The 246,968-nt window shown below is 50.2% G+C and overlaps 2 protein-coding genes across 4 annotated transcripts; one reads left to right on the top strand and one right to left on the bottom strand.

Moving 5' to 3' along the window:
• The first annotated feature begins 13,320 nt into the window (after positions 1 to 13,320).
• On the top strand, positions 13,321 to 217,123 carry TG (thyroglobulin). 2 transcript variants are annotated; one of them, XM_064476825.1, is made up of 48 exons: positions 13,321 to 13,425; positions 14,428 to 14,536; positions 15,858 to 15,955; positions 17,085 to 17,288; positions 17,762 to 17,921; positions 23,632 to 23,738; positions 24,949 to 25,092; positions 25,290 to 25,475; positions 29,397 to 30,479; positions 30,900 to 31,487; positions 33,520 to 33,759; positions 37,028 to 37,165; positions 37,580 to 37,657; positions 38,190 to 38,302; positions 40,417 to 40,519; positions 41,312 to 41,512; positions 44,257 to 44,469; positions 45,824 to 45,978; positions 48,424 to 48,580; positions 50,012 to 50,236; positions 56,918 to 57,067; positions 59,104 to 59,274; positions 61,627 to 61,743; positions 62,231 to 62,346; positions 64,402 to 64,510; positions 69,598 to 69,789; positions 74,656 to 74,820; positions 77,821 to 77,886; positions 79,868 to 79,948; positions 82,994 to 83,131; positions 83,965 to 84,141; positions 85,382 to 85,493; positions 87,355 to 87,434; positions 88,177 to 88,320; positions 95,242 to 95,304; positions 110,393 to 110,527; positions 111,942 to 112,106; positions 116,235 to 116,454; positions 117,993 to 118,086; positions 121,556 to 121,715; positions 128,109 to 128,311; positions 184,634 to 184,798; positions 185,752 to 185,919; positions 198,126 to 198,307; positions 200,606 to 200,713; positions 214,182 to 214,316; positions 215,679 to 215,869; positions 216,889 to 217,123. In XM_064476825.1, the coding sequence occupies exons 1-48, from the start codon at positions 13,359 to 13,361 to the stop codon at positions 217,005 to 217,007; spliced, it is 8,295 nt and encodes a 2,764-aa protein (XP_064332895.1). In that variant the 5' UTR covers positions 13,321 to 13,358; the 3' UTR covers positions 217,008 to 217,123. The 2 variants fall into 2 exon arrangements, with proteins under 2 accessions (XP_064332895.1, XP_064332896.1); XM_064476826.1 differs by lacking the exon at positions 44,257 to 44,469.
• Positions 134,258 to 165,519, bottom strand: SLA (Src like adaptor). 2 transcript variants are annotated; one of them, XM_010988801.3, is made up of 8 exons: positions 165,318 to 165,519; positions 155,465 to 155,610; positions 147,306 to 147,405; positions 146,460 to 146,546; positions 143,596 to 143,699; positions 141,008 to 141,139; positions 137,122 to 137,257; positions 134,258 to 136,237 (listed from the first exon to the last, which is right to left on the bottom strand). In XM_010988801.3, exons 2-8 carry the CDS (start codon positions 155,523 to 155,525, stop codon positions 136,024 to 136,026), a joined length of 834 nt encoding a protein of 277 aa, XP_010987103.2. In that variant the 5' UTR covers positions 155,526 to 155,610; positions 165,318 to 165,519; the 3' UTR covers positions 134,258 to 136,023. The 2 variants fall into 2 exon arrangements, with proteins under 2 accessions (XP_010987103.2, XP_064332897.1); XM_064476827.1 differs by lacking the exons at positions 146,460 to 146,546; positions 147,306 to 147,405; positions 155,465 to 155,610; positions 165,318 to 165,519 and adding an exon at positions 145,431 to 146,392.
• Positions 217,124 to 246,968: the final 29,845 nt, after the last annotated feature.

Raw genomic sequence — 246,968 nt, 5'->3', positions numbered from 1 at the left:
TCAGATGAGCTGGTTTTCTTTCTACTTAGTCTTGCTTAAAAAGTATGAGTATATAAATTTAAGTAAAAGCAATAAACTAGGAAGGGTGTTTCTTGACAAGGTAGCTTTTCGTTGCTACCCAGACAGAACAGAATGAGCACGTACATTACTGAGGAGTGTGATGTGTACTTCTTCATACTCATGTGTGGTTCCACTGGCTCATTATTTTCAAACTTAAGAGTAATGCACTCTTTCCTTAAAGAAAATTGGTTATTCTCAATTTCAGGTAGAATCCTTTTTCCTAACATGATTTCCACTGACTTATGTCCTCTCAGATGTTCATATTCCGTATGTTCAAAATGTAGGTCCCCTGTCTCCCCCAGTCAACTGGGTCTTCTGCCATCTTCACTCTCTCTGCTTTAATAGCATCCCAAGAGCCCTGGCTTGAAACTCGCAGTCCCCGCCGTTACCCGTTCCATCACCGGATGTTCTGGTTCCTCAAAATGGGTGGTGTCATCTTCCTCCTCCTCAGTCCTGCTTAGTAGTTCATTGTCTGTAAACCATTGTGGAGCTTCTGAAATTTTAATTTTCCTTCATTCTGACTCATCAGAACGGCTACTGTCAAGCTGGAGGATTGGCACTGGGTAACTGCTCCATGCCAGCTGTTGTGCATGTTACCTGGGGCATCTAATTTAGTTCTTTTGTTGAGAGGTGAAGCAGGATCATTTTCAAGATGAGGAAGCTGAGGTTTAGAAACCTTTAGAAACATGTCCCGTGTTAAGTAGCAGGTTCAAGATGCAAACCCCGCGCTATTCAAACGCATGTCCTTTTCTTAGCAGGGCTGTCTCGACTATTCTTGTCATTTCCATTTTCTTCTCTGAAACCATCTCCCTGTTTCAACCCAAGTCAGGTCTGTGTAATCTGGACCTCTTGTGCAGACTTCATCTAACCAGTTCTCAAATCCATGTAAACAGAGCCTCGCTCTTTAGATAGACTATGCTTGTTTCTGTCTCTTGCCTTCGTATCACTTTCCTCTTCTGGAAAATTCTCCTTTGTTGTGTCTCTACAAATCCAGGCAATTCTTCAGGCTTTACTTTCTCTTCCTAAGAGAAGCGGTCTGTTATTAGAGGCCTCTTGCAGTACCCTACGTGGTACCAAGCTATGGAGGAACTGCGTCAGGGAGCAACGATTTCATAAACTGGAGCAGCATGAGCTTTGCAGTTCTCTACTCGGGTTTTCACTCTGACAATTCTCTAGCAGTGATCTGCCTGAGCACTGGTTTTCTTATCTATAAAATGGGAATAATATCTAGTTTAGAACCTGGTTTTGAGAGTTAAATGAAGCAAACTAAGTACCTAAATTATGAAGTTGAAAGTTAAATATAGTAGACATATTGAATGGCATCTGTGTGGCAGCCCTTGAGTTCTGTGGTTCGATATGAAATTAGTGTTAATAGGATCACAGTCTATAGGCCAATGGAAACATAAAAAAACATATTTTTTGACAAGATCAGTTATATCAAAGAGTGCAAGGAACCAAAGAGGCAAAAGAAAGGAAAGATAATAGATTTGTAGGTTGAGGGGATTGGGGGAACTGGAATAATGTGTTAATTAAAACAGTGGTCTTTGAATGTTTTCTGACTATGACCTCTCTATGGGAATTTCGAAAAATTAGAATCCATTTCTGGTACCTGTTGTCTTTGGGTTCCCCTGAAAGTAGATCTGAAGACAAGATTTAAGTGTCCTTAATGTATTTAAGAGATCCCCTAAGGAAGTTGGAGTGAGGAAGAGGGAAAAGTAGGGCTGGGGAGGAAAAAGCCAATGTCAATATGTACAACTGAGGACACTGCTAGGCACAGTGGGGCTTTGTTTCTGCCACTGAAAATTGTTCACTGTAAATTGAAACAATTGCAAAGGGTATGATTTCTAATTTGTAAATATTGGCCTAGTGAAAATCAGCCTGTTAACATTTTTAGATATATGAAATAGAATCAATACAATTTTGCAACTTAACATCTCTTTTAAAAATACATGAACAAGCTCTTCCTTAGCATTTGGAAATTTTACAAGTTTTATATTCTCTTTTTTGTCTTTCCATTTTGCTTCCTAATAGAATGTTACCTTCTTTTATACCTTACAGGTCTTTATCTATCATCCTCTGATTCTTTTGTCCACACACACACACACACACAAAGTAAATTGAAATTTTTAATGTATTTATAGTCCTCTTAATAGAGTATCAAAATGCATGACACAAACCCTAATATCATTGAATAGAAAATAGAAAAATATACAATTATAATTGAAGAGTTCAACCCTCCTTTAACACTAATTGATAGAACAAAAGTAGAAGGAAATCAGGAATCAGGATAGAAGACTTGAACAAAAATGAACACTCAGCTCAACCTAATAGACATTGAGAGAATGTTCCACCCAGCGACATGAGAATGCAAATTTCCTTTTTAAGTACACATGGAGCACTCAGAAGGCAGACTATAAAACAGTCTCTATTCATTTAAAATTGAAATCGTGCATAACTTTTCTGACAACAATGAAATTAAACTGGAAATCAGTATTAGGTATCTGAAAAGAACCCAGAATGTTTGGAAATTATCAACTTACTTGTAAACAATCCAAGAGTCAAAGAGAAAAGTTAAACTAAAATCAGAAAATATTTTAATTGAATGAAAATGAAAATACATTATGCTAAATTTGTAGGATGCTGATCAGTATTAGAGGGAAATTTATAGTTTTAAATGCTTAATTAAAAAGAAGGTACACAAATTTTAACTAGACTTATTGTGGTGATCATTTTGCAATATATATAAATCCTGAATTGTTATGTTGTGCACCTGAAACTAAAATCAATTGTATCTCAATTTTCAAGAATGGAAGTTTTAAATAAGAATACAAAAATCACTGATTTAAGATTTAAAAACTAGAAAAACAAACATATTAAAACCAAAGTAAGTGGAAAAGGAAGGAAATGTGCTGAAATCAGTAAAACACTAAATGGACAAACAATAAAGAAGCAACAGTATAAACGAAAAAGCTGATTCTTTGAACAGAACAATAAATAAAAGTGGTTAACTCCTACATATATTGATCAAAAATTAGAATGAAAGAGGGAATATTACAACATACCCAACAGTTTTTAAAAGGGATATTATGAAAAACCATAGGCCAATAAATTTAATAGCTTACATGAAACAAAATTTTCTCAAAAGATGCAAATGACCAAAACTTAATAAACATTGAATTTGTAATTGAAAACGTTCCCTCAAAACTCAAGGCCTAAATGTGAATTCTGTCAAAACACTTAAGGAAGAAAGCTTGATTTTACACAAACGCTGACAGAAAATAGAGAAGAAAGGAACACTCTTTTTGAGACAATTTTGACCTCATACGAGAATCAGAAGAAAACACCACAAGGGAAGGAAATTACAGACGAGTACATAACCCCCCTGAACACAGACACAGGCGTCAAGAAAACGGTACCCACGTGGATCTGGTGGTCTGTAGTAATGATACGATATCAGGGTCAAGCTGAGTGTTCCACAGGGATACAGAGTTGGTTTACTGTCAATAAAATAGTGAAATTATTATGTTCATCTCAATAAATTAAGATAAAGCTTTTCATAAATTTCAGCATCCATTCATGATTTAAAACTAAAAGGAAAAGAATAGATAGGAATTTACTTAACTGTAAAGTGCATCTATCAAGACACTTAACCCTCATAATGGTAAATGAATACTTTCCTCCCTAAAATACGGAACAAGTCCAGAAGGTTGTCCGCTATCAACACTTCTATCCAGCATGGATCTGGAGGCCCCACTAGTGCAATATGGCGCTGGGTAATGAAGACAAATAAAAGCATCCCACTTGGAAAGGAAGAAGAAACATTTGCAGGTGACAGTTTATGTACATGAAAAAGTCTAAGGAATCTACCAAGATGCCACTAGAACTAATATTTCTATACATTAGCAAAGAGCTATTGGAGATAAGAATTTTTGGAAAAAAATTCCATTTTCAGTAGTATCAAAAAAAGAATGCTTAAGGGTAAGTCTGAAAACGTAATGCAGAACCTGTACATAGAAAACTACAAAAACAATGCCTATATAATAAAGAGATACAGGAACAGAAAGAAACACTAAGATCATGGGTTGGAAGATGTAATACTGGTATTATGTCTCCCGAAATGGAGCGATAGTGCAATCCCCAGCAAAATTCCAGCAGACTTTTTGAAATAGAAATTAGCAAGCTGATTTTAAATTTTATTTGGAGGTATAAAGGACCTTGGAATACTCTAAGCAATTCTGAAAAAGAAGAACTAAAGTAGAGGGACATACAATTTCTGATTTGGAGGCTTATTACAAAGCTGTAGTAGCCAAGACAATGTAGAGGTAGCCTGGAGGCAGATGTGGATTGATAGTACAGAATAGGGAATCTAGAAATAGACCTAAAAGACTTTAATCAGTTGAATGAAGGAGAGTTCCTGTTGTTCCACATCCTTCCTTTCCAGCATTTGATGTTTGCCAGTGTTTTGGATTTTAGCCATTTTAATAGATGTGCAGTGATACCTACTTTTAATTTGCATGTAGATATCCAATTGCTCCAGTGCCATTTCTTCAAAATAGTATCTTCCCTTTGAGTTACCTAGGTGCCTTTGTCGAAAATCAATTGACCGTACATCTGTAGGTTTATTTCTGCACTCAGTATTCCCTTCCCATTGATTTATGTCCTCATGTAGATATCACACTGTCTCGATTAATGTAGTTTAAGAGTGAGATTTGATTAATCAGGTAGTGTAGTTCCTTTAATTATGTTCTTTCTTACCTGTTTTTGCCAATTCTAGGTATTTTGCATTTCTATAAAAGTTTTAGGATCAGATTGTTAACTTCTTTTAAAAACCTGCTGGGATTTTGACAGGAATTGCACTGAATCTACAGATCAATTACCATCTTAACGCTATTGAGTCTTAATCCAAGAGCATGGTGTGTTTCTTCATTTATTTAGGACTTCTGTAGTTTTTTCAGCAATATTTTGTAGCTTTCATTGTTCAGATTTTGCACTTATTTTGTTAAATTTATTTCTAACTTTTATTTTCCTTGATGATACTATAAATGGAATTGTATTCTCAATTTTGTTTTCAGATGTTTAATTACTAGAGTATAATAAAATTGATTTTTTATATCTTATATCCTGAGACATTGATAAACTCACTTATTAATCCTAGAATTTTTTGCGTATTTCCAAATATTTTCTAGGGCAGAAACTACGGAGACCTTATAGGTAAATGAAATGTAAGATCCTTGATTGGATCCTGGAACAACAACAACAAAAAAAGACATTGGTGGAAAAAGTGAAATTCTGTTAAACTCTGTAGTTTACTTGATAGTATTGATAGTTTTAGTTTTGATAATTGCATTATGATCATGTAAAATGTTAATATTAGGTGAAATTGAAGAGTATATGGGAACTCTGTACTATTATTTCAACTTTGGGATAAGTTGAAAAACTATTTCAAAATACAAAGTAAAAAAAAAAAACAATAAAACCATGTAAATTGTGGATTTTAGTTTAAAATAATGTTTAAATGATGGTTCATTAATTGTAACAAACATACCACACTAATGCAAGACGTTAGTAATAGTGGAAACTGTGTGGGAAAAGGAGGAATATGGGAACTTTCTGTACTATGTGCTCAGTTTTTCTGTAAATCTAAAACTGTAAAGTGTATTAATTAAAACAAGTTAAAGAAAAAGGAATGTGAGAGGATAATTATAATATGCTATCTTTGTAGTTTGAGAAAGAAGTTTAGTGAAATCATTCCAAACCCACAGGCAATTTAAAGTCCCATCCTTGAAACACTGTCTCTAGGAGTCAGGCTTGCCCAGGAAATCAAGGAGGAAATGTATTTATTAGAAAAGTATGCTTCCTTCTTATAGGCAGCACAGGAGCACTGGAAGATTGAAAACAAACTTTAAAAAGACAGGGTAATAGCAGAGTGTTGTCTGGGAGAAAAGCTGAGATCTTAGAAGGCAGACGGGCTGGTAGGAGTGGGTGATGGAATTGCATGGGAGACACGGTTGCTTTGAACAGAGGCACTAGAGAAAGCAGACGGATGTTAACTGTCACCAAATCAGACAGATTGAGAAGACTGGACCTTCTGCACTCTCAGATCTGGGCTCTCTGTTGGATTTCTCCAAAGAGAGAAAGCACTAGGATTAGGAGACTGTTGTAAAAGCTGCATCATACGGCCACAAATGGAAGGCTTATTATAGTAAGAGTGAAGGGAACCATCTCTTTACAGGGGAACAAAATCTGCCATCCCAAAATGTCTTTTTGCCAATGTGGATTATTTTCAGCTGAAAACAGTCAAGGCCCAAAAGATGCAGGAAGAAACTTTGATCTTCCCCATAATGGCCTAAAAGAATTTAGATATATGGCTTGTTCCAGAATACAGCTATCACTGGAGATACCTGAGAGAGTATGGGCTAAATGTGGTGGGGGGAACTCAGCAGGGCCTAGAGAGCAGAGTTCGCCCCATGTCTCCTTAAATCTGCCTGCGCCCAGCAAGCATTTTTTTTACCAAACGTTTGCTCTTCCATCTCCATGTCAATTGCTTTCCTCCCCTGTGAAGTCCCAAATTACTACAATGTCCTTTTTTGTCTTCAGCTGAAGATGGTATTTAAGGTGAGGACTTTGGCCATTTGGGCACATTACTCAGTTCTCCTGGGTCTTTCCCATGTATACATGGTTACTAAACTTTAGTTTTTCTCCTGTTAATTTGTCTCATGTCGACTTACTTCTTAGACTAGCCAGAAGAACCTAGAAGGGTAGAGGAAAACTTCTCTCTGACACCCTGAATGGGCCACTGTATGGGATGCTTACAGAGACTCTAGACAGACGTGAGATTGGCCCAGGAAGATCAGCACAGAAAACTTCAAGTAATTTCAGTGGGTTTCAAGGTGAGGCAGCCACCTTCACGCAGAGGTAAAGATACAGATATTACTTATGCCCTGAGGAACATGCCTAAGAAATGTGTCAAACGATGACTTTAAAGTAAGGCACACAGAAAAACCCATGAAAGGGAAGCAAGGCAAACAAGACAGCATCCATGTCTGGTTTCTTGATTGGAGGTCAGAAAGTCTTGACTGTGACAGCAGAGGAACTGGCAGCAGACAAGATCGATCTGAACAACTGATGCTTTGTCAGTCCCAGAGTTTAGTGATTTTGTCTTCTCCAATCTGAGAGACCCCAAAGGACAAAATCTAGAGACATGTATGTTAAATATGTGTGTGTTCCATAAGGAAAGGAAGGGCTGGCGGGTGGGGAGAGAGAGAGGCTCAAATCCAGCAAACAATACCAGTCCAAGATGAATCAGAGAAGAAAAGTGAGTGACTTGAGAAGCCATTTAAAGTATCAGGAAATAGGCTGAGCCTTTCTGAAAGCAAAAGGGGAGCCAACACAGAAAATAAAATGTCAGCATCATGTTCCTTTATTGCAGAAAATACTGTAGCAAAACAAATACTGCTCGAGACCTGAAGAGTCGGAAGTGAGGAAGAGCAGTGCATCAGGAGCGTCAGGCTTCTGCTTGTGAACAAAGAAGAACAAAGCATGTGGCTCACCACCCAGTTCCACAAGGATCAAGTTGTCAGCCGCTGCTGTCAGTGACCCACAGTGCAGCCTGAGAGGAACTTAGGATGAAAAGGATGAGCACTCTGTGCTTTGGAAAAGCAGGCCCCTTAGATAGATGTATATCTCGGGAGGAACTTCAGTGACTCCAGATTCTTCCCATACATGGAAAAGCATTAAATTATTTACTTGCGATACCTGTTCTTGTGACTAGCAGTAACCTTTTACCGAGATGTCTGCCTGACTGCACGTATTCCCTAGCCAAAATGCACATAGGAGCTGGTTTCTCCCCGACGTCTTCAGAGCTACTGACAGGCTGTCTTCTAGGCTGTAGTCCTCAGTCAGGTCCCTGAATAAAACAAACTCACAACTCTTTACATTGTGCATTTTTCTTTCAGTTCACGTGGTCCCACCAGTTTCATGGTGCCATGGCCTTCAAAAACTCCAATGAGCCGAGGATGATTCTTCAGCTGAAAAAAAAAAAAAAAAAAAAAGAAAAGAAAAGAAAAGGAAGATGAGGAGGAAACATTTCCTAGGCTAAGGTTTAAGAGGGTGGCAAAATTCCAGGGCCAGGGTCCAAGACAGCAGTCTCTGTGGGGCAGGGATATGAATGACTGCCCAGTCAAGCTAGCGGATGAAGTATTGCCAGACACACCCATCTTCAGTGTAGCACATTGAGCTCAAAGAGAAAACAGAAATTAAGAAATTTCAGATATGTTGAACAGAAAGAAAGGCGCCTTAAAAGAGACTGATGTCTGGGGCTGCCATGATGGGAAATTTCTCATTTTTACAAGAAAAATAACATTGTTTATTGTATGCCTGGCACTGTACTATGCATCTTATATTTATCAATTTATTTAGTAGTCACATCATCCTATGAGCTTGGGCACTAACAACATGACAACTTCATAGATGAGAAAACTGGGGCATGGAGGGGTTAAGTAGCTTGTCCGAGGTCACGCCATTAGTACTCTTAGTAGGATCTCATTGAGGTTGGAGAAGGGCCACTTGGATGGATGATCTTTTCCTCTCCAGGACTTAGCCAGTCTGCTTTGAATGGTTAAGACCATTCCATTGGATTTACGGGAGGAAGAGTATGCTAGACAAATATTAGAAGGGAGATGACCTGCCTCCTTCCTGGTTTTCAGTCCATGAGAAGAGCTTTTTCTCTAAGTGCTCTTGGCCTCTTGCTTCACCCTGTACTTTTCCATGGAGGTTGATAGTTACAGGGCTAGCAGGTGACCTTTCCTCCTTTCTGATGTAAGCATCGTGTTGTTAGTTTCCCTCTTGGCACTGCTTCACTTTGGCTGTGTTCCACACATTTTGATATGCTGTGTTTACATTTTCATTCACCTCAGTGTATTTTTAAATTTCCTGTGAGACTTCCTCTTTGACACCAGGAATATTCACAAGTGTGTTGTTGAGTTGCTTGGAGATGTTCCTGTTGTCTTTCTAGTATTGATTTCTGGTTCAATCCTACTGTATAGTCAAAGTATGACTTAAAATCTTTCAAATGTGTTGAGATTTGTTTTATGACCCAAGATATGGTCTATCTTCATATATATCCCATGGGCATTGAGAAGAATGTGTATTCTGCTCCTGTTAGGTGTAGTGTTCTGTAACTGTTGATGAGGTCTTCTGGTTGATGAACACGTGTTGCTGAGTTCCTCTGTATCCTTGATGAATTTTGGGCTAGTTGTTCCAGTTGGGTCATTTCTGTTGTTCTGTCTTCAAGTTCATGAATTCTTTCCTCTGTTCTTTCCATTTTGTTGTTTAGCCCATCTAGTGAGTTTTTCAATTGTGGTTATTTTATTTTCTAGTTCTAAAATTTCCATACTGTTCCTTATTTCTCACATTTCCTATTTATTTCCTTGAGACTATGTCTTTACCAGAGCTTTCTATGTTTTCACTTGTTTCGTGTGTGTTCATAATTGCTCACTGAAGCATTTTTATAATAACTGCATTAAAATCCTTTAAAAATAATTTTAACACCTGTATCATTTTGGTATTGGCATTTGTTGATTGTCTTTTCTCATTCAAGTTGATATTTTCCTGGGTCTTGGTATGATGAGTGATTTTTGGTTTGGGTATTATGTTGAGAAAATCTCGATCTCATTGAGCCTTCTGTTTTAGTAGAACACTTGGCATCACTCTGGTGGGAGAAAAGGGACACCACCTCGTTGCTGCCAGTGGGGATGCAAGTCCGGTTTCTTGCTCCATCTCCACTGACACATGACAGGGGATGTCAGGTGGTTGGGGGTGGGAGTCTAAGCTGCCCCCAGGCCAATGCTGATGCCACCCTGGCTGGGAGGGTTGGCATCCTTATTATTGCTGGTTGGGGGTGGAAGTTCAGGCTTGCCACATGGTCTCCACAGACCCTGCAAAGAGAAGGGGCTCATTACTGCCCAGCTGGGGTAAAAATTCTGGCTTCTCACATGGCCTTTCAGTCACCACCCTGGCAGGGGGCTTGGAGAGCCTCTTTGGCTTGGCAAGGATGGAAACCTAGGCTTCTCAGCTGCCCTTTGCTGGCACGGGTGGGAGTGGAGTCACAGTTTTTTTCTGTGCGGTTTGCTGGAATAGAGCAATTATTGGCTGAAAGTTTTCTGTCTTGCCAGGCTTTCCCTTCCTTTGGCTCAAAAGGCTTTTCTTGGGGATCTTTTTGGGGTCTGTGCTTATTGGCATTTCTAGTTGCTGGCTTTTCCAACACCCAGTATGAGGTTACATGAGGCAAAATAATATTCTGGGAACGTCCTACCATATTGTTCCTCTGGTCCTGAGATTGCTAGCTGGCTGTCTTCTTCTATCCATCTTTTGGTGTCTTCGTTTATTTGTTTTGTCAATAACATCCAGGGATTTTAGTTGTACTTAGCAGGAGGAGTAGGGAAAAATGTGTCTATTCCATCTTCTGGAAGCAAGAGACAAGTTCCATGAATTTTGATTATTGCTCTGGCAACCCAGGAGAAAGAGGAATGTGGCTTTGAGTCACTGGTCATGTAGGAGGTGGGAGAACCTGTCCCAGGCAGAGGCAGGGGGCCCAGCAACATGGCGGCAGGTGGGGTTAGAGGAGAGATGGCTGGTGAGCCACAGCTCATCGATGTCAGAAACAGTGACATCTGATGTTGTTTAGAAGCAATTTCTTCCTCTGTATTCCAATTGCTCTTTGTTTTCCCCAAATCCCCCATAGGTGCTTATTATACATAGCACCCTAGTCTTCGAGAATGAAGGAGATGAGTGGGTTATGTGATTGCATCAGGATCAGAAAGAGAGGGAGAGGCGGCAGGGCCAGTGGTGAAGAGTCGGCCGGAGCGATGGAGGCGGGAGGTGGGAGCCAGGAGCAGGCTGCCGGGAACAGACCAGGGCATGGCCACCTGGAGTTACCGCAGGTGCTTGTACGTGCTCCCAGCACAGGGGGTGTGAGGTGAGAGCGGCGCCGAGGAGCTGAGTCACCGTGAGAAAGAGCTTTTCACGGGGAGGCGGCCGTGCCTGGCCTGGTTCTCTCCAGGCGCACCCGCTCTGCCGCTTGGGTGGAAAGAAGCACCTCTCCCCCCAGGCCCCCTTCGTGCTGACTCTGCCCCGCTGCGCGCTCTCACCCTCGCTGGTTCCACTCTGCTGCTTCCCAGGGGCCAGGCCAGCGGGAGTGACTCAGCACGCAGGCTAACGCGTGCGCGCTTTGTGTGCGCACTTTGCAGGGAGTGGGGAGCATGGTGAGGGGGCTTCTGGTAGACCTCCAGCCATGGTTTAACACGTCATAAAACTCATCTGGTTTAGAACACCTGGACATGGAGATGACAGGGGCTGCACTATGCTATCTTACTATATTATTATAGTAAAGAGATGCCACTGGGTCCCCATAGCATGCGGGGCAACCTGGGCCATGTACTGGGGGCAGCAGGGGGCCGCGCAGGGGGCAGCTCTTCCTCTTGTGCTTACTTCTCCAGCAAATGCCAACACATCTTCTCAAATCACCTTTGCCTGAAATCGGTCTCAGTCATCTCCCTCACTCCCTGCGGCCGAGGGGTCTCCTTCTGAACAGCTGTGCAGTAAGTGCCCACCCCCCATGCCTTCAGCTGGAGAAGCAGCGGGGTGGGAGGTGGACAGGCAGGTAGGAGGCTGTGCTGGAGGACCAGTCCCGAGCTGGGGGCCCTGAGGGGGCAGTGGGAGTGAGGGTGTAGGGGGTGGGAATGAGGGATTGCTGCTAGGATTTGGAGGCTGATGAGACGTGAGAGATGTTTAGGATGGCACTCAGGGCTGTGATTACAGCCAGAAGCACGTTAAGGTGCAGCACTGGGAGAAGTGTTAAGTAGTTCAATTCAGGTCATGTGGAATTGGAAATGCCTGCGGAGCACGCCGGCCAAGTGGACCTGAAACTTGACAGAGAAGTCTGGCTGGAGCTGGTGCTGGAGCTGTTGAAGCCATGGGCGGGTGTGATGCGCAGGGCAGGGCTTCTCACCCATGCTTAATCCCACAACCTCCCAGTTAAAACAACCTGAGTTTTACTTTCTGTAGTTTGTATCATGAACATTAAAATGATGATAGTAACCAACACTGGGCACTTACTCTATGCAAGTGATGCTTGGATCACTTTACCTATGTTAATGCTTGTGATACAGCCACCCTGCCGTGTAGTCCAGTCCCCTGCTCCGCCGTCACATTCCCTTCACTCCCCTCCCGTGCAGAGTGTGCCCCACCTCCCAGCTTGCCCCCCTGCCCTTCCATCTCCCTAGGACGGTATCCATCCAGATCGTCACACACCCGCCCTCTCCGCTCAGGTGCCACATCCTTGTGGAGGTCTGCCCTGCTCGCCCATACCCCGTCCTACCTGTCACTAGCCCCTCGCCCTGCTGGGTTGTTCCTCGTCATTCCTGTCACTCCCCATACGACATGCTATGTCATTTGCAAAATGGGACAAGCAGTAATATTAGCTGCGAGCATCCCTCGAGCACGTACTCTTCAGTGTCTCATTTCTTCTCCTACAGCAACCCGAGCCCGGAGACACACGCCTCCTCCCCTTTCATTTCTGTGTTCTAGAGGAGGCTGGGGCTCAGGGGCATGAGGTGACCTTCCCGGGTCACACAGTGGGGAGTGAAGGAAGGAGGTTGGCTTTGCTGAAAGAAAACACACTGATGTCCAGGCTTCGTGTGGAAGACACGGGTCCTGCTCCCTTTAGACTGGCAACATCCGAAGTCCTGGGACAGAGGGGAAAGGAGGACAAATATGAATGTGTGCGTGTGTGTGTGTGTGTGTGTTTGGCTTCCTTCACTAAAATGCTTTATTTCATACTAATGGCTCTGCCTGTTCTGTTCTCTGCTATGTCCTCATTGCCTGGAATAGTGTCTGCTACTGCTGGCTCTAAAGAAATATTGCTGGAAGGAAAGGAGGAAGGAGGGAGGGAGGGAGTGGGAGGGGTTGCTTTTCCTTCACGGTGGGCCTGACCTTGTCCCCAAAGCCGCAGGGCTTTGGCCTTTGCCCCTAAAGGTGAATTTTGGAGCCAAGCCCCTAGTTCTGCTCTCCCACATCCTCCACAAGATTCTCACCCCTCACTGGCCACATGAGTGTCCTTGGGGGAGCAGACGTAGGTGGAGGACCTCCTTGTGACTTGTAGAGAAAACAGGGCGGGCCCTGCTTCACTGAGTACCCGTGGAGGGGGTCGGAGCCCACCGCGGCTCTATAAAGGCTCCCTGGCCAGAGCCCTAGGGCGGGCGGTGGCTTCTACCCCTTCCTCCCTGGAAGGGCCCAGAAAGATGGCCCTGACCCTGGGGATCTTCAGTCTGCTGGGGTTGGCCTGCTTGGTGTCGGCCAACATCTTTGGTGAGTTCTGCGCCTGAGGCCCTGGAGCGGGGCGAGGAGGCCGGGTCTGGGAGGGAGTTTCCCGTCCAGAGCTCCGTGCTAGCCAGGATCTGCCCCAGGGCCTTGGAACATTTGTGATTTCATTTAATCCTCACAAGGTCCCGAGGTCGGTTATGTGCTCTTTGCTTTTCAGATGAAGAGACAGAGGGTCTGACAGGTAGGCTGAGCTGTCTGAGGTCACAGAGTCAGTGAGTGGTGGAGAGGAGATGGGAAACCAGACCTTCCTGGTTCGGTTCCAGCTCCCCCAGCCCCACCCTGCCAGCGAAGTTTGACATTGACATTAGTGTTTTTTTTTTTTTTTTTTTATCCCCTTAGCTCTTTGAAGTCCTAGGTCATCCATGTGAGGTGTCTGAGAGCTAGTCCGCAGGCAGTGAAGAGCACAAGCCTGCCCGCGGAGCTGAGTTCCAGCTGTGGCCCAGCTGCTTGGTGCGCGGCTTGGGCTAAGTCTCAGCTCGTCTCCTCCCTGGGAAAGCTAGCAGCTGTGACCATGGTTTCTGAGTGAGCTCCTGCATGTTCCGCGTGCTCTCAGTGGAAAAGAAGACATGTGGGAGTTATTAATGAATTCGTATTCCCTCGCTGTGCCGGAGGGTGCTCCGTCTGCAGGGAGCGCCTTGATAAATTCATGGCCACCTCCTTTAGTGTGTGGCCTGGGGGGACGTGCAGTCCAAGGGTTTATTCTGACACCTTTTCTTGCCAGCTGTGTGACCTGGAAGAGGCTGCCTTCACTGCCTGAGTCTTAGTGCCACACGGCTAAGATGGGGATGGGTAAGATCTCCCAGGGGATGAGCTAACGCCACACTTGGAGGAGTGTGAGTAGCCACAGAATTGCAAGTCAGAACAGACTGGTCGAGGACGGTGCTAGGAATAAAGCCCGGAAGAGCACGTGTGTCTTTAGGGAGCCCATCTCCGTTCCTGGAACCCAGACCGGCACCTCTTCTCTGATGAGTCGCTTCCCTTCTGTAGAATACCAGGTGGACTCCCAGCCTCTCCGTCCGTGCGAGCTGCAGAGGGAAAGGGCCTTCCAGGCGCGAGCAGGTTACGTTCCCCAGTGCGCAGAGGATGGCAGCTTCCGGTAAGGCTTGCTCCAGCCACGCGGACTCAGGGGCCTCAGATGCCCTCAACGCTTCTCGTTCCTCTCCCCTGCCCCCTCCCCCTGCTCCTGGCCCTCCCCTTTGAACACGAGATGTGGCCACTGTCACCTGGACAGTGCCTGCCCCTCGGCGGTCTCCTAGACTAATCAGCAATCAGGAATCTGACCCAGAGCGCCCAATCCACGCTTCCCTCCAGCCAGGACCAAAGATGTCCCTTTCTTTCCTGCCTAAACTTTTACCCTAATTGCTTTAACAAGAGGTGTGTGTGGGTGGGGGGAGTCAAATGATTTACCTTTGGTGCCTCCTCTCCCCCTTGCATCCTCTTGAGAAGTCACAGGGGGAGGAGAGCTGAGGCCCTTGGACTGGCAGGCCGGTGGCTGCCCCCACGCCCTGCTGAGTGCAGCTCTCTGGGCTGTGAGCTGCCGCCTTCCCTGGTGGGCTCCGCTCTGAAAGGGGGTTGTTAGCTGCCCTCACGTGAACTTGGGTCCGGGGCTCTCTCCCTGCAGAGTGGAGTGATCATCGGAACACACAGGAACCCTCTGTTTGTGCTTGAAGTTTCACTTTCCCTGTGCTGTTCCAGCTACGTTGAGCTCCGGGATCTGGGTCTCTGTGTTCTGGGAAACAGCCCTGAGACTGTTTCACTCCCTCCTCCAGTTTATTCCCACTCTTTGTGCCTAACAAAGCTCTTACCTGCTCCCAAGAGTGCACAGGCCAGGCCCTGCTTGGAGCGCTGGGAGTTGCGGGGCGGTGAGGAGGAGGGCTCGCCTTGGCCCCTGACTTACGGAGCTGTCCCCACGTCTCTTTCCCTGCCGCGGGCCATTTCCAGCCAGCCCTGCTCCTCCTCAGGAGGTTTTGCACACAATGCTGTCTTTACGTGGAACGCCTTTTACTTTCTCTGCCCCTGGTACAGCACCCGATCACCCACACCTTGGTCTAGCCATCACTGCCCGTGGGAAACCCCCAGTGTGCTTCCCGAGCGGTTGTAACCAAGGCTGCTCTCTCTCCGCTCCCGGTCCAGGGAAGGGCCGCGTTACCCGCTGCAGCCTCCGTGTGGCAGAAGCCTGGGCGCCAGGGTGGGCACGTGCTACGGGGCTGGCCGGCTGGGCAGGTGGAGGCTTAGCGGCCGAGGCGGGGCTGCTGGGGGTATCAGGGCTTTTCCCTTCTCCGATCACTGGCCTCGCTCCATGCAGATCTCTTTCTAATTACGTGAATTAAAGCTTGGAAGGATGAAAAGGGAGAGCAAAGGTACCCGATTGTGGCTTCCGGAGCTAATCAGGTGTCGCATGGTGTCTCCTGCCCCAGGACTACCCAGTGCAGGAACGGCGGTGGCTCCTGCTGGTGTGTGGACGCTGACGGCAGGGAAGTGCCTGGCAGCCGGCGGCCCGGGCGCCCCGCGGCCTGTAAGTGGGAAGGGGACCTGCCGGGGACAACTCACCTGCTGGACAGAGCGCTGGGCTTGGGTGTGTCAAGGGCGAGTCTGCCTCCGGGCTGCTGCATCTTCCTCTTTGAATGAGGCCCTGTGTCCTACAGGACTGCTTCGAAAGTCAGTGGGACACTCAATAGCCTCTGAGTCCCCCACGTGCCAGGCATGGTGCCCGGCGCTCAGGATGCAGCAGTGAACAGACATGAAAGGCCTCTGAGCCCAGAGAGCGGCCCCGTGCGCAGGGAGTGTTTTCTCACCCGGGCTGTTTCACCTGAGGTGAAACCTGCCCTGAGAAATAACTGTTGTGATGGGTGGGCAGAGAAACAGTCCCCATTTAAAGTGTGTAGAGATGAGCCTAAAACAAAGGTCCGTCTAAGCTGGTCACCTTAAAATGGTGACATTGAGCCGAGCACCAGTTGTCAGCTCTGTTTTGGGCACTGGTTCTTTGCGCCAGCCATGCGGGCTTGAGAGGCAGGCTGGCTCCCAGCACGCTCCCGCTCAGGGACCCTGGCTCGGTCCCACGCCACCTCTGGTCTACAGCGCCTTGTCTGTCACAGGAATACGGGATCTGGAATAGGATCAACTGTGACGGTTGTGGGGACTTACAGCACCCATAAACCCCCGGCACACAGGAGGTACTCAGCAGGAGATGTCACCATGAATGTCACTGTCCTCAGGTGCCTGCAAAAGGCAGTTGTATCCCAATTCTAAAGATGAGTGAGGCACAGAGTGGTGAAGCGACTTCGCGGAGGTCACACAGCGAGCATGTGGGGAAATTCGTACTCAGACGAGCTGTTAACAGCCAGCTTGTACTCCATTCACACCCCAGCCCTGCAGCGCCAGGGTGGTGGGCTGTCCTGGGGACCGCTGGGGCATGATGAAATAGGCCCTTCCCTGGCTCAGTCCACAGGATGCCAGAGGAAGTCCTGGGATACAGAGCTGGACGGCTGGAGCGCTGGTCCTGAGGCTGCTGCCAACTCCCTGAGCTGTGGGAAGGACCACCCGGCCTTCTTGCCTCTAGGGGGGGCGTGGGGCTCCTCCTGGGCTAAGGCCCCTGCGCTGTCGCTGCTGCACTGCTCTGACACCGCCGCTCTCTGTTGCCTTAGGTCTGTCCTTCTGCCAGCTGCACAGGCAGCAGATCTTGCTGAGCAGCTACATTAACAGCACGGCCACATCCTACCTCCCTCAGTGTCAGGACTCCGGGGAGTACGCGCCTGTGCAGTGCGACCTGCGGCGGGAGCAGTGCTGGTGTGTGGATGCGGAGGGGATGGAGGTGTACGGGACCCGCCAGTGGGGGCGGCCGACGCGATGTAAGTCCCAGCACCCCCGGAGTGGCACCTGCAGCCTTCCACACAGTCCCCCAAACTGTGCCAGGGCTCCCCGAGAAAAGGCACGGGACCTGGCCCTCGGCACAGAGAAGAAAGGCATTCTAGGAATATTTTACCCCCTCTAATAGTTCCCCATGGTGGATGGCAGTCTTTGCCTGCTGATCATTAGAAGCACAAGCCCGGGGGCGGGTATAGCTCAGCGGTAGAGTACAGGCTTACCACGCACAAGGTCCTGGGTTCAATCCCCAGTCACTCCAGGAGAAAAGTAATGATAATAAAAAAAAAGAAGCACAAGCAGGATTTCAACAAGCATCTCCTGTTGGAGCCTTAGTCCCCGACAGGGATGCTGTCACATGTGTAGTATGAACAGATGCATTTAGGCTATTTAGGAAGCATATGTGCATACATACCTCCTTGTAGGTAAGAATAAAAATTTTTTCCGTGGAAATGCTTAGGTCCAAAGAGCTGTGAGATAAGAAACCGCCGTCTTCTCCATGGAGTGGGCGACAAGTCACCGCCCCAGTGTTCTCCAGACGGAGCCTTCATGCCTGTCCAGTGCAAGTTTGTCAACACCACAGACATGATGATTTTCGACCTGGTCCATAGCTACAACAGGTGAGGGCAGCCCGGGCCTGGGGCCTGCCGGTCTGGGGCCATCCCCTCCTATCTCCTGCCAAAGTCCAGGCTGACTCTGGGGCTGGATGCTGGATGTGTGATACCCGCAGCCTGGTGGGACCTGAGAGTCCTCACGCTCATTTGCTGTGATGGAGTCCGGCAGGGCTGCGGCGTTTTCCACAAAGCAGGCTGGGAATAGCTATTCAAATTAGAAATACACCAGTTCTCTGACCCAGCAGCCCATGGGGTCAAAACACCAGAATGTGAAGGCCTAAGTACGATGTGTCTATTTCATCGTTTTTCATTGTAGCCAAAAATTGGGAACAAAGAGGCTGAGCAACCCAAGGTGCATGGCTGGATACATGTGCACCCACCATGAATATGTATGCAGCCCTTAAACAGGATTCATTAGGGCTATAGCAGCTGATTTGGAGAGGATCCTGCAGCATATTATGATAATATAGCATAGCCTATAGGTGCAGCTAACAGGATTTAACTTTTAGAAAACAAATAAGCGTGCTCCTTCTGTGTGCACATATGATTACATGACTGCGCTTGTGTCTGCACAGAGAAGAGTATGAATTAGCACGCACTGGGTGGTTATCAGAGCCACCTTGAGGGTCAGGTGCTGTGGAGAAGGAGAAGACAGAAAAAAATATGGCTCTATAAAAACATGGACCGTTTTTAATGCAGTTTTGTAAAAGTATGTGTATGTATGCTCTCATAAATAAGTTTAACTTAAAAATTTAAATAACAAAAAGAAAAGAGAGATATATTATAGGTCTCAGACCAAATAACTGAATAGCTTTTGGTTATTTGAGATGGTTACTTTATTACTATCAAGGGCCCGCATAGACTTCAAATCTAGTTGAAATATTCTGAGTAAAAATAAAGAAGAATATTAGACCATGAGTACTGATTGAAATTCTCTTGGAGAACCTGAACATTTATGTGGCTGGCTTTCAAAGCAGCCTGTTTCTTTCCCTAAAAGAGAGGGAATTCCCAGGGCTGTACCAGGAGGGGTCACAGATCAGCAGTCTGTGAGCAGGAACTGTCCCAGAGACAAGTCTGGTTTGAGCCGCACAGTATTTTAAAAACTGGGGAATTGTCAGCAGAATCCTATGAAGTTTCTGTTTGTGTAGGTAAAAATAGTTGAACATTAGCAATTTTGTATGTCCACCCCAATACACAAAATTCTGAATTCCTGATTCTAAAGAACAAGGATGGGGGCTGCATGCCTTGTCTTGCGGCACCAAGAAGCTGGCCCTGAACTCTTCCTTTTGGACTGAGCACACGCCCTCCCCTGCTCCGGGTCTCTCCCTGTCCGGATGTCATACTTACTTCTGCTTGTTCCATCTGTTCGCATTACCTGCCTGGCCCCATAGCATTTGCCGTTGTGACTCTCATTCTGGCTCTGCCACTGCTGGCAAGGTGACCTGGTCGCTTCCTCCTCTGAGCCTCAGTGTCCCCATCTGTGAGGACAGCACTCGGCTCATTAGGTCCTGGTGAGGATCTGCTGAGCCCTTGTCCATGAAACCCCTGCAAAAACTGTAAATTATTCTGCATCTGTAGGGAATCCTCATGCATCATCAGCTCCAGCAAATGTACATCCTTCCCCCCAGGCCTAGAGAGCGTACCCCTGTGCATATAGGAATCTCCAAACAGCCGGGCTTACTGAAGCTCATTGATGCAAACCAGTGTATGTTCAGTTCAAGTTCAACTGAATATGCTCACCATGTGCAGGAATTTGATATCCTTTTATCTACTTGAATATTTACAGAAGTAATTGGAAAATGATGGCCTTTAGCACATAAATGGGGCTTCTGAAGCTCAGAAGTTAGGGAACCCTCCCTAGGAAGCACGATTAGTGGGTTCTAGGGCTGTCTGGCTTCCTCTGCTATCCCACAAAACCTCGATTCATCTCTGTGCCCCGTGGACTATAGCACAGAACCTTGGGTACTGTCAGCCTGCAGTCATCAGAGGGCTTCTTGCAGGTGCCAGCCTGAGGCACAGTTCCCAGCCCCTTCCACAAGAGGGCAGTCAAGTTAAAGGCAAAAGTTCGGGACTGAGCATCTATTGTTAAAGAATAACAACAAAATTTACCCCTGAAATGGGATCCTTTCTTTTATGTAAGCAAGCATGTCCCTGGGCGCATTCTGATTTAGGAAGGTCATGGGAAAGTTCAGGTGGTTGGTTACTAGAAGCCCAGCCACAGTCAGGAATTTTCTGATAAGCAGACGGGGGCAGCCGGCAGCCCCAGTGACTCCACTGGGCAAAGAGTGAGGAGCCCTGGGGGCGATGTGGAGAGTCTAGGCCTGGTACCTACAGTCGGCAGGTGAAAAAATACCGCATGGCCGGTGATATTTGAATTTTGGGTAAGCAAGGAGTAATTTTTTAGTATAAGTGTGTCCCCAGTGTTGCATCAAGAATTTTAAGCCTGGAATAGGGGGTTGGGTATATTTTATTAACCATCAGACTTGGATTTTAAAAAGAGTGGACTGGGGTTGGGGAAGAGCAGAGTGGGTGCTTGGAGGTGACCCTGCAAGTCTGAAGGCTGCTGCCTCCGTCCAGGTGAGAGGTGCTGTTGACTTGGACTAGAGCAGGTGATGGAGAGGCGGAGTGGGACGGCAGAAATACTGACTTGGTGGAATCCACAGAACCTGGTGACAGTATAGATGTGGAGGGTGAGGGAGGGAAAAAGTTAAGGATGTCTCCAAGGTCTGGTTTCCGAATGGATGATAGAGGGTAAGTTAGAAAATGAAAAGTCACAAATTTGCTTTTGGAATATTGACTCTGAGGAGATTTCTTTGGGAAATTCAAGTGGAGACATGGCATAAGGCAACTGACCTACTTCCTTGGGGCTGCAGGGAGGCTGGAAGCCTGTGGGCAGCTCGTTTGCCAACCTGTTGTGGGTTCTTCATGTGCGGGGTGATGATTTACACTTGAACTTGGCCATAGCGTTTGCTCATTGAAGAGGTCCTTTTGCCTCCTGAAAAGGCCACTGCTAACTACACCTATTTGGCCAGTGACTTAAAAAAAAACATGTCCTGATGGGGAGTGAGCTTTGTTGGATTTTCTGGCTCTTCCTCACCTTTCATAGGCTCTTGCCTAACTGCTAATTAGGGTACCATATTCTGGCTGAGCAGATTGTAGGTAAAGGTCTTAAGAGCTGAAGTCATTACCAGGGCCTTAGCGATCTGACTTAAAATTCTGTCCATTGGTTTCTTTATCAGTTCTTGTCCTTAGTGGCTGAGCTCACTCAGACCTCTTTAAGGGCCTTGGCACCTCATGCTATTCAGATAACCCAGTGAGAAGGGCAGATGCACCTTCACATGTGAAGGGGGCCTCATCACCTGAACTTACTAGTGACTGCGTGGAGAAACTCTCGTGGACTAACCTCCGTTACCCTCACAGGAGGGCTCTGTAGCGGTCTGTGTGCACCAGGCATTCTGCTAGTCACAGGTCCCGGCTTCAAGGAGGGCGCCTTGAACATTGGAATCCGATAAATTGCTAATTTATTCACCGACGGTTAGATTTCTGGAGGCACTGTCTGTGAGAGGAGCCAGAGAATGTCTCTGAGTAAGGAGTGTTGGCTACCTCAGCCCAGAGGCGTGAATCCTCCTCTGCAAGTGAAGGGGACCGTTTGCCTGGCAGGGACTGACGTTTTATATTTCCCAGAGCCTTATTTGTGACTTCTCTCGTCTATGTTGGCCACAATCGGAGCAGAAATGCAGAAATGCCACCATTTCCCCTTCCACGATCATTTTCTTACTGGAGGGCTCTTTTATTACCATCCTGAGATCTTGCTTTTTACTCAAGAGAAAGGCAGCATCCTTTCCACTGGTTAAAAGTTGAGGCGGACCTTCGGGTTAGATGGCTGGACATGGGACTAGAGTGATCTGAGCTCCCTGGGCCTCATACTGGAATGGGCTTCAGAACTCCGGGCCACCGTGTGACTCATCAGTGTCTATTAGAAAAAGGAAAAGCTGGGCGTGGGGCATAGAGAGAAGGGTGTCTAAACAGAATCACACACCTCTCAGGATATGGGGCAGGAACTGGGTACAGCCAAGCACACTGAGTAGCACCATCAGCAGAGATCACGTGGTGGGTAAAGCCCGGACTGGAACCCCAGCTCCCACCGCTAGTTCAAGATGGTGGCCAACATCCCTCCCTCTTTTAACCTCTGAACTGGGCATGAAAAAATACCACCTCCCTTTTAGGAGGGTTAAGTGGATTGAGTGAGTCAATGTATGTTACATATTTTGCAGACTGTCTTTTACAAAGTGGAGTTCAATAAGAAGAAGTGATTTTTGTACTATTATTAGCACTTTTAGAGTTGAATTATCCCCGGTTCCAGTGAAGGAACTTCTGTTACACACCTCCAACCAGTGGTAACTGGGCCAAGTGAGTTTTCAGTTTCTACTGTGCAACTCCCTCACTATAGCATTCTTTTTAATTTCACTCACATACTCACAGCAACAGACCAGCAACATGGAAAAAATCCATAATTCTACAGTGCATCCACAGGTTTTGTTTCGTGTATTCATTTCCATTCAAAGTAACCAAAACTTGAGCAGCCTGTGTTCAGACTCTGAGCAGTTCCCGCACGATACATTCCCTTCCAACACTGGTTCATGCGCATGGGAGTAACTGCAGTGGGCGTACATGCTGTTTTGTGTTCTCCCTCTTTACACAGTGTTATGCGTGCATTAGGGAGTTTGCTATAATTCATTTCCTAATTGTCCTGTCTTTGGATGTTAAGGTTGCTTTCATTATTTTTTCTAGAATAGATTACACAGCAATAGACCTGTCTGTGCAGAGAGCTGCTGTTTCTGCTAACTTATAGGTTGGGGATATATTTCTAGACGTAGGTAGAAAACACATCATGCTTGGTTTCATAGACTTGCTATACAGGGCATGAAAACGAATCTCTCTGTGTTGCATAAAGATGAAAAATGCGTCTCTGGTTGCTCTGTCATTGCACGGGGGAAGAACTCCTGAACACAGCTTTATATCACTCGAGCTTCATATTACTTCCAGGCTGGGGAGCCCAGCCACTTAGCTCTGTATGGCACTTGCCAGGTCAGGCATGACTTAGGCATCCTTTTCCTCAACATACGGAAAGTGATGTATAACCCTCGTGAGTGATGCCATTTGATTTGGTGGTTTTTTTCAATGCTAGAACTGGGAAATGTCCTACATTAGGAATTTCCTGTGATGGAATCTGGCTTCTTTTCAAGCTCTTGATGAGATGTAAAGGGTTCTGAAGCGTGTGATCTCCCCACATGAGATCATCGACAACGTACCATATGTTTGTAAATCACGTTTGGCCTTTAGTCCCTAGAGTTACATTCTAGTAAAGGAACTCGTTAATGCAATTTCATTAACTGTTTTCTGCCTAATCCTGTGAGACACAGGGTTGGGCATAATTTGATCAAATGCCACGAGCGAGAAAAATGCTAATTAGTAGGTGACAGCCAAGCACAGCTTTATTTTCACAGGTCCAGCCTCGCTCTTGCCAGCTCAAATCAATTTAGAAAAAAGAAATACATTTACTGCAGGAGGCATGGAGCAAATGGCATGAGATGAAAAAAGCAGACATTCCTCATCCCCTTGATGACACAAAGCCACATTAATCTATTTCTACAGGCAGAGTGCACGATGGCTGGCCTTGTATGAAATGGTGACCATAAATCCCATTGTCTCTCAGGTTCCCAGACGCATTCGTGACCTTCAGTTCCTTCCGGAGCAGGTTCCCGGAGGTGTCTGGGTACTGTCACTGCGCGGACAGCCAAGGGCGGGAGCTGGCGGAGACAGGTGAGCGCACCTCCGGCAGTCTGAGCGGAGGGGGTGGCATCCCCCAGACCCGAGAGCCTGAGTGTTACTCCCTGTAAAGCAGAGAAACCTGAGGCTGTCTGCTCCCCTGCCAGGCTGCTTGGGTAGTGAAGAGGGCGTGGCCTTTGCAAACTTTCAAGGGTGGTACTTTTTTTTTCTCTTCAGAATGATTTTTTTTTAATTGAAGTATAGTCAGTTTACAACGTTGCATCAATTTCTGTGTGCGGTATAATGTTTCAGTCATGACATACATATATATTCCTTTTCGTATTCTTTTTCATTATAGGTTACTACAAGGCATTACATGTAGTTCCCTGTGCTATGCAGTGTAAACTTGTTGTTTATCTATTTTATATATAGTAGTTAGTATCTGCAAATCTCAAATTCCCAGTTCATCCCTTCCCACCCCTGGTAACCATAGTTTGTTTTCTATGTCTGTGAGTCTGTTTCTGTTCTGTCAATAAGTTCATTTGTGTGTGTGTGTGTGTTTAGATTCCACATATAAGTGCTATCATATGGTATTTTTCTTTCTCTTTCTGGCTTATTTCACTTAGAATGATGATCTCCATGTCCATCCATGTTGCTGCAAAGGGCATTACTTTATTCTTTTTTATGGTGGAGTAAGATTCCATTGTACACACACACATACATACGTGTGTGTGTATGTATATACACACACACACATATATATATATATATATATATACACATACACACCACAACTTCTTTATTCTAGTCACCTGTTGATAACCACTTAGGTTGTTTCCAAGTCTTGGCCATTGTAAATAGTGTTCCTGTGAACATTGGGGTGCATGTATCTTTTTGAATTAGCATTCCCTCCAGATATAAGAAGGGTGGTACTTTGAATGCAGCTGCTGCTGGTCCACATGGTGCCTCTATGCAGACTGGGAAGAGGCACCCGTCTCTGGGCAGATGCAGCTCCAAGCTTGGCGAGTGGAACACAGGATGGATTTCAGTCTCTCCTTGCTCTCTAAGCAGTGCTTCCTTGTGCTGTGAACAACCTGCACAACTGTACAGAGCTGCTCTGACTTTGGAAATCATTAAAGTCTTATTCAGATCCCAGGCACAGTGAGGGTGAAGGTTCTGGCCTCTTATGTCTGTTTGCAGGGAGAGGTCAGGGCTTCCTTTCTGGATGAACCCATCCCTCCCAAAGCTCGCTGTCTTTGCTCAGGTCTGGAGCTGTTACTCGATGAAATTTATGACACCATTTTCGCTGGCCTGGACCTCGCTTCCACCTTCACCGAGACCACCCTGTACCGGATATTGCAGAGACGGTTCCTAGCAGTTCAACTAGTCATCTCCGGCAGATTCCGATGTGAGTTAATAAGCCGAGAGCAGAAGTGCGTGTTTCTGCTGGGAGGAAGCTCCTTGGGTTTTGAAGTCGCTGCGGTTTCCATGGCTGTCCCACCGAAGGGGGTGTGGTGCAGGGATTTACGAAGTCCTGCCAGCATCCAGAGCGCAGGCTGCAAACGCACCAACCGTCTCCTCCTTTCCCGCCTGGCTCTCTTGTAGGCCCCACGAAGTGTGAAGTGGAGCGGTTTGCAGCCACCAGCTTTGGTCACCCCCACGTTCCGAGCTGCCGCCGAGACGGGGGCTACGAGGCGGTGCAGTGTCAGCGGGAAGGGTCGTGCTGGTGCGTGGACGCCCGAGGACGGGAGGCCCACGGGACGCGGCAGCCAGGGCAGCCTCTGTCTTGCGGTGGGTTTTCCTCTCCTCGGGTTATGTGACTTTAACCGGTTCTCTAGACCAATCACTCCAGACCCATTAATTCCATGCCTCCTGAGGGTGCCCCGCAGGCCCTTCAAGTTCAACACGTTGGAAACCTGTTTATCATCATTAATCTCTGACATGTTTCTCATCTGGAGTCTGACATGGTTGCTTCCTCAGGGAGCTCAGAGAGCATTAGAAGAAAAGAGAATTAAGCGTACGTGTACTACGAGAGACGTGCGTAGTGGTGACTAGAGGAGGACAGCGTGGTGTGGGGTCAGTTCTCTCCTGCAGCATGTATGAGGAGGAGACATCCAGGAAGGCTTCGTGGAAGAGGTGACACTTGATGCAAGTCTTCTAAATAAAGCTGTTTCCTGCAGGAGGAAAGAGAGGTGTTCTCTATGGATAGAGCTAGAGAAGCAAAATTATAAGGGTATAAGTACAGATGGTTCGCAACTTATGATAGTTTGCGTTACAATTTCTCAACTTTGCGATGATGCAAAAACGATATGCATTCCGTAGAAACAGTACTTTGAATTTTGATCTTTCCCTGGCCTGATGATATGCGATACAATACTCTCTCATGATGCTGGGCAGCTGTAGTCCCCAGTCAGCCACACGACTCTAACCCGTATGCTTACAACCGTTCTGTACCCGACAGTCATTCTGTTGTCTGCTTTCAGTACCATATTCATTCAATTACATGAGATACTCAGCACTTGATTGTAAAATGTGTTGGGTGATTTTGCCCAGCCGTAGGCTAAGGTAGGTGTTCTGAGCATGTCTGAGGTAGGTGAGGCTCAGCTAAGATGCTGGGTAGGTGAAGTGTGTTAAACGCATTTTGAACTTAATGATATTTTCAGCTCATGCTGGGTTTATCAGGATGTCACCCCATCAGACTTGAGGAAGATCTGTAACAGGCACTGGTGTGCTCATGAACACCGACTCTGAGAAGGACAGAGAAAAGCCTTGTGGGAGCATGATGTGATGGGCGCTCTGAAAGGTAGGGGGGATGAGGTGTTTCACATCAAAGCAGAGGCTTGGGGGCTTCGTTCTGGAGGTCAGGTGAGGCTGTTGAGGGGTTTTCAGCTGAAGAGTGCCATGATGGCTGCTGTGTTCATGACGGGAGTTGTGCGTAGGGAAGACAGCCCAGGTATTTTGGAGGGGAGACCGAACAGGAGGATCAGGCTGCAGGCCGTGGGGCACCTGAAGGCCACTGCAGCGTCCTGACGAGAGATGAGGGGAGTATTTCGTCTTCCTGGGGCAGCTGTAACGAGTGATCCTAACCCAACAGGCTTCCAACAGCAGAAGTATATTCTCCCATAGTTCTAAAGGCTAGAAGTCTAAAATCAGGTGTCAGCAGGGCCACACTCCCTCTGGAAGCATCAGGGGAGAACCCTTCCTGGCCTCTTCCTAGCTTGTGTTGTCACAGCGATTGCCAGAGTTCCTTGGCTTATGGCAGCAGAACTCCGAACTCTGCCTCTGTCGTCACATGGCTGTCTTCCTCTGTCCCTTCCGCCTGGCTTATAATGACACCAGGATTAAAAGCCCACTCTAGAATGACCTCGTCTTAACTGATTACAGTTCCGAGGATCCTAGTTCCAAATAGGATTACATCCTGAGGTTCTAGGAAGGATGTGAATTCTGGGGAGACATTATTCAACCCAGTATGGGAACCGATACTGAGGTAGGAACCGTGGGCTGTGCAGAAGCGTGTGGACTTGAGACACGTCCTTAGGCATCCCAGTAAGACTCCATCCCATCTCCCAGTAAGACTCGGAGGGTGCTGGCAACGGAGAGGGAGGATCCTGGGGCACCAGCAGGCTTCCACCTCAGGGAAGCTGGGGGGATTCAGCAAGGTTTGAAATCGGGAAGGAGTACAATCTTTTCTTAGAGCCTCAAAATAGATATTACTGTTAATTACAGTTCTTTCAGTAATTCCTGGGAAATTATTTGATTTCTGCAACTTAACATTTTGAGTACTCTGCTCAGTATTTGGTAACATTCTACCTGCTAAGTGTAAGGATGTAGAAAAAGAAAATTTCGAAGCTCAGGTAGTATTAACAATTATATTTTAGTTCTATTAAAACCTGGAGGATACTGTGCCTTCCAATTTCCAGGTGCAAATGAAGAACTGTGGTCTTCCCCGTTAAAACCAAGAGTGCTTCCAAGTGCATAGGTCATTGTTTTACTTTTTCTCTCTGGTGCATCATCTTATTTCCATGGAAACAATGCCACAGGGACCAGTGTCTGGATTTTTTTTTTTTTTTTTTTGCCTTGGTAACACTACATAACAAATGAATGGACATGATACACTCTTAATTTGGAAAGAGAGTAAGCAGGGCACTGAACTTGACTTCCTCCATCCTTTCCCGTAACACTCAGTAGAGGCTGTGGCCGCGTGGAGGAATGTGTTATATGTTCGGATGTTGCCAGTCTTCCTCTTTCTCTCTCTCTCTCTCTGACTGCATGTTCCAGCTCTTTCCCTGTTGCCTGGTTACAGAAGGAAACTGGCTGACTTCCTTTTTGAAATTTGTGTGAACTGAGGGGAAAGAATTATTTTGAAAAGTTGGAAGTGGGTGGGTTGAAAAGGACTTCTGCGATTTATGGTTTTATGGAGAAAAATGGAGCTGCCTTCCTTCTACCTATTTGACTGAGACAATCAGAATTTAAATTTAAAATCTTTTTTCTTAAAGTGGTGACAATCAGCTTGGGATATTCAGATAGAATGACCAGACCATGCCTGGAGTTGACTGAGCTGATCACTGTGTTTTTAAATTAGTTTGTTTTCTTAAACTTTTTAGGGGGTGGGTGGGAGGAAGGGAATTAGGGTTTTTAAAAATAAACTTATTTATTTATTTATAAATGGAGGTACTGGGGATTGAACCCAGGTCCTTTCCTTGAAATTATTAATTGTGGGGAAGGTATAGCTCAGTGGTAGAGTGCATGCTTAGCATGCATGAGTCCCCAGTACTGCCATTAAAAAACAAAACAAAACAATAATAAACTAAATAAATAAACCTAATTACCTCCTCACCCTCTCCCACCAACAAAAACAAACAAGATCTTTTTTCTTAATGTGATGACAGTCAACTTGGGATATTCAGACAGAATTCCAGCAAAAGCATTTCATTAAAGGCAAATAGGAATTTGTTGCACAGCAGTTCCTGGGGCTGCCATAGCAAATGACCACAAACCGGGGGAGCTTAAAACAACGGAAACGTGTTCTCTCATGGTTCTGGAGGCCAGGAGTCTGAAGCTGAGGTGTCAGCAGGGCTGTGCTCCCTCTGAAGGCTCCAGGCAGAGTCCTTCCCTGCCCCTTCCTAGCTTCTGGTGTTTGCTGGCCATCTCTGGCATTCCTGGGCTCACAGCTGCTTCGCTCCAGGCTCTGCCTCCGCCTTCACATATGTTTCTTCCCTGTGTGTCTCCTCCATGTAGTCACATGGCCTTTTATAAGGACACCAGTCATTGGATTTAGGGCCCACCCTAATCCCGTACGACCTCATCTTAACCAATTACATCAGCAAAGGCCCTATTTCCAAATGAGATCACTTTCCGAGGTTCTGGGTGGACAGGAATACCGGGAGAGGCAGGGCGCCAGGCAGGAAGACATTACTCAAATGAGTACATTTGGAGAATGTGTGTGGTCAGGTTTTCAAAAAGTGGGCTGGTGTCTCTGAGCCTTGCCTGAGAAGGGGCGCCCCTCTAGTAGAAGCTAGGAGTACTCACGGCCCTGAGTGGACTCTGCTCAGAGGGAAGGGGAAGCACAGAAAGACACAGAGGGGAAAGAGGTTCAAATTCAGTCCTTGGCTCAACGCTTTCATCTCATCGCCAGGCAGGTCTGAGTGAGGGCTTGTGTCAGAATGACCTGTGATGGTAAAACCGTTTCTCTGTTTGCTTGGTCTCCTGCAGCTGAGGACCAGTCCTGTCCCTCGGAGCGGCGGCGGGCCCTGTCCAGACTGCGCTTTGGGCCCGCGGGCTACTTCAGCCAGCACGACTTGTTCTTGGTCTCTCAGGGCGTCACCAGACTGGCCACATCCTGCCCACCCTCCCTCAAGGAGCTCTTTGTGGATTCTGGGATTCTCCAGCCCCTGCTACCAGGGCAGGGGAAACAGTCTGGTGCCCCAGAAGGTCTCCTCAAAGAGGCTCTCCCGGCAATTCTTCCCTCCCGAGAGCTGGCCCGTCTCGCCCTTCAGTTTACCACCAACCCAAAGCGACTCCAGCAAAATCTCTTTGGAGGGAGGTTTTTGGAGAATGTCGGCCAGTTTAACTTGTCTGGAGCCCTGGGCACAAGAGGCACATTTAATTTCAGTCACTTTTTCCAGCAACTTGGTCTCCCAGGCTTCCAGAATGGACGGGCAATAGCAGACCCAGCCAAGCCCCTCTCCGGGGGATTGGATTCCAATCCTGCCACGGAAGCCCCCGGAACCCTGAAGACAGGTGTTGCTACAAATAAGTCAGTTGTGGGCAGCTTTGGCTTTGAAGTCAACTTACAGGAGAACCAAAATGCCCTGAAATTCCTTTCTTCCCTCCTGGAGCTTCCAGAATTCCTTCTCTTCTTGCAGCATGCTATTTCTGTGCCAGAGGACATAGCCAGGGATTTAGGTGACGTGATGGAGATGGCACTCAGCTCCCAGGGCTGTGAGCAGACACCTGGCAGCCTTTTTGTCCCTTCGTGCACTGCAGAAGGGAGCTACAAGGATGTCCAGTGCTTTGCAGGAGAGTGCTGGTGTGTGGATTCCCGGGGCCAAGAGCTTGCCAGCTCCAGGGTTAGGGGCAGACGACCGAGGTGCCCCACAGAGTGTGAAAAGCAAAGAGCACGCATGCAAAGCCTCTTGGGCAGCCAGCCCGCTGGGTCCAGCCTGTTTGTCCCTTCTTGTACCCGCGAGGGGCACTTCCTGCCTGTCCAGTGCTTTAACTCAGAGTGCCACTGTGTGGACGCCGAGGGTCAGCTCATTCCTGGGACTCGAAGTGTACCTGGAGAACCCAAGCAATGTAAGTCTGTTGGGGATTCAGTCACAGACTATGATTTCCCCCTGGGGCGCCGAAACAGCACATCACTGTCGTAGCTAAAGCCCAAGCTTCTGTTAATAGCGTAATTTGCTAGCTGATGCAACAGTTGTCCAGAAAGGTCTTGATAATGTTAACCACTCTGATGAGTGAACAGAGAGATTTCTTTGGCCTTTAGGAACTGCCACTTATGTCTCTGTAGTGCTGGCAACAGCTGGCCTCAACCCTGTCGATTTTGTGATAAGGCTGCTCTTCTCTAGAGATTTTCACACATTTAAGGTTGATGGGGTTTCTATGACTGCATGAGGTTTTAGATGGAGTTTAGACAGCTTAGGGCTTCCGCTTTGGTCTTTGGGGCTTATTAACCTTCTTAACCTGATGTCCCTGTGTTTTGTTCCTCCCCAGGCCCCACACTCTGTCAGTTACAGGCTGAGCAGGCCTTCCTGGGGACTGTGCGGGCCCTGGTCTCTAATCCCAGTGTGCCGCCCACCCCCTCTGGCATCTACATTCCACAGTGCAGTGCCAATGGGCGGTGGAGACCTGTGCAATGCGATGGGCCCCCAGAGCAGGCCTTCGAGTGGTATGAGCGATGGGAGGCTCACAACAACGGTGGCCAGGAGCTGACCCTCGCGGAGCTGCTCATGAAGATTGTGAGCTATAGAGAAGCAGCTTCCAGAAGCTTCCATCTCTTTGTGCAAAGTCTGTACGAGGCCGGCCAACAAGCCATCTTCCCGGGGCTGGCAAGATACTCTTCTCTCCAAGATGTCCCACTGGCGGTGTTGGAAGGGAACCTGACCCAGCCTGGGGGGAACGTCCTTCTGGAGCCATACCTCTTCTGGCAGCTCCTGAACGGCCAGCTCAGCCGATACCCCGGCCCCTACTCCGACTTCAGTGCTCCGCTCGCCCACTTCGACCTTCGGAGCTGCTGGTGTGTGGATGAGGCTGGTCAAAAACTGGAAGGAAGCCAGACCGAGCCCAGCAAGGTCCCAGCATGTGAGTTACACCACGAAGAACCGAGTTTGTGGCTTTGTTTAACGGGTGTCTGGTGGGAGCGCACTGCGTGCCACAGCTGGAGTCAAGTTTAGAGAAGGTCAGATACACCCCTTCAGTGTGTGCTGTTCAGCCCAGGTGGCTGGTGAGGGGCTTAACCAACAGATTCAGATTCATTTCTCATGGTTCCAGAGGCTGGATGGTCAAGGTGTTGGCAGGTTTGATTCCTGGTGAGAGCCGTCTTCCGGGCTAGATGGCCACCTTCTTGCTGTGTCTCCACATGGCAGAGAGAGGAAGAGCTCCGGTCTCTTCATCTTTTTATTGACACTAATTCCATCATGAGGACCCCACTCTCACGACCCCATCTAAACCTAGTCAGCTACCTCCCAGAGGTCCCAACGCCAAATACCATCACACTGGGGATTAGGGCTTCCACACATGAATCTGGGGAGTACACAAACATTCGGTCCCTAACACTGAGGCACAGAGAAGGAAGGTGATTTCCCTACCTGACACAGTCAGGTGTTGGCAAAATTACTGTAGCTAATTTTTAAACGTTCATATAATTGATTATTTAAATCAATGCCTCAGATTTTAACTGGATGTTTTCTGTGTGCTAAGCATTATCTTAGCTGGATTAAGGTTATAAAGTGAATATGACCTGGACTTTGCCCTCCGTGGCTAAGGTGCCAGTAACCACTCAGAAATTAGATGCATTGTTTGGTTAACCAAGGCACACTGATTCTTTTGCTACTTACAAGTGTACTGTGAGGTGCGTGGGACCTAAGGAGGAGCTTCTGCCTTCGAAGAGCCTTTAATTTACTTGAGGGGATTTAATTAAAGGACTAATTGGAGAGCTGCTGGAGGAGATCTGTATGTTCAGCTTTGAGACAGGTGGACAACTAAGAAAGCTATGGTGTGTGAGGCATAATCAGAATGTGGCTGACTCTTTAACTAAAATGCCTTATTACCAAATAGCCGTGCAGGCGGTTTGAAAGAACAGCCAGACAGATTCAACACTAGTATTACCCAATCAGAATCCCGCTGACCAGCAATTGCTAATTTTACAGGTAATATTGTAATATTTAAGTCCAACAAAATATTACAGGTAATATTGTAATATTTAAGTCCAACAAAATCTCTCAGTTCATTCTTTGCCATGTTCAATGTTGTCCAGACCTTTCTGGATACTGTGAAAATTAATCAGATTTTTTTTTATTTTAATTTTTTTCTTTTAAAAAATGTTTTACAATTTATAAAGGTTACTACAGTTACGACAAAACATTGGCTCTGTTCCCTGTGTTGTACAGCACATCCCTGTAGCCTGTCTTACACCCTCTGGTTTGTACCCCACCCCGAACTCCTATATCACCCTCCCCTCACTACTGGCAACCACTAGTTTGTTCTCTATATCAATGAGTCTGCTTCTTATTTTTTTTGTTATATTCCCTAGTGTGTTGTGTTTTTTGGATTCCACATGTAGGTGATGTCCTATAGTATCTGTCTTTCTCTGTCTGACTTACTTCGCTGAGCATAATGCCCTACAAGTCCTTCCTTCCACGTGAGGCTGTGGGTCAGGACGGCTGGTCCTAAAGTCACGCGGATTGACTGGAGCTCTGAAGCAGCTCGTGCCTGCTAGGGGCTGGTTTAAGTTGCACGCCTTCTCCATGACTCAGCTGGTTATCTGTAAGGCACGGATAAGAATACTATCATACTGGGCTGTTGCATAAATGAAATTAGATTGTTATAGTACAGCGCCTGGTGTGGAATACGCACTGGCTACTACTAATCTTCTCACACAGTCAGGACTACATAAATGTTGAGTGAAAGCAATGGTGGAGATAAAATAGAAAGAACATTCCAGGTTGCAGAAAGAGCTAGGGAGAAGGAAACAGCTGAGGCAGAAATTGTGTGTGTGTCTGCACGCGTGTGTGTGTGTGTGTGTGCACGCACGTGCATACTTCAAAGGGGGTCACAGGGAGCTAGGAGCCACTCGTGGTGGGTGAACCCACCTGTGATGTCTTTACTCCCCCAGGTCCTGGCTTTTGTGAGGAAGTGAAGCTCCGTGTCCTGCAGTTCATTAAGGAAACAGAAGAGATTGTCCTGGATTCCAGCAGTTCTCAGTTCCCTCTGGGAGAGAGTTTCCTCGCTGCCAAAGGGATCAGGCTGACCAAGGAGGAGCTCGCCCTTCCTCCGCTGCCCCCATCCCGGGAGACACTCTTGGAGAAGTTTCTGAGTGGGAGCGATTATGCCATTCGATTGGCAGCTCAGTCTAGTGAGTGCCACACATTTCCGGTTTCTTGTTCCATCTCTTTGGGGGAAGCAAGAGCTTGAATCAGTTCCTCTTTGGTCATCTTTAGGACTTTCGTTTCCCCGGGCCTGTGGGTTCCTGGGAAAGAAAAGGCAAAATCAAAATCATTTTTGTGATCCCATCCAAAGCTGAAATGCTGCCCACTTCTCAAGATGCTCCCACATCCTTCAGCAGAGCCGCTGTTGGTGGCGGGGGGCGGGTGGGCAGGGCTCTACACTTTGTATTGCAGATGGTGCCTGCAGCCCACCGCGAAGCCAAGTGTTCTCGTTAAAGTGTGAGGGGCTCTTGTTAAAATGTTAAAATGTGTGAGCCCCAAATGTTCATACGCCCCCATAGCCAGTTCTGAAGCTGTTCTCCATTTCCAAGGATTCAAGGACTCCCCCCACAGGGGAAAGGAAAGGAACCCTTAAGCACCTTCCTCCCGTGCTCACATTGAATCCTGATGGCAACCCCAAAAGCATGCCTTGTTACCTGCAAATGACAGAGAAATGTCCTCTGAGCCCTGACGCTGCTCTGGCCTAGGAACAACCCAACATTACTTGAAATGTACCCCTGGCCAGGGATCTACTGCGCTAAGTAGATTACCAGATCTCTGCATTTGATCCTCCAACTGTTCCATGAGAACAAGGCTAAATCACCACCTGTGATTCTTTTCAAACGTGGAAACTAAGTTCAGTCACCCGCCCAGGTTCACCCAGGTAATAACTAGCAGAGGCTGGATGTGATGCTGGTGTTTGGCGCGCAAGCCTCTGTCCCCCGCGCCACTGCTCCCTGGTGCGGCTGGGCTCCGAGCCTAGATCCGTCTCACCCCCGAGCCCCCGCTCTTCCTCCACCACCAGCAGCAGGGCCCCCTGCCCCTCCCAGTCCTCTCACTGACCCCACACCGACCCGGCAGGGACAGGCGATTCATCTCTCTCTGAGCGTACCCGAGCTCCCCACCCTGTGTCAAACAATCTCAGCTAATTCTGTCTGGGCTTCTCTGGGCTTGAGTCACAAAACAGCCAAGCAGTGCTCCCCGACAACGTCTGTACCAAGACAGAGCACCCACTCCCACGGGCCGGAGCCTCCCTGCGTTCACGGTCCTGGTGTGTCTGCGCCGCCTTGGGGTTCAGGTTCGCTTGTCTTTGCTCTCCTAACCCCAAGTAAGCGAATCCCCCAGCGCCACCCTTGTTTCCGGCCTCTCCCACTTGCTGGCTGTCTCTTCGGGAGGACAAAGCACCCCGTCTTATTCATCTTTCTATCCTGGGGCTGGCATAGTGCCCAACAGATGGTGGGAGCCCAGGAAATGTAGCTTAAACATCCTTCTGGCTTCTTTCCTCCCCTTTCTCTCTCTTCTCTCTCCTTCCCTTCCCTCTCACCCAGGCACCTCTTTTCTCTATTCCTCGGGGACTTGGAGAGTCTGCTTTTGGCAAGAAACCAGTTGTTTTCAATGTTGCACGTGGGCAGGGTATGATGTAGCCAAAGAGAGGGGGAGGGGCTGATTCCCTTGAGTTGTGATGACATTTTCCTCAGAAGCCAGGCTGAGGAGGTTCCCCTCCATCTGGCCACAGGCTTGGATTTGCATGTCTGAGGCCACTGGGAAAAAAAAGGAAGTGTCTATGGAGAAGGACCAGGGTTGCTCATTTTTCTTGGAATCCCTCTAGACGAGAAGAGGTGTCTCCACTGTGACAGGGGAGAGGCAGCTCTTCGTGGGCAGACTTCCAGGTCCTGGAAGGCCCAGGGATCAAAGACCCAGCACAAAAAGAGACTGAGGGTCTCAAATCGTTTTTGTCCATCAGAACACGGCAGCAGTGTCCCAGGGCCTAGCGGGGGTGAGGGAGGGGCGCAGGAGGAAGGGCCGTGCCTGGGGGGAGCTTGGGGCTTCAGAGCTTTTGATGTAAATATCACACGTACCCTATCAGGTAAGTAGTAGGCCCATTTCATAGATGGGGAAACAGGCTCAGAGAGGCTGGGTACCGTGATCCTGGTCACACAGCTAAGAAGCCCTCAGACCAGGGTTCAGACTCCTGAGCCCTGTCCACTGCACAGGCCACTCTGCAGGGGTCCAAGTCTCCTCACAGGGCTTCTGACTGCGGGTTGGTGTCCTGTCCTCTCGCCTCTGGGACCCATGAAGCCCGACTCTGGAAGGGGGCGAGTTGGGAGACCCGCTCCTAGTGCAACCGGGCTGCCCCAGATGCAGCCGTTCTCCCCCGGGGACCCCTGGGGGGACGCTTAGGCTGTACCCCCACCACAACCCTCCAACCACTGGCCAGCCTGGAGAGGAGGTTGGAGGAAGACCTGGAGAAAAGCCTTCAAGAGTCCATGGCCACCTAGAGGATGGCGCAGGGGGCAAGTCAGACTGGGGAGGGCGAGCGGGGTCCAGCCCGACTGGCCGCAACCCTCTCCCCGCCTTCTGCATGCATTTCTTCTTCTTTTGTTCCTTCCACTCAATAAATATGTCCTGAGAGCCTACTAGGAGGCAGGCGCTACTCTAGGTACAAAAGAACACACGTCCCTGCACCAAAGGACTTAAGTGCTAGATGGAAGACACAAACCTAAAAACATAAGTACAAAATCTAGTATGTCAGCGTGGAGACGGCTGTGAGGAAAAGGCGGGCAGGGCAGGGGGACGCGAGAGCTGAGGATGGGGAGCAGTCTGACCAGCAAGGTGGCCACCTGCATCTGTTTCCTCAGCTGAGGGTGAAAATTCAGATCAGATGGGATTCCATGACGAGCAAAGCTTCGAAGGGGTAAAGAACGAAGCTGTAAGAGGTGGGCACGGAAGGCAAGGGAGTGGTCTCCACTGACCGGTCCCTCCACTTCTGAGCTGGGAGCAAGCGGCTTAATCCGCTGCTGCCTGAATTTTCTCATCCATTCAGTGGGATCATATTATCTCTCTTAGAGGGTTGTTGTGAAGATTCAGTTAATTAGAACCTGTGTTTAGGTCAGGCCTGGCACATAGTAAATATACAATAAATGTTGTCAACTATCCCTGGTGTCCCAGGTTCCTGAAGACACTTTAGTTTTCCTAACCAAGTCTAGATGGAAGTTTCTAAAGGAGGAACAATGATTCCTTCAAACTTCAGCCTACATTTTTATTTTTAAAGGACAATCTGGTGAGGGCCTACCCACTGTTCAAGGAATCTCTGTCCTATTTTGGGTGGAAACGTTTGTTTTAAATAGAAAGGACGTCTATGTTGGTGGGCTTTGCCAGTCAGGCGCTCACATCCCTGCTCCTGTCTCCCGACTCCAGCCTTGGACTTCTACCAGAGACGCCGCTTTCCCCTGGGTGACTCCCCACGAGCATCCGCCCTTCTGCCGAACGGGCCCTATGTGCCCCAGTGTGATGAGTTCGGAAGTTGGGAGCCGGTGCAGTGCCACGCCTGGACTGGTAAGGGAGGACGGGAGCCCCGGGGAGGCCGAGTGACACCCCTCCTTTTCATTTAGAGGAAAGAGCCTGGCACCAGGGGGGCAAGGGAGCTGGATTCTAGGCCCCTCTCAGGCAGCTGGTGGCAGTTCCCTTAGTAGTTTCTCTGGCCTTTGGTTGTCCCATCTGTACAATGGGAGCAGTGACCTTCTCCCAGCCTGAAGGTTAAGAGGGTGGTTGCTGAGGGGGATCTGGACGCTAAGAGCTATGATTGTGGACAGTAAGGACAGTGTTGGGGAGGGCAGACACACAGGGATGGGGTGGACAAGGGACCTTGCTAACAATGCCATAAATGTAAAGAGGGAAAGTTGTTTGCAGGACACTTGGGGTAAGCCCCTGGGCGCGCTTCTGGAACTTGTGGCCACGGCTCTTTTCCAGGGCACTGCTGGTGTGTGGACGGGAAGGGAGAGTACGTGCCTGGCTCGCTGACTGCCCGTTCCCCCCAGGCCCCTCAATGTGAGTGAAGCCTGCGAGGCCCTCTCACCCGACCCGGCCTGGGGAGGCTCTGGGGAGGCTCTGGGGAGGCCCTTGGGACCAGCCCCTCAGACCAGCCCCCAAGTGCAGCCAGATCATGTCCCCAAGTCCCCAGGCCTGGACGACTTTCCCTGACCTTGGACCTTCCCAGGTGGAGAGAAGAAGCTTGGGGTGGGGAAGGAGCCCCGGGTCCCTGCTATGCACCTGCTCCCTGGACAGTTCATCCACTTCTGTGGTTTCAACAGCCTTCTCATACCTGTCCTATGGTCCAGCCTCTCTCCTGAGTCTGGAACCATGTAGCCAAGCGCTCATTTTATATTTCAGAAATGACATGTCCCACGTGGGTCTTTGTCTCTGAATCTCACCCTGCTTCTTTGCTGAGGTTCCAGCTCTCTGTGCAGGGCACCTCCATCCTCCAGATGGATGCCTCTGACACTTGGGGCCAACCTGGGCTCCCCGCCCTCCCTGGGTGCCCACAGCCAGTCTGTTAAGAGCTCCTCTTCCTCCCTGACAGGCCCTACCACCTGTGAGAAATCTCGAGCCAGTGGGCTGCTTTCCAGTTGGAAACAGGCTGGCTCCCAAGTAAAACCATCTCCAGAAGACCTGTTCATCCCAGCCTGCTTAGAGGTAAGGCTCTGAAAGCTTAGGAAGTTTCAAGGAGGAAAGCCAGAACCTCCTGGCTGATGATCTGTTTTATTTGAAAGCTCACAGGGAGTTCTAGGCCTGGGTTTTTGTCTTAGCCCTGGCTGACCCTGGCTGTGTGACCTTGGGCAATGTACTTACCTTCTCTGTGCTTTGTATTATCCTAAGATCAGGCCACATTTTATCTTCCCTAGTGCTAGCATTATTTTGCTTTGAGGCCCCAAGGAAATATCTTTCATGAAAATGCTTTGAAAAATAATCTACACAGATATTATTCCTGAAGTCACCTGGACATCATATCTTGGTTTCTCAACATCAATCATAATATTTCCCTCCCCCGCTCCCTGGGTGGTTGTAGTAATTTAGTGCAGTGACTGATGTGAAAGCTCTTGGAGGAAGGATTCTTGCTGGAATCAACCGCTTATGTGCCAAGTGGTGGAAATTTGTGTGCCCCAATCCCCTCTCCCTAAAGCAGGGATGATATAAATGCTGCCTTCTGCTCTGCTGGGCTCCCTGGGCCTCTAGGAAAGGCAGATGAAGTCAGCAACGTAGAGGTTAGTGGAGCTGCAGATTACTGAGCACAAGTTTTCTGATTACTGTTCCTTATTATTATTATCGTTTGTTGCTGTGAACATGGACCCCCAATTACTACTGAGTTTTGTAGAGAAATTAGCCTATTTTGAATGGATTAGTCATTCATTTTGGCTGACAACCCCTACCACCAGACTGAAAGTCTGTGCCATCTTCCTGAGGGGTGATGTTCACCTGTGGAGAAGAGCAGGTAGAAACCATGGCTCCGAAGGAGGGAAAAGTGATTCAGAACCTCTGATTATGTGGTTTCCCAGCCTGGCTCCTGGAGGACCCAGATGCCAGGAAACAGGACCAAGACTTCCACTGGCCACACTGGATGGCTGTGCCTTTGACCCAATTCCCCAAGAAAAGCCGTGTTAGTGGCTAGAATGTTCTCAACTTCAAGTCTTTCTCCCATATTTTCTCAAATCGTGGCTGGGGTTGAATCTTACCTGCGTAGCTTAAAGCCGTGCAACCAGGGGCACGTCACCTGATTCCTCTGGGCCTCTCGGAATGGGAACAATAGACTTCCTCCCTTCCAGGGACTGACTGACCCCGGGTAGTGGGGGGTGACTCGCTCAGGGTGGGCTTCCTGGCTGTGTTCTCTGTAAATGGCAGGTGGTGTTGTGATAGTCATTTCTTGTCTGTGAACAAGGCACGGCAGAGTATAAGATGCACAAACGGCCAACAGAAGCTCAAGAAAACCCTCAGTGATGGTCAGGGTGCTTGGAGGAGCTGCTTCTCTGCAGGACACCCGCTCGTCCGCATGCTTTTCTGTTACAGACGTAGGAAGGTGACATTTTCTATGCTTGGGAGAGCCGAGAGCGGTGCTCAAGGATCCATCTAGTCTCGCCTCCTTTTCCAAGACGGGGGACGAGGCCCAGAGGGTTGAGGGCTGGCCCGGTGTCTGGCGGCGGCCCTGGGACGGGCCAGGGTGAGACGGACCCTGGCCAGACGTGGGGCCTGGGCTCCTGCCGTGTCCTGTTTTCTTCATTCCCTGTTGCAGGTGTCACAGACTCCCTTTCTCCGGCGGGTGCTTGTGGAAGGTCATTGCTGGAGCTGGGGGGCTTGTTTTGAGAGACTGGCTGGGCTTTGGGTCTGGACGGGTGTAGCCCAGCCAGGGTCTGCCGTTCCCCACCTACGGGGTGTTGCTCTGTCGCTTTCCCTCTCTGAGCGAGCCTCAGTTTCTCCCACCCTAAAATGGGATAACTGTGGTTCTTATCTCATGGGGTTGTTATAACCGTCAATTCAAACAGTGTCTGTAGAGGGTCTGGAACAGGACTCCACCTCCCCACACCAGCCCCTCCATTTAGAGAAGCCATCCCCAGAAGTTCTGGAAAGAATATTCTTTGTTGTTGTTGTTACCATTTTTTAATCGAGTTACAGTCATTTTACAATGTTGTGTCAAATTCCAGTGTAGAGCATGATTTTTCAGTTACACAAGGAAGGAATATTCTTGGCATCTGGTTACTGACCTACCAGCCACAAAAGCATCTTCCCTGGGTGACATGACCTCGGCTTTGTCTCAGACAGGAGAGTTTGCCAGGCTGCAGGCGTCGCAGGGCGGCGTCTGGTGTGTGGACCCGGTCTCGGGACAGAGCATGCCGCCTGGCACGAACAGCAGTGCCCAGTGTGAGTATCACCTCCTACCCCTCCCACGAGCGCTGGGCGTGGAGTCCCAAGAGCTGGCTTCACGGCTCAGCTCTGTCTCTTCCAGAGCTGTGGACGCCTCTGACCTCACTGTGCCTTAGTTTTCTCATCTATGAAATAGCGACACTATTCCTCCACCAACGTGGGTTCTCGGTAGAAACACACACGGCAGGGAGGGGCGCTGTGCTTTGTAAGCAAGAGGCTCAAACCAGTGCTGGTCCCTGTTAAAGGGGGCACAGGTGCCTTTGTGGGGGACCAGCGATACGACACTGGTGCCACAACAGGCCCCTGCTTGGTCCCTTGGCCTCCAGCCTGGCCCTGCAACTTGGTTTCCACCGTGAAATCAAGATGACGTCCCTAAAGGGCGAAAGTGCTGATGTCCCTCTGTTGCCTGAAAACCAGGAACACTCCCCGTGGTTCCCAGCGCCAGGCCCGGGCTCCTTGCTGTGGCGCATGGGGCCCTGTCTGTCTTTTCTGTACCTTCTGTGGCTCCTCCTGTTTCTTCATGTCAACTCCAGGATCCCTTATGAGCTATAGCTGCTCACTTACTTGCTGACCCGAGGGCAGGCAGTGTGTGCGTGTGTGTGTGTGTGTGTGTGCATGGAGAGGGTGGGGGTGAGGCCCAGGCTTTGCCCTGTTCTAGCTCAACACCCCAGTGGGGAGGCAGCCCCAGATCCTGGGGGCCCTGCAGGCAGGTGACAGTGGGTGGCGGGTGGCGACAAGGGCTGGGCAGCTTGTGGGCCACAAGCACATCTGGCTTGTCTTTGCTTCAAGGCCCGAGCCTCTGTGAAGTGCTCCAGAGTGGAGTCCCCTCCAGGAGAGCCGGCCCAGGCTACACCCCGGCCTGTAGGGCAGAAGATGGAGGCTTCTCACCCGTGCAGTGTGACCCAGGCCAGGGCAGCTGCTGGTGTGTCCTGGGCAGCGGAGAGGAGGTCCCCGGGACCCGCGTGGCCGGGAGCCAGCCGGCGTGTGAGAGTGAGTGGAGACGCCCTGGAGGGGCTCCCTGGGTGGTGGGCGTGGTGTTTATCTCTTCCTCGGCCCAGGCTGGGCAGGGGGTGCTCCACAGGTGCCAGGACGGCGGGGGCAGGAGGGGAGGCGAGGGAAGCGTGTGAGGGAGGTGGTGGCAGTTGGCTCTCATGACGTCGAAACCCCCCCGTGCTCCTCTCTGTGGGTGTCCAGTTAACTTCGGTTTCCCTACTTCTTCCTTTTCCCCTTCCTCCCCGACTGCGGAGGGCAGATGAGTCAACCATAGCGAGGGAGTCTGCATTTCCAGGGAACTGGGAGGAAGGCAGCGAGAAGGCAGGTGTTCTGGTCAGGGAGAGACACTGGTAAGAGAAGCACCCTTGTCTCAAGGCAGGAGTAGGAGCCTGGCCTTGTCAGCCTCGGTGGCCTCGGCTGCAAATGGGGGCCTGGCTGCTGCTGTTGGAAGGCCTTCGTGGGCCCTCGGGCCCGGGGCTCCCGCATGAGAGCTGACAGTCCAGCTGCGCTCCGGCTCCCCAGGTGCCCAGCACCTCCCCTCCTGTACTTGGTCCACCTTGGTGGTCACAAGTGGCCAGGGATCTCTGTGGCCATCCTAGCGGTGGGACACAGAGGGTCAGAGACACTAGGGGCTGGGAAGGATCACGGGCTCAGCACAGAGGGGTGGAGTCCTCCCCCAGCCTGGCGGGCTTTCTGTGTGGCCCCAAGATGGCTGTCTAAGTCAGAAACAGGGCCAGGCCCGGGAGACGTCCGTGAGCCATTGTAACACCAAGTGTTGAGGGTTCTGCAGAAGATATACTGGAGGCTGGGGAGCCTGGAAGAGGGGCACCCTCCCATCTCTGAACAGGACCAGACCAACGGGGAGTGTGGCCTTTCCCTGCTGGGGTCGTGGTTAGAGTCAAAGAACCTGCACTCACGTCCTGGCTCTGCCCCCCCAAGTCCTCAAACCTCAGTTTCTTTGTCTATAAAAAGGGATGATAAAATCAGGGCTGCCTCCTTCACAGGGTTGTTTTGAGTGAGGTTCAGTTACATATTAACCATGATAGAGTTTCACATACTTTAAAATACACGGTAAACGTCAGCTGTTATTTCTCCCGGAAGTTTACCCTAACAGTGCATCGAGTGCTCTTCTGTTGTTTGGAAAGGGTTAGTTCACACCCTAAAATTTCCAACCAGGAAATAATGCATTACTCTTGTTGTTGTTGTTAATAATAATAACGGTGATGATGACTGACATTAATGACCGTTTAGGGTCAGTCACTCCTCTGAGCTCTTCTTTACATGCCTTAATTCCTTCTGATTCACAGCGTCCCTAGGAGGCAGGCCCTACTGCCATCCTCACCATTATGAGTGAGGAAATTGAAGCACAGAGACGTTAAATCACTTGCTCTAGGGGCTCAACTGGTAAATGATTGAGCCGGGATTCAGAGCCCAGCAGGCTGGCCCCACAGCCCACAGGCTGACTCTCTCCACTCCCCCGCACAGACATAGCTCTTGGTCAAGGTCATTTCAGTAAGACCACTGCAAATCTCATCTGCAAGCTTTGCCAGAGGCCATCGTCCTTATTAGAAAGAAGCCCAGGTTGCACCCTGGAGATTAAAAGGGGTCATTCTCTATCTTTGAGGCCCCCAAATACCCTTGGATCACATGCAGGTTGCAGATTTTAAAGCCAGACATATACAGGCTGCAAGGATGTGCCCGAGAGTCAGATAATTAACTAAATCTCTAGCCAGGTGTGAAATTGTCACACCGAGTGTGTCTGTTCTTTACTTCACTCATCCACCTGCTTATTTAACACATACTCATGGAGCTTGTGTTCTGGGTCAGCACTGGGCCGCGGACTGAGTGAACAGAGGAAAGACATCCTCTTTCCCCCAGTCTCGGGGCTCAGCCCAGTGGGGAGCCCAGAATGCAGGGTCTACGCCAGGTGAATGGAGAGCTTGCAGGAAGGAGTCCTAAGGCAGCCTGGGGGAGCCACGGAAGGCGTTAGAAAATAATAGGGGTTGAGCTGATACCTGGGGACGATAAAAAAAATCTTTGAGGCAGATGAGCAGGCAGAGGGAAGGGCATGGGCTGTGCGGCCAGCGTGTGTTCGGGGAATGAATGTTCAGGGCAAAGCGGGGCTGGAGGAGGTGAGAGCAGGGAGAGGAAGTTGGGTCAGCAGGCACGCTGGGGCCTCGAGAGCCGGTGTCCAGTCCGCCACACAGTGTCTTTGCCGGCAGTGGGTCTGGATTGGATGTGGGAGCAGAAGGGCAGGGGATGAGGCCCCAGTGCAGGGGGCTAATGAGGAAGCTCTGCTAGCAGCTCAGGAGGATGACGGACGTCTGAATGGAGTGCAGTGGGAATGAAGAGCAGTCGAGGAGGTGTGAGGGCTGAGGGGGCGGGGCCAGCCAGGTTGGCCACTGTGTTTCTGGCCCAGGACACCTGGGTGACTGGAGGTGCCAGGCCTTGGGCTCAAGGAGCTGAAGCAGGAGCAGGTGTGGCAGCTGATGCTGAATCCGGGGCCTGCTGGCTTGGAGGTGGAGACCAGTTGGGGCTTGGATTTAGAGACGGGAAGAAACTGGGGAGGGCCTGAGGTGGAGGTGAAGGCACGCCAGACATCCTGCTCAGGTGTCCGCTGACACTGAGAGAGGAGGGCGGAGAGGGAGGGGGCCAGGCCCAGGCCAGGCGAGACGGGGTGCGCGGTGCGGGGCTGGCCCCTGGGCTGGGCAGACGCCCCCAGCTGCCCTTCCCTCTCCTAGGCCCACGGTGCCCGCTGCCCTTCAGCGCGACGGCTGTGGCTGGCGGGGCCGTCCTGTGCGAGCCAGCCCCGGGCCTCGGTGGGGCCAGCGAGCAGCAGTGCCGGCTGCTGTGTCGCCGGGGCCACCGGAGCGCCTTCCCGCCAGAGCCGCTGGTGTGCAGCCTGGAGACCAGACGCTGGGAGTCACCGCCGCCTCAGCCCTGGGCCTGCCAGCGTGAGTGGCCTCGGGAAGGTCTGCCCGGCGCCCTGCTCCCTCCCAGGGCTCAGGGCCGGGGCCTTCATCTTCCCCCCACCGGAGTGCAGTGTCTGTGAGAAGCCAGGTGGCCACAAGAGCAGAGAGAGGGTCCGACACGGCACTCCCTTCTAGAGGGAGCAGACGGGCTTCCCAGACCCCAGGGTGAGGCTTTAGTGGCAGCTTCTCTGGAGAGATCTGCCCCCTATGAGGCTGCCTTCATTTTGGGCTCTCCTGGGATGTCTCGCACACAGAACTGAATTCAAGGAGAAGGTGCTCCAGTGGCCGCACTGGTCGTTATGGTGTCATCAAGCTCAGAGCAGCTGGTCCGGCCTCTGAGAGTGACACCACCGCACCGGCCTCTCCCCTAGGTCCACCCGGAGCTCCAGGGCCAACGCCTGGCAGAGTTCGGCTCGGATGCTGCTCCAGGGTGTGGCATCTGTTCTGATCGCTGCGGGCTGTGCCCTGTTGGAAGATGGGCAGAATTCCTTTCTCCTCCTCTCACACTGAACCCACTTCCACACACACGGCTGTGAGGCCACACCAGGCTCTGACTGCACCTGCCTTGGTCAAGGCTGGCCTTGCTTGCTCACAGGGGCAGGGCAGGGGCGGACGCTAGGACCAGGGCTAGGTCCACCCAGGGCAATGGGAGGGGCATTCAGGAGAGAGACCCGGACCCTAGGACTGACCGTCACAAGGCTCTGGGAGGTTGGTTGTGGGGGAAAGGAGAATATTTGTCACAAAACATTCTGACATAGAGAGTGCTATCCAGAGAAAGTTCAAAATGTGGTTTGGACAAATAAGGGTCCTACCTGCCTGATGATGACAAGAGTGACTTGAGCTGAAATCAAGACCAGGCAGGTCATGATTGGATCTAGAGCAAGGGACTTGAGAGAAAAGAGGCACAGGTCCTGAGCTCCTAAAGTGGAGTACACGGCTGCTGTGGATGACTGTGCAGGCTGTGCACTGAACAGCCTGAGAGTAAGCCCTTCACACAGGCTATGGTGTCTACTCTTAACTGGCAAAACCATGATGTGTAGTGGCCCTGTGTGAACACGATAGTACGGGAGATTTTCCAAGAAGCAAGTCCAGGACCCCACGGAAATGTAAAGCAGGCTGGTTTAGAGGCTGACGCAGGACTGAGGTCGCTGTGAGGGTGCAGAGTAATTTCAGAGACAAGCTGTCATACTGGGACGTATTTAGACGCAGAGGATGACAAACAAGGTGGCAGCACTTGTGTGCTCCAAGCTAAATGAAGAAGGGGTTATTGTTGCAGAGGAAAAACCAAGGAAAGAAAAGAAAAAAATCCCACAGCCCCTTTCGCCTCCGTCTGCAGGGCCCCAGCTGTGGCAGACCGTTCAGGTGCAAGGGCAGCTCCAGCTCCAGCTCCCGCCGGGCAAGGTGTGCAGCGCCGACTACGCGGGCTTGCTGCCGACTTTCGAGATCTTCATATTGGACGAGCTCACAGCCAGCGGCTTCTGTCAGATGCAGGTGTGTGCCTGCCCTTCCCCACCAGCGGGGGCTTGGGCGGAACTCAGGGTCACTGGGTCAGAGAAGCCCAGAGCTGAAATGAATCAATAGTTCAACCCTCGGTTATTTTCCCGATGGGCAAACTGAGAAGGTATTTCAGACAAGGCTAATTACACAGAGGCCAAGGTGAAGTCGGTGTCCATCTCATCATTGGGCATTCTTTCTGCACAAAGATATCAAACCAGATGTGCACTGAGCACTTAGACTGTGTGTCCGTTGGCATAGATTAGCTGGTGCAGTCCTCTCGCGGACCCTATTATTATTACTGTTTTGTTACTGGAGACGCCACATAATTGTCCAGAGTCACACAACTGGGAAGGGGTAGAGCCAGGCTGGCTGATGTGACGCCAGGATGCTCTCGCTGACTCGCTGTGCTGGGGACGTTCCTTGACCTGTGAGGAGGCGTTGCAGACCTGCCCTGGAAGGAAACGTTCCAGGCCAGCTGGAGAGATGTAGTTCCGCGAGGGTATTTAGCTGTGCAATAGGCAAGGGCTTTGGTGATCTGAAGTCCCAAATACTCAAAGAGGGAATATTTAAAAGTCACTTAAATAACTGCTTGTTCTGCTCAAAGTTTGCTGATGTATCAGAGAAACTAATTTTTAGCAGCTCACATCAAGAATTTTGGGGAACACACAGTTTCACAAAACCAGATACAAAGAATATTGATTTTTTTTTTTTAAAAAAGAGAAACATATCTTGCCCCCTGTTATCTAAAGAAATGTACTCGATGGTGACAGTTTTAGTAACAGATCAGGTATCTGCCTTTCTGTCAATTATCGAACACTAGTTATATTTCTGGTGCTGTGCTGTGCTGGAAATTCTACAGTCCTTACCTCTGATTCTTACAGCCCCGTGTTCAGTGGGTGTCATTAGCCCTCAGTTTGTAAGCAAATTAACTAAAGCCCATGGATGGTAAGTAAGTGGCCCAAGATTTTTATGCCACTGAGTAAGTCTAGACTCTTCTATGACACCAAATTTGTTCATGCTTTCATTCATTCTTTCCTTCCTTCATTCTTGCATTTAACAAGTGTTTGAGGACAGGCCAGGTATGTATGGTTTTCAGCACTGAGGACTGTCAGAGATAAACAGAGTGGGACACTAGTTCAGGAGGTCAGGACAGATTTTAATCGGTAATATACTGATCCTCGGCAGGTCCTCAGACTCTCTAAAGCTAATTCAATCTGTGCCGTGGGATAATGATCACTCTGACTCCACAGGTCTGTTTTGGAGACAAAACTAGCTAATACGTTTGAAGCACTTCACACAGGGCCTGAATAACAGAGGGTGTTCAAAAATTGTGCATGGTGCCTTCTGAGAATGCTCAGTGTCTGGTACCCAGCAGCTCTTATCCAGTGACAATGACCTGAACACCCACATCCCCTGACTCACCTGCATCCTGGGTGGAGAGGGGTGCGAGGCATACAGCAGGTGCTTGGTGCCAGTCTGTGGCATGACCTGTCACGTTGAGTGGCCTCCTGAAGCCCAGGGTGCGGGTGCTGACCACTGCCTGCCTTGAAAGGGCGTTGTCCAGAGGTGGTCAAGGTCTCTTGTGCTGCAGGCTGAGGGCCGGGCCCAGATGGACTCTGGATCGTGGGTTGGACAAATGCCTTGACTTTTCCTTCCAAGAACATTTCCTGTCACAATTCCAGAGCTCTCATCACCCCTGGATGCCCAGGCTTCTGATAACCTAAAACCCGCTGGGGCTTGCTACAGAAGCTCTTGGGATGTTGCCTTTGAAAGGGGCACGGTGAGGCTTGTGTTGAACCTCGGTTCCTGTCGGCACTGGCCTCAGGCTAACCAGGCCCCACCACGGTCCCTCCACTCAACCTGCCCTGCGGGGGCCTCGAGTCACAGACTTTCAGGGGGCACAGGTGGTTTGTGCTCGAATTGGGAGGAGAAGCCAGGCCGGGTGGTCAAAACGGAGGAACCAGTGGGTGCTTCCCAGGAGGGTGGGGTGTGTCCTGCGGAGGTGGGTGTTCTGAGAACATGGGCAGAGTTGGCAGAATGAAACACGGCCCCATGAATTCGGAGTGTTTGAGCTTTCAAAGCACAGAGCTTGGCTCTTACTCCGCTGGCACCCCTCTGCCAGCTTTGTGACCAGGGCAGGTAGTTCAGCCTCTCTGAACCTGGGACACTGTTTTCCAGCTCTCTGAAGGCTGCATCCTTGACAACCGCCCCCACCCTGGGTAAGGGGTGGGCGGGGTCAGAGCAGACCTTCCAAAGTCGGGGGAGGAGCGTGGAGCCTCTGACTGCCCGAGGCCAGTGCCCGGGTCAACGGGCGGTCTCGTCCGCTCTGTGACCTCCTCCTCCAACCGCAATAGAAGCCACTTTTGGTGCCTGGTGTGGGCTCAGCAGCTCCGGCTCCCCGCTCCATGTTCTTGAACTGAAGGTAACGTCTCTGTGCAGGTGAAGACATCCGGGACCCCCGTGTCTGTCCCCGTCTGCGGCGACTCCACGGTGCAGGTGGAGTGTCTGAGCCGGGAGCGTTTAGGAGCCAACATCACATGGACGTTGCGGCTTGAGGACGTCCCGGCCGCCTCTCTCCCAGATCTGCGTGACGTTGGTATGTTTTCCCGCGCTACTGGGCTTGAAGAAGCGGCGCAGACTCGCTGAGTCTCTGTCCCCATCCATCGGATGGAGCCACTAAGCCCGAATCCCCTTCCTCTGGGACCCCAGCGAGGGCAGCATCTACCTGGCCCATGGGAGGAGCTGGTGGCTCCAAAGCACGTAACAAGCAGCAGAGTGCTGAATCGTGTCGCCTGACTGTGCGTTTGTGAACATTTTCGGCTTCTTCCCTTGGTTTTCTGGGCACAGAGGAGGGAGACGGTGTGAAGGCGGCGAGAGCGGGGTGGGGAGAGGGGGTCTCTGTTGGTTTTTAATTATGTCCTGTCTCCCTCCTGTGAGAGACTTCCCAGACCACCTACACTATTTACACTCGTTATTACGCTGTTTAAAACAAGCCGGTGAGGAGATGGATGAGCGGAGAGAGCGGGAAGGTCTAAGAAGGGGCAGCAGACTGGACGCTGTGCTCGTTTGTTGCTCTGAGCCAGGCTGGCGCATGATCAGGGATTTCTGACCAGAGGGCGGGAGCAGCTGCACTTTCTCTCCCACCATCCAGGGGCCAAACGCCCAGGGTCAGGGCTGGTGGGAGCTTGACCTCTGTTCTATGAGGGGGAACTTCTGGAAAACGCCTGAGTTTTAATTACCCAGGAGGCAGACTGCATCTCCGCCATTCTACAGTCCTTGTGACAGTGAGTAACCCCCCACCATAGCATGATGAGTTAGGGGCCCCCTTCTCTTTTCCTCTGTAAAGTGCCTGCAGGCTGTGGGTATGTTTGAAGCTACAGAATGATGCGATGTGTATGCCTGGCGTGCACGGCTTCGGGCTGGCTTTGCAGCAGCCCGCTGCGGTGTGAGTGCCCCTCGTGTGCTGGGGTCCATGCCAGCTCCGGCCGTGCTCACTCATCTGCCTTCCTCCTGGGAAATGCTCGTAGTTGGACAGCTAGGTTCCCAGCATTTGGCTGAATGCCGAGGATGAAGGCTCTGCCTTCCCATTGACCGCCCCCATCACATTCTCTCTTGTAATCCCCACCAACTGCATAAGGAGCATTCCCAGCCCCATATTTCAGATGGGGAAACTGAGGTTCAGAGAGGGTGGCTTGGCAAAGGTTGAGACCGTCGTGTATCTGGAGAGTGCACCTTAGGTGAGTGTCTAAAGTCATGACATCTATGCTAATAGGGATCACACTGCCGCCACAGAAATGACAGGAGCCAGAGACCTGGGTTGGAGTCCTGGTCATGCTTCTGTCTCCTGTGTGACTTTATGTCAATCAACCCCCTTCTCTGGGCCTCAGATTCTCCCTCTGCAAAATGAAACACTGGGTAAAGCCTGTGTCTCCTTTCTCTGGGGATGCTCTGGGCGGCTCTGCCCCTGGGTCCTCCCCGATCCTTGCCCCAGTGAGGTAACACTCCTGCCTCATCCTGTGTCTTGCAGAGGAGGCCTTAGTGGGCGAGGATCTCATTGGGCGCTTTGCAGATCTGGTCCAAAGTGGAACGTTCCAGCTTCAGGTGGACTCCAAGACATTCCAAGCAGACACCTCCATCCGCTTCCTCCAAGGGGACCGCTTCGGCACCTCTCCCAGGACACGATTTGGGTGCTTGGAAGGATTCCGCCAAGTCTCGGCCACCAGCAACGCCAGTCAGGACCCACTGGGGTGCGGTAGGTCCTCCTCTCTCCCTAGACTGCTGCTACTGAGCCACTTGAGGTGGCGGGAAAGGCCACCAGAGCTCTGAGAGAGGTTCTTTTGATGTGCAGAGTGGCCAATCATTCATTTATTTGTTCAACAAAGTTTTTCAATTGTCCTTTATGTGTGGGCATATAGTTATGCATTAAGTAGTAGCTGTCAGCAGAGGCAACAGGACAGAAGGAAGGTTTAGAGCTGTCCTTCTGTTGGTCCTTGACTGGCTTGGACCCCGTGGCTCGGGCAGAAGTTTTTGTGGAGGAGCCTGACATCCCCCCGTGTGCTCTGGGACGTTTCTCAGCCTGGTGACAGTGACACATTGCTCACAGCCATCCCCAGATGACCATCGATCAGCCCAGGGCACCACGGCTCAGGGGAAGTGATTCCTGCTGGAGGTTTACGGGTTGGTTCTTGGCTTTACACGCGAGCAGCCTTGGAGCCATTTTCACTAGACGCCAGCTGCCGTTCCTTGAATGGAAGCTGGATGAGCTTCCTGTTGCCGCCCTAACAAATCGCCACAAACTTGGTGGTTCAAAACAATTCAGATTTGTTATTTTGCAGTTCTCTGGGCTTGGATTCTCATATGGGTCTCACTGGACTCAGATCAAGGGGTCCGCAGGGCTGCATTCCTAGCAGAGGCCCTGGGAGGGGACCAGTTTCCTTGATTTTTCCGGCTTCTGGATCTTGCCCACATTTCTTGGCTTGTGGCTTCCTTCCTTCATCTTCAAAGCTGGCAACACTGTAGCTCCCTGGCCAGCCTTCTGCAGTCACAGCGCCCTCGGACGCTGTCTTTCCCTCCTGAGGACCCTTGTGATGACACACAGCTGGACAATCCAGGCCACTCTCCCTATTTTAAGGTCAGTTGATTAGCGACCTTAATTCCATCTGCAACCTTAGCATCCCTTTGCCACGTGACCTCACGTATTTACAGGTCCCAGGGACTAGGACGCGGACATCTTTGAGGGCCTTTGTCCTCTGTACTCCTGATGCGGAGTCTTCCTCCCACGTGGCAGGAGACAGAGGCACTGTTATTGAGCTGAAGAGAGAGAAGACATCTCCTAGTTATTTATTTTTCCACTATTTATATTGGTTGCAACACAAAAACTACAAGGCCTTTCCTTTCATGAAATCCACGCCAAGTTCTAAACCCCACACTGGATTTCAGATGCAGCTGGATCTTAACATAGAAATCAGAGACACAGCTGCTTCTCACTAACATTTAGAGAGGATTCTGCAGTTTACGACGCACCTTCGTGAATACTTTGCTCCCACAACAGCCCTCGGTGGCAGTTTGACAGGTGGAGAGGTTGAGGCTCAGATGATATGAGGTCACGCATCGTAGTGGCCAGAGCAGGGCTGACTCAGAGGAGGGACTCTGGTTCATGAAACCAGTTGTCTGTGGATGAGTCACCATGGGTCCTCTGGGACCGGAGCTCACGTTCCTTCCACCTCCCCAGAGCTGCCCAAACAAAGAGAGCACGAAGCAGGAGCAGGTGCAGATGGTGCCGGGGTGGGTGGAACAGGGTCACAGCCATGGAGGTGTTTGGAACCTCTGCTGCTGTGTCCTCAGACTTGCTGTGAAGACCCCAGGCTGCAGGGCCAAAGGCTCAGAGAGAGTAGGATGTGACACTGCATGTGCATGTGTGTGTGCATGCGTGCGTGCGTGTGTGGGTGCGTGCACACGTGTGTGTGTATTGGGAGCAGTGGAGGCCAGGAGCCTGCTTTTATAGTCGCCCCAGGAAGTGTTGATGAGGGGATCTGGAGCCCCATGCAGAGGCTCCCTGACACCAGGTTCCCCGTCTGGAGCACTGAGCCAAGAGCAGCATCAGTGGCAGGACATGGGAGAGGTACCAGTCAGAGAGCCTGGGCTGGCTCTGTGCCTTTAAACAAGCCCTCTTCCCTCTCAGGGCCCTGTTTCCTGCATATAAAATAAAGGAGGTGGACTAGGTCCTACGTTCCTTCCAGGGAACTCGGCTGATTACTGGATGACTGTTTCCTGTCTACTGGGACGGCAGTCCAGCTCGCCTGGGAGGTGGGAGGGGGCTCTGGGCTGGAGCACAGATAGACTTGTCTGAAGGGTGCCAACCAGTGGGGGTGCCGGGAATCAGAGCCGGGCCTCAGGGAGACAGGGCTTCAGAGAGGGGGGGAGCCCGGGGTGAGCCTGGGGGCTCTGGTCTGCCAGTCCTAGCTTTGCCCACACCTGCATTCTGTTCTCCGGCTGCTGCAGCTTTTTACTATTTCTCAAAGAACTGCCCATCACACCATTCAGCTCCACCCCCTCACCCCAAACGGTTAGAAAGGTCCAGAAAGGATCTCACAAAAGCAGCACCGAAAGCCCTGGGTTTTCTCCAATATGCAAGCTACTATCCATCCATTATTGAGTTTCTGCACAGCTCTGGTCCAGACACCGAGGTGTTTTTAATCCGTGGTGTAGACGAAGCAGCCAGAAGCACACAGTTAAGAGTGTTAAGAAACACGTCATGTGGACCTGGGTGCGAGTACTGGCTCCAGCACCTCCTGAATGTGGGTTCTTGGGACATTCCTGCCTTCACCAGCTGTAATCCGGAAAATAGGGACAGTGATACCTACCTGGTGGGGGGCGTGACTCGCGTAGCAGAATATAATCGATGCAAAACTCGTCTTCGCATCCGGTGAACCTTCAACAGGTGGTTTTGTCATTAATCGGCCCCGTGAAACTTCAGCTCAGCTCTGCTGGGTCCGAATTCTCTGTTCCATCTGCTGCATCACAAAGCTCCCTTCTCAGCAAGGGCGCTCTTGGTGAAGTTGCACCCTCGGCTGCCTTGCGTCTGTTCTCACTGGTGCTTACTCCTGCAGAAGCACATCTGGAACACAGCTGTGGGGCTACAAGCAGAGCATTGTTCTGTGGAGATGAGACAGGGTTTCTGTGTGTCATCTTGGGGGGCTAATCTGGATGGTCCCCTGGTGGGGGAGTGACTCAGGGGGATGGGTGGGAAGGTCGGCCCCCCACGACGCACGCAGCACGGCAGCTTTGGTCTGGGGGGTGCACGCTGCCGGCGGTGGAGGCTTGGTTTGCAGCTCTGATGGGGTCAGTAATGTGCACCCTCTTGCCTCAAGTCCAGCCATATGGCTTCACCTTGGAATTACCTGCTTGCAGCCTTCATACCAGCTTGGCTCATTAAGGAGAATCCCAGAGAAATTGTCTAGATTTTCCATGTCCACTCTGGACAACACTCACCTCCACTCGTTCACTCCAAGTTCTTATAATAGAGTGAATTCTCTATGGAGTTTTACTGAAGTAATATGTTACATCTTGTTCCTTCCTCCTTCTTTTCTACTTTCCTTTCTTCCTTCTCCCTTCTTTCTTTCCATTCATGCATCTATCCATGCATGCATGCATTGCATCCATCCATCTTTCCTTCTATCCATCCATGCATCCATCCATCCACACTTTCAAAATATAATTATGTGTAAACAGCAGGTTACATACTCAGGGAAGCAAAAGTCATAGCTCTGCTTTCAAGGAACTCAGTCTAGTTGAGGAGAGGTAGGTGAAAAGACAGCTAAAACATGTGAAAAGCCTTTTGCATCCCAGTCAGGACCGTCAGGGAGGGCTTGCAAGGGTAGCAGAAGCTGACGTGAAGTCTTAAAGGTGAGTCGGAATTGCTTCTTGGACAAGAGCAGACAAGGCGTGGTGTGTGTGTGTGTGTGTGTGTGTATGTATTTGTGTGCATGCGAGTGCCTGTGTAGACATGTGTGTGTGCCCCTATGTTGAGGGTGCTCAAGTGATGAAGGACGTTCCAGAAATGGAGACCATTGCAGAAGCAGAGAGTCATGAGGTGGTGTGGCTTTATGGGGACAGTGCCCATGGTTTGTATGGCTGGGGAATGGGGTGTGTGGGGAACGTGGCAGGGGATGGGGCCAGACAAATAGGCAGGGACTGGCGTGGGGGAAGCCTGGGGACATAGCAAGGGGCTTGCTCGGGTGGCGTCACCGTGGGAGAATTTTAAGGTGGAGAGTGACAGGGCCAGGGGTGGGGCTGAGTGACCCAAGCAGAGCAGTGAAGGACTGCTGTGCTTCCTCATAGGTGATTTTTTTCCTGTGGCTGTCATTGTCTGGGGACCATGGGAACGGGTTGGCGGGAGGGGTGGCATAACCCCAAAGCCTTGTGAGACTCTCAAACTCAAATAGTCCAGATCGTCTCATTTTACGAAGGAGGGAGTGGAGGCCTCAGGGGTCTGCCGGTGATGTCCAGGGAGGGGCGTAACTGAAGGATGCCCACCTGGTGTTGCAGGGGACTAGGGGTCTTTAGAGGACCCTCCTGCTGGGGGAAGGGGCCAGTCATGGGCCGCTTCCTCCCAGTGATGTAAACAAGGGTTCCGCGGGTGAAAAGACTCGATGTCAGAGATGGCGAGAAACAGCAGGCACGTTCCTTGAGTGTTGTCCAGGGGCCTGGAGTGGACGGAAGCAAGGTCAGGCCCCAGCTCTCTTCTTTCTGCACCTCGCCCTGTACCTCGGGTTCAGTGGCGGCCACTCAGACTGGCTGGAAAGGTTTTGTTTTTCTATAGCAATGCATTTGGAGACTACGTTAAAAAAAACCAGCTTCAGTACTGAGGTAAAAATACTAGAGATGATCAACAGTGTGACTCATAAAAGTAATGAAACCCCGCTCCCCGAGCGAGGGCGTTCATCTGCAGGGCAGACCGGAAAACACACTGCTCAGTTTCCAAGCTGTGCCTGGAGTTTCTGGTTGAGTCAGAAAGGCCGAGCGTGTATGTGCACCAGAGGGAGTCGTTCAGATCGACGCTGGCTCCTTTCTAGCACGTCCCCCACCTTGGTGCCGCTTCTTTGTCAAAGGAAGGTGGTTGAATTGGTGGGTGGTGAAAAGGCTTTGGTTTGGAGACAATGGGGCTCAAATCCCACCCCATCACCTCGCCTCCTGGTCGACCTTGACCTTGACCGTCAGTTTTCTCCCATCCAGTATGGGGATGATGCCTTTCCCGTACAGTGGGGTGGTGACATTGAAACACCTGGCACTGGGCTTGGCATGTTCTGTAATTTTACCTCCCCACTGCCCTTTGCACAAGAGTGTGCCCATGCAACATGCGTGCATGTCCCGAGGCTCAGCTTTGCCATCTGTGAAATGGGGATAAAACACCAACTCATGGTTGTGCTGCAGGGACGTGCATGCAGTACACAGAGGAGGGCCAGGCATGAAGGAAGTGTTCCCAAGAGTAGGCATGCTTTCAGCTCCCACCCTCACCGGGTAACAGCTCACTTCTTCTGGAAGCTATCTGTGAAACTCTCGGGAATACAGCCCTGAACCAAGAACGAAAGCAAAGAACCTCCTCTTGTCACCCCCTCCCCTGAGCTGTCAGAATCGGCACCACCACGTTCATGCCCTGTGCTCGGGACAGAGCTCTTCAACTCCAGCTGAGACCCCTCGTGAGGCATCTGTTCAGGTTGGGTTTCTGGCTTCTTAGCTCATATCCTGTCAGAGGAAGCAAACTCGGAAGGACCAGGAGTGATAGAGTCAGAGGGACAGAAAGCACTGAGAATCCGCAGGTTAACTGGGGAGGGTGAATGAGGTGGGTGAGGCAGCCAGGGTGCAAGACGTGAGGAGGTCCTCACCCTCAGGGTCACCCTTGGTGTTTCTGAGTAAGTCAGAAACATAACAATCTGCCAGTGAGGGCCTCTATAAACCCTGGGCCCCAGCCATCTCACCCGCCCCTCTGGAGCCCCAGGTCTGAGCAACACCGTTAAAGACCCACCAACAGTGAGAGCTCACAGGAGCCAAGGGAGATGGGGCTGCATTGTTGAGGTTGCCCCACGGAGCAAGGGCACCTGCTCAGAAAGAGGAGGTGTCGAGATGGGCTGCAAGGAAGGACTCCCTCAAGGGTAAAAACGATTACCATCTGTAAGCACACGGGAGTCTGGCATTATAATACATGCTTCCTGTGCCACATCACTACACGCCAACGAGATATTATTAACCCAATTTTACAGGGGAGGACATGGAGCCTCAGAGAAGACCAAAGTCAGTTAGGCATAGTGCGGAGAGGGTCTTCACCCAATTTTCAACCACAAAGTTGGCACCCCCCCGAACTGAGCGCCATCACGTTTCCATGGCAACCTGTGGATGGACCCTCATCTTTCAAGATGTTCTCCAACTTCCTCCCATGACATCCTTCCCTTTGTCTACTAAGTCGCCAGCTTTGTTTGACGTCTTTCTTTCCATTCCTTGAAGAATCCAAACTCGTTCCTACCTTAAGAATTTTGCTCTTGCTGTTCCCTCTGCCTGGAATTCTCTTCTCCTGGGTCTTTGCCTGGGGTTCTCCTCACCAGTCAAGTCTCGTGAACCTCCTCCCACAGGGACCTTCCTCACGAACATGCCCTCCTCTCGTGCTTCATTTTACCCAGATCTGGAATCCCTGTCGGGCACCCTCTGATCCTACCGGCCCGCCAGCTCCTGGGGGAGGGGGCAGGAACCTCATCTCCCTTCTTCACAGCTCATTCTGGACTCCTGGAGCCTGACACACAGCAGAGTCTCCATGGGCACTTGTTAAATGAATGGGCTCTTGTCTGATTTTGGAATTTCCCAGACCCTGCGTGTTCTGAGGTTGTAACTGTGAAGCAGGTGTCTTGCTCTCTGACACCGTTGCTCTGCTCGTCCTTTCTAGTGAAGTGTCCTGAAGGAAGCTATTTCCAGAATGAGCAGTGCATCCCCTGTCCTGCTGGATTCTACCAAGAACAGACAGGTAGCCTGTCCTGTGTGCCCTGTCCTGTGGGCAGAACGACCGTTTCCGTTGGAGCTTTCAGCCAGACTCACTGTAAGTTCTACAGGGTCCTGCTTTGAAAGAGAAACCCTACAATGCCATGGGGACACAGCAGGGTGTCTCAACCTTGGTACCACTGCAATTTGGGGACTGATAATTCTTCATTTTGGAGGGCTGTCCCTTGAATGATAGGATATTTGCTTATTTAGCAGCGTCACTGATCCTTGCCTGTGAGATGCCAGTAGCACCCTCCACCTCCAACACACACACCAAGTTGTGCCAACCAGGCACATCTCCAGACAATGCCAAGTCTGTCTTGTGTTGGGGGCAAGAGTGGCCACCATTGAGAATCTTTGGGTACACAGCATAATCATCAAAGGGGCCCCACCTGTGACCGCCTAGGCCCTGCCAGGATCTAGGCCAGACATTTCACCTGTGTTGTTATATTCAGTTCTCCCAACTCCCCTTCTGGGTAAACATTATGGGCTCAACGTTGACATATAAGAAGGCTCAGGCTCAGGAAGAAATTCAGCTAAAGTCACTCAGCTACTGAGTGACCGAGTTGGCCTTTGATCTTGGTACTGTCTGATTCTGAAACTTCTGAGTTTTGTAATCAGCGTTATCAGATCGAGAAGTGGGGGATATTTTCCACCTGCAGGCATGTTACCACCGTATAACTCATATTCCCCTTCTGGCCCTATGACTCTGCCAGGTCCGTGTGTACGTGTGGCCTTCCCGTATGTCATGTGATTTCACTTGGCCCATGGACTGAATAGTCACCTGGGGAGTGTTGGGTTTTCCCTAGCAGGGACCCGTACCTTGCCTTGTCACACACCTTTTCATGTTAGTCTGAAATTATGTCAGCACAAGGCAACCGTTATTTGCTTAAAATCTGAATATCGTTTAGAATTTTTAAATAATCAGTTGAAAGAGATCAAGGCATCTTCTGTGATAAAGGCAGTTTCCTTGGTCAGGAGAGCAGTTGGAAATAGGGTGGTATTTCCCACGAAAGTAAAACTCAGAGGGATTTCATAGGCCAAGAGTCAGACATACCAGCTGGACAATAAACTTCCCCAGGAACACAGATTGTCTTTGACATCCAAGTGTCATTGTCAGTTCACAGACGCTGGCGCCAGTCACTGTGGTCTGAGATGATTTGAGGGGCTATCACACCACCCGAGGAATGCTTCCTAAAGGGCACCCGAGGGACATACAGGAGTGGGTGCTGCAGGGGACAGAGGGGGAGCTGGGGCTCGGCACCACCCAGACCCATTTCCACCCCCAGTCTCCCTCCTACTGGCACTGTGACTGAGGCCAACTCACCTTCCTTCTCTAAATGTCAACTTCCTCATCTATTAGCTGGCGACCATGACACCTCATTCACGGGGTGGTCATAAAGCATGTCACTTCAGGCTGCTACATACAAATTATCATAGTCTGGGTGGCTTCAATGACAAAGGTTTATTTCTCATGGTTCTAGAGGCTGGAAGTTCTAGGTGAGGGCACTCTTCCTGGTTATGGCAAGACATGGCCTTTCCTTGGTTCATGTACGCAGAGTGAGAGATCCTCTGTGCTTTCCTCTTATTATAAGGGCACTAATCCCATCATGGGGGCCCCACCCTCATGACCGCATTTAAACCTAATCAGTTCCCAAGGGTTCTGCCTCCAGATACCATCACATGGTGGCAGGGAGGTTAGGGCTTCAATATATTAATTTGACGGGGACACAAATATTCAGTCCATAGCAATGTGGTATCTATTAACGTTTTTAAGATGAACCACAAGGCTTCATCTCCATCCCACTTTTCGGGTGAGCTTGGACTGCATTTCCATGCAATAGTGGAGGTCTGTCACATCCCCCAGACGTCATGAGTAAGAGAATGGATTTCAGTGAACGGCTCTCCAGGGTCAGGGGTGGAATCTATGCTAAGGTCTGCTCATATCTGAGAACGTCTCCATGACCCATTAACCCTGCCTTTCTGCCTGTTGTGTTATCTGGTCTGTGTTCTTAGATGGAAGCGTACTGAAGAGAGCCTCAGGGCGCTCCCCGAGGCACGTCATTGATCACTGTGTCCATCTCTTGGTTCCAGGTGTCACTGAGTGTCAGAGGAATGAGGCGGGTCTGCAGTGTGACCAGGATGGCCAGTACCAAGCCAGCCAGAGGGACAGGGACAGCGGGAAGGCCTTCTGCGTGGATGGCGAGGGGCAGAGGCTGCCATGGTCCGAAACCGAGGCCCCGCTGGCGGATGCCCAGTGTCTGAGTATGTGCAGGCCATTAAGTCAGCCACTGCTGGGGGCAGAGCGCGTGGCCTCAAGGGCTTTCTAGAAAGGGAGAGGCGTATGAGATGCATTTACCCCCAGCTTTTTATGTCGGAAACTTTAGCCTATGTAGGAGTTGAAAGAACAGTTGGATGAACAAATACTCGTCACTCAGATCCAAACATTGTTAGTGTTTTGCTCTTCCTCTCTCTCTTTTAATCATTGGAACATATACTTCAGACGTCATGAAACCTCACCCCTAAGTATCTCAGCATCATGAGAAATGCGTTTAAAAATCATTAATCTGCTGAGGTTTCCTTTCTTGTGGGCAGCTCGCCTCCGAAAAGCTGGTTAGCATTTCTCCCTCAGTGGGATGTTGGGGGAAGACCCAAGGACCAGCCCTTCTTCCATAACTTACTTGCTGAGCGACCCAGAGCAAATTGCTCACCTTCTCTGATCCCAGCAGCCTCCTGCTTGGCTCCCAAGACACCATGAGGGTCAGTATCATCTATGAAGATGGCAGACATTCACTGAGCCCAGCTCTTCAATGACATAATGGGTGTGACAGTCCTGAGTGAACTGACAAGTGTCCCACAGCACGAGGTGCAGTGGGAACTAGTTTAATCCCAGTGGTACCCTTTACTGGTTGTGTAGTGCTGGACAAGTTACTTACCATCCACAGTTTCCCCATCTGTAAAATGGGGATAATGAGTGCATTAGCAAGGACCTGACTGAAAGAGGTAATAGATGTTTCAGATGGATTAGAGGACCCAGAAATACCAGGTGTCTCGTTTCCTCTTCTGTTACACAAGGAGCAGGCCGAGACGATCTGCAATTCCCTTTCATTCTGACCTCCTCGAAGTCCCCAGGACTCGGCTCCACCTTTCCCCAGAGTCCCCTCCCGCTGCTCGAGAGCCTGGGGCCACCTCTGCACCCCAGGCCTGGGCTTCCAGTGTGCCAGGCCCCAGGCCTGGCCTTTCTCAGAGTCAATCACCTGTAAACTTGGCTGTGACTTTGAGGAGGGGGTTATTGTTATCCCTGATAATGCGGCTGAGGGAACTGAGCCAAAGAGTGTTCACATGTCTTATCTTCGTCACATAGTCAGGATATAATATACCTAGAATTTGAACTGGTGTGTGTCTAACTCCCAGACTGGTATTTCTACCTGGATTTATCTGCTTCCTTATTAAACACACATGTGTACCTGCACACACACACATACACACACACGCATGCACACATACACGCACATGCATGCACACGCACACATAGCCTGCCTGGTTCCTCTAGGGAAGTTGGTGCAGGTAATGACATAACATACCTGAGAAAAGCCAAGAAGTTTTCATTTTCGAATCGTTTCCCATCTCCAGCAAAATGCTAGTGAATCCCAAGGATCTGTGTATCCTGTGTCTGTGGATAAAATCCACCAGAGGTCTTATTTTTTCCCCAATGTCCCTCCTCTTGGGCAGAAATAGCCATTGGGGGGCTGCAGCTGGACGTGCTTTAGGAGTCAGTTAGGCAGATCTTTGTTGTTCTTTACACATGAGGGTGAGGCTGTCCTCAGAGGGAAGGCAACTTGCCCGGGGACCATGGTGATTGCTGGCCATTCTGGGTGCTTGCATCTTCACTCCACCCTTCTTTGCATCTCTGTCACTGGCTCGACTGTGAGGATTGTCACGTGTACTTTGTAAAGCGTTTAGTCACTTGTTCACCCTGTGTTCACCTGGAGCAGCAAGGACAGTTTAATTGGTCAGAAACATTTATGAGGAACAGCTCAGCTTTGCCTACTTTGATGCTGCCTCCCTGAGGTACCTGCTTATGAACAGCCTCCAGATCGGTCCGCAGCATCTTCGGCTTCTTATGCAAAGCTCTGAGCTTAAGTTTCTCTCTCTGAATATATGGAAGGGCTTCCATGTTAAGAAGCTGGGCCCCCACTGGGATTCCTCAGAATCCTCTTGACTTGACTTTGAGAGGAACTTTCTCTTTGGGAGTGGAATTGCCATCTTATTTTTGAGGTTTTGTCCTCTAGAGAAGGCAAAGGGCATAGAGTTCAGCTGGGTGACTCCCCAAACAAGTGTCTACCTGCAAGAGACATGCTCCTTCTCCAGCCCCACACCACTCCTTGTTCGGCCTGGGTTATCACCCCCATGGAGCATCTTCCTGCTCCAGTCTTTCCTCCGCCAATGATTTCCCCACGATGCTTCAGAGCGATTATTTTAAGAGACAATTCTGTTTACGTGGTGCCCCTTAAAACCCCTCAGTGGTTCAGAATTGCTCTCAGAATACAGTTTGGAGTCTCTGCAAAGACCCTGCACCCTTCAGAGTCAAACTTTACCCATCTGCTTTCCTTTCAGTCATGCGGAAATTTGAGAAAGTTCCAGAATCTAAGGTGATCTTCAACGCCAATGTTGCTGTTGGGGTCAGGTCCGAAGTTCCTGCTTCTGAATCCTCACTGACGCCGTGCGTGGCAGGTGAGCGGTGGTGGGAGCTCGGGCACCTGGAGCAACACTCTGTGCTGTCCTTGCAAGACGAGTCAAGCACAGCCTCTGGAACTGAAATCAAGAACACTTGATCAAAACACTTTGTAAATCCATCGATTCCCCCGACGTACACCCAACTCATCATTTCACATCGAGTTTATAGCACATCTACGACACGCCAAGACCAATGCTCTGCTTGATATTAGGCAGCAGAATCGAAGGACATTAGTTCCTTATAGAGCTCTGATCTGTTTCAACAGTGAGGCCAGACAGGGTGTAGTAACAACTACCATTTATTGAGCATCTCTCTTTACAAGGATTGTCTCATGATCCTACAGTCGTCCATGAATAGTCAGTGTGACTCATGCTACAGCTGAGTGTGTGTGTGAGTCTGGGTGCAGGGATCAAGGGTGTGTGTCTGTCCTTCCTCCATGTCACCTGAGAGACAGGGGGTGACTGTCCCCTCTGATACTTGCAGACTGTGCATTGGACGAGGCCTGCAGCTTCCTCACAGTGTCCACAGCGGGAGCAGAAGTCTCATGTGATTTCTACGCTGGGACAAGTGACAACATCGCCTGCACAGCTTCTGACCAGGTGAGTGGTGGCAGCTGTGTGGCGGTTCTGCCTCTCGTCCCTCCTGCGGCAGACGTGGCCTGATTGAATCGACGCCAGACTGATCAGGTGATGGAAGGAGATTGTCAGTAGCTGGTGCTATGTGGCCTCCACTCCTTCAGAACGATGGGACTTTGGGAAATGGAAGCTGCAGCAGCCCAGCAGGGGCTCAGGATGAAGCGGACACAGGGACCACAGCTGAGCATACTGTCTCCTGACCAGTCAGTCAGGAGAGGATCCCCCTCTGTTCCCCACAAGCTGATCTCATCGGCAGCTTGGGCCACTGTCCAGGGCCCTAAACGCCATCTGTCCCTCTGAGTCCCAGACACCTGTGTTCCTTTCCGTTGTGGAAGTAAAACATGATTTTGGCTTAAAAAGGAAAAAAGTTAAATATTTGTTAGAACCACATGAAATTGCTGTCGATGTAAGTCAAAGCTGGTGGAGTTTTGGCAATTTCATCATTATTCCGCATTACGACAGAAGGGTTTGCAGTGAAAAGCAATTCTTTGAGCGAGCATTTTAGCTTATTGATCATTTAGTCCTTTCCTGTCTGACAGCTGCTTGCTCAGTAAGTGTGGGTTTTAGTCTAGGACAACAGCAAAGCCTCTTCGTTACAAAGAAAAAAGGCAAAAAAGGAATGGACTCCAGCTCCTCAGCCCGTGAGAGACCCTGTCTGACACGGAGAGTTAGAAGGTGACCTGCATTCAAGTCCCAGTTCTGCTACTTGAGCCCCTATAAATATGGGGTGATCGTGGCACCCATACCCAGGATTGTTGTAAAGCCCTACGTGGAAAAGCTCACAGGGCAGTTTCTGCTGCAGAGTCAGTGCTCAGCGACCTCTATCACAGTTGTCACCGCTGCTGTTAGTCTTGCTGAATGAACGTCAGGCTGGCAGGAATTCCACCTCAACCATCAGCAGGGCTCTGCTCATTCCGGGGCCCGGGGCCCCGCAGGTCCGTTGATGGTGATGCCGGGAGCCAACGCTGCGGTCCCAGGCGCTGGCCTTCCGGATCCTTGGTGCCACTGTGTCTGGGCCAGTCGGGGTGTGGAAAGAACTCTTGCTGAGGCAGGAGCCCCACACTTTGGGTTTGGCACCCCCAGGCACTCACCCCACAGACGGGACCAGGGCTCCCTTAACCTGGGGCTCGAAACTCACATCCTTCTCAGTCTATAGGAACCTTTCTTCCTCAAAGGCCCTTCTTGCCTCCCCAGACCATCATTGTTCAGTGAGTTCAGGTTTCCTAAAAAGTAAGAAGAACTGTTGCCTTCAAATAGCCTTGATTTTAGCCTCACCCTCCAAGGATTCCCAAAATTGAACCGGGAAACTCAGAAGTGGCAACTTGGCCAGGAGGGGACAAAATACGAGACGCGAAGTGACGCAGGTCCACCCCACCACACCCACAGAGCCAGAGCGCCAGACGCGGAGAGCGAGAGCTAGTGAAGTGAGAACAGCACCCTCTCCGGAGGTCAGACCTCCTCTTTTCCAAGCTAAAGAACCTCCTCCCAACCCTCACTGCATACAAGCTGTGTGCCAACAAGGTCTTCTGTGAGCTGGCCCTTGCCGCTCTCTCTCCTCCTGCTGCCTCTCATGACAGACAGTCCTTGAGAACCACTGGACCTAGTTAATCAAACACCTGTGGGATTCCAGGTCTGCATCTCTGCTGTTTCCTCTGCTTAAAATCCCACTTCTCTTGTTTCCACCCAACAAACTCTTACTTATGCGTCAGAACCCCAACTGGGTTCACTTTTTCTGGGAACATTTTTCTAGCTCCGCTTTCTCAATAGAATGATCACTTCCACTTCTGTTAATTATCCCCTCTTTTATTCCATGTTGTCTTTGCAGCCAACAGTCTGGGCTGGAATTTACTGCTTACGTGTCCGTGTGCTCCAGTAGATGGGGAGAAACCAACGAGCAGGAATCTTCTCTTATTTATATCCATATCCCCCGTGACTAGCTTTGGTTAGAGTTTGAGAAATGTTTGTTGGATTGTTTGTTCACTATCACAGGACGATCATGCAGCCTCTTTCCGTCTTTAGGATCAAGATGCGTTGGGGAACTCGGAGGCCAGCCGCTTCGGAAGTCTCCTGTGCCAGGTGACAGTGCGGAGCAGGGAAGGAGACTCTCCGGCTGTGTATTTGAAAAAGGGTAGGTCGATGAGCTGGATGACTGGGGGCCTCAGAGGCTTAACTTGTTCAATGTTTGGAGCTGCTTTCCAGCAGGGCGCGTTTAGAGAGGAGCCACTCTGCCACCAGCCCAGCGGGCTGGGAGGCCCATCTTGCTGGTGAGGAACTAAGTTACAGGGCAGACACAAAGGCTGTGGGCAGAAGCCAGCTGAGTCCAGACCGTTCACCTTATGCAACTTCACAAGGCTGCCTGTGATGTGGGGGCGACCCTAGCAGGGCCGCTGGCCCTGGGCTCCCTGCAGCTGCCCGCCCTGGCCCTCCCTCTCCTGGACCTTTACTCCCCTCTCCCTTTCCTCTCCACCCTCCCTGGAAGCTGTCAGACCTTCTCACAAGCTGCCCAAACTTCTAGGCACCTCTCTCACCGCCCTGCACCCAGGACCTCTCCCCACTGCACTGTGCATGCGCGTTACCTGGGGGCTGGTGAAAATGCACGTGCCAAGTCAGTCATTTAGGGTAAAGCCAAGAGTCTGCCTTTAAATGACCTCTCAGGGATGCCAAAGCTGCTGGTCCCTGGACCGCACTTTGAGTCCAGACGTGTCTCCTATTTTACAGTTTACAGCTCACTTCCCACACCTCCTTTCATCCCACCCTCACAGAAATTCTTGGAGGAAGGCAGAAATGGAGTCATACTGCTTGTTTTACAGATGAGGAAACCGAGGCTCAGAGAGGTTAAGAAAGTTGCCCAAGGCTGGCCATCTTGCTAGTAAATGGGGAGCTCGGTCTGAACCTAAGGGGGTCTGATTCCTCTTCACGGCCTCACAGGTGGGGACAGGAGGACACCTCCTGGTCACTGCAGCACATGTGGCAGAAGCAGTGAGTGTCCCCCCAGAATCCTGCAGCCTGCACTGTCCTGTCTGCTCCATCGGGGCCAAGAGAGGCGGCAGCAGCTCAGGGTGCTGAGCCCCGGGCCACGACTAGGCTCTGCGCTGTGAGCCTGAGGCCTTCGCTCATCCCTGCTCTCTGGGCCCTCGCTCAGCATGGTTAAGGGTGGGGCGGCTGGAGCCCGCTGGCCTGGGTTGACTCCAGCTGTGCTGCGCACGAGCTGTGTGATCTTGGGCAAGTTCCTTGACGGCCCAGGCTGCTGGGATTCTGTTAGTCAAATAGAAGTCACAGGTGAACTGAGATGGTTGGGAGGTGGCGATGAGGGGACACGTGTGATGCTTTGAGAACGTGCGTGGCCTGTGTGAAGAGCACATGCAGGGGGAGTTTCTACCGTCGTTTTCACTCCTGCTGGAGTCTCCCGATGACCCGAGGCTGTGGACCAGGGGAGAGCCGAGGGGGCCTGAGTGAGGATTTAGGGGTTGGACTGAAGGTGGCAGCATGCCAGTCCCTTAGGTCCGAGCTCAGGGCAGGTGGCCCGGCCCTCAGCAGCTTCCGACCTGTGCTGGGAGCGGCGGGGAGCCCGTGGAGAGGAGCCTCCACGCGGGCCCAGCACCTCGGCTGACCTCGTCAGTCCTCGGCCCATGGCAGGGACCAGTGTTTGTGTATTTTTGTCTCTGGTCCTTCTTTCGCCTAATACCTCCATCCTGTCTTAACTGAGAGCTCCCTTGGGAGCATGGAATCCTGCAGATCTGGGTTTTCTCTGATCCCCGGCCAGGGTTTTAAAATTTCTGCCCCAGTGTTTATTCCGATTATTTTTACTACCCACTTTTTAAAATGACAGAGCACAGAGATTATTTTCTGAGTAGGAAAACCAAAATAAAACAAGCAGCCCCTCCCAAAAATGTTCTTTCAAACCACGCTTCGGCCTTTTAGCGTGTTTTTTAAAACATGCAATTGTATTTCTTTCTAAGTGTTTGTTATTTTTTTCCTCCTCATCTCCTGAAAGTTTATACTTCGGGGGAAAATTGCGGGGGAAATTGTGAAGCTGCTTTGCTGCCAAACTAAATCAAGGGCAGAGCTGTTTTTTGCCTTTTTTTGTTTTGTTTTGCCTTTAAAAAAAAAAAAAGCAGAAAATGCACAGGCCCAGCCATTCTGGACCATGGTGTAATAATGGGAAGAGAAGGAAACTGCATCTGGCTTCAGACTCCCACCTCTCCATGTACTAGCTCTGTCTTTGATCAGGAATGACTTATTTTACTTTCTGTAAAATGGGAATAAAATATCACATAAAACAAGGAGGAAAGGATACAGTTTCTGAAAGTCTCCTGCACGGTCCGTGGCACCAAGTAGGTAGTCAGCACATCCACCCACATACCTGACCTTGAGTGACCTGGGAGACAGGACTGCTTGATCGCTCCTCCAGTACCATCCTCTGTCCGCACACACTTGAGTCCATGGCCTTGAACATGGAGAAGGAGCCATGTGATTTTTCAGAATCAAAAGAAGTCAGTGCCTAAAGGTTCCTTGGAGATTGTCTAGCCCTCATTTCACAGATGAAGTCTAGACAGAGGAAGCATCTTGCCACCCACTACATCCAGGTGAACCTGTGACTCCAACTCAGAAAGATCTCCCAGACCTGCCCGGTTGTCTAGGACTGGACTTCCATGTGGGTCCGCAAAGCACTGACATCCCGTGAACGTTTCCCGAGCGCCCGTGGTGTGATACTCACTTTGGCAGGCACTGTGGATGCAGCTATGAACAAAACAGACAGGATTGCTGATTGATAACGGAGTTGGTCCAGCAGTCAGAGCTTTTCAGAGACTGATAAGTGCTTTGATGAAAATGAAACAGGACATTGGGTTAAAGATGGACACGGGCCACCTAGAAGAGCCAAATTCATGGAGAAGAAAGGGGAACAGTGATTATGAGGGGCTAGGAGAGAGGGGAATGAGGACCTAGTGTTCGATGGGGACTGAGTTTCAATTTGGGAGGATGGAAAAATTCTGCAGATGGATAGTGGTGATGGTGCAAATGACGTGAATGTACTTAATGCCCCTGAACTGTACACTTAAAAATGGTTAAAAAGGTAAATCGTATGTTATGTGTATTTTATGACAATTTAAAAAGGAGAAAAGAGATGGACATGAGTTGCTTTAGGTGCTCATGGAAGGAGCTTCAGAGAAGGAGCTGTTGGAAAGGAGGATGAGGTGGGGCCCACCATGCCCAGATCTCAGGGCAGGTGGCCCTCTGTGCAGGGCTGTTGGAAGATGCCTAGTGAGCTGAGACATGGCCCTACCATCCCGGGCGACACTGTTCAGTAGAAATTTCTGCAGGGATGGACATGTTCTGTAAATCCCTGCTCTTCAAAATGACAGCCAGCAGACACCTGTGGTCACTGAGCACTTGGACTGTGACTGTTGCAACACAAACTCTGATGAACTGAAATTGCTCTTTGAGTGGTCACATATGGCTCATGACTACGGCCTCTGACCACAATGACTGGCTCCAGGGACTCACAGCTGGTGGGGGAGCAGCCGCTGTCTCACGTGGCTGAACTGTAGGGTGAAGGATGACGGAGCGTTTAGTAGAGGCACAGGCAGAATCTAGGAGACATGGATAGAGGCAGACGAAGTCTAACCATAAAAATCTGGGAGATGGGCCCTTTAAGTTGAGCCGCGCTTTGCTGAAGGATGGGCCGGGGCTTCACCTGGTACAATTAGAGGGCAGTCAGGCAGAGGAGGCTGAGTGAGCCAATGCTTGGATGCAGAAGGAAGGAGGCTTCTGGAAACCTGTAGTATATCTGCTGAATGTCAGCCAAGGGCCAGGATTGTTGCTCAGCCTCTTAGTGGACAGTCTGTCTGTTTAACTGATCGACATTTGTGAGGATTACGTACAGAAAATCATCCCCAGTTACAGAAGGAAAGCTGAGCCTCCGAGGACTTAAAACCCGCTTGCTGGGGGTGCTGTGGGGGTTTGCAGTCAGGTCTGTCTAGTTCTGAAGCTTGCACTCTTGGGTCCCACACTGTAAGGTCTCCACTACTTTTAGGTGCATGAGTTGGTTAAGATCTGGTTACCTGCTGAGTCACTGGGAGGTCAGGGTGGCCAAGAGCCCTGGCTCTGGTGTTCTTCCTGCCACTGACCAGCTGTAAAAACCTAGGCAAGACCGCCCACTTGTTAAGGCTCTCTTTCCTCAAATGTAAAATGCACATCATAATAGGCCAGGCATTTTGGCTTTCCAAATATATATGTATATATATATATATTACCCTGAAAAATCTCATATTTGAAAAAAGATGCTCTAAAAATAACAGGGCTTATGGGAAAACTAGAGTCAGGGACAGGCAAAACTCAAACCATGCCATTTTTAGCCACAGGATTGACAAAAACAAAAACAAAAACAATCCTGTTTAAAATGCTAACAAAAATTAAAAAGAAAAAGACGTAATGGATCCATCCTGAAGAAGAGCTGCAGTGAGTGGGAAGGGCAGGGTAGGCTGATGGGGGATGGAGCAGGGAAGGGCTGAGGATGCTGAGTTAGGGAGACAAGGGCCAGATGTGCAACGAGAAGGCAAAATTGCAGACGTCACTTTGAAGGCAGAGCTGCCGGCCAGTCTGAGGGGAGAGGAGGCACGTGGGCTGATGGGCGTCGTTCCTGTGTTTCTGCCGCCTGACGCCTGCAGTTGCATTTGTAGGCGCTACATTCACCTGTAGTTTGATGGCACAAGGCAGTGACGTGCTGGGGAAACTGCAGAGCAACCAGTGCAGCCTCAGCATTGCAGCCGCCAGGCTGCCTGACCACCATGTGTTCAAACCACTTTGTGCTGCAGAAATGCACGTGATTGCAGAGCAGGCGGGACTGAGCTCACGGGCAGTGAACATGACATGAGGCCATCTAGCACATGGCTGGGCTCTGGGTATGCAGAGCTCAGTAAACATCTGCTGGTAATAAAAACGTGATAATAAGTGCCAGATTTCCACAGTCCCCTTTCAGACCCACAAAGGTACGATGGGCACTTGTCCAGGGCTGCTGGTCTGGGGCTAAGGCTTCGACTGGCCCCACACTCTTCACACACGGAGGCCCAGGGCTTGCGTGGCACAGAGAGCATCTCACTGGACCCCTCCTGCACCTGGCATGGTCAGAGCTTCCACTACTGGATGCACACTCTGCTTAACTCTGCGTTGTTTTTGAGATCTTAAAAGAATTTCTTTTTCCTGCCCTTTTCCCAGGCCAAGAATTCACCACAACAGGTCAGAAAAGATTCGAACAAACTGGTTTCCAAAACACGCTCTCTGGAATGTACAACCCCGTCGTGTTCTCAGCCTCAGGAGCCAGTCTGACTGAAGTCCACCTCTTCTGTCTTCTTGCCTGTGACCATGATTCCTGCTGCGATGGCTTCATCCTCACGCAGATCCAAGGAGGTAATGGGATAGCGAGGGCCGGGGCCCTCCTCTTCCACAGCCTGAGGTCTACAAAGTTTAGGGGAAGGTGTAGGGCTCCCCAGACCTCTTCTTCTCATAGTCCTCCAGCTCACGGCACAGTCACACAGTGGTGGAATGGAGATTTGGGCCCAGGTGTATCTTCAATAGCGTCTCACCGCTACCTCTGAAGCCTAGACAAGCCGCACTTGGTCAAGAAATGCTAGTTCATTCTCATCGCGCAGGATCATTTATTCAGTCATTATCTGTTGGGCGCCTACTGTATGCCAGGTCCTGGGATCCACAGGACTGGAAGTTTCAGTTGTCTGTCAACAGTGAGGCTGGACTTCTGTTTATAAAAATAAATCCATGTCTTTGGCTGTGTAGGCTCGTGGTTGAGAAGGCACTTAGGTCAGACAGACCTGGGTTCTAGTCGTCACTCAGTCAGTTTCCGTCTGTGCAGTCTTGGACAAGTTTCCAAAACGAAGTTGTAGTTCCTTTATCCATAAAAGAGCAAGAACAGTAATTCCTATCTGACCCCTCGTTATAAAGATAACGGGTACTAAGCACTGACTTGGGTTTGGCTCCTGCCGTGCTATTAACTTAGTGATGGAGGGACTTACCTGTGACCAGCTACGTGACCGGCAGCATTCAGCTTAGAGAGAACTCTGAAGATTAAAAAACACTGAAGTCGTTTTATCTACCTTGTTATGACCCTCACTTACAGTCAACTATAAATTTTAGTTGATCACGTTACCTGTGCAAGCCAGTGTTTGAGATATTGAGATACTAAGAAGAGATGAAAGGAGCTCAGAGCGTGGCTGGGGAGGCAAGCGCACCATGAAAAGACCTTGGCCTCCCCTCCTTCATCTGTGCTGTCATCGAGCAAATGTGTACGGAGCCTGCCGTGCACCAGGCGCTGTAAACAAGGCGCCATGAGTGTCTAAGACGGAGGAGACTTGAGTGCAGAGGAGGGAGGTACCCAGGGCACTTGGTGATCATGGAGGGCTTTCTGGAAGAGGCGAGACCTGGGCCAGGCTCTGTGGGAGGGGTGGTGTTTAGGTGACAGGAGAGGAGAGAGTGTCTGGTCAGAGTGGGTGTCCCTGTGAGCTGAGCCTGAATCGGGGAGAACTCACATTCTGGAGAGTACCAGCCATGACACCGGACTTAGCAGTAAGCAGGTATCTTTCAGGCTCCCGCCATCCACTGCACCTGGGGCTCAACGCCAACACCCGTACATCCTTCCCTCCAGGCTCAGAAGTGGAGGGTCCCTCCTGAGAGGCTGAACCCTGCCTCGTGGGGGCGAGAGCCTGTTGCCTCCATCTCCTCAGGGTCTTGATCCTTCGCTCCTGTTCTCCACCCTGACACCAGCCAGGGCCCTGCCCTGTGTGCCCCTCTGCATGGTCCAGAGCCTTCAACTCTCTCCCTCCTGAACAGACAGGAAAGCATAACACAGCAGGGCTCCGGGTCGAGTTCTCTCCTTTTCCGCCACAGCAGACCCTGCAGCCGGATGCTCTGTGCTTCCCCTGCTCACAGTCACCACGGGCCCCTCCCCGTCCTCCCCCCTCCCCAGCCTGGTTGTCTCCAGCAGCCGGCACTGTGGACCGCTCCCCAGGGCTTTAAACACTCTCCTCCATGCCTCCCAAGACCCGCTGCTCCTCCCCTCCTCAGCCCATTCCTTCCCCTGCAGCCTCTGGAGCACAGGCCAAGGCCTTGACTGTCGCGTGCGTCTAAATGAACAGTTTTTACCCTAAACATCCCGTCGTGGGGAAGGACACCCAAACCGTCAACCTAAGAATCATGCTGAATTGTCCCACAACCATCCTTCCCCTCTGCTGAACTGTCACCTCCGTTTCTTGTTGCTACTTTCTTACCGATTGTGGGATCAAGATTTAGTCCGCCTCCACCCCCGCTGTCTGCACTCAGACCTGTATAATTTCTTCCTGGCGCCATCCTTCCAGTGGCATTGGCTCACTTCGTGTCTCAGGGTCACTGTTTTTCAAACTTTTTCGTCATTAGGACATTTGTTACGGAGAGCTGTGATCAGCGGTCTTTGATGTGACTGTTGTAAAAAGATTAGGACTGGCTGAAGGCTCAGATGATGGGCAGCATATTTGAGCACTAAGGTATTTTTTAAATTAAGGTGTAGACTTTGTTTCTTTAGACATAGTGCTGTAATTGCACATTTAGTAGACGACAGTATAGTATGAACGCAAGTTTTATATGCATCAGGAAACCAAAAAATCTGTGGGACTCATTTTATTCCAATATTCGCTTTATCGTGGTGGTCTGGACCCAAACCTGCAATGGCTCTGAGGGGTGTCTGTCTATGTCTGTATGTCTGCCTATATTCAGGAACACTGCAGTGCAAACCCAGGGTGCCTTCTGCCTTCTTTAAAAGAAATGTCTCTTCTGAGGACACAGTTCCCCCAGATGTTTGATTACTCACCAGACCATATGATTTTTCAAGTTGGAAAAGTTGATTTCACTTTCCTTAGGATCATATATAGAATAATTATTTTGTTCCATGGAGCAGTCAGCCCACACAGTCCTGTTTTCCATGACATTTCTGTCTAGCAGCTGGCTTGCTTTCCCTTCCCAGGGTGACCTGTGATCTGTGAATTATGTTGAGCTGAACAACCAGCCACCTCACAATGCTGCGAGCTCAGCTTTCTTCGAGACACACATAAAACATCAGGCAGATGCTCCCCAGTCTCGTCTGACGGGCAGACGTGGAGTTTTAACTTACAAAGCTTTGGCTGGGTTTGCTGATGAGCAGGAACAGGATCCTAGCACATCCTTTTACTGCAGTCTGGAAAGTCATTTAATTTCTGGGAGATTCCCCCTCCTCCCCTGTCCCCTTCTTCCCTGCGACGTCCCAGCATCCTCCAAACTCCAACCCTTAAATGGCTTTGTTTCCACTGCTGAGAAAATTCATGAGGCTTCTGTACCTACATTTCATGAGGCTACTTGGAAGTGGGGTTCAGAGGCTCACGGGGGCATCATGGAAGCTGACTTCCTTCTGCAGCTGGCTCCCGCCTCTCAGACCCCCAGGGCTCTCACTGGCAAGTTGGCGCTAGCTGCAGAAGAGAGCTGCCTGCCTTCCTCTTCCCAGGTCTGGGAGTGGAGGGAGACATGCCCCACCTCTTGTTTAATTCCGTGATTCTGTCCTCTGGCTTGTTGCGGGGCGGCTGCGGGGCTCAGACCCTCTCTGGGCTCTCAGCGGGCTCTCGTGCACCCCCGCTTGCCTGTGCTCCGACTCAGTCCTGGCTGGCCGAGGCACTGGCTGCCTGCTGGTCATTCCTCTAGTTCTGAGCCACTAGCCCAACGATTCTCCCTTCTTGTGCCTCCAGTTCCCCGTCTGTGAAACCAAACGCTCTAACTCAGTCAGGGACTCTGGAATCTGGCTGTGTGCCAGCCTCATCTGGGTGCGACTCACGACGACTGATTCCCAAATGCCACCTCCCCCAAGCCGAGACCTATCAAGTCAGAAACTCTGTGGTTGGTGCCAAGGGACGAGCATTTTCAAATCTCTCTCTGTTTTTGATACAGTCACTCTAAGCACCCTGGTTTGAGAACCACCATGGTTATGGGTCTCTAAGTTTACTTCTTACAGAGATGCTACTGCTGCTGATAATGTTGATGATGGTGATGGCTTTTAACTACTCAGAGTAAAAGTGGGAGAGGAGAAGAACAAAATGTCAGGTTCATAAGCCAGACGCCCACGCGTCATCCACCTTGGGGAGATTTTGGTGAGATAAGCTTGAAGCTTATCCGGATTTGAACATGAATTAGGATGAGGAAGGGACTAGGGGCTGCGTGGTCTCTTTCCTTTTTCTTTTCTTTTCTTTTTTTCCAGGAGAATCTGAACAACTATACTGCCTAACAGGGTTATGTGTCCAAATAATACGTAAATTCTTTCATTTCTAAGTCTCAGTACATTCGGGCAATGTACTAACTTACGTGAGACTCCGTGTCCTGATCAGTGAGGTGGAGATGATAACGCTGGTGCGATCTAAGGGGGTTAGCGTACTTACCCTAGGAGCTGGCGCACCACAGCATCCGGAACATTGTGTTACCCATGTTTCTCTCACTAAAATCACTTTCAAACGCAGTTAGCTTGGGGTAGGTCTTTCTGCTACTAAGTAATGTCACAACATTAAGGCGGTTTTAATTTTTTAAAATTCACTTGGAAGATACATGCAAGACAAAATAGTCCGATGCCTTCCACCCACCAAACCTAGTAACAGATTTCTCTCTGTGCATCCCAGGGCTGTGGGCACACAGCCTCGGCTTGGACACGTCCAGAGACGAGGAGCTCATGCCCCAGCAGGGAAGCGTGCGCCACGGGGGCACAGCTCTTTGTAAATAGTTCTTCACTTTGAATCGAAATACTCCTTCCTGAGCTCCTTCCAGACTGATGACCTCTGTGTGTGTGTGTGTGTGTGTGTGAGAGAGAGAGAGAGAGAGAGAGAGAGAGAGAGAGAGAAGTGTGAGTCTGCTGTTTCTTTCTTTGAAGCCTCAAAAGAGAAAATGGGGACAGAGGATTCTGGCACTAAGACCCCGAGCGCCATCGGAGGTGTCACTGCCGCTGTCCCGGGGAGAAGGGCTCTCGTGGTGGAGGAGAGGGGCAGCAGGCATGGTGGCGGCTCTCTGCTTGGGAATTTGCCAGTAAACAACTGGAGAACTATCGGGGAAGAAGAACCCAGTTTAAAACCAGGCTCCTGAGTTCTGGTGTTCCTGTCCACTCCCGAGGAGCTGCTCCCCGTCTGCACCCTGCAAGCCTCTCAGGGCGCAGACATGAGTCTCCAGAGGGGCCCTGCTTGGTCCCCGTCACACTGACCTCTCCCCACTCTCGTGACTCTGCAGGTCCCATCGTCTGTGGGTTGCTGAGCTCTCCCAATGTCCTGCTTTGCCACGTCAGAGACTGGAGGGACCCTTCTCAAGCCCAAGCTGATGCCACATGCCCTGGTGTGACTTACGATCAGGATCGCGGCCAGGTGATGCTGCGTCTGGGAGGCCAGGAGTTCAAGGGTAAGTCTCTACCTTCTGCCCGCGTGTGTTCCTTCACGATTAATTGTCCTGACCCACAAGGTCTGCTAGACCACTAGGAGCCCTCTCCGTACCCTGAGGAATGCATCCTGAAAAGCCACTGAGTCAAAATGCTGCATGAAAAACACCCAGAGCATCTCAACAGCACTCGGCAAGACGCGCTGATGTAGCCCTGGGCTGCAGGTGCGCTGCGGGCGGCTGGCTCAGCTAGCGGCCATGCTGACCTCGGCCAGACTTGCTCAGGCATCTAGGGGTCGCCTGGCAGTTGGCCGATCTCGTCTGGCCTTGGCCAGGACGGCCTGGCCCTGCTTCACGTGTCTCTTGTTCTGAAGGAGCATGTTCTCTTGTGGGCAGAAGCAGGAGAGAACAAGGCGATGCCCCAGGCGATGAGGGCGAGCCTTGGATCTGCCGCTCTGTCGCCGTTGCCTTAGTGCGCTGGCCCGACTGACAATTCAGGTGGGGAAAAACTCCTTCCCGCTAGTGGCAGGAACTGCAAAGCCCCAGGAAAATATGTGGCTACCAGGAGAGGTGAAGAACTGGGGCCCAAAACGTGAGCTGTCCCCCAAGCCAGTGTCCCCAGGGCGTCTTTCCCTGTCTTAGAGTTAAGAAATTGCAGGCGGTAATGATCGCACTGCCCATTCTAATTACTGGGGCGCAAGGAACTGTGGGCCCCGTGACAGGGGCTCGATTGACTGAAATAACCATGGAGCTTTCTTCTTCCCCTGCTTTCTCTCAGAAGCTCTTCCACCCCTTTCCACGAACCATAAGCATTAGGTCTAGAAGGTACCTCTGAGAGCCTTTGCCCGCCCCTCATTTTACAGGGACGGGCGTTAGCATCCGCAGCCCCAGGTGGCCGGGCGGCAATCTCTTCGCCTCCCCCACCCGGTGGGCCTCTCCGCACATCTCCCTCAGGGAGGAGTGGGTGCCGCTGGGTCCTGAGCCGGGGCTGACCTCACCAGTGCTCGTCAGTGCGGTCAGGACCACAGGGCAGCCTCACCAGAAGCCCACTAGAAATATAAATTCTCAGGCCTCTTCTTAGACCAGGGAGGCCACAGGAATTCATTCTAATGGGCTGTCTGGATAATGCCAAGCCTGCTAAGTCTGTGAAGCACTGATTAGGGGGCCTGGAAGTTTTCTTCCGACCTGGAGAGCCTGAGGTTACAGTGAGAATAGGACCCAGCTGCTCCCTTCCCTCTCCTGGATCCAGTGTGAGGTTGGGGGAAGCCCGGCTCGTCTGCCTCCTCTCTGCTCTATTACCTGAACTCAAACTCTACGCCGTGTTTCCAGTCTGCCCTCTGAGCTGGGAGGCGTGAAGCATGTACTGATGTCAGCCAGATAGGGGAGGGGAGGGGACCGAGTGGAGGTCAAAGGAGACGTCTGGGGGGATCCCGTGGAAGGTTCCCTGTCTCTATGGGACAGGGTCTTCCAAGCGTTGGCAGAGACCGTGTCATGCCTCCTGGAGAAGTTGCCAAGCCCTGCTTCTCAGTGCACTGCAGCTCTTGCAATTCTGATGTCAGAGAGCTCAATTTCACCTCCTCCGGGAGCCCTCCCTGACTGCCCTGCGGTGCTTACTGCTTCCTCTTCTGCAGAGCTTTGCGCGTGCTCCGTGCATTGCGCTGTTAGTGCAGCGGGCGGTGTGCCGGAAGTGCACCTTTGCCTGTCTGCCTCCCTCACTGGCCCAGCTGAGAGTTTGCCTGTGAGGTTGAATCCCAGCTTTGGACACCAGCTGTGTGACCTCGAGCAAGTCAGTAAATACCTTCAGGCCTAATTGCTAGTGCCGTAGTGGCAGCTCCCCTCTCACGGGGTTGTTGTGAAGATGAAAAGAGAGGATAACCAGTAACAGCAGTAACAGAAAAGTCTTCCTTCGTGCTTACTGGGAACCAGGCAGGCGCTGCTCCAAGCTCTTGACCTGCACGAACTCATGAATCCTCGACACAGTGCTTTGAGGGAGACACTATTATTATCATTATCCCCATTTTACAGCTGAGGAAACTGAGGCACACAGAAGTGAGGTCTTCCCAAGGTCTCAGAGCTTCTGAGTAGAAGGGCTGGGGTCTGAAACCAGGCATTCTGGCTCCAAAGTGACATTCTTAACTGCTTCCCTACATTGGCACTTACAAATAATACACGTGTGGAACTTAGCAGAGCATCTGACACATAGTATGAATATTAGATGAAATTATTATCATTTTAAAGACCTATTATTGTTTTTTTGCTATATTTTAAGCCCTTGACTTTTTATATAATATATAATAAGAACTATGTCTTAGTAATTCCTGGAGTCTCACCATGGAACATAAAACCTGGCCTAGAGAACATGCATAATATCTGTGGAGTGCCTATTTACCAAAGCCTGGAAAAAATATTGCAGAATTTGGTGGAATTCCATGAGTATCAGTTTCTTTGGGGTAAATAAAAGCAAATAGCTTATTTATATGACGGATTGTAAACATATGGGATCCATTACTCTGAGAGGTAGCCCAGGGTGAAAATGAGCATTTGAAGGAAAACATTTGATCCATTCACGGGCAGTAAATCCAGAATGAATTGCTTAATACAGAGCATGTGCTTGGTAGGTGCCCAAGAAACCAAGAATATGCTCTTGTCTGGCCTCCCTGAGAAGGAGTGGTCAACAAAGGCTTTTGAGGTTTTTTTTTTCCAGGGCCTTGTGTGTCTGTGTATCTTTGGGGGTGTGGGCAAAGCTTTAAGAAGGGAACCTTTTGATGGAGATTTCAGGCAGCCTGATTTCATGATGTTCCAAATTGGAGGTTGCCTGGTTCATAGACTGATCAGGAGACCACTTCCAACTGGAAACAATAGGGTATAAATCCTTTTCCACAATAAGAGATCAGTCTTTAAGTACAGCAAATCCCCAAGAAAACAAACATAGTGATTTAAATTCTTATTAAAGTGTGAAGAACTGATAGATACCCTTTCCTAACAGCATGCTCAAGGCCGTACAAATAAACATCTTCTCTGCAGGTCTGACAGCCCTGGAAGGCGCACAGGACACCGTTACCAGTTTCCAGCAGGTTTATCTCTGGAAAGGTAAGCTCTGTGGTTGTGGGGGGTGGGGGTGGGGGGTAGGGGGCTGAGCAGGACACTGGTCACCAGAGACTGGCCTCACGGCTCACTCACAGGCACTCTACTCGCCAGAGAGCAAATGTAGAGATGTACTTTGAAGTGAGTGCTCTGTGTGGTGAGAAGGGCCTCCACTCTCATCAGATAAGATGCCACAGTGTAAAACAAAAGCTAAAAGTGTGGAAACTTAAGCAAGGAGGGAGGGAGGAAGCACTGGCTCCTGTGAGATCAAGTTCGCTGACCACAAGCTGCCCTTGTTAGGAGGATGGGAGCTCTGAGGCCCCCTGCAAACTAGGGGAGGCTTTTTTCCAAGGGCACTGGGGCACGGGGGCCTCCCTCCTCGAGGCAGGTGTGCTGTGGACTCATGCTTGGTGTGCCTGCTCCTGGGGGTGCACTTAACCGGTGGGGGCGCAGGTGAAATACACGCTCGGCGTCTCTATTCTGCTTGCTTTGTCCTCCTTTGAGTTTTCTAAACATTGATCAGGTGCCCACTCAGAGCCAGGGACTGAGAAAGGCATTAGGGATGGGTCTGAGCAACATGGTGAGAGGGACGAGTGAGGCGCAACTTTGATGGGTCAGGGGCTCCAGCCTCAGAAGGGAGCAGACAGGCAGGGACCGCTGCGTGTTATGGCCATAGGTGCTAGGTGCGGGCACAGGAAAGATCCGGCCCCTGTATCGCTGTTTCCCTCCTCTTCCTGTGATTCCTCCTCACTCATCTCCAGTCCCCTAAGAGATAGGACTGGTGACCTGTTTCTATGCCTGTGAAATAGTGGGAGAGAGCAGACTGTGGACTTAGAGTGTCTGGGTATGAATTCTGGTTCTGTTACTTCCCACCCATGTGACCTTGAACACATGGGTAACATGGCGTTAAAAATGGTGCCAACCTCATAGAGTTGTGTGAGCGTTGGCTCAGTCATGCCTGTAAAGTGCCTAGGACAGTGCCTGGTGCATCACCAGGGCTAATCAGTGGTACTGATGGTGGTGGAGATGATGATGGAGGAAGAGGAAGAAACGGAAGGGGGATGAAGGTGCCCATCATCACTTGCATTTTAAGGTGACATAATGGGGTTATATGCTTCTTTTCTCATTTAGTCATACCTACATTGTATATATGAGGGTTGGGTGACATTTTGTTTATTTTTCAGACAAAAAAAAAAGAGAGAGAGACTTGGAGAGGTTCAGTGAAATGCCCACAGGAGGTCCTGGGGTGGGACCCAGACACTAGCTCCAAGTCCAGTGATTTCCACCTATTGTTGTACAATATCCTGTAGCTTAAGATGCATACATGGAGTGTAACCTTTAAAATTGTGAATCACCGTATAGCACACTGTAACTCATGTGATGTTGTACATCAACAATTTAAAAAATACAATCAAAAAGAAAAAAGAAATTTCTGGTAAATGATTTGCTAGCTGGTGAAAAACTAAGGATTTGCTTCTCCCCAGGACATCTGCCCCACTAAACAGAAGCACCCAAGGACCTGCGTAAAACCCTGTTCCCCCTCGTGGAAGACCTGTTCCCGCCTTGGAAATTTTCTTTAATTTTTTCGAATTTCAATTCATCTACTTTTCACCTCCATGTTCTGGGAGAAGTTATTTCAATTCTCTGAGTTTCAGTTTTCTCAAGAGTAAAGTGGAAATGTTACTCTTTACCTTCACAGGGTGTCATAAAGACCAATATTTATAAACCTATTTCGTTAACTCTTTGCAAATGATAATACTTTCAGTATCAAGGACAATAATAGCCCTGCTATGGAGAGAGGTTGGCTGACATTCCATACAAGGCCAGGGAGCGCAGGCATAGGCCACTGGGTTGTTCCAGATCTTGTCTGAGCGCCTGGCTGTGGACCGCAGGGATTTCCCACAACTGTCATTACCATTTCGTTGACCAGAGGGATAGCTCCCCTTTTTCTTCCCAACATTAGAACAACAGTCTTTTTTTCTCTTAGATTCTGACATGGGGTCTCGGTCTGAGTCTATGGGATGCAGAAGAGACATGGAACCAAGGCCACCATCTCCAACAGAGACAGGTACTCACCCCCAAACCTTAGAATGTATTTGAGTGGCTGACCGTGGAGGTGACATGGTGATGCCAAGGGTCTAAGTGGTGAATGCACCCCTAACCCCACTCCATTCTACAGCCACGGACTGCCCTCTAAGCTTCCAACCCCACTATCCATTTCATAAACGTGGATGGCTCCTCGGATGGCCAGTGGGCACAGAAAGTAACGTGAAATGAGGGAGAAAGCATGCACAACAACAAATCCAGCAAAAAAAAAAAAAAAAACTATTTAAGAGCAAGTTTCATCTGACGGGGTCAGTGCCTTCATTTACGCAAACCCTGAAGAATGTAAGCAAAATGGAAGTGTTCTGGAATTGTTTAATGAATGAGATGTCTATGAGGGTCTCTTGAGAGAGAGTCATTTCAGGCAGTGGAAGATACCAATGCATACCTTCACAGGATGTAAATCCATCCGTGCGTGGTGTCTGAGGCTCCTCCATCCCCGGGAACTACGGTTGTTATTCCTTGGGTGGAGCGGAAAGTCAGAGAGAAAGAGAGAGGGAGGGGAGGGCAGGGAGAGAGGAGGCAGGTCAGCCTGTGGGCAGGGGTGATGAAGAAGCCTGTCTGCTGGGTGAAAGAATGGACACTGTAGCCACTCAATGTGTCCCTGATTGACATGCCACATCCGGGAGGAGCCAGGCGGGCCAGCGAGAGTGTAGGGTGCTGGGGGGAGGGGAGGCCCAAGGCAAACAGGAGAACCACACCTGCCCTGGGGCAGTTACGTTTGTGATCTCTGGTCCCCCACCTTAGCAGCACCTCTGAGGGGTAGCCAGGCTGCTCATGGCCTTGTAAACATGAATGTTTTCATGGTGCTTGAGAATATTCTGTAAAATCCATCATTATCCGCTGCTGCCAGGGTTGCATCTACAAAACTATCACATGATTCCCACAGGAAGGACCCCCTCTCCTCCCCTCACCAGGAGGGCTTCAGGGTGAATAGACAAAGCCCAGCTTGGGTCTCGCCTGCCCAGCTGATCACATTCCTGGACTTCAGAAGACAATGGCCCTGCGGGAAACCCTTCTGGTGGGCTCTTCTGCAGCGGGGCTCACTTACCTGTGCTCTGTTCTTCTGTGTCCCCGAGAAGGTCCCCTCTGAGTCAAAGCACAGCAAGGAATGTTCCCCTTTCTGCTTCTGGTGACTGCAGATACTCTGAGCATCTGAGACACAAAGAAAAGCCACAGAGAACCAACCCCCAGCTGGCAAGCCCCCTGTTGGCCTCCTTGCCTTCACGGGGAGTGTCAAGTTGTGAGAAAACACGTAGATAAAGGGTTCTTCCTGATGTGGGGTGTCAATCAGGGATGAACTGAGTGGCTACAGTATCCCTTCCTTCACCCAACAGACTTTTTTTTGTGTACGTGGGGCCCGCGGATGTTCCCAGAGGACGGAGGATTCCCACATAGCAGCCACTGTGTGACAGCCTGGCGAAGGCTGTGATGGAGACAAGTGTCAGGGCGATGGGAATGCAGGGAGGGAGGATGCTAGGTGACTTCTTGGAGGAGCCCAAAGGATCTGCCAGGCACTTCCAGAGAAGCCCTGGGAGAGGGAGTTCCAGGTGAGGGGAGCAGCCTGTGCAAAGGCTCTGAGGACAAAGTGATTCCAGGATCTTCAAGTGAGCCTTTAGGCTGGCTGTGCTGTTTTTCCTTTCTTACTCTGCTGTCTTAAGAGGTGGTCTGGGCTCTCCTGCCTTGTGCCAGGTGTGGCTCAGCACGCAAACGGGCCGCTGTACAACAGTGTGAGAGACGATCGCCCAAAGGGCGGGGCTGCCCCAAGGAGGCGGCGGGACACGGCCTCTGGGGCTCTGCTCGCACTGAACCTCTGGCCCTGCCAGATGCCCGTGAGGCTTTCATCCCCTTTGGTGGTGACTGTAGGTCAGGAAGTCCAGCCTTCCTGAGCCTGCTTCAAGGGGCATGGAGAGCAGGCTTCGGAGAGGATGCTCCAGTCCCAAGGCGACCTGGGAGTGTGCCCCTCACTCCAGAGATGCTGTAAACCTGCCCCAGTTCAGCTCCATGGTCGGCTCCACGCCCCCAGTGGAAGCCCTCTGGGAAGACCTGGGCCCTCATGAGGTGGAGAATTATCCCCCCACTCCTGGGCTGGGCTTCTGGGCCCCTCAGCACTGGAGAACCTCTTTATAGAGCCTCCGAACATCAGAGCAGGAGGATCAGTGTTGGTCCTTGAAGCACAGGAGGACCAGGTAGGGTAGGAGGAAGGCGGTACACGCTGGGTGGGCACAGGCAGGAGCCCTGGGCAGCGCGCAGTGCGGGGAGGAGCTGGAATCATCGGGTTTGCGAGCTCCTCGGGGGTGCATGGAGGCAATGGGAGAGGAAACGAGAAATGCAGGTAGAGCCTGGACCAGGAAGACAGCTTGGACTTCTGTCCCATGGGAGTGGAGCTCCCAGGAAGAGCCTTCAGTCAGAATCGCAGAGTCTGAAGACAGGAGGAAAGGCTGGGGGATGGGTAAGCCGGAGCTTTCAAGTCTGGGGCTGAGCCGAGCTAAACGCTGTCTTCATAGATGAGGAAGGTGGCCATTTAGGAGGAAGACAGAACTTCCACGTGGCTTCAGAAGACAGAAGGAGCATCAGTGGTTCAAAGTTACGGAGAGGCAGACTTGACTCCGCAACTTCCTAACCGTGGGGTGGGCTGCTGTGGTCAGCACAGGCGTGTCACATGAGTCTGTGGGGACGTTGGCCAGAAATATCATGGGGACAATCCTGCCTTGGGCGAAAAGCTGAACCAGATGGTTCCCAAGTTTTTTTCCAAACCAAGATTCTAAGATCTTGCAACTCCATGATTTTTAGGGCTGTGTGGGACCTTCTGAGCCTTTCCTGCCTGACTAGGCTCCCGGCCCTACTAACTGCAGACCTGCTCTGGCCACACATGGCCCCAAAATGAATGTGTGTGTGTGTGTGTGTGTGTGTGCGTGTGTTTGAGAGAGAGGGAGAGAGACAGACAGACAGAGACTGACCCACCATGGAGATAAAGGCAAAGGAAGTGGACTCACTCCCTCTTTTTCAGATCTGACCGCAGAGCTTTTCTCCCCTGTGGACCTTGACCAGGTCATTGTCAGCGGAAACCGATCCCTGCCCAGCAAGCAGCACCGGCTTTTCCGACATCTGTTTTCACGTCAACAGGCACATCTGTGGTGCCTTTCTCGTAAGTAGCCTTAGGCCTCAGCCTTCTTCTTCTCTGCCTTGTGGTCAGGCATCAGAGGCCTTAACAACTCTTGAGACATAGATAAAATCAAATTCAAGAGCATAACTTAGGCATCACTTGGTGTTGGTACCTTGAGTGATCCTGAAGAAAGACAGGACATGACCCAGATCTTCAAGATGCCAATGCTGTAGTTAATCTCTACTCTCCTCCCAGAACCTATTATCCATCCACCATCCATCCATCCATCCGTCCATCCATCTGTCCGTCCATTCATCCATCCATCTTTTACCCAGCAGACATGTGCTGTGTTGAGCATGTGCTGTGTTCTAGGCCTTGTGTTTGACCTTGGGGATGAGAAAATTTAAAAATGAATCAGCCTTACCCCTTTGCAGCAGGGAGCTCGCATGTACCAGCAGCAAAGTCTGACCCAGTGACAGCAGGGGAGCTGTTCACAGCGTCACCAAGCTCTCCGGCCCTGTGGCCTGTGGTCTGAGATCCTGACTGCCTCCGAGATGGTGCTGGGCAGATCCAGTGGAGTTTTACCCTCTCTCCTCCCATATTGCCGAGTTGACAGCTGACTCCTCACCCTCTCGGGCTCTGCCTTTATTCAGAGCCACACAGACTCCCTGTTCTACTCACGGCCCTCTCCCCAGCTAGCAGAACCCTGGTCTGTTTTTTTGGGCCTTCCAGACTGGACAGCCTTGACTGACCTGAGGCTCTGCCCTGCCTGGGAAGAACCCCTCTGGAGCATTTCTTCCCAGAAGATCCTGTAGAGGTACCCCTCCCCTGTGGGCCTCCCAAGGACTGATATGCAACTGCTCTCTTGCCTGTAGGCTGTGTCCAGAAGCCCTCTTTCTGTCAGCTGGCAGAGGTAACAGACAGTGCACCCTTGTACTTCACCTGCACCCTCTACCCAGAGGCCCAGGTGTGTGATGATGTCCTGGAGTCCAGTCCCCAGGGCTGCAGGCTGATCCTGCCCCACAGGCCCAGTGTCCTCTTCCGGAAGAAAGGTGAGCGCTTGGTGGGTCTTCAGTGGGCTGCGGGCTCTGTGGCTTTAGAAATATCCAGATCGGTTCACTTAAAAATAAATTTACCATGCTTCTTGTGGAGATGCAAAGGCACTCAGAAATGCATCATATTGGCTATAAACAATAATCTTACACTGGAATCCCACTGCTCATAGAACTCATGTCAAATGCACGTGTCAGTTGGAGTTCCAGTTGGCCGTATGTATGCTCTCAAAAATCTCACCAACTGTGGCTCCAACAAGATAGAGGTTGATTCTATTCTCTGAGGATATTGACGATACTATTGGGGGAGAGGGGGTGCTTCACCCCTCACAGTCTCCATTTCTACCCTGATGTTGCATTGTGTTGTTACTTACTGTTCCTTCTTGTTTGCTGGAGGCCTTTCTCAGGTAGCTGGTGACCCTTGATTTTCCACTTAAACGTAAGAGAGGGGCCCAGAAGCTGATTGGGAAGTGGAGCGTGTGGTGGGAGCTTGTTGACTTTGGGTTTCCCTGTAGGATAATCTATTGGGGCCACCCTTTGGGGAATCCCTCTTTTCACTATAGCTGGAATCTCGTCATATCTGGCCCAGAGTCATGAGCCTGGTTGCTTGTGGTTTGGATGCCAAATAAGGTTGAAAAGGAAAGAGTCTCCACAGTCACCATGTAGACTGACTTGAAAAATTCCCGTGGCTTCAGTGCGGTGCTCCTACCATTACTGCCCGACCTGGGGCACCTGGAGACCCTGCCCTTCTATGACGGGAAGGGGCCGTTGCTGGCCGTGGAAAAAAGAGAAGGGGATCTGAAGACTTAATTGCTTCTTAAAAAGACTTCCAGCCCTTTCTGCCTTAGCTCACTTTCCCAGGGCTGTTGATGCTTAAATCTGTTGGGATACCAGAAGATGTGTGGGGTTGCTTCTTGGTTCTTCCCACAGAAGGGTCGAGCATTCAGCTTCCTTAGGTTGATCAGCTCACTCTTTACCCCTCTGTGTTTCTCCTGGCTCCCCAAATTTTGTTGCTCTATCCTCTCTCCGACTCTTTCCTTGCTGGTGTACGCCTTTGGAAAAATCCCTTTACCAGTATTTTAGTGAGAGTTGGGATGGAAACAGAGTGTAAGTACAGGAGTTTAATATGCCATCTTTAATTGGAAGTTTTCAGTGTGATTCACGTACCTTTGTCCCCCTGATTTTGTGGTTACGATGCATCGCTCCCTAAATAATGTCATTTCTTTCTTCCTCTGTGTAGTTGTACTGCAAGAGAAAGTGAAGAATTTTTACACTCGCCTGCCATTCCAAAGGCTGACGGGGATCTCCATTAGAAACAAAGTGCCCATGTCCAGCAAATCCATCTCCAATGGGTAAGCTGCTTCCGTTGGCCCCCGCCTCACTGCCAATACTTTTATTAAGATCCTTCTATTTTCATAAAGAAAGTGGCAAAGTATCGATTAAAGGCACAAGCATGCAAAACTGTAAAACCCAAAGCAAAGGGTGAAAAAGTAATAAAGAGGTAACTCTATCTAGAAACCATGGTTGAGATCAGTGACTAATAGTCAACATAGCATTTAGCCGTGAACCTCCGGTCAGCTGGTGCCAAAGGGAAACATTGACCCCTGTTTCATCAATTAATACACATTATCCAGCATGGCAATGAACTTGACCAGCAAAGGCTCCCTGTGCTGCATTCAGAATCTGGAGAGCAAATAGAACTTTCAACAGGGCCATCAGCATATAAGGATTTTTGATTTCATTTATTATTTTAAAAATGTTTTTTGTTATTTATTTAATTAGCTGTAATTTAGTTATCATTGAAGGTGATGTTTCTCCCCACCCAGTCTGTGGATCTCATCCATCCGAACCACCAGGGGGACTTTTTACAAACCCCACTCCAGGGTCCTACCCTGGACCTACTGAATCTGCATTTCAGGGGGCTCAGGAATCTGAATTTGAACCAAGTTCCCCTGGTTATTCCTGTGTACGTTGGTGTCTGAGAGTCTTTGATCTATGAACTGTTGATCTATGAAATATTGCTGATTTATGAAACTATGTCATGTTGCTGGCATTAAGATCTGCTTTTGAAAATGGACATAAATAGACGATGTGGGAAAGTCAGTCTTGAGATCTGGCTGATGGGAAGCGGGAAGAGAAGGAGGGTTGGAAACAGGGACCAGAGTGACCCCCGTGCTGGGACAGGGGCTGCGGGAACAGAGCTTGCGTAGCTGGACTCAGGGGAGGGTGGTTCAGAGGTGAAACATGTCATCCAGGATAGAGCCTGGCAATGGGCCCCAAGAGAGGAAAGTGAAGTGGTGGGTGAGCAGGTGAACTGAGCTCTGGGAGAGGGAAATGGGGAGGCGGTCCACAGACATCCGGGCGGAGATGCGGCCAGCGTGGGCAAAGCTGCCCAGGAGATGGAGGCTTTATCCCCCAGATGGGACTTGGATTCGGGGGCGCCTAAGTCAGGGAAGGAGAAGAGCCGCAGAGCATGGCAGGGCCCCCGCACTGAAGGGGGATGAAGGGGCTGAGCGAGCTCTTGCAAGTCAGGAGGGGGCGATCTGCACTGGGACACGTGGTCAGGGCAGGGGCAACTCAGAGCTGACCCCAGGAGCATGGCTTGGGAGCCACCAAGTTCCTCCTGCCAGGACTGGCCCTATAACGGTGGGGTCCAGTAAGCACACTGAGTTATTAAACAAAGTAGGTCCAGAGAGAGCGAGCCTCGGTGCCCTGCCCCAGCCGACAGAGGTGCGCTCCTGAACTGTGAGGAGCCTGTGCTGTAAGTGGGTAGGGGAAGGTCAGGGGGGATCAAGCACAACTCTTTGCCGCTCAACAGGCACCTGGGTGGGTGGTTCCCGCTGTAACTCCCTCAAGTCCCCCACTTCTCTCCTTTCCTGGAGCCCAAAGCAGGGGCTTTCTCCCTGTGGGAGAGGATTGTGGGAGCACGTTCGGGAGCCTGGGGTGTCGTGGCTTGGAGCCTGGCACATAAGAGGCGTAGGATGTATGCTTGATGAATGACCGAGTGAATGATGAAGGCAGGATGGCAAGATGACATTCTTGAGAAAAGAGTAGAATTTTGTTTTCAGAGAGAACCTCAAAGCTAGGAATCCACCCCCACAGCCGTCGTACAGGGGAGGGAGGCTCCCAGAAGTGAGGAGGGCGGCCCTGCGGCCCCCAGCAGGCCTGGTCCAACGCAAACCCCCAGGCCTGCTCTTTCTCCCCTTCCGCCAGCTTCTTCGAGTGTGAGCGCCTGTGTGACGAGGACCCGTGCTGCACCGGCTTTGGCTTTCTGAACGTCTCCCAGTCAGAAGGTGACAATGATGACCGCTCCCTCTGGCCCGCATGCAGCACTTTACAGTCTAGGAAACACACCCACATCTACGGTCTTATCTAACCCTTGGCACGTCCTCATCCTCGTGGTGGGGGCAGGGGTAATCCTCATTCGCAGATGGGGAGTGGGGGCTGGGGGAGGGGAGCTGGCTGATAAACGTGGTTGCTGGGACACGGCTCGTGGTCCAGCACATGGTCAGCTTTACACAGCGCTTCCACTGACCGAAGTAGCCTTCCTCCCACTGCCCACTTAGCTGTCTTCTGCTCACCTTTCAAGACCTGGGTCAGGTAGCTTGGTGGGGTGAACTTTGCATCCGTCCATATATCTGTATTTGAAACTTGATTCTGTTCTTTACTAGATGTGTGGTCCTGGATACGTCCCTTAATCTCTCTGAGCCTCAGTTTCCTTATCTGCAAATAGGGATACAAATGCTACCCTCCTCCAGGGTTGTGTGAGGACCAAGTGGTGTGATGCAAACACAGCCCTGGCACAGCCCTGGGGGCATGATGGCCGCTTGACTAGGTCGGGCCGCCTCCACCCCTGTGCTTTTAGACCAGAGGCTTGTTAAGGTAGCGGGTTTTTCCTCAGTGGCCAAGCCCATCCCTGGAATATGATGGTGCGGCCCCAATGTCTGTTGAAGAAGGAGTTGGCAGAACTTCTCTCATTCAGTTAGAATCTTCCAGCATGATCATTTTCCTGGTCCTGACTATCTTTTGCTCCAGGAGGAGAGGTGACATGCATAACTCTAAACAGCTTGGGACTTCAGACGTGCAGTGAGGAAAATGGGGGAACCTGGCGCATTTTGGACTGTGGCTCTCCGGACACTGAGGTCCGCACCTATCCCTTCGGATGGTACCAGAGGCCCGGTAAGTGACCTGGCCTCAACAGCTACGTGGGCATCTTTAGTTGACGGTTTCTCAATCGCGTATCAGGATGATGTCCTGGGGCCAGGAAGTAGATTTAGTCAGGATTCACTGAATGTGAGCAACAGAGATAGATTCTAATTAACTTAAGCAGAAAAGGAATTTATTGGAAGTCTGCCTGCAGACGCAAAGGGAAGGTGACTGACTAGGCCTCAGCTGCATGCGTGTGTTTAGCAGGAATAAGCGGGCAGCCTCTTCAGCGTGGCCCATCCTCATCAGTTGGTGCCAAAGGATATGGGTGACTGTGTTCAAGCTTTCCATTTCAGGGAGAGAGCCTGGCCCAGTTTGGGCTGTGAGTCCAACCACTGCCAGAGGGTGGGGGTTTGGGTGAAGGGACAGCTTTATGGACAGTCCCTGTAAGACTATACACTCAGGGGAGAGGAGGAGCCTCAGAGTAAAGGTGCTGTCTCTGGACAGGGGAAACCAATAGCTGTGCACTCGGCCAGATTCCCGTGGTTTTCTTGTCTTGTCGATTAACCAGGACAGTGGAGCACCTGGCATCTTAAGGAGGGAAAGGGTCCCCAGTGTGTATCTGATGATGTACATGGAGTTAGGACTTCAGGGCAAGGCAGTGTTGGCCCCAAGTGTGTACTTCCCACATGCGTTCTGATTTTAGCCCAGTGCATTTTAGGAGCTCAATTTGAAATTGGTGAATGAATGAATGATCTACATGGTGTGATGGAGAAGCTTCTAGACTCAAATGAAGGGATATTATAATCTTTCCAACTCTGCCATCTACCGTAGGTTTGCCTTTAGGAAAGTCATACCACTCCCTCAGCTCCTCCACCAGGGAAACACTGAGGAGAGTCACTGGGGCCCTATCAGCGCTTACATTCTGGGTGTTTGTGGGTGTGGGTACACTTGGGGGACAGTAGGTGACTGCATGGAGCCTGGATGTCCTCCCCACTGTATGTCCTGGAAGCAAATTCAGAAAGATGTTCAAGATGCTAAGAGATAGACACCCCCTCTTAGCAGGAGTCCAGTGAAGAGGCTGAGCTGAGGTCAGTGCCTCCAGCCTCCCCCGTTAGTGGCCTTCTCCTCACTTTCAGAGTCAGTATAGGGTGGGTGCTGGCTCTGGCTGGCCCTTGCCTTGGAAACGAGTTACAGGATGTCTGATCTGGAGGAACCTTAGAGGTCTGTAACTTTGATTTCATGTTCCGCACGTCACCCACCACAACACTTTGCCCAAAGTAGGAAAGGAGAGGAGAGCTGACATTACTCACGTGCCCACCATGTGTCTGCGCATGGGCTGGGGCTTCTACGTGGGCTATATGACATTCTACTCGACGCCCCTATGAAGTGGACATTGTTTCCTCCATCTTAAGGTGAAGAGAGGGTGATGTAGAAAGCTGAAGTTGTTTGACCCAAACAACATAGCCAGCAAGATGCAGAGTCAGGTCACAAACTCAGCTCTGATGACTCCAAAATTCACTCTTCCCTTTTACCATGTTGCCTCCTGGCCAGTCTCCCGTATCCCATGAGTGACTGGAAGTGAAAATGTATAGACACCTTGTCTGACTGGTTTTCCCCCAACTCAACTCAGCTGACTAAACAGGCAGTCGACTAATACATTGAAAAAATAAAACTGACAAACAAGCTAGTCAATTAGACCAGCTGGTAAGCTGGCCTCTGCTTGTAGAGCCATGTCCAGCCGGAGAGGCCTGGGCTGGGGCTCCTCGGTGGAACGGGTCCTTGGCCCTTGTCTTTGAGTCTGTTAATTCCCGAGACATTCCGTGGCTTCAGGGCTGATTTTTTTGGAGTTAATTGTTACCAGGCTGCATGGAACCCTCCCTGCTGCTGTGCACCGTGAGCATCTTGTGACTTGATCTGAGTCCACTCTATTTATTACTTTTATTTTACTTTAACATCTTGAGTTATTTTAAGAAAAGCATTAGGATTGTATGATGAAATAGCCTCAGTGGGTTTCTATTTGGGGGGGGGGACTGTCCCACAGAGAGGAGCCTGTAACTGACTCACAGGGGTTGGGGGGTGAGTGCCTGCCCAGGACGGGGCCCCGGCAGGAGACCCAGTGCCAGCTTTAGGGTCTTCAGCTGAACTCTCACCCGTCCCTTAGTGCTTACTTGCCCCTTCTGTCCCCTCTCCCCTCTTCCCACCTCCTCACCCCACCAAAGGCTGGAAAATGTCATTTTCCACCTTTCTAGTGCTCAGGGAAGAGCTGAATAAAAAGAAGCTAAAAACTAATTCATTTGTTCAGAAACATGGGAACCAGACCATAGGGTTACAGCATCCTGGCAGGAGTCAGCAAGGAAAAGAACCCAAGGTGCTTGTTGTCCCACCTCTTTCCATCTCTTCTGTGACTTTTTATCTGAATGCACAGACCACTAGCTTTTTCCAACATATATTCTGTGGGGTCAGGCTGAGGACTCAGGAGTTCTGACTAGGAACTCCAGGGCAAGGAATTAAAAGTTCACAGAGGTGCTTCATTCAGCGGACACCGGCAGGGCATCAGTCATGCCGGGTGCCTCAGGGTTACGAGCCCCACCGCTGTTCACTGGGCTCTCACTGTGTGCCTGGCTGGATGCCAAGCACTTCATAAGCATTATCTCACCTCACCCTCACAGCCGCTGTTAAACGAGGAAACAGAGGTTCAGGGAGGTTAAGTCACTTGCCCACACACAGCAGGTAAATGACAGAATTTGGACCCAGTCAGAAAGAACTGGGTCCAAATAACATATAACCTTATTATATGGTTATACTCAGCCATTGACTTACTCACTATATTATATGGCTGAGTATGAATAAGATATGGCTCCTGCCTCCAGACTCTCACAGTTTAAGAAGGAGTTATAAGCTATAAATAAGTCAGCCATGCTAGTGCTGAATTACTCACGCCGTTAAGTCTGGAAGTTTTGAAACTTTATTGAGTGTCCGCACTGGGTCACACACCGTGCTGGGGACTGGGAACTGAAAGATTATTAAAATAATAGAATATAGTCATTTTTCTTAGATGCTCACATCCCAGTGGGAAGATGTGGGCATATGTGATTAACTCCAGCATGACAGGCTCAATACTAGAACAGTCATATGCACAGAGGGAACAGGAAATTAACTCTGCTTCTGAGAGGCGGAAACCCATTGCTGAGAGGCCCCTGCAGGCCCTCCTTTGTGCTTTAGGGACCTCCTTCTCCTCCTGGCCCCTGGCATGGAGCTGCCCAAGCAGGCAGGGTTTCACACTGCGTGCTGCCTGCGGTCAGGGGTCGGGTGTGCAGGGAGAAAATTGTAAAAATGCCAAAGTGGCATCAGTCTCTCAGGACCCCTGGGTCGAACCCACCTTGGCTGCCCATGGCTCATGGCCAGTCTGATGTGAGTGGCTCCCAGTTTCCCACTTCAGAAGAATGGAAAGAAGAGGGCTGGCTGTCAGAGGGGTTTGGCGACCCGCCTGACTCTCCTGATGGAGAGTAGAGCCAGGTTCTCACCGGTCAGTCTGTTTCCTTTCAGTTGTCTCCATCAGAATTGGGGGGCTGGTGCTAAGTCTTAAGACTTGATGGATTCTCTGCACATGAGCAATTACAACATAACCCTGGTACTGGGCTGTGTTCATGGAACCAAGGCAGAAGCTGAGCCTCCTAGGATCCAGGAGGGAGGCACAAACCTAGAGCTGGGAGTGCCCAGAGAGGACCTCAGAGAGCCCGTGGCAATAAGCTTGCTGACTGCTGCCCGCAGCAGACAGAAGATTCCATGTGGTGTCTGAGCGCAGAACTGAGAGGCTCAGGCTGAGCAATTGTGAATGCAAATGAGGCTCTTTGCAGCCCCTTCCCGGCAGGTGGCAGGACCCAAAGAGGAAGTGCTCTTAGGCAAGCAGGGTGGGAGTGCAGGAGAAGAGGATGTGCTGTGGTCCAGCTGCCCCCGAGCTCAGGGCTTCCTGGAAGGGGCGGGCACGGGTACCTGCTGCTCTTGGCGGAGGACTGGGCTGCTGGTCTCTCTGCAGCTGCACGGGGCCTGCGAGTGGGGCAGGGTCTTTGGTTTGTTTACAAAGTCAAATGTGGCTTCTAAAAAAAAAAAAAAACAACAGTTCCTCTCTTCTTCTGTGAAGCAAATGCACTTGGACCCGGTAGCTACTCTAGACACAGGAATTACCTGGAAAGGAAATGCCCGGCTCTTCTAACTATGCCTCTCTGCAGCCCACGTGGAAACTCCCGCACGGAGGAGCGGTTACCATCCACTGTTCGTTGGTGCTTGCGCCCTGTCAACAGCGGAGGCCTGTTACTTAGCTCGGGGTCGGCTCCAGGCACTGGGCTGGGGCTTTGCAGGGACCATTCTATTAGTCCCCAAACAACCTGATGGGACAGGGTCTATCCTTGATCCCGTCCTGTGCTGTGCTGGCCAATATTTTACAACCGGGGAGGCCGGGGAAGTCCTGATGTGTAGCTTTGTAGCCGTCCCCACTTCCCGTGGTGTAAATACTCCCGCCACGGCCCCATTCAAGCTACCAACTTGCAGTCACTGAAAGCAGAGTTGGGAAAATGCAGAAAGGTCTCCGTCCATTTGCTTAACAAGTGTGAATTAGCGGAACGTCTCTCTCCAGGTTAGCAGTACGATTCTCCGTAGGGGGGGTCCCCAGGGACTGGGTCCCTCCCAGGGACTGAGTGTGTTGGGGTTTGCTGTGCCCCAGGGGCCCAGTGAAGCTGAGAACTTCAAGGCTCAGCTATTCCTGTCCTGTCAGGAAGGTCCCACCCAGAGGGCTGCCAGCGCCGGGTCGGGAGACCCTGATGGAGGTGAGGAAGAGCACGAGCAGCCACAGCAGCGAGCTGGGTGCTAGACGCCCGGCTGAGACGTGCCACGCAGTCGGCCTCCTTGTGAATGGAGGGCAGCTCGCCTGACTGTTCTCACATGCACGTAGTTTTCGTTAGTATTGTGTAAATGTGTCCTTTGCAAACTGAGCCTGCTTTGAATTTCCAGATAAATTTCCAGAAGCAGAATGACTGGGGTAAAGGGTATGGACATTTGAATGCCCTTGAGGTAGGTTAGTCGAGTTGTTCTCTGAAGGCCGCACTAACTCTCAGGGTCTTTGTTCTGAGAAAGAAAAGATGGACATTTCAGTAAACCAGCTGGCCCGCCCGGTGAGGTGGGGCATGGCGGTGGTTATCAGTCGTTCTGCGTTTTGTATGAGGAGCTCACAGATTTGGATGACAGAATCCTTAGCTCAGTGACCCTCAGACTGTGTCCCTGGACAGCAGGGTCTGCATTACCTGGGGACTTGTCAGAAATGCCAGACCTCAGGCCACGGCCCAGACCTGCTGAATCAGATTCTGGAGTGTGTGCTACCAAGCCTTCCGGGGGTGCCAATGTCTGTCAAAGCTTGGGAACCAGGGCCTTAGAAAGATGACTGGGAGGTGCTTCTAGGCAGATGGAGCCAAGCAGGAAAGGCACAATACCACTGGGGGCTCCGGAACTCAGAGCGGCTGGGTCATGCAGACCTGACCGAAGTGGAGGAGGCAAAGGAGGGGGCAGGAGGGGAGGGGACTTTAGGGACCAGAACAGAGCATGACTCTGACTCGAGACTCTTCATGGAGGCAGACAAGGAGCAGAGTCAACGACAAGGGTGTGTTGGTATGAAAGGGTGGTATTAAGAGTGAACACTTGCCAGCATTTATGGAGTGCTTACTGTATACCCAAGGCTTTACATACACCACCCATCTAAACCTCACAGCCAGGAGAGTAGTCATTACCCCCATTTTACTCATGAGGAAAGTGAGGACGAGGAAGTTAAGAAACCTGCTCCACGTTACACAAGGAAAGCGGCCAAGCCGATCTCACCCTGGGTCACTGACCCTTGACCCTGGGTCCCACTCTTGACCCTTGACCCCTGACCAGGCTACACTGCAGCTTGGAGAGGGAAGAGATTGGTGGCGTTCCTAGTTTGGGCCATTGGGAGAAAGGGATGCTGAGGTTTTGAAGACTTAGATTGTTCAGTAAGGAAAGAGGATGGCGAAGGGGTAATTAACACTCTAGGATCACCTACCGGGTACATGTGGTTTCTCAGTAAACTCTTACATTACCCTCATGTACCGATGCTGAAACTGGGTGTAGGAGAAGCCAGATAACTTGCCTGTCTGCACTGCTTCTAAGAGGTATGTGGAGGTTCAAGCTCAGGTCTGTCTGCCCTCCTAGCCCAGGCTCCGCCCCCCTGCCATGCTACCTGCAGTTAAGAGCTGCCATTTTTTGCGCTCTTGCCCCGTGCCTGGGTGTCTCCTACACTAGCTCCTGTAATGCTCACAGCAGTTCCCAACATGGGCTGTGTCATCCCCATTGAACAGATGTGGAAGCCGAGACCCAGAGAGGCTGGGTGCCTCCCCTAAGTGAGCAGGTCAGTTAGGTGGTGGCGGGAGGCACTTCTCTTGTTCACCGCACGTCTCTGGCTCTTCACTCTCTGGGACATCGTAGGTCTGCACTTCCTCACCCCTGGCTCTGGAAAATGATGTGAAAATGACAAGTGTCATGGGTCAGTTGTAGGCAGAAGCTGTAGAGCAGGAGTGACGTTGGCTGCATTCTTTCCCGTGCTGCGGCCTCCTCGGTGAAGCAGGGGGCGTGATGGTGCCTCCCTCAGCCTGGGGTTTGAGGGAGGAGTCACAGGGGAGCACCCCAGCCCACCTGCAGGGAACATGTGGGCAGAGGAGCGGTGAACTTTTGCTGTTTTAAGCCCCTGAGATGTTGGGATGGTCCCTTCGGCCTCACCTAGCCCATCCTGACCCACCCAGGGGCGGTGCTGGGGTCTGGATGCACTTTGTCTGCCTTTCAGGTGCAATTCTCCTGTCAGCAAGTAGCACCTCTACTCACACCTTCAGAGCTCAGTGATCTTAAGAGTAAAAAAGAGCTAAAAGGCCGCCTTTGTCTTCTTTTCAGTGGCTCAAAATGATGCTCCCAGTTTTTGCCCTCCAGTGGCCCTGCCTCCCCTCACAGAGAAAGGTAAGTTCCTTGTGTCCTTCATCTCTCGGGTGTCCCCTTGACTCTCTTCTTTCTCCTTACTGTGGTCCAGTAGTTCATAGCTCACACGACACTCTCACACTCATTAACTCGAGCTCCTGTGCTTACACACGTGCCCAGGGAGGGCAAACACTGGCACCACGGCCATGTCACAGATGAGGATAAGTGACTCCTGGCAGTGAAATGACTTGGCCACATATTGCAGCCGATGGGAAAGCTGAGTGGGACGTGAGCCCAGTCCTCCTGATTTCACCTGTCGCAGAATGACTGGACCTGTGCAACCCAGGGCCATGTCAAGGATTGTGGTATTTGTGGTCCCAAAGTGAAAGAAGTCAGCTCCTCTATGTGCAAGAGTTGGGAGGTCACAGCCATGAGCACGCTGGGTGGCACAGTGACATCTAAGTCTGGGCCCTGGTCCCAAACCCAGGAGAACAGCCCAGGCGGAGGCAGCTCTCCCCTCTTGCACTTGGCACCGTCCCCACCACCATGCGCCCCGTCTGGGCAGCAGGAAATGCGGGGCGTGGGCACCGTGGGGCCAAGCTGGATGCACCGAATTACATGTCCCTTTTCTGCCTCCCCTCAGTCAGGAAATGAGAGGCTCTGGTCATTCCTGTCCTGTGACGTGGTGTCTGAGGGGCTCTAGACGTCTGTCATTATGGTCCTGGCTGACGTGACAGAATGTAGCTCGTGTAGGAAGGAATCATTTATGGCTGAGGCTGGGCTGAAAGTATAAATGTTCTCCACTGTGTTATCACCTCCTGCACTCAGTTAAAGGAGCTAACTTTGGAGGTCATGTGTGTGTGTGTGTTTCCTGAGCATTCTATACAGAACATGTAACATCTGAGCACTTAGAGAATTCATGTCCAAGACCTGAGGTCTAGACACTCTACATAAATGATCTGCTGTTAGCTTCCCGCAGAACAGTGAGGTAGGAGTCATCCTTGCCATGTCACAGATGGTGGACGTGGGACTTAGAGAGAAGTGAATGCACCTGAGGCCAAACAGAGAACACGGATCTGAGTCAGACTCTGGTCGCAATTGATTCTGAGATTTATTGACATAATGTACAAGCAGCTGAAATGATCAAATAGTCCCCCCAGATTTACAGTTGAAAAACAGTAGTTGCCTGTCTCATCGTTACCCACCTGCCATTCCCACTCCCAGAGGCCACCACGTTCAACTCTTTTAGCTGTTTTTTTCTTATCCTGGCTTCTATGTTTCTCAAAAGTATGTGAATCCTGCTCTCCTTTGACTTGTCAGTCTTGGAAGTAACTGTTGAGTTCCTGCCTTGCCAGATGAGGACTTAGAACTCTCTTTTATCTTCCCTTTAACAGTTCCCCATACTTCATCCTCAAAATCTGGTCATATCAAGACTCAGGGTTGACACAACAGTGAGTCCTGCATCGGACGGCCATGTGAATATGGCTCCCGGGGGCGCCCACTGTAGTTCACAGCAAACTCCTGCTGTTAATACCAACGCCATGCACGGGGCTCCTCAGTGGATGCTCTGGTCTTCAGCCTACGTTCACCCTGCCTTCCGTGGTACCTTGTGCATCTTGGGCTTCCCAGGGGATCCAGGGGACAACTGATTCATGTCCATCCTCTGTTCTGTAGGTGCCTGGAACACTAGTCATTCCACACTGCGTGTCCACCCGCACATGTCCCTCTCCACATCTTCATCTAAAAATTTCTTGAAATCCCTTCTCTGCTGTTTGCTTATCCCCTTTGGTATTTTTGTTTGTTTTTTTTATCTCTGCATTGAGACTTTATTCCTTCACTTCATTTTGTAGGGATTTGTGGAGGGAGAGAAGAGACATGTGTCACATTTAATGAAAGACAATGAGATAGTATTTTTGGAAGCTTTTCAACATTTAATGGAGATTTCATTTTGTCCTCAGCACTGTGCTAAGCATTTGATCTTCACACAAACCTCAAGAGACAGATCCTATTTTTAACATTTATTAGTTATAGAAAATTCAAACAATGCAGAAATACAGAAGGAAAAAAAAATCACAGAATGGTTTAGAAGTTACTCCATGTCAGTTAATTTATTTACTGATATATTTCCTAATCTTAGACTTTTCTGTATGGTCTAAAGTGATTGCAAATTCTCTACAGTGCTACATTTTTGGTTTTTACCTAATATTGCATCCTGTGTATATTTCTAAATTATTACATATGTCTAAATCATACTTGCCATGCGTGCATATATTCATTCATTCATTCATTACTCTCCCCATCTGGTGATGAAGAAACAAGTCACAACAGTGCAGTGATCAGCAACAGTTGTCATATTAGACACAGTGCAGTTCACTCACCCACTCCTCTGTCTCTGGTAGTTGATGGTTTTTGACTCTTCATCGTTATGAAAGTACCACGAGAAGACCTGGGTGCATAAAGCTCTTTCCAATGTCCACATTATTTCCTGGGGGCACCTTCTCCAAAGCAGAATTATTGGGTTTGAAAACTCTAGATCTTAAGCCCCTAGGTTTGTATTGTCGAATTTGTCACAAACAGTTGTTTGTAGTTGCATACTTACTAGCGTGAATCAAAGTGGGGTTTTTTTTTATCACGTACTTAGAATCCTTAAGTATTATTACTAAATAATATCACCTATTACATTTATGGGTGGAGAAAGCTGTGATGCCTAATGTGTAATGCATACTGTTAGACAGAAATCAGCCAAAGCATAAGCCTCTTCAGGTGATTTCGCAACTCGTCCACTCTGGACTTGCTAAAATTTGTATTTCTGAGACTTGAATTACCAACAAAAGGAAAAAAAAAAGGTGTAGAATTCCACATTTCCCTTCACACAGACACACACACACACACACACACACACACACGAGTCTGTTTTTAAATGTGCCTTTGACAAGTGTGATTTGAAAGCAGGAGAGATGCCGGAGCTGGAATTCCATCTGTGCTTAGAGCTCCCAAGTTGGAACTAAGAGTTTGAGCATGTTCCTTTGATGTGAGTCAGAGGCAGGACACTGCTCTGCCTTCAGGGCATCGGTATGTCCCTGTGATTCTGACCCAGATGCCGTGTGTGCATGTGTGTGCATGTAGACACCAAGTGTGTGTAAAACCCTCATCTTTATGCACTTTTTACTCAAGGAGAAAAGAAAGTATTTGTTAAATACCAAACATTTTATAAATCTATGAGCATAAATTTAATGCTCAAAGTTAAATGGTAAAAAGGTCTATTTTTCAAACAAGGAAATTGAATTTCTGTTAGGTTAAACCAAGCTGGGATTGGAACCCACATATATGTGGTCCCCCTCAGAGTTGGAGAAAAATATTTGGTTTGAGTTTCTGGAAAGGGTGACAGAGATGGACTTCCCAGTCCCAGACTGAAGACCTAAATTCTTGGCCTTGTTTCTTTGATGAGATCGTGTATGTAAGCTGCCCATTCAAATCCTCTTTGAAAATGGGATTCTGATGCGCCGATTGGCTGGTGGGGATGGTGAAACCGAAGATGACTTGTAAAATCTGACGGGCCTGTCTTGGGTACACACTGTGTGCTAGAGGTTACTCTAAGTGTTTGGTTTATATTGCTCCAGAGAAAGCTCTTAACATATGAACAGGCTCTAAGATGGCAGCAATTTGTCAAATGAGCCTTTCAGAATGTCTTTCTGGAGAGAGCAATTTGCATGTGCAAAGGCCCAGGGGTACAAAACAGCCTGGGGCATTCAGACATTGGAACCGGTTTGATATGGTTGTCGGCAGGCTAATGCAGAAGATGAGCAGTAGAGAAATGCTGTGGCTTGAGCCCATATGAGGCTTTGTACCTGGTTTAGAACTGGGCCTTGGCAGGCTCTCTTGGGAGCACTAGGGCAGGCACCTACAGAGAGGCATGTGATGGCAAAGCAGATCATCTTTCACTTAAGTTTAGTTCAGTTCAGTAAATATGTATTTTGGACACTGGATTCTGAATTGTCACTTATGTTCTAAAAAGGTATTGTGCTGGGGTTGGACGTCTTGATTGCAAAGACAGGATCCTGCATTCTAATTAGGAGAAAGGCACAGGAAGAAAGAATTTAAGGAGAGGAGCCACCTCCCACAGTGAAGTTACTTCCAGGTGGCAGTGGGAGGCACCCTCAAATTCCCCACAGTTTGGGAGTGCTCCCCCTGCACATCACGACCTGTCTGGGCCATAAGGGCCAGTGAGCAGCTGTCAGATGGCCAGGAGGGGGTGGGGCGGCCTGAACAGAGGGCAGTGCGTGGGCAGAACCCCAAGGCACGTGCTGGCACGGCACATGCAGGGAAATATGGGGGGTTCAGGACTGCAGGGCCAGCGAGGGGCAGCAGGGAGGATGGACAGGGGATGGGGGCCAAAAATCCCAGTGCCTTGAGTACCACAAATCCTTGAAGGATTTTAAGCAGTTCCAGAATGAGTTTTAAAATGACCCTAAAGCTCTCCCTCCGGGCTGTGGGGAACAGGCGCTAGTGCAGGGACAAGCTGCTTTTTGAGAAAATGACGACAGTCGTGTCATCTGTGTGCAGAGTGCCATTTTACTCTCTTTAGGGAAAAAGTGTGTGTGTATTTTAAGCAGGCAAAACAGTAAAGATGCTATTTCTTAGAAAATGCCTGTTGCTTCCTCAAAGTCCCACAACAACCAGCCCAGAGGGATGCTCAGGGTTAGTGTGTGTTCTTTTCAGGTGCCGGAGCCTGCCTGTAGGATGCCCAGTCTCCCCTCTCCTGCAGGCTGAACGTGGGGTCTTCTGAGGGCTCATTCCCAGGGTAACGGACATTTTGCTTGTCATCTACTATTTCAGAAGCTCTTCTCTGACAGGTGCCCCCAAAACAAACTGAGTGTTTAGATTGCATGCCAGAGGACAACACAATATGTGTCCTTAGACATTTGTATGTGTAATCTAAGTATATTTCACCCAAGGAACTTCAAAATGCCTTTCAGAAAACTCCCCAGCCCTTGACTGTGAGCACAAGCTGCTACCAGCAGATGGGGGCTGTGGGGGAGGCTGCGGTTGAGAGGGTGCGAGGTGCTGCTGAGAAAGATGGCCTGTGAAAGCTTGCCCTGCTCAGGCCTCGGAACCTAGGCGGAGCCGAGCGACAAAGCCTGAATACAGGTTGGATGGAGGCAGAAGCGGCCGCACCAGCAGTCTTTTGGGGACACGCGAATGTCGTCAGTCAACTTTGCTTTGCTTCTGTCCTCCTTCCCGGCTGTGTCGGTGGGCGATGGAATTCAGCTGATCTTTTCTGCAAGTGTTTTCCATTAAGCTGAGACACAGCCGTGTGATCCAAAAAAATGTCACCCCTGGCAGGGAGCGTGCACATCGTCTAATCGAGGGAAACGTGGGGCTGTTCTGGGGCGGCAGGGGGCTTTGAAGTCTGTCTGCCCAGCTGCCAGCGGGCTCCATCGCTCCACCACTCAGCACTCTGGGGCCAGACTGCTCAGCTTCCTGATGCCTCAGCTGGCCTCTGTCAAGTGAGGATGATGGGGAAAAATAAGAAAGACCCACCCAGGAGCCTTGTGTTGAAGAATAAGTCAAGTGCAAGGAGCAGCACAGACCCTGGGGGCTCGAGAACTGTCAGCAATAATTCCCAAGTCCAGCCCCACCTTTTTACAGAGGAGGAAACTAAAGCAGCAAGAGAGAGGATGACTCTCCCAGGTTACAGCCAGTTAAGGCCAGAGCTATAAACGCATAAATGTTTACATTCCTATGTATCGACTGAATATGCCAATCACTGTGCTGAGAGCATTCCATAATTTAATCCCCACAGCTGCCTTATGAGGTGTGCCCCATTATGTCCATTTTCTAGATTTGGAAACTGAGGGCCAGAGACGCCCAAAGTCACATGAATGAATGAATGGTAGAGCTGGGATTCAAACCCAATCTGAATCCAAACCCAGAGTCTCCCCACTGAAGATGCTGACCGTGGCTGGCTGGGTTCTCCAAGAATCAGACTCTGAGATGGAATTCAGTGTGCAGGTTATTTTTCAGGGAACAGTATCAAGAGGAGTGGGAGAGGGAGAATGAAGGGCAGATGGAGAGTTGAGCCTCCCTGCAGCCCTAGTGGAGGCCTCAGCTGAACTCTAGGGATGCTGCGGCAGTCTTCAAAATTGTTACGACCTCCCCTTGGTGACTCATTGATATGGGCTGCCCTGAGACAGGCCGTGACCTCCTGGGGGGATCCAGCAGCTGGGGGAGAGCCCTTCACTCCTGAAGGGGGGTCTTGAGGACATCACAGCCTGCACCACAGGGGCGTCAAACTTTAATAATCTCATCCAGGGCACATTTGAGGGTGGAATGGATGCTATGAAAAGCTGTGTGGGCTGTCTTTTTTTTAAACATTTAATAGGACCCATTTTCTTTTTTTTTTAATTGAAGTATAGTCAGTTTACAGTGTTATGTTTGTTGAAAGAATGAATAAATGGATGGCGATCACATGAATGGATTTGAAACCACATGGGATCCAGGAATCCTATCTTTGCCATTCCTTAGGTACGTGAACTTGACCAGTTTAAAGGATATTTGCAAGTCTCAGTTGCCTCACCTGTAAATGGAGATGATGGTGTCTTCAAAGAGGTTGTTACTAAGCTTGAAAGAGATATTATATGTAAAATTGCTGCACCCAATGCCTGGTGAAGGTTGGCCTAGATTAGGTCCAGCACTGTCAGTTCTAAGGGATCCTTTTCACAGACAATCTTTGTGAATGCTGCCTCTGCTATTGTACAGTGTACAACCTGCACAGCTGTACCTAGCGTGCCTGGGAGGCGTTTGATTGATGTTTGCTGAATATTTGTTTCTTAAACCTTTGTTAGGTCTTTGGGAATGGAGAAGACAAGTTATCTACCTTGATAACTTCCTTCCCAGACAGCACCAGTTCTGTACCTGGTTCATCAAGGATTTGTTCAGTCAAAATTTGAGAGAGAGCCAAGAGGAAAATATGCCAACCTGGGACCTACCTTCTTTTTAAACATAATATGTTCCCCAAGAACGTTCACATTTTAGCAATGAGTAAACCAGAAAGGTTTCATTTTTAAGACTGGAAATTCAGACCATTTGACAAGCGTTTGAGGGGAATACTTTAGACAGATCACCCTTCCTAGGGCCTCTCAAATATTCTAGTGAATATACTGTGAATTAAATCACCCCTGAATGCAACCCATCAACAGTGGTAGATTTCCTTTAGTTTTATGAATTATAACAATTTTAACTGTTGATTAAATGGTAATACTATGTTACCAGTGGCTAGCGCTACCCAAAGTTTTTTTTGGAATAATTTTTTATGATCCTTTGGTCATTCTTCATTGATTGTCCTCCACTGTCGAGTCTGTGCTGACTTCTCTGACCTCCTTGGTGAAACTGAGTTTGATTTATCAAGAAAGCAGTCGCCTTTCCTCCGCATGAGCAAAGTCCAGGAGGTGAGAGGAGCCTAGAGCAGGAGAGACCGAGAGGGAAGGCTTTAGTGTGGATGGAGCATCAGGTGTCATGGGAAGGACAGTGGGGGACACAGTGGAGGTGATGGAGTCAGAGGACGGAGGAAGAAGGCATTGGTTATCCCACTGCGATGGAGTGAGGTGAAGATTGAGCTCCCCGTCGCTGGAATATTCAAGCATGTTGGAGATTTCCTCACTGCGTGAGCGGGTGGCTTAAATGGCCTCTAAGTTTCTCTTTAAGTTTTGTTTTTTGGTAATTCTAATGATTGGCTCAGTTACTCTTTAAGGTGTTTTTTTTTTTGTTTGTTTGTTTTTTCTGTTTTTGTGACAACTTACCCACAGGCAAGCAGAAGGCTCTTGGCAGATGTTTTTAGAAGCAGAAGCAGTGAAGCAGAGAGACTTTGGCATTGGGCGAATCTGGGTTTCAATTTCAGTTCTATTCCTATTCTGCATGACCTGGGGCAAGCACTTCGCTGCTCTGAGCCTTGGGTTCATAACATCACCTACACACACAAGTTGCTGTGCGATTTGGATGAAGTCATGTAGGTAAAGTGCTTAGCATGATACCTAACACGTATAGTACATAACCGGTGAGTGGCGACAGGGGCGGCCGCTCCTGCCACCAGTGACTGGAGAGGCAGAGGGTAGGGGTGCAGTCTTGGGGGATTGACTGACTGGGTTCAAACCAGCTGTATGACCTTCCGCAAGTTGCCTGCAGTCCACTGAGAGATCAGCATGGATTCTGTCCAAGGCTTTTGGTCAACCTCCCTAGGGAAGCCTCTGCGTTATTGGAATTACTTTACTCAGCTCATCTTGGTTCCCCATGTGCATTTGTGCCTCTGAATATGTGCAGTTTTACCCAGCTCCCCAAGATCACCTACAATGACCCCAAGAAAGAGGGGTTCAAATGCTCTCAGTAACCCACTTATCACATCATCTTCCAGGTAGCCTTTGTGTGTGGGTGGAATTTGGGGGCGGGTTCCACTTGATATGAGTCAAACTTCCTAGAAAGAAATCAGATTCAATCTGAGCCTTTGAATTTCCACCAGGAATTTTTGCTGGTGATGAATTTAGTAATTTGTCATGAGGACGTGGACAGAGTAGAGCTCCAAGTCTGGTTTCGTACATATGCTTTTTTCTTAGTTAAAAATTTCTCTAGAACTGTCTTTGAAGTTAGCAGCATAAACGATGATTACTCACCAACCACAAGCTCATAACCTCAACAGATGCTGGACCATGTGAGATGGTTTGAAAACCCCTCCCTGAAATGTACATGCCACTAAAGGGAACCAATCTATGAGTCTGGAGTTGAGCCACGAGGAGAAAGAGGCAGCTACAGTGGAGTGGGGATGGGGGTGCAGTCTGGGTCAAGTCCTTGGCTTGCCAATCATGCACTGTGACTTTGGCCACGGTATTCCCCACCTCTGAGCTTCAGTTCAGTCCCCAACAAAATAGCAGTAGTAATACACACAGGTTGATGTCATTATTAAATATTGCAGTGCTTAATATACTGAAATGTACCACGTAAGAGTGAGATATTATGAAATTAAATGCCTAATATTTGCTTCCTATGTGATGATTTGATCAACTAATTGGTTTATTCAATAATTATTTACTGACTTCTTGTGGTATGAAGATAATTATAGTATAATTATAGTGTTAATCTTTATGAAGGTAAAAGAGAATATTAGTATCCTATTTTTCCTGTATTAATTAAGGAGCTTTAGTAATTCACTCATTCATTACCTACTTATAAATTGGGCATTTCATGAAAAATTATGATATTATTCCTGTTGGGCACATAGAACCCTCAATTAATGCTAGCTACAACTATTTTACTGTTTCTGTTGTTAATGTTTTTATATGCTATTATGATAGGTTTTGGAGAATTAGAACTAAGGCAGAGTCTTTGATCTCAAGGAGCTCATAATTTTGCAGAGAGAGAAAATATAAGTAAGTGGCAATGCAGCATATTGGGACTCGAGACGTATTTATGAGAGATTTAGAACAGAGGAAAAACTACTGAGGGGCTGGCGAAGGAAGGAGTCTTAGAAGGGTTTCCGTAGGGTTTCCGTAGGGTTCCATAGGGTTTCCGTGCATGTCAAACAAAAGGAGTAGTGAACAAAGTCAGACAACGCAGAGTGTTTTGCTAGACCCCCAGACGCGAGTTCGGGCTGGCAGGAAGCAGACCAATGAGGGATGGGGCTGGAGAGGCCGGCGAGGGAGCAGCAGACAGAATGTGAGGAAATGTGGAGGTAGTGTTTCTTTGCTAGAAAATCAGATATAGATGCGTTTACCCCGTGGAAAGTACCCACTTATCATAATAGAATCTGACATTTAGACTTGAAAAAAGTATTTATTTTGACTTTCTTTCTATGGTGTCCTTTCTAGGTGGACATCAGTCTACTGAAACACCAGGCAAGGTTGGTGTTGAACATTTCAGGCCAGGCAATCTCATGGGTAGTGGTGCCAATTCCCAAGAGAGAATGTGGGAAGGGAGCCAGTTAAAGAGTGTGGGTAGGGATGGAAGTAAGATTTAAGAGTTCAGGTTTCAACGTGCTTGGGATGGGATGCTTGGGATGGGATGCTTTGGGGACATCTGCTTGGAGATGTGTCTAGCGAGCACTGACTATCTCAGCATGAAGCTTGGGCGAAGCTCTGGCCTGGAGATAGGTTTGAAAGTCACTAGCAACAAGGTGGTAGTTTAAGTCACCGGGATCATGAGCTCAGCCGCGGAGAGTGTGTAGGATGTAAATAGTAAAGGTCAAGGATAGGTTCCTGAGGAAATGTAGTTTTTCAGGGAAGAGCAGAGGAGAAGCCAGCAGGAGCATCTGGAAAGGGAGAAGGAATTCTCCTTTGTTCTGACTGCAAGCAGAACAGTAAGAATCCTGGATTCTCTTCAGTGCTTTAGGGCTGGCTTACCCTCCTTGTTATCTTTATTCTTGATGATTCTTAAGAAAATCATATTGATCTTTGATTTATAAAAATTGGTCTGTGATTATTTGAACATTGGAGAGAAGGCTGGGCATTTTGAACGGGCTTGACCTTTCTGCACTTTGATCTGGTTTAAAAAAATGTTGAATGGCTCTTTCTTCCCACTTTTCAAACGGGGAAGGTGAGGGTTGAAGAGGGAACTTACGCTTAGTCACACAGCCAGCAAACAGCAGGCCTGTTCCTCCTGCATTAGGTTCCTCTTAGTGCAGGTCTGCAGCTACCTGAGTATTTGTTTAGTTTTGCTTTAGCTGTATTTAACAGTTGAAATTACTCTATCAGAGTCTTAAAATTAAAATCAAACATTTTCTTCTTTAACTGATGTCTGGAAAGGAAGAAAGGAAGGCAGGAAGACAAGAGGCAGAAAAGGAGGAAGGAAGGAAGGAGGGAAGGGGAATTAAACATAGTTTTCCATATATTGGTGGAACATTTCAAATATATTCTAGTCCAGTGATTTTTTTTTTTTTAAACTTAGTCTACACTAAAGGGAATGGTGCTGTCTAGAAGGGAATGGGAATATCTGGATGTCACCCTGAGGCCTGCCTGGTGGAGGTTGCAGCCATGCTGCCCAGCGCCCCTCCCTCCCCGAGCCCCGCTCGCCTTCGCAGCTCTGTGGCGCACAGGGGAACTTGATGGCGTGGGGCTGTCCTGGGTTCAAATGCTGACTTGTGCCTTTTAGCTGTGCAGCCTTGGGCAAGTCACTGGCCCTCTCTGGGGTTCACTTTTCTCTTCTGTAAAATAGGGAGAATGTTGTCCAGCTCAGTAGAGTATTGTAAGACAGAACCAGAGCAGCTTGAGTTTGCCGGCCCGCTAGATGGTAGCACGTGTTGCCAGCACGTCCCATCACAGAGGAAAGGGCCGCCTGACTTCGGTGAGTCTCTCCTCCCCTCAGGGTCACCCTCTCCTTTCTGCTAACAAACAGGTGGGGCCATGTTCCTCTGAAGGCATGCTCTCCTCCAGGGTCTCAGGACCTGTTGGTGAACTATTTCATACGCAGGTTGTCTTTGTAGTATGAACAAGACATCAAGACTTCACATCACAGCGCAGGGAGTGTGTCCAAGGCTGGGGGAGCTACACTGCTGCTGGGAGGGAGGTCCCAGGCTATAGCCGGGCAGGTGGAAACCATGCTGGCGGGTCTGAGACCAGCCCTACCCTGTGACCTTGAGGAGTACCCCGTGACCTTGGAGAGTGCCTCTATGACCTTGGGTGGTGCCCTGTGACCTTGGAGAGTGCCCTGTGGCTGTTCCTCCCTGTGGCTCAGTGGCCCTATTTGCTATGAGGAGGGTGAGGAGGGCGGATCTGAGTTAACCTAAGTCATTCAAATTATGTAGTAAAGCAGCATCTCTTTCTGCTTATGATCATACAACAGGGTGGGTGGGGGAAGTGGACCCCGGGGAGAGAAAGAACACGCTGTGGGGTAAAGAGCAGGCTGAGGGAGGTGGCGGCGATGGCTTTGTCTTGGGATGTGCGGGCTTCATAAATGAAAAACTGCCCTTGACAAACGTGGCTGTGTTCAGCCTCAGGCCTCCTGTGGAGACTGAGGCCCTGTGGCTGGTGGGGCACATAGCCAGGTGCCACCGTGCTCATGGCTGAGGTAGGAGGGGAGGTGCTGACAGGAAGCCAGGGGTCCTGGGACAAGCCTGGGGCGAGGCTGGGGAGGGGGATCAGGGGAAGTCAGGAGGAAGGTTTTGAAATCACTGGCAGTGATTTGGGCTCCTATACCCCTTAGAGAACTTCCCCCCAGCACGTCAGTCAGGCACATACCTCTGTAGTTTTGAAAAGACAGTGACCCAAACACAGCCAGAGCCCAGCAGCTTGGCCCAGAGACAGTTCGAGTGGCTGATTTCACTAATCCTGCCCCGTGCATGTTCTGTGCTGAGCAGCTCACATTCACTAACTCATTCAATCCCGATGGCCACCCAAGGAGAGAACATCTGGTAATGGCCCCATTTTACCAATGAGGAAACAGAGGCTCAGAGAGGGTGAGGAGTTTGCCCAGAGTCACAGAGCTGTTACATGGAGGAGCCGGGATAAACTCAAGGAACCTGGCTGCTGAACCAAGCCCAGAGTCCATCATTAGTTCCAGCTGCTGGATGGCATGTCCTCACTAAATCTGGAATCTGGCAAGGACCTGTTTCCAAAGTAGCCGCAGAGGCACGGGCCTGAGCTTCAACTGTGTCTGTGAGTTACACTCCGAGTGAGTCTAGGGCCTGTTAGAGAATAAATACAGACAAATGTATAGCTTTCCTTTCAGTCAACAATAACCATTTAAAAAATATGATGGGGAAAAAAGTCTCATTCCATTCATTTTTTAAATTGAAATATGGTCGATTTACAATGATGTGTTAATTTCTGGTGTAGAGCGTAGTGATTCATTTATACATGTATATATATTCCTTTTCATATTCTTTTTCATTATAGGTTATTACAAGATATTGAATATAGTCCCCTGTGCTGTACAGTAGGACCTTGTTTTAATCTATTTTATATTTAGTAGTTCATAGCTGTAAATCCAGAGCTCCCAATTTATCCCTCCCCACTGTCCCATTTCATTCTTAATGACATCAAAAGTTAAACATAATAAAATTAAAAATCTTTCTCAAATTAATTTTTTTCCAAATAATATCCCAAGAATGTTTTCTTGAAACTTGACAGAGTTTGGATTTCATCTGGCAAACAAATAGCCAAAAATATTTTTTATAGATAAATGATATGGGAAAACTTTTACTACTTGATGATAAAGTATATTATAAAGTGACTATAGTTTAAGTGGGAATAGAGCCAGAATTAACAGAGATGAATGAAACAGAATTGGTACTCACCAAACAAAATTCACTTACACAGAAAAATTTAATGTATTATAAACATAGCGTTTCAAATTCTAGGGGAAATGGTTTTTTAAAAATAAGTGATGCTGGCCATCCAATCTGTAAAAGATATTTTAAACAAAAGGAAAAGTGACACGAATCACCATTTTGGAGATGCTGCACTTCAGAGCAGACTCTCCCTTTGGGTGAGCCTGAAAGCCACCACCGCTCATTCACTGGGAGAGGAGGTCTGGCACTGGAGTAAACCATGGTTTCTGATGCTGGAGCAGCTGGGCTCAGGCCCAAGCACTGCCACTTATCAGCTAAGCCCTTTAGGTGTGTTCCTGGATCTGCTTCCTCGTCTGTAAAATGTGCACAGTGCCCCCAGCGTGGGGTATCGTATTAAATGCAATGGTATTGGGTTCTTGGCAAATCAGTAAACTCTCACGAAATGCTACCAAGATCCCCTAGCTTTCATGCTTCACCAGACTTTTGCATTCATAAAGAGCTTGTTTTCAGAATTTTCATGGGATGCACATGGGACCCCAGATGTTGGATTCTGCTCAGTAGCATTGGTTCATCCCGGGGACTGTCAGCTTGGGGACGGGGCCAGGTGGAGAATGTGGCAGAGAGCTGGCTCCAGGCCCTGGGATGGCGACGGAGGAGCTGGCTCCCCCTTAGGAGGCGAAATTCACCCTTCAATTAGAGTGCTTTCCCCTAGATAACAGTGTAAACGTGGAGGGCAGCCAGGACTTCCATTTTAAGACTGTAAGTGGCAAGTTTGGTCCTGAAACCCCATCATAACTCTTATCTGAAATTGCAGGGTACTCACCATCTAAAAATATGCAGCTCAGCTTGGCCATGTTGCAAAAATGCCTCTTGTACTGACCATAAAAATGGCAACATGCAGAGGATGCTTAAGAAAATGAAAGCCCAGAGTCTCTTGCAGGGAAGCTGGGAGCCACTTTCAGAAAGACATGGCTCTGGATTCTGAGGACGGATGGCCCTGCGGCTCCAGGATGAGTGTGGGGTTTACCTTCCTCTTGCTGAGTCCATGTGAAATTTGGTTGCATTATTTGGCCAATTGTCTGCAAAAACCTTTTTCTCTCTCTTTGTCTTTTTTTTGTTGAAGCAAAAGAGTAGTGATGCTGGATTGTTTTGCTACTTTATTTACCATTTAATTTTAGTGACCGCCTCCACCAGTGCTCTGAGTGTCAAAGACAGGTTCGAGATAAAAATGACAAGCTTCCCCATATAGCTAAGAGCATGGTGCTGTCAAAGACAACAATACCTGGGGATAATTTTCCAGGAAGGATGCTCAACTCTGTAAGAGGCTCAGAGGGATGGAAGGAGCTTTGGCTTAGAGCCAAGAGACCCGAGTCTATCTCTGGCTTGGTCACTGTCCGTCCAGCCACCAGCTTCCCAAGAGAAAGGGGAAATGAGAGCCTTGGTCCCAAAGGTGACCTGGGCAGCACATCACATACCACGTAACAAGCACTGATAAGCCTCTTTATTATCATGCTCTTATTATCTATTTTTTTCATTACAACAACTGCATTACAATCTTTGTCTTGTCTTTTCAAGTTCTCTCCCATTCTACTGTGAGCCGCTCCATAGAAACACCCAGGCTTTTGTTGGTTGGCTTATTTTGTTTTGCTTTTTGCCTCTGTATACCTAGGCTTGAACACAGAGCTTGCTTCCTAAAAACAAACAAACAAACAAACACTATTAATAAATCGCTGTAGAATGGAGAGATGGATAAAGAAATGGAGTCACATGAGAATGGAGGCCACCAGGAGGGTGCTCTGGGGCTGTGCTTTGGAGGCACTGGGGGCCGCCCCACTGACTGTCCCCTGCTTTCCCTCCTAGTTGCTCTGGACTCCTGGCAGTCCCTGGCCCTCTCTTCAGCAGTTGTGGATCCGTCCCTCAGGAGCTTTGATGTTGCGCACATCAGCACGGCTGCCATGGGTGACTTCTCTGCTGCCCGGGACCGCTGTTTGTTGGGTAAGGGGAGTTTCCACCCTCCAGGGAGTTGGGTTGCTTGAGCAGGGACCCTCTGCTGCTCAATATTCTGCCCTCAGAAACACATAAGAGACCTCAAGATAACCTGGGATGCCTAGCTGGAAGGAATGCACCTGGGAGAGAAGCCCTGGGTGGGCTCTCCTCTGCAGTCCCCTCGTCCTCCTGCAGTGTTGGCCCATGGTCACGGTCTCTAAGGGGATAAGCCAGCTGGAAAATGAACAGCATTGAACCAGGTCAGAGACAGATCCCAGGAAAGATCTAGGGAGTTAGTCTGAGACAGAGAAGATGCTGTGACATCTATTCTCAGATTAATCTGAGAGCCGTCCTGGCGAGGAGGAAGTACATGGTGCTGGGTGAGGAGGAAAGATATAGTTCTGGCCAGGTTCAAGGAGCAAAAAGAAGACCTATGGGTAAAACTCAAATTTCAAGAGACATTTTTCAGTGCAATGTGAAGAATTTTCTAATAAGTAAAGCTGTCCACAGATGCATACTTCCTTTAGAGGGTTTCGGTTACTGGTATTTAAACAAAAGCTAAGTGACCACATCATCAGAATGTTCTACAAAGGCTTTATCTTTGGAAAGAGACTGAGGCTAGATAACATTTACACGTCTCTAATTCTGAGATTCCAGGAATCTTCTCCTCTACGTGATTGGATGACAATACACATGTATTACAGACAGGGCCACCATGTACAGCTGTACAGGCTGTACACTGTCCAACTCTGCTTGGTGGCAAAGCACAGAGACTGGGCTAGTAATAAGGCCTTTGTACAGTACACAGCTTGCTCAGTCAAATGTAGTGGCACTATTTTGAGAGCTGTTCTTAGAACTGAAGACCTTAATGCCATGAATCATTTAAATTGTCTAGTGCAGGACCTAGCATACATGGGGAAGGATATAACTCCTGATGGAACATGGTGGGTATGATGGGGAGAGGGGCAGAGGGAGATGAAGCTGAAGAGAAAGGCAAGGGCTGGAGCATGGAGAGCCTAGTCTTGTATGACTTAATGCTGAGGTCAGTGGGGGAGCCATGGAGGTGCTTTAAACAGGGGAATGACAACTTATGATGTCTGTGATATTTATGAATAAATCAACAACCAAAATCCTGACTATTATGTGGAAAATAGACTGATGGGAGGGTTGAGTGCCCCCTGCCCAATAACAACCACTATTTTATCCTCACCTCCTAACACTGTCAGGTGCTTAAATGAAGTGAGTAGGTGCGTGGATGGATGCATGCATGCATGCATGCATGCATAATTGGATGGATGGATGGACGGGTGGATGGTGCACGGATTTGTGGATGTGTGACTGGATGCATGACTAGAAGCATGGATGCCTGACTGAGGTGAGATTTCCAAGGCCCAAGCATCACTGCCCTCCCCCTGCCCTGCAGAGTGTTCCCGTCACCAGGCCTGCCTCATCACCACTCTGCAGACCCGACCTGGTGCTGTCAGGTGTCTGTTCTATGCTGATACCCAGAGCTGCACACACAGCCTGCAGGCCCAGAACTGCCAGCTTCTGCTCCGTGAAGCAGCCTCGCACATCTACAGGAAACCAAGTAAGTGTCGGCCTGGCTTTGCAGCCGCCCCTCAGGGCCTGGGTGTGGCTGGGGGGACTGTCCGAGCATGTGCTGACTTGTGGCTTTTGAGGTTCTTAAGGGAAAGTTAGTCAAAGTCATCCTAGGCTGTGTGGCACTCGCATGGGATGGGCTGCAGGAAGATGAAAAACCCTACTTCTGACCTAGAATTTCTCTGCACCGCCTTCATTCATCCCCTCCTTTCAGTCATAGAAGCCATTTTAGCCTTTGAGTTTCTGAGTAAACTAATTAAGTAGGCCACTTTTGATGACCGTTTTCTAGTTTAGAAAGTTGTTTCACATACCTCACCATCTCCTTTGATCCTCATGCTGTCCTGTGAGCTGGCGAGATAAGGGTTCTATCCCCGTCTCAGAGCTCAGGAGACTCCGGTCCAGAGAAGTTAAGTTACTTCTCTAATTTCACACAGCTAGTGATGACTGAACAGGGACTTGGAGCCAGGTCTCCTGTCTCCAGCTGCAATCCTCTCGCACAAAACCTCATTGCCTAAGGACCACATCGCTGTTGCTGGAGAGGGCAGCTGCTCCTGGCTCAGTTAGGTTTAAAAACATTCAAGAAGGTACTATTATGTCTCAGCCCTCGTGTTGGGGGGTCCCAGGGGTGAAGCAGGCGAGGGGAGAACAACATAGAAATAAATGCATCCCTGAATGAGATGGGTGAGCACTGTGGGGTCGGAAACGTGGGAGCCAGGCGCCTGGGGGTCGCACCTCCCCCATCAGACATGCTTATGGGATGAAATGAATAACTTCTGAGAAATGCTGGCTGTGTCCGCTGTCTTATCTTCAAGAGCAGATGTTGGCAAACTCCCTCTGTAAAGGGCCAGATAATAAATATTTTAGGCTTTACAGCCACAGTTCTCTGTTACAGCTACTCGACTCTGCTGTTGTAGCGAGAAAGTGGGCTCAGACGATAATACATCTGTGGACGTGGCTGTGTGCCAATAAAAATTTATTTACAAAACCAGGTAGCAGCAGGGTGTGGCCCCACCCTGTCCTAGAGCATTACACGTCCTTCAGGCCTGTCTGGATCCAGTGATATCTTCTCTGCCCCCTCCTCCACCTCAGCTTCTAGATCAGGAGAGTATCTCGCAGGCCTGGAAGTGCTTTGATTCCTATATGCTGACGTCTTGGGCCCTTAATCTCAAGTCTTGCCTTCTCTCAGGACATTTAGATCATTTAGTCAAGTTAGATAGATAGATTTCATCCGTAGTGTAGCTAATCTGCATGGTAGTCCTGCTGAGAAAAGCCTTCAAAAGGTCTGAGTTCTGTAAAACCAATCAGACCGCTTCTCTCTTAATTCGGTGTGACTCAGATTCAATGTGAAAGGCTCCTTCCGGCAGAAGACGCAGGCCCACGTGCATCTGCGTCGACGCTGTTTGCACCTGTTGTACACCCAGAGCTACAGATAGTTTTGTCAACTGTCACATGGCCTAAATATGTGGGTATTCTGGAAAGAATCCACCTTTCTGCAAAAGATTTCAAAAGGGAGAGACACACATCAAATATTTTCTACATGTTGGCACTTGTTCAGTCTGGGATTCACGGGGCAGCCTCTGGAGGGCGGGGCGAGTCCCGCTGTTGTGGGAAAGCAGACTTGCATTCCCTCGACATTCCTTAGCTTTTACATCTTCTGTCTTGCTCCCTCCTTCGGAGGGAGCCACGTCCATGAAATGCGGCTGTCCCCTGCAGAGTGAAAGGGCTGGCCTCAGAAGTTTCTGCTCCTGTAGCCCCCACGGTCCTGAATGCCGCCCCTCCCCCCAGAGCCTGCGATTTATTTGCGGCTGAGACAGAAATCTTATGAGAAGGAACTGTGGGGGTGAGAGCAGTCATGATTTGTGATTGAGGCCAGATTAAAAAGCAGCAACTATTTCTCTCCATCCTGAGTTTCCGTTTTGAGTTCCCACTCACGTGCCAGTCAGAGAAGGCTTCACTCACTGTTTCCTTCCCTCCTTTCTCTCCACCTGCCTACCTTTCTTTTTTCCTTCCTTCCTTCCTTCCCTTCCTCTTTCTCATCCATTCATTCATTCATGTGTGGATCTCTTGCCATTTGCTTGGGACATTACAGGCATCATGCTATTTATTCCCAACATCTTTATGTTGTAGGGGCAGCTACGGTTCCTATTTTGCAGTTAGGGAAATTGAGGGTCAGAAAAATTATAAAGTTTTTCCAAAGTAGCTGGTCCACAACATAAACCACAGGTCTGCTTGACTCTTCAGACCATCCACTGCCTCCTCCTCACCACGCTGACCCTCAGTGGCCTGGACGTTTTGAATGTACGTCATCCCGGAGGCCTCAGCCCCGCTGCCACTGACCTCTGTGACTGGGTGACTCTGCTGTGGGGACCTAGCTTATCTATTGTAGGATTTTCGCAGCATCGCTGACCTCTGCGCTACCAGATGCCAATAGCTAGTATCTCTCCCCAACCCTTGTGACAACTGAAAATGTCTCCAGACGTTGTCAAATGTCTCCTGGGATCAAAACCATCTCCAGTTGAACCACTGCACTGAACCAAGTTCTTGAGGAACGGATAGACTGCCTGTCTCTCTGTCTGTCTGCCTGCCTCCTCTCCCAGGCTCCAGCTTAGTCACCATATATGTGCATTTTAAATAGAAAGAGCTGCAAAGATGTTTCTCCCCATCAGCCCACAGTAAAGCAGAGCACACCGAGCACACCTGCTGGAAATAACACACACATACACACACACAAACACACACACACACACATACACACACACATACACACGCACACACACACACACACATACACACACACATACACACACATGTGCACACACACACATACACACACACGTGCGCACACACACACACATACACACACACATACACACACACATACACACACACATACACACGCACACACACACACACATACACACACACATACACACACACGTGCACACACACACACATACACACACACATACACACACACATACACACACACACAAACACACACACACACGGAGGCTCTCTTCACCAGTGTTGGTTTCCTCCGTGCAAGGCCGGAAGGCCTGTGGGGAATCAGACACGGGCCTGTCTTAAGTCCCTGAAAATGGTATTTGGCCTGAGCACCCGCTTCCCAACAAAAGTTTATTGAACCAATGAATGAATGGAAGAAAATATAGTGGAGGAGATAAGATAGGGCTTGAGAGAAGCTGATAAGTCGAGGTGGTGAGTGTTACAAGGAGGGGGAGGCCTGCGGAGCACACAGCAGGGTGGGCAGCCCCAGCGTGAACTCTTGGACCAGTGGGACCAGGCAGGAGCAAAGGGCGGGCACAGCAGGCCTGGCCCTGGACCCTGAGAGAGCCCCTGACCCTCTGGTCAGGTTGGGGCTCAGAGAAGTGTAGCTTTGAATCCTGCGTCACCTTGAAGTCCTGGCAGCTATCCACCCTAGGCCCCTAAAACTATTTCCTCATCAGGGAAACGCAGATACTGGCTCACAGTTCCTCAGCTGCAATTCTGAAATCCGAAAGTTCTAAAAGTCAGGAAAATTTTTTTTTTTGGTTAAATTTGTGGCAAACTCATTTGGTGCCAAAATCTGACCTAAAGTGACTGAAGAAATGACCCTCTTTATTCTTTCTTTTAGTATGAAAAACCCACACATTTCATCACAGAAATAACGGATGTGTTTGATGATGGGGCTCAGCTCCAGAGTCCCCTGGGAGGGCAGAACATGGCATATTCTGGGGCCCTCTATTCTTTTTAAAATCCACATAATTGAGAATCGTGGTGACATCTGGCCCCTGTGGGCTGAGTATGGGGTTGTGGGCCTGGGTGAGTCCCTCTGGGAAGAATCAGTGAGGTAGCACACCTGGGGAAGGTGTGACCCCCTGCCTGGGAACAATCAGGCGTCTTTGCTGGTTTTGTTTTGTTTTTTTTTTTTGTTTTTTTCACATTGAGCACTAACTTCACTAGACTTAAACTATTGGGGCCTGAATGAATTATTAACATTTTTAAAGTGCAGAAAGCAGTGTTTAGGCTTTTGATTTGTCTCTTAGAGCATATTCAGTGTATTTGTGAATAGAGCACCTGCTCTTCTCTCTTCCTACCCCCCCCCAACGTCCCCCTACAGACATCCCTCTGCTTGGCTTTGGGACATCTGTACCTTCTGCGACCATCGCTGCCCATGGCCAGCTGCTGGGTAGGTCCCAGGCCATCCAGGTGGGCACTTCGTGGAAGCAGGTGGACCAGTTCCTGGGAGTTCCGTATGCCACCCCTCCCCTGGCAGAGAGCCGCTTCCGGGCACCGGAGCCCTTGAACTGGACAGGATCCTGGGATGCCACCAAGCCACGGTAGGGTTGAAGCCCTCTCCCATGCTAAGCCATCTAAGTGAGACTTGGTAGCAGAGCAGAGTGTTTGCATTTGAGCCGTGCATGGGCAGGGGGCGCCCTAACACATAAACTCCACTGCTTGTCAGTGACTGAACATTGTCTTGGTCCCGCGATGTCCATCTGGGGATGGAGGCGCTGGTGGGCTCTGTGCCATGCAGTGATGCAGGGACCCAGGCTGATGGAGACTCTGCCTTCATCAGCACACACCTTCCAAAGTTCCTTCCAGGAACCTTCCTTGACTTTGCCTTCGGGAAAGAGAGGCTGTGGCAGAGGTTACAGGGACGGTCTCCAGGGCCACGCCTGTGGGGGGGGGGGGAATGCGTCACGTGCTCCAGTGTGGCCGTGGCTGGAACTCGGCCTCCCGGCCATGTGACATCAGCGAGGCTAAGAAATTAGCACAGAAGGAAAAGCACATAAACAAAAGAAAAATATTTTAAAAGTGCTTTTATCCTTCCCAATAGGAACCATATTAAAAGGAGTTTTCAAAAAAGAGGAAAAATGAAATCATATCTAATCTTCCTCCCTCATCAACTTCTTTCAGTTTTGCCCATTCCCTTCCAGGCATACACCACTCTAAAAAGTTCACTGATTGGATAAGATTTTGAGATTTTTCTAATTAAAGAGCATCCAGAGTATCTGTGAAAGAGCATCCGCTCGCCTCTCTCGCTCCCACCGGCATCTCCCCTTCCCACAGGCTCTGTCCCGAGGCAGCCGAGTTCTCTCTGTCCATCACCACCCACCGCCGGCTGCCAGGCAGGTCCACAGGCCCAGAGCCAGACAGAGGGACTAGACTGGAGGATCTGGAATACTCCAGACGAGGGAAAGTGAGGGCTTAAACTAGGACAGTGGCAGAAAGATGCAGAAAGCCAAGAATAAGCCTCCACTGCGGGGAAACAAAAGAAGCAGACATGCACTGACTAGAGCACGTTACCGTGCTGGGATCCACCCATCTGACAGGTGAGGTGTTGAGTCACACAGGCTTCTGAGTGGACAGGAGTTGGCGAGCTTGGTTGTCAGAGCCCAGTCCTCACGAGGCTCGGCGGGCAACCATCATGCCTCCATTAGGTGTGTCCCAAGCGTGGTGTCAGCTCTTATGCCAGAAGATGCTCCAGCTGGCACACCTGGACTCTGTCCCCATTTAGAAAACAGGTTGGAACACCCCATGTGAGCAGGTGCACACACTCGGGGCCAAGAGGGGCTCAGGACTCAGGAGACATTCTCCTCTCCTCTGTCCGGGCAGCCTTCTCTCCGGGCCGGCACCTCGTCCCTGGGCGATGTTCCTCAGGCCCGTGGAGAAGGGGGTGATGGGGGTCCTGCTGTTTCTGCCATTTACTCACCATTCCCATTTCCCATGTCCTGAAGCTGCCTAATTGCACTGGCGCCCGGCCTTCGGAATGGGGCAGTGGGCTGGGCTCTGCTCCTGGTGGTGGGTGAGAAGGGGGGCTGGGGCCTGTCCCCTTGGTCATTTCCCCTGCGAGTCACACAGTCTGTATCTGCAGGGCCAGCTGCTGGCAGCCAGGCCTCAGAGCGGCCACGTCTCCCGGGGTCAGTGAAGACTGCCTGTATCTCAACGTGTTTGTCCCTCAGACCGTGGTGAGTTCTGCAGCCGTTGCTGTGTTAGCCCTGAAAACTGCCCTAGTAGGTTTCCATCCGCAGAGCTGCTGGCACGGTCCACCCAGCGCTGTCCTCGCTGGTTCTTGGCTTCCTGAGGCCTGAGTGGCTGAGAGCAAGTGAGCGGTGGGTGCTCCTGGCCCTTCCACGATCTCCTCACATCCTCGTCCTCGAGCCCCCCCCCCCCCCACATGGGGCCTGAGCGGGGCTGCAGAGGATGGAGGGTGAGGGCCAGCAATGCAGGGTCCCCCTGAGGGCCTCGGGCTGGGGCAGCATGGAGCAGATCAAATTAATCTGCAAATGAAGAAAGCAGCTGTTCTCCCTGGAAAGACCCTTGGAGAGAACCCTGTGAGCATTTCTTTCCATGCGATCTCTCCCTTCAGGCCGTTCTGGAGGGTGGGGCCGGGGCGGTGGCCCTGCCTCCGGGCAGGCCCTGTTTTGAAGGCTGTATCTGCTGAAGTAGCAGCTATGCTCCTGATGCAGAGTGTTTGACATTGATGTTGAATGTTCCTATTTTGGGGGAAAGGTCAGAGCTTAGGAGAGAAAACACAACTCTTGAGCCTTAGGAAACATGAGTTTCTGGTGACACCAACCCCATGTTGACAGATCCCATGGTACATGTGACCATGTCGCCACTTCCTGTTTCCCTAGCTTAGTAGCAGGGCGAAGTCAATGCACTTTGGAGGTCTGACCAAGCCAGCTGACCTGAGTGAGCTTTGCAACAAGGGCACCAAAATGTGCAGGTTCTCCTGGGCCATATTAATAGAGGTATGGAGCCTAGAGTGAGAAGGTGATGAGTCCCACTCTGCCCAGTGCCGGTTGGCTCATACCTGGGGTGTTGAATTAAGTTCTGACTCCAAACCAGCCCTGCACTTACCACCACCTCCCTGGCCTGGAGAAGGCAACTCAAGATCTGTGAGCCCCAGTTTCCTGTTCTGAAAGTGGGGAGAGAAATAGCATCTCCTCATAAAGCTCTTGCGAGAATTAAATAAAATGATGCATAGATACCAAGTAACCAATGAGTGGCTGACAAGGGGGATGTTGGGAATGGCTGTGAGTGGGACAGAGATCACACTTATAGGGACAAGGGCCCCTCAGCCTGGAGGAAAAGATTGTCACTTAGGTGGTACAGGAGCTGCAGACAATGTTGAACGTGTTGGAAAGAGGACAGGGGTGTGGCGGAAGGGACCGTCTGGTGGCCTGTGCCTGTCGTCAGCTGGACGCCTGACAGCATCCTTCCTTCTGATCCTCCTGACACCTCTCTTGTATAGATGAAAAGCTCAAGGCTCAGAGAGGTTAGATGACTTGCCTAAGGGCACTCAGCTAGTGAGTGATCGCTGTAGACTTGGTCAGTCAGGTCCCAGAGACACTGCTAAGGCCAGCGAACGGTGACCAGTGAGGACATACTTTTGCCAAAGTGTGAACAAAATTTGGTGACAAAACTTTAGAGATTATAGACCACCTTTATATTTATGATTTCACTGGTCTTCGCATCAACTCTTGGAGGAAAAAAAATATATGTTTTCTCTCTACTCATTTTAAAGGTGCAGAATCTGAGGCTAAGAGAGCCTTAGTGACTTTTTAAATGACACACAGCTGGGCTGAGTGGAGACTTGACCCTCATTTCCTGACTCCACATCCAGAGCTCCTAACACCTAAGGAGGTTCCCAAAGGGAGCCGCACCATCTCTGTCTCGGGCTGTGCCGTCGCCCCTTCCTGGTCTTGGTGGAGGAGTGTTGATGCCGGAGCCTGGAATGCCACGGCAGCACACGGGCCCCAAAGTGACAGACCCTGTGGGGCTGGGGCAGCACCTGGGTACCTCCTTCTGGCCAGTGGGGTCGCAGAGGCTGAGAGCTGACCCTCACCTCCGCCCCTTGCCCCGGCTTCATTGACCTTTGCTGGCATGAACCAAATGGCCTTCTCTCTCGCTGGTGCTCCCCAATAAAATGACTCAGGGTACTTTTAGGAAGGGGATACAGGGCCTTTCCCAGACCCGAGAGCCCACAGCAAATGAAACCACGGCCACCAGAGCTGACCTTTTTCTATGGCATTTAAGAAGGCCTTGTATTTGAAGAATTAACCATCCCGCCAAGTGGTGACACATACTAGATGGAGTGTCACAGAGGGAAGAGCCCAGGAGCGTGGCGGGGTGGGGCAGGCGGGGTGGGCAGAACTCTGGTTAGCCCCTTTGTCTGCACAGGTATTTTAAGAAGTGACTCCAGCACTCTGAGCCTCTGTTTGCACTTGTAGGATGGGGGTGCTTAGAGCCCCTGTGGCATCTACCCTGTGGGGTGGGATCTCTGATGAGACGTTCTGGGTGAGCATACTTAGCGCAGCACCCACCCAGGCTGGTCTCGGTCAGTGCTGGCTGTTGGGGAGGAGAGTATCTGTGTGTCAGAGCCTGGGACACACGGAGCAGAGAAGTCACAGCCCAGGGTCCGAGCGAGTGAGAGCCCCCCCAAGCCTTGCATCGACCCCAGCATGGAGTGGGGCATCCGGTCCCCCACGTGGAATGTGATATTCTGATACAAAAGGGTCAGCCTGGGTTCAGACCCCAGCTTGGCCACTCCCTAGCTGTGTGGTCTTAGACACGCTGCATGGCATTATTGAGCCTCTGCCTTCTCATCTGTGAAATGGGAATGACTACAATACACCAGCCTCACAGGGCTGTTTGCAGACCGAGCAGCTGACACGGGTGAACACTCAGCGCAGTGCCTGGCTCTTCTCAGGACTTAACACAAGTGACTCTGGGTTGACAGTGTGGGGTTCAGTCATGGTGACCAAACTCAAGGACTCCCCAGGGAGGGCACAGAACAGTAACGGGACGGGGAGCTGCGTGGCTGGGGGCCGGGCCCCGGGCCTGCAGCGGGCGGTCACCCCGCACTCGCCCACTGGGCAGTGTGGGTGACGTGGCTTCACCTTCGAGGACCCTCGGTTTCCTTATCTGTGAGTTCGGGTTTGGTAATTTACTGAGCAGGTCTAACAAAGTGCCACAGACTGGGCGGCTTAAACCGCAGAAATGTATTTTATCAAGATCTTGAAGGCCGAGAGTCCAAGGTCAGGGTGTCTGCGGGGTCGTTTCCCCCCGAGGTCGTGATCCATAGATCACTGTCGTCTCCTCCCTGTGTCTCCGCAAGGCCCCCTCTGTGTGTCTGTGTCTTAATTTCTTCTTATCAGAATACCAGTCCCACTGGAGTAGGGCCCTTTCTTTTCAGAACCTGTCTCCAAATACAGTCACATTCTGAGGACACCGGGGTTAGGGCTTCAATATGTGAATTTGGGGGGCACACGATCCAGCCCATAACATGAGACTAAGCATGACCGGGGCAGAGCTGGCAAAAGAGTCATTGTAGGCCCAGAATCTGGCGCCTACGTGGGAACGGTCCCCTCTCCCGGCTCTGGTGGGTGAAAATGGGCCACCTGGAGCCCCCAGTTTCTCCAACCCCTACAGGCCCCCAACGCATCCGTGCTGGTGTTCTTCCACAACGCCGCGGAGGGCAGGCCAAGCGGAGGACGGCTGGCCGTGGACGGCTCCTTCCTGGCTGCTGTTGGCAACCTCATCGTGGTCACTGCCAGCTACCGAGTGGGCGTCTTTGGCTTCCTGGGTTCCGGTGAGTGGCTGGGCTTGGTGGAGGCCGCCAGCCCCCTGAGCTGAGTGTGTGCTTTGTGTGTGTTTAGTCCTTTCTTCACGAATCCCCATCCGTCCTGGTCCCTGGCCATCCCCCAGCTGGGCACGCAGGGGCACGACCAGCACTCGTGAGACCCTCCAGCCTTGCTGACGCCATAGCTGAGCAGGGAGGCCACTGGTTAAACTCATGTTTAACGCTTCTGAGGCTGTTCCGACTACATTGCGTGTTTTATCTTGTGAGATGTGTGTGTGCACGTATGTGCATTGAAACCCCAGAGGGCTGGACACCTGCTCGAACTCACAGGATCAGGAAAGATCAGAGCCAGGATTCACCACCAGGTCGACCTGCCCTGGAGACTCTCAGGGTGGATTAGGGCTCTCGGGCCCTCAGGAGCCATTTGCTGGAGTAAGGGCTGCATAGGTCATGCTTTCTGCTTCCCCTTTAATTCCAGCATCACTTGTGAATGTTGACCTGTCCCCATCCAGTCACCAGCCCCTTTATCACTCTGGTTACTCCCTCCACCTTCCCCACCATCCCCCAGGGCAGAATTGAGGCTTGGACTAATTCCACCATCATCCACCGTTTCCAGTGCCCTTGATGGCAGGGCAGTGGAGGGGCAGCCGTGGCCGAGGGCGGACACGCAGGTCTGGGGGTCTGAAGCGCCAAGGGCCAGCTCTGCCATTGACTGTCTGTGTGACTTGGACAAAACCCTTCCTCAGTTTTCTCCTCTGTAAAGTGGGAATAATTTTACCCAACTTCCAAAGTTACTGTGAGGCTCAAGTGAGGCACTGCGTGGGAAGAGGCTTTGGAGGCTGTGATGGGCTTTACAGGTCCTCGAGAACAAGCACTGGGCTCATCTCTGTTCTCCAGGGATCTTGTTTAAGACCCGGAATGTCTTGTCCACTAAGTGTGGCTGGGTGGGTGGGATGTGGCGTGGCCAGAATGACGGGCTCCTCTAGAGTGTGGGTGAGTGGGCAGGCGGGCTGCAGGAGCGGAGGCCAGGAGTGCTGGGAAGTGGGGGTCCTAAGGAAGGTTCTAGGCCTGCACGACAAACATGAAATGGGCAACGAGCGCAGGGGAACACGGAAGCGTGGATGATGAGCAGATTTCAGATTGTCCTTCGGGGCAGCAAGGGCGGCTGCTGGAGCTCTGGATGCTCTCCTGGGTTTCCTTTCCTCTTTTCCAACACACAACCGACGATTTGTGAAGTCAGTAGCTCCTTTAGAGAAAGAGACGGTCAAACTCAGAGCCCACCCTGCTGAGCACACTCGGGTGCGCTGTTCACAGACGCAGCTGACGCGGGGGCTCAGAGCGTTTCCAGACAGAAGAGAGCAAATTTCCATATGTCACCGTCCCTGACAGGGCAGGGGATTATGATTTCATGGGCTGTAGTCTTAGTGAGAATTTGCTGTGCTTCTGGGAAGGCAAACTCATTTCTGCTGCCGGCAGGGCAGTGTCGGGGGAGGCAAACGAAATTTCCAGAGCACCTAAACTTCTCATTCCTGACTTGCAACGCTGCCTGTTCCTTGTGCTTAAAGCAAAGCTGTTAGTCAGAGGGAAGGAAAGCTACCCTCGCCCAGCGCTGGTCTCCACCAGGCATCTTTCCTGGACTTCGTCATTTCATTCTCAAGGCAGCTCTGTGAGGTCAGCCCTCTGTGGCCATTTCACAGATGAGACGGTGAGGCTCAGAGAGATTAAGGAACTTCATGCCCCACGATTGTGCGTGGTTGTGCATGGCACACTGGGCATTAAAACCCACTGATGAAACTAGAAGAAGAAATATATTGTAGCTTGCTCTTTTGATGCTTAGAAACACCCTTTGAATTCCTCATTCTTCCGCGTACAGAGTGGGATCCATCTTTTATGTTCATTTAGCCATAGGCAGCTTTTCTTTGCTTTATTCACTAGACCTCTCAGTACCCCCACATCCCAGAGCTTTCACATCTCTTACCTGGAGCTTCCTGCAGTTCAGCCCATGGGAAGCCATCAACCAGTCAGGAAACTGAGACAGAACAGGGCAGCCAGTGACCTGCAGGTGGAGGAGCAGCCGCGCTAGGGCACAAACACAGGCTCCCCAACACGTCGCCCCCTTCCTCACTTAATGCATATCATAGGCTGCATTATTTAGAGTGGTTTTAAGTTCACAGAATCACTGAGCAGCAAGCACAGAGCTCCCACATACTGCCTCCTCCACAGGCTTGGTTTCCCCTGTTACGACCATCGTGCATTGATGCCACTGAAGTGCACACTTACATTAGGGCTCACCTTTGTGCTGTACGTTGTGTCATGACATGTGTCCATCATTCCTACTGGATAGTTTCACTGCCCTGAAGCACCCCTGAGCTCCGCCTGTCCATCTCTCCCCTTTTCCATTTTAAATAGTTGGAAACTGCAGTTCAGGACACAGGTGTAGAAAGAGCTGGGTGGCTTTGAGGGCCAGCCACAGGCCGCTGTCCTGCATGGTGCACAGGCTTTGCACCCGAGAAAGACCATGTCTGGGGGCAGCTCCTTGCTCTGTGGGGTGCAGAGGCTCTGGGCGGCTCCCTCCCTCCACACCCCATCCCAGGCTGCCAGTCTCTCCTGAGATCAGGCAGGTGAAGGCAAACACCTAGAACCTTGCTGGCACCCAGCAGGGGCTCCCAGGGGTTAACGCCCCTTTCCTTTCCCGGGCCAGGGCTGTGCTGTGGCCAGGTCTCGGCCTGCATCTGGCGCATAGCAGCAGCCCCTGGCATTTACTGAGTCAGGCTGAGGCGCCGCTTCATGTACATAATTTCATGTGATAAATGTGGGCAGCGCCTGCTGTTGTAGCCCAGGGTGAAAATAACCCCCCGAAAGCACCAGCCTCCAGAGGCACAGCGAGGGAGGGGTGGGGAGAGATGACAATAGAAGCACGCGCCAGCCCTGCGGCCGCTGGACAAGTTCTCTGCGAGAGGAGCCCCAGCCCAGTGGTACTTAGAGGAGCGCGGGTCCTGATGCAGGGCAGTGAGGAAGGAGAGGGGGCTGGTGGTGGGCCGGGGCGGGGGCCGTTTTTCCAGCCTGGACCCTGCAGGCGGGATGGACCCCGGGGGCACGGGGCACAGTGATTATCCTTCTCTCAGTGGTAGGTGGGCTCAGAGGAGTGGGTGGGCCGTGGCCCGCAGGCCCGCTGCCGGGCACAGGAGAGAGGAAGTGAGCTTCAGTCCAGACGCCAGACAGAAGGCTGGGCATGGTAACATCCCCATTACTGCATCGTCCCTGGGGCCCTAGGAGGCCTCCCTCCTGAGAGGGTCGGCTACCCTTTCTGATCCGTAAGAATGGGCAGAGTCCTGCCCAGCAGGAGACCCATCACAGGCGCAAGTTCTACTGAAGACGGGCAGTCCCGCGAAGGGCATCTGGGAGGGGCTGCTGGGACTGAAGCCTGCTTTATTTTATTTAAGAAAAACCAAGCAACTTCTATCATGCTTTATGCCAGGCACTGCACTGTTCTGTTCCTTGTACAAATATTAACTAATTCAATCATTGCAACAACCTAACGAGGTAGGTAACAGATGAGGAAAGTCAAGTCCCATGAAGTGACTTGTCCAGGGCCCCTCACAACTAGTAGGTGGTGGAGGGGACTCCACCTCCGGCTGGTCTGGCTTCATAACCGTGTGCTAAGCCCCCACACCGTGACACCTCTTATCGATGGACATCAACAAGACCTGGGTGAGAACCCGATGGGAGCCCAGAATCGAGCTAAGGAGCTTTAGAGGGCTAGTTGAAGAAATCAAATGAGCAAGCAAGAGCTAGTTAGACAGTGAGGGAATGAATAACCGAATGTTTGCTGGGGAGTTCTGATCGGGGGCGGGAGATCGGAGGAGGGATAGGGGTAGACCAGGGTCGGGTGAGGCAGGTGGAGAGAAGCGTTCTCACACCGTCCAGAAATCTTCCACTCATAACCGTCTCCCTCCTGGACCGTGTGCGCCGGGCCAGCAGAGAGCAGCGCGCTCCAGTTTCACACCCCTGGCAGCGCTGCACGTGGTGTGTTTGCGGAGGGGCTGAGCCAGGTGGGGCAGGAGAATGGGGCTCAGCCACGGCCAGACTGCAGGGCAGTGAACACAGATGAAGAGCAGGCCCTGATGGCTGGATGACGCCGGTGCTGGGAGGTGAAGGGAGCTCACCAAGGCTGCTCAGAGGGGCTGGTGGGTCGATCTCACAGGAGTGGAAAAGCCAGGAAGGAGTTAGAGTGAATGTAGTAGGAATGAGGGAGTTATGGAGGCTTCCAAGCGGAGAAAGTTCCATAGAGTACTTAAAAATTTTTAATGAAAATAACAGTGCCTTGCACATCATAGATTTTTTTGACAAATGTTGGTTGAATTGGACTGAATGTTAGGACAAAGAGTTCTGAGCATGAGGTGAGATTTAAGTGCCAGCTCTACCTCAGATTTGCTTCTCACACCAAAAGTAACTCTTTCAAGTCTCAGGTTCCCCACCAGCGAAGGAAAGGATGGGACTCGCTATCTCAGACCAGCTAGTTGGCGGTTCTGTATGCGCATCCCTGAGGCTGTCTGCCCAGAGGGCCAGGGTCTTGTCTGTCTTGCTCTTTAAAGTGCCTAGCACAGTGCCTGGTATGAGGTGAAGCCCAGGTCAGACCTGCCTCCTGAATACACCCTCAACTCTGACCTCCCAGGGGTCTGTAGCTCCCAGAAAGTCAGCATGGTAAGTGCAGAGCTGGGACACCGGATGTGAGAGTCAGGGACGATCCCCACCTCCATTGTCTGGAAATGCAGGCTGCAGGCATCACTTCCCAGATTTGCAGGACTGGGTCCTGTTCAGCTGGTGTCCTGCCTTCCTGCCCTCCCTGAGACCTTGGAGACAAATGGAATGTGCAGGCAATCCAGAAAAGTCTGCAGAGGGGACGGTGCCAATGACTTCACTAAACCCAGAGGGGATGGTGCCAATGGCTTCACTAAACCCAGAACATGAAAATGCGCTTGAAGAAATTCTGAGCGTCTCCCCATCTGGAGGAGTGATTTGTACCATTGTGTCCCCTGCGCTGGCCTTCTCGTCGGCTTTGTGAACTCCAGGCTGGGCACTGGGTTGCGAGGTCTTTCTGTTTTTCTGTTGGGGAATATGGGTTCTTGCTGATAGTTTCTCATCCGACACTGAATTGTGTTCATCATAAGCGTAGTCATTCATTCATCTAACATTTAGCCGGGTCTTACTGTGTGTCGTTGGTTTTCGTGAGGGGCACAGTCTAGCAGGGAAGACAGCAGTGACAAATACTCTGAAAGGGCACCCTCCCTTTCCCTGAGTGCTGCCTATGAACTGATGGTGTAGCTTTAAGACTTGGAGGGTGACTGGGCCAGAGGAGGGAGGGAGGAAAGCCAAGGGGAGAGGGAGGGCTCTGGGTGGAAGAAATGACAGGTGCCAAGCACAGGCCTCAGGGAGGATGGGGCTGGTGTGTCTGAGCATCTGATGGAAGCTTGGGTGGCTGCAGCTCAGGCACAGGGAGGGGACAAAGGAGATGCGGCCCGAGAGATGGATGACCCGGTCCCGTGGGTTTCAGTGCATTAGAAGAACTGAGATTATGCTCTAAGGACAGTGGGATGAGATGGGAGATTTTACATAGGATGGGACAGGATGTGTGTGTGTGTGTGTGTGTCTGTGTGTGTGCATGTGTTGGTGTATTGCAGGGGATATGTGTGTGTCAGAAAGAGAGATAATCAAAATGATAGGTTTAGAAGACCACTCTGGATATGTCATGGAGACTTCACTGGAGGGAGGAATGTGCAGATACAGGAAGCTGATGAGAAGCGTTGAGAAGAGATGGGGTGGAGATCAGTGGAAGCAGAGCCCGCAGCACCTGCGGGGGAAGCGGGGATGCGGGGATGTGGCAGAATGAGGTTGTGCAAGAGCAGAGTGGGTGCGCGGTGCTGCGTTTGGAGGAGAAGGTGAGAACCTCTGGAAATGCTGCTGGCTGGGGTGCTCAGGAGACTGAGAATCCATTCCCTCTGGGACTGGATGGACTTGAGGTGACCATGAGACAGCCTCCTGGAGGAATGTGAGGGGCCTGGGCGTGGGAGAGCGCTGCGGGCTGCCGGCATACTCCCGAGGGTCATCCTCACGCAGGTGAAGCCATGGGGTCTGCTGAGGTGCCCTGGAGGGAAGCCAGAGAAGACAGGGGTGAGCCTCAGCTCCAACCAGAACAGGCTTAGGGTTTTGGGGTAGTTAGTGGTGTAGACAAGGAGGATCTACAGAGGATGGCAGAAGGGCATAGACGTGGGTATCCCGAATGCCAAGGAGAAGAGATGTTTCTATTTGTGTGTGTGCGTGTGTCAGTAAGTATTTACTAAATTCCATGAAAAAAAAAAAAAAGAGGGATCAACTCAATTGAGTGCTTTCCTCTTTCTGAAGGGTCCGGCGAGGTGAGTGGCAACTGGGGGCTGCTGGACCAGGTGGCGGCTCTGACCTGGGTGCAGACCCACATCAGAGTGTTTGGTGGGGACCCTCGGCGAGTGACCCTGGCAGCAGACCGTGGCGGAGCCGAAGTGGCCAGCATCCACCTTCTAACTACCAGGGCCACCAACTCCAGACTCTTCCGGAGAGCCGTGCTGATGGTGAGTCAGCTGTTCTGCCTTCAGGCTTGCTGAAGGTGGTCCTCTCTTGCCCCCTTTGGCTTCAATTGCTTGGATTTCCTTTATCCTTTGTTCTGAATCCGTGTCCTGCTTGTTGCCATCTTTCCATGTACATGTGAGCCAGGATGCTGCAGGGCTCATCAGACTGCTGTCCACTCATATCTGAAATGCTGATAATTCTAAACAGGAAAGTGTTTCTATTTCCTGAGAGTGCCTCATTAAGGTTTAACGGTCTGAAGCCTCGATTACCTCCCTTGTCAATACACAAACATCAGGGGATGGAATGTAGGATGGAAAGCGTTCTAGAATTTTAATGATAACGGTATATTTAACCAATATGATGCTGAACTACACCCAACACAGAAGAGAAATAGAACCCAGAGAATGCTCATCTATTTCCCAGTGTTGCTTCCCAGATCTTCTCCAGGTTTACACTTGGAATCTTCCCTTAAGCTGTCTGGTTTCCTCAACAGCCCGTGCTGCGTCCCTGCCTGAGATTCAGTTCTTGTGAACTGAATGTTGGGGGAGTCATTACTCTCACCAGTCCTTTCCATCTCCTTGTTGTCTCCCTTGCCTGAGGTGTGAGGAGAGGCAGGGCTGGTCCACGTGGCTATACAGGCTGTTCAAGGAGTGGCAGGCAGCTGGGTCGCAGTTATGGGTTGAGGCACAGAACAGCAAAGGTCTGTTGACTGTTGAATGAAGGCAAAGAATAGAACTCAGCACTCTGGATTCTCCTAGATGTTCTGAAGTACCTACTAGGTGATGATGACGATGGTGGTGATGAAGTTGATGATGATGATGGAGATGATGATGATGGAGGTGGTGGTGATGGTGATGATGATGATGGAGGTGGTGATGGAGATGATATGATAATGTTGATGATGATGATGGAATACTTATGACAGAAGAAATAACCTGGTTGACCACAGCAAAGGCCCTGATGTCTGTTCTGTCACTGATTAGCTTTTCATTTTATTGAATGTCCAACTGGTGCCAGGTACTATGTTCAGTGCTGGAAATGCTGTTCTAAATAATTAAACATGTCTTAGTTCTCAGAAAGCTTACTGTTTTCTGAGGGGAGAGGGGACAAACACTTAAAGCAGATATTCAAAAGAGGGTCAGAGCAGCTCAGAGAGAAGGCCCCAAGCAAGCTTCAGGGAAAGAGGGGGTGTCCGGGAATGCTTCCTGGGGAGGGGGATGTTTGAGCTGATGCCGAGGGTGACATACGCACATGTCCTGGCACCAAGGGAGAGCTTGGCTCTTCACTGGGACCTGCCTGTCATGCGGCGTGGGCCTGGGAGCAGAGATCAGCCAGACTGCACTGAACACCTTGGGTTTTACCCTGAGGGCATGGGAGCCATTGGAGGGTTTTGTTTGTTTGCTGGTTTGGTTTGGTTTCCCATCTTAACCATTTCTGAGTGTACAGCTCAGTGGCAGTAAGGATACTCACAATGTTGTCCAACCATCACCATTAATCATTTTCAGCACCTTTTCATCATCCCAAACAGAAAGTCTGTACCTATTAAACAAGAACTCCCATTCTCCTTTCCTTCCAGCCCTTGGCAACCTCCATTCTACTCTCCGTCTCTATGAACTTGCCCACTCTTAGGTACCTTCTTTAGTAGAATCCTACCAGAACTGTGCTTCTGTTGCTGGCTTATTTCACTTGGTGTCATGTCCTCAGGGTTCACCCACGCTGCAGTGTGTATCAGAATATCACTCCTTTCCAAGTCTGAATAATATTCCGTTGTATGTCTAGAGCACACTTTGTTTATCCATTCATCTGATGATTGATGTTTGGGTTGCCTCCACCTTTTGGCTCCTGTAAACTGTGCTGCTGTGGACAACAGTGTGCCACCAAAGGGTTTGAAGCAGGGGGGCAACTAGCTTAGGCCACCCTTTAGGAAGACTTCTTTTAGAGCTTGGGGGAGGATGAATTTAAGAGGGGCAGTGCTGAAGAAAGAGAAAGCCATGAGGAGACTGTTCAGTGACCCAAATTGAGGAAAGATGGAGGCCAGTGCCATGGACCTGCTAGCAAATCCAAGGCCATCAAACTACTCCCAGCTCTGTCCAGCCTTCCGGGGATCTGAACCCTGGATCTTAAGAAGGGTGGAAGAAGTGTCATTGTTTGGGTGCAACTGATGCTAGAACAGCGTCACCATCACCCCTGCAGGAAGCAGTGTCTCCTGTCACTTCATGTCCTTCCTTCAGCCACAGGTCCTTCTAACTTTCCTCAAACGGTCCCTGCTGTGGTCTGCCTCTTACAGGCAGTTTCCTTTGCCTGGCACACTTTCCTCCCATCTTCCTCTTTGCTGGCCCTCCTGGTCTCTCAGGAACTCCTTCCAGACTTCTCAGCCTAGAAGCAGCTCCCCTTTGTAAGGCTGATGCCATCTGTAAGCCTTGTACAGCATTTCCCACGCTTTCCACCAGTACATGATCGCTCCTATTGCCACGCATGTCCCTCTCACAAGACTGTAAACTCCGGGCCAACAGGGACAGCTGTGCCTGGCTCTCCACAGAGCCTGGGGCACCCAACACTGCTGTCTTCCGGTCGATGCTCCGTGATTAACATCCTGGCAATGAAGGAGCTCGGGAAGGTGGGAGTGTGTCCAGGGACCTACAGGCTGGTCCCCCTCCCTCCTTCCCACCTCTTCCTTGTGTCTCTTGTCCTTGGCTTCAGGTTTCCTTAAATCTGTTCCTTTGTGGTGGGTCCATCTTAGTGACAGGAAGTCTGAGCACAAACACCTTTCACTTCCTGGTGCTGAAGACAGATCTTCACGACTTCAAGTTGATCCTGAAGGAATTTCCCCAGGGCCCACCCAGAAACCAGACATGCAGGGGGACCCAGAAGACACCAGAAATGCCTTCCAGTAGGGCCAGAAGGCAGAATTTTCCTTTTGAAATTTCTGGAGGGTTTAGATGTTTGGGGAATTTAAAAAACTAATCTGTTTTAACAAATGGTAGTGTATTTAAAAATAAATCCTCCGTCTGTTTTAGTCATTGAGAGACAGTTTTTACAACTGCTCCCACCAGACTTCGGGATGCATGTGAAATTATTTGGAATTGAGAGAACGAAAATACTTCAATATATTAGCAGTTCTTAGACGTGCTCTCTACCAACAGATGTTTGGAGGAGTGAATGTGAGTTGGTGATATATTCTTGGATAAAATCTTAAGTCTTTCTGAAAATCTTGGGACCAGAACTATTGAAATATCAGACAAGATGGACTCCTGTGATCATTAATCACTTATATTTATTTGTTTAGCATGTTTGGGGCCAGAAAGCACTTTCAATACATCTCATAGACTCCTCACGTTGATTTGCAAGGGGTATTTATTTTATTTCCAATCTAGAGATAAGAGAGCCAAGGCTCAGAGATGTTTAGTGACCTGCTAAGGAACACACAGCAAAGAAGGAGCTGCATTAGGGGCTAGAAACTGAAGCCAAATACTGTGTTCTTCCACTCAGGCTGCTTCTTCAGGAACCCAGGACTCATTCAGAGTCTCAATGTGTCGGAGAAAGAGCCCAGACCTAGGATCAGACAAGCCTCCATTAAGGTCTTGGCCTTGGGTGAGACCCTTCACCCTTGCCTTCTTCATGGATAAAATGGGCATGATTAATTCTACGTCCCAAGGGCTCAAGACATCATGATGTAAGGGTTGTAAAGTATCCTGCACACTATGGGAACTCAAGAAACTCAAGTTCCCCCATGTCCCGTGCCAAAGTCAACGCCAAACAAAAGCCGGTCCGGGGTAATTCACTGCCCTGGGTCCAGGTTGCAGAAGGAAGAGGGGACATGCTGCAAACCTGAATTCTATGTCACTGACCCCTCGGCCAGTTTTAGGAGAAGTGAGAGGAGGTCACGTCCTCTGTGGTGTGATTCACGGGACCCAGAAGAAGTTTCCATTGCTTTCGTTCAACATTGCCCCAATTCTGCGTTCCTCAGAGTGAACTCCAGCCCTCATGAGTTGGCCTCAGGCTGGATTTTCCTGTCTCCTTTCCTGCTCTTCTCCCACATGAACCCTGCAGTCCGGGCTCACCAGCTGTGCCATTCCTAGAAAATGCCTTGCCTCCCCCTCGATCTTTCCATGCTGTTCTGTGGGCAGCACATCATGTTTTCCGCCCGGAAAAACACTCCATCCTTCTGGGGTCAGCTGAATGGGGCCTCTAAGCCTTTCTCCATCTCTTAAAACAAGAAGAGTCTTGCCCTGGTGAAGAGATTTCCACCTAGCAACTTTCAGGAATTCTGACTTGTTTTACAGGCTTGTTATATTTTCTGACATATCTTATTCCATGTCTCCTGTGACTGGGGGCTTGACTGGTCCATGATTTATCCCCTAGTACTGCCTTAACCCTCAGCACGGCACCTGGCTCAAAGAGGGCACCTGAGACCGTGCTGAGTCCTTTCAGCCAGCAGGAGGCAGGTGGCGGCTTGGGCCCGGAGCACCGTTTTCTCCCGTTTCTGCACGTACCTCCTAGTGTGAGCACGGTCCCCTGTGCTTCTCTTAATTAAAACAGGTCTCGCTCTTCATGGACTTTGATGCTTCCAGATACATTTTAGAATAAATTTACTGATTTTTTTTTTTTTTTTTTTTAGTTTACTGATTTAAAAAAAAAATGGTCCTGGTGGGAATTTGATTGTAGTTTCATGGAATTTTTCAAATAATTTCAGAAAAAATATCTATGTTTTCATGATGTTAAATCTTAAATCCATGAATCAGGCTAACGTCATAACCAGGAACATAGTATTTTTGTCTCCCTACATCTTTTCATAGAGTTTTTTAAAGTGAAGTACAGTGGCTTTTTGATGTTGTGTTGGTTTCTGGTGTACGGCGTAGTGATTCAGTTGTATGTGTATGTATGTATGTATATTCTTTTTCATTGTAGGTTATTACAAGCTATTGAATATAGTTCCCTGTGCTGCACAGTAGGACCTTGTTGTTGACCTATTTTGTATAAAAATAGACCACATTTTGCAGAGTTTTGAACTTAGATCCATAAAAGTTTTGCAAAGCTGTTGTGAGACAAAACCCTACTCATGTTATGGTTTGGTTGACGTGGTAAATGGTGTCCTATTTTCTGTTTCGCTCTCCAGTTGGTAAGTACTGCTAGAGGGGAATAAGCTGGCTCCACGTTTGCTGAGCTTTCTTACCACCTCTCAGGCTTTGTCTGTTGGTTCCATTGGATTTGCTGCGAAGTTACCCCATTATTTGCAAATCATGGCAGGTTTATTTGGAGCAAAATCTCAGCTGCTCTAAGAAGGAGGTCCATCATGAAAGCAGCTTAAATGACAAATGTGTTTCTTTTTTCTTCTTTCTCATAATGTTTCTCCAGGTGAAGAGCTCGGGCATCTCCCGATTTCTCAGGGCCCGGGTTCCTTCTAGGTGCTTCGCTGTCATCTCAGGGCCTTGCTCTCATCCTCAGGGCTGAGTCTGGGCTGCCGGGAACTCCAGACATCAGGGAGAGGATGGAAGGGGAGCAGGGCCACCCCTGCAGACTTAGGGAGGGAGGGGTACACTCCCCCGGCAGGGACCTTGTCTGCTTTTCACTGCTGTGGCCCCAGCACCTTGAGCAGTGTCTGGTGTCCAAAACCTATTTGCAGACAGGAAGTGTTGGAAGCACTAGTAGCAGAGGGATCACAAGCAAAGTGCAGAAAACAGAGTTTTCATAACAATTGCTAAGAAGTGCTCCTGTCCCTTGATCCCAGATGTCCACGTTCAAGGTGGGGGAGAGACCCTCGGAAGTCATAAAGCCCTGTTTTCTTATGGCTGCGTCTCAAGGAGAAGCCGAGCTGCTACCCAGTGTGGGCTTCTCTTGGTGGTCCCTGTTCACCTCTCTCTCCAATTGCAAGTTCATTTGAAAATTCGAAACCCACAGGGCTTCTGAACAAACCACCCACACACCTCACCCAGGAAGCTCTCCCCACGTTCCAAGAATTAAATATTTATTAGGTTTATTTTAATCAGGAATAAATACATGATTTAGCAAAGTGTAATGCTTCCCACTTAGAAATCCCTCTAAGTAACTGCATAACATTCCCACCACATCAGCCACAACGGAGAACAACACATAAGACACTGCACAGACATCTGGAGGCGGCGAGGTCCCCCGCCTTATGGTGGAAGTCGGCGTCCACGGTGTTATGTTCGTTTCCCATATATTGGCTGGCTGTTTTTGAAAGAGCCTTTGGGGATTATTGAGAAAACCACAAACGTCTTCCTGTATAAACACACTGGAATCTGATGATACAGAAAATCATGTAACTGCACATACACAAACCACCAGGGCAGTGATCTCAGACGGACGGAATGCATGTGCTGAACAGACAGACTTCTGTCAGCAGCTCCCTCTTCCTCTGAGTCTCTTTGCATCAGGGAAAGGGTCATGGATGCCTGCAGCCCCTTCTTAATAGCGTCCGGAGATAAATGCTTCTCCTTCTCTAGAATTTCACTATGTTTTCTCTCTCATCTCTGAAAATTATGTTTGGCAGAATTCAACCACTCTGATTCCCAGCTTTTCTGGAGCTTAGCATTTTTATGCATGTGGATGCCAGACTCTTCTTAGAATAAAATCCTGGATGAATTATTGCTCTAGAACTTATCAATTTCCTTTTTAAAAACAAAAACAAAAAACAATCCAACCATTCTCCCTTGCTCAATCCAGCCAGCCCTTCCACTCGCTGAAGATCCTGCTGAATTAGGAGCTTCTGGGTCACCTTACCCGACTCCAGTCCCATCCAAAGCTGTGAGCTGATTTCTCCTTTACACCGCCCATCACAATATTTGTTTATACACTTTTCTCCCTGTCTACACTGCTGGGGCCTGTAAATATATATATATATATATCTATATATAGATATATATATATATTTTTTTTGACCTGACACCTTACCTGGGACTTAAAACAATACCTTTTGTGGCAATCATGAATTGATGCATTAATATAGGCAAGAAATCTCAGCTCACCAGAGAAGCTCTTTCTGTGCAGTGAGGCAAAGTTCCAGGCCCACCCTCGTGCCTTCCCCCCTCCAGGCACCCCGTCCCCCGTGGGCCCTGGCCTTGGCAGAAGTAGGGAGGCTGTCTGACTTCTGCACAGGTGGCTTTGGAATGAGAAGCCCAAAGGGAACCCCTGACATGGGGCTCGTAAGGAAGGTTAGCATTTAGTGTCACTGAGTTCCCTTGAAAAGAGAAGCGGCATCCGGGCGGTCTCGTGACGGACTGGTTACAACGCTGAATGCAGGGCATCAGTCTGCAAGCCCAGACCTCCAGCTAGGCCGCAGCAGTTGGCTCACACTCTTCTCAGGCTTTTCTCTTTGGGAAGCTCTCTCAGTGCCCTCAGGGTGTGCCCTCTGGGCGGCGTGCTGGCGAGGGGTCCTTGCGCACCTTTGTGAGCCAGCATCTTCGTCTTTCCCACAAACACACACGCACACACGTGCACGCAGGGCCATTCCCAAGCCTTGCCCCGTGATCCCAGAGTCAACATTTTGTGATGTGCCTCATCAGACATCAGGGAGGGGTGCCCTTTGTCGTGATGTGGACAGAGAAGACGTGAGTTCATCTCCGTGTGGCTTCTCTTGGCTCCTGGAAGACGTGAGGTTCCCCAGGGACCAAGGAACCGTGCCTCTCTGCACGATCCCAGGGGACAGTCTGAACCTCTGCTCTTTTGGGCAAACACCAGGTTATCTGTTCTCGAGCTAGTCTTCAAAGTACGGAGGTGACGAGAAAAAAGAGCTCTTCCTTTTGCTTCCGCTGTACATCAGGGAGACGCTTTTCTTCTTTCGATCAAAGGGGGTGCTGTCATCACCGGTCAGGGACAGGTAGGAGGCGATGCTTTCCCGAAGGCCGTAGCTGAAAAGGGACTCATCCACCCCCAGTGGGTTCCCTGCGCCCTCAGGGTCCTCCTGCAGTCTGCGAGTGGGAAGAAAGTGGACAGAGAAAGGGGAAGAGGAGAGGGACATAGAGGGGTGGAGGGCAAGAGGAAAAAGGAAGAAAAACAAACAAAAAGCCTGGTTAATATTTATCTGACTTATTATTCTAATTCTGCTTCTTGCATTTGGCTGTGTGATCGTGGAGAAATCACTTCACCTCTCTGAACCACTATTTCTTTGGATGGCTGAAACCTCCAACTATAAATTTTAATGAAGATTTCTTTATGATATTTATAAGGAAGAGCTCTTTTATTCATTTCCCAGGCAGTTCTGATTGCTGACTTTCTTTGAATGCACCAATGGGATGTCTGGATCAGTGTTTAATTAATACGATAACCCACCAATCCCCAACTACAGATACCCCTTAAAATGCAATAGCTGACAATCACATAAACAGAACAAATAAGGAAAGATTTTTTCCCCTTAAAAAACATATGAAGTCACTTGAGATTTTGCTGGTGTGTTTAAGCTTCGTGAATGAGTTTATAATAATATTAGATTTATCCAAGATTCATTTGTGTGTTACTCTCTAGGATACTAGCAATTAGAAACAGCAAGGTGGTATCTTTCAGCTGGAAAATATTCTTCTGCCACTGAATGAGGGCTCAATAAACATTTGCAGAACTGGGAGGCTGAGGCCTTGGCAGGGAGTGGCTCTGCCGTGCCACCCAGGGCATGAGGCCTGTGACAGGGTCTGCCTCCCAGGGGCCAGCGGGGTTCCTCGGGGTCTGCACCTGCTCAGAGTGTGGGCTTAGCGGGGCCAGCTGTAACTAGCCACGGTTTTGAGGTGCTAGGCTCGCACGCTGGTTTTGAGCGTATGCATTCATGGACGGGACACACACACACACACACACACACACACACCTGGCTGCCCTCCTCCAGTCGAAGGTCTTCTGGCGCAAGGTGACGGGGGAGTCAGCGGCCCTCATGGCCGGGGCAGTCGTTGTGCTCTGAGTGAGGCAGGGTGTGGTCAGCACACAGCAGAGGCCGTCAGCCACCTCTGAGTAGGGAAGGAGACAACTGGTCAGTGACATGGGATGCCCCAGCCAGGGTGGGGTGCGGGGTCCCGGTTGTTCACAAGGGGAAGCTGAGGCCCAGACTTGAGGGGTGCATGGCAGGGCTGAGAGTCACGTGCCTCGTGTAAGAGACAAGAACCTGCCCTGAGTACACACTGCCCTGAGCAGGACGCAGGTGGAGAAGAGAGTTGAGGATCCAGGATCAACCCAACTTGGGTTTGAATTTCTGCTCCGTCCCAGTAGAGAATCACCTTGACCCTCCCCCAATCTGTTTCCTCAACTGCAAAACGAGGGCACCAAGCTAACAGGTGAGAACAGCTGGCAGGACCCCCGCATGAGCCCCCAGACTCCGTGGTTTCCCACCGAGGCAGTGTCATCCGCTTAGGGTGGGCCTCTCGTGTGCACACGGCTCCCCCACAGCACCTGGAACAGGGTTCACATAGTGAGGGTGGGGCTGCTGACGCGTCAGCTGGAAGCAGCAAAGATCACGGAAACAACGCAAGAAGACAGGAAGGAAGGAAGGAAGGAAGGAAGGAAGGAAGGGGGGAAGGGGTGGAGATGTAAAGACAGAACAAAACAGATAAAAGACCCAGAAATAGGAAGAGGAGAAAAATGAAGATAAAAGGCGAAAGTGAGAAAATGGACGAAGACGAAAATGAAGAAACCTCTCCCCTCTCTGTCTTAGATACTCAAGCACAAAGAGGATGAAAATTAAACACTTTTTGATTTTTAATCCCTCTGCTGAGCCTCCAGGGCCCCTCATCTTTCCAGGGGTTTTAAGATGGAGCCTCCATCTCTTCGAAGACTGCCCCTAGCCCATGTCATCGTGAGACAGACGCCACCCTTGCTGTACTCAGACGTTCTTACAGATGGAGGACATCACGTGTGGCCTTATGGAGGCAGGAGAGCCCCGTGCTTCCTGCGTTCCAGAGGACATGAAGTGGTGGAGGATGTGAGCTGTGCTGACCCGCAGTGGGATGCGGCCACCCTGGCCTTGAGCACATCCATCACCAGGTTTTAGGTGGGCGCACCTCCCACCTCACTGATAGAGTGCTCAGGGCGTCCTTGCCAAAGAACAAGAGGAACTTTGAGCTGAAGGAGCAAGCCCAGGCTGTCGGGGGGCGGCAGGCAGTGATGCTTTGCCTTGTGGCGCTCCAGTGACTTTCACGGTGAACTCAAATGTCCACCCACGCTGGCTCACATCAAGAAATGTGAGATTGGACCCTGAGGTTACGGGGAACTTAATTGAATGTGAACCTGAAATAATTACCTGTCGTGGGTTGGAAATTGAAAGGACCTCCCAGGTTAGGAGGTGAGGGAGACAAGATCAGACGAAAGAAGGAAGAAATCAGGAGAGGGGATAGCACAGGCGGGGGGACGTCCTTCCTTAGAAAGGTGAATAGTTAGGGTGGCAAATCCATTTTGGCAAAGAAGGAGAGGACCAGCACTTCTGAGCACGTGACCTGAGCCCGGTGCTGAGCTGGCCCGGCATGCTTCCGCTCGGCTCTGGGAGCCTGCAGCAACTCTGGCCATTGGGACTGTTACACCCATTTCAGGGATGGGGAAACTGAGGACCCTGGGGTCAAGGCACGTGCTCACAGCCATTTCACAGACATGATTTTTTTTGGATCCTAATGACAGTCCTATAAGAGGCATTTTAATCCCCATTACGAAGAAACTGAGACTCCGGGATGTTCATTAATTTGCCCAAGGGCACCGGAATAATAAATGTCAGTAACCCCTGAAACAAAGATACCTGTTCCCACTGCTTAGCGCACGATTTCTCTGACCCTGTCTCTGGCCTTTAGGAAGAATCTCGTGGGAGGTAAATCGGCCACGTTGTTTCCAACTTTGGGTCCTGAAGGCCCCCCTGGGGGCCTTTCAGGGTTTCAGACTCCTTTCAGTCCTTTGCAGAGGTGACTGATGACTGTGGCCCATACGCTGATGCAATGGCCGGGGGCACGTTTTTGGAAGGCGCTGCTTCTGCGCTGGCCTGAGATCCTTGGGGGTCCTCGGCCTGAAAGCCTCGTGGACCTCCCGGTGCGTAAAATCTTGGCTTGGGCAGCATCCTTCTCATGTTTGCTTTTGTCTATGCAAAACTTATGGTCGCCACACCTCTCAGATGATTCTTATTAAAAGCCAAATACCACAACCAACTTTTACTCATGATTAGTAAATGCTGTTTCCAGGACTCCCTTCCTCTTTCATTTTTAGCTAAGCTGCTAGGTGTTCAGGTGTCACAGGAGTAATGTTAGTTGTTTATTTTGCATCTACCTTATGCCAGGCTGCGATGGTCATGTTACGTGAACCATAACTTTCAATAATCACGACAACCACTGGCGGGGGGCTGTTCTCATCCACCTTCGGTGAACAGGGTACCGAGACTCTGAGAGGTGGAGGTCTCTGCCTAGAGTCTCACAGCGTCCAGACCGTGGTTGGGCCTGTCTCCCAAGTGGCCATTCCTCCTTTAAGACCTGCACTTCTCACAGGCCAGGTGTGATAACCCAGTCTCATGAGACCCCTCCTTTCACCTTGGAATGCCCTTCAAGGTCCCACATAATAAAGAACCCAAGGTGTGGGTCAGACATCCTGAACCCAAAAGGAGGAAGACACATACAAAGTGGAAGCCACTCTGTCTTCCTCCCTGTCACAGACAGGAGAGGGGAGGAGGAGGGGGACCTCCTGGCTGGGGGACAGGGGCTCACACAGTCGGATCCCGTGTTTACGCGCCCGGCACTGTCGCCAGCACTTTCCGTGCACCAACCCAGCGGACTCTCACAGCGTCCGCCGGGTGGGAACAGTCAGTGTCTGCATCGCACGGAGAAGAAAGTGAGCACGAAGGTGAACCACCAGCCCGAGGCTGCCAGGGAGATCTGGGACATGAACACAAGCCCATTCCAGAGCCAACGTTTAGAAACGTAGCCATCTTTTTACTTTTTCTCCCTTTTCCGTGGGCAAAACGCTAACTCTTGACCAGGTGTTCGGGCCTTTCACAGTCTAACTCAGAGGTCCTTTTCTGGCTCCGTACGCTGTACTGTCCCCTCCGCCAGCCCACACTCTGCCTCCGCCGTCTTGGAGGCGCCCCCTATCTTGGTCGGCGGGGAACTTTTGGACCTCACTCCCGGGCCCAGGAGGGACACACGGATGAGTGATGTGTAATCCCTGGTCTCTAAGAGCTTGTTGGGGACACAGACTAGGACACAGGTAGCGAGGTCACCGGGCAGAAAGCCCGGAGTTCTAGGGAGAACACCTGCCTCAGAGGGGAGCAGAGAAAACAGGCAGTTCATCTTCTCACGCCGAAGGCTTCATCGAGGAGGCCTGCCTGTCGGCCTTTAAGGTTGACGAGGATCTTGACACGTAGAAAAGGGGAAACGAGTGCCATTTCAGAGTGAAGCCCCAGAGGCCCAAGCGCACGGCCCACTTGAGGAAGTGCAGACTGTGGTTTTGAGTGTAGGGCCATCCTAACTCCTTTCACTTACGTGCAGGGGAGAGGGCGAGGCTGAGGTTAGCTGCGTTTTATTTCCTTAGGCAGCGTTCTCAGGCGGACTGTTTTAGCCTGAAATTTACCATCGGCATTAACAAGAAAAGAGGAGATTAAGAAGGCAAGTGGGCAAGAGAGCAAGGTCAACCACCCGGCATGTCTCGGTGACCCGCGTGCAGCCTAGACTGAGTTCGCTGGGGGGCGATTAGCCAAGAGGAGAGAGATCGGTCAGTCCTGATGGAGTGCTTCTTACCGGAATAGTGATTCACCAGGTCCTCCAGGCACTGGAAGGTGAGCCTCGGGGAAATGTAATACCAGTTGTTTGGCAGGCGGAAGATGCGGTAATGCTTCACCTGCCGGTGTCTCACCGAGAGGGAATAAAAACCTGCAGAAAGCGGAGAGCGAGTCAGTGGCATTCCACGGGCCCCCACCCAAGGCAGGCAGCTAAGGACCCCACGACCCCTGAGACAGAGAGACCTTCAGCCTCGTGATACAACGATGATGCCTGGACATGCGCTCCTGCGTGTTGACCAGGGGCCACTTGAACCCCACCTGCTTGGATGTAGCTCACTCTTTAGAGACCCCAGACCGTGTTCTCTTAGCAGCGCAGTCACATTAGCCGTATTGCAATGCGGGCTTTCAAGTGCACGGGCTAGGTCTTTGCTTTGTGGGGGTACTATCTGGGGGGCTTCCACGTCCTTCGGTGGGTCCTTAGACCAAGTGAAATGGCTAGAGTTGGGTTGCACCGTGTCCATCCAGGATCTGTGGTCATTCTTGAGTCTTTCCCAAGGATGCTGTCTAAGGTCTCTGTGCCCTGACCCGCCAGTGCTGCCCCACCACAAGGTTATACCCCCGTTTCCAGGTCCCTGCTCCCTCTGACTTTTGTTTGGTTTTCTCATAAATTCAGAAAATATGGCAGTTGAGACATTTTTTTCTGAGTATTCCTAAGAAATGTAAAATGTGTTATTTCTTCTTCAGGACCATGAGAGTTATGACCCAAGGTGGGTTCATCAGAGTAGCACTTTGGGTGGGACCTACACATCTCTTTGCCTCAATTTCCCCAAATTGAAAGAGAGAGAATTGGACTTAGGTCATGTTTAAGGGTCCTTCCTGCTCTGTCTTCTGGGGTTCTGGGGGTGAAAAGGCTCACAAAGCAGTAAGAGGGGAGGGGCACTTGCATTTACTGAGTCTTTGCTATCCGTGCTGGGCTGGGAGCTGAGCTGTTTCTAAGCAACCTCTCTGTTGATTCTCAGAAAGACCCAGGCAGGGCCTCTAAGCTGGTATTGTCCTCAAATATTTTATAGATGGAGAAACTGAGGCTCAGAGCACTGAGTGACATGGAGAGGGGCACACAGCTTGGAAGTGGCTGCCCTGGAGTTGGGTTTTGTCCTCCTAGAGCTGACCTCCTAGGGGGTTCTGATGAGCATCCTCAGGTGTGTCCCAGGCCTGCCCTCTGAGCCAGCTCAATGTGTGTCTTCCAGTAATGTCAGCAGGGACTGGACGCATGGTGAGCGGGTCAAGGGTTGCAGGTGGAAACTTATGAGAACTTTGCATACCCAAGGGAGCAGAGCCGGTTTCTCCCACCCCGGCCCCAGCTCGGCTGCAGATCAGCCACTTTATTTTTAGATCAGCTCTGGCAACTCACATCGGGTTCGCCCCCCACCGCCCCTCTCTGGTTGTGCCAACTTAGAGGCTGTGCCCGAGTCTGGGTCTTCTGCCTCGGGACGCCCCCCGGGACATGCACAGGAAGTTTTGCCTTTGCTTTGATCTTGCTCTCACCCAGCATATTCAGGCTTTTGAGAGAAAAGTTGTTCCTGGGGTTTTTTCTTCTGTTTTTTTTTTTTTTTTTAATCATATATATATGGTCCCTCCTGCTTCCCCAAAGGAAAGCAGATGCTCATTTTGGCGAAGGGCTCCAGCACGAGGAAGCTCTGGTGCTTAATAAGTGCGCTGGAAATACTCTCAGATACCACATTTTCTTTTCTTAATAGTGAGTGTACATGAAACAGGCTAAAAACTTGGAAGTATTTTCTGTATTTAAGAAGTTGTTATTATTCTTAGCCGGTCTGGCAAAGCCCAAGCTATTCGTATTTCGCTTTTGTGAGTTTAAGTGCGTACTCCGGTCCAGACACCGAGCCCAGCTCTTTCTTAGTGTTAAGCCCATGTTATAATAAGGAAACTGAGGCTTAGAGAGAGGAGGTAATGAGTAACTCACATGGCCCAAACTAGAACTGGGGACCCTCGCTCTGAACCATGACAAAAAATTCGTTTCCACTGAATTACTTAACGTGGAGGATGTAAGGAAATTGCAACAGTGAAGGTCACACTGAGTATGCGAGGGTGTGCATCTGCTCGTCTGATTTCACTGTAGGGACCAGCGGGGACTAATAGCACAACAAACACTATTCCATTACAAGGAAGGTGTTTTCTCTCCATTTCACAGATGAGAAAACTGAGCTCAGAGAAGTAAATGACACACCCAAGCCCCGAGGTTTGCAGCCCACGTTCTCTCTGCCCCAGGTGCTGCCTATGCCTAGCCTTCTCTCCTCTTCTCAGTTGTTGGGAAATTCTCCAGCGGGAGTCTGCAGGGCATGATGTGGGTCAGAGCCGGCGCCAGTGCCCCACTGGGTCACTGCTGCCTGGTTCTAGTCCCCCACGCTTTGGCACTGGCCTCGCTGGTGATGTGTGGGCTGGGGGAGCTCACAGCATCTCATGGATTTGCGTGCATCGTGGGAGGAGGGAACACGAGCCGGGTAATGAATGAGTCGGCCAGGAGCAAAGCCTGCTTGTCTGACCCGTGCACAGAAAGATGAGTTGATGAGTTGGAGGGAGGCGGCTCACCTTTCTTGGTCTCACTCTTTCTGATCATGAAGGAGCCGATCTTCGTGTCTGGCAGCTGTAGCAGCTCCTCAGCCTTGTCCCTGCCCAGCCCTTCAAACAGCCAGCTGGGAAGAAGGAAAGGAGCCATGAGTGTACTGAACATACCCTCCCCTCAAAAGACAGGAGGGCCACAGAAATGATGGTCGAGGTCCAGTCAGTGTAAAACAGGATTAAAAAGAGCAAGATAATCACCATTCATTCATTACTATCATCTTTCAAATAAAATTCCCCACTGCATGCCAGGCATTACACTGGAAAATGAGGACACAGGAGCGCATGAGACATCTATCGTATCCTGTTTCTCAGATGCCAGCTGCACTGAGCCCATCCTACACTATACAACACATAGGACCCCAAAACGTGATGAAGGGCCTGTCTTATAGTTCATTTCACGTCTGTGTCCCTTAGGTGCTGATTACCCAGCTCCTCCGTCACTGCCCCCTGGAGGCAGGGACCGTCTGTCATTTGGGGTTTTGTCTTTGTATCCAGGTTACCAAGCTTGGTGCACATCTGTGAATGAGTCAAGGGACACAAGAAAGAGAGAAAGCAATGGTGCTGTCTAACTTCATCACCTCGAGAAGCCTCGCTCTGCATTCTTTCCATTTCCTTCTTGTCTTCTCTTTTTCAGTATATTTTAAACTCAGTTGCCATTGCACTATGCATTTCTTGCTTTTTTTTTTTTTTTTTGGTTAACTGTTAAAAAAAAAAATGCAGTGGTAATACGTAGCCAGCTCTCCAATGGAAACCTGACCTCCTAGAGGAGAGCGGGCACTTACAATGCTCTTCAGAAAGCAGCTCCAGACTCAGAGGCATCAGTGTCACGAGGGGAAAGACGCTCGCTCGTTTTGCAGAGCAGCCTGGGCCAGATCTCAGCGTGGAAGGAAGTGCTTTGTTAGCACTTGGCTGGTGTGTACTCGGAAGTCATTGTACATCCTTTTCTAACTGTCTCTGTGTTTCAGTGAACGGACCCGGGCTTTTAATTACACATCTGAATTAGCATGTGCCGTGGCCAATATTAATACTCCATTGTTTCTCTCCCTTTAACATCCTTCATGGCATGAAAGCGGGCCATTGACCCGGCTGGCCGAGGGCTCCCGAAACACCACGTGCGAGGAGCCCCGTAGACATAACATCGGATACTGTTCGTTTAGGTACTGGTCTCCAGCAGCGCTTTGGTTGCTAAGATCATGACTATGCCCTATTCAGCCAAATATTTCAGCTATTCCCTTAGTTCTCCACAATGTGTGGCTTATTAATTATTTTAGCATATGTGACAAATCTTCATCCTTTCAAGTCCTTACATAAAATTCCATGTATAAAAATGAAAACAGTAAAACATAACAATAACAATAAACACGTATGAATACCAGTTATGGGCCACATACCATATTATATTAAGCTCTTGAAATCTAATCTTCATATCAACCCCCTAAGACCAGTGGTATTCTCTCTCTTTCACTGATGAGGATACGGATTCAGTAATTTATCCAAGTCACCCATGTCACAATTGTTAGAGCAAGAATTTGAATGCATTGTTCCTGGGACATCCAGTTCCATAACCACTAGACCGCACCGCCTCCCTTCCTAGTCTATATTTTAAGGGCATTTATTGCATCTATTAGATTGGAAACCCCACGGGGTCATGATTACACCTTGTTTGTCTGGGTTCCTCATCCCCCGCTCCTGCCAGTATTCAGCCCCACATCTTCCCCTGGAAGGTACCGAGGTGTGGAGCTACGTGACTCACATCTCTTTTAGGATGTGACTCTCGGAGCAGCGACTGCCCCGCTTCTCACCTTCGTCCTCCCAAGCACAGCCACGACTTTGGGATTCATGATCGAAGCCAGTAAGACTGCAATGAAGTGCAGCAAATTACATTTTTCGGGAAGTTGAGGCAGTTTTCTCTGCTTCACCAGGTGAGGCACGTGGTGTGCAGGGATGTAAGGAGGTTACTTCTGGATCCCTTCAAATGCCAAGGGTGCTCCCTTCTCTCTTCCTCTGGGCTATGCTCTGGCCTCGGTAGCTGGACAGGTGAGGAGACTGTGGCCCCAGGAGGTTAAGGAATCTTCCAAGGCCCTCCGGTGGGAGCAGGAGGTGCGCTGGCCTCCAGGGCCACCTGCCATGCCGCGTGGCCTCCTCTGCACACCTGCCAGGGACAGCAACATCCTTGCTTTCTCATCCGCCACATCCGGTAGTTAAAGGTCCTTCTTTTCCGCTTGACTTTTCTATGTGTCAAGGTGGGAACGTAAGCATTTTTGGCAGTTCCCTGTGTTCTGGATGTGATTCAGTAAGAATACAGCTCATGCGTACTGAGTGCCAGCCACGGTTCCAGAACTCTCTGTGTCCTATCTCATTCGCCTAACCACCCTAGGCTTCAGTCACATTGCTGTACATTACTGTTCCTGTCATTCTATACGGCGATCTCCATCTGACGGGTGAGGCAAGGACACTGATGCTTAGAATTTTGAATGGTTTGCCTGCTTGCAGCCAGTAAGTGACAGAGGCAGGACCTGCACCCAGACGGACTGACTTTTGGCTGCTCCCTCATCTGATCACCGTTCCTGAGTCCTTACTGCTGCAGGAACACTGCATTTGAGCTGAGAGATCCACCATTTGTCTTCCTGATGGGAAAGTCGAGTTCCACAGAGGGGACAGGCTAGCCCAAGGCTGCACCCTTCCTTGTGGGCTAAGCAAGGAGTAGCAGTTACCCTCTTGAACCGATGCCTTCCTTTGCACTGTCCCTCGCTGGACTGTCTCGGTGCACACGTACCAGTCACCAGCATAAACACCGTGCTTTACTGATGCTATTTTAGAAGTGCACTCACCCGTGGTAAACTCTGGCCACACATATTCCAGGAATGTAACTCTCTCGACCAGTGCTAAGGGAAATGGCTTTCCACCAGCCCCCTTCACTGTAAGGACAAGAACAGGTAGAAAAAGTGATGAGGGAGGTAAATGAATGTACAGACTGAGTAATCAGATCTAACCCAGGTACACTGGGATAGCCCTTTTTTAAGGTCTATCATTGGCTATGCTGACTGAACTTTCTCCCTATGAAAATTCAGTTTTAAACTATATCCCCCCTTTCCGAACTAACTGAGAAATCCTCCCAAATGCTGGCGATAGCTCCCTTTCAGGGATCAGCAGGTGATGCTTCCAGCCGATGTTCCACAGCTGGAGGAAGCTGAATAACACTCCACAGGATAACCAGGATAGTTTCATACGTCTGTATCAGTGAAAAAGGCTCAGAGCCCCTGTTTCTTCTACAGCTTATTTCGAATCATGGAGAGAAATCAGAATCGAAGGCAACACCTTACTGTTCATCATCAGAGGTATTTTGGGCCCTCCTACCTGATTAATTCTGCACTAATATATCATATCAACCCTGCCTCTGTGGGAGGAGATGAGGCCAACGTAAGAAGCAGAAGTTGGATCAGAAAGGAATGTATATTTTATCCATCGGGCAATGGGAAGCCACTGAAGGCTTTAGAGCACTGGCAGCATTAAGGAGGATTAAGCATTAAGGCCTGCTGTATGGGCCACATTTCTCACCTCACAATAAGACCAGGGCCCATGTGGAATTGGACAACAATGGCCAAAATCCCATAATTCCCACCAAAACTGAGTTCTTCCTTTCGGGGGCACTGTATACATTCTGGAAGCTAACTCACTCAGAAATCACGCGCAGTTTCTCCCCGCAGCGGAATATCGGCGGGCTGATGTCAGGCGATGGGTAGTCACTCAGCACAGCCAGGAAGTCGCTGTCCAGTCCTGGAGAAACAAGGCAAAGGGGTGCTTTTATTCACGAGGAGATGGAGAGCAGCCCAGGGAGGTGGGGGCGGAGCTGAGTCCCTCCTGGGGACTTCTCAGCTGGAGACACCTGTTTTGAAACAGCAAACAGCTGGCCCTCCTCTCTTCAGGGACAGTGACACAGGGTTCTCAAAGGGACCCAGAGGGCCAGGTGACCCGATGACCTGCTCTCAGTCTCAGGGCTGGCCTGGGCCTGATGTTCTCATCTGAGAAATGGGGATACAGAGGTCCTTGAGCTGAGGTCACAAGACCTGGCTACAGCATCTACCCCATATCTACTGATCTGTGTGATCTTGGGCAAGTCCCAGAATGCCTACCAGCCTTGATTTCCCTATCTTTAAAATGGGGCTAGTCATGCCCCTTTACAGGATTTTGATGAGATGAGTTGAAAGCATGTAGCAGCACCCCGTGAATGATGCAGTGCTTTAAGAACATCCCCTCTCCCTACCATTGCCTCCTTGGGGCTTGTGGGCTCCACATCTGCTACATGTTGTGGGGGGATGTCGGGATTTGGCTCTGTGAGTTCTGAAGACCCGCCAGGACCAGGAGATATTAACTCTCAAGCTCAACAAATCCCTGCTTCCTTGTGGAATGTAAGGCTCTGTGTTGGGCATCTACTAATAGGGGCTTTAGTTGGGGGCAGGGGTGGAAGGAAAATTAAGGACTTCTCATCATATGTAGGTTGAAAGTAATTCTGGTGGAGTTTTGAAAAGGGAAGCGTGTTCTCTGGTCCATTCTGGTTCACGTGAGTACAGCTTACTCTAGACTAGAGAGAGTGACGATACATGAGCTTGCTGTTTGACACTAAGCAAAGCCTTAGTGATTTATCGTAATTCAGGTGCCTTAGTTGCAGTGTCATATAGTGGTATGTTTTTGGGGAAATAGCATATCCTATAAATTGGCAAATACATTAGTTGTTTCCTATGATGTTGCGTTTATCAGTCCATCTTCTGGCTGGGCTTCTGGACTCAAAATTCTGGGTAACATACCATTTATTCTTTCATTTGCCAATTATTTACTGAGCACCTACTGTGGGCCAAGCATGGTGAACAAAGCAGGCGAAGTCTCCCTGCTCCCCGGGAGCTCACATTGCAGACAATACATCAGTAATACTGGGAGGGATCATTCCCTGCCCCCTTCACCACAGCAAAAGCTGGAGAAATCCCAGCACGCGGGCATGGTAGGCTTGGTGCCCAAATAGGCCACTTTCTAGGGCCCAGACACCTTCATGTGGGACCTCTAGCCCCTGCCCTTTACAACTCAAATGTCCTGTGGTCTGCAACTCGTCGGTCCTGGGTTAGACTAAGTCAAAAAGAGAGCTTAGGTACCAGGATGAGTAAGAACGGATGGGGAACAAATTATCCCATGGAAGAGTGCACTCAGACGTACTGTTCACTTGGGGAAACTGAGTCACAGGCAATATACCTTGCAAAAGCAAGCGCTCCTTAGTGTGGGATGGAAACCAAAAGCCAGCCCCCTTCACTGTAAGGACCAAAAATGGAGCGGGTCATGGGGCGAGCAGAGTCGGCCGGGGGAGGGCTGACCAGCGAGGGCTCCGGCCTTCCCTGAGCCTGTGGAGTGGCCTCCCTCACACCCTGCTTTGCTCAATTGAAAGCGCTCTTTGCTTGCGGTGCTCGGGCTAGTATGTGTTTTCGCCTTTGTGTGACTGTCAGGGAAGGGCTGTGAACGCCAGGAGGCGCTGTCTTGTGGCCCCCCCCCAGCCCAGCATCGTGCCCATCCCACCCAGGATGCCCAAGGCAGGTTTATCAGATAAAAATGTGAAGAGGTCCTGCTGCTCCTAGAGCCTTGAAACCTGCCGTTGTGCTGAGTTTTTAAGGGGTCCGGGAGTCGGAAGCCTGACTTGTGGCAGGCAGCGTGGTGGGCGGCCATCACGGAACCAGCGCCCTTAGAAAAACCAGTGTGGAGGCAAGACGCACAGCATTTGTTATCTGTGACAATAATGGAAACTTGAAATAGACGGTGTGTCTACAAGAGGGGCTGGGGCTTTGATCTCTGATTCTAGAGTGAGGCTGTGAAAGAGAACAACCGTCTTGTCGTAACGTGAAAAACAGAAACAAAAACAAAGTCCTGTTATAATCAAAAAACAGTCTCAATAGGGGAAAACAGGCTTAAAGGGCTGGAGAGGTTCAGTTTCACAATAACAAAGTCGAGTTTCCTGTGGAATTTCCGTGATCGTGTTTTCATAGCGATGACACTTAAACATCACTGAGAAAATCCTGCACTGGGGCTTCTGCTTAAAGGTGAGGGCCTTTGTGGGGTCTTTTGCAGGGGACTTCACCCCCAGTGTTAGGAAAACAGACAGCAAAGCCAGCGCAAGATAGGAAGTTGGGGGTGTACTTTTGCGAGAAGGGCAGTGGGCCTAAACAAGGTCTGGTGCCGGCATCCCATCTAAGTCTTCCCTGAGCTTTGGTCCCCGTGGTGAAACAAACGCGAGGTGGGAAGTTTCAGTTCGCTCATCAAGTTCAAACGTTATGGTGTACCCAGCTTGGTGGGCAGCGGAGCATTTGCATGAAGTCTGATAAGTGAGGGGTACGGAGAGGAGGAGCTTGGAGGAGGTAGACAGGATTCCTGCAGACTCAAGATAAGGAAACAAATTAAGTGAAGAAATGTGTTCTGGGCACAGAAAGGAGAAATCCAGGGAGAATTTTCAGAAAAGACAATGGGCTTTGAAATCAATCAGACCTGTCTTGATTTCCGCCGCCTCTACTTAATCGTCCTGCCAGTTGGAGAGAGATTATTTTTCAACTAATCTGAGCTTGATTTCTTCATGTATCAAAAATGGGAGATATCAGAGTCAACCTCATCTGATCGGGTTAGGATTCGTGAGACATACACGCACAGTCTGCCTTAATCTGCGGCAGCTGACACCGTGTTTCTGGCCTGGGGCGGCTACCCTTCCATCCTCCAAGACCAGTTTCAGCCAGTAGTGTCGTAACTTTTGAAAAGCCTCTAGTCGTGTGAATTTGAAAATATTCTTATCTTCTGAAAAACAAACTCCATTGGGTGAGAACAGAGGATGAAATTCAAGAGACTGAATATTTGCCGATGGCTCAGCTCAAAAATGAGTCAGATCGAACAACACGTACATAACTGTAAAATAGGAAATGAGTCCCCAGAAGGAAGGGGACCGAGGCAGAACTTACTAGCCACAAGTTTTACTTGGTCAAGAGAACAGGCCCTTTTTTGCATTATTGTTCCTTAGAGCATTGTTATCATTTCTTTTAAAGTGCTGAAAACTGAGTAGATCTCATTTATAATCTATCTAGTAAAACCAGCTCTTTTTTTTTTTTTTTTTTTTTTTTTTTTTACTTCCAATGCTCCTTACAACCCTATGGAACATATATTATTTCAAGGGTGAAAAGCCCAGGCTGGGGTGTTTTAGGAATGTGCCCAGGGGAGAATGTGAAGGTTTCCAAGCCCACAGTCAGGTCACTAAGACTCTTAGCTCTTTTTGGGACTTAGTTACCAGGCTCTCCCCAGTTGACACTCCACCCTTGATAGGTTGGGACCAAGGCTGATTTAAGTGGGGCTTCAGGGTTGGCACAAACATCTCAGTGCAGTTGGTGGGAGAGGCATTAACCAACCCAGCGAGTTCTGCTTCTGGTTTTGCATTTCCTTGAGTCATGCCCAAACTCAAGGCCTCCAGAGGGCCAAAGCAGGCCTCACTTTCAGTATCTTTTACAGGATGTACACACACACACACACACACACACACACCCCTGACCAATCAGACAGGGCTGAGCAGACTGGCCTGATAGAAGTTCTGTTGGTCATCACGGACCATGGCTTGTGCCTGTGGGTCCTGTATTATGGGCTGGAAAGGGAGACAGTGGCCCAGAAAGCTGTTTCCTGTTCAAAGTCTTGGCTTCTTCATCTGTCAGATGGGGCAGAGTGAGGCGGAGCAGGCCCCGAGGCTCTCAGATGCACAGCGAGGTGGAGAGACTTGCCCAAGAGCACACGACTAGTAGGTTGAGGGCCTGGCTCTGAAACCAGGTAATGCATCAGCAGAGGACGCAGACTCTGCTCTGCAGAATCTGCTCTTCTGGTCACAGCCGAGTACCACCTACACTACTACTTACTTAACCACATGTTTCTTTAGGTTAATTCACTTAAAAAAAAAATCCTTAGCCCCATCCTAAGCAATGTGAAATCAGGGATTTGATGGACTTGTTATGATTTGTATGGTAGCCATTAAATGTACAAATGTCATGCATTTCAGTATGAAAGTTGAATAATCATGTTCCACCTAAAACCACCCTATATACCAGCAGTGGGGTGAGTGAGACCCGGATGGGAAACGTGGGTCTGGTCAAAGATCTGGCGTGGATTCCTGTCTGTGTATCTGTCACCAGGGCACTTGAGTGTGTCATTTAATCTGATGACCATGCTCTCCGTCACTCCAGAGAATGTCCATCCCCTCTCAGATTGCATGTGCTTCTTGAAAGTCTGTCTTCTCCAGGCATGTAATGTGGGGGTGAGGAAGGAGACTCTAGATTCAGGCCACGGGCTGCAAATCCCAGCTTTCTGGCCTCAGGCATGTAATTGAAACTTCTTGCATCTCAGTTTCCTCAACTGACAAGTGGGGGTGATAATCGTGATCACCTCCTGGCTCTGTGAGAATCAGCGTTGATGCGTCAGAAGCACGTGGAATTGTGGCTGGCAACTGTCAGCACCGAGTAACTCTAATGACCCCCACTGTGCAAACGAGGACAGGGAGACACCAGGGAGACAAGCTGACTTACCTCTTAATGTGTGAGGGTGTAGCGGCAGGACTGAAGCTAGGTCTGTGGTCTGCGAGCTTTTGGGAGCTTAAGATGCACCAGGGGGTGTGTAAGAAATGAGACGGATTCCTTCCGACTAGCAGGTCTGGGGTGGGGCCTAGGGATCTGCATGTTTGATGACTTCCCAGAGGATCGGAGGCAGGTGGTCTGAGGACCCCTCACTGCAAACTGCCCCGCCCCCTGACTCTGAGACTCACCTGCCCCCTCTTCCTCCCAGAGCCCCACCCACCCCTCCTTCCCTCTGGGCAGCCCCCTTGGTGCTATGTAAATACACAGTTTAGCATTCTTTCCGCCCTTGCACAGAAAGGGGTCTGGCTTTGCATTACCACCTCTGTCTGTGAGATCTCACTTTAGGTCGGGGTGATAAGTAGGCAAGAAACGGGGAGGGGGAAAAGATCACAGCAATGTGACTGAATTTTCATTTTAAGGTGGAAATACGCTGTTCCCCGCTACTCGGAGCTCCCTGGGTCTTATTCATCTTGTACCGCCTGTGTCTGGCCCAGAGCAGGAGTCTGAACTGTGTGTAGAATTATAGAGAAAACGAGCTGTTTGGGATGTTCTGGAAACAAGTCACGATTCTATCACTTTAAAACTTTTTTGAGGGGATGGCCATTTAGACACAGCCTAATGCAATCAGATAAACTCAAATGGAGTTTTTAAAAAAAGTGATTCCACCCACATATTTCAGGTGGCTTCTTTGTGCCCTTATTGCTGTTAGGGAGGGATTCTCTGATCTCAATTTGAGAGCCTCTCTCGTGGGAGACTGGGTGACTTACCTGAGGTCACACAGCTCCCAGGGGACAATACCAGAAGCTCAACAAGGTAATTTGCCTCTGAGACCTGCCCTATTTCCATCAAGCCCTGCTACTTCTACAGGTTTTGTGATATTAGTCACTGGGAACTAGACTCATCAGGAAGGTTCTGGAAAGCTTAGTTTAGGGGAACACAAATAGGCAAATCCATATTCCAAGGCATTCAGAGACCTGGCTGGGGGAAGAATGAACTCCTGAAAGCTCAGAACACTTGTTTGTCTAGAAGCCCACAGGCTGGCCTCTGGCTGGTCAGTGGGGCTTTGAACTCTCCACCACCTTGGCTAATGTCAGAGGAAGCGCTAACTATACGTTGGCCTAAAGCAAGCCGCTCCCGCGTGACCGCCTAGGTATTTGAGACCAAGCAAGTGGGGAAGCAGGAGTGTTAGCTGAGAGGTGCTTGTTCCATGAAACCCCAGTTCTTTGCATCATTTGGATCGAGAGGCATGAATGGAACATCAGCGGCACCACCGTCTTGCCCCGTATTCAAGCAGGTGTCAGAGAAAAGAGGAAATCGAGGCAGGAGCCATCGCAAAGGAAACTTTTCGGGGTGGGGGATGGAAAAGCCACCCGCCAGTGCTTGATGTGGTTGCCTGGATTCACACACTGGGTAGACCTGGGGAATTCTCTGAGCCAGGGGGCGGGGGGTTGGGGAGACCCCTCTACCTCTTCTCTAGAGGCGACTTCCCACCCACATAGTGGAAAAAGAAAAACTTCTTTCATAATGATTTGCATTTAAAAAATAAAGGCAAATGGGCAAGTCCTCAGAGGCCCGTGTTTTTATGGGGTTTGCTCAAGCATGCCGCCCTTCCACCCTGCCTCCCCCAACAGTGTGAGAGGAGACAACCCAGGACAGGTGGTGGGCGGCGCTCCTGAGCCAGCCTGGGCACGGCAGGGTCCGTTCTCTAGAAGTGGCCACCACCCGAGGACGGGATGATGCCCCGAGGAGGGGCCCGGGCCCTCTCCCGCGGGGCAGGCAGGGCCAATCTGCACAGCCACCCACGGTCCTGAGCTTTGCAGGGAAGGTAAAGGCCTCCGCGGCTCAGTGGCCTGGGGCGCACATGCTCGGCCCGCGTATCACGTGGTTCCATCTCCTTTGTCCTGGGGAGCAGTCTTGCTTCCCCCTTAGATTCGGGGGGTGGTATTGCTGAGCTAGAAAGGGGAGCGCCTGGAATTGCCAGCACCTGACTTGAGCCAGAGGAGGGCATAGGCTCCCAGCAAGGTCACTCGGGGGCATCTGAGGAGTCACGAGACTGCATGAGCTGGGTGTCTCCATCTTGGAAGTGAGAAGGCGCCTCCTTTTTAAGGGGCACAGAGGTCATGGAATGAGCGGGAGAGGCAGGGCACCGGGCTCCGTCCACACTCGTGTTGAGCTGCGCTCAGCAGACATGTGCTGGACGTCTGTGCATGTGAACTTGGCCCAGTTCGGTGCCACAGGGGACATGGGGGAATCAGGTGGGGTCACCCCTGTTAGGAGAGGGGGACCAGGCCCTGAGTGCCGTGATGTAAGGTGGGAAGCCAAAGTGTCCCCAGTCCCCCATGACTCACCCTGGAGACACTGACCTCCTGACCAGCCCCTTCCCGACGCCCTAGAGGACACACAGGTGCGCTGATAGGAAACAAAGGTGAGGTGTTTAGAGCAACCAGCACCACTGAACCCAGAGCCCGATGGGTTTACTCTCAGCCTTTGCCTTCTGCTTGCTGAAGTGTCTGTCCCTGCACCACACCCCCTGCCCAGCTCTCAAGCCATCCCCAAATGACTCTGAGCTCAGAGAGTCTGGCTCAACCAGGCATCTCTGGGAAAAGCTGGTTTTGGTCTTTTTCAATTAACCCACTGCATTGTGTCCTCCCCCAAAGACGCCTGGCCCCTGGGAGCCCACGGATGGACACAAAGATTCTTGTATTATCAGGAGATTTCCTAGGGCTAGTGGCTAGTTTCACAAAGTTACACTGAAAAAGCCCTTGCAGAGCTCTGATCATATTATATATCCATGATAATCTGATATTCCCATGACAGTATTATCTGCCCATAATAATATCACATCATGGCTGGCAGGGCATGGCAAGCCAGAGCCTAGGTTTCAGAATCAGACTGGCCGAGCTTGGAAATCTGACTGCCGATAGCTGAGGACACCAATTATATTTGCTGTGTGGGCCTCAGTTTCCCCACCTATAAAATAAAGGAATTGAACCAGCTGGTCTGGAAGGTCCATCCCCCAAATGCCAGATTCAGCATCCTTCCAGGGCACCTTTGTCAAATTTTCTTAGCGTTTAATTTTTTAACGTTTAAAGCATTAACACAAGCAAAGCCAGAGAAACAAGTAAAAGGAGCCCTATGGACCCATTGCCCTGTTTCAACAACCATCAGCCCCTCCATCGCCCCGTCTTCCCCAGAGCTGCCAGACTTACCATCTGGGCTGGGCACAGGCCTCTCGGGGGGCGCCGGGGTGGATCGCATGCTGTTCCCCATTTCTCTCTCTCCCCGGGCCGTCCAAGCCGCTCGAAGCCTACGGCGCAGGGGATCCACTCGGAGAGGCAGCCACACGCCAAGCCCTCTGGGTGGAGAATGACCCAGTTTAGAGTACATCGTGCATCATTTTTTCAGGCAGCTCGCTTCTTGAAAGGCGGGTGTTTTTATGTGGAGATGAGATTCGCGAATGTTGGTTACATTTGCGCAGCTCAACTTCTTTTATCAAGGGAATGACAGAGAAAAACCACAGAGAGGGAAGTTGCTAGCAAGTGCTGCTGGTGGAGAAAGTTTCCATTCGCCGGCACCAGCTGACACAGAGCAGCCAGCAGGGTTTGTGGGAGAGGCTGAGCGCCCTGCAGACACCCCACAGGGCCTCCCTCCTGAGCCCTGGCCCTCCACCCCCGGGCGTTCAGAACTTTTAACGCTCAGGAGTCATGTGGTCCCACGACTAAAAGGAGGTGAGAGGGTGCTTTCTGTTTCAACGTTCTCTCTTCTGTCGGAGTCTCTCAACACTCTAACCAACAGTGACAAATGAAAACCCCCTAACAATATGTTTGTTTGCTGCCTGCTTCCTGTGCTGCTCCAGCACTTGGCACCCGCTGGTACTTTTGTTTATCACAGAATCCCTGCATCCCTAACCCCGTTTTGCAGAAAGGAAACTGAGTCTCAGAGAAGGTAAAGAGTTGGTCCAAGGTCACAAGGCAGGTAACCGGGGAGCTGGGATTTGAATGGCTGATGCTAAGTTTCTGGTTTGTTCCGTAATGTTCAAATTCTGCCTCTGCCCATGTAAGCTAGGTGATCTCGGACAAGTTCCTGACCTTTTTCTGCCTGTTTCAGGGAATAATAATAAAATAACATTGGGCTGTGGTTGCCATGTTAACAGGTAAGGCATGGGAAACACTTAGAACACAGCCTGGTGTAAAATCCATGTTCCTTATTGCCATTTGCAGTGTATTTTCTGGTAGTCCGTAGTGAGAAACGCTTGAATTCTGGTCCTTCAAACAAGTATTTTACAAAAGGACTTAAATGATTACAGAATAGACGTGTCCTTCCAGGCTGCTAGAAGCACAGAAAAGAAAGCCATACCCGTAGACAGAGCTATTCCTGTCTCCTGGGACAAAGAGAATTTGATGAGTTGGAATCCCCCAGCAAGGATCCAGCCCACCTAGAAACTTACATTCCACCCCGTTCTTCATCTCCAACTTGGGATCAAGGACTTATGGGTTTAACAGGGTCCAAAAGTCAGCCAGTCCAACCTCCACCCTGGCCTTAAATCCTTCCTCTATGCATTACATGTTCAGATTCTGGAAAGATCTGTGTTCTCAGAGCAAGGCCTTTTAGAGGTTGAGGAAGGTCTGCTTCACTTCCTAATTTAGTGGGGGAGGAGGGTGGGGAAGGTGGGAAACCTGGCATATTAGGAAAAAAGGAAAACCAGAATGCACGTTTTTGAAAGTTTATCTGTTTTAAATATTTACATGAATAGTTTATCGCTTACAACTCAGACTAATAGACTGTAATATAACTGTGCTGTTCCCAAGGTAATTACAAGGCCTGTAAAGACTGTAAGCTCATCAGGCTCCACAGGACGTGTGGCTGGAATGGGCCACGCGCTTGAAGTTAGGCGTTTTGTCTTCTTATCCTGTTGCTCTTTGTGTCTGGAAACTGCGAGGATAGTTTAAGGGTCAGGCTCGTCCTGATGCAAGATCTGGGCCCTTCTTTCTGTATCTCGCCTCCTCCCTCCCCGGGTGCAGCCAAGGGGTGCTTTTTCCCTGGCCTGCCCCTTGCCTGGTGTAGGCACTCACAGACATGTGCTCCAAAAAAGTGCTGGAGAAACCATGCCAGTGGAAGGAAACCTCATTCCTTGCAGCTCAGCATCTCCTGTGCTGGGCCCTGAGCCGATGTCCAGAGGAAGGCCGGCCACGTGGTCCTACCCAGCTCACGGGGAACGCTGCCGCCCCTGGGGTCCCACCTTGGGTATGTCCAGGGAAGGAGCAGAGCGAGCAGACTGACTCATCTCAGGAGCTGGCGCCCTGCACGGGATGCACAGACGTCCTGAGAGCCCCTCTGTCCGGCTCCCAGCGCCCTCCTAGAGCCACAATCACCCCCAGTCCTGCAGCCCCCTCATCTGTCATCACTAAGGCCTTCAGGCTTCTAGAGAAAGCTCTCAGGAGAGGCAGAGGAGAGGCCCTGGCAGGCCTTCCATGCACAGTACCTCTGAAACGTGTGTGCTGGGCTTGCCCCCTCACTCTCCCGGGGGTCCCCACAGCACCAAACAGTGCTTCTCTGATCCTGGCAGCCTGGCCCCGGGCTTCAGGGATCAACTAGACACCAGGGCCGGTGCCCCTCACCCCCGCAGAGCGCCCACGTGGCCTGTGAACTCCCACCCTTCCTGACCTCCCAGGCCCCTTCCCTCCTACCCCCTCTTCTCCTTCTGAGCTGTTTCTAGGCAGCAGCCTCCTGCCTTCATGTCTGACCCTCATCATGACATCAGCAACTCCAGAGAAGTCGTGAGGAAAAGGTTTTGTCATCTCTCAAGGTTGTCATCTCTCAAATTCTAACTCCACCTCTCTTCCCAACAACATTATAAATCTTCTCAAGCATTTGTGTGCTATCTGGGGGTGATTCAGGGAATCCAATATAGGAAAACAAAACAAAACAAAAGACTTGAAACTTGCATCTTTCAGATGGGAAAACTGAGGTCCATTCAAGAAAAGTAACAAGCCTCGAGTCTTGAGATGAGAAAGGTGGAGCGGATGCTAGGAGCCCGGGTCTTTGTCGGACACGCGCCTCCTCTCTCCCTGTTTCTGTCTGGCAGGTGGGCGCGCGCCGAGGGCAGGGGCCTGGGTGGGGCTGTAGGCACCATGTCCCGTGCGGTTCAGAAAAACCCATCTGTCCAGCTGCCCTTGGTGGTCCGCTTACTAGCTTCCTGTCGTCTCCAGGAAGGAGGTAACTCATCTGAAAGAGGCTTTGAGTTGAGGAGTGAAAGTGTCCCCAGAGACTGAGGGCTGGAGTCTCCCTAATGAAATGGCTGAACAATCTGATTTAATCCGTGACAGTTTTATGCAGTGACTGGAGGTGGGAGAGAGGGTTTGTGAGACCTAATTGCTTCTAGAAGCAATAAGAAGAGGGCCAAAAAGAAATGAGTTAATTACCATTGGCTCTGAACAGTCTCTGTTTCTTCCTCCCTTTGTGATGTCAGGGGATCGAAACTGGTCTTTGTCTCTTCTTTCCCCCTAGTCTTTGGACCAACACTACCTTCTCTGGGGGACCTGGGACCTCAGATCTAAGTTTACTCTTCTGAAAAGTGAAATGGGCAGAAAAGGTGATCTCCAAGGAAAGAATCACTTAAGCCCTTTAATTCTAACAGTCAAGGCTTCTTGAAAATTATTAAGAGAAAAGACCCATTATCACGTTCTTGTGAAATCCCACTGGACAGAATTCAAACCTTGTCTTTGCATCCCTCAGGATCAGGGGAAGGCAGTCCACGTGTGCTCTGTGGTCACCTGCTGGTGGCCGATCCGCAGACACTGCGGCATTTCATCTTCCAAGCCTCCCAGGAGGCAGGTACACCTCTTTCACTTTCTTGGTATGGAGGTCAGCCAGTTAGCTCACCTGCCCATGTGCCCAGGTCCGGAACCCCCACAGGGCAGGGATGCAGGGACCCACCTGCCTCTCCGGATTTCAGAGCCCCTCATCCTTTCCCCAGGACCACACTGCTGTCTCCACAGGAAGCAGGGTCACGGAGGGGCTCTGGTCAGTGGATGGCTGGAGAGGTCGCAGGAATGTGGGCTGTGCCTTCTCCAGCTGATTTCTGTTTGACCAGATCAGGGAGCCTTTCCTCGTGAGCTCTGCATTATCTTATACACCCAGGGGCTCTGGCTTCTCAGCACCTTCCAGTCCCTGGGCGGCAGCTCAGAACAATTCCATGCACCTTTGCCACCTTTAGCCTGTCTAAAAGCCAGGCTTGGCTGTCGGAAAGGAAGTAGCTGGAACCCCTTCATAATATGGCTCTGCGGGGGCCAGAGCTAAGGAGCCCCAGCTGAGGGCAGGTGGGTCCGGACTCTGCGGTACAACCAGGCCCTGCTGGGAAACCTTGATGGCAGTTCGAACGTGAAAACCTACTCAGGGATGCAGCCCTCCCTCTGGCCTTAGAAATCTCTTCCAGTGACAGTGAAAGCCCTTCCACACGACCTGCTTCTAAGGTGTGGAAGCGTGATGGCACGTGGGGACCTCATCCATCACATCTGGACCCCAACAGCAGCAGTGATAGTACGGCCCTCCGCCACCACGGGGGTTGATCAGCCCTCCCTCCCTGCCAGGCACCCGGCTCAGCCTTTACAGCCGTGACACCTCGGGTCACTCACAAGAGCCCCGCTCTATAGGTAAGATAAACTAAGTAACATGTTTGAGGTTAGATGACTAGCAAGAGAGAAAGCTGGGCTTCAAACCAAGTCCACCTGACTCCAAAACCCATGCTCTCAACTACCATGCAGTCCGGTGCTGCTTCCCCGCCCTCTGGTCCAGTCCCAGACTGCAATAGAAAGTGATTTTGAAAGGTCACTGAAGCAAACTTTGGGTGAAACTTTAGTCCAGAGGACATGTAGGTCTTGAGGGATCTCTTGGTTGTCAGGCGGCAGCGTTTGGAAGCCTAGGGCTGGGGATCTGGCTAGGGGAGCAGAGGGGAAGGAGAGAGAAGCCAGTTAAGGCTTGCTTAGGTTCACTTGTCACGGCCACTCTTAGGTGGCCCGGAGTGGTCAGAAGGGCAGGAGTGAATTATGTTGAATGTTCTCCAGCCTGTCATAGCATTGTTTTAAAGAACTATTAATGTTTAATGCTATGGGTAAAAAAAAAAAAAAAAAAAAAAAAAAAGGAAAGAAAAAAAAAAAGGAAGAAAAACTAGCCATGCTCATATTGTCTCAGTTTATAAAACTTTAATGTGCATGTGCATATATGTAGAAAAATGTTAAAGGAAATTCTTTCCAAGGTGTTTCCAAGGGCTCTCTCTGAGCAGTGATTTTGTAGATGAATTTATCAATTTCATCTTTATACCTTCCTAAAATCTCCCAATTCTCCCACGTGCCTGAATTGCTTTCATAATCAGAAGCAGAACTAGGGAAGAATGAGGGGGATTTAAAAAGCGTTTTTTTCTAAGCAGGCAAGCCTGAGTTCAGATTCCAGGTCACAGTCTACTGGCTGTGTGTCCTTTGGCAAGTTACTGTAATTCTCTGAGCCTCAGTTTCCGAATCCAGAAATCTCAGATAAGAATACATGCCCTGAGGGGTTGTTTTGAGGATTAAATTAAAGTGATATCTAAGGCAGAGATAAGTCTGATAAAATGCGAGAGCTAAAAATTAACCCACACTGGATCCCTTGCGTGTACTGGGTGGCCAGCTAAGTCACCTTGCAAGCTTGAGCAGTCCTTCCCCTCCTTGGGTCTCAGGTCCTCAAGTATGATGGGGGAAAGGGTTGGGTCAGACAATGGCTCATGGTCCTTTTGCCTCAACTATCCTATTCCCCTACCTGGGTGACTGGTACTCGGTACCCACCCAGCTGACTTGGGACTTGCTTCGAGTTGCCTATGGTCTGACATTCTGCACTAGGAGCAGTGAGAGCTGGGACAGGGGCTGAACATCGGTTGGTTCCCCAGCCAAGGATCTCGCAGGATTTCCGGGGGGCACCCCACCACATCCTGACCTTGTTCAACAGGTGCGCCTGCCTTGTGACCCACATTGTTCCCCGCTCTCTTCTCCAGGCAGGTGCAGCCACAGGCCTGTCCTCCTTGCCCCCAGTCCTGTCTTGCTCTCCTTGTCCTACACAGTGGAGGAGACTACGGTCGGGCGGGGGCTTGTGGGGCACTGGCCGGCCAGGACCTGCGGAGAGCAAGCAGCTCCCCAGAAACTGACACATTGTAACTGATGGTACTTCAATTAAAAAAAAAAAACAACCAAAAAGAAAAGGCTCAGAGAGGGCAAGCAATCGGCTCAAAGCCACTCAGTAAGTTTGGATAAGAGTTCTGACTCCCTGTCCAGCACTCTGTCCAGCACTCTGTCCAGCACAGAGAGACATTGCCCACTTGTCAAGACTGACCCTTGTGTCCACAAGCCTGTGTTCTGGCCCCTTCCATCCTTGGGTGCCCAGGGGGATCTCATATACCCTCAGGCTAACAGGGAGCCTCCGCTCCATCCTAAGACCAGGATGGAGGCATTCTGCAAAACATTTTGTGGTCATTTTAAGATGTCATAGAAAGAAGCCAGATTTGGGACGAGTTGGTACTGGGGCAAATTTCAGTTTCACCCCTTAGGAAGCCAGTAAACTTCTTTCCATTTTTGTTTGTTTGTTTTTGTTTTTAAAATGAGCATAACCATATATTCCTTGCTGGGTTTTCACAAGTAAGGATTAGAAAATCGGTGTGAGAGACATGTGCCGTCATTTGTGTGACTGAGGAAACCGAGACCAGAGCATTGAAGTAACTTGTCCGAGGTCACCGAGCTACTTAGAAGTGGAGGCAGGATTTGAATCTAGCCGTTTGGATCCAGAGCCCAGCTCTTAACTCTGCTCTGGGGCATAAGGAAGAGGATGGAGGATGACATAAAGCTGCATCGACCCTTTCTTTATGATCAGATCACGGTGCTACTCTTTTGTGTGCCGCAGGGTCAGGGACATCACAGGTACCCCGCAGATGGACCCACAGGTGTATTGATAGAGTAGCATACCGGGAAGTGGGTCCTGACTCCCTGGGTGCTTGGAAGTTTTATTCAGAGGTTGTGAGTTTTAAGCTGATTTTTCCATGTGACTTGGAGGCCATGGGAGTGGGAAGGAGCGGGGGGAGACGCACATCTGTACTTGAGAAGGAGCGTGGCTGCCTCCCAGGGCTAACGTGAGAACTGAATGGAAAGACCTCACTGACAACCGGCTCCCCTCCTCCCCCTGTCCTGGGCTCTGTTCTCAGAATGGCACACACCACAATTCGTCATCATGTACTTGCTTCCTTAAGCGTGTGTTGCTGTTGTAGACTCCCTGAGCACATGGTCCATGCTGATCACATCCTCAATGAAAAATCATCGCCTAGCAGGTGCCTGGCCTATAGTAAGCGCTCACTGAATTTGATTGAGTGGGGAAGGTATTGTCTACAAAGTACCCAGCACAGTGCGGGCAGGAGGGGCTGTGCCTGCAGGGGCAGCCTGACCCTCTCACGGTGGTCCTTTTCCCCTCAGGACAACCCGGGGGGACAACTCCTACTGTCTTCTGAAGCTCCTTAGTCTCCCCACCTTTCCTCCCCCGACACCCCCCAAGTCCTCCCGCCGTGGTCCCAGCTGCCTGGGTGATGCCAAGGAGGGAAGTGTGACTTTGCAAAGCTGTTTGAGAACAAAAGTGAGCCACTCAGAGGCCCCACAGTTTCTGTCTGCAGCTCGAGTTACCGTAATGAAATGAGCCCCCTCCCTTGGTGGTTCTCAGATGGGAGGAAGTGGTTCAGACCCAATGTACTTATTTCCTTTGGAACTCTTGGGGAGGAGGGAGGGGGGGAAGTCAGACACATGGGTGTGGCCTCAGTGCATATTTATTACGGGAAAGGATAGATGGATGGATGGATGGATGGATGGGTGGGTGGATATATGTACTAACAGAGCCTTCAGTTTGCTGACAAGAACCAAATGGTCTGGCCTGACATGCTGGAAAATTTTAATGAGAATTTTAAGCTCCAGCTTCTCTCAGAGCCAGGGGAAATAAATTCTTGCTGAATGTCAAACAAAAAAATTAAAAACCAGCAGCAGCTATTAATGCAGGAAGCTGACTGGGGTTTACCGGAATGAATAATTCCTAAGTCTTTAAGAAAGACACACTCCCCTTGGAAATACATCACCAGCTCTCAAAACTCAGAGTGGGGACATTTTTTTCTCTATTAGGAAAATGATTTCGGTTTGCCATAATACAAACCTACTCTTATCTGTTTCACTTACATGTGATGGAGGAACACGCAGAGATAAGCATTCAGAAAAATTGAGAATCCTGGTCATCAGCTGTGCAGTTTGATGTGTCCTATTTAACACTATGTGTTACTGTTTACTGCCTAGGAATAGACCAGTAACTCGGTGTACTTTAATTGTCTGGGTTGGGAATGATAGCAAGTAGCTACTACTTAGCATTTAGCCTCTCCTACATATTGCGTATAATTTAAACTTCTTACAAACACACAAGGAAACTGGCCTTCTTTTTATGATGAAGAAACTACCTCTCAGAGAAGCAAAGTGACTTGCCCAGAGTCACACAGCGCATTGGCCACTGACCCAGAGTGCTGGCTCAGGTGTAGCTGATTAAAACAATGGGTGTCCCTGGTCTTTCTTCCCTGATTCTAGATCTGTTGAAAATGCAGAAACCTAAATAGGTTGCAGTCTGTCTGTTCCATAGGGGTTTTTTTTTTTTTTTTACTATTATTAATATTATATTTTTCAGAGCATATTAAGCACTCTTGAATAGTATTTTTTCCTAGTATTTTTCAACCGGAGAATATGGATTGCAACAGATTTGGCCAGAACTTTGACTTGGGCTCACCCCAGCCCAAGTTTTCAAAAGACCACTGCCCAGTTTCTAGCATCTCACAGCAAACTGCAGAATGACAATTTGCAGACCATTGGGTGCATTTCCCCTGAAACAATGAGCACTGCTTTAAATACACATGTCTGTCCTTCCCACACTTGCTGTCACTAAGGCTCTTCCTCCCCCACCCCTCAGCCCCTGGAGGCCTAGGGCCTCTCACCAGCTGTGTGACTTGGCCGAATCACTTAACCTCTCTGATCATTGTTGTCTCATTTGTGGAAAGCAAACAATAGTCATCATCTTAACAGGATTGTTCTGAGGACTGCACTGCAGGGAAATAACTTTTCATGCAACACTCCTCCCCAGCCATTCAGCATGGTAGACGCCATCCCTTCCCACCACATGCATGACCCCGATTCAGGACATTCTAAGGCCAAAACCCAGGTCATTTCCCTGCTAACTGGCTCTCTGGACACATAAGAACCTCAAAGGATGTGGAGCGTGCCATCTTCCTTAGGGAATTCTAGTTCTCCAAAAGCTCTTCTCATTCTAGCATTTTGTTTTCGGGTTTTATATGTCTGTCATGTTTGCCTTTCCTTGATTCCTACTCCTGCCCGTCACACGTCCCACCTTCTTGGATTACAGTTGTTTATTGTCATCGATTCTCGTTGGCATCTTCCCAGAGAAGGTCCACACACCCAGCTCCTGGGAGCACCATCATGGTCCGTCCGCCAGCCTGGGCTCCGTGCACCCTTAGATGTTATGACCTACCCTGATCGCACTTACAGAGTCCGTACTGCGTGTCTGAAACTGGCCTGGGCACTTTGCATATGTTAGCTCCTTTAATCTGCCCGATACCTGTGTGAGCTGGGTACCACTATTCCCACTTCGCAGAGGAGAGAGTGAAGGCCTGGAGAGGTTTCAATGTCTCGCCCAAGGTCACACTGCTAGAAAGTCTGGGAGTGAGCAGTAGTGTCCTTGGTAAGAAGCCTGCTATGTGCCAGGATGTCTAGTGGCTGGAGAATCTCCTCCGGCAGGAATGTGCCCGGCCCAAGCTCTCTCCACCCCTCTGGTCATGAAGTTATGCATCAGACGTCCACTGAGCAGCCACAACGTGCTGGCCACTGTGCTGGGTACCTGGCCCTGCCTGTCCTCCTGGATACATCGGTCTCCAGAAAGTGAACCCGCTGCCAGCTGTGTGTCTCAGGGGTCCCAAAGCCTCTCCCCACCCGGCCCCTGCCATGTCCCCCAGGATACCTTCAGTAGCCGGGCATCATGTCCCCTGGGAGTAGCCGAGGAAGGGCTGCCAGGAGCACCGTCACCGCCTCTCCATCAGCAGTGGCTTCTGCGGCGGAGTGAGTGGGCAGCAGGGCCCGGAGCGGGAGCCCAGGAGGCCATGCTCTCAAGAAGGGCAGTTGCTAAACCGGCTGCACACTTCCTCTGCTAGAAACGAGGAAGGCGCGGGGCTTGCAGAAGGCAGGTTCCTGTTTTCAGCAACCGCACGGAGCAGACTTCTCTCTGTAAGGACAGGGAAGATAATGGTGTGCTTCTTTTGTTTTTTTTTACAAAGCACTTGGGAATGTGGGCAGCTTGATTCTAAATGTCCCGGCCACACTCCGGTTTCAGACACTGGAACTTCTTTTTTTGCTCTAATTAAAAGGCCAAGGAGGCTGAGAGCTGCTTTCACGGTCCCCAAAGCCCACTGGGTCCGAGGAGGCCGTGGCTCAGAGCTGCAGCTTCTCTTTTCTCAGTTTCTTGATGTCGCTGCCCGGTGGACCCCAGAGCAGAGCTGCTGGCCCTGGCTCTGCTGTAGGCCAGTTTTTAATTGGCAGTGGCTTGAAATAGTGGGTATCAAAGACCCTCTACAGAAAGGGGCAGCCCACTAGCCTTCCCGGGGGAGACACACCGCTCCTCGGCTGGGCTGCAACCAGAAGAAACTAAAAAGATTATGACAAATAGTTAGCTCCCCCAGGTTCCTGATCGAAGCTGAGTAAGAAAACATGGCAACTGGATGCGGGATGCTTGACTGGGTCCTGGATCAAGGAAAAGGACTAGAAAGAACGTTACTGGGATGGAGGTGGGGGGTATTGAAGTGTAGACTGTACTTAAGGTAATTTGTGTCATAACGGTGATGTTCTCAGGTGTAATGATGATGTGACCATTATGTGCAGAATGTGCTGGTTCTTAGGAAATGCACGGTGGAGTCATGCTGTCTCTATTGAGAAAGAAAATACACACACATAAAGAGAAAGAGAATGAGAGAGACAGAAATCAAGGTGGCAACATGTTCACTCTTGGTGAATCTAAGTGAAGGCATATGTGCATCACACTATTTCATCTTTCTGAAGGGTCTAAAACTTTTTTAAAATAATAGGATACAGTTCCTGGTTCATAGCATGTGTGTCTCAAGCGAGACAGCCCAGGCCCATGGCTTGTTGGTGGCAGACAGTCGCAGAAGCTGCCAGGGCGCCAGCTCCAGGCGGGGGTGCCTGGGAGTGTGAGCAGGGAATGCCAGATGGCCTGCTGGGCGGCCCTGAGAGCCCTGGCCGACCCCCTACTTTGCAGAGAAGACAGAGCCTCCAGCGACTTGCCCGGAACCACACAGCTGGTCTCGAAGCAGAGCCAGGGCCAGTGTCTAGGGCTGATGACACGGTTCCAAGCCAGCGGGGCCGACACAGCCACCAGGGACAGTCATTTAGAAACCTTTCTCAGCATTATTATTGAAGATGAATTAAAAACACCAGGGCTGCTTCTAAATTTAGAAGGAGCTCTGTACTAGAGATGCTTCCTTAGACAACTTGTGAAAGTCCGCGCTCCGCGCACGGCACCCTGGGAAGGTACAGAGGAAATGTTGCAAAGACTGAACGGGTGGTTTGCCCAGCTGGGAAAGAGCAGACGGGTAGACAGAAGCAGAACTGTGTTTTTTTCCCCCTCAAATTCCCATAGAGGAGTAAAAGAGGTTTGAATTGATATTCAGAAGGTATGAGCTTTGTGGCAACTTTTCAACAAATATTTGCTGAGAACCTCTGATGAGTTAGACTCTTAATTCATTCCCTCATTCAATCATTTATTAAAAAAATTCTCCAGACACAGGAATTCAGCTGTGCACACAGCCCCACCTTCACTGAGCGTATCTTCTCTAGGGGAGCCACGGGACAAAGACTTAACTATGGCAGCTGTCAACTACGGGGACTCTGTAAGGAAGTGAACTGGCCAGAGTGACAGAGGGGCCTGGGAGCTGCTACTTCCCACAGGTGGTTGGGGAGGGGGGGCAGAGGCGGGGGGGGGGTCTCTGTGCCATTTGCGGAGACCCTCAGGAAGAAAAGGAGCAGATCTTGGGACAAACTGGAGCATCAGAGGCTGGTGCAGAAGGAGCTCCTGGCTTAACATGGACTTTGGAGGGTGGGGGTCAGGCACAGTGGAGCCTAAGGCAGCCCTGAGCTGATGATGGAGGCAGACGGCTGGCAGGTGGGGACCATAGAGGGGTCTCCACTGGAGGGAGTAGTCCATGAACCAGAGAAGCTGCCGCACGAGGAGAAGCTTGGAGTTTGGAGCCCTGGGAGCTGGGGTCGCAGGATGCACTCTGCTCATTTCTAGTGTGTGGCAGGCGGCCTAGGGCTGCTACTGACTAGCCCTGGCCGCGGTGTTTCACTGCCTCCCTCTCACCCCTGGTGTGACCGCACCAAAACAGGGTTTGTTCCAGCAAATATTCCTGACGCTGTCCTCTGGGCCGCAAGGAATCTTGGGCTGTGGCCCGAGTGGGGGTTGGTGTGGAGGTCGGAGCCCACACTTGGCAGGGGATGCCCCCACCGAGGTCTTTAAGTATAAGTATGGAGTGAGCCCCGACCAGGTGACAACGAGTCAGCCTGTCACGCTTTAGAGCTCACGGAGACACCCAAGTCCATCCGTGTGAGAACACCTGATTTCCGGAGGGCTGTGCGAGTTAATCAGCTATTGGGATCCAGGCTAACATCCACAGTCAGGTGAGCAAGACGCCCCCAGGGCTTGAGATTTGCTCGGTTAATTTCCTCGAACTTAAGGGGCAGTCATCACCTTATCGAAATGAAACGTTCCACTTTGTAAACAACTAGCTTAACGCACTTAGTGTTGCCGGGAACCAGGTGTTGCTTCCCCTACTGGGGGCCCGCAGGTCTCCCAACCCAAGCGATGCAGAGCCCACCTCTCCAGCTTCAGGTCTCAGCCGGGCTCCAGGTTCTAGGAGGTAAGGGCGACTTGGTGTCATGTGGCCAGGGAGGAAGTGTTTAAGCCCCACAGTGTACAGCTTGATCTAGTGTTACCAGATTCCCAGTGCTACTCAAAATTATTTCTCCTTCTTTCTATGTAAATGCTGAAAAAGTTAGAAGATGAAAAAGGCAACCTCAAGCATTAGTAAACTCCCCATGGGTCATCTCTTTGGGGCAAGGCTCAGTGCCGGGCTCAGTGGTTGTGTGTGAGTCCTGCCCTTCCCTGCCCTCCCCGGCTTATGCTCCACTTTGAAAGGAAAGGGAGGCACCCATATTCTGTGGTCCCCCACTGTGTGCCTAGCACTATGCTGTTAATCTATGCACATCCTCCAAGAACCCACACAACCTAGGAAGGAAGGAGGATGAGTAACACCATTTTGGCTCATAGAGAGGTTCAGAAACCTTTGCAAGGACACCCAAGATCCCAAATATCTTGAATCAGCTAACCATGAAAACCATCAGGGAGATGGCAGACCCTATTGTTTCTCTAGATGTGGGAGTTTTTCATATTTCTGGAATTATCGGCAGAGTTGAGTAAGTGGTCCATCCATATACAGTATTCTGTCATCTGCATATTGTGAGAATTTTACTTCTTCCCTTCCAATTTGGCTCCTTTTAATTTCTTTTTCTTGTCTGATTGCTGTGGCTGGGACTTCCAATACTATGTTGAATAGAAGTGGTGAGAGCAGGCACCCTGTCTTGTTCCAGATTTTAGCAGAAAGGCTTTCAAATTTTTGCTGTTGAGTATTATGTTGGGTGTGGGTTTGTCATAATTAGTTTTTATTACATTGAGCTATGTTCCCTCCATATCCACTTTAGTAGGAGTTTTTAAAATCATGAATGGATGCTACATTTTATCAAATGCTTTTTCTGCATCTATTGAGATGATCATGTTGTTTTTGTCCTTTCTTGTTTTGCTGTGGCGTATCACATTGATTGATTTGTGTATCTTGAACCACCCTTGTGACTCTGGGATGAATCCAACTGGGTCATAGTGTATCATCTTTTTTATGTGTGGTTGAATTCGGTTTGCTAACATTTTGTTGAGTCTTTTTGCATCTATATTCATCAAAGATATTGGCCTGCAATTTTCTTTTTTGATAGTGTCTTTGAAGTGGGCCATCCAGATGAGCTGAATTCTCCAGCGAGAGTAGGACCTAAATGTATGTCATCAGAATCTTTGTGTTTCTTTGGGAACCTTATTGGAGCTGACAGTCTCTTCAGGAAAAAGAAAAGTAGGGGTTCTATTTGCGCTGGACTTCTCTGCTGTGATGAGTTGCACAGATGTGTTGATTCACCAGGGCTGTTCTTTTCTGTTGTTGCTCAACATCACCCCACTGCATCCACCTCGGAGGTTGATAAAGCGGTCAGCAGATTTCTCAGAACTTGGGGAGCTCCCTGAACAGGGGCCCGATTTCAGTCCTCCCAACTTTGCAACTTTGCTTTCCTTACTAACTTCCTCTAGATGCACTAAGATGCAAACTCTTCTGTTTTCTAGATCTAACAGTGATCATTTATTTAAATGAACATTGTATTACACATATATTAGTCTCACACCAGCCATGAGGCTGAGCTCTGGGGGCACAAAGGTGCCTGGGACACATGCCCTGCCATCCAGGAGGTCAGCGAATAGGAGCCAGGAATGGACCTCAATGACAGGGCAGCATGGTGGGGGTTCGACGGTGAGGGAAACCATAAGAAATGGTTCAAAATGTTGCAGTGGCCCTGAGGCTGGATGAAGGGGTGATGTTCAGCTCAACCTTGAACATGAAGGGAATCCACTAAGGCTACACATCTGGTGGTGCTGGCCAGGACGTTCAGTTTGTGCCTGCTTTTTTTTTTTTTTTATGGATGATTTCAGGTACATCTTGTCTGGAGCTGGAAGTAACTTCATGTCTGCCACTCATCAGTCATCCTGCGTCCCGTGATCTCTTTTTCCCTTTCAAATGCATGTGGGACAGGCTGAAGAGGTGACCCTTAGATCAGTTCAGTCTCAGCCCAGTTCTGCCCCAGCCGTCCAGGCAGCGCCTCATCCCTGCACTGTGCTGGCATTTGTGTGGATTCCTCATGGGGTCCTCACTGCTCCAACCTGCTTTCTCAGTTTCCTTCCACTTTCTCCTACTGCCTGGACAGGCTCTGCTGATTTTGCCTCTGAATTTACTCCTGCTGTTCCGTTGACCTGCCTGGAATGACCTTCCCCTCATTTTAGGATCTGCCAGAATCAGGGATGAGTCTCCCGTTTGGGCCAGCCAGGGCTTGATCCTTTCATCTTACAGGGTCAGAGCCTGGTTGAAGGGCTCTGTTCCCTTAACCCCCTGTAATAGGTGGGGGCCAAGCCCTGTCCCCCCTGCTCTTACCCTCTGTCCAAAGGCGAGGTTGTTTAGCTGTCCTAGTGGACCATTCCACAGCCTGGCTCAGGCTCTGTGGCCCTGATGGTGAGGCCGGATGGCAGAGGTGAAGCCATCTGTCTGCCGCCGAGCCTTTCGCCAGAATAACCCACAACTCTCCCAGAGGCAAGAAGTTTGCTGGTCACTTTTATTCCTCCCAGCAGGGCAGACACTGTGGGTCCATGGTGACATTCCAGCTCTGCTCTGCTTTCTTCAACCCCCACCCGAGAAAAGGGCCTCTTCCTGTCCTCTAATGCAATTATCTCCAAACTTTTTGATCGTGACAGTAAAAAGTTTTGAGTAAGCATCCCCCACTTATGCACATCTATCATTATTTATATACAGTCATCAATTAGATACACAGATGGCTCTATTAATATATGCATTATAAATATAAAAGTATTTCAAAAGGATAAAATGAATTAAGTGATAGTTCTAAGTAAGTATTCCAGAATTTTCTTCCTGTGCTGCAGTGGATTGTCTCATGCATCCCATTTGGGAGACCAAGACTCTAACAGAAACATAAAGGAGGAGACAGGCCTCATTTCTAAACAAAGAGGCTTCTTTAACAAGGAATTTTGAAACATTTCAAGTTATCTTCCCCTGGTGCAAATACATAGTCTATCTTCTGGGAAAGGCACGAGATCCTTGTGAACTCCTCTTGGAACAAAGACAAGGGGCAGTCTTCCCACGGCAAAGAAAAGCCAGTGCATGGTAGCCCCGGGTGGGATCAGGGCCCACAAAGGAAGTTTTTTCAGGGTTCTATCTGACACTTCCCTTTCCCATCTCTATGTTGGTCTGACTTCCAAAAATTGTAAGTCCCATAAAGACAGGGAGCCTACCGGTTTTGTCAGTGATTGGCACCTTGCCAGAGCAACCATCACATATTTACTAGGAGGCAGGAAGGGCAAAAGGGAGGGAGAATTGGAGGATGGGACAGAGGGAGTGAGAAAAAAGAAACGAAACTCCCCTCCCTGTAGATTACAAACTTTCTTAAGGCCTTAATCATCCTCAGATCCCCCGCAGCAGCTGGCATACAGAAGGTGCTCAAGGATGTGCGTGGAATTATCCTGAGAACAGACTAGCTTGTAGCAGAAGAGCAGGCTGCGTCCCTGGGATGGTAGAAACAGAGGGCTGGACATTTAGAGATAAAGCCTCTGAGATTAGCTTCCCAGCAGGACAGGAGTCAGGCCTCTTAACTGCTTTGCCCCTGTTTTTTCATCTCATGAACAGTGATCACAGTAAAACTAGCCAACCACCTCGACATGTGCTTTAACAGCACAAAATGAGGCTCAGATCTCAACAGAATGATTATGGCTTTTATTAACGTCCCCTCTCTCACTCTTTCATTCTGCAAGGCCTTAATACTTCTGTGAGATGTGCTTTGTATTCATGACAGGGTTCTGTGGTTGTCATCTAAATAAGGGCAAGCTGGAAACCGGCCTTGCTGTAATTTAGAATGGTGTCATCCATTTATAAGCCACTGGATGGGTGTGAAATTGTCAGGCAGCCTTGGCTTCAGCACCCACTGAGCCACAACTAATTACACCCAGCAGCATGGGTCCCCCGAGGAGGCACAGGAGAGGAGAGACATGCTAAGCTGCTTAAAATATCCTTGGCCAAAACAAAATTTCAACCTCAAAAGCCTTCTTGAGACTGGAGACTATTTCACTATTTTTTATATTTTAGTTAGAGTAACAGTCACATCAGAAATCATAACAACTGACCTCTGAACAGTGCTCCACAGGTTACATTTTCCAAATCTGTTATTTCATTTAATTTTCACGTGGATTCTTGGAAATACCAGTTATGAGTGTAATGACTGCTACTGCTTACGGGGAACCTGACACGTGTGAGCACGTTACCTGTTATCTGTTCATCTCTGCAAACAAAGAAGGTAAACATTCTTCTTACTCTAGTTGTATATTTGAGGAAACGGAGGGATGGGGAATTCAAATAGCTTTCCTAAGGACACAGAGATGGTTAAGAGGGGATGCTGGACTTGAACCTGGGCTAATGATGGACCCGTAGCCCATGCTCTTGCTGCCGCGCCTTAAGACATTAACATGTACCCGTTTTACAGGTGGGGAAATTGAGACCCAGAGAGTAAAGCCACTTACCAAGCTGTCAACACAGGATTCAGTAAGATTTCTCTAATCCCAAAGCCCATGCTCGGCCCTTTTTTTTTTTTTTTTTTGCCTGCACTATAGAATATCTTATACTTGTTTTCACCTGACAAATTTGAAGGGGATGATGTTACAAATGATGTGAAATGGATTCCAGGAGCTCAGCAGGGACAGGGATTCAGGAGCATACCTATTTAGTTCATACAGATGCGTCAGCACCTCAGCAAGAGTCCCCTGGGATTGCCCACGTGGAAAAGTTTGGAAAGAGGGTCTGTGTGAATTATGGCTCCAGTGCAGGGACTCCCAGTCCAGAACCTGACTCTGGCACCCTTTAACTGAACTCCCCTGGGCGGCCCCCTCACCCATGCCTTTGCGTGTGGCCCCCAGGAAGTCCCTCCTCCCAGTCCAACCTGTTGCCAAGGCACCCCTTCCTCAGACGACCCCTCCAGGGATGTCAAACCAGCTCTGGGCTGCGTCCCTCCTCTCTGCTCTGCTCCTGCCGCTCTCTGCACAGAGCCACCACTGGTCCATGTAGCCCAGGTCACCCCTCCTGGTGTACTGTCCCCCGGGAGGCCACCCTGCCCCCCAGCCCCCCAGCTGGGTCAGTTCCTGCACTCACAAGGCCGTCCACAACCCCCAGAATCTCAGAACCTCCACACCCCCTGCTCTTCTCCAGGGCAGGCACCTTGAGCCCTGTCTCCTGCTCAGGAGCTGGTCGGTGCCTTTCACTCAAGAAGGAAGGAGGGAGGAAGAAGGCAAGAAGAGGGGATGTGGGGAGAGGGAGGCAATCGGAGGTGACAGAGAAGAAAATAGTAATCAGACATGGCTTCTCCCTTCTAGAAGTCTGGGCTAGGCTCTGCCATCGTCTAGGTGTCATGTTGGTGGGGTAGTTCTTCCTGCGCCGTGGCTGATCCCAGAGTCAAATTATATGAAAAACAAGCGGAGCCACGAGGCTTCAGTTGGGAGCCAGCTCCTCTGGGCCGGGGGTACTGGCAGGGCTTCTCGCCTCTCCATCTTCCCCCCTTGAAGTTAGACAGACAAACACAGCTCTGGGCCAGGGCTGCTGCCCCCGGTACCTCATATATGTCCTGATGTCACCATCCCACATGACAAACCTAAGAGGGATGAATAAAATCCCAACCTTACCAAACAGACTGACATCCTCCAGGGCCAAGACTTTCCATCTCTTCCATGCGGTCCCAGCTGCCCTAGGCATTATTCTGGGCCAGCTGGTCCCTAAAACAAAGCTACAGGAAGCAGTGACTCGAGAGAAATGTTTAGGCACTTTACAAGTTATTCTTACAAAATTATTTTTAAGAGGTGCTCCCTACCCAGTGTGTACCTGTGAACTGCTGGTTGAGATGGAGGGAAAGACTCAGGAGCCTGTCCTTTCAACTCTCTTTAAATATGGGAGCAGGCACAGCCTGGGCCATCATCTGGGGGTCACTTTTAAAGGGTGACACCTTTGCCTAGGAAATCAGTGCTTTTCAAGTGCCAAGCGTTTAAATGGTTTCTGACAGCCAGAAGGTGACTGAGGCCATGGGATGTAATGTTTGTGGCAGATGGAAAAAAAGGCATTTTGTCAAGTCTCCAAGAGCCCAGAGGAAAAGCGTGACTGGAGCCTCAGCTCTGTTCTGAAGGGGCAAAGCCAAGCTAGAGCAAGTGCCCCGGAGGCCCCCTCCCCTCCAGAGGGCTCCCCGCAGCGGACCCTGGGGCAAGGCCTCCACACAGAACATCGGCAGGTGAGGGGGACAGTTTGCAGCCGAACCACGTGGAGAGCAGTGTTCGCCAAGGATGTCAGGAGATGTGAGGCTGAGAGCACACAGATGCCCCATCCCTCTTCCCTCTGCCACACGGAGGCCAGGCGGTGTGGTGATTCAGAGATAAGTGGCTCGTGAGCACTGGGTGATTTGGGGCAGGTCATTTATCTTCTCTGAGGCTTTGTCCCTCCTTAATAAAAGGGGCACAGCCACTGCTCCCTGGTCCAGAGTCTCAGTGAGCACAAACTGAGAAGATGATGTAAAGTGTGTAGAACACACCAGGTGCCCACCACCTGCTGGTTCCTGCCTTCCCTTTTCTCCACGTGTAGACACGGTTGGTTGGTGGTTTAAGTTTGCAAATAATAACACACCAAGGTGCAACCTTTTTGCAGGGCAATCCGGCAGCACATTGTAAAAAATAATGTTTTATAATATGTATATTTAGAATGCAAAGCAGGACTCCTGGACCTTAGGTGAAGCAATGGTTTCTTGGATATGATTCCAAAAGCACATGCAGCAAAAAGATAAATAAATACATTGGACTTCACCAAAGCTATAAACTTTTGTACTGCAAAAAATAGCATCGAGAAAGCGAAAAGGCAACTCACAGAATGGAACAAAATGCTTGCAAATCATGTATCTGATAAAGGACTTGTATCCAGAATATAAAGAGAATACTTAAAAACTCGCTAACAAAAAGACAACCCAATTTTAAAATGGGCAAAGGATCTGAATAGATATTTCTCCAAAGAAGATATACAAATGGCCCATAAGCACCTGAAAAGATGCTCAGAATCACTCAATGTTAGGGAAATGCAAATTAAAACCACAATGAGATACCACTTCATATCCACTAAAATTGCTCTAAAAATAATAAAAGACAATAATGAGTGTTGCTGAGAATGTAGAGAGATTGGAACATTTGTGCATTGCTTGTGGCAATATAAAATGGTGCAGCTGCTTTAGAAAACATTTTGGCAGCTTCTCAAAGGGTTAAATATAGTGTTACCATATGACCGAGAAGTTCCATTCTTAGGAATACAGCCAAGAGAAATGACATGACATATACCCATGCACACAAAATTGAACATGAATGCTCACAGCAGCATTGTTTATGATCATCAAAAAGTAGAAACAACCCAAATTTCCATCAGCTGATAAATACAGGCACAAAATATCACATATATATGCAATGGAATATTATTCAGCAACAAAAAGGAATGAAGTACCGACGCTTTTGTGCTACAGCATGGATGCAGTGAAGGCAGCCAGACACAAAAGGCCACACGTGGTATGATTCCATTTGTATAACACATTCAGAATTAGCGTCTCCATAGAGACAGAAAGTACGTTAGTGGTTGATAGGGGCTGAGGGATGGGTACTAGATTTCTCTGTGGGATGATGAAAATATTCTAAAACTAGATTATGGTGATGTTTGCACAACTCTGTGAATATAACTAAAAACCATTGAATTGTATGCTTTAAATGAGTGAACTGGATGGTATGTGACTTATATCTCAATAAAGCCATTTTTCAAAAAGTTAGCTATAGAGGCCGAGAAACATGGCTTAACATACTATTGAAATGTTCATCATACGTATGTAATACAAAAAATATTTTCCTTTAATAAAGGTTTTTCCACATGGTATCTACTTAATGGGAGACCATTAAAACATTACGTAAACTGTGCAATACATTTTCATTATCTCTCAGGAAAAAAAAATGTAGATACCTTTTGACCCAGTAATTGTGTGTAATAAGCAAGTCATAGATACGTGACTAGATTCAGCTCTAAGGATGTGCATCTCAGTGTTGTCTAAAACAGCATCAAACTAGAGACATTAATAGCTCTCATTTATTGAATACTTGCAGTGCGCAAGGTACCCAATGTTATAAGAAAATCGTCTCCTTTCTCAGTACAGCAGTCCTCTGGGGAAGCTGTCAGAACCATTACACTCCTTCTTACAGATTAAGAAGGAGTCCAAATCAAAAACTACAAGTCGGAGCTGAGCTTTGCATCCAAGACTGCCACACTACCTGGCCTGCAGCTGCCCCCAGTCTCTCCACGACTCTCCCCAGCAGCCTACATACGCGATGCAGGTGGCACTGGAAACAGTCTGCTAAGTGAAGAGATACTGGTGCAGGGTGATAGTCACAATGGCCTGTGAGGTGAAGAAGACAGGTTCAGAATCAGTATGCTCTTCCTAGTTCCTGCACGTAAATATGCAAACACACACACACACACACACACACACACACACACACACACACACAAATGAAGGAGACATGCTGGGAGGCGAACAGCACTTAGCTGTCATGCTCCTCGTTTGGGAGGATTACATGTAATTTTAATTTTCTTTCCTTTGCTCACCTGTGTTTTCTACTATTGATCTTTGCGCTGCTGTTTTGGCTGTAGAAATGGCAGAAGTTGCTCCTTTAACTAGACTGAGGTGACACCAGTGGAGGAGAGCAATACACGCTGGCCTTTTTCTAGGGTGTGCAGAGGACTGGCGTTTGGACCAGCCCGTGCTGACGGCCAGGCTTGTTCTCGGGCCACGCCTCTCAGTCAGGACCACCGCCCTTCGCCCTCGGGGGGCTCCCTTCTGCTCCACCCCTTATTCCCCTGCTGAGGGGTTCTTAAATGGTCTTGGCCGTGCCGCTTGTCCGCTGGTCAGTGATTATGACTGCTTTCCTCTTGACAAGGAGAAGTTGTATTTTAGTATGGGATTGAGCCTTAAATGTAATTAGATTTTTTTTTTTTAATTAGGAGTTTAGTATGAATTCATCAGAAGAAAGTTAGAATATTCTGAAAAGTATAAAAAGCCCATAAGACTTGCCCTTGGTTCCCTCCCCTGGAATTAATAGGGAGCTCCAGGAATTGATAAAGTCGGACTAGCCCAAGAGCCTGGCAGAGTGACTGGCGGTGGGGAGGGGGCAAGCGGGACGGGCTGCTCTGAATTTCACACGATCCCTGCCATCCGCTGAGGCATGGGAAAACCACAGCATCTCGGGGTCGGAAACGTGGGGTTAAAGCCTTTCACCTGGTACTGGCAGGTTATTAAACTTCCTCGACAGTCCTTCCTGAGTGTACCCTGGTTTCTTTTTGGAATGAAGTGGAGAATGTACAAAAGGGTGATTAAATAAGTAATGTATTTCCTTTTCAAATAACATTGGCTCTTCCTGCTTCATCGGGTGGGTATTTAAATGTGACAGTCTGAGCCAGTGCTTCATATAAAGCAGAGCATGGTACTTTGTAAACGCACGTCAGAGTGACCCAGGGTGGGTTCTGGTTTGTCTCCGCGTGACTTCTCCAGGCTGCAGACATAACGACATCATGACAACAGGCCTTTCCGAGCCGTTGCTGTGGGAGACCTCTCTCCTTTGGCACTCCTGCCTCGGGAGAAGCCAGCCTCGCCCCGCCTTTCTTCTCTCTGTCCTGGCCACTCTTGCAAAGGACTTGTTTACGAGTCACCCTCCATCAGCCACTCCCAAGTGGAGAGGAAAATCGGAGTGATGGGCTGAGTTCTCGTTTCCAGCTGTCGGGAGGACAGCATGGGGGAACAGTGCAAGTGTTATAGTCCTGGCTCTGCTGCTCTCAGTCCCAAGACCTTGAACAACGTGCTTGTCCACTCTGGGCCTCAGTCTCTCCATCTGTAAAGTGGGAGTGATAATCCTTATAAGGCTGTTGTGAGGATGAGATGTGAACACGTGCATGAATGACCTGGCTCTCAAGACGTACTTTAGAAATGTTTGATTTGCTTCCACTTCCCTTTAAAAGTTACACAACTTGAAGGTGGGGAGATGCAGGTGGAGAGAGGTTGGGAGTCAGGAGAGGGTCAGGAGGAAGCAGAAGTGGCCGTGAAGCCAAGCCGTGCCTCCTGCCCAGTCCCCTGCCCCTCGGGGGGACCGGGCTGCTGGTGCTCCCTGCAGCCTCTGACTCCTGCAATCAGCCACGATTTGTGAGGTGCTACACCACTTTTCCATACTTGACGTTGTTTTCAAAGTGTTAAAGAGAACGACCATGTAGACTTAGTGAGTAAAGGGCCAGTGTGCCATCGGCCTCCTGGGAGGACCCGTAGAAGTAAGAGGAGCAGAAGGAACGGACGCCAGGGGAGCACGTGCTCTGCCCCAGGCGCCGCGCTGAGCTCCCGCCGCAGCGCGCTTCGTGCACCTCTTGGGACGAGGCTGTGAGGCCGGGGGTTTGTGGTGGAGGCCCTGGGGCTTGGAGAGGTGGAGTATTTTGTACACTCACACTTCTCTGCAAAAGCAGCGTCGCTCGCTGAACCTCCTTCAACCTCCTTGCCACTCACGTGCTCTCCTAGACAGCGATTCACCCCCGCACCGGGTGTGAAGATGCTTCGGGGCAACAGCAACACCTCAGCTGATATTCAAGCCACATTAACAAGGGCTAAGATGTGCTTTTTGGTTTTTTCTCCATCCACATCCCCTGAGCTTCACCAAGGAAAACCAAGAACCGCTGATTCCCGAGAAGAAGCGGGATGCGTGCTCCGATGCCCTAAGACTAGGGTTTCAAGATGAAGGTTTTGTGCTAACGATCATCCCTTTTACTGAAGTTTTGCCAAGATTGAAGTGCTACAAATTAGAGTAAAACTCATGCTTTTAGGGATCAAGTAAAGATGATTTCAGTTTAGAAAAGATGAAAGAGAATAATACTGCACTGACTTGGATGAAAAGATGATTTTTTTAAAGTCCATCTCTGCTTTAGTTTGCATTTCTCCGCAAGCTGTCTTGGCTGCCTCAACGTCATCTCCCAAGCCACATGTCTGCAATATTCTGGTTGCAATCTGCCAGGTTTGGGCCAGCTCCCAGGAGAGGGTCCGATGCAGGGCAGTGGCAGTGATGCTGCAGTTCACGCCTCGCCCCTGTCTCCTCAGACCACACGAGCCTCTGCTGGGCTCCCGGCTTCACACGGGTCCTCTCTCCCGTTCACCCCACTCAGCAGTCAATCCACCACCCAGCCATTCATCTGAGTTCCATTCTGCTCACCAGTGTCTAGCAAAGGACTTCTACGCACCAAGCTTTGTGCTCGGCTCTGGGGGTAAAGGAATAACCATCCCAGCTTCTGCCGTCAGGAGTTCACGTTCAGGAGACCTCGATGCTCCTTTGCTAAGAGTCTACTGGGTGCTGTGTGCCATTTTCAGCGCTACGAATGCGCAAATGACTCGCTGATGTTTCTGAGATACCTTGTGCAGCACCCTGTTAAGAAGCCTTTGCTGAATCCTCGTTGCCTGTGGGATAGTACCCTGGGGTTTCCTACCTTCTAACTGCATCTCTTGCTTAGGTTGGATTTAATGCCCTCTCAACTTTGTTCCTTGCCACCCTTCTACGCGCACACCTTTCTTCACTCAGGAGAATTAATTGGTCCATCCATCCATCCATCCATCCATTCACTTACTCAGTCACTGGCTTACTCATTCAGTACATATTTTCCTGAGTTCCAAGTCCTGTCCTGAGGACGCTGAGATATTTGAAGCCAGCACCTGTCCCCTATGGCTCCTTTAGGTATCAGACCTCTGGGTTCACCTGCCATCCCTGCCCAGTCCCCCAAGAGTGGCCACCTGCTCTCTTTCCTTTTCTCTAATCATTTCCTCCCATCAAAGCTCACTCAAGTCCTACTTCTGTATAGCTTCCTCCGGACCACCCTCTTGCTCAGAAATCCCTCCCCACTCTGAATTTTCAAAGCATGAGAAATCCTGGCTCTCTCTTTACCCTGATGATAGAGAGCCTTGTCTTGAGGCCACTGATATGTGTGTTCTGCTGGATATAGTCCATATTTTCAAAAAGTGGGCAGTGAGCGTGAGCAGGCCTCCAAGGCAGAGATCACAGGGGACTTACTTCCTGTCACTTAGTTTGTAACGATGGGTTTAATTGAGTTTTTTAGGCCATGATAATAAGTCAGATTGTAGGAGTTAAACGCATGGATAACAATATTCACCATGACAGTTACAAGTGACTTCACCGAATGACAACTTTGTGGTAAGTAGTTTACATCCATTGCCTTGTTCAGTCTGTACATCATCTCTGCAAATGTTCACCGTAACGTCCCCATTTTCCCAGTCAGGAGCTGGAAGCTCAGAATGACGAAGGTGGGTGGCAAGGTGGCAACGGGCAGAGCGGGAGTCAAAACCCGGTCTGCCTTGACCCAGAGCCCTGACCTCCCACATTGCTTTGGCCTCACATTTGTGCAGAGATGGAAAGAGACTGGCAACCACAGGTGTAAGACTGAGGACACACAGTAGTTAGGACATGTTGGTAAGGAGCCACGTGCCTGGGTTCAGATCCTGGTGCCATCACATCCCTCTGCCACCCGTCCAGACCTGAGACGTGGGGCGGGGGCCCCATCTCTGCCCCTGCGTTTCATCACCTGTGAGGTCCTGATCACACTGTACCGACCTCATAGGGGCGTTCAGGGGTGTGAATCAGCCTGTACATGCACGGCTTTCCCACAATGCATGGCACATAGTGAGCCCTATTTTAATGATAATTATTGCCACCATTTCTGTGTCTACGTGCAGGGCGCTGTCTCAGGGGCTCTGCATAAATGGACCCCTTGATTCCACACAGTGCCCCAGCCGGCGCCTACCTAGCTTCCCACCTGTCCCCTCCTTCCCCAAGAAGCAAAGACCACCCATCACCATCCCCCTTACAGACAAGGAGCCCACGTGCGAGGCGGGGCAGGGCAGGGTGAGCAGTGCTGGGACGGGGATGAGGAGCCGGCACCTCCTGGAAGCCACACCTTCCACCCAGAGCCCCTCCTCAGACTCACTGACTGCCTAAGAAAGGGCCACGGGGCCCTCCTGGGACGGCCACCTTTGTCACAGGAACCACCCCCTCCTTGTTGCTTTCCGTGGAAGGCCTGCGAGTGGTTCACTGAGGTGTCAGTTTCAAGGAGGTCTGGTGTGTCTGTATGTTTGTGTGTGTGAGTGTGTCTGTGTGTGTGAGTGTGCATGTGGGGTGTCTTTCTATTTGTGTCTCTGTGAGAGTGTTTTTGAGTGTGTGCCTGTGTATGGCTGTGTGTGTGGCTGTGTGTGTGTGTCTCTGTGTGAGTGTGTGTGTGTGTGTGTGTGTGTGATTGTACTGTGAGTGTGTCTTTCTATCTTAGCCTTGTGGTCTGTGCCTGTGCTTAGCCAGGGGTAGGCCCTGACTCAGAAGTGACCACAGTGGCTGACTGAGGTCAAGATGCTTTACCATGTTCAAGAGAAAAAGAAGTGGTCAGCAATTGTGGTTTGTCCCTGCACTATTTTTAAAGTTAAAAAGAAAACAAGTGGAAACTCACTGCCATTTGATAGCTAGGTCAGATTGAGATAAAGTGCGGGCCCAGGCCTGGGGACAGCTGGCGTGACAGGGCAGGCTGGAGCGACCCCACAGCCAGTCCCATGGGCCCTGTGGTGCTAAGAGCAATAGGAACATTGCTGCCCACCAGGCGGAGGTCATCTCCCCCTCTTCCTGGGCACCCTCACCGTGACCTGTGAGGTGGGGTCATCATCCCCATTCACAGATGGGGAGACTACGGCCCAGCTGTCACTCACTTGCCCAAGGTTAGTTCATCAGCCAGTAGCAAGCCTGGAGTTTGAACCTGGTCCTTCTGCCCCCAAAGCCCCAGGTCTTTTCACAACTCTGCACCTCCTCCCACCGCAACCCCCACCTCCAGCCCCCAGGTTCTTTGTCTCCAATCAGGTGCTTCAAAGTGAGGGCTGGGCTAGCCGTTGGCTTGTATAACCACTGATTTTCCATGAAGAACGTGGTTTCCTTCAGAAAGATCGATTAAAACAAAGTACTCGCAGGGAGGAATGTTCTCCGAGCAGTCTTGCGATATCAGCGTAAAACCCACGCCTTTAACCACATCCTCACCCTATCAGGGACTCTGGCTTTTTCTATTTGTAGAAAATGTAGAACACAATGCAGGGCCCCATCCTGAAATCCACATCTCCCCACAGCCTACCGGTGGGCGAAGCTGGGCTCAGAGACCCAGCTCAGTGCTCTGCACTTTTCAGCTCAATTGATGATGTAAAACATGGGGCTTTGACCTTGAACATCTCGAATGTGTGTGTGTGTGTGTGGCGTGAGTTTGTGTGTGTGTGTTTTCCCTTAAGACTAAGCACATCCAGTGCTTCTCAGAAAAGCTGATCCCTCATCAATAGAAAGGTAAACCCGCAGGCACAGAGCCTCCACACTGGGGCTCAATCGTCGTGACCCTCACTTGCGGCCACTGCTGCCGACTTCCAGGCCCTGGCAGGCTGGACATTTTACTTTTACTACTGCTTAAGCCTGGGAGTTAGGGTTCTCCCTTGCCCTGAAGCTCAGGGCAAGCCCTTGGCTGGAGATCACCAGGGCCTCCCTGTGCCTTCACCTGCTCATCTATAAAATGGGGTGAGAAGTCCACCTGCCTCGTGGGATGGTTGTGAGGCTTCAGTAAATTAATATCCGTCACATACAAAGGATGCACAGAAATACTCCACAGAGACTGGCTCCTGAGTTTTTTAGGCATCTCAGCCTCCCCCGACAGGCCACGTGGGTCAGTACTTCTGTTACCCAGGAAGAAGAGGGGTTGGTGAGCATGTGAAGCCAGCCTGTGGAACTGGGGCCAGGTCTGGGGCACAGAGCTTCTACCCTGCGCTGCATTTAGAGCCTGCGATTCGGGGCCTCGACTCTCCCTGAGGACAGGCGCAGTCCTGGGCCCCGGCCCTCTGCCTGCCCTGTGGGTATCCGCTCTGCCCAGGGCTGCCCTCAGCTCTCTGTCTACCTCGGGGCAGCCTGTTTTCATTGCAACGCCTGTGCTTTGCCGGTGACCCTTCAGTCCTGACTTGACCCACAAAGCCCACTGGGACCTCCCGGGAGGCAGCACTGGAACGCACTCCCTTATCCCAGGAAATCCATCCAGTGGGCACTTGGGAGGACGGGTCTCCTCCCCTGTACACATCTATCTGTTGTCTCTTTGACACGATGAGTCATAGCACCAACGATCCAGGTGAGCATGGCACCTCACTTTACAGTTTCCAGAATGCTGCTTCTGCTTTAATTCAATGGTCCTCTGAAAGACCCAGAAAGGGCGGCGCCCTCCGGTAAACCCATTTCACATACGAGGAAGCCGAGCTCGGTGTTGCCGGTATCTTAACTCAGGGTGGAGGTGCACATGGGAACACCCACCACGGAGTCAGCCACATCAGTGCTCTGCTTACATCAGAGCAAGAGGGGACAGGTCAGCTCAAGGATGTGATGCACCGTCTTGTTCTGGACGTGAAAACACACAGGGCCTAATGTGGGGTTGAGAGCACCACCGGGGGGTGGGCTGCCAGGACTGGAGTCCTGGCTCTGCCACCCACCAGCTGTGTGACGATGGGCAGGATACTGAACCTCTCTGTGCCTTACTTTCCTCTATGGTAAGGGGGTAAATAACATTTACATCTCAGAGTTGTGGAGAGGATTTAATGAGTAAATATATATGAAGTACTTAAAATCATTGTTGCCAAGCTCCTAGCTCCTGGTACATATTAGGTACTTGATAAATGAAAATTCTTCCTGTCCTTTCGGAGCCTCAGTTTGTCTTGTCTGCAGAGTGGGGATGGCCGCTGTCCCTCCTGCCCCCATATCCTTGTGACAATTACATGAGACAAAGCAGACACAGTTCTTGAGAGCTTGCTATTTAAGGAGCCCCAGGAGGCGGTGGTGGGATGTGTCTACTTTTTGCAGAGCCCTCTTCCCAGCGGACTGTTCTGATCTTTGTTCCGGTTTAACCAGCTCTTTGCCTCAATGTACAACTTTAGTTCACAGCCAGGACTGAAGATCACTGCACCCACTGCCCTCATCTCACAGGAAACTGAGGCCTGGGGAGACTCGTTCAAGATCCCACAGCATGTTCACATGACACCGATCAGTCCTGACCTCCCACATGCCTGCGGGCCTCCTGGGAAGGGTCCCGGGACTCCCAGCCTGGATGAAGGATGCAGAACCCTGATGTGGCCCTGCGGCCTCTGGGCTGAGTGGGGGAAGGACGTGAGTGAGACTACCGGCCCTGAGTCTGCCTTCTCTTCCAGGGCGGCTCCGCATTCTCCCCTGCCGCTGTCATCAGGCCAGAGAGGGCTCAGCAGCAGGCAGCTGCTTTGGCAAAGGAGGTCGGCTGCCCCCCCTCACCCATCCGAGAGACGGTGTCCTGCCTCCGCCAGGAGCCTGCCAACATCCTCAACGACGCCCAGACCAAGGTGGGCACTCGTGTGCAAGTTGGGGAGGGACGTTCTCTGATCTCTTACAAAAGGAAACTGGGCCAGGAAAGGAGACAGGGCCCACCCAAGGCCACACAGTAGGCTGATGACCAGCTGGAGCTAGAATGCGTATTCCCTGACCGCCAGGGCCGTGTGTGGGCCACAGTCCGTAATGGATCACGCACGGGTCCTGAAGGTGGACAGATCTCTCTGCACATAGGATTTTATCTGTACAATGGGAGTGATGCTGTGAGCCTTATAGAGTTACTAGGAGAGGAAAATGAGGTGACCCGAGGAAAGGGTCTTGCCTGGTCTGGGACCATGATGGCACCCAGTCACGTCACTGCTACATGTACTGAGCGTTATGGTCACGGCTGCAGTGGAGTGAGGCCACCATGCCCCCTTAGATAGACCTGTGTGCTCCCTCTTCCAGCCTGTAAGGATCCTGCTCACGGCCCCCCATCTCTGGCTGGCCCTGATGTTAATGAAAGGGAAACTAGCAGGAATAACTATCATCTGAGCTGGTGGCTTAATCCCTTAGGCAGTGAGCCTGGACTTGCAGACCTGGAGTGGGGTTTATCCTCAGCTCCTCTGAATGTGGGCTGATCAGACAGCGGCTAAAGCTGATGGATTTCCCTGGCACATCCTGCCTTTGGCCACCACCCCTCCTCAGTCAATGTCTCCTCCCGCCTGGCTCACACAACACCAGGCTCAGCCTTACCCATTCCTCCCAGTAGATCTGGAGACTCAGCTTCCCACCCCTGACACTGTCACCTGGTGTCCTGCCTGCCTATTGTTCTGGTCATTTCTCAGTAGAGCCCCAGGTGGATAACATCAGTGTTCATTATGGTTAAGACCTGAGGAAGCAAAGCAATGCAACTGATTACGCCAGTACCATTTTTTTAAAGGCTAAAATCCATATAAATAACGGCACCCCTTTGCACCCCGTGCAGCTCCTGGCTGTGAGTGGTCCTTTCCACTACTGGGGTCCTGTGGTCGACGGCCAGTACCTCCGAGAGGCTCCAGCCAGAGCGCTGCAGAGGCCTCCGCGGGCAAAGGTGGATCTGCTCATCGGGAGCTCTCAGGACGATGGGCTTATAAACAGGGCCAAGGCCGTGAAGGTAGGCGGGGGTGGCCTCCGGGGTGGCTCTGGACCTAAGTCTGACCTTGGTCAAGAATCGTTGACTTGCTTATTTCCAAAATAATTACTGAAAAACTACAAGTGCAAAGGCTCTATAAGGAATTTGGGAGGTGGTGGTGGGAGGTGGGGTTCAGAAATAAGATACCTGCTGAGTTGGGAGCAACACAGACACAGGCGCACCCCCAAGTTACATCTGTGAATGAATCAGCGTGGGAAACTGTGAGCAGAGCCAGACTCAGGAGCTCTGCAGCTGCAGGGTTCCAGGTCGTGGGTACCCCTGCTCCACGAAGGATGCTTGTCCCATGCAGACTGGGAGAAGGAGAGGCAGGGTGATGAAGGGAGTCCTGGCAGGGAAACACAAACACCAGCCTTCCAAGTTTCTGAGCTTCCTAACCTTCCCAGGGAAGCAAGGGCCACACACCTGGAAAGAGCAGCTTTGTGTGGCTTGTTGGAGACTCCGCGAAGTGCGAGGAATTTGTGAGGTCATTTATCTGCCTGGACACATGCTTCCTACTCTGACCAGAGAAACCATCTCTAGATCTCAGTAGAATGTGGCTCAGCCTGGAAGAGGTCACGCACACCCTCCCCTGACCCACCCACCTCTCCTTGTCAAGTAGCTCCTGATGGGCCCTCTAGGTTGTCAGCCTGGGACGGTGGCCCCAGCGCATGACACACACTGATAACACACACTCAACGCGGGGCTCTGTCTGGCTCTACTGAGTATAAGGCAGTATAATTAGTAACAACAAAAGAGAATCATTGAGGGTGAGGTTATAGCTCAAGTGGTAGGGCGCATGCTTAGCAGGCATGAGGTCCTGGGTTCAATCCCCAGTACCTCCATTAAAAAAAAAAACAAAAAAACTCATAACAAAAAAGAATCATTAATGCAACCAAATGGGATCTTACATCCTTTGGATTATTCTGTTCCCTTGGGTAATCTACCTCATTTAGGGGAATCTATGTTACAACAATAAAAGCACCACTTTGACATGATAGATGCAATTATTGTGGCAAAACACTGTAAGCAACTCAAATGCCTGTAAGTGCCAGGGAAACGGCTGCCTAAATTAAGATACACACGAACTATTGAATATGATGCAGATGGTGAAAAGAATGAACCAGACGCATCTCTCCTGGCTGAAGGTTGCCTGTGACGTGCTGTTAAACAGAAAACAAAAGACAGGAATGCAGAGGAACGTGAAATTAAAGTAGCAATCATAGTTTTTAAAGAACAAGCAACCTGTAAATGTGTAAATATGTATAATTGTGTATGTATCTATGGGAAAGGACAGTGGGTGTAGAGAGATGCACAACAAGCAGTCAACACGGGCTCTCTCAGGAGGCGTGGCAGTGTGAAAACGTATGCTTTGGATTTCGTGTTACTGACATTACTAAACATATCTGCAAATTATCTACAACATATGTACATATATGTGTGCATGTACATGTATATGCATAAATAGAGAGTGTTGTGTGTGTGTGTGTGTGTGTGTGTGTGTAGCTGCAGGGGGGTCATAGAGCAGACCTTGTTCACTATTAGCTTCCGTCTGGTTGACTCACAGCCATGGAGAAGGAATTTTTGCCCCTGATCCATCCCTACTTTTTTTTGTCAAGGACCCGTATATAACTCAGCTCTTTACTTCAAGGGGCCACAAGTTGATTATTGAACCAGACTAACACTCAGAAACCCTGAAAAAAATGCCACTCTCTACCACTAGCCCTGGGCTTTTCTTCTCGGAAGTAGTGTGTCTTCAAAATACTTCTGATTAAGCTCGTCATCAGGTAAAACCTAGTCAGCCTAGGCATTTGAGTATAAATTATATACACGCACACTCCTAGACTAATCGCTGTAAGAGATTCATGAAAACAAAGCAATTTTAAAGCACGCTGCACAGTCTACACGCTCCACGCGGGAGACCCTGCCCTACAGCGTGGCCATGATGGAGAGACGTGCCATTGGCCTGCACGCTCTTCCACACAGCCCCGCATTTCACATTGCCCGGCAGGGGAGGATGTGGGAATCTTTGTGCAGAAGATGCTGCTTCCTCTGAGTGTCAGTTCTTTGGATCGTGCACTGAGAATGCATCCCAGCCATCTCCGACCTTAGAGAGAGAGGAAGAACCACATTCCTGGGAGCCTGAGGGGCCATCCCAGACAGGTGGAGGGAAGCAGGTCCTGGCAGCAAGTTCCCATACTCCTCCCACCAGCAGGGGAAAAGCCATTCACTGGGGCTGGGAAGCAGCGAGAAGGGTATTACTGGCAGATTTGGTGCTGGGGTGGACCAAAGGGCAGCTCAAATCTGTATTTTCGGATGATGCCAGCCCGTTGTTAAAGGGCTGCCTGCAGCCACTTTGGTCTTTCCTGGTCCCCTCCCAGTAGCATCATGGGAGTCTCCCATCTCTCTCCTGAATGTCTGAGCCCCTTCAGCAGGGAGCCTGGGTGCAGGGGCCTAGGATTCCTCCTCAGCAATGCATTTCTATTCCTCTCATTGAGTTTCCCTCTGAGGCTTTCAAGGAAATGTTTCCTTGATCCACTTGCAAAGAAAAATGGTGCCTGCTGATAGGAGCTCACTGCCTGCTCCCAGGGATGGGTAGGAGAGCGTGCGCTCGAGTCCAGGCACCAGGATAGGGAAACGGCCTGGTGGAGAAGCAGCCAGCCCCGTTCCACGGCTCGTATCCATACCCCAGGCCCGGGCAGTGCTCCCTCGGCACCTTTATTCTTGGTTAGACTATTCCTCTCTTTCCTTCTCCGTGTATTCTCTTGTGAACAGGCGTCAGTGCAGCTCCCGGGTGGTTCTTGTAAGCCTGCGTCCTGCTGGGCACCCACCCAGGCGCTGCCTGATGTGGAGAATTGGGAGGAGGAGGGACATAGTAACATGTGGATTTGAAGGCAGGTCCACACGTCCAGTGCCGTTGCATGCTGATCTCTCCTTAATGCGTGCCTCCAGCCCATCTCTATACCTCCTGCCTGGACCTTTCCCTTGAACTTCTAGACTGGTTTAGCCCATTGTCTACTTGACATCTGCGCTTAGATGTCTCATCGCTTCTCACTGCTAACACATCCAGACTGAACTGCTGATTCCACTTGTGCCCCTGCCTCCGAGCAGCGTGTTCTCCGCTGTCCTTACCATCTCCATAAACAGGCTCCGTGCCTGCCTGCTCAGGATCCCAACCTCTCTCTCCTCGTACCAGCATCCTATGGGCACAGCTGGTTGGCTGCATCTCCAAACTGTTTCCAACCACCTCTCCCCACGTCTTCTGCCACCCCCCTGATCCCTGCCATCATCTTTCTCCGGGATTTTTATAATGGCTTCCAACCATCTCCCTGCTTCTGGCTTTGTCGCCTGTGGTCTACGAGAACCACAGTGGCTGCTGTAAACCCTCTGCAGTAGAAGTCAGACCATGTCCCTCCTCTGCTTCAAGCCCTCCAGTGGCCTCAGCGCATGTAGAGGAGATGCCGCTATCTGCTGTGGCCCCTATTTGCTCTCTGACCTCATCTCCTGCGGCTCCCCTGGGCTCACTGTGCTTCAGCCCAGCTGGATCCTATGGTATTCCTCAAATATGCCAAGCACACTCCCCGCTGAGGGTCTGGGCACCTTCTGTACTCTCTTCTGGGATGTTCTTCCCCAGGTAACTCACTGCCTCACTTCCTTCAGGGTCTGCTTCTTCAGAGACAACTTGCTCGATCAGTCAGGTGGAAAGGCAGCCACACCCCCAGCAGTCTCTCTCCCCCTCGTCCTCTTCCCCATTCTCAACACTCAGACTATTTCATTTCTTCTTCAACTAGAATGTGAGCCCTGAGCTCTGAGACTTTACCTGGCTCCTTTCCTGCTGCAGCTCTGGTGCCTACAAGTGTCTGGTGCACAGTAAGTGCTCAGCGAATCTTTAACCAATTGAAAGAATGAAATTATAGATCTAACCTAGGCATCTTCAAGGAAATAATTTGTCCCCAAATGACCCTGTGAATCAGGGATCATCATCACTGAATTTCAGATGGGAAACCAGTTCAGAGAGAAGCCAGAATTCAAATCCAGGTCTGTCTGACTCCAAAGGCACCCTCTTTCCATTCCAGCCCTCTGGGAAAAGCTGGCTTCTCCCTCCATAAGCTTGCTGTCCACCAGTGACGGCATTCTGGGCACTCACGTGTACACAGACCCAGCTAGAATCAGGGCCACTCAGTGCAAAGGGTTTTGCGGTCCTATCCACATCTTATTTCATCTTAGCCATAATACTACGAGGTAAGCACCCACGAACCAACACTGAACACCATAGTACCAGGAAGAAACAGGTTTTGAGAGGTTTAAGGATTGTCCCAAGGTCACCTAACTAGTCATTTGCAGAGTCAAGTCTCCACTGCAAGTCCCCTGGCTCCAATTGAGGTGTTCTGTGTGCTAAACTCTAGCACCACCTACACCTACAGACATACTCATAGCCCAGAGGAATCCTCAGAATCCTGCCCAGTGCAGAACTGCAATGGAGTAGTGTAGACGCCCAAGTGGAAACCGAGCTATCAGCTGCCCTCTGGACGCGGCACCCAAGTTACTGTGTTATTTCAAAACATCCTGCTGACGCGTGCCTTCTGGGTTGCCCTCCCTTCCCTCAGCCCGCTTGTGACCCACAAGCAGAGTTGGGTTCTGGGTGTCTCTGTTCCCTCTACAAGGCTCCACAGCACCTGAGTCCAACCACCGTTAGCCAAGGAGAACCCCAGGATGGCACGTTCCCAGGGCCTCAATCCCAGCGATTCCTTCTCCTGAATCCTCTGTCCATCCAAACTGGCCCAGCCCCTCCCACCCTGTCCGTGCTGAGAAGCAGGACATATCGACTGCAGAAAATCTCCACATCCGCCTAGAACAGGATCTCAAGCCTGTCTTCCCAACACAGAGGCCTGTTCGTTTAGCCACATAACTTAACAAGGTCACTTACTATGTGCCAGACACGGTGCTGGGTGTTTGGGGCATAAATACCAATTAATTCCCTGCCCTCGGGGAGCTCACCATCAGGTAACAAAATGGAAAATGAGCACAAGTGAATAACTAAAATACAGGTTGATGCACGTGATATGGAGAGACAGACATCCTCCTGCAGGACCCCAGGGCAGTTGGGGAAGAGAGGGTCACTGGACCTGCAGTGGCACTGCCAGCAGGAGTGACCCCGTGACGAAGGAACTGACCAGGACCCCGTCCCCCCAGCTGTCCATCTATGGAACTGGGAGAGTGTCCTGGGTGTCCATGGACTGTAATCAGGAGTACTTGAGTTCCTCAGAGCCTGAGCCTCAGTTTCCCTATCTGTAAAATTGGGAGATTATCAGTACACATCCTCATAGAGATGTTGAAAGGAATCATACATGCAGCAGTGTCTGGCAAATAGCACGTGCTCAATACATATTAGTTTTTCACTTAATTCTTTACTGTGCTATTATGATCAATGCCAAAGCTGTTTTCCCTGGAAATTATCCCAGGAAAGCAGGAATACAAAGGACCTACAATCACTGAATTACCTTGCCTGACCTGAGCCAATTTTCCAGATCCTGGCAGAGGCACACACAAGCTTTCTCCTCCCCCACCCTGCATCAGTACCATCCAGAGCCCAACCCGCAAACACACACCATCCAGCTTCCCCGGGGAAGTCACAGGAGGGATAGGCATCCGTCCCACCCCAAGCCAGCCCCCTGGACTCACCCGTCCACCACCTCAGCAGAGACCCACTAAATTCCTGCAGACCAAAGAGAGTGAGTAGGGCTTCCAGCGAGTCCTTGTGAAGACCCTCACCCATCTACCACCCGAGGCGGGCAAAGGCCCACCAAGAGAGTCTCAGTGACCCCAACAAAGTTGATCACATACCGTGGTGCATCAGCACCGCCTGGAAAGGTTCTGCTCACGGAGAATGATTTTATTTTCTGAAGTAGCAGCTCCCTGTTGAAATTCTTCATCAGTCGCCGTGGTGGGGATTTTTTTCCCCTCTTCTCTCTCTCTCTCTTCCTAACTGGTGAAATTGACAGTCTGCCTACATTAACCGGGCATTAATTTGCATGATCAAAAGCAGATTTGTTCCAAGAGGCAATGCTCTGCCTTCCCTTCCAAGCACAAGCATCTCCAAGGAAGGCGAGAAAAATCAGAATCGGCGCGTTGCCGTGGTGCCCCTGAGCTTGGCCGCGAGTTGGCCTCGTCTGGTAGCAGGTGGAATGGGGGCCCCGGGGGGAGCAGGGAGACGAGGCAGCCGTCTGAGAGTTGGAAAGTAGCACCTGGCAGCCCCAGGCGCTGGCACGAGCCCCAGCTCAGGAAAATCAAGCCTTTGGTGACAGATTATAGCAGAGGAGCGTGCAGGAGTCCCAGTGAGTACAGTGATTTCCTGCGGAGACGCGCTGCTGCACCGAATTCCCCGGCCCTGGCGGGTGGAGGGGTGCGAGGGTCCGGACTCCCAGCACAGTGGAACCCTGTGGAGATCCCAGGATCTGGAATCAGGAACATGGGTCTCAGTTCCTGGCTTTAACCAGGCAAGTCAAGCAGGTTGCTCAGCCAATTTGAGCTGCAGTTTCCTTATCCTTTGAACGGGCACAGGGCGACCAGCCCCGCAGTTACAAGAGGACTTTTAGGCAAAGGGGACAGCGCCCGACCCCTGGAGCCCTGTCAGGCTCCTGACTCTGGGCGGCCCCAGCACACTGTGACCCCTCCATGCCGGCACTGTGACCACCAGGCCCTCAGAGCTGTCACTCACACACGTCACCTTGTGTCATTGTCCCCGGGCTCTGCCACGTGCATTGTTGTTCTCAGCGTGGAGAAACCCAGGGATCAGCGGGGTTCACTTGTACTCCCAAAAGAGTGAAAATATTTTATGACTGTACTGGTTACAAATGAATGTGAGCCAGGCTGGAGTCATTATTATACATTCATTATTGTTGTATTTATTTTCTTCTGGTTTTAAAAGGAATTAAAAGGAACATTGTATCGTGGGTCCCTATAGTTATGGTGGGGCCTGGACATGGGGTCTGCTGCTCCTGATGGAGAAGTGGACCCCGTGTCCCCTCACAGCCACAGTTAGTGGTCGAGGCTGGACCCGGCTATGTGCATATTCGTGTAGCGACACACACTCATCCAGGTCTCCCCTCTAGGCTCTGGGGGAGAGTTGTAACTCGCGCAGATAAGTCTCCTGGCTGTGGAGTTCATGTCCTAGGGAGATGACATGGACAGTGATGTGTCAGCAAAGAAAGTAAGGATTTCAGGTCTTGAAAAGTGCTCTGAAGAAAACTGTACTGGTAATGGGAGAGGAAGTGATGCACTGGGGAAGAGCACTTCAACAGGGAGATCAGGGAGGTGGTTTCTGGATGGACCTGAATGATGAGAAAGGGCCAGCTGTCAGGGGATCTAGGTGAAGAGCTAGTGCAAAGGCCCTGAGGCAGGGCTGGTCTGGGGGACATAGAAGGCTGGAGTGCTAGGAAACCCAGTGGATAATGGAAGGAGCAGTAGGAGAGGAAGTTGGATGTGTTGGAGGGACCGGTTAGATGAGACCCCACAGGCCCTTAGAAAAGTGACTTTATTCTACTTGCTGTGGGCAGTTATCAGAGAGTTTTAAGCTAGAGAGTGATTACACTGATTTGTCTTTTTTTTTTTTTTTTAAAGAGCATCTGGCAACTCTATGAAAACTAACTATGGGAAGTAACAGAAGAAGTAGAGACCAGACTGAGGTCTGTTGCAAAGTCTAAGGAGCAAGCTGGTACATTAATTTAGGATTAAAGTCATGCTAAAAGTGAGACATGCCAAGATTTGGGATATGTCTTGGATTGGCAGCTGGGTATATGAGTTGGGAATTCAGGAGAGAGATCAGAGCTACAGATTTAGGGGGAAAAAAAAACAGGAACATTTGATGTCACAGAAAGCCACGGAAAGGCAGTTTTTCTGAAAGGAAGCAGAGGTCAAGTGCAGAAAGTCACTGGAAGTGGTGTGAGATGATGGCAGAGATCTGATCCCTGGACCGGGCAGGATGTAGGTCCCCTCCACTGGCCTCCTTGCTCTTCTCGCCACCTCCCTGCAGTCTCAGCTCTACTGTCCTCCATGAGGCCTGTGCCCCTCTGAGGGGCCCCTGAACGATTTCAACCCTCACCGGCCAGCACTCCAGTGCCCCTCCCTGCCCTGCCGGCTTCGTTTGTGCCATAGCCCTGATCACCACTGAACATTCACCCTTACAGAGATTTGTCACGTATCGTCCTCCCCCAAGCTTGACTAGAAGCCCCGCAAAGGGCAAAGCACTTAGGCTGTGTGGTCCCCTGATGTACCCCAAGTGCCTGGAGCTGCTCCTGGCACGTGCAGGGGCTCAAGAGAAATCTGTTGACCAAACAGTGACTTGAAGATAAAGGCCCTGCAGCAAAGTGGCTTTCATCATGTCCCTCTCGGGGTGAACACAAGTGAACTTATTATTATTTTTTTAATAACTTACTAACCAGAGGGGAGACAGAAGTCATATTTATTGCCATCCACTTGATAATTATGAATTCTCATGTGATTCTACCACTGACCCCAGGCACAGAGAAGAGTATCCACTGAATGCACTTACTGATCAGCAAAGAATCTTCTGAGTTCACACACAGAGCCAGGTCCGAACCTGGGTGTCTCAAGGCTTAGTCCACGAGGCCACAGGCATTCAAGGTGACTGTGGTCCCCTCCACAGCCTCAATGCTTCCCAGGGTGCTAACTTTTCTATAGGACATGTTAAGGGCAGTCCTTTAAAAACAGGCACAGGGACGAGCCTATTCTTGGTGGTCCTTAACCAGCTCGGCCCTAGCGAACCCGCCTCTGAGGCAGGTGCCTCCTGTATTTACAGCTGGTAAAGTCAGCACCCCCGCGCCCCCCACGCCCCGCCCCCGCAGTCACATGGTGGCCCCACTCCCTCTTGCTGACTCTCTAATTAAACCAGCACCAGCATCTGTGCTTCTGATCTCGCCAAGAAGGAGGAGACCTGGGCCTTGCTGACAATGGGCCTCTTCCCGTTCCCACATGCCCCTGGGGGCTCAGGTCCGCGCTCCAGCATCTCTCCAAAATATGACCGCGGACACGGCCGTGCCCCTGCTAGACTCAGCAGCTCCGATCCCCTTAGAATGTGAAACACATTGCAATCTCGCAGAAGCATAAACTGGCCCCTTGCGTCAGCATTCATGCCATGAAATTGGACTGTTAGTGGCACTTCCAGCCATGCACGGGGCCTGGTGCCCTGCTGCTCTTAAAAGTTGCCTCATGGTGGGAAGAGATTCTGCAGAAACCATGAAGGAAGCTCTAATTTGGGGGGCAGGGTCAGTCATTTTCCAGCTGAGATTCAGAAGAGGCGTTCCAAGGGTTTGGATCCACAGCCAGTGGGACCAGGATGGATCAGGCCTCTCTCAAAACCTGGGCTCCCTGGGCCCAGCAGAGCTGGACATCCAGTGACAGTCACAGCAGACATCAGGCTGACAATGTGTAGGTGCCATCTCCTTTAACCTCATGACAGTTTTATGAAGAGAGTAATGCTATTGTGCCCATTTTACAGAGGGGAAAACAAAGGCAGAGAAGATTCAGTAATTTGCCCAAGGTCACATTGTTGGTATGTGGCAAAGCTGGCATCCAAACCCAGGTCTTTCCAGCTCTGGGATTTGAACCTAGGAGGTTTGACTTTGGACTTGCAGCCTCACTTGTACTCTCTCTATGAAAGTCAGTGTCTTCTTCATTCATTTGTCCAATACTTATTTCCCAAGCACCTCCTGGGTGCCTGGCAACACGCTGAACCCTGCATGCCCCTCTGCTGTTTGGTAGCCCTGGAGAGCTAAACTGACGGTAACGGCACCTGGGGATTCAGCAGAACATCCTGAAGGCACACAAAGGCCCCTGCCCAAGCCTTGGACAAGGGAATAGTAATCGCTCACGTCTGTTGACCACGTGCCCAGCTCTGTGCTAAGCCCTTTACGTGCAGGCTTCATTGGAATTCAGCAATTCTACCCAGTTGCCCGACTCACAGGGTGATTTTGATACTTCACTGAAATACACATGCTAAATGTTTGGCAATAATTGGAGCTACACAATGGTTAGTAATAAAATTTTTATGACGAAATATTCCAGAAACTCAAAAAAGTACAGAGAAGAACATAATGCAGGCTTCCTCCTAAACTATTTGTAGTTTATGAAATCAATTACATAGACTGCAGGCAAGCATTTTTGAACAGACTGGAGCAGACTGGACTAGAATAGAATACACAGTGTCAGATACGGCTGGTGACAGCCTTGAGTGTGCGTGTAATTCATGAACGTTTCTGCAGGCCTTTGAGTGTGTGTGTGTGTGTGCTCATGTGTGTGTGCATTCTGCATGTATAAAATGTCTCTTTTGCTGTAGATCAGGGTCAAAATATTTGAAAGTCACTGATAGAATAAACACTCATAAATTTGCTATTCAGATTTAACAGCTATTATTATTTTGCCATATTTACTTCAGATTTTTTTCCAGTAAATAACCTCATTTGAGGTAGAATTCAAACTGCTTTGCACACCCCTCCCTCTCTCCTTTATGCATCTTTCCTGAAGCTGGTGTGTGGCCACCAGCAGACATGCCTCTGATCAGTGATTCCACTAACTGGTCCAACCTCTCCTTGGTGAGCTAGGCTGAAGGCAGCCCAGGATCAGGGGAAAGACCGTCTCTGCTGGGAAGAGTCGCTTTGATCACATCCACTCCTTGAATTCTAACCCCAGGTCCTGTGTGTTTGGGAATGTTTAGGAAAACAATCTAAACATGTCAGGATGTCCCGATAAGCACATGTCAGTGTTGACATTAGAGCCTAGAATTATGTAAACACACATCCTAGGACTGTACAAGGGCCGAGGGGTCTGGACCTCACACTGAAGAGCTGTGTCTCTGACACTCCATCACCCCTTGTTTTCAGCAATGAGGAAACTGAGAGCTGGGGGAGGAGATGGCCCTCCCCAGACGCTCTTACACAGACAGCGAGAATGCTGGGATAAGAGAAAGGAAGGAAGGAAGGGGAGGAAAACAAATACTGTGTCCTTTCCCTCAGATGTGGAATATAGAAAACTAACAAGCAAACAAAATAAATGAACAAAACAAACCAAACAAAATACAAACACGTAGATACAGAGTAGTGGTTACAAGAGGGGGAGGGTGGGGAGAGGGCAAATGGGATTCATTTCAGTTTCGTTCACTGACTCAAGTGTATGTGACAGGTGGAAACTGAATCTTTCCGGGTGAGCGCGGTTGGGTACACAGAAATAGAACTACGATGTTGTACACATCAAACTTACATGATGTTATAAACCTGTTTTAGCTCAATTTAAAAAATAAATTTTAAAAAGAGAGAGTAAGGACAAAAGAAAAAGAAGAAAGAAGGGAAGAATTATTTCCATCTGGACACACATCTCCGGGGAGCTGCCGGCCTTCCCTGACCATCCTGTATAGGAGGGCCCTGCCCCGCGCCTCTCACCCTGCTCGGTTGCATAGCACGTCCTGGATGAACTGCACAACTATTTGCTTATTTTCCATTTCCGCCCACTTAGAGCGGAGGCCAGCGAAAGCAGGGAGCTTGATCAGGTCAGTGTGTTCAGGGCTGTTTCCCAGGACTGGCGGGCACTCGGCCCTGGACCAACAGTGGGTCTGTCAGTAGGAGAGGGTACAGAAAGCACCCCTACGATGAACGCTTGAGTCATTGAATGAAACCGAAGCCGGGGCTCCTGACAAAACCAGATGACAAGTTGGTGGAGAAAGTCAAGGGCAGGGAGCACTGAGACCGTGATCATTGTGGGGCAAAGGCTCGCCCTCACTGAGCACTCACGAAGTGCCAGGAGCCATCTTAGGCACGGCACGTGTTAACCCTTCAAGTGCTCACCGCAGCCCTGCCTGGAGGGGCTCCACTGTGTCTGTTTTTGGTGGGGAGACGAAGGCCCAGAGAGGTACAGATGCTTGTTTAAGGTCACACAGCTGGAACCAGGCAGAGCTGGGATTCACCCCTAGATAGTCTGGCCCCAGCACCCATGGCCCAGAGCCATCTTCTGCTGCCTCCCAGAGAGAAAATTCTAGACCAAGGGTTTGAGAGATAACTTGGGGCTTTCAGAATCTGGGTAATTTTCCTCCCTCCCTCCCTCCCTCCCTTCCTTCCTTCCTTCCTTCCTTCCTTCCTTCCTTCCTTCCTTCCTTCCTTCCTTCCTTCCATTTCTTTTTTAAGCAATTTGAGGAAAGTCAAGGCCGGACCAGCAGCAAAACGGCCTTCTACCAGGCGCTGCAGAATTCTCTGGGCGGCGAGGCGGCGGCCTCGGGCGTGCAGGCTGCGGCGACGTGGTACTACGGCCTGGAGCACTCCGCAGACGACTACGCCTCCTTCTCCCGCGCCCTGGAGGCGGCTGCGCGGTAAGCCGCCTCCCTCCGCAACGCCACCACGGAGATGCTCAGGGGGTGCCCGCATCACCCGGGAGAACCCAGGGCCTGGTACTGGCACTTCCCTCTGCGTCGTTCATTCAGCCCACAGCGCAGCCTGAGTGCTCCCCAGTGGGAGACACGAGGGGTGACCCAACCCTCCCTACCCTTGGCGGGCCTCATACATCAGAGGGCGCCTGCTGTATTCGCCTGCTGTAAAAGTCCTGCGCCGAGAAGCTGCTCTCAGCAGGTGTTGATGGACAGCCCGTGGGGTACTCAGATCAGCAGAGAGGATCCCAGGTCCTCCATGCCAGGGGCCTTGGCCCCAGCTGTCGTGGAGAACCTCCTGGGAGCCCTCAGAGGGCAGCTAGAGCCCTGGCCCCATTAGCATCAGTATTTTTCGAAGCTCCCTGGGGTGACTCTGCTGTGCGGCCAGAGTTCATCCTGCACAGGCAGCGAAGGCCTAGACGGGAAGGTTCATGCCTGAGGCCACACCCCAAACAGGAGAAGACCTGGGCTCCTGCCGCCAAGGAGCCCCTTCCTGGGGGTGCTGTTTCTGGGCTCACTGCTTATGTGTCTTGTTACTCAAGTTCATTGCTCTCTCAGAAGTCTGCCCCTGCCCCCCACCCCAAGAGCAGGTCACGGGTGGCCCCCACCCACTGCAGGCTCTGTAGGTCTGTCCCCAGAACGACCCTCTTTCTCAGCACCATCCCCAACCAACTTCCTTTGTCAGGACTGGCCTGTCTCCAGCCATGGTGGGCTCACTGGGGCCAAAAACCTGGCTTTCTATGAGCATACAGCAGGTGCTCAAGAAATGGGTTTTGAATGGAATCAAGAAATAGCCCAGGACTCCAGTTCTCTCTGCCTGCAGAGCCCCCTGGGGGTGAGGCCACTGTGGGGACTCCAGCTCCTGTCACCTCGGAGCCCCTCATGGGCCACTTGACGTGTTCTGTTTCCCTGGCGGGGCCCTTGTCTGAGCAGGGAGGACATGGCCAGTGGTTTCTGCATCCTATAATTTCTCTCCTGTCTTTCAGGGTCCACGCTGGCCCTTGCTCTTCGTCCTTGGGGACAGAGCCAGTGTCAAGGCTCAGAGGCCTCTGCTGAACTTGACCCTGTTGGGAAGGGATGGACTGAAGGCTGTTGAGACCCACTGCCCTGCTTGGTCTCTCCACCCAGGAGTCTGTGGTTTCCAATCATGGTGCCACTAGCTCAGAATAAAACTTTGTACTGCCCTCTGGGACCTTGGGACGAGGAAAGCTCTAATTTTCCCTCTAGGGAAAAGCTCAGTTTCAAACCAAATAGCCAACAGCCATTCCTGGAGGCCCAGCCCCAGGAACTCACAGATGTCCAAGTCCTAGACCCTAAGAGTCTCATAACCATGTCGAGACTGGCTCAGATCCATGTTCTAGAAAGAGCTCAGGGCTAGAGTTCAGAAACCTACCTTCGTTCTTGCCCCAACTTTGCCTTTAACTGTCTTTGAGGTCAATCTGTGAATAGGGACAAGAGCGGAGGTGTGAGGGAGGGCAGGTAACCAAGGAAGGCTTCTTTGAGGAGGCAGACTCCAGTCCTCCCTTAGCTCTGGCCCTCGTTACCTCCTCGCTAGACTGAGGCAACAACCTCCATGGGCCTCCCTGCCTCCAATCCCTCTGGCTGTGCCTGTCCCCAGCATTGCCTGGATATGACTTCCCGTAGGTCTGCTCCCACCACTGCCCTGCCCACCGCTCCTTGGGGGACTGTGAGAGAGGAGGGCTGCTTTCCTCTGCCCTGCCAGACCCTCCTGCTGGCCCCACCCTCTCTGAAAGCCTTTCCTGTAAGCACTCGAGCTGCCCTACAGATGGGCTAAAAGTGCTGGCCTCAGTCGCCAGAGGAGAGCGTGGGCAGCCTTCCTCCATGATATCCTCAGAGTCTCTGCAGGGTCGGGCCCTTGGCCCAAGTTCTCAGCTGAGGAGACGGAGACTCAGGGAGACGCCGGGATGCTGAGTGGGGTTCAAAGCCGGGTGGGTCCGAGGCCAGCCAACATCTGCCCGGTTCTGGTCAGGCCCACCGGCCTCCTGGGCACTCAGCTTGTGGAGGGCCGTACGCAGGACCCTGCCACTGAGAGTGGGCTCCTCTGAGATTCATTCACATCCCTCTCAAAGGGGGAGTGAACGGGAAACTGTGAGACTCTAAAGCAGGGCTCTTGCCCCCTCACTATGGACATCTTGGACTGCGTCATTCTTTGCCCTGGGGTCTGTCCTGTGCATCGTAAGGCTGTGTGTAGCTAGACCCTCTTCTCTGTCCTTTTTTCCACAGGGACTACTTTATCATCTGCCCCGTGATCGACATGGCCAGCCACTGGGCTAGGAGGGCCTGGGGAAACGTCTTCATGTACCACGCTCCTGAAAGCTATGGCCACAGCAGGTAAGCTGGCTTTGTGGCCACAGTGGGGGTTGGCACATGAAGGGAATCTGGCAGAGGATCCCTGTCACTTCTGTGACCCACAGAAAAGCAGAGAAAAGAGCGTAGGATTGCCATACAAATCCTGATTCAGTGATATGAGATGCGTCTCTTAACTTAGTTTTAAGGCTCAGTTTTCTCATCTGAAAAATGGGCAGAACATTCATCACCAATTTATCTTGCAGTATTGTAAGAAGGGCAGGTGAAATATAAGATATAGAAAGCAGTTTGGAATTGCAGCATTGGCTGTTCATTGATTGACCTGGCTTGGGGGAGGAGCCGTCTTCATTAACCTGACATGTTTATGTCTCTAAAAGCAGAGCACTTGGCTTAACTTAAAAAAAAGATTTTCTAAAGTACAAAAAGTTTTTTTTTTTTTTTGCAACCAAAGAAAGGTTTTGTTTACTCCTAATTTAAATTCTTACTTCCATAAAAGTTTCAAAGTACCTTATGAGAAAAGTCTCAAATGTAATAAAATTCAAAGTGGAAAAGAGAAATATGAGGTACAAGCAAACCAAAACCGATGATGAAGGAAGGGGCAACTGACGGGCACAGAGTGTAGCCACGAGCTTCCGCGAGTCAGGGAAGAGATTAAGAAGTCAACAAGGAAAGGGCAGAGCTTCAGTTTTCATGGCTCCGTCAGCTAAACAAAGAACAGAGAGGAGTGGGGGCAGGGGACACATTTGGTCTCGGCCAGTGGGAGACAATGTGACCAGGGTCGCTGGGGCACATGGCATCCAGGGCACTGGAGGCAGGACTTGTGGGACCATCTGTTCTACTTCTTCACGACCTTACAGTCCTGAGCCATTCATCCGGGCTGGAAAACCACAGATCCCTTCCCGGAGGGGCCAGAACCTTCCCACGTTACCTGATGTGATTCCCACAAATGACATCAGATCAGCCACTTCACATTGGAGCCCCTTTGGGAAGACCTAGTACTCCACTCAGAGCCTGGAGGAGTGTTGTCTGGATGCTCCAATAGCACCCACAGATAATAGAATGTCAGGGGGTCAGGTCTCTTAAAGATGCTGGAATATGGTTGCTCCATTTCATACAAGAGTGGGAGCCAGGCCTGCCATGTGAAGCAAGGAGAGCCATTACCCACATCCCTGGTCTGTTTTATGGGCAGCAGGGAGATGGGGTGTGAGAAAGCCAACTTGAGAGCTGAAGGTGGAGCTTGCCACTGCTTGCCGGCTGTGCAACCTTGGGCAGGTTCCTTTGCCTCTCTGATCATCATTTTCCTCATCTGCCAAATAAGGCTAATTGTTTCCTCTCACTGGGTTGGTATTGGTAATAGCTGAGACATAAATGATTCCATTTAACCAGTGTTGCTTTGCAACAACATCAAAGAAAGTCTTACAAACATGCGCAATTTCTCATTGTAATTGGCAACATCCAGTAGGCTGAATAATGGCCACCTAAAGATCCCAGGTCCTAACCACTAGAAGCTGGAAATGTCATCTTCTAAGGAAAGGGGGGCTTGCAGATGTGATTAAGTTAAGGATCTTGACGTGGGAAAACTATCCTGAATTAGCCCAGTAAGTCCTAAATGCATCCACAAGTGTCCTTATAAGAAAGAGGTGGAGGGAGATTTGCCATATGTAGAGGAAGAGCAGGCAGTGTGCCCGGGGAGGCAGAGATTTGAGTGGTGTACTCGCAGGCCAAGAAATACCAGTGTCCCCCAGAGCTGGGGGAGTGAGGAGGGGCTGCTCCCCTGGAGCCTCCGGAGGGAGGGTGGCCCTGCCAACACCTGGAGTTTGGCTCAGTGAAACCGGTTTTGAACTGGTCTCCAGAACCAGGACACAGTAAATTTCTATTGTTTTAAGCCACCAAAGTTTGTGGTAATTTGTTACAGCACCCACAAGAAACTAATACGGTTCCAAGACATTCTAGTTTCCCTGAGCAAGCACTCATTTTTTTAACCTGGTTTTCCCTGTTAGGTATTCAATTTCTAGCACCACAAAACATCCACAACCTTTGTGAGGTCAGTGGTATTGAAATGACTATCTCTATTTTACAGATAAAGAGTCTGAGGGTCAAGGAGTTCCACATAGTCTCCCCAGGGACAGGTAGTGGCCAGTTAGAGAGCAGTGACCTACTCAGAGCTTCTCGGAGTCCCAGAATTCTCTTCCCACCAAAGCCTGTGGTCTCTCTGCTTAGAACTATTTATAATTTCAACCTGCTTGACTTCCTAGATTCAAGCAACTGCCTCCAGGTTGTGGGAAGGAAAGTGAATGCCAGAGTAGGGCTCTGGTAAGAAGGTATTCGGGCGAGAAGGGAGGGTGAAGAGAGCTGATGGTCTGGGCAGAGATGAAAGGAGGTCTGGTCACCCCGCGGCTGCCCACAGCCAGCGAGGCCCAGTGTGGGAAGCCGTCTGGAGAGTGAGTCTTGGCAGCAGCTCCCGAATACCAGGGCTCTCAGGAATTCATGCCCGGGGCACGTGCTCTTCGATCTAGTTGTCCCGCCTCCCTCCCTTTGCAGACAGAGCTTAGAGCAGAAGGTGTGATGCTCCTGCCCCAAGTTCATCAAAAGCACAAAACGCGCGAACACTCTGGGGCTCCAAAATTGTACTGCAGTGGCAAACAAGTGAGAAGTGCTGCTCTTGTGCGAGGACAAAGACAATCAAAGTAAAACATAGCAAAAGGGTCCATGTGATGCCACCCAGAGTCAGTATCCGTTTCCTAGGACTGCCGAGATGAGGTACCGCAAGCGGGGCGGCTGAGAGCAACAGAAGTGTGTCGTCTCAGTCCTGGAGGCGGGGAGTCTGACGTCAGGGGGTCAGCAGGGCCCTGCTCCCTCTGGAGGCTCGAGGGGAGGATCTGTTCCAGGCCTCTCTCCTGGCTTCTGGCGGCCCCAGGCATTTCTTGGCTTGTAGATGAAGATCTTTCCACTGTGTGGGTCCAAATTTCTCCCTTTTTCCTTGAATGGAAGTATAGACGGGAGCAAGATCGAGGGTCCCAGCCTCCTGGCCCCTTTCTCTCTCTCCTAACCGAGCTTCAGGTAAAATTTCAAGGTCATGCAGTTTAGAGAACTACAGAGAGCCACTGAACTCAGTCACCTTTAGGGCATCTTCTGACTCTCACATTCCATCAGTTTTGGAGGAAGGAGACACTCAGAGCCACTAAAACATTTTACAGGCAGAGATGTGGCCAACTGAACAGAGGCAGACAGTGTCCTGGTTAGAGCAGGGACTCTCAGCCAACTGCCTTCTTAGAAGACTGTCTTGACTCATTAGCTCAGGGACCTAAGGCAAGTCACTTAACCTCCCTGGTGACAGTTTCTTAATCTGAAAAATGAGAGTAACAATAACAGTACCTCCTTCAGAGACTTACGGTGATAATTAATTTGTACCTAGGATGAGGCCTAGCAAACAGGAGGTGCTAAGAATGTCTTGTTATTCTCGTCCACCGGAATGCATTCTTGACAACTTTCCGGGCATACATCACCTCTCCCCACCACGACCGTAATATGGTGCCATCTATGTAGTAGATACTTGAATCAATGAATGAATCACAGAAACTAACCCATTTAATTGTTGGCAGGTTTATCTTTTCTGCCTGAAAAGACATCTCTTTCACTCTGTCCTGGAGCTGTCACACCTCTCATTTATTTCTGGCTCCAATCTACAGACTTAAAATATATGTGCGTGCCTTATGTTTTCAGCCATCTGTCTCATGCCTCCATTGCTGTGAGCATATATTAGCTTTCCTGCCATAGCTGGTGAACAAAACACAATAAATTGCCACTTTCTTACAGACTCTTGTTAATCGCTCACAGCAGAGCATGGTTCTCTAACTGCTCACCTGGATTGTAGAAGAGACTTGTATCTCTGAAACTGAGGGCCAGCCTCTGTGAGGAAAGAATAGGCATAACAAATGAGGGAGGAGACAAAGACACTAAAATCCACAGTGTGAGAGGAAGGTGCAATTTTAAGGTCCAGATTCAAAGAATTACGGGATATGCAATATGATTTCATCCAACTCATTTTACAGATAAAGAAGCGAAATCCCAGAGCAGTCCCAGAGTCAGTAAATGGCAGTCTGGACCCAAACCCTGTCTCCTGCCCTGTCTCCAGTTTTCTTTCAATTGTATCCACTTCAACCCAAAGCCTCTTGAGTGCCTGCAATGGCTAAGCCCACTTGCTAGCTGTGTAACTTTGGACAGGTTGCTTAACCACTCTGAGCCTCCATGCATCTGCACCTATACATGGTGAGAGTAATAGTGCGTGTCCCGTAAGGCTGCTGGAAGGGTTCAGGAAGATAGTGCCTGCATCAAAAGTGTGTGTGTGTGTGTGTGTGTGTGTGTGTGTGTGTGTTTGCACACATGCACACAATACCTGGCAGCTTTGATCACCAAGGCTATCGATATAAGGGCAAAACTTATCAACTTTCTTTTGCTCAGTTCTGCTCACTGGGGAGATTTGGGGCCAGTTCCCTCCGCGGTTCCCATCTATAGCCTGCTGTTTCCGGGAGAGGGCTTTTCCGGGATGACTGTAATCCAGGGTTTCTCACCTTGGGCACTGCTGACATTTCAGGCGGGATGATTCTTTTTTTGGGGGGGATGGGGGCCTGTCCCCTGCCTTTTGTGCTGTTTAGCAGCACCACTGGCCTCCACCCACTCAGTGCCAGAAGCACCTTCCCCGTTGTAACAACTGAAAATGTTCTCAGGCATGGCCACTGTCCCTTGTGGGCTAAAATGGCCCTGTGTTGAGAGGCACAGCTGGCACCCCCTAAAACAGGGGTTGCCACTGTCAGCACCTGAAGGGAAGTAGTGACCCTTTCCCAGACCTTATCCTGGAATCAGTGCTTCATCCCCCGACTCCCACCCCAGACGCTGCCCTGGCCCCGCAGAGCCCCATGGGCAGACTTCAGTGCACCCTGGAAGCAGAGCATTTGGCGCTTCTGTTACAAAGATGACCTGAGAGACTGGTGGGCTCTTTCGTGTGGACACACCAGGCAGGGCCCTGGCCTGCTGTCCCCTCCCGGCCTGAGATCATGGACATTCTCTCTCTTGCCCAGCTTTCTCTATAGGCGCTGCTTCCCGTGCTCTGCTGGGACTCCTCCTCCTTTCCAGGCCTTCCTTCCAACATCACCATCTTGTTGACCACAGTTGATGTCTTTCTCTCCAGCCAGCCCCTCCCAAAGGACACACTCATCCAAGTGTCTTTCCAGGAAGGGCCCCCATTGTATTCTCTGCAACTCATGAACAAAGGATGCCCAGACCCTGGAGCCCAGGTTTGGGGGATCCTTCCGCACCTGCCTCCATGAGCCAGGCCCCAGCAAGTGCACAAGGGAGCTCTGATGTGTTCTCTGATGTTGCCTGTCCTTAGGGGCCTCCACCTGTCACTGTCTCTTACTGTGTGTCTCTGGCAGGTGACGACCTCACTAAGCTTCAATTCCTTATCGGTAGATGGAGCTAGTAATAGTACTTACACTTACAGGAGTGTGTGGGATCAGATAAGACAAAGCCTGCAAATGGCCTAGCTCACTGCCTGGCATAACGGTGGCACTCAGTAGGTCTACTCATTCAGCTTGGAGTTGGGAGAGCCCACGTTGGCAACAAACAAGTCCCAGGAAGAAAGCAACCACGAGCAAAGTGGTTTCTGGGTACCGTTCCCCTTCAGAGGGGAAGTGGGGGCCCATCATTTTAAGATGCCTGGGGGGTGGTACCAGTTCATCATTCCCATGGAAATTTATCGCAAGTCTGTGTGTAAGCTGTTATGCCAGAATTGTGTACTGTGTTCAGGTCCTTATTCCAAAGTCCTTGGTCCCCATAGTCCTGAGATGTCATTCCCACATCTCAATGGTGCAGAAGACGTTTCAGAGAGATGAGGCTCGACTCTGAATGGGTAGCAGGGTAGGGCTCTCAGGATTAAACACCTGTCCAGGCTCCATATGAGATGTTGGACCACTCTTTAATTTAGGGAGAAGCAGTTCAGTATAGTGAAAGAACACATTCTTGGAGGTTAAACCAACTAGGGTGTTAATCCCATCTTTTCCATTTATCACCTATCTGCATTTGAACAAGTTCCTGCATCTTAATTTTCATTATAATTACAGAGCTAAATTAAATCTAGTACATATCATGTGGCTGCCCCACTTTTACATAAAATGGGTGTAGTCACACCTACTCCATAGTGTGAAGATTCAAGTCGATGCCCATTAAACACCTGGCGTGTTGTAGATGGTCAATGTTGGGGTTATGTTCCTTTTAGGAAAAATAAGGTTCTGAGAAGAAAAAAAAAATCAGAGTGAATAAAGAGGTAGTAATGGCCCTCCTTTACAAGTTGTCCCAACCCTGGAAAAACAAAGCCATCAAGTCCAGACTCAAGACGTTTTGTACACCACTGCCTTTGCACTCTAGATGTTTCTGTGCATTCCAGGGGCCTTTCACATTCCAGATTCAAAATATTATCTTTCTGGTTGATGGTCTTGGTGAATTAGTTGGAATTAGCAAACCAAAGAAAATATTAAGTGACTGAATTCTTGAACTGGGTCCACTGGCCTGGCTACATCCTGTGTGATTAGCGAGATTATTTCCCGGTAAAGATGGGAGTAAATCATTTTCCAGGACTGGCGCCAACCGCATGATGTATAAGGACCTGTGCTGTACGTCCTCTTTGATTCGACAAATACTTTCTGTCTTCTAGGCCCCAAATTCTCTTCTAGATCTTAGAGATGGAGCAGCTGGTAAGACAGAGAAGGCCCTCTTGGGATTAACACTGTAGTCAGGAGGTGGGGCTGATGAGTGTCTGGGGATAAAGTGCAAAGAACAGACAATGCACACATTAAATAATCAGAATATGTTCAGATAACTATACTAGGAAGGAGAAAGGGAAAGGACTTGACATATTTGAGGATAAAGAAGGGCAGAGAGCTGGAGTCTACTGAAGAGAAGGAGGGTAGTTGAAGATATGGGGAAAAAAGACAGGGTCTTGCAGTTCACATAGGAGTTTGTAAGCTGTGGCAGGCAGAGATAGTATTTTATCTGAGTGTGATGGAAAGGCATTGGAAATTTTTAAGACCGGTTGCATAGAATGCACATTGGTCTTTTCTTTTACATTCAAAACGCAACTCACTAGAAACCAGGGTTTGTTTGTTTTTTCTAATAGAATGTAGAATAGAAACTCTGTTGCCCAATGTGATGATCATTTAGTTACTCAGAAAAGTCAACTCAACTGGGAACTTGTGAAAAATGAATAAGATATGTATATGCCTTAAACATTTAATTTTAACTCTAAGCATATGAACATGCATCTGCTTGCTACTCAGTGCAGGGTCAAAAGTTTGAGTAGGTTTGGAGTTTGGAGTTCTTCCTTTGAAATTTGTGCAAAGCCATAACCATAATGCCTGCTCTATGATGTCCAGTTTTGGTTTCTTAAAAGCGGGGCGTCCACATGATGTGTACTAGGTTTAATTTAGCTCTGTAATTTTAACAAGAACCCTAACTGGCACCAACAAGTGAGAGACAACACAGTTGGTTCTTGGTAAACACATGACTTCCTGGTGAGAATAGCAGTGTTGGGCCAGGAAAATTCAGCCTTTTCTGAGCAACAGTTGTTACGCCTGATGAAAGGAGCACACTGTCCAGGTTAATCCAGCAAGTCCGTTGAAAGCTTCACCTGTATCGTCAAACCGTGTATCATCGAGCGCTGGTGGGCGTTAGGGAGTTCCGGATATATTGCAAGTATTTCATTTGGGGCCAGAGTGGGACTGTACTGTGCGGTGAATCCTTTTGTAAAACACAAGCCGATGCATATAATTACTTCTCGATTAATTTATAGGCAGGATCTGAACTTTGGCTTGTTAGATTTGCCGGAAGAGAAGCACCCTGGTAGGATTCTATTCGTAAGTTATTTAACAACCCCTCAAAAAAAAAAAAAAAAAAAGCCTGGGAAGCAGGAGGGCTTTTATTCCTCCAAGTTGCCTCATTTCCTTTGGAGGAAGTGATCTAGAGATGCTGCCTAAAGATAAGAAGGGGGTTATGGTTTATGGGGATGAGGTTAACAAACTTCCTCCTGCAGACAGAGCAGCAGGGGTAGAAATCTCGGGAACAGCAGGCTCTCAAATCAGCCCGACCAGATGGGCTGGAGCGACGGGCCTCTCTCCAGCCAAGCCTCTTCAGGCCGTTGTCAGTGAAAGGACAACCTCCGAAAGGCAAACATGCCTCTCGTTTATGTCAAGAAGGATGCTACCCACTCCCTCTCCTCACTGGGAGGGGAGCCCAGCTCACCCCCCTCCCCAGCTCAGGTCGTTGTGTCAGCAGGGCCAAGGATCAGGGGGACTCCTGTGGGGACACCACCTCAGTCCTGCTCCCTCATGAGCCCCGTGTCCATGCCAATGGCCCCCCTCGAACCGGAAGCAGGGCTCAAGGCAGGAGCTTGTATGTGAATAGTCTGAAAAGTGGATTTGGCTTCTGACTTGCTGGAATGCAGGCTTAGCCTCCCTGCAAATCCACAACAGCAGACTGAAAATGAGTAAGGTGGCTGAAAGGGAGTATCAGGGGACATGTGTGTATAAAGAACCAACCTTTGTCTCTCCTGGATAATTACAGCGACCCTGCGATTTCTCAGTTCTAGTCTTTCTTCCCACCCCGCTCCAGGAATGGTTCCAAAAGACAGGCAGCTCATGACTGGCTTGCCAAGAAACCGCCGATGTCCCCGGTTCCTTAGGATGGAGCCCTCAGCTCCTCTGGCCTCAGTTTTCACGCCTTTCACAGAACCAGAAGCTACAGGACCTTAGCGAACACTGGCTTGAGTGGTCCCAAACTTCTGATTTCCCTGGACTGGGAAAAATCCCCCTTTCCCCAGGCAGCACGATGCACTTACAGGCTACAGGAGGCCCAGAGCGTGGGGACTCTGTACCTGCAGCAGCAGCTCCGCCCCCATTCTGTCCCCGCCCCTCCGTGCCCAGCCACCCCTCCCGTCCCACCCTCCGTAGGAAGCACAGAACTCACATCATGATTCACTCGCCCTGAGTCTCTGCCCAGACAGCCCTCCCCGCTTGGCCCACTCACTAAAGAACCCTACCCACCTTTCAAGGCACAAGTCAACCATAATTTCTTCTTTCTGACTTTCCACAAACCCCTCTCCTTCTCCTTGCCTGAAACAAGTGGTATTGCTTTTCTCTCTCTTCTCATGAAGCTTTGTAAATGATTCTGTCATTTGATACCTGTTTATCTATCACAGCTCACAGCACTTTATTTCTTTGTCAATGTTGGCTTATCTGCATTTCCTGTTAGACTGTGAGCTCCATGACAGGGTGGCCCACTCATTCCTCTGATGTCCCCAGCACACAGTCGGACCATGGCACACAGTAGGCATTTGGCAAACACGACTCAAGTACAGTCTTGTCCTGACATCCTGGGTTCTGTCACTGCCCTCGCTGGACTGTATTCACATCCTGGAACTGAAGCACACACTCACTTCGCCCTTGGCCTGTGTCAGTACTTCCCACCCTCTGGCTAAATGTCACTAACACCAGCAACAGTAGCTCTTGTTTGGATGGAAATTTGTACTTTTTTAGGGGGGTTTCCATCCACATCCGTCTATGAGCATCCAGTGATACCACGTGGGAGGCTGAACAGGGATGATCAGATCCATTTCACAGACAGAAAACCCAAGAGTCAGTGGTGGAAGTGGGGTTTGAGCCGAGCCTGGGCGGGGGGCTCTCCTAGACCCCGCGTCCACATGGGGCAATGGAAGATGCGACCTGGTCTGAGTTAGGACGAGTAAGTCTCAGGGAAGTTTGGTGGGAGGATTATTCTCAAAGACATCAAATGACAAATAAAAGCCAAATGAAAGCAGCAGGACCATGCGCTGATGCGACTGCCAGAGGCCTGGGGTGCATGGCCTTCAGTGAGCAAGCCAGTCCAGAGCAGAAACGCCAGTCCAGAGCAGAAACGCCAGGTTGGTCGGCATGACCCATCTGCCCCCAACCTTTAGCACTGCGGCCACTCAGCCAGCGAGTTCCTCCTTTTACCTCGTTGGTCCCTGGAGTGTCCTTCTGTGTATCCCTCTGCTGATCCTGAGTCCAGTTCCCTCCTTTTTCCTCCCGAGGGTCCAGGACTCTCAGGCCCAGGTTCACTAAGGCCCTGGTCCTCCGATCCCAAATCCCTCTTCTGAGGCTCCCACTGCCTGCCTGCCCTCCAGGTGTCTGCCTTAAACTGCTGGAAATAACTCTAGCATCCTGATAAAGATCAGCCCTGCTAAGGAAAAAACAAAGCACACACAGCAGGCTCTCAAATGAAACAGATCAGATGGGCTGCGAGGCCCGGCCTCTCCCAGAGCAGTGCACTGTAACCTTTGGGTCGCAGACAATGGTGGGCTGGAGGCGTCCTTGAGCCTCAGTTTCCTCCAGGGTAGAACTCTATGAATCACTCCAACAATATCTGCTCACAGGGCCCTTGCGAGAATGAGGGCAAAGGCCATCTGTGAACTACCAAGTGCGGGGGATGCGAGAGATTTTAATGCTCTTGTTACAGTGTCTGTCTTCCCGGTGTATTTTGTTTTGTGTTCCTTTTCCCTTTAAAACACCACTGAGACATTGGAGCTTTGATCCCCTGCAGTGGTCCTCAGCCCCACCCCCCTTGCCCCCAGAGGAAGAGTAGATGGAGAGCAAGGCTTGGGGCCTGGGAGACAGCTTTGGGGCCTGGCTCTTCTGCTTTCCATCTCTCTGAGACTTGGGTCTTCTCCTGGAAACTATGCAGATAATACAGCTACTTCCCAGCTGGTCCCGAATGTTGTCCATCACAGCCCTGCCACAGTCCTTGGCATGTCATGGGTGCTCCTGAAATGGTAGCTGTGAACAGGCCAACTTGGCGACCGCAGACTCTGGGCTCTGCTCTGAGCTTGACCACAGAGACTTCCGGCTCTGGACAAGGGACATGGCTCTTGGGGCTCCAGGACCTATAAATTCTGATGCCACTGCCACTTCCTGCTCCCGTCTCAGGAGTGAAATAAAGCTCCCACCCTCACTAAGAGGATGGGGTCCTGACAACAGTTGCAAAGAGACACCACCCTTTGGGGCTGTTAGTCTCTCCGTCCTCACCGAGTGCTCTGAGTCCTGTGCAGCTCACACGGTCTCATACCCCTTCTACACGCCTTCCAGCGAGGCGCCGATATTGATACATAGTAACCGTAATCACCTTTGCTGTTGCTGTCCTCCACGTGCAGTGGCTGCCCTGCTCCGGATGGCATGATGAGGAAACTCAGCCACAGAGAAGTCAAATGACTCATCCAGAGTTACACGAGCAACCAGTTGTGACAGGGCTGGGGCTCAGCTGGTTGACTCAGTGGCAAGTCGTTTGTTCTCGGCCCTGCTGCTAGTCACATGGACACCTGCTGATAATTCTTATGGTCATAGGAGGAGTTCCAGCTCTTGAGCCCCTCTGAATTCCCCAGGCCAGCTGAGCTAGATGCCTGGCATCAAGCCCCAGCCCTGTGCCTGTCAGTCACCATAGTTCCCAGCCTGCGTAGGGCAGAGATGACAGAGAAGGCGCTTTCTGGGCTGGAAATGTTCCGCTTTACCTCCCTGAGCTTGAAGGTCACCTTTCCCCTTCTCTGAGCATCACAATGAATCACTCTGAGCTAGAGCCACACTCTGCTCACGGAGCATCGCATCTTGCTTTATAGTAATTTAACCTCTGTCCAAACTGCCTTATGTGGGAACCATCTGGTCTGAGCCATTTCCCAGAACATCTGTCCATTGGGTATATCTGCCCATTATTCCAGCTCAGATGAGAATCACTGGTGGCTCTCTGCACCTTGGTCAGAGACACTGCTGTTACCCTAAAGAGGGATGCCTGCATCGGAAGGTAGAATGATGCGTGAGGAAGAAGTGGGCCACGCTTCTGAGTACCTACTGCATACACCATCTTATATTGAACTTCACAACAACCCTGTGCAGTAGGTATTTATAGACGTATTCCATAGATGACGAAGCAAGGAATCAGGGAGGTCAGTTTTTGAAAAGTCATCCAGCTGGAAAATGGAGAAACCAAGACCCAGGGATGGTACCCCGGGGGCCCCCTATGTTAGCACCATGCTCCCTATCAACATTCCTGGTCCGACTGAGCTGTTCAGGTTGCTTCCTGTCTCAGAGTAGGTCAGGAGACCTCTCTGGACCTCATTTCCCTCGTCTACAAAATTAGAGATCGGCTCTTGTGATAAATTGGGCCAATTACAAGGTCAGAGAGTCTCCAACAAGACCACGCTCACTTCTGACACCAAGAGCAAATTCAGGGGGCTCCCCCAACCACCCTCCAGTTTGATGATTCACCACAAAGACTAACAGAGCTCACGGAAATGGCTGTACTCATGGTTCAGGATGCAGACAGATTAGACAGAGGAGGAGTGACAGAGCACAGAACTTGCAGCACGCGGAGTGGGGGTCCAAACACGAAGCTCGTGGAGTCAGGAGGGGTTCCTCTCTGGGCATTGACGGGTGACAACGCACACAGAGTGGTGCCCACCAGGGAGGCTCACCCAAACTTGACGTTCAGAGGTTTTATCGGGGCCCCATTACATAGGCGTGATTGACTGATTGCCCTTGTGGTTAATCTCAGTCTCCAGGTTGACTGTTACCATGTGACCCAAAGCCCTCCCACCCCAAGTCACAAGCACAGCCAACCCCCCCCAAGACTGTTGAGTGTGGCCACATTTACAGAAGGTCCAGCGTGGCCAAACCTTGCTCTAAATAAAGACACTCATACCGGGTGTGACACAGATTACCTCTCAGATGCCAGAGGGCAGGGGCCAGACTTCTCCCTGGGAAAAGCCAAACTCTCTTCCATGTGGCTGAAAAGCTCCTTCCAGCTTTCCTCCAGTGCTCACTCCCAGGGCCCTGTGTGCCCCTGGCCGGTCCCCCCAGTGCCAGCTTCAGCCCAGTCCCTTCAAACCACTCATCTGGCTTCCAAATCCGTATTCGGTTCTGCCTGCTGCTCATCAGATAGCTCAGTCACGGCATGAAGATTATCGACCAGCTAAGTGCCGGGTGCCCTGGGGTTGGTTCCACGGATAAATGTCAGCCTTCAGGATCTAGAAGACAGCAGGCCATGTATGGACGAGGACTAGCACAGAGAAGGGGGTTGGAAATACAGGCTATTGAGAGCAAACAAGCGTTCAGTTACTACCGTTAGTATCATGGTTGGGATGGGGTCAAAAGAACATTCGCTTGGAAGATGGCTTACAGGTGTTGTGTTCAGAGAGTTAAGGGATTTCAACCTCCAGAGATGCTGTGGGTCTGCCCCAAGGGGGCCATTGTACGAGGGGCACAGCAGAACCTCAGCTAAGCCAACACCAAGCAGGAGTCCTAAATCCAAAGAGAGAAGAATCTCCGCTGGGGGAAGAATACTGGGTTTTGGCTCCTTGGGTTCTCCCAGCAGTTTATTTATTCCTTTGTTTTTCGCTCCTTCTTCCCATGTGTTTTCCCAGCCTGGAGTTCCTGACAGATGTTCAACATGCCTTCGGGCTCCCCTTCCACCCTGCCTACGAGGGGCAGTTCACTCTGGAGGAGAAAAGCCTGTCACTGAAAATCATGCAGTATTTTTCCAACTTCGTGCGATCGGGGTGAGTGGCCCCTGTGTCCGGAGGCTACGGTGTGCTTCCCCTCCCCGTTTCTGAAGGCCAGGGCTACAGTGTGGCGCATTGAAGGGCAGACCCTCTGGTCCCTGCCGCTGGCCTCCCTGCGCAGGCCCCCCTGCTGGGCAGGACTGCCTCTGCGCAGATGAGCCTTGGTAAAGAGCGGTCCGATCGCACACACTCCCTTGTGCAAGCACCCTTGCGGGCTCTGGGTCAGGGCTCTCGCCCCCGGCGCTGTTGACACTGGGCTGGATTGGGCTCTTTAGCTGTATCTCTGGCTTCTACCCACGAGCTACAGGGAGCATCTCGCCCCTGTTCCAGTTTTGAGAACTGAAATATATCAGACATCTCCAAGTGCCCCCCAGAAGACAAAATCACCCCAAATCAAGGACCGCTGTCTTAGACGGTCAAAGGAAGTCCTGGCACTCCAGGTGCTCACTGTCTGTCTCTGGCCTCCCCCACCCCCCTCCTGGCCCAACCAGCACCCTCACTGACCTCACTCCCAAAACAGGTTCCTGCCCTTCCTTCCTCCCTGCAGTTCACCCGTCTCCCTTTCTGCCAGTCCAGCAGTGGTCACCTAGCGCAGTGCTGGGCCCCCTGGGAAGGAAGAAGATTAAAAAAAATCATGGTTCAGCTATGAACTGCTGACAGTCTGAAACACAAAACCCGACTGTAATTAAAAGCAGGACAAAATTAAGTTTCATACAGTTTGTTGTAGGAGTTGAGCAGAAAGACATTTCATTTGGGATTTAGAAAATATATCCCTGAGCAAGGGACTTTGAAGTTGGGCCTCAAAGGAGGGGTGGGATACTGAGGCTGGCCGAGGAGGAGCTGCCCTGGGAGAGGCGCCTGTGCACAGAGGGAAACAGACCTGGTCTGGTGGATGTCGTCTCTGGTGTGTGGGCTCCGTGGGGGGACATGATGCGAGGTGGGGCTGGGCTGCGAGTGTGGGAAGGAGCCGGTGTCTGAGAGGCCGCAACATCCCCTTCAAGGGGGGGGTTGGCCTGTAGGTGGCCAGCAGGTTTGGGCGGCCATAGGCCCACCTTCCTGCGCAGGCCTTGGACAAACAAGGTGTTCCAGGCCCTGGCCGTGGTGCCCAGGTGAAAGGACACCGGGACCGAAAGGGACACGGTGACCTCCTGAGCACTGAGAAAGCCAGAAGGGCAGCTCTGGGTCCTAAGGAACACCACTGGGTCATGGACTCATGTCTTCTCTAGAAATGACGTAAGGGCGGTGAGCCAGGTGTGGGGCTTGGTCCTCAGAGAGCACGCGCAAGTGGGGAGGGACCCTGGGTTATGAAAGGAAAGATGGGGTTCCCTCCTGGGTGCTCCTTTCTTCTCGTTTCCCCAGGAATCCCAACTACCCTCACGAGTTCTCCAGGAAGGCGCCTGAGTTTGCCGTCCCCTGGCCTGACTTCGTCCCCCGAGATGGTGGAGAGACCTACAAGGAGCTCAGTGTCCTGCTCCCCAATCGGCAGAGCCTGAAAAAGGCCGACTGCTCCTTCTGGTCCAAGTACATCCGGTCTCTGAGGGCCTCGGCAGGTAGGGAGCCAGGAGCGGGCGGGGCCGGGCGGGGCCGGGCGGAGGGTGGTCCTCACACACACTGAGCTCGCTGTGCCCTGGGTCCATGTGAGTGCACTGGAGCCGCAGGTCACCGGGGTGCCATTGTCACTGCCTTTCCCATGAGGAGTTCAAGGTCTGGCCGGGAGGGGTGGGGCGGCACTCCTCCTTGTTGATGACTTCCTGTTCTGCTGTGGGATGGGAAGGGGAGAGAGAGAAAACATGGGGGGACCAGGGTGGGAGGGCTGCGGGGGCTGAGTGGGGGACACCTGCAACATTGGCGTGGGCAGGAGAGACAAGATCGTGGACCTCACGCTCGCTGCCCTGGGAGGCTGGGTGAAGCATCCTGGAGAGAGGTTTCTAGCCAGGGGAGAAGTGGGAATTTCACCTCTTCCTGTTGAAGAGAACTTCCTGTTGTAAAGGCACTAAGGACAGAAAAATGAATCATAATGAGGCTCTGGGAGTATAGAGGTCAGCACAGTGCCCTTATGAAGCTTCCAGAAGAGCCAGGGAGTGAGTGACATAAGCCAGTGAATGTTCTCTAGCTTTCCTGGTGCTGTGATGGAAGTCTGCCCCCAAACTAGTGAGACAGCAAAGGAGGGAGGGCTCACTTCTCCCCAGAGGGTCTGGGAAGGCTTCCTGGAGGAGGTGATTCTCGGGCTGAGGTTTTCACCATGACAGGATCTCTGCAGATGGGGAAGGTAGGAGTGGCGCCCTAAGCAGGGAGGTGACCTTGTTCAATATATGGTTTAGACTCTCAACTGTACTTTTATCTTCCAAGGCCACGTGGTTCTCTGTTGATGATCCCAAGTCCCATGGTGCCCTTAGCACAGCCCTAGAGCTGTGTGACCAGTCTGGTGCCCCACCCCAGAAATGTCCTTCTGGAGGGCATTTGTCGGGAACTCCCATCAGAGGCTAGGGTCTCTTGGGGCCAAAGGGAAAGGGACAAGGGAGGAGAAGTCCTGATCCAAGTTGGACCAGCCTTGCCTCTCCTGTTTCAGATGAAGCCGAGGAAGGGCCGTCAGCAGGGAATGAAGAGGAGGACCAGCCGGCTGGCTCTGGGCTGACAGAAGGCCTCCTGGGTCTCCCAGAGTTAGGCTCCAAGAGCTACAGCAAGTGACCGGCCCCTGAGATCGCCCACCCGCCCTGCCAGCCCCACCCCAGGCTGCCACCCTGGCACCTTATTCTCCAACACAGCCCCTGACTTTCAATAAAGTGTCTACAAGCAGAGAAGCATTGGTGACTCAGATTTGTTAATTCAGGGCAATCCTTGGGAGACACCAAATTAGATCTTAATACTGTTCCTGAGGTTTGAATCCCAGGCTGCTGTTTCCTTCCAACAAATGTTTACGGAGCATCCTCTGTGCTGGGTGCTGGGGAGGCCAGGACCCTGCCCTCCAGAAGGAAAGAAAGGCAGGTAAACAGACATTTACAGTGACACAGGGAAGGGGATTGATCAAGGGCAGGCCCCAGGGGACAGAGTCTCAGCTGTGTATTAGAAAGAATGCTCTTGTGAAGGCTCCAGAATGGAGGCAGGAGACCAACTTGGGCTGGGACAATATTCTGAGCGACAGACACTGAGTTCTGAATGGGGGCAGTGAGGGTAGAGATGGGGGAAGGCACGGACCCAAGAACCCTTTATGAAGTAGAATTGACAGGACCCGGTAGAGCATGAGAGGATGTAGGGGTAAGGATGCAGAATTATTACCTGGCTTTTGGTTGACCTGGGTTCCCAGATAAATAGCTGATTTCATCCTTCACCCTCCTGAGGGACACACTTAATGAAGACAAATCTTCTGTTACTTTCTGTTTAAATCTCTCTCTCTGCCCCCCATTATACGTTCACACAAGTCACCCAAAGTCAAAGCAGGCGGAGCCAGTTAACAATCTGTCGTTTGCACGGCATCTCATGAGATGTGTTTACACACATCATCTCATCTGAATTCAAAAGTCAGTGAATATTCATATGTTGGAACTATCGCCTCTATTTTCTAGATAGAAGCTGAAGGTTGGAAAGGCTGTGTTGTGCCTAAATTCACACAGGGACAAGGTAGAGGATTAGAGTTCTACTCAGGTCTTCTGATTTCTCTGCTTTTTTGCACTTTCTGGCCATCCAATAAGCCTATAGGCACATCATGTGTCCTATAAAACCTGTTGATATCACTGAAAACCCCAGGTAACCTCTAACCTCCATTATAAGCTCTTTTCACTAGGATGGTTCCATGTAAGTATGGTTCCAAGTACAGTGCCTTAACTAAAGGATATTCCCAGAGGCAAGTGGTCCCAAGATTTATCAATGGCTTGGTGACCCATCAAGGACCCAGACCCTTTGTGGCCTTCCTCTCTGCTATCTTCAGCACATGGATTATGTCTCACTTCACTAACACGATACACTGCCACAGCTCCAGACATCACATCCCCTCCTGACAGCATCCTGTGCTGGAAGCAAGCAGGGCAGGTACAAAGGGCCTTGCCTTCAAGTGCCTCTTTCTTTTCTTGGAAAAAATCTTTCCCAGAAATTCCTAGCAGATTTCCCTTTACATCTCATTGTCTAGAAGGGAATTGTGTCCCCACTGTCAGACTAAGTCACTGACAATGGGGATTGAGCTTGCCATAATCTGATGAGACCAGGCATGACTTACTCCCTAGAGAAGGAGACTGCTATCCCAACAAAGCTGAAGTACAGTTAGTGATAAATGGAGAGACAGTTATTGGGTAAATAGCTGTCTCTTCTGCCATATAATTCATTTTTGTTCCCAAGACCGTGAAAGTTGGTCCCTTCTACCCATCCTTGGGGTCATTCTTGTTTGGCCCAGAGTTGGAGTTGGCCTGAACCACCTCTTTATTCCTTCAGTCCCCAGAGTGGGCTATAAAATCAGGTGAGCACACGTGCCCTCATGGCGGAGGCCGTGGTCCTGGTGCTTCCTGGTTCCCTTAACACAGGATCAGGCTCCTGGACCTGGGGGCTCAGACAGAATGCAGGGGAGACAGCACCAGGATACAGGACGCTGCCTTCCCAGTCCTGCTTGGCTCTCTTGGGAGATCCAGAGGTGGCGGTGGTGGGGTGGTGGTGGTGCGGGGGATGAGAGATGGCAATGTGAACGCTTGGCCCAACGTTGCTGGTTTTGAAGATGGAGGAAAGGGCCCTGAGCCCAGGGATGTGAGAAGCCCCCAGAAGCTGGAAAAGGTAAAGAAATGGATTCTTCCCAAGGACCTCTAAGAAAGGAAAGCAGCTTCTGACACTTCGATGTCAGCCCTCAGCTTGCTGATCTGTAGAGCTGTAAAATGTAAATTTGTGTTGTTTTAAGCCCACACATGTGTGGTAATTTGTTACAGCAGCCATAAAAACCTGATACACTGTTGTACCTGTTCAGGGGTATATTTATCCTGCCCTTGAGGCAAACCTCAGGCATGGCTCCGTAGTTTCCCCAATAACAGGTCCAGTCCCATCCAAAATCCAAACCCCACAGTCACCATCAGCAGCCAGGGAAGTGGCTTGTTCTCGCTCTTTAACAAGCTTGCGGTGGGTGATGGACTAATGCTCGCAGAGCCGGCAGGGGCCACCCCCTTTGTAGGGCCCAGCACCGGATGCCACCTGTTACTCGTTCTCAGCCTTTGAAAACTGAGATAGAAAACATTCCATTTTAACATCCTGTCATCGTAATTCTGCCGACTTTGCAGATTCGCCCCGCTGATGGAGAGTGCTAATGCGTGTGAACAGAAGACACCAAAGTGCTGTCCACGGAGCCTGGAAAGTTAACCCAATTGGGGACAGCTCTTACGCATGAGCCAGCTTGTGAGAAAGGCAGGGACGGGAAATCAGAGGGTCCAACGACCAGGCTCTCTTGACTCTTGCCCTAGAATAGCTCTCGGAAAAGTCCGGCCACAGAGACGCATGCAGTAGTCAGGCCATTGGAGCTGGAGAAGACCAGAGCCCACGTCTTGAAGAAGGAGCTGAGAGGCGCCCGCTGGGGGCCCACCGCCAGCCCTGCTGGGGCTGCTTCTGGGACTCAGGTCCAGCTCGTGGTTTAGCACATGCACTGTGGAGATGCCCCTGCAAGACCCTGTTCGGTCCCAGATGGGCTGGACCAGCCCGAACATTGTCAGGCAGCCACGATAACGTCATAACTTTCCCTCACTCTGCTAAGGGCAGGAAAGTCACAGAACACCCAGCACCAAAGTGAGGGTCATGGAACAGTCAGGAGGTCAAGGGGGCAGTACCCCCCAGGAGACCCATAGTGACCCTGGCAATCAGTGAGACAGGAGTCGGGAAAGGAAGTGAAGAAATTCATCCTCAGCCTGGCATTAGCCTGAGTCAGCTTCCTCCCTAGCTGGAAGCAACCCAGAAAGACAGAGGGGAGTGAGGCAAGTGACTTTCTCAAAGGGAAGTTGTCAGAGGGCTGCAAGTCCCCCAGTCCCCAGCCCCTGTGCTCGGGGACTCCGAGTCCCCGCCAGAGCTGGGGAGAAGGGACAGCTCCTCCCAGACCGTGCAAGGCTGTTGGGCAATTGATCCACCGCAGGTCTGAGCACGCGAAAGTCCCGCGAGAAGCGTGGGAAAAACACATTCCTCTTCCCAAACTTTTGAGAACACAGAGGTCTCAGGTAGGGCCCATAAATCTACATCTCAATTCTGTGCCCAAGGAATTCCCTCCCTCAGCCCCTCCATCTGTCATAACCCCATTTTCCCAGCTTCTTCTTCGCAGTCTTCATCTTCCCTCGGGCCCACCCGCCTCGGCTCCCCGACCCTGGCCGCCCTGGTTACTCCTGGCAGTGTGAGTTGGTTTTCATTTGAGATTATCAACTTCATACTAGGACTGCTGATTTCCTGCTGAGAAAGATGAATGAAGATTTAGCTCACTTCCCCCACCCACCCCACCCTGCCCCCGACGCAGCCCCTCCTCACTCCCCTCCAAAAGCTCAGTAACAGTGTGATTCTTATTTCTTCTTTTGCATACTTTTGTCAATCTAAACAATATATTTTCCTATTCTATCAATTTTCCAGCAACCCCTGGCTTGGTTCTTAAATGATGAGCATGTTTGCATCCTCACACCGTCTCTTCTTTTTTGCTGTCCATGCTCTTAGATTCATTTGTCCTGCAACCTAAGCCTTGCGTGCTTTGTTCCCCAGGGTACTTGCCACAACTGAGCATCAGTTAACGTCACTTACCAGCTAAAGACTTCATATATATTGTTCATAGGACGAGGCGTGGGGTAGAATTATGGGTCCTAATTTCGCTCTCTGTGATACAAACCGTGGGCATTCAAAGAGGACTCTTTGTAGCCTCAAGATCAAACAGCATCTCTTTTACTATACTCCATCAGCTTCTTAAAATCATGCTATGTTTTGGAGCAATTTCTGTTTAGACCATAATTATATAGTGCAGCTTCTTGTTTCATCCAACGCTTATGGTCACTTTCCTTTCTCTTCCTCTCTCTCTCTTTCTCCTCTCCTTCCTCCCTCCTTTTCTCTCGGTCTTTTTCATTCAAGGAATGAATATGTTTCTGTATCACCCGTAATGGGTCTCAGCCAGGTCCGGGTATTGCCGTCTTAAGGACAGGACAATATACGGCTTTTGGATTCAGACAAGAGTCTGAGTTCTGAGTCAGCAGATCTCCCCCTGAATGACCCCAACAGAACCCACCACCACCACCAACCAAAGCATTAGCCTTACCTGGAAAATGTGGACAACTCATCACTCTCCTGGCACTGCTGTGAGGCTCCCGCGAGGCAAGATAAATCAGTGCCCTGCTTAATTAGAAATTGATGGATAATAGTTGGAAGATGTTTTCATTACCAATAGATGTTTTTGTTCCGCTCTTTCCCCACTTTGGACCAGGCCCTCTGCTTGGTGCTAAAGATACAAAGATGAATAGTCTTGATGCTTAAGAAGCTCCGAGTCCAGAGGGAGGCTCAGACCAACAAGCAGCAGGTCTCAGCTCAGGGCAATGAGTGTGATGTTGGAGACAAAACAGAGGTTTCAGGAGCCAGAGGGGGCACCTGAGTCAGACAGGAGAATGTTCTCCAAAAAGGTGGCCCCAGGCTGAGAGCAAAGGAGGAATAAAAATAAACCTGACCGGTGTACGGTGATACCTCATTGTAGTTTTGATTTGCATTTCTCTGATAATTAGTGATACTGAGCATTTTTTCACGTATCTATTGGCCATCTGTATGTCTTCATTGGAGGAATGTTTGTTTAGGTCTTCTGCCCACTGTAGGTACACATTATTACATACAACACGGGTAAACAACAAGGTCCTACCGTACGGCACAGGGAACTATATTCAATACCTTGTAATGGCCTATAATGAAAAAGAATATGAAAAGGAATATATATGCACAACTGCATCACTATGCTGTACACCAGAAACTAACACAACGTGTAAATTGACTATACTTCAATTAAAAAAAATTTTAAATAGATTTTTTAAAAAAGCCTGGCATAGAAAGCTTAGATATGTGAGGTGTAAACTGACTATACTTCAATTCAAAAAAATTTAGAAATTTTAAAATAGATAAAAAATAAAACAAAAACAAAAAATAAAACAAGCCTAGCATAGAAAGCTTAGGCCTGCAGGGAGCTATTCTAGGCCCTCACCCTCTGTCTCTGCAGGAGCCAAAGCACAGCTGGTCCCACAATCACACAGGAGCCCTTAAGGCCTGAAAATACCTGGTGAGCTTCTGTGTTCAGGAGCTGCCTCCGTCCTGCTGGGGTCCCCCCTACCTGCCGGGGGAAGCCCCAGGTCCATTCTGAGCTCTTTGCCCATCAGCTCCCCATCCTCCCAGGGCTCCCATGGCTGCCCATCCTCCTCTACTTTGATGGTCCTGCCTCCACCCTGGCAGGTGGTCAGGTTCCTGCCCCCAAAGTGAGAGTGCATCGTGTTGTGCCCAGACACCGCCCCCCCCGCCCCCTTCCCTCCCTCCGCCCCCTTCCCCCCTACCCAACCCCAGTCCTGATCGTGCCTGTGAGCCCGCGTTCTGGGCCTTTCCGAGGTCGGAAAGTGAGTCACAGTGGGGAAACAGACAAGTGAGGGGACTTTACCAATGAACATGGGGCCAGTGACCAATGTCTGTGTCTCTGTCGGGTACCGTTTGGCCTGTGGTGTGTCTGCCTTGAAAGAGGAGGTGGGGCCCAAAGTATGTCCAAGGCCTTTGCTGGTCCTTCTCTAAGATAATTTTTGGGATCTTCTCATGCTCTCTGTTTCTTTAGATTTAAACTGTAATTCATTCGGTCTCCTCTCCCTCAGAATGAACCCTCCACCTCCCCCATCGCCCTTGTCCATCTGTGCCCTGACATCCTTGAGCCCAGCTGTGTGCCAGGCCCGAGGTGGGGGTGAGGAGGGAGGAAGGGCACCTGAATCCCCTTCAAGAAACAGGGCATCTGTGTGTATCTCACTGAGGAGCTGGAGCCACTCCAGGAAGAGCCAGGGAAGGGTGTTCTGGGAACTAAAAACAGCAAACCAGGACAGAGAAGAAGGCCCCCCGCTCCACCCCACCCCATCCCTGTACCAACAGCGGGGAGCAGGCCCAGGAGCTACAGGCCTGACCCTTTAGGTGGGAAGTCAGTGTGACCACAGACACCAGCCTGGGTGCCTGGACTGATACGTCCCAGAGAAGAACAAGGCAGCGTGGAAACGCTCAGAATCCAAAGTCCCCGTCCTTCTCCTCCCTTGGTTTGTTTACGTATAAAACAGGACGAAAATGACCGACAGTGCAGGGTCGTGGGACTACAACAAAATCAGGGGCCCAGAGGCCTTGCTGCTGTCTCTGTGTGGCCTGGTTGGCTGTGAGCTGGCAGAGGGCACACCTGCCCCTTTGAACCCAGGCTCTGCACCTTGCTTGCTCCGTGTCCTAGGACAGGATACTTAACATCTCTGAGCACTTGCGGAGTGAGTGGCCGGAGCCACACCTCTCAGGGCCCTGTGAGCAGTGAAATCAGTTCATACACACTGACGAGCTGCACATAAGAGCGTCTGCACACGCCCCTGCTTGAGAGGTGATTGTCCTGCTAAAGAATATTAGTAACTGGAGATGAAAGGCTTTTATGCCGCAGGGCTCTTTATTTCACTTTTTCTGGCGTTTTGTCATGGCCTTCTCACTTTGTTCAATAGCGAGCACGAACGCCCAATGTGCTCCCGGTCCTGTACACGTCTGCTGTCTGAAGACTGAAGCCCACAGCTCATCACCCTTTGAAGGATGAGCTATAAATACACGAGGTCATCAGAAAGAGGAAGGAGTGCACCTGGACAGCCCAGAACATGTAAATTCGATCAGAGGAGACTTCAGGGTCTGGAGCCTGCCCAGCGCCATCGTCTCCCCTCACTTCTGCAGACAGATTCTGGGCTTCCAGGTCAGGGACCGCGGGCCAGCCGGCTCCCCGCTCCAGCGGCCTCCAGAATCCCCCTGGGGCCCCTCAGTAAGGTCACAGATGCAGACAGCCTCCAGCTCTGGGGAAGGGGGAAGTGGTCCCTGGTGGGGAGGGTCCACGGCTCAGTCCCAGTGTCCGGAGCGTCTTGAAGCTGGAGGGTCTGAAAGGAAAGAGGAAGTGAGTCCTCACTGAGCAGCATAAAAGCTGGATGATCTTAGGCACATTACTGAGCCCCTCGGACCCAGTCTTCTTATCTGTACAATGGGATGCCCTTGAACATTGGAGAAAATGTGTGACTTCATCTGACACATAGTAGATGTTCGACAGAAGTCAGTTTCTTACGCTTTCCTCTTACTAGTCACATCCTTTCCATTCTGTATGTCAAGGACTTAGGAAGTTCTCGACACACAGTGAGTGCTCAATAAATGTTTTTCAGAAGAATGAAGGAGAGCTCAGAGTTCCCCAGATTGGACAGAATTCTCACGGTGGAACCAAATCCACTGTAAGGTGTGGTAGACTGAATAACAGTGCTGCAAATGTGGCCATGCGCTGATACCTGGAGCTTATGTGTAGGTGGTTACATGCCAGAAGGGACTTTGCAGATATGATTAAGGTTAGGGACCTTAATATAGGAAGATTTCTGGAGTATCTAGTTGAGGGGGCAGTCTAATCACTTGATGCCTTGAAAGCAAAGAAGTTTCTGTGCCTGGGGGCAGAAGAGATGCTGCGAAAGGTGAGGGCGTGGAGATTCCTAGCATGAGAAGGTTTCAACGAGCTGTCACTGCCCCTGAAATGAGGGGTGGGGGTCGGGGGCAGGGTCTACATACAAGAACGGGACAGAGGCCTCTGGAGCAAAGGGCGGCCTCTGGCTGACAGCCAGCAAGGACCTCAGTCCTACAACCATAAGGAACTAGATTCTGCCAACAACTTGAAGGCGCTTGGAAGCGAATTCTTCCCCAGAGTCTCTAGTAAGAAATGCAGACCTGAGGACAGTCTGATTTCAGCCTGGGGTGACGTGTCAGACTTCTAACCTATAGAAGCTCTGAGAGAATAAATCTGTGTTGTTTTAAGCCCATTTGCTACGTCAGCAATAGAAAACCACCACACAGAGCCTCCTGCTTAGGAAGAGGCCTGCAGAGCCGCCAAGCTTCTTGGCTACTACACGCTCTCACCGAGCATTTTGGGCACGTCCCCATCATCACTGTTCGTGGTGTCTGCTGAGAGCCAGGCATCATGCTAGTGGCTCCTACATATCTCGCTTCCCTAAACATCACACCACCCTTCAAGACATCTTACTGTGTGGCCACCAAGGTCCATGGCCCACTAGACCTTGGCCCCCTAGAGTGCCAGGCAGGTAAATTAAGACCAAGACATTTCAGCTGGGAGAATCTTAGGGGAATTTTATTAGAACTAAACATATCCCATATAATGGGAGTCCAGTAGTGTTCCAAACAAAGTCCAGATTTTCCCAAAGATCTCCCAAGCCCCATGGTGCACGGATATCCTGAATTCCTTCCCACGGCTGGTATCCCTCACAATTGCATAATAGCTCACATCCGTTTGATGGATTGTGCAGACAGGCAGGGGTCGGACAGGGAGCAGGTGGAGGAGGCTTTGCTGGGAAGACAGCTTGTTGCTACTTCCACCCTGAACTCTGATATCTTACGTAGGTCATGCCCAGCACTTGGGGGTGAAAATCCTTTAGTTGTGGTTTCACGAACCATTAAGGCAAAAGTCAACATTCTCCATTCTTTTCACACCTTTTCTTGCTCGCAGGGGCTGAAACTGGGTCAAAGATTTGGGTACATGATGGTTTAGAATGAGACATAGCCAGGGGAGGGTATAGCTCATAGAGCGCTTGCTTAGCATGCACAAGGTCCTGGGGTCGATCCCCAGTACCTCCATTAAAAAAAATCAAGGACCTCCCCACAAAGTAAATAAATAAAATGGTTACAAAATTTAAAAAAAAAAAAAAAGAGCGAGACGTAGCAAATTCAATTCGCTGGACTAGAAAGAACAAAAAATGTTGCCTGGTCTTTCAGCAACCTCCCCTTCAAAGATCCCCGGGTGCCTGGGAGAGAAGGGAGGCCAGCTGATCATTTCCTCGTGAGTTCATTTCCAGTTTTAATATTAGCTCTCTGTCCTGATTTAATAATTATTTCCATCCCCCTTTTACTAATGACAGAGTAAGTTGGGAGGATTTGAGTAAGGTGCCAGGGTCTCCAGAAATGTCCAGAAGGAGAAGCTGCCCTAAGACGTGAGGAAGGGAAGATTATTTGCCATGCGCAGCAGCAAACGGTAACCCTGACCCCCTGACCGAGGCTGAGCTCTGCCAGGATTACCCTGTGCTGCTACGTGAAATTCCTCATCTCCTTCCCATGTGAAAAAATCCAGTTCACCAGAAATCCAGAGGAGTGAGAAATCCTGCCCAAGGCCACACCCTGTAAGGGGGATTTGGACCTAGAAGTCTGGCAGGAGGGCTGGAGCCCTGAACACCCATGCCAGGCTGCTTCGGAGCGATGGGAAGAGGCGGGGACCTCGCCCCAGGCTCTTTGAAGGCTGGGTTGATGTTAACCACGCAGAGGTAGCAGGGACCTGGTATGAAGCAAAGTTTGGGCTCTGCAGGCCAGGATGCTGGAGAATCATCAGACTTGACCTTGAAAATCTGCACAGTCCAGTAGACACAGTTATGATAAGGGCCTGCTCAATGGCAGAGCAGCAGCGGGCTGGGAGGACGGGGCGGGCCTGGGCATCTCAGCCCCCACGGGGGCAGAGGCTTAAAACATCCCTGCCCCCCAGGACCTCACCAGCTCCCCGTTCAACCCTGGAGCTTCTCAGGAGATGGGGGCACATTCCTATAGACTGAGCCCGGGGGAGACAGCTTCCTGTGCAGGGGACGCAGTGACTTTACCGACCACAGAGCCACCCAGCCCGACGGCAAATGACATCATAACCACAGCCAGGGGCCGACCCGCCGCGTGACATCACAGGCCCCAAATAGCTCCCACATTTGCTAGCAGTGGAGAGAGTCTGCGGGATCACCAGGACCGCCACCACCAGCCCCTGCGGCTCTTCTGGGGCCCTCCGGGGACTCCTGCCGGCTGCTGTTTAGGTCAGCTGGTGGCTGACAGCTTCCATTGCAGAGGCATAAGAACCACTGCCAAAGCAGACCAGCCAAAAAGGGAACTCAGGTTGCCCCGAAACCCGACACCCAGAGAAACCACTCACAGCATCTGGTGTGTTATATCTTTCTACTTTGTGGAATATATATATATATATACACGATTTACAAATATATTCCTATAGCATATAAGTATTTACACACTTAGCCAAAAAAGGCCTGTATGCTACGTACTATTTTATAGCTAATTAATAAAAAAAAGCAAACTTTTTAATCAAATGTGGACACTTCCTGTGTCATTAATTACTCTTCCAAGTGATTTTTAATCACGGTGTATTACACCAGTACTGAATTTAGTACTAGTACTGGAATTACTCCAGCACTGAATCTGGCACTGTTAGAAAGAGGTTCTGCTTTGACATCATGAGTGAAAATCATCCACAGCCAAAACTGACCTTGAAAAATCTCAGAGAGATGTCCAGGAGTTCCGGCCATGGTGGAGAATATGCCTTTGGAAATCTAAGTCCGCTTTTTCTCTGATGTTGGAGCAGATTCCTGTCTTTTTTTGGTTCATCACAAAATGGCAGTAGATGGCCTGCATTTATAGGCATTTGATTTTTTAAAAAATTCTGTATTTTCATCATACTATTATTATCACTATTTACTTAGTGCTTGGTTTGAATATTCATGTGAAATGCAAACACGATGCCACTTCACCATGTTCCACTTTGCTGGACCTTCCTCAGCCTCATTTTGACCTCCTCACTGAAGACCAAGGAGGTGATCTGAGGATCCAAAGAGTCCCACCACAGAGACCACACTGTGTAGCGACCTAGCCCTGCAGAAAGTCAGAACTTGAAGGGACATTTGGGATTATCATGGCCCCCTCTGCCGTTTTCTAGATGGAACCCAAGGCTTGGAGAGAGGAAGAGATCCCAGCAAGTCTGGACCGCATGCTCTCAGGGCCCCTAGGCAGGGCTGGTGGGGACACTGGGGATAATGCGATGTGGCCTCACCACGCAGTTTGATACACGGTCCCACAGTGGCTATGTGGGGTCACCAGACTCCCACTCCTGGACTCTTCTATATAAACATGACTATCTCAGGAGTGGTCACAAGCTGTGGGATGTTTACAACTCGTCTGATCGCCACAGCAGCTCGGGCAAGCAGGCCAGACAGAGAGCAGTTACCATCTGCATTTTACAGATGGGAAACTCAGGCTCAGAAAGGCTGAGTGACTTGCCCACGATCACAGAGCCAGTCCCTGGGGGTCATTCATCTGACACTAGCTCCATGATGCTCTCCCCTCACCTGCTGTGTCACATCATGTTTCATAAGCTCGTGGGGAAATAGAGTCACTTCTCTGGAAGTAGAGTTGGGGCCATACCTTTTGAGTAGCCCCAGTGGGACTAGAACACCGGGCCCCTAACTCCAGACCAGTGTTCTCCGGACCCTGTTTGCCCATATAGAGCATTTATATTTCTTAAAACAAGGGGCTTCCCTCCAGGGAGGCCCCTGTAGGTTCATGGCCAGGTAATAGACAAGAGGTGGATTTGAGGTGCTGCCCTGTGCCTGGTGGGAACTAAAAGTGATGCCGTGGCGCAGTCGGGTCTTCCTCAGCCAGATACGCAGGCGTGTCTACACTCGTTCCACCGAGTTCTCTGCTCATGACGACGGATCTCTATCGCCCCAGCTGGACACATTCTTAATAGTCATATTCCTCCTCCTCAATTTGTTGTTCAGGTTTTTAAAGATGCAGAATTTCTTCCAGCCTGCCCATCTGCGCCCATCCATAATCAGCGAGGAAAATGGGAGAAGATAGTGGGTCCCCCGGGCTGCTAAACCTCCAAAGCTAGAACTTTCTTCCTGAGATGTCAGTCTTTTCCGCGGTAGAGCTCAGGGGAAGTTAAGAAAGAATATGAAAACCAATATATGTATGTACATCCATGACTGGGACATTGTGCTGTACACCAGAAATTGACACATTGTAATTGACTGCATTTCGATAAAAATAAATTAAAAAAAAAAGGAAAGAACAGAGTTGCAAAACTGCTCCAGGCTGAGGTCAGCCTGAGCCCCAGGGTTAAGCAGAGTCACACCACCCCCCACCCCCAGCTCTCTGCTCTTCTCCCTGGGAGCCCCTCTCCTGTCTTCCTTCTTCCCGTCTCCCTCCCGGTGACGCCTGCCCCGGCCCCTCCGGGCACTGAGGAACTCTATTCTCTGCTCTCACACAGGATTTCACTTCCTGACATTTATTATTTAGAATGCTAACTTATAATCATTTACTTGCAATACTCATCTCTGGATGGGGAGCAGGTCAAGGGCTAGAAATGTGTCTTACTCATGTCTGTGGCTTGAAAGCCTATATAAATGAGCTCATGTCCCCAAACCCTCCAGTCTTTCTTGTGATTACTTTTTTTGCTCATGAAAATAAATGGCTCAGGCTCCCATCCCTCATAATTCAGAAAGACCATTGCCCTCCCTGTGAACTCTGGGATGTCTGCAGTGGCCTAGGGTCTCACTCCAGGCTGCCTGGACAATGAGTCACCTAAGACTGGGGGTCCCCTCCTCCTGGCCAGAAGGGCTGCCCCCAGGCTGTGTTTCCCTCTAGACTGGGTCTTTGGTCATGACAGCTGTTGTCTGGGAAACCAGCTTTCCATTGTCCTCAGCCTCTCCAAACCCTGGGCAGCTGGTTTCCTAGACAACAGCTGTAAACCACTGGCACCCGAGTGCAGACCTCCTGGCCCTCGGCAGCCTGGACAATTCCCCACTGAGGAGGCTGCTTTCTCCCTGAAAGAGGCAGGGGTCCTCCCTGGGAGGCAGAGCCCTGCTGCCTTGGCCCCATGCCTCTCTGGGGATGATGGGATGATGGGGTTCCTATGATTTCTCCTCTTCCCAACTCAGCCTTGGAGATGCCCCTTTAGCAAGGAGACCAATTCCACACCCATGACCTTGTGACATTCATCCCCAACCCCGATGCCTGGCCACTGGTGACGCCCCAGCATTGGCCCAACACATGCAGCATGGCGGCTCCCCCATAACACACGTGCTCACACTCACTCTCCCTCCAGGGTGTGACCCTCCAATCCCAGTGCGCCTCACTCAGCCTCCTCCTCCACACCTGATGTCCTCCTTCCCCAAGTGCCTCGCTCATCCCCGGCATCTATCCACACTCTCCCTCTCACCAACCCTACTGTTTATGTGGCAAACTCGTACTAAAGGTTGGGGTCATAAACACCACCCACAAAAGATCAGGAAGCAACTTGATGTATGACACTAGATGTTTGGATTTCTTAGCCATCACAACACTGGGTAATTCTCTCTTTCCAGTCTCTCTCCATCCCCGCTGCCCACCCACTTGCCCATGGACTCTTCCTGTATTCGCTTCTCCTTTCCCCAGGCTCTGCCCTGTCTCTCCCTGCCCATCAGACAAGATCTGAAACTCCTGTTATGTTATCTGATGAGCCATCTCCATCTATAGCCAGTCTGTGCCCCTGTCCTGAGTGGGCTGGGGGGAGACGTTTGCTTCTCCTAATCCAGACGGCCGTCTACAGCATTTTTCTAAACAGAGAGCCTCCCCCCATCTCCAGCTGCACCATCCGTTCCGTCTCTTCTCTCTCTAGCTACATCACCGCAGTTCAGGCAGTGTTAGGAGTCCCTCAGCGTGCCCTCCGGTGGGTTTGCACCCTGCACCTCCCCAGCTCCACTGCGAGGGCAAGGTCCCGTGTCCAGTGGAGTCGCCCATCTGTCATCAGTTGCATGACTTCTTTCACACTAGTGTGGGCAGAATGAGTCAGTAGACACTGATTCTTTGCATGGGGGAGTATTAATACGTTGGGGATGGGGGTTGTGTGAGTGTGTGCTGTGTGTATGTGTGTGTGCACATGTGCGCACAGGTGACAGGGCTGAAGACTGCGCGTGTGCTGGTCCTGGAGGTGATGTGTGTGCACTCGTGTGCATCCACGTGCCAGGGCTGGAGGTGGTGCGTCAGGCTCACGTCCGCCGGGGCCGGGGGTTGGTGGGCTGCGGTGCAAGGAGACATTTGTATATGATTTGAGATGTCTCAGGCCGCCTCTTGCCAAGTGGTTTCCTCTGAAGCTCAGAATCAGCCCATATGGCCCGGGGTGGAAAATACCAGCGTCAGCAGCCAGACCCTGACTCATTCCGAAAGCCCGCAGGCTCGCGCTGACAACCGACCTCGAGCCCTGGGCTCCAGCCTGCTCACCCCTGCCTCCGGGCTGTGCCTCTGAGGGCCTCTGTTCCTCCCCAAGAGCTCGGAGGGCCACGGACATCCTTTGCCACATCGATCACCTGACTCCCTCCCTTCTGCTGACCCTCACTCTGCTGTTTGTTTCTGTATTCTGGGCTCAAAGATCTCCCCAACCAGAGCCTACCCAGCTCACCCCAGGAGCCCCGGAGTGTCGTCAAAGTCCCACAGGTCCTAGTGCGCATGCCCTTCCCTTCTCTCCTGCTAGTAGGGACCTCGTCTCCTTCTCTCCCTGTAGGGACCTGTCACCCCAGAGCCAGGGACACCTGACTCAACATCACCTCTGCTGGGGCGGGGGGCACTGAAACCGTGTCCACTCAAGAAACCACAAAAACATCCACGTTTTCATTCTGCAGAATTCGCACCCCAGACACCTCACCCAATGCAAGACCATTCCCCCGCTCCTGCCCCGGCCCCCACCCTGTGGGGAGAATCCAGGCCGGCGGGGCACGGGGTGAGTCTGGGGAACATTTGTTCAGCACATTGGTCGGCAGGACAGGGGCCTGTTGTTTAGTCAGACCCAGGCGTCTTGATGCATCGGGAAGGCAGCTTCCGAATGGTGGCATCAAAGGGCCCCGCTTCACTCCCAGGGTGACACCACCTTCCGTGCTGGGCTCTGTGTCCCGTACACAGGGTACTGCCCTGAGCTGCTGCCCCCTGTAACTCCACAGGGTGCACCTTCTGCTCTTACGGACTCAGTGCTGATGTTTGGCTGGGGTGCGTCGGAACCCCAGTGCTGGTGATTTACAGGCTCGTTCACCGACTGCTCAGTGCACTTACCCTGCCTGCCTTTAAATATACCCCCTGGGGGAGGAGTCCCTCCTACCCACCCCCACCCACCACCCTTTATGCTCACTTGTGCGTCGGGGACCTCGCTGCCATTGAGACACCCAAAGCACACGCCTCCCTGGCTAGCAATATTTTCTGGGTGAATGACATTGTCTATTTCTGCCTCGAGCCCCTTCTTCCTGGGAATCAATGGACAGTGAGCAGAGCCAAAGGGAAACTTCACACAGCCTCAGCTTCCTAAATCCCCTCTCCTGGCTCCTCTGTTCCTCCACTACCTAACCCCTCCGTCCCTTGTCTGTCCTCGATTTCTGCATAAAGCCCCATTGCTGTCAGTTTCCAGGATGTGTGCCGGAACGGCCAGGGCAATTCGGTGTGGACCTCCTCACAGCCCAGGAGGGCACTGCATCAGGGAAGAAAAGCTGGACCCAGGGAGATAGATGCTCTGCTTACAAAAGCCCTCAGACAGGAAGCTCGTTACCACCCCAGGATCGTTCCGGTTACAATTGCTATGGATTATGAATTTTACTGTCACTAAAACAGAAGAACAAAACTTCAATGCAAAGTCTATTTGGAGGCCTCATTTTTGCCCTGTAACAGAAAACGCAATGCAGTCCTTTCCTGACAAACTGAGTCTCTGTGAGGACATGTATGGACTCTCTGGGGTGAACAGGGAGGAGAAGATATTGCCCTGCCTCCTCTCTCACCAGGTGACTTCTGAATCCTGGATCTCAGGGCTCTAACTGGGATTGGATGTCTGGCTCATGTTCCCATTCATCCCCTAATGATGCCCACAGGATGTAAACGTTCTCTGCCAGGATTTGGTCTTTGCAGGTTGGGATCTTGGGACAACAGCAGCAGGAGAGGCTTAGTGTGAGATGGCAGAGGCGAAGGTGGACCACAACCTGGGCCCGTGGCCACAACCGACGTTCTTTAGTCTATTACAAGAAATGAAATATGCAATCGATCCTTCGATGTGGAGTACATGCTGCAGATGATTTTTGGTTGCCCTACATTCAAATCCCCGATGGTATTTAAAGGAAGTTGCTGGAGAAGACTTTGCCTCAATCTATAGAAGCTATTACTCGGTATGTAGTAGGAATATGGGCTCTGGAGAAGACAGACGTGGGTTTGTAAATAATTAACTGAACTCCATGAAACAAGAGTTAAAATGGGATCAGAAAACATTCTTGACTGAGATGAAGGCTCAGTGCTAAGAGTCTACTAGAGGAAAGAGAGACACATTTCGTTGACGGCCTCTGTTTTTTTCTTTTAAGATATCTGTTGCATTTTAAATTGTGAAAGTCACACAAATTTGTTGTGGGAAATTTTTTAGATGTAGATATTGTATGAATAAAAAAATTTAAAGTCACCCCAAATCCCCACCCTTCAGCTTCTCCCAGCTTTATAGATGAGGGACACTGAGGCCGGGAGAAAAGAACGGAATTATCAGAGGTATCAAATAAGAATGTAAGCTGGGATTGGAGGCTTCTTCCGAATGGTGTGACTGGCCTGGCTGTATCCTACACCTGCCCGTCAAACAGGTTCATATGAAAGTCTGCGTTTCTCTTTCCACACTAGCCCTCAACCAGGACAGAAAGGGAGTTGATTGATACACATTCCAGGGTCCTCCCTCCGTGGCTGGGGTAATTTGGAGGCGTGGCCTGCACTCTCCCAGATCTTGCCCTGGGGAGGGGAATAGACCCATCCCAGAGGTCCTGCTGTATCCATAGTCCATGGTGTGTGGGATGGGAGGAGGGGGGTTCCCATGCATGTGTGAGACATGTGGATCTGGGCACGCATCCTTGTGTGCGTGTGGGTGGGTGTCCACATCTGTGGGCCAGCCCATAAGTTAAAAATAGGACAGGAAAATGCAAGCAGCTTCTTATGTAAATAGCGGGCAATCGGAATACTTTTCTTTTGCTTCTAGTCATTTCAGTTTCTGAAACTTTGCTGCTCCTCCCCTTGGATGGAGGATTGGAGTGGAGGTGGGGGAAAATGAGGTTATTTTCGTCCTGGGGATTTCAGGGTCCCTCCATTTATGCATGTCTCCCCTCTCTTTCCCACCCACCTGAGCCCCCAGAGGAAAGATCTGCTGAAGAGCAGAAGTTCTTGTCACCTTGGTAAAGCAGGTGGTGCCTCTGCTCCTCTGGACAGCTGAGGACCCCCTGAAAGGCCCTGGATCACCCAGCGGCTCTGCCACCAGCTCCCCACCCTCCCGCCATCTTGCGTCTGTTATTCCCACTCCAGGGAAAAGGGGTGGGCGGTGTTGTAGGAACCAGGTCACCTCCATTAGTGACAAAGCTAAGCCATTCACCCTCTCTGAGTCTGAGAAAGCGGGTGGTGGAACCTGCCTCCCGATCCCACAAGGTGGCTGTGAGCCTCGAACGTGCTCAGGAGCCAGTGGAAAGTGTTCAAAAGAGCAGGTCTGAGAACCAAAGAGACATGTGTTCAGATCTTGACTCTGCAGTTCCTCTGACCTTGGGAAGTAAATGAACCTTCTGACTCTGTTTTCCCATCTGTAACATGGTGGTTAGATTAGCTCTCATTTAATTAAATAGGGTAACATATGAGTTATGCAGTCTATTCTCTAGCATGTAAAGTGTGTCCATTTCATCTTTCTGCCTCCCCATCTACTTCCTGGGAGAGCAGGGGAAATAAAACAAGTGTAGGTAGAAAGAAATAGAGTTTTGAGGTATGGAGCATTTTTCTTTGGGTTAACTGATGCAGAACTCATTAGAGTATTAATCTAATATGATTCGCAAATTTTTACTGCAGCTGATGATGAAGATAATAGGAGAGGATGAACAGCTGTCATATGCAGAGATCTCTACACCAAATTGACAAGAAAAATGCAAACCACCCAATAAAACGGGTAAACGCACAAAAAAAAGCAATCCAAATGAACGAGAAGCATATTAAAAGATAATTAAACTCACTAAACATCAGCGAAGGAAAAATTAATGTAATAATGAGAGCATTTTACATCCACCTGATTGGCACGTCTGAAAAGATCAGTAACACCTGTGGTTGATGAGAATGATATAAAAAGAATGCTTCTTGTTAGCCCTTATATATAAAAATAGATTTTAAAAACTCTTCTGTAGAGCACAGGGAACTATATTCAATATCTTGTAATAACCTTTAATGAAAAAGAATATGAAACAAATATATGTATGTATGTGCATGACTGGGACATTGTGCTGTACACCAGAAATAGACACATTGTAGCTGATTGTACTTCAATTAAAAAAAAAAGAAAGTTTCTATACGTTGCTGAGGAAGACACAAAATTGTCATAGCAGTTTTACAAAGCAACAAGTCAAGACCTATTAAAAACGTTAAATCATATATTCCTTAAGTCAGTGATTTCACTTTTGGGACTCAATTCCATAGAAATGAAAGAATCAGCACATCAGGGCGCGCGCACACACCCGCGCGCGCACACACGCACGCACACGCACATACTCTTAGGTGAATGATTAAATAAATACAGTTGACCCTGAACAACATGGATTTGAACTGTGTGGGTCCACCTATAGGCAGATCTTTTTCGATAAATATGTTGGAATTTTTTTGGAGATTTACAACAATTTGAAAAACACCAACAAGACCCTTGGCCTAGAAATAACTGAAAAAAATTTTTTAAAGTTAGGAATTCCTAAAATATATGCAGGTACTAGTCTATCCTTACACAGGCATGAGGTGAGTGATATTTAATACAACGTTAATAATGTTTTCTTACTGTTTTATAACTCGGCTTTCAAAGAATGACATTACCACATAGTAGGTCTCTCTCATAATTAGAGAAAGGGCCTATTAGCCTGTCATCATAAGTAAATGTATTTTTTAATGTAACAATGTTTCCAATACTGTATAATGAATATGACTGTAATATTGTAAACAATAAAGATTGTTTAATGATGCCTTCATTAGTGTGTAGTCCAGGCCACTGTGAAACTGTCGTATCAATTACCCTAGGCTGCCTGCCATCAAGTAATCACATTGCTGCTTTTTTGTCATCAGTGTACGACTTATTATACCTGTAAATAGATATGAATTTATTTTGCAAGTTAACGTTCCATTTTGGATGCCTGCTGTTAGTACTCTGTATCACACCTACAGTGTTTTGTATCATATAAGAAAATATTGACGCAGATGCTGACAGACGATTCATCTTATAAACAGACAACAGAAAATTAGTGTCAATAAATGTAGTGCTGCACTACAAATGTATTTTTCCTTCTTTATGATTTTTTAATAACATTTTCTTTTCTTTTTTTGAATTATTTACTTACTTATTTATTTTTGAGGATTTTTTTTTTTTTAGTGGGGGGTAGGTAATTTGGCTTATTTTATGAGGCACTGGGGATTGAACCCAGGACCTCGTGCATGCTAAGCATGCACTCCACCACTTGAACTACACCCTCGCCCAACATTTTCTTTTCTTTAGCTTGCTTTATTGTAAGAATATAGTATATAATACATACAACACACAAAATACGTTGTGTTAATTGACTTTTTATGTTATTGGTAAGACTTCTGGTCAACAATAGGCTATTAAGTAGTACAGTTTTGGGGGAGTAAAAAGTTATTTGTGCATTTTTGACTGTGGAAGGGTTCCATGCCCTTAACCCCTGCATTGTTCAAGGGTCAATGTTAATGCTGCATTATACCATGGAAGACAATGGAAGTATTAAAACCCATATCTGGCAAGACTGGACTATTGTGCCGTACACCAGAAATTGACACAACATTGTAAACTGACTATACTTCAATTTAAAAAATAAGATAATGGAAAAAAGATTTTTAGTATAATAAAAACCATGTTTGATTCTGTCATTTGGATTTATGGGACATATTGCTGAGTGATAAAATTGAGATGCAAAAAGGAATGTCTACATTATATCATGTCATTTTGGTAAAGCAAACAACGATCAAAAACTCTGCATGGACGCACGCCTACGTGGCTGATTCTATGAGCAGAGTGGACGGGGGATGAGCATGTCAGGAATCGTACTGATTACTCAGGGTGAGTGGGGTTGAGGGGTGGGGGGCCCTAATGTGAAAGGAAGAGGGTGAAGGAAGCAAGAAGGGCAAGGAAGAAAAAGGCAGGTCAGTGAGACCAAAAGCACGTGCAATACTGTCTCACTTCCATGTGTGTGTGTCTATGCGCATTTGAAAATTCAGGAAAAAATGTAAGATTCCATTAGAGGTACAACCGACTGATTGCATGGAAGGAAATTACACCTTATTGAGTAAAATAAAAGTAATAACTATAGTGAAAATACTGATGAGTGGGGCTGGACCATTAAGGGATGTAGGGAAAGGACAGTCCTGCCGAAGGGAGGAGCAGATGCAGAGACACAGACGTGAAAATGCAGGGTGCGCCCCTAGCTTGGAGAAGCAGGAGAACAGGTTATAGGAGAAACGGCAACAGGAGGGTAATTAAGATCACGGAAGTTTTCCCCTTTTTGTTGGCAATGGAATGGCCAGGAGAAGCTGTGAGAGGGTGGGGAATGGGGGAGCAGAAGGAGTGAGGCAGATGTCGGGAGTTTGGGGGGGTTCCCATCCTAAACAATATAAAATTAATAGGCCCCATGCAAATCTGATGAACTGGAAGTTATTAAAAATGAAAAAGAGTGAGAGAGAGCTTCTAAGAGCCGATGAATGTCCTACCTCTTCATTAACCAGCATCTTCAAATGACTAGAATACTCCAGTTCCCAAATATTCTGGAACTGCAAAGTTCATCACTCCAACTCATTTGCAGACTCATTTGAAATGAACAGGCTTAGAAATCCCACAGATGCCAGTGTATCCTGGGTCAAAAGAAACTTCAGAAGAGGTTTGGATCTCTTATCCCAGGTCTTAGCAAATTCCCCTGTGCTGATTCAACTCCATTCCCTCTCTCTGGCGGATCAATGAGCTGGCTTCCGCTGCCATCCAGGGCGGAAGCTTGGACCAGAATGGTAGGGGTAGGGAAGGAAAGAAACCACTGGGTTCAAGACCCATTGAAAAGGTAAAGTCAAGAGGATTTGTTAAGAAGTTAGAAAAGGAAATGAAGAAACAGCCCCGTTTTTCTGGCATTAGCAAATGAGTAGAGGGTTGTGGCTTTATTATCATGGGAAGACTGTGGGCGGGCCATTTTGGAATTTCCACCAAGAGCTCAGTTTTGAACATGTTGTCCTTGCAATGTCTATTTCATACCCATTAGACACATAAGCCTCATGCTCCCGGGAGAAGGCTTGTCTGGAAGTGCACATCCGAGAGTCTCTGGCATATGGTTGGTATTTAAAAGCACTGGAATGTATGAGGTCACAGATGAAGGCGTGAAGAGGCCCTTAAAAATTTCAAAAACCAACCCACTTATTTCCAAACAAAATACCCAGATCCTCCTGGATTTTTTAAATAAAGGATTTGGCAGGATTTCCTCCGAGGTTCTGGGATCTGCTAATCATCTTTGGCTGCAGGAGTGATGTTGCGGCCCCAGTCCTTGGCTGGCCCACGCGGTGCAAAGCCGGCTTGGAAACCACGTCTCCTCCCACGGTCCCCGTGCCAGGTCCTATGATCCCACTTCACCCCTCTCCCCCTCCTTCCACTCCACCTCTGCCCCGAGACCATGGGACTTTGGTCTTAGAATTATGGAAGGGCTCTAAGGATTCTACAAGACTTTGCCTTCTTGTTCATATACTCCCACGTCAGTTCATATTAGTCACAAGTGTCTAGGATGGAAATGACAAAGCCAGGTCTGTGCAGTTTTGTTTTGGGGAAGCCTCAGTTCCAGAACGAATGGGTGCTGGAGTAGGTCTGGTGAGGGCGACGCAGCATAAGGTAGGGTCTGGTGTCAGGGCAGGTGGAGGTCACTGCAGAGAAAGGAAGATGGTGTGAGCTTCTTTCTCAGGTAGAGCGTGGCTGCAGAAAACCAACTCCCTTTCTGTCTTGCCTCCACGTTCAAGTTTGACGGGACGCCTTGCCCTGCATCACTGGCTGCCTGCCTGGTATTTCCACTCAGGTTGTCTCAGAGGCTACTCACCATTAACACCCGAAACGAAACTCAGGGTGCTTTTTCCCTCTAAAGCTTACCCTCGTTCAGTCTTGCTAATTTCTGTTAATGACACCCTCATTCATCCAACTGCTTCAGTCAGAAGGAAGAGACCCCCTCAGCTGAGATTCCTCCCCCTTCCCCAGCATCCACAGTCAAGCAGTCTGAATTCTCTGCACTCTGACTCCCTGAGGGATGCTCGGGACAGTCCTCTCTGCCCCACACTCCCCATCACTGCCCCAGCCCAGGTTTTCAGCAGCCCTTGCTTGTGTCTCTTTGCCAGGGGGCTCACCACCCTAATTCCCCCCCCCCCAATCCATCCTCCACTCGGCTCCCTGATCTTTCTAATTCATCCATCGCATCCTCATTCTCTAACATAAACCCTGCCGGGTCCTCCTATTCCCTCGGGAGAAATTCCAAGTTTCCTAGCGATCCAGAGGCCCCAGTGTCGTGGCCACGGCCTGCCTCCCGGTCTTCTCTGCCCCAATTTCCTCCCACACCTCTCTCTTCAGTCTTAGGGAAGTATGTGTGGTTCCCCTGATGCTCACCGTTGTCCTGAGCCTCTGTCTCCGCTCATGTGCTGTTCCTCTTGCCCGGTGCCTGTTCCTCTGGCAACATCCTTCTCCTCCACCCCTGATTTCCTCCCCTTGTCTGATTGAGATGCTTCCTCCTCTGTGACTCTGTTATTATACTGTCCTGACATCTTTCACACTGTGCCGTGTTCTCTAACTTAATCAGCGGCATCCCCTGCCTGCCTGTGTGTTCTGTGAAGGCAGGAGCCAGGCCTTTTTGGACTTTGTGTTTCCAGTGCCTGACACAGAGGGATCATCGATGAGTGTTCATTGGATGAGAGAATGAATAATTGTGGTAACAACTTCATGTGTACCTCTGTCAAGTTTCCTGCAGGAAACAGAAAACACATACAGAGGGGGGTTGGAATTGGCGTCAGTGGATAGACCTGGAGATTGTCACTCTAAGTGAAGTAAGTCAGAAAGAGGAAGAAAAATACCATATGATATCGCTTCTATGTGGAATCTAAAAAAAAGACACAAATGAGATTATCTACAAAACAGAAACAGACTCACAGACAGAGAACAAACTTGCGGTCACCAGGGGTAAAGGGGGTGGGAAGGGATAAATTGGGAGTTTGAAATTTGCCCCTCTTGGGGACTGATGGAAATGTCAGCTATCTTGATTGTGGCGGTGGTTTCATTGGTACATACATCTATCAAAATTCATCAACTTGTACATCTGAAATATGCATAGTTTACTGTGCAGGATCCACACCACAATAAAGGTGTTAAAAATAAATCAGCCCTTCCTTCCAGGAGGTGAGGATGCAAAGGTCACTGGAGTTGAAAACGTCAACTGTTTTCTGAACACTTATTCTCTCATTTAATCTGTCCAACGGCTACTCTGAAGTGAGCATTTTTTTCCACTTTGCAGATGAAGAGACTGACAGTCAGAGCAACTGACAGACTCACTGGAAGCCACACACTGAAGTGGCGGACAGGACCTGTACCCACCTGACGCTAACAGCAGCGCTCAGGCCCCCGCGTCATGGCACCCCCTGTTACATTTGGCCTGTGGGGTTGGGCACCTAAGCCAGCTTTCTTTGTCAGTTTCATATGAGCCACTTTTGGCCTCTGTCCTCCCATCTGTGACACAAGTGGATGGTCTCGATACCGCCCCCCAGCTCTCAGCTCCAATCTGTGACCCACAGCTGGGCTGTGAGTCCCCGGGGGGCCTGAGGCTGGTTCTCACTCCATTCCTGGGATGTTCCGTTGTTCTTCCAGAGTTACTCCTGGCAGGGAAACCAAACCTACAACTCAAGTACGTGAGGTTCAGGAGATTTAAGTCTGAGGTCAAATGCTGGCTTTGGGTGCCTCTCCCCAACCGCAGATCTGCCCCAAGCCCAAGGCAGGCTTGTCTGACTCAATGTCCATGGCAACTTGCATGGCTCATGGGTGAGCTCACGGTGGGCGGCAGTGTGGGGACCACAGGACTGGTTCGGGTGGCTCCAGCACATGGACCAGCCATGCGAGAGAACCCTCTTCCAGTGCATGGACTGGCCTGAGACCAGGGATTTGCTATAAAGATACAAAAGCCTGGAAAATGTTAACTCTGAGGCATGATCAGCCAGACCTCAGCTCTGGCCATGGTTGGGCCAAGACCGAGACAGGCAGCAGGAAAGAAGGAGAAAAGGGAATCTCATCAACTCATCTTGGAAGCAGAGCAGTGGTGGGAAAGGGGTTGATGTGGGGGTGGGGGCAGGGGGGCCCACAGCCTTCCCTGCTCCTCATTGAGCCCTATCCAGGCCAATCTTGCTAATTCTGACTGCTCCTTCAGACCCAGTCTGTAGACACCTGATTTCTTTTCTTTTTCCCTCTTTTTTTTTCTTTAATTGAAGAATAGTTGATTTACAGTGCTGTGTTAGTTTCTGATGTACGTCATAGTGATTCAGTTTTATATATTTATACACACACACACATATGTATTCTTTTTCATTATAGGTTATTACAACATATTGGGTATAGTTCCCTGTGCTGCACAGTAGGACCTTGTTGTGTATCTCTTCTGTATATAGTAGCTTGTATCTGCTAATCTCAAACTCCCAATTTATCCCTCCTCCACCCTTTCCCCTTTGGTAACCATTAGTTTGCTTTCTATGTCTGTGAGTCTGTTTCTGTTTTGTAAATAAGTTCAATTGTGCCATTTTCTTATTTTCCACATATAAGTGATATCATATGTATTTGTCTTTCTTTGTCTGACTTACTTCCCTTAGTATGTTCATCTCCAGGTCCATCCATGTTGCTGCAAATGACATTATTTCACCCCTTTTATGGCTGAGTAGTATTCCATTGTGTATATATGCCACAACTTTTTTATCCACTCATCTGTCTATGAATATGTGGGTTGTTTCCATGTCTTGGTTACTGTAAGGACATCTGATTTCTAATGATGATGGGGCTCCATACCATTTATTAAGTAGCAGAATAAACTTTTTTAAGTACCCACAATTGGCATCAGAGTCTCTTCAATTCATTCAGTTCAAGTCATCCTTGCAAAAGATATCTGTGGGGGCCTTTTGATGTGCCTACACTCTTCTGGCCTTTATGGATTTAATAGTAAAGTAACGAAATCTCTGCCCACCTCAAGTTTACCTTCTGATGGAGAATGAGCCAATAATAAACACATAAACTATGCATAATACCGTCATCCCTCGGTATCTGCAGGGTATTGGTACCAGGACCCCTAACAAGGACCACTATCCGTGGATCTCAAGCTCCTTGCATGAAATAGTGGAGTACAGTCAGCCCTTCTTACCCTCTGGTTCTGCACCTGCGGATCCAACCAGCCATCTGTGCTTGATGCAGAGAGCCGACTCTATTAGGTAGGAATCAGTGCTTTGCATAAAATAAAGATTAAAGGGTAAAGGGCTAGAGAGGAGGGGGTTGATTTTTGATATGATAATCTGAGAAGTCTCTCTCAGAAGGTCACATTTCAGCACGACTGTTTGTTTAGAAAGCGCCTCTGGTCAGCAGCTTGAGGTCGGTATTGGAAACTGAGGGTGTAAATGAGTAAGAGACAAAGAATCAAAAAGTGTTGGGGTAAAGATGGATGGGGTCAAGGGTCGGGGGGGAAAGGGGAGAGAGAGGCCAGGCCACATGGCAAAGAGGCTGGTGGCCCGGTAAGATGAGGGAGGGGTGTAAGTCTATTTTATTTTGTTTGTGTTACTGTGAACATGTTTCCTTTCATGTTCTCAAAGCTCAGTGATGCGTTCTGCTACACACAGAGGCACCATGTATGCATGTTTGTGTGTGTGCACGTGGGTGTGTTTGCGTGTGTGAAGGAAAGAATGGAGCCCCAAGTCTGCATCCATCCCGGCACAAGTTGCAGGACACAGACCAGAAATACAGAGCGGCAGGGGGAGGTGACGGCTGGAGGCGAACACCTGGTAGAACCAGCCGTCTTTCTGAATGCCTCCTTTATTCTCCGAGGCAGAGGGAGTTCAGTGAGTGTGTCATCCCCACGGACAGTGGGCGTTTTCTGTGGATTTTAAGAAAGGGAATATAGTGGTCAGATTTCTCTTGTAGGCCGATCGCTACGGCAATGGGGAGAGAAGGAATTGGCGGAGCAGGGCTGCAGAAAGATCAGAGGAGCATGCGCTGCGGAGTGAGAGGTGGACACTCTGAGACTGGTCCTGGGAACCCGTCCACGCCCAGCAGGAAGGTGCTTCATCCTGTGTTCATCACTATGTAGTCCTTCCCAGCCCCTAGCTATGTTTCCTGAAGTGTGGAGTAAATACAACCAGAAACACATGGTACTGGGTTTCTTGCATTTAGGAAAACAAAAGCAGATTTACAAGATCAACTTCTGAAATTGTGCTTTGAAGCTCTGGGCCAAGCCCTGAAGGACAGGAAAAAAACAGGATTCTTAGCAAATACCACACTTTTTACCCATGTTTCTGTGGCCTCTCCCCTCACTCTTCTTCTCCCTAAAGCCCTTGATCTTCTCCCCTCCCACCAGGCCGGCCATGTGGGGAGGGAGTGGGTGCAGCTTCTCAGGAGGGCACATCTGCAGCTCCTTAGTGAGATGTGAGCCGTGGGTGGCGAGCAGACTACTAGGTCTCTGGAGGGAGGCCCAGAAGGGAGCAGTGGGGGAGCACAAGCCAGGCAGAAATGGAATTTGAGAAACTCAGAGAAATGGACAGAAACCGAAGCCTCAAGCTCCCCAGGAAGGCCTTGTGGATAATGCAATCGTCCTGGACTTTGTTCCCAGACAGACCTGCGTTCACATCCTGAGCGGCACTGGTAGAGTGGTAGGAGGCTGGAAACAAGCTAAGTGTCCAACCATAGGGGATTGTTTTTGTAAGTCACAGTGGGTCAACACACGGGATGTCATCCAGCCAGTTCACACTGGGCCTTCCCAGGAGAGGCGCAAAATGCTTAGCTTTAAAAATCAAGTAAAAAGCAAATAAATAAAAGTAGCAAGACTTCATTTTCTAAATATAGATGTAATATATACACATATATAGAAAAATGACTGAATGTTACTCAAAATGGTAGCCAGGCTCGTCTCTGACCACATCACTGTTCTGTTGACACCTTTTCAGTGGCTCTCACAGCCCTCAGAGGGACACCACCCCCCTTAGTAGGGCCAGAGTGTTTTTGAGATCTGGCCCTTTTGCATCTTCCCCAACCCCTCACCTCTCAGAGTCCCCTCCCCAGCCAGGCTGTGGCCCACAGAGAAGCAGTGCCCTTCGCTTCCATGTCCCTGGGCCACCTGCCCTTCCTTCTGCCTGGAAAGCCACGTTCTCTTGCTTGGCCTTACTAAGCTCTACCTTTCATGTCTCTGCTTCCTCCACCTGCAAACTCCCACCCACCTCTGACCCCACATCCCACACCACCCCCAGGCTGAGTGTGTCCCCATAATTCCCTGAGTTTGCCTCAATGGCAACCCTGCTGCACAGTATTGAAAGTGACTGCTTCCTAATGTCTTTGGGGGCAAGGGCTGTAACTGGCCACCCTAACCCCAGTTCCTCCTAGTGTCTGGCACATAGTAGGTGCTCAGAGAACAGCAAACAGCAAATGGGAGAATCACCATCAGGCCTGTAGAACACTAGACTGGCATCATGTTAAAGAGGTAGACTTGGAGCCAAGTTCTGTGGGTTCAAATCCCATCTCTGCCACTTACTAGCCATGAAATTTGGGGCATGTGGTTTCATTTATCTGTAAATATAAAATGGAGATAAAAGGATAGCTGTGTTTTGTTTTGCAGTGAAGAATTATTGAATGAATATGTGTAAAGTACTTTAAAAGTCACCTGGTACGAACGAAGAGCTCAGTAAATGCAGGACTGCATTGTGAAACTGTGCACTCTTTCCTCCACCTGGAATTCCAGTCCCTCTCCATCCCCTACGTAATGACCAAACTTTTATTCATCCTTACGTGCCCTTTATGGCCTGTACATGGCATTTCGAGATTCGCTCTCGAATCTTGATCCAAGGGACAGGTGACCCCCATCTGCCATACGGGAAGCTGCATGTGGACCTGCTATGATCACCTATGACACTGCAGTGACCAGGACCAAGGCCTGCCCTCTTATTCACCTTGGAGGTCCCCCCTGTAAGTGTGTGCCTGGCTAGTGGGTGGGTCTGTAGACACTGTTGAGTTAAGTTCACTTACTTTACCCAGATGCTAGTGAGAGATTCAGGAGTGGGGAGAACGTTTGAGTTGGTGCAGAACTAACAAGGGTAAGGAGGCTGTCAGCTTTCTTTAGTGACATCTGTGTCTCCAACTCTGTCAAGAAAATGGGACACAGAACTGGAGAAGTTTGAGACCATCTGGTTCTCAACCACCAGATTGCCCAGAGTGCGACATCACTGCTCAGGGACACTGGGAAGAAATCATGCCGTCTCCAGAAGTCCCAGACGGGCTTGGCAGGACAAGGTGCTAAACAGGGATGCTGTCTGACTCCTAGAATCTCCCACGTGTTCAGAACGCAAAGGAATCGTGTGGAAATCCAGCCAGTTGGCCCCTGTGTTGAAGCAAGTGGAGCGTCATGCCCAGGGGAGAGAGATCCTTCCAGCCCTGCTGCAGACAGGCCTCGCATCCCCCAGAGCAAGCTCTGCAGAGAGAGCACAAAACCAGTAGCCTCCCAGCTTCCCCAAACCTCAGCCTACACTCTGCTCGGCTGAGTCAAGCGTGGCTGGCCTCGGCCCTGCCTCTCACCACGTCCACTCGCCCGTCCCCGGAGAATGTGCACCGATGACTGATTCAAGGGAATTTGGCGAGAACGCACGCGGGGAGTCGGGGCCAGCCCAGCCGCTCAGACACAGTCAAAACAGACAGGCTCATGAGGATAGAAGGGTGAGTGGGGCACCGACCGTGCCGCGTGCGCCTTGGACCAGGGCCGCCTGGGATGGGGGGAGGGCTGAACCGCCCGAAGGCCTGGGCTCAAGCCCAGCTCTGTTGATTAGCAGGCGTTTGTTATGGGCTGAGTTGAATCCCTCTCTGAAACTGATAGACTGAAGACCTCAGAACGTGACTGTATTTGGAGGCAGGGTCTTCAAAGGGGTGATGAAGTTAAAATGCGACCTCTAGGGTGGGCCCCAATCCAACGTGACCGGCATGTTTCTAAAAGGAGATTGGGAAACAGACCCCTACAGAGAAGACCGTGTGAAGACGGCCAGCTACAAGCCAAAGAGAGAGGCCACCGAGAAACCCACCCTGTGACATCCTGATCTGGGGCTTCCAGTCTCCAGAAATGGGAGAAAATAAACAAATGTTGGTTATTTAAGACACACAATCTGCGGTACTTTTTAAACAGCAGCCCTAGGAGACACTGTGATCTCCCAGAGCCTCAGTTTCCTCATCTGTAAACTGGGCACCACAATACCTGCTCTCTTAGGTTTGGGTGCGAACAGAATGTGTTGTGAACTTAAAAGTGCCTGGAACGTGGGAGGTCCCCCCCAGATTTTACTTTCTCCTCTTCT

The sequence above is a fragment of the Camelus dromedarius genome, chromosome 20 (assembly GCF_036321535.1).
Source record: "Camelus dromedarius isolate mCamDro1 chromosome 20, mCamDro1.pat, whole genome shotgun sequence".
Lineage (NCBI taxonomy): Eukaryota > Metazoa > Chordata > Mammalia > Artiodactyla > Camelidae > Camelus > Camelus dromedarius.
This window is presented reverse-complemented; position numbering and strand designations above follow the sequence as displayed.

Coding starts and splice junctions, on each gene's coding strand:
- TG (XM_064476825.1), top strand. CDS start 13,359: ATGGCCCTGACCCTGGGGATCTTCAGTCTGCTGGGGTTGGCCTGCTTG. Junction 14,537..15,857: donor GCAGAGGATGGCAGCTTCCG/GTAAGGCTTGCT, acceptor CTCCTGCCCCAG/GACTACCCAGTGCAGGAACG. Junction 15,956..17,084: donor GCCCGGGCGCCCCGCGGCCT/GTAAGTGGGAAG, acceptor CTGTTGCCTTAG/GTCTGTCCTTCTGCCAGCTG.
- SLA (XM_010988801.3), bottom strand. CDS start 155,525: ATGGGGAACAGCATGCGATCCACCCCGGCGCCCCCCGAGAGGCCTGTG. Junction 143,700..146,459: donor GTGGCCAGAGTTTACCACGG/GTGAGTGCACTT, acceptor CCTTCTTCCCAG/CTGGCTGTTTGAAGGGCTGG. Junction 141,140..143,595: donor AAAGAGTGAGACCAAGAAAG/GTGAGCCGCCTC, acceptor CGCTTTCTGCAG/GTTTTTATTCCCTCTCGGTG.